This window comes from Chenopodium quinoa, unplaced genomic scaffold (assembly GCF_001683475.1).
Source record: "Chenopodium quinoa cultivar QQ74 unplaced genomic scaffold, ASM168347v1, whole genome shotgun sequence".
NCBI classification, from domain to species: domain Eukaryota; kingdom Viridiplantae; phylum Streptophyta; class Magnoliopsida; order Caryophyllales; family Amaranthaceae; genus Chenopodium; species Chenopodium quinoa.
This window is the reverse complement of record NW_018745523.1, coordinates 27,302-314,519: the sequence shown is the minus strand read 5'-3', so window position 1 is coordinate 314,519 and position 287,218 is coordinate 27,302. Positions and strand designations below refer to the sequence as shown.

Sequence of the window (287,218 nt, the reverse complement as noted above, 5' to 3'; positions counted from 1 at the left end):
GCTTGATTGTTATAGAAGTTCTTTAAAATCAGAAACGGTGGAAGCTATCATTTGCTTAAGGGATTGGGCCTTTGGGGAAGGTAATGAATGATTTTTTATACAAGTAATGAAGTAATACAATACTTCTAACTTTTATTTTTAGTACATGTCATACATTATTGATTGTAATTTGCTATTGTATTTCTTGTAGCAAATATGGATCCTCAAATGGAAATGCTATGTGGATCAGTTATGAAGCTTAAGGTGGAGGACAACAATGACAGTCATGACACACCACATTCCTCGCCCGAACTTGAACAATTTGATGAGAATGCTTCTTCGAACATTGTTTGATCATTTCTGATTTTTTAAAAAACATTTATTTCTTTTTAATTGTGGTTTGTAATTTGTTTAAGACTAATTTTGTTATGTAATAGTTAATTAGGTATTTAGACTTGTTAGACTTTATTTGGTTTTCTACTTTTCTTAAAATCTTTAAGTTTGGAAATCATGTTTGAAAACATTAGGTAAAAAAAAAAAAAACAGGTTCTTGGTACAAAATCAGGCTGGAAAAAAAACAGGTTCTTGGTACAAAATACATTCTGTTAATTGGTACAAAATCAGGCTGAAAAATCAGGTTATTAAAGTCAAAAAGAAAATTTAAAAAAAAAAATAAAAAAATCAGGTCAAATCAGGTCGTTTTCAGGTTGACCCGAACCTGAAAATATCAGGTTCAGGTTGGGGTTTTCAACCCGAAAACTTAAATGGATCAGGTCCAGGTTAGGATTTAGCTGACACGAAACCCGAAAACCCGAACATGAACCCGACCTGACCTGATCCGTTTGCCACTCCTAATATGTATGAGTGGGTGAATAATTTATTATAATAAAAGTAAGATGAGAACCATGAAAGATAAAGTATAAGAGAGTAGATATTTTTATTATTTAAATGGGGACCATGGAAGAGAGAAATGATAAAATAATTTGAGTGCGGTTTAAAGTAAGAGAGAGAAATGGTAAAATATAGTATAAAGTTACCAAAAATAGAAGTGATGCATTAATAAAAAAAACAAAAAAAAAAAAAAAAAAAAAAACACCCATCAAAGGAAAGTAATGCATTTAAAAAAACGGAGGGAGTATAAATAGTGAAAAAAGGTCGAACGTCTCAGTTTTTCTGGGAAGAAGGAAGTACTTCGTACTTGTATTTATATGAGATAAAGGCTAAAGTTATTGGTTAGTTTTTGACTTTTAGGCGTGAGGCTAAGGGACGGGGCTCGAATCTCACCAACCTCTTTCTTGAAGGGATTTTCTTAAAATTCCCCCTCTTCTAGGTGGGCCTTCTACCTTCTCATCATTAAAAAAAAAAAAAAAAAAAAAAAAAAAGAAGAAAAAGAAGAAAAAAAATCTATATATATATATATATATATATATATATATATATATATATACTAGTTAAAGTCCCGTGCCACGCACGATTGTCTTAAATTTTATATCAAATTATATTTTTATGATGTATTAACAAAAAAATTATTTTTAACCAGATAACTTAAATTTGATCTATATCCAATACCAAAGACATCAAACTTATTAACCGTCGTTTTTTTTTTTTTTTTTCTCTTCTCTTTCCTATATACTTCATACGTAGTATATGTTATCAAAATAATTTTTTTAATGAATGAATCCTATAGCCAAAAAATAAAGTTCAAGAAAAGAATGATAATATTACTATAATCATTGATAATAATATTATTCTAATTACCCTTTTTTAGGTAAATTCTAACTACCTTATATAATACTCGTTAATTGTTTACAGATTGAATAATATGATTACCAAAATGAGAAGACAATGATATAGGTTATAAATTGAGATTTTTAATTTGATACACTTTTGTAGGCCCTATTATAATATACTTCACATGTATAAGTGAATCAGTTGTAATTTAAAAATATTTTGTTTACTGTATTTTCCTTAATCAATTCACCACAACAAAAAAAAAAAAAAAAAAAAATCCTTAATTACATAGGAGACATTGCATTTATTAAAAAAAACAAAAAATTACAGTATCAAGTAACCTAAATGTACTATTCAAAAAAAAAACCTAAATGTATTCGTAGTATGTATAATGTTAATCAATGATTTTCTAATTTGGTAAATATATGGTAAATATTCTTTTATTGAAGAAATATATGAAAAATCTTTTATATAATCAAATCAATGAATATTTTTGTAAAAAAAAATGGATATTTTTTTAAAGTTAGAGGGAAAAAACAGCACCAGGAATTGACATGTGTCATTGCTGTTTGTTTTAGTATTATGTTATTGATTGATTTTTTAAATCTTTAACCATAAATTATCATTAATTTAAATTAATATAGTTGCTAAAATCTTATTAGATTCGGGTTATAAACGGTTAGGCCTTAATCGGTTTCGGGTTATAAACGGTTCGGTCTTAACCGGTTTCGGGTTATAAACGGTTCGGTCTTAAACAGTTTTAGTTATAAACGGTTCGGTCTTAACCGGTTCCGGGTTACAAACGGTTCGGTCTTAACGGTTTATTTTCGGGTTTTAACAGTTTTGGTTTACAGCGATTCGGGTTACTATCGGTTTCGGTCTTGAACAGTTTGGGTTGTTATCGGTTCGGGTCCTTATCTATTCGGGTTAAACGGTTTATTGTCGGGTTTTAACGGTTTCGGTTTACATCGTTTCGGGTCACTATCGGTTTCGGTTGTAATGTAATCGTCACATTAGCTCTAATTCAACGACCTAGAGTCATCGCATCCGGTCGCGTTGCATTAGGCCTAATGCAACCCTTAAGTAGCCTAATGCTGACACTTTTGTACACCCGTCGCATTAGCTAGTACATCTAACGCAACAACTACATATGCCCGTCGCATGAAATACACAACTAATGCAACGATAAAAATATCTAACGCGACACCTAGTTGCGCAATTTGTGGAGCCACCCTGTGAGCGAATGCAACACATTGTATATAATATGGGTTGTCTCCTTTAACACAATTGGGTTGTCTGACTTCCTTCCTGGTCGTGTTGTGTCGGTTGCTACTCAGCGAAAGCGGGACAAGTATGGGGCGTGTTGCAGGGCTATTGGCTATGGTTTTCTTCCTTTCTCCTTTTCTTCATTGGGAGAATTAGAGAAGAATGTTGTTGCGTTGCTGAAGTGGGTTCAGGCGTTCGCTAGGACTCCGGATATTGGTGCTCGTGCAGCTGCTCACATCTTCAATAGGATCGGGTTCGCTATAACTAGAGGGGTGGGGTCCAGATTGTATCTCGGCTCCCCACTAATTTCTTGTACTTTGATTGACTTTGTAGGTTTTTGTAATAATAATAATAATAATAATAATTTTCAAAACATAGAAAAAAATAAAGAATAAAAATTAAAAAAAAATTGATTTGAATTATAGAAAAAAGGTTAAAAATTGTCTAATACGAGTAGCTTTCAAATTATTTTCGGTTTAAACAACCCTAGAAGAGAAAAGAAAAGAGGGAGCAATGCTCATATATGTGCAATGTGCTTATCAATAAAAGTATAATACTCATATCAATCATAAATCATGATACAAGTAGTTGATAGGCCATATCCATTTAATTTTAATAAATAATTTTTGGTTAGAATTGTATCCTATACTCTTGGGGATAGAGATCGGGTGTACGATTTATAGTTTGTACATTAGTTGTAAAGTTACTATCAAATAATTAAAGTTAACCTAATGTTAATAAAAGTTATCTACATGTATTTTTTTTATTGATAAAGATGCTCTTTTAAAAAGTTAGTCCCTCCGTTTTTTTACAAGCTAGAGTTACTATTTTTGTTTGTTTTTTTTATATAAGCTAGAGTTTTATTTTTGAAAAACTCTTACAATTTAATAATATATCTTTATCCATTAATGCTCCCAGTCTTTCTTACTTTATTATTTTTCACTCCTCCAATGGTTCCCACTCTCTCTCACACCACTTTACTTTTCAATAAAATAATAACCTTATCTACCCCACTATCATCTTATTTTATTAAACATCCTAAAAACTACGAGCAATCTCATCTCTAACCTATAAATAAAAAGAGGGAGTACTATATATATAATGTACGCTAATAATATTGTACGCTCGGTGTACACAGAAGGCGGTGAATTAATTTTCTCGAAGCCTTATCAAAAAGTTGTAGCAAGGAACTAAGGCAGGCTGTTCGGGCTTGCGGACGTGTTGCGGACCAAGCTGTAAATGCGGGCCAAAGGAAGGTATGGACTTATTTATGGTGCTGCGAGTAGATCATCATGCAATGTTGCTGGGCTTTGGAAGCTGCGAGGTGCTTTGAAATTGTTGGGCTAAGCTAGATGATCTAAAGCTTCTGGCCTTTTGGAGGTCAGTTAAAATTTATTGGTCAGCTACGGAGAATATGCTTGATCTTACTCTATTATGGGCTATTGCAGATTCCAGATTTTCATCACTCGTAGGTAGACTAGGTTAAGCTTCGTGTCATATATAGTCATAATTACAGTTTACAACAAATAAATTAAAAATAATGATGTTAATTCAACAATAATTTATCCAAAATTAATATTTGTAACAAAATAATTAACTTGAATTTTAATTTATACTAATACCAAATACGTAAAGGTTATTGATTGGATTGCATAAAATAGTAATAGAAATTGGGAGCTATAAGGTTTTATATAAATGAATGAAAATATTAGCTTAGGTTAGTACCCATATACAAACTCATACATTTGCCCTTATATTTTGTTGACACACTTTAATCGGCATTATATGAAAATTTAGTTGAATTTATTTTTTTTACGGCAAGATATCTCCACCCTATCACAGGTCCTCGACCCCCCCCCCCCTCCCCATTTGGGGGGAGATGGAGGGACTAACCATCTCTTCATTTCCTATGTCCTCATTTAGACATTTCATTTTAGTTCAATATTATGTAAATTTTTCACAAAACAGTTGTGTCGGATACTTCGACATGAACCCGTGTTGTAATGCATGTCGGATATGGATATGTAATATAGGTTGATTAAAATGTGTGTCCTAACTCTATGGTACAATAATAAAACAAAACGGAAGAAGTACTTATTCATATTACAAAAATACAAGTATACAAACTTATTAAATGACACAACTGTTATTGCTTACAACCCGCCGGTCCATCTCGTGAACTGATGATTGATGGTCATGTAATAACTTAAAATTAAAGTAAGTTTGTATACTTGTATTTTTGTAATATGAATAAGTACTTCTTCCGTTTTGTTTTATTATTGTACCATAGAGTTAGGACACACATTTTAATCAACCTATATTACATATCCATATCCGACATGCATTACAACACGGGTTCATGTCGAAGTATCCGACACAACTGTTTTGTGAAAAATTTACATAATATTGAACTAAAATGAAATGTCTAAATGAGGACATAGGAAATGAAGAGATGGTTAGTCCCTCCATCTCCCCCCAAATGGGGAGGGGGGGGGGGTCGAGGACCTGTGATAGGGTGGAGATATCTTGCCGTAAAAAAAATAAATTCAACTAAATTTTCATATAATGCCGATTAAAGTGTGTCAACAAAATATAAGGGCAAATGTATGAGTTTGTATATGGGTACTAACCTAAGCTAATATTTTCATTCATTTATATAAAACCTTATAGCTCCCAATTTCTATTACTATTTTATGCAATCCAATCAATAACCTTTACGTATTTGGTATTAGTATAAATTAAAATTCAAGTTAATTATTTTGTTACAAATATTAATTTTGGATAAATTATTGTTGAATTAACATCATTATTTTTAATTTATTTGTTGTAAACTGTAATTATGACTATATATGACACGAAGCTTAACCTAGTCTACCTACGAGTGATGAAAATCTGGAATCTGCAATAGCCCATAATAGAGTAAGATCAAGCATATTCTCCGTAGCTGACCAATAAATTTTAACTGACCTCCAAAAGGCCAGAAGCTTTAGATCATCTAGCTTAGCCCAACAATTTCAAAGCACCTCGCAGCTTCCAAAGCCCAGCAACATTGCATGATGATCTACTCGCAGCACCATAAATAAGTCCATACCTTCCTTTGGCCCGCATTTACAGCTTGGTCCGCAACACGTCCGCAAGCCCGAACAGCCTGCCTTAGTTCCTTGCTACAACTTTTTGATAAGGCTTCGAGAAAATTAATTCACCGCCTTCTGTGTACACCGAGCGTACAATATTATTAGCGTACATTATATATATAGTACTCCCTCTTTTTATTTATAGGTTAGAGATGAGATTGCTCGTAGTTTTTAGGATGTTTAATAAAATAAGATGATAGTGGGGTAGATAAGGTTATTATTTTATTGAAAAGTAAAGTGGTGTGAGAGAGAGTGGGAACCATTGGAGGAGTGAAAAATAATAAAGTAAGAAAGACTGGGAGCATTAATGGATAAAGATATATTATTAAATTGTAAGAGTTTTTCAAAAATAAAACTCTAGCTTATATAAAAAAACGAACAAAAATAGTAACTCTAGCTTGTAAAAAAAACGGAGGGACTAACTTTTTAAAAGAGCATCTTTATCAATAAAAAAAAATACATGTAGATAACTTTTATTAACATTAGGTTAACTTTAATTATTTGATAGTAACTTTACAACTAATGTACAAACTATAAATCGTACACCCGATCTCTATCCCCAAGAGTATAGGATACAATTCTAACCAAAAATTATTTATTAAAATTAAATGGATATGGCCTATCAACTACTTGTATCATGATTTATGATTGATATGAGTATTATACTTTTATTGATAAGCACATTGCACATATATGAGCATTGCTCCCTCTTTTCTTTTCTCTTCTAGGGTTGTTTAAACCGAAAATAATTTGAAAGCTACTCGTATTAGACAATTTTTAACCTTTTTTCTATAATTCAAATCAATTTTTTTTTAATTTTTATTCTTTATTTTTTTCTATGTTTTGAAAATTATTATTATTATTATTATTATTACAAAAACCTACAAAGTCAATCAAAGTACAAGAAATTAGTGGGGAGCCGAGATACAATCTGGACCCCACCCCCTCTAGTTATAGCGAACCCGATCCTATTGAAGATGTGAGCAGCTGCACGAGCACCAATATCCGGAGTCCTAGCGAACGCCTGAACCCACTTCAGCAACGCAACAACATTCTTCTCTAATTCTCCCAATGAAGAAAAGGAGAAAGGAAGAAAACCATAGCCAATAGCCCTGCAACACGCCCCATACTTGTCCCGCTTTCGCTGAGTAGCAACCGACACAACACGACCAGGAAGGAAGTCAGACAACCCAATTGTGTTAAAGGAGACAACCCATATTATATACAATGTGTTGCATTCGCTCACAGGGTGGCTCCACAAATTGCGCAACTAGGTGTCGCGTTAGATATTTTTATCGTTGCATTAGTTGTGTATTTCATGCGACGGGCATATGTAGTTGTTGCGTTAGATGTACTAGCTAATGCGACGGGTGTACAAAAGTGTCAGCATTAGGCTACTTAAGGGTTGCATTAGGCCTAATGCAACGCGACCGGATGCGATGACTCTAGGTCGTTGAATTAGAGCTAATGTGACGATTACATTACAACCGAAACCGATAGTGACCCGAAACGATGTAAACCGAAACCGTTAAAACCCGACAATAAACCGTTTAACCCGAATAGATAAGGACCCGAACCGATAACAACCCAAACTGTTCAAGACCGAAACCGATAGTAACCCGAATCGCTGTAAACCAAAACTGTTAAAACCCGAAAATAAACCGTTAAGACCGAACCGTTTGTAACCCGGAACCGGTTAAGACCGAACCGTTTATAACTAAAACTGTTTAAGACCGAACCGTTTATAACCCGAAACCGGTTAAGACCGAACCGTTTATAACCCGAAACCGATTAAGGCCTAACCGTTTATAACCCGAATCTAATAAGATTTTAGCAACTATATTAATTTAAATTAATGATAATTTATGGTTAAAGATTTAAAAAATCAATCAATAACATAATACTAAAACAAACAGCAATGACACATGTCAATTCCTGGTGCTGTTTTTTCCCTCTAACTTTAAAAAAATATCCATTTTTTTTTACAAAAATATTCATTGATTTGATTATATAAAAGATTTTTCATATATTTCTTCAATAAAAGAATATTTACCATATATTTACCAAATTAGAAAATCATTGATTAACATTATACATACTACGAATACATTTAGGTTTTTTTTTTGAATAGTACATTTAGGTTACTTGATACTGTAATTTTTTGTTTTTTTTAATAAATGCAATGTCTCCTATGTAATTAAGGATTTTTTTTTTTTTTTTTTTTTTTTTTGTTGTGGTGAATTGATTAAGGAAAATACAGTAAACAAAATATTTTTAAATTACAACTGATTCACTTATACATGTGAAGTATATTATAATAGGGCCTACAAAAGTGTATCAAATTAAAAATCTCAATTTATAACCTATATCATTGTCTTCTCATTTTGGTAATCATATTATTCAATCTGTAAACAATTAACGAGTATTATATAAGGTAGTTAGAATTTACCTAAAAAAGGGTAATTAGAATAATATTATTATCAATGATTATAGTAATATTATCATTCTTTTCTTGAACTTTATTTTTTGGCTATAGGATTCATTCATTAAAAAAATTATTTTGATAACATATACTACGTATGAAGTATATAGGAAAGAGAAGAGAAAAAAAAAAAAACGACGGTTAATAAGTTTGATGTCTTTGGTATTGGATATAGATCAAATTTAAGTTATCTGGTTAAAAATAATTTTTTTGTTAATACATCATAAAAATATAATTTGATATAAAATTTAAGACAATCGTGCGTGGCACGGGACTTTAACTAGTATATATATATATATATATATATATATATATATATATATATATATATATATATATATATATATATATATATATATATATATATATATATATATATAGATTTTTTTTCTTCTTTTTCTTCTTTTTTTTTTTTTTTTTTTTTTTTTAATGATGAGAAGGTAGAAGGCCCACCCTAGAAGAGGGGGAATTTTAAGAAAATCCCTTCAAGAAAGAGGTTGGTGAGATTCGAGCCCCGTCCCTTAGCCTCACGCCTAAAAGTCAAAAACTAACCAATAACTTTAGCCTTTATCTCATATAAATACAAGTACGAAGTACTTCCTTCTTCCCAGAAAAAACTGAGACGTTCGACCTTTTTTCACTATTTATACTCCCTCCGTTTTTTTAAATGCATTACTTTCCTTTGATGGGTGTTTTTTTTTTTTTTTTTTTTTTTTGTTTTTTTTATTAATGCATCACTTCTATTTTTGGTAACTTTATACTATATTTTACCATTTCTCTCTCTTACTTTAAACCGCACTCAAATTATTTTATCATTTCTCTCTTCCATGGTCCCCATTTAAATAATAAAAATATCTACTCTCTTATACTTTATCTTTCATGGTTCTCATCTTACTTTTATTATAATAAATTATTCACCCACTCATACATATTAGGAGTGGCAAACGGATCAGGTCAGGTCGGGTTCATGTTCGGGTTTTCGGGTTTCGTGTCAGCTAAATCCTAACCTGGACCTGATCCATTTAAGTTTTCGGGTTGAAAACCCCAACCTGAACCTGATATTTTCAGGTTCGGGTCAACCTGAAAACGACCTGATTTGACCTGATTTTTTTATTTTTTTTTTTAAATTTTCTTTTTGACTTTAATAACCTGATTTTTCAGCCTGATTTTGTACCAATTAACAGAATGTATTTTGTACCAAGAACCTGTTTTTTTTCCAGCCTGATTTTGTACCAAGAACCTGTTTTTTTTTTTTTACCTAATGTTTTCAAACATGATTTCCAAACTTAAAGATTTTAAGAAAAGTAGAAAACCAAATAAAGTCTAACAAGTCTAAATACCTAATTAACTATTACATAACAAAATTAGTCTTAAACAAATTACAAACCACAATTAAAAAGAAATAAATGTTTTTAAAAAATCAGAAATGATCAAACAATGTTCGAAGAAGCATTCTCATCAAATTGTTCAAGTTCGGGCGAGGAACGTGGTGTGTCATGACTGTCATTGTTGTCCTCCACCTTAAGCTTCATAACTGATCCACATAGCATTTCCATTTGAGGATCCATATTTGCTACAAGAAATACAATAGCAAATTACAATCAATAATGTATGACATGTACTAAAAATAAAAGTTAGAAGTATTGTATTACTTCATTACTTGTATAAAAAATCATTCATTACCTTCCCCAAAGGCCCAATCCCTTAAGCAAATGATAGCTTCCACCGTTTCTGATTTTAAAGAACTTCTATAACAATCAAGCACCCGACTTCCAGTACTAAAAGCTGATTCGGAGGCCACGGTTGATACGGGGACAACAAGAACATCCTTAGCAATTTTAGCTAATATAGGATAACGGACCGAACAAGTTCTCCAATAAGACAAAATATCAAGGTTGGTGCCTCGAGGGATAAGTGGCTCCTCATAATACATATCAATTTCAGATTTGATTGCCACACTTGATTGCTCTTGAGAGAAACTATCAAAATCCTATATACCAAGATTTATATTACATCAGAAAATAAAAATCAGATTATAAAAATCAGATTAGATGACACAAAATATCAGAAAATAAAAATCAGATTATAAAAATCAGAAAATTAAAATCAGATTATAAAAATCAGATTAGATGACACAAAAAATCAGAAAATAAAAATCAGATTATAAAATAAAGATGCAAACTAAAAGCTGCTGAGTTATATAAGGATTTGCTACTCAATCATTAAAACTTGGCATTTGTTTCACTTGCAATAAAGGTCAATGCATCAGAAAGTTTGTTTACCATCATAAAATCATCAGAAGCTTCATTGGAAGCATTAGTAGTGGGAATAGCTTTGCTTGATGAAGAATGAGTAGATTCATAAGCCTCGTATAACCTCCGTAGAGCATCCTTAACCTTAGAGAACTCAAGCTCGTATTCAATACTATGCTGACCATATATCCTCATGTAACCCCAATTGACACATTGCAACTTATATCGTGGATCCAACACCACAGCAACAACCATAAATGTACTAAATTCTGACCAATATTTTCCAAATTTCTCATACATCTTACAAGCCATTTTTTGCATAAAAAGATCTGAACTTTTCATTTCATTTTGTAACAACAACCTAACCTACAAGACTCTATGAAAGTAGAGATTGGAAGTTGGATATTTGGTCCCGGAAAAGGCAAGTGTGACATCATGGAAAACTTTCAAAAACTTGCATATTTTCTCAATTCTACCCCATTCTTCCGCAGAAGGACAATGCACATAATTGGCATCAACTTTTTGAAAATGAATTAAAGTTTTTTTAAAATACAAAGCACAATCAAGCATCATGTAAGTTGAATTCCATCTAGTAGGAACATCTTGTTGTAAAATTCTAGTAGATTGAATTTCAACATGTGATACACAACTTAAAAACCTTTGTTTCCTACCTTGTGAACTCTTACAATACTTGGCACTCTCTCTAATCTTATACACAGCCTCATCAATCTCTTTTAAACCATCTTGAACAATTAAATTAAGAATGTGAGCACAACACCTTACATGAAAAAATTCCCCACCATTAATCAACTCAAGTTCCCCTTTTAGATTTTCAGCAAAAACATCATTTGAAGAAGCATTATCTAATGTAATTGAAAAAATATTTTTCTGAATACCCCATTCCTTTAACAAACCATACACATGATCACATAAATGAATTCCTGTATGGGGAGGACCAATGTAAGAAAAGTTCAAGATCTTTTTTTGCAAACACCAAGACTTGTCAACATAATGAGCTGTTAATGATATATAACCATCGGTGGTTAAAGAAGTCCAACAATCAGAAGTCAATGCAATTCTACTACAAGTTGAGCCCAAAACCGCTTTTAATTTCTCTTTCTCTCTTTTATACATCTTAAGCACATCAGATTTGATAGTGTTTCGAGTGACAGGTTTGAAATCAGGATGCAAATAATTAAAACATCTCCTAAAACCCTTGAACTCTACAAACTGAAATGGCATATCATGCTCCACAATAGCAATAGACAATAATTCACGGAAATAACCAGCATCAAAATCAGGCAATCTATTTCCTAAACCAGAGGATGTTTTCTCTAATATCATCTGACCAACATCCCTAAAAGACCTTTGTTTACAATTTTTCAAATGACGATGAAGATTCCCAGTTCCATTCTTACTATCACCATTAAAACGTAAACCACACTTTTTACATTTGCAAATCAGATTACCATTTTCATCAGGCTCATCTAAAAACTCAAAATGCACCCAAACACCAAAAGAAAGACGACGTGGACGTTTCTTACCAGTAAGAATCACACGAGGTTTATTAGAAGAAGTGTTCTGGTTTTTACCCTTTCCTTTGTCTTTTATTGTACAGTCAATCTCCTCCTCTTCCCCGGAAGAAAGCTGGTGAACATGGGTGTCCATTATTTCTGCCAAAAATTATAACAAAATAAAACATTTAAAACAAGAGACAAAACCTGATCTAGTAGTAATTAGTAAAAGATATAATTAGAAACACCTAAAGAAAAAGATACAACCTGACATGAAAGATATGGAGATTGAAATTAAAAAGGAAGTTAAATGCAAGAATATCTAATATCCATACTCCATGCTCAGATTGCTCACAAGATCAGAAGTCTTATTGATTAATATCGTACCTTCTTAAGAACTAAGAATGTGATCGACTCAAATGTCGTGAGTTGCAATCAAGGTACTAACTTTCTGTGTGAATATCTTATTATATGAAGTAGATTAAAATAAAAATTAAATTAACACTATATTAAGTATAAGTGTATAACTCTACAAGACCACTAAGGCACTAATATGAGTAAAAGCTAGAGGTGGCCAGTGGGCCGGGTTGGACCCAGCCCACCCTAACTCGCACGGCTGGTGGGTCACGTGGGTCCGACCCGGTTTCAATCCGGCACAGCCCGGCACAGCTCGGATTTAATCCGGGTTGTATCGTGGGTCCAAAATTTTCGACACAACCCATTTCAACCCAGCTCAGTTTAACCCGTTTGATTCGACCCAAATCGCACAACCCGTTTTGACTCATTTAATTCGACACACCTAGCCCGTGAACCCACCTAACCCGACCCACCTGGCACAACCCAGCCCGCACGGCCCACCCGCACGAATGACCCAGCCAACCCGCACGAGCCAACCCACCTAACCCGCACGCATGACCCACCCAACCCGCACGCATGACCCACCCAACCCGCACGGCCGGCACAACCCGCACGGCCCGCACAACCCGCACGGCCCGCACAGCCCGCACAATTCGCACAACCCGCACGGCCTAACATCCATTTTAAAAAAAAAACGGCTAGTTTTTTGTATCTAACGGCTAGTTTTTTGTATCTAACGGCTAGTTTTTTAAGTGTATGATCATCCATTCTATTTTTCCTATAAATACCAATTCCATTTCACTCAAATTTCCACACAAATTCAAGCTTTCTTTCTCTCTTACTTAAAAATTCTTATTGTTCTCAAATTCTCAAGTGTTATATAGAGTTATATTTTTGTTAAAAAAAATCTCCTTAATATTATTATTAGTATTCTTAAGATTCTAAAAAAAAAAAGTTCTTCTCCATATTATAATTAGTAATCATACAAAAAAAAATGAGCTCAAGAGGAGGAATGGGAAGGAGTCAAAGTGGTGGTCGAAGTGGTAGCCAAAGGAGTGGTGGTGCAAATTTTTCGTATGAAATTAATACGGAAAATTTAAACCAATTTGTCAATGAATATGGAGATTATGGTTTAGGAGATAGGCAAAATATTCAAACGTCTCCACCACAACATTTCTCCCACGAGTCCCACCAATCATCAAGTTCAACTATGCCACCTCCATCGCAACCAACATCTCAACCTTCATCTCAAGGTAATTTCTAATTAAATTTTTATTGTTATGAATATTTAAAAAAACTATTATTAATGATTATAAAGTTAGTTTAGTTTCCAATTTTCTATGATTTACAATTAGTTAATTACCATGAAAAATGCGTTTAAATAAGTATAATTAAAATATTTAAAATTTAAAAGCTTATTTTCATGAATAGCATTTAAAAATTAATTTTAATAATTTGATTTATGAAAGGTGGTGGCGGTGAAAGTAGAGGTCGAGCACATTTTTCTTGGGTGTGGAAACATTTTGAACGAGTTGAGGTCACACCCCCGGGATGGCAACCTGGTCAACCAAAGAGGTTCACGTGTACATGCCTAGTTTGCAAGGCGCTAGGTGCAAATGTCAAGTCATATAATTGGAAAACGGGAGATGGAACCGGAACCTTGAGTCGGCATTTGCAAAATAAACACGACTTGTTCGAAAATGGCCCCCGTCCTTCGGGGGGTGGCGTCCAAACACAATTGGGTGGATACATGAACCAACCCGGCGGAGGTACACCTTTCATTTATAATAAAGATAGAATGATTGATGAAATGAGTACTTTAGTTATTGCTAATGAATACCCTTTTAGTTACGGTGAAAATGCAAACGTTGAGCATTTTAATAAAGTTGCATTACAACCTGCATTTACTCGTGTCCCCCGAAATACCCTAAGACGTTATACACAAACTCGTTTCCCCTCAAATTTACGTCGAGACATTTAAAAGCTAAAAAAATAATCTAAACCCTAAATTTTATGAGAGCCGCCACCCCCTTATTTCCTTCTCTCTCTTCTTCTTTTCCATTTCGCTCTCCTCTCCTCTCTTCTCAGACTTCTCTCTCCTCTCTGTTTCTTTTCTCCGCCATTTCTCTCTCCTCTTATTAGTCTCACTTTCTCTCCATTTCTTGTTCTCTTCTCCGCCCTTTCACTCATCTCCTCTTCGATTTCTTCTCCCCTTTCACTCTCCTCTTCGATTTCTTCTCCCCTTTCACTCTCCGCCATTTCTCAACGAACGAACACCATCAACAAATGAACACCATCAACGACCACCAAAGTCGAGGTTTACACTTCGAACACCATCAACTAAAGGTTTTTCATGTCAAATTCGACCATGAAAACTCTAGATCTAGAGTTTTCATTGTCGAATTTGACCTTTAAAACCTGAATTCGCCGTTTTTTCCGGTAGAATGTGAGATTGTGAGGTATGTCTTCTTTTTCTATCTTTTAATTTGGTTTAGATTTTTTTTTTCTTCTCTATTTTTATGGTGGTGTGATTAAATTGCAGTGGTAGTGGGTTAGGGTTTGGTTGGAAGGGATGAGGGGTGGGTAAATAAGGTGTGTTGTGGGTTGTGGTGGGTGTGGGTTGTTGGTTTTTGTGGGTTAGGGATTTCGGTTAGTGGGTTGTGGGTTAGGGGTTTCGGTTAGTGGGTTGTGGGTTAGGGGTTTCGGTTAGTGGGTATTGCAGTTAGGCAGGTCTGGGTCAGGGGTGGTGGTTGGTGGATCTGGGTAGTTTTTGGTTAGAGGTTTCAGTTAGTGGGTTGTGGGTTGTAGTGGTGGATCTGGGTCGTCGTGGGTTATAGGGGTTTTGGCGGTGGTGGGTTAAAGTGGTTGTGGGTTGTAGTGGATCTGGGTTGTGGGTTTCGGTGGTTGTGGGTTAAAGTGGTTAGGGGTTTCGGCTGTGGGTTGTGGCGGTGGTGGGTTAAAGTGGCTGGTGGTGTTTGAGGTGGTGATACACCGTGCCGGTGGTGGCGCGGCGTGTTTTTTTTTCATTTCAATATACCAGTTTCCGACGGAATTTCCGTCGGAATTTTTCGACGGACTTTTTCGGTGCCGAAATTCCACTTCTAACGAAACAGTTCTGACGGAATTCCATCAGAAAAACCGTTTCCGACAGAAATTCCGTCGGAAAAGGTCGTTTTTCCTACAAAAGGTTTTCCGACAACCGGTTCCGACGAAATTTTCGACGGAAATGACCTCTTTTCTAGTAGTGGTTATGTTCAAGTATATGTAATTCAGAAAATGAAAAAGCTATTTATAACCAAGAATGTAAGATGAAAAGAATGAATCTAGACATCAAAAGAGGGTGATTAAATAAGAATAAAGAATTTGATTTAATAACCATAAACATCTTCTTTCATGGGGGTTTACAAAAGATCATCAAGAGATCAAGGAAGAATCCAAGGGAAGAAGCCCGGTGGAATCCAACGACATACCACGTGCCCGATTGGGCGGACAAGGCCCAACTGGGCGAGCATCCAAAGAAGAAAGTGACAGATTTCGAAGCTCCTCGCGCCTGATCGGGCGAGAGAAGGTCTGTTTCCAGATTTTCACTCGCGCCCGACCGGGCCGAGTACCATTTGACTGGGCGGCTAGGATTCCAGCATATCCATTATTCTTTCTCGCGTCCGATCAAGCATAGCTAGCCCGATCGGGCGGATGCTCAATGCAATAACTCTTTTTCCTCCCTTTATTCCAACACTAGGGTAATTGCGGATTCAATAATCAATCTATCCAGAAAACAATTGATAGATATGTTAGGCACCCAAGACATTGCAGAAAATGGAAGTTAAATGTATCTTTATGGAAAGAAAATCATGTGCTGTCGCAAAAGAAACCTCGATCTTATGTATATAACTAATATAGTGGCTGAAAATATTCAATTCATGCATTGTATAGAAGGGTTTTCACTTAAGAACATATTCCAATTTTTATTCATGGTTTGTACATCAAATTATATGGTATTGGTAATTGGTTTCAGATGAATAAAATTATAGTAAGAGCTATGAATATCATCTGTACCTGCAGTCTTGGCTAGTTATGTGACTTATGTCTTGCTCGACTTTTGATTTCTTAGGCAGTCAAATTCAAGCTTAAAGATTTCAGTAAGAAAAAAAAAGGCTTTGTAAGTTTGAATTTCATTTTGGGTTGTCAAACTACTAAGTTTGTTGATGGAATTGAAGCTTCATTGAGGATATCGATGAAGGACATGATGCTAAAAGAACGAACCCTCATGTGAGAAGTCTCACATTATTGAAGTGCATGGTCTCGACTCAAGTCTTCGACCAAACTTACCTAAACAAGGATCTCATGACGATATGTCACAACTTAATTATAAAGTATCAACTTTTTTATAATCGTACTACAAGATATTTAAAAGACATTATATATGCATAAAATGGACATTAACAATCGTGAAATTTCAAATGTTGCGATTATAAAAGAATATTGAAAGTATTATTCTTCCTTCTCGTTCTTTGATTGCATGTATGAGTTTGATAAATTATTAATTAAGGTAGACTAGTGGTAATCAGATTTTGTTGAGGTGTGTGCTTTCCTTTTCTGTGTTTGTATTATTCTCTTCTTGGAATTGAACCTAGAATCTGAGATGACTCATACATGTATTACAGTGAGCAATTGACTGTGAACAAGTGGTGGGTTGGTTGAGAAAGGATAATGACATTTAGAACTTAGAAGTGAAGTCTTTGTATATTTTTAAAGGGTGTATATTGTAAAATTTTATTAGATTGAATCATTTATAAGTCAATAAGTCTCCTAAGAATTGTCAAAGTATTAAAGTAGATCACCAAGATGGGAATTGTAATCTTAATGGATTATTTTTTTACTAGTTTTCAGATCTTTAGCCTTGCATTTACCTTTAGGTTAGTGAAACAATTACACTCTCTATTCTTTTATGGTATTGATTGTTTTAATTGATGTAGGATTTTAATTTATTTTGATTTGAATTGAGAGTTATGAAATTAATATAGGTTCTAATCAATCACCTTTTTCTTAATTGTTCAATGCACCATTAGTCTGGAATTTGATTAGTAAATTTTAAGATTTCAAAAAATGGTTATTACTTGGTGAAATTATCACAATTGCAAGTAGTTGGTTTGGGGTGAGGATTTCTTATATTTCCCCTTTATTTTTAAGTACGCGACTAATAAAACAAACCGGACTTAAAAACTATGAGAGTTGAAGTTCAACTTCTTATCCTACCTCCGTTTCATATTATTTGCAACTATTTGACATAAAGTATAAGTAGAAAATGTCTAATCGTTGCAAATAATATGAAATGAAGGTAGTCTGTAAAAAGACATATGTCAATGATGGCTAACACTTGGCACAATGATACTGGTTCAAGTGTGTGTCATCATTGTACGTTCATGCATGATCTTCATATTCATTTTTCTTTTTCAACACTTCATACTTCGTATATTCGTTGGCTGTTGACAAAACGGGTAAGTTATGATTAATTGGACATTTTGACATGACAAAGCAACTCACATTAATTTTTTTAATATTTCTTTATACAATGAAAAGTGCTCCTTAATCCTTATATTATAAAATCATAGAGTGCACGATTAAGATTTCAACTTGACGTTTTGATGCAAATATGGCTGTCTCTTAGTGATTTTGTCATAAATGTATAAAACTACTTACTGATGGTTGGTTCTTACTTAAGCCGACTGTTTGAAATTTTCCAACTTTGATACGATTTCGTATATACTATTCAATTTCAATTTATCCCCGGTAAAAAAACACTTGGCTTGTCGGATATGAAAACTACATCTCATGGAAAAGGGAATCAACTTGAAAGTATTCCAAACCGATCTCCATTAGCATGAATACAATCTAATATAGATTATATATAATTATACATATTACATAATGATGCTAACATTTTGAATTTAGCAAATTATACACTATCATAGTTGTTTCGGTAAGAAAGCAATGGGGCCTTCGGTAAGCCCAATTTAGGTGGAGAAGACGAGTCTCGGTCCAAGTAATGCTGGAGCCGAGGATTTCCTGCACAGCAAAGAACACGTAAACTGACCTTGGGGCTTGTGCCGAGGAAGGCCCCTCCGATGCCGAAGTCAATACGGTACTTTTAGAGAGAGAAAGGAAGCTATGCAAGATAATTTGTGCTTGAGGCTGATTGTAGATGGTTGTAAAAAGTGATAAGGACTAGCTTTTATACCTTTGCTCAATGAGGAGGCTTGGGCCCTTGAAGCCAAGTGGGCTTGCCACTTGGACTGGACCTTGGACTGACTTGACACTTGGGCCGGAGAGTTGAACCTTGCCTTTTGGGCTTAAATTGAGTTATTTGGACTGGGCCCAATTAGATGGACAGAATTGGACCCAAACAACTTGCCCCCCCAGACCCGATTCGGATGAAAGACGGGTTGGGTTTGACTTGTGAGTTTGAAAGGACAAATAACGGCAACTTGAAGCTTGGAGGGAATTTAGACAGTTAATGATGTTTAACTGCCATTAAGAGGATTAATTAGAGAAGGTAGAGGGTTTAGTGGGTAGTTAACTTGGGATGTGTGTTAACAGGTGTTTAATTTGGAATTTGTGGGGTTTTTGGAGGCTTAATGCTCCCGAAATTCTTGATTTTTGGAGCCCATATACAAAAGCGCCCTCTCCACTTTTCTAATCATTTTCTCACAACACACAAATTCTCCCAAAGATTACTGAACCCGTTGCGAACCCTAGCTTTTCCTTGCTCCAAATCCTCTGCAATTACATTGTCGAAGCTGAGCATTGCTGCTGCTACCTGAAGACCGGCAAATTCCGAATCTTTTTAAGGTAACTTTTCCCGAAACTTGCTCAGATTTCATTGATTTTCGACACTTCTCCTTATTCTCGATTCTACTCTTTCTAATCAAAATGGTGAGAGTGAATGCCGAGGGAGAGAGGAATGAAAATGAGGCGATTAACCTTCCTTTAACTGATTTAGGATCTTGGCACAATCGCCCTTTGCAGCGCATGTCCCCACTAAGTCTTAGCCGAACCTCCAGATTACCCCGGCTATCCGAGCAAATGGACAGTAGCTTAGGAGCCCCTTTAGCCGCAGTACCTTTGAGTTCCGTGCCCTACCAGGGTTTTGAGGAACTGACCCCCTCCACCAGCGGTGGTCTTCATGGCCACAGGAGGTTATGGGATGGTGCCGAAGAATGGTACAACCCTCCTGAGAACAGCGGATTGATAACTGCTGCCCCTTGTGATTGGTGGGTAAACAGAAGTGTCGCCCATAGATTTGCCGAGCAAATAGAGATATTCTACGGCATTTTGGAGGAGGATGGGTACTGGTGTCAGATGCCGGTAGCCGAGGATAGGATTCACAGACCCCCTCGAGTTATCTCCGGGTGTATACTAGACAGCTGCAATTCGGACTTAGGTTTCCACTACACCCCTTCATTGTCCAATTGCTGAATGCTTAAAACATCTCCCTCTGCCAACTAACGCCAGTCAGTATCAGGAGGGTGATGACATATTTGTGGGTTTGCCTCTTTTATGGGTATCTGCCGAGCCTCCAGGTCTTTTGGAAGCTGCACAAGCTGGTGCCGAACCAGCAATCAAACGAGCACCATGGACCTGGATGGTGGAGAATTGAAACCCTAAGGGGGTACTTGTCCACTTGGCCGAATGACACCTCTAACAAGGATTAGAGGGGTCAGTGGATCTAGGTTCGGGCTCCTATGGAGGAGGATCACCCGAACTTCTATGGGGGGCCGAGGCATTTAAGAAGGCCCGACCCTAAAATGAGTGTTCTCGGGCCGGATGAGTTCACAGCCGAGGAACAGGAGCTGATGAAGCTCTTTAAGAGGGACTCTACTACAAGGGGGGTTAGCCGATCTAACAGGCTACCTAAAGTCTGGCTCCCTTGTTATCATTACATCTTCCAAGAGAGAATGCTTGCAGCTGTCGGCCTCAGCCGAAAGTACCAGGATGGTAAGGGTCTCGGCTGAGGCCGAATAAGTTAATTTCTTTACAGCTTTACTATTTTATTTTCTTTGGTTTCCCTTATGCATGCACTAATCAATTGTTCCTCTGATGGCACAGTGCTGCACGAAGGGAATTGCGGCTTGGACTACGGGCTGCTAGGAATCAGCACGTCTAGAGTCGTGACGAAGCGTGATCCTGTGATCACTCCTCCGAACCAAAGAGCGTCGTCACTGCGAAGTTCTCAGCTGGACATTGTACCACCAGCTGATTACTTGTCCCAGAAGCCCTGGTACAAGAAGCGGGACCCATTTTACTTGCTGAGTCCTGATGAGCAGTCTCTAACTGCTGCAGCTGAGTGGAGAGCTAGTAATTCTGAGTCTGTTGCTGCAACACCTGCTAGCGAGCCGAGGCTGCTGTCTGCTTCAGACGAAGAACTTTTGAAGACTTCGGTAAGTCCTTCGAGCTCTCCTTATTGAATTTCCTTTTACTTTTGTACTTAGAGTTTCTGCATTTCAACTTGTGAAATTCCTCTTGAATTTGCTCCAAGTATTGAGTCTCGGCTTAGGCCTTATTTTTGCCCTACCTAGCTGCATCTTCTTCTTTCTCTCTTTTTTTTTTTTTTTTTTTTTTTTTTTTTTTTTTTTTTGCTTTGCTGATATGTTGTTGCCCCCCACTCTTCTGCTGCAGTCTGAAGAGGAGGAGAAGAGTGATCACTCAGCTCCTGGCTCCCCCCCTCCTGCCGAGAATCTTGAAGAAATGGTCCTTGGAGGGAGAAAGAGGAGGGATGTTGTATGGCCAGGGAATTTGCTCTAGTGGAGTCTGCTGAGAAAAGGTCTCGGTTGGAAGAAGTTCCAGCTGAGAATTTTAAGGAAAAGACTCCGCCCCCCAGCCTCAAGAGGAGGAAGTCCAACAGAGGACTCCTTCTGCTAAAGTCAGGAATGTTCGGCAAGGAGCCGAGGAATTCTCGTCTGCTGTTCGGCGGGAGACTGATGCGTTCTTTGCGCAGCCTTCTGCTGAAGACGAGGTACAAATACTGTCAGGAAGGCCTGACAGTTCGAAAGATGATGAAGAGAAGGTGGAGGTTCCCAGTGCTGTTGACGTTCCTTCGTCAGCTGGGGCCTCTTTCAGGACCTTCCAATCCGCCGAGATGGGGTATCAATCCCCACCACTTGTGGTAGTGCCTGAAGCTACCAGGGATCTGCTGCACCGCCACAGAGCCGAGATAATGGGGCTCTTTGGGGACCTTTCCAACGCTTCTGAGCTGGAGAGGAACGAGAGACTGTCCAACTTAGCAGTTGCTTGGGCTGCTGAAGTATATTTACGGGTGCATTTCCTTTTGCTGAGAATAGAAGGTTGTTGACACAGGTAATAATCTTGTTATTCTCTGCATTTCCTTCTTTTTACTTCTCCAACTTTGCCTCTTTATTCCCTTGCTTCCTCTCTAAGGCCAATTTTTTATTTTTTATTTTTATATTTTTTTTAGGCTCTGCACAACCATGTCCTGGCTGCTGGTTTCTATGCCGAGCTGCAATATAGCGCAGAAGAGGCTGATAACCGAGCTAGGCTTTTTGAGCTTAAGTTCCACAAGGCCGAGGGAGATTCTTCGGCTGCATTGCTAGGGCTGCTGAAGTGGAAGAGCAGATGAAAGAGTTCTGTCTCAGCATGGAGCAGACCGTACTTCCATGGCTTGACGAAGGCCATGCTTTGATTCAGGAATACAGGGGTGTTGACATTCCGGGCTTCAAGGCTCGGATTGAGAAGAAGATAAAAGTTGAGGCAGAAGCTCGTCAAACCCTGGCTGAGGAACTTGAGTTGGAAAAAGCTAATCACCAGGCCGAGGTTCAGAGCTTGGTCAACAGCTGCGATAACAAGGATGCAGAATTGGAGGTTGTTAACTCCACTCTTGTCAAAATGTAGTTCGGATTCACAAATTAACTACTAACCATTCTATAAATAACTACATCACACTTTTCCATTTCCAAAGTTAATACCAATTTAAAGACTAAACCTTAAAAATTAAATTCAAATCTACCTTCAAACTGAATAATTACAATAATGCATGTACGAAACTTACATTTTCACAATAAAATCGCAGCTCCCTAGCGTAGCCATGTCCGTCTTCTCCACCGTCACCAACTGCTTCAACTAAATCCACGCCAAGAATGACAGCTAACCTTGTTCTCATCCTCAATTTCCAATGTCAAATTTACGACATTTGAGTGGCTTTAGTGCAACTTACAAGGATTTCAATGCCTTCAATTTAATTTCGCTTCATTCGCCATTGAACAGTAACACTTTGCTTTGGGAAGAAAGAGGAATGAAAGAGGAAAGTTGCTTGTCGTGGATATTGTTGCTTGTCGAATAACATCAAGCTTAGTGATATTATTTTGGAATATCCTTAAAAAATATGCATGTACACCTATTGAAATACGAAGTATTGAATAAAAAGCTAGATGTTTTTTACGTATAGTATATGGTCATTACGTTGCCTCTTTGGTCAGTTGATTGTGTTTGTTAATTAATCGAAACTATCTCTACTGACATACCCTGTCATTTAAAAGAGTTCGAAAATTCAATACTTTTTCGTCTTATTTATTTTAAGCTTTTTTTGGTTGTTTTGAAATACTTTTAAGCAAGAAATTGTATAATTGCAAAATCTATTCAACAATTGACTGGCTGGATTTCCAAGATTTTAATCTGAAGATAACACAGTCAGAGTAAATGAAGCAAATGTTATATTTTTATTAATTTATATATTGAGTTATTATTAACCACTAATATCTTACCCTCATCCTATTAAGTCTTTGTGTTTGAATTGATGTGGTCTTGCTCTCACATGAATTGATTCGATCTTCCTGGATTACATCTCCCTAGGACTCGATGATCTCTACCAATGATAGCAAGTTTGAAATTTGGATGTCAGATCTGATCCAAAAATATTGGATATATACCAACTACCAATTCGGATATCAATTATTGGATTCTAGATAAATAAACTATCCAAATATCCAAAATTTGGCTATTCAACGTTTTCATAAAATCAAAATTAAAGATTATAAGCGAGTTAAAATCAATTTTATTGTATATTTGTATCTACACATCTTGTATATCAAATATAGAATATCTAGTATATCCGATTCAAAATACTTCGAATAACAGGTCCTTAGCCGGCCCTGTATCTAATATATCAAATATGGATTATCTAGTATATCCGATTCAAAATACTTCAAATCAAATATCTAATCTATGTTCACTCCGTTTTATTTGTTTGAAGTTTTGAACACATTACACTTACCAGTTACCACCACAAAAACCATAACTAGCTCCATCTATATTGATATTGAGATGAAGGCCCATGTGGCCCATATTTTCTTTTGCAAAACTATTGATTATGCTGTTATCTAGACTGACAAAAATCTACCGAATTAAAATTTGGAATCTTCCGTAGCCCATAATAGAACCAATCATATTCCCCACCCTACAAAAGTCCAGAAGATTTAGATAATCTAGTGTAGCCCAACAATTTCCGACCTCGCAGCCCAGTAACATTGTATGATGGATGATCTATTGGCAGCACCATAAATAAAATGTGAATAAGTCCATACCTTCTTTGACCAGCTAGTAAAACTAGCTAATATAACCAACTAAACGTCTAGACATACCAATTAATACTACTAGCTAATTACCAAATAGGGCCTATATCTAACTTAAAAAATGTTAAGGGGAGCCAAGCCCTTATGAGTTTCAACAAAGATCCTCCCCTACTTGGTGCAATGGTGCTCGACTATAACCCACAACAACTGCCATATATCCATCCAAAAAGAACAAAATGATTCTGTAATTTTCAACACAGCAAAAGACTATTAAATCAATCATTCAAGTATTCAACCTCATTTGTAATGTTTAGTTGAACTCACTCGTTTAGTAATTCGTATAGGTCATTAATTTTTTATTTTTTTTTATATTTTTAGATAAGCAGTAGAAGGGGGGAAAAAAACTAGCAAAAATGAAAATGTTAAAATTAATTTGATTTAGTTTTTAGCAATTACTCCCACTATTCCATAATACATGACACAGTCAACATTGCACACATGTCGATGTATTAGTTTGACTTTTTTTTTATATAATTAAATATTAATAAAATTATTTTAAAAATTATATTATGAAACTTTATATTAATATTTATCTAAGAACATAATTTATGATAAAATATGTTTTTATTATGTTAATAAAAAATATGATCAAAGTTAATGTGTAAATAGTAAAAAAAATGTCAAATATCTCATATATTTTAGAATGGAGAGAGTAATTCTAGACGAAGAAGGTACTTTAAGGGCATTATATGAAAGACAAACCGCCGCAAGAGATGGAAAGCCATGTTATAATAACCTACAATATTCGCAATACATGGATGCGACATGCTGGAAGGATAAGAGGCCGCACCAACATTTCTTGTTTTTTCATTTTCTTCTTTATTTCCCCACTATTTTAATCAGTGCCAACTTTATTTATTCATCTAATTGACCAATCCTTATTTATTCATCTAATTGACCAATCCATAAATTCGAAAGAATGAAGTACTAGTATTTCAATGCAAATAATATTAATAGCGGCTAATGATAAGCAGATTATATAATGTTATTTCCAACTCTACAAGATTTCTACATAAGGAGTATATTATTTTTTCAGGTGCGGAACAAACAAGAAATCGGTGTAAGGAGAATTTGTCAAAGAAACTTATAAACAATCTTTTTGTCTGAAAAAATTTTAGAAAATTTTATTTGGCAATTTTAATAAAAAAATTGTTAAAGGCAACCTATCTTAACTTTCCGACTTTAACTTCTTTGGTTCAGACTACATTTACTCCTTGTGTGCAGGTCACGTGCCTTAAATTAAATGTCACGTCTAAATTAAAACTGGTTGTTTCATGTAAACACAAAAATCTACTCATCAATCTGAGCCCAATAATCACATATCACATAAACTTGAATAATTTAGTAGTGTACATACACGAATAACATGATACATCACATTATACTAGCTCATACTAATTAGGGATGAACAAATCGGGTATCCGGTTAAAATTTTAGGATCCGGACCCGGAATTGGTTGGGACCGAGTCATAAAATTTGGAACCGGAATTGAAAACGGTACAACCGAGTCCTAAAATTTAGGAATTGGAATTGGTTTCATCGGGTACCGGTTTCGGGTACCCACTTATATACATAAGTGTCGAAATATAATACAATTCATAATATTTTGCTGGTTTATTTTCACTTTTAGCATTTAATACTTATATTTTTACATGCATTAAGCTATTTTATTTATGTTAAATATTATTATTATTTTTTATTTTACTAATTAGTTACATTCAACATATTTTTGTTTTTTTAAATTTATTTAGTACAATATATGTTGGGTAACCGGGTACCCAATCGATTCTGGTTCCAAAAAATTGAGAATTAAAATTGAAACCAATTGCAATCGGATCCTGAAATTATTACCCAGAATTGAAACCACTGGGTCCAATTCTATTTTCGGACCCACCGATTTCTAACCGATTTCGATTCTAATCCCAGATACCCAAAATTTTTGCTCATTCCTAATACTAATAAGTAATAAGCAAGGAGAGGGGCGAACGACAAAGTGTGGTCGGGAGGTATGGGAGAAATAACTAAAATAAAGTTAAGTTTGTTAAGATTTTCACAAGATCTACGTAACTTTGCAGCTAGCATGCAGCTCCTTTTCACCCTTTTCCTTTTCATTATATGGGAGCTTTCTCTTCCCGTCTTATGCCACAATATTTATATTTTTGGTATTTACTTTTGGAAAATTTTCAATGGTGACCTCCAATTTTTGCTACGCATTAATGGTGACCTCTTTTTTTTTTTCAATTATACAAAATGACTCTAATTAAGAAATTTTTCTCACTTATGACATTATCGAGTGTTATTTAGAAAAAAAATAAAAACCTAACTATGATTAGCTTTGAAAAAAAAAAACAAAAAAACTAAAAAGAAAAACCACCAACCAGCCACCACCGCCACCCACATCCCCCACTAGACGTAGCCAGCAACACCTCCACCCTCACCGCAATCACCGAACCCCCTCTCTAAAACCTAACCTCACAACTTTCAATCCTCCAACCAAAAATGTTGAATTTGTTGAAGATTGAAGATTAAACTCTGAGTTTTCAATTGGTTGAAGATTGAAGATGTTGAATGCCAAATTGCTGCAATTGGAGATCGAAAATGTAATTGTTGGTGGCCAAATTGTTGATTGCAAGTGGATTGGAAGTCGAATAGTGGAGGTAGAGTGGTGGATGTTGTGCGGTTCGTTGTTTGATGGTCTCGGTGGCTGGAAATCTGTGGCTGCCATTGCATGTGTTGCAGGAGGTGCGCGATTGGTAGTGATGGTGGTAGGTGGCTGGTTCGTGCGGTGGTATGTAAGGTGGTTATTGCAGGTTGCACCAAGGATAAGGTGGTCGATTGGTGGTTGAGCGGTGACTGTGGTTACGAGGGGAAGAAGTAGCGTGGCTAGGCTGGTGGTGATACTGGTTGTTGTGGGGCTGCTGGATGGGACGGTAAGTGCGTGGGCTGATGAGGGAGCTGTGGTGTTTTGAGTGGTGGTGCGCAGTTGGTTGGTGGTTTGGGTTTGGCGATCTAGTGGTGGTGAAGGTGAGAAGGGAGGAGAGAGAAGGAGGGTCGTGGGTGGGGATTTGGGAATCTGAATTGTTGGTGGTCAAGGTGGAGTTGGCGCAGCTTCATCGGCGGTCGGAGGATCCTGGGGTAGTGTCACCGGAAAAGGAGATGGTGGTTGGCAGGTGGGGGTGGCTGGTTTTGGTGGTTGGGTTAAATTTTTTTTTTTTAATTTTTTTTTTTTGTAAATATAAATCTAACCATAGTTAATATTTAATGAAATAAGGTTATGAGTGAGATGAAATTAACTAAGGTTATTTTGTATAATTGAAAAAAAGGGAGGTCACCATTGGTGCGTAGCAAAAGTTGGGGGTCACCATTGAGAATTTCTCTTTACTTTTTAGTGATACAACTTGAGTAATTTTTTGGCTGTCGTTTTTGTTCTAGAACAAACTATACTTATCAACAATACATAAGTAGGGCTTGATGTGGTTGAAAATTTATCTTATAATTTTAAGGTCATAAAATTGATTCCTCCCAATTGCATTTTTTTGAGACTGAGTTTCTTGTAATTTGGTTTTTGATTTTTTTTTTTTTTTTTCTTCGAGATAGGGAATTCAATAGTTGTTTTGATATTTTCCATGTAATAGAAAGGTTATCAACATTTTGCAACATAGATGTTTTGTTAGTGAAGTACAAATAATTAGTTGATTCCTTTTAAAAATTTGACAACTAGTACAAATCTATAGAAATATAAGTAGCTTTCGTACCACTTAGAGAGGAAGATTTACTAGACTGTATTTTTGGATAAAAAAAAAAAGAGGGTTTATGGCTTTACGTTAAGATAGTCAACCATTATCAAAGCTATCCATACGATTGGGCCATAACATATGATCTGATCTCACTAATTGCTTCAATTCAACGATTAGTGAGCTAAGAGCCTAGAAGCTTGTGTATTTTCATATTATAATCTTAAGACGTGACCAAATGTAAAAGCATATGCTACTACAATGTTCGATTCTTATTTTAATTAGCATGCGAATTTATAGCAGATATTATACTCCATATATGCTCGAGTATTAGAGACATAGGTAGAGAACCAATGCATTGATGAACGTTTATTAGCTTCAAAATAATAAATATATAATATATACTATAATGGAACCAACTACTTTACCAATAATCTTAGGCCATCCTTATTGACAAATAAGCTACAAGGTATATTGCGGCTTGCTGGCTTATTACATTAGATTTCCAACGCTTTCAAGCTATAAAGTCTTCCAATGGTAGGCTATAACACCTTGTGTAGTTCGTATGCAATAATACTTGATTATCTTTTTTTTTTTTTTTTCGGAAGGATTTTTCAATGAGGTACCCTTGAGGTTTAACAAAATTCACAAGATATTTCTTCGTTTTTTAAAATTCATAAAATACCTTTGAGGTTTGTGTGTAATGTACCAAACACCCTTAATAGATAACCGATATTTAAAATGTTAATTGAAATGACACACAATTTAGTTGACCCACAATATAATTCCTCCAACATTGCATATTATATCATAAGAAGTCTTTTTAAAAATAAATAAAAAATTAAAAAAAAAAAAAAAAAAAAGGCAAACAAAATTGTCTAAAAGACATTTTGACCACTATTAGATCTATTTTAACCATTGATTCAAGGCATCTCCAATTGCTGTTAGAAGACATTTTTTATACATTGTGGGTTAATAGGTAAATTAAGTTATAAGTTAACGTATTTTAGGTTTTTTAAGTTAGTAAAATTAATAAATGTGAAATTGTGAATAATTAAGGTTATATGGTACATTATACGCAAACCTCAAAGGTACCTGGCGAATTTTGAAAAATATAGCTAGGGACATTTCGTGAATTTTGGGTATCTGGTAAAAAAAACTTTTTTTTTTTTTTTTTTAATTAGAATTTTGCTAGCTAGCAGTGTTGCTTGTTTGTCTTGTCACATCAAGTTACAAATTATTACAACGTTTTAAACTATACTCCTCCAATGTTTGGATAAAATACTATATGTAGCTTGCATGATATGTTAATTAAGTATTTTTTTTATTTTTTTTTCAAGCTTGTAGCTTTGTTGAGCTACACCTAATTACAAGTTGATTATTGTTTTCCCTCTCAAATGGTAATTTTATAGCTTCACTTTTCATACAAATTGCTAGCTTGCAAATTAAAGTTCTTAAGCTAACCATTTGAGATACTCTAAGCAATTACTTAGACGGCATATATCTCTGCTTGTTGTCGTGAAACTAACCTTGCTCAACCCTCATAAATCAATTGAAGGTATCTCCAGCAATATATCATCCTCCAACAATTAGGAATTTTATGAAGTATATGTAGTTTGGACAAACCATATACTACCTACATTATATTTCTTATACAAGTAGAATTTATTGCTTGATGAGATAAATTATTGAATATTATTTTTTTATTTAATTTTTTTATTTTTTATTTTTATTTTTTTGACAAGAGCTTACACAGAAAAGGAAACTAATAGACAGAATTAAAAGGGGATAAACTAGAGTTCGTTGTCGTAGCAAGAACGTGAGCCCTCTCCACTACCACCCGGTCCACCTTGAGAACGGCACACCACTCAAAACTACTGCTTAAGTTGCGTATACGAGCAAGTGTCCAACGAATAGCAATATCCAAGTCTTGGGCACCCCGAAGGCAACGGACAACTGTAGTAGATTCTGTATAAATTGTAACCGCACGAAGCGACCTTGTGATCGCCCACTGTAACCCTACCAAACAGGCATTCAACTCTGCATGCAGAGCAAACTGAGCAAGCCCAGAAGAAGCCCCTCCAAGCCAACCCTGTTCCCCGTACTCCCCAAATTCTAGACACCAACCCATCCCCGATCTGTGAGTTTGTTTATTCCACGAGCCATCAACCAAAATAACCATTTGCACTAGCAAACTTCCAAATTTCGTGTCCTGCAAAACAGCACGTAAAAACCCCGGAGGGTAGTCACTTACCAGTTCAAAAGGGTGCAAAGCGCGAAGACCCCCTGCATTCTTAGCAGCAAATAGATCCTGTTGGCGAAGGCCTTCTGAGATAATTGCCTGTGTCGACAAAGCATCAACACCCGTCGGGTTGATAACCCTCTGATTACGTGATATCCACAAGCCCCAAAGAGTTGCAATGAAAAAGGTCGTTCTGTGACCATGAAAACCATCCTGGCTTAGAAACAGTCGGATATAGTACAGAATCCAATCATTGAAGGATTGGTCTGCGTTAGCTTGTGAGTGGATACCTAAAATCCCACCCCTCCATGCATCTCGTGTAGTATTGCAAAATCTAAACAAGCGCTGTAAATCTTCCCCCTGTGTCCCACAGAGGTCACAGTGTATACTTACAGCCAGGCCCCGGCTTCCCAAATTAGTCTTTGTAGCGATTCCATTCTGTAGTAGCTTCCACATAAAAAGTTTCCATTTGGGCATCACGTGAAGGACCAGAAAATCTTATACAAACCTGAAAAGTCATATGAGAAATCTGTGAAACTGGTTTGTTTGAGGAAAGTGTACCCTGTCTTAACAGTTGACCAACCCGACTTATGGTATCGCCAGTACAAATAATCCTCCGAGTCACCACCAGGTAACTTCATACGTACTTGCAATGACCGAGGCATCAGCGTGAACAAAGGCAGAGTTCAAACGGGCAAGGTTCCACTCAAAACCAGAAAGACAATGAAGTGACTTGCCTTCCAGTCCTTAGCCTAACGCAAAAATGTAACCGTAGATTTATATTCTGGCACTCTACCAACCATCCATCTATCCTTCCCTGCTATTATAGACTTTCCATTTCCCACCTTCCAACCACAACCCTTGGTCAGAGTATTCCCCACCCTTATTAGGCCCCTCAAGCCCCAAGATAAATTCTTATTCCGATACCGAACCTCCAAACCTTTAGTCAACGGGCTTTGAAACTGGGCCACACACACCTTGGCGAGCAAGAGCTGAGGTTTGTGAAATAAACGCCAAGCCTGTTTCATAAGCAAAGCCGAGTTAAAAGAACCTAGACTTCGAATTCCTAAACCACCCATACCCTTAAGCATGCACACCTTGTCTCTACTCACCCAGTGCATTCCCCTGTTGTCCCTATTTGACCAGAGGAAAGCTGTAAGAAGTAGAGTCCACCTTATTCGCAATACTACTCGGCATCTCAAAGCAGCTGAGGACATGAGAGGCAATGGCAATGAGCACAGAGTTGATGAAAATCAATTTTTGTGGCTGAGACAGATTAATCGCATTCCAGTTTGTCATCCTGTTACTAATGTTATCGACGATGAACTAAAAAGAGACAGATTTGCGGGCCACCAAGTCAATAGGGACTCCAAGGTGTGACGCGAACTGGTTAATCTTGGCCATGCCCAATGTACCTCTGAACAAGGTTTGCAAGGAGAGCGGAGTATTTATTGATGATTTAGAGTGTTGTATGGTGCGCGCCCGCGCCAGGTAGGCGCGACCGCGATGAGAGCGCGCCTAAACCGCGCACCTCTCTGGAAATCAGCATGTTGGATGAAAGTGGGGGCGCGCCCGCGCTGTTGGAGGCGCGCCCGCGCTGGAGTTCGCGCTAAAACCGCACCCTTCACTGTCTTCAATTTCATTCGCAAGCATTCTGGGAGGAGCGCCCGCTCCGTCATGTGGAGCGCCCACTCCTTTAGAAGGCACGCCCGCGCCTATTTGTGTCGCGCCCGCGCTTCTTCCCAGTTCTGCGGTTATTTGCTGACGGTTATTTCTCTTATAAAAGAGAATTTCGTGAAAATAGAAAGAACAGACAGAATATTTTCACCTTTTCTCTCCAAAGGAAATTCTCCACATCTCTCAATCTTCTTGCAAACTATTGTGAGAAAATCTCTTGAAATTTAACCAAATTTGTGAATTATTCATTGTTCTTCGATTCTAGTGCTAAGAACGAAGTTTGCTGTCAATTGTATCTCAAAGAGAATTTCCGGTTTAACCCAAGCACCGTGTGGGGAAAATAAACCTCTTTAGGAAAGTGTTTACACGCCTTTGACAGTGTATCAAGGTTTGAGACTCAAGTGGTCATCGTTTTCTCATGTTCATGTTCATTATCATCAAGGATTGGAGTTGAGGCAAGTTAGAATCTCTTATATTAGTTTTCTTGTTTGTATTTTCAGAAAATACTTTATTTATTTGGTGTTTGGTTTGTAATACTTTGACTCGTATTTGGTTTGTTGTATAATTGATTGTTATTATACACAATTTAGGTTTTGTTCCCACAGAATTTTTAAGTAATTCTTTGTTATTTGAATTGCTGTAAAACTTAACAGTATTACGGCTGAGTTTAAAGTGTGACTTGCCTAGGTTTATTTGTTGGCTCGAAATGTTGCTGAATATGTGAATAACGGCTGCAGTGGCTGGGAACTGCGAACATTGGCTTTGTAGAACAACAGAGCGTCGTCTGCAAAGAAAAGATGAGAAATAGAAGGACCTTTGAGTTCCAGCTTTATACCGTCGAAAAGGCGCATGTCATAACCCTGTTGTAACATCCTCGACAGAACATCCATACAAAAAAAGAAGTGGTAAGGGGATAACGGGTCCCCCTGACGTAACCCACAGTTAGGCCTGAACTGGGTCACTCGTCTCCCCATCTAGTAAAACTTTGTATGAAACCGTCGAGATGCACTGGCCTATCATCTGTAACCAAGTGGGAGGAAATCTGTAACATTGCAGCACCCGGTTTAGAAACACCTAATTAACCCTGTCATACGCCTTGCTCATGTCGATCTTAACCGCTGCCAAGTAGTCATACCCTGTAGTCCTCTTGTTTATTTTGTCCAACACTTCGTGGCTTAGAAGAATATTGTCTGTCATTAGTCTACCTGTAATAAAAGCATGCTGAGACAAAGAAATTAGATCCGGCAATGCTCTCTTCATATGATTTACCATACATTTTGAAATACACTTGTAAACCGTGTTACAGAGACTAATAGGGCGAAGGTGCTCTATTGTTTCAGGGACATCAATCTTCGGGATCATCATCACTAAGATGGAACGATTCCATTCATTTAGAAGGTAACCGTTGGCAAAGAAACTCTGGATAGCTAGTACCACCTCACTTCCCACCTTATCCCAATGCTTTTTGAAGAAGAACGCTGTGAAACCATCAATGCCTGGGCTTTTGTCACCATTGAGGCTAAACATAGTCATTTAAACCTCCTCCGCTATAACCGGCTTAGTTAAAATAGGCAGCTGGCGACTATCTAAGGCTGGGATATCAAGTTCTTGTAGTAGCATGTTTGTCGAAGCATCTGTATCTGGATCCTGAACCGGGCATAACACCTTTTTCACCGAGTCCACAACCAAGTCTTGGCCTTGACCTGATCTTTATCCTCTAGCCAGACACCCGAATCATCTTGAAAAGTGTGAATCAGATTCTTCTTCTGTCGCATTTTCACCCTTGAGTACAAAAGTAAGGTAGGGAGATCTCCCGATGCCACCCAATTTTCTTTCATTCGTTGTTGCCAAAATGCAACAGTCATAGTCGTGGCCATATTGGTGACGTACGAATGAGCAAGCGGTAGATCCGCAGCTGACATACCCTGTGAGCCTAACTCTGTTGTCAACAATTTCTAGTTTACTCCCCACAGCTTAGTGTTTTGTAAGCATCAGTGACGCAGTTGATTCCTTGTTGTGACCTGTTTTCTAGAGACAAAGAACATATGATACCCCACAACAGGTGTTATTCCACGTTTGTGAGACAATCGAGCAAATCTCTGCAAAATCCAAACACCAATTACCTACCTGATAAGGTCTATTGCTTTGCTTCTACACGATTTCATTTGTAAAAATAATGGTTGCATGATCAGAGGCAACCAACGGCTGGTTAATAATCCTGCTCTCCAGGAAATTAAAAAAACCAGTCATTTGACATATAACCCCTATCCAGGCGTACCAAAACCAGGCCATTGGTGATTAGGGGATTTTTATCCACCAATCACCGTCTGACAAGTGGACCAAGCAGGTTCCGCCATGTGTCCTTCACGTAGGCCAATAGGAGCCTGCCACGTGTCAATCACAGATACGTCCTCTACGGACCAATTGAGACACGCCACGTGTCCACCCATGCCAAATGGGAAAACCGGCCAACAAGGCCCAATCCTGTTTAGAGGCCCAGTCAGCCCTAGGTTTACCCTAAACCTAGAGAGTGGCACGCTTCCCGAGGTTATAAATACCCCTCTTAATCCTCATTAAGAGGGAGAGGACTCGAAAACAACACACGGATTACACATTAAACACTCTCACCTAGAGAGACTAAATCACTTTAATTTCCGCATTTATTACTCCTTAATCAGGTACTAACTTGACCGTTGGAGGCGGAGCTCCTACCACAAGGAGTCTTCGTTGTTTTGCAGGTACAGGCGTCCGGTTCCAGTCTCGGTGTTGTAACTCTCCCGCAGGACACCAGAAAACCCCGAAACATTTTGGCGCCGTCTGTGGGGAGAGTACTTCTGAGATGGCATCCACGTTTGTACCGACTTTTGAAGAGAGACGTCCCCTAGACGACCCTCAAATCCAGTCGGACCATGATACTGACAATGAACTTGAAGTTGAAGCTCACACAGCTCCAGACGGGACCCTAAGGGCCCGACGTACCCGTCAGACCGAAAGGAGGGAACGGGAACATTTTCAAACTGTAAGCGAGCCAACAGGCGCACCGTCTGTTCGGCAGCAGGCGACTGATGGGTCTGCTCCCATCACAAGGAACGAACTCATGACCTTCATGAGGGACTTCAAGGGAGAAATTCAAGAGTTTCTTAATAAGAAGCCTGTTCCGGCTAAGGAACAGTCGGCTAAGAAACCTTCCACCTCAGGCAAGAGGAAGCCGGTTCAAGGGCGAGAGGGAACTCCTCATCCTAAATCCAGGAAGTGGGAGCCGCCTGCCCTTGACCTCACAAAATACCGTTTTCCTACTCAAGGAAATAGGAAACCTGTTCGTCACATTCAGGCGGACGGGTCGAAGAAAACATACACAGACGCTCGTCTGCTGTTAGAACAGAAGAAGAGTGACCGACTGTCAGAGTCGGCCTCTACTTCAAATTTTCAAGAAAGTCTGCGAAATACCTCGAAGAGGCATACCCAGTCGTATCATGAGAGTCAGTCAGGCGGCACCTCCCGTCAGTCAGGCTTTCATAGCGACCAGGCGGTACCAAACTTACCGTTTGTACCACATCAACAGTATTTTATGCAGCCACCTCCGTTTGGTGGACACGCAGCTAAAAATGTCCAACCTTTGGACTGGCATCTACGGTTGCTTAGACTTGGTGAACAGCCGTCGGCCTTCTCCAAGGAAATCACTGAAGCCGCTCAGCCGGCCAAAGTGAAAAATGTGTTAGTAGGCGCCTATGATGGCACTACTAACCCAGAAGATCATCTGATGGCATTCTCCAACCTAATGTATCTTCAAGGGTTGGATGATCCCACTTGGTGCAAGTGTTTTCCAGCGACTCTCAAAGGAATTGCACAGCAATGGTTCGGCAACCTGCCGACTGGTTGTGTAAACAACTTCAGGACGCTTGCTTACTTGTTCACCTCCAACTTCGCCATGAACATTCCTGCGAAGAAGACGATCCTTGATTTGGGAACAATTCAGCATGGTGAGAAGGAGGGGCTTCGATCCTACATCAGGCGGTTTAACCTGATGAGAATACAGATTCAAGGGTTACCGGATGAGGTAGCTTATACTGACTTTTTCAGGGGTCTCAAAGACGAGTCGACCTTCAAATTTGATCTGGTTCGAAAGAGGGTGGCGACTCTTCAGGAGGCCTTGATTGAAGCAGAAGCCTATATACAGGCAACTGATCTTTGTAGTACTGTGAAACAGTCGGACGGGAAAAAGTTCGACAAAAAAGAAGGACGACAGATACAATCGTCAAACAAGGAAAAGAAGAGAAAAGAGGTCTGGGCGGCTGATTCCTCTAAACAGCCGGCCCAGAAGAAGAAAAAAGAATTCAAACCATACTCCCCAAAGTATGCGTTTAGCAAGGATAGACAAACTATCCTAAACGAAATCAAGGGACGGATCTCTATTGAGAAGCCGGTCCCCATGAAGGGTTCTGCAAGCAACCGGAACCAAGATAAATTCTGTGATTATCATGAAGATGTTGGTCATCACACCAACGAATGCATCAGTCTCATGCGGTATCTAGACCGCCTGGCTGAGCAAGGTGATCTTGACTCTTTTGTCAAGAAATCCACGGGGAGCACTTCCTCGAAAAAACAGTCGGCCAAAAAGAATCAACAGGCCGACAGCTCTGATACAGATGATGCAGTCGTCTACACTATTGCAGGCGGCTTCGCAGGAGGAGGTCCCACTATTAGGGGCAACAAAGACAATATCAGGCGGCTAGATGTAAATTCTGTTCACCCAGAACGGCCCTCCAAAAATTCATTTCCTGAGATTGTCATTACTGAAGAAGATCTAGGAGGGGTCAGGGGGCCGCATGACGACCCTATCGTCATTGAATGTAAAGTGGCCAATCAGAGAGTTGGCCGAATCCTCATAGATACCGGAAGCTCCTCAGATCTTATCAGTAGCAAATGTCTGTCAAAATTGAAGTACAAAACTGATTGTATACATTCGGCCTCCCACCCTTTAGTAGGGTTTGGAGGAGGAGTCGTCCACCCTGTAGGACGAGTAGATCTACCCATCCGCCTGGGTGAAAAAGGGGAAGGACGACACATGGTAGTCCGGTTTCCTGGTGGTAGAAGAACTCTCGGCCTACAACATGATTCTGGGACGACCAACCCTAAATAATTCCAAGGCTGTAATAATCCCATCTCTTATGTTGCTCAAGTTTGAGAGGGACAATGGAACAGTCGGCTCCCTAAGGGGAGATCAGAGGATGGCACGAGAATGTTATCTCTCGGATGTCAAGCCCACTGTTATGGCCGCTGGGTCCAGTGGAGGAAAGATTGACAATGTCAAGGATAATGCGCCTGTTCAAGAAGCAGGCGGCAAAAAAAGAAAGGCATCCCAGATGGGGGCCGCAAGAAAAGATAAAAAATAGCAATCATTGGCAGAGGAGCGGTCGGATGAATTCCGCCCTCAGCCGGCTGGTGAGCATACGGACCTAATCTTAGATGTCTCGCGTCCTGACAGAACAGTCAAAGTTGGGACGACTGCTCTAGGGGTCCTAGGTGATGACTTTCACAATCTGTTGAAAGAATACAAGGACATCTTTGCATTCGAAGTCCATGAAATGCCAGGCATTAGTCCTGAGCTGGCGGTACATAAACTGGCTGTGGATCCAAAAAAGAAGCCGGTAAGGCAGAAGAAGCGGAACCATGGCGAAGAAAGAAGTCAGGCGGCAGCCGTCGAAGTTAAAAAATTACTTGATGCAGGATTCATTCGGCAATGTTACTTCCCAGACTGGGTTGCAAATGTTGTGCTTGTTAAAAAGCCGAATGGTACCTGGCGAATGTGTGTAGACTACACAGACTTGAATAACGCGTGCCCAAAAGACAGTTACCCTCTGCCTAAAATTGACAACCTGGTCGACTCAACAGCCGGCCATGCTTTGATGAGTTTTATGGACGCCTACTCTGGTTTCCATCAAATACCTTTATGGAAGAAGGATCAGGAGAAGACGGCCTTCGTCACTGATCAAGGGTTATACTGTTACACGGTCATGCCGTTTGGTCTTAAGAATGCCCCGGCCACCTTCCAACGAATGATAAACACTGTGTTCTTTGATCAGATTGGGAGAAATGTCGAGGCATATATTGATGATATGATTGTCAAGTCTAAACTTCAGACAGATCATCTGTCGGACCTCCGAGAAACTTTCGCCACACTCAGGCGGCACCATGTCATGCTCAATCCCAAGAAATGTGTCTTTGGAGTTGAGTCTGGGAAATTTCTCGGATTTCTCATTAATCAGAGAGGAATAGAGGCGAACCCTGAGAAGGTGCAGGCGGTCATTGACATGCAGTCGCCCCGTACCGTCCGAGAGGTTCAGAAGTTAACAGGTTGTCTGGCGGCCTTGGGAAGATTTCTAAGTCGATCAGGCGACAAATGCCTATACTTTTTCCAGGCAATTAAGAAAAAGGCAAGGTTTGAATGGGGGCCGGATGCTGAGGCGGCCTTCCAAAAATTGAAAGTTCATTTGCATTCCTTGCCGAGGCTAGTCAGCCCTTTGCCCAAAGAAGTACTTTACATGTATCTGGCCGTCTCTGATCATGCGTTAAGCGCTGTTCTTCTTGCTGAAAGAGACGGCTGTCAGCTCTCGGTCTACTTTGTCAGCCATGTGCTGAAAAATGCCAAGTTGAGGTATCCCTTAGTGGAGAAGTTTGGCCTTGCACTCTTCATGGCTGTTAAAAAATTAAAGCCCTACTTTTTGGCGCATGCAGTCGTCGTGTATACAGATCAACCGATCAAGCGGCCACTGACCACCATGGAGTCGTCAGGCCGAATGATCAAATGGGCCATAGAAATACAGAGCCTCGAAGTTACCTTCGAGCCTAGAAAAGCAGTGAAGGGGCAAGCCTTTGCTGACTTTATTGTTGAGATGACTCGTCCCCCTGACTCTCAAGTTCCAGACCAAGTCTGCAAGGTATATGTGGATGGAAGCTCTACTTCAAATGGTTGTGGAGCAGGCGTCATATGTCAGTCGCCAGAGGGCGACAGGTACGAGTATGCTTTACGCTTCAGTTTTCAGGCTTCAAACAATGAGGCAGAATATGAAGCTTTACTAGCCGGAATCCGCATGTGCAAGGCGGCAGGGGCAAGAAAAATAGACGCCTGTTCCGATTCACAATTAATAGTGAGTCAGTACAATGGCGAATACGAAGCGACCCATACGGCCATGATCAAGTATTTACAGGCGGTCCGTCAAGCAGTCGGCTCCCTTGAGGATTTCCATCTGGTCCAAGTGCCGAGATCAGAGAATAACCAAGCGGATGCACTTTCAAAATTAGCATCATCCGCCTCCTGTGATACTCCTCGAACCGTTTTTTGGGAAGTAGTGGAGAAGAGAAGCATTGAGGGAGACCCTATTGGAATCTTAGACAGAAGCTCAACCTGGATGGATCCAATCAGGGCATATCTGACAAACGGTACCCTGCCGGATGATCATCAACAGGCGGCAGTGCTGAAAAGACGAGCCACCAATTTTGAAATGATAAAGGGAGAACTTCACAAAAGGGGGTACCTACAACCCTTCTTAAAGTGCGTTACTCCAGAAAAGGGGCGAGAGATACTAGACGATCTCCACTCTGGTTACTGTGCTTCACATATAGGTGGAAGGACGCTTTCTCAACGGGCAAGGCGCCAGGGCTACTTCTGGCCTACCTTAGAAGCTGATGCTATGGAGATGGTGAAAAAGTGTGACAAGTGTCAAAGGTTTGGCAAACTAATTCACCGTCCGGCTACTGACCTCACCACCATTCATAGCCCCCTACCGTTTGCTAAGTGGGGCATGGATATTTCTGGGTCCATATACGCCTGCTACAGGCGGAAGAAGATACATACTTGTTGCCGTCGACTACTTCACTAAATGGGTAGAGGCGGAGGCTGTTAAGGGAATCAAGACGAAGGATGTAATTTCATTCATTTGGAGAAATGTCATCACTCGGTTCGGGGTTCCCATGTCTATGGTTTTTGATAATGGTCCCCAATTTGAGACGCCTGTTCTCAAAAGCTGGTTGGGTGACCAAGGAATTGCACACTTCTTTGCATCTTTCGGCCGTCCACAAGCAAACGGCCAGGTAGAAGCCTTTAATAAAATCATCTCAGACGGTCTGAAGAAAAAGATTGAACGAGCAGGCGGCCTATGGGCGGATGAACTACCACATGTTCTCTGGTCCATTAGGACGACTGAAAAAGGGGCGACTGGAGAAACTCCATTCCTCCTAACTTATGGTGCGGAAGCTGTTCTTCCAATAGAACACTACGAGCCGACTCTTCGAGTAATGCTATATGACGAAGAGGCAAACTGGGAAGCCATGCGCCTGGCGTTAGACTCACTCCCTGAAAAGAGAGGCAATGCTGTCTTACGCCATGAGATTTACCGCCTGAGAATGACTCGATCATACAACAGAAAAGTGCACAGGCGTCCACTCAAGGTGGGGGACTTTGTACTTAGAAAAATGGAAGCTGTTGGTAGGGCTAACGAGTCTGGCAAGCTAACTCCCAACTGGGAAGGCCTTTACCAAATATATGAAGAGGTTAGAGACGGTACCTACCGTCTGGAAACACCAGACGGCCAGCCGTTACCTCGAACTTGGAACATAGATAATCTTAAGAAATATTTCTTTTAAAAAAAAAATGTAAAGTCAAGGACTACTTGAATAAAGTTGCAAATTACTATTCAATTTTGTATTAAGAGGGGCATGCCAACTGACCAACAGTCGGCTACTCTCCATGTTTATATTCATTTTTATTTTAAGAGGGGCATGCCAACTGACAAACAGTCGGCCACTCTCTATGTTTAATTTAAGAGGGGCACGCCGCTTGACCGGCTACCCTCACATAATATAGTTCACCAAGAACTATCAAAAAACATGATCAGACCAGGCGTCAAGCCAACTGATCAAAATATAAAAATTCAATTCGACCTGTCCCAACATTATAGCAGGCGTCCGACGACATCCATCCGGATGAAATTCGTCGCAGAGAGCAGCTCCCTTTTGGGTGGAACATTGTTCTATAAACTAATCACACGGCACCTATACGACTGTCCCCAAGGGCAACCACGTAGCCGTTTTTGAGACAAGGATAACTTTTATCACTAACCAAACTAGTGGTAACAGTTGACATCTGAGTCGGATTACCGCCTGTATTACTTGGGATAAATGCAGGGGGTACCTCTTGAGTTAATAGCCAACAAACATCGGCGAATCAAGGGGTCCAGCCGGCCTCTGCCGCCTGGTACCTCTACTACTCAATCTAGAATGAAGACGACTGAGTAACACCAACGTTAACTCATAGTCACTCTCCCAAACTTGGTATGGAACCTAAAAAGTTTGAATAGACCACCTGTTTTTTGGCAAACAAGGGCATTCAAACTACTATTCCTACTAGGTTTCCCTTCGAGTTAATAGCCAACAAACATTGGCGAATAAAGGGGAACAACCGGTACCCACCGCTTGATACCTCTACTACTCAATCACTCGGCGACTAGGTAAGAGCCATATTTACTTAGTCACCCCTTAAAAATTTTAGTATGAAATTAAAAAGTTCATACAACACCTATTCACACTGATAGGAAACAGTCGTCCTAGATTGCCTATAGCAAAAAAAAAACACAAGTAAGAAAACCCTTTCTTACTTGGTTAATTTTACAAATGACAGGACCGCCTGCCTAAAGGTAATCCAGTCATAGACTGCCTACAAGTCTAAGTAAGAAAGCCCTTTCTTACTTGGTTAATTTTACTAATAACAGGACCGCCTGCCTAAAGGTAATCCAGTCTTTTAAACAGGACCAATACCGATTGAATAAATGGCCGACTGATCGCCCAGCTTGGAAACAGACAACCAGTCGTCCAGGGGCATAGGCGGACCATCCGTACCTGTCTACAATCGGCCATGCAAAACAGTCGATATAGTGTACAATTCAATATCAAATATTCAACACTTAGACAAATTTCAAGCAAAATAAAATTGCATTAAAGAAGATTAAAATATTCAGAACCCCGGCCCCCTGGCCGGGTAAATACAAGCAAACGGCACGCAGGCCGTGAAAGAAGACATAAAAGCTTAAGAAGGGGGCAAGTCTTCAACATTAGCAGCGTCCGCCTGGTCAGCATTCCCCTTGTTAGACTCGGCCTCAGCTGCATCCTTCTTCGATGCCTTTCCCCCAAGTGGCACAAGCGCCACTATCGGCTGCTCATCCCCATCCAAGGCCTCCTCCAACGCCTCGTCCTCAGCAGCCGCCAGGATCTCTTGATTATATGTTTCAGAACACTGGCGGTACGTTTTTTCCCACGAGGCAAAGTCGGCACTGGGGAAGAGGCGGCTCCAGGTCATGCGCTGGATCTGGGAAGAGTCTTCCATCATCTCTCGGACCAGCTCTCTCTTCTCTTGCTCAGCCTTCTCCGAGAGCTCTTTAGTTAGACTCTTCTCCTGGGTCACCAGGCGTTCCTTTACGTTAGCCAAGGATTTCTCCATGGCTTCGTATGAGAGCATCTTTTGGCGGAGAGGTTTAAGCTCGGCCTTGAGATTGGAGACGGTCGCCTCCAGCTCGCTGTTCCTCTTCTGGGCCGCCTCTAACTGAGCCCGGATAGCGGCGGCAGCCTGCGCCTGATAATAAAGAATATCAATTGTCAGAACTTCATTTTGGGCAATTTGAAACATTGCCTTATCACAGTCAGAGGCGGCCATAGCTTTTGCAGCCTTTACCTCTTTGTTTCTCCGATCAAGCGGCTTGCGAAGGCCGTTCACTCGGAGCAGGGCCTAAGTAAAGAGAAAACATGCGTCAGTTTCCAAACAAAAAGATAACAGGCGTCCTGGAATTCAAATACTCAAAAAATGCTAAGTATACCTCAGCAAGGACCCCTGCAATCCCATCAAGGTCAAGGGTGCCGACACCCCTGACCGCCTTCCTTTCAGATGGAGGAACTGCTTTGATCATGGACTTGGCTACCTCTACCAAGTCAGGCTCCTGAGGGCCGGCTGCATCAAGCGTAAAAAAGCAAGTTAGACCTAGTCAAGTAGGAAGCAAGTGTAAAAGTTTTTACAAGTAATTGTCCATACTTCTAGGCGGCCCCGCCGGAGTTTTAGAAGAAGTGGCCGGCTGCTTCTCAGCCGCCACTGTTTTCCTGGAAGACCCAGGAGAGCTTGCAACAGTCGTCCTCCGGGCCTTGGGGTCCGGCTGTTGCGAGGAAGAAGCTCTTGGAGTGCCCGACTGAAAAAAAAAAAAAAAAAAAGAGTTAGTATATGCATAAGACAACAACTCCTAAAAGAGGAAGAGTTTCGAAGCCCACCAAGGGTGCCCCCTTGTTGGGGGAGTCGGTACAAGACTGTTGCATGAGAGAGGCCCGCAACATGGCCGCCGCAGTCTTGGATGCTGTTATTTTACTCATGGCGTCAGCTGCAAAAAATAAACAGCAAAGTTAGTAAAAAACCCAAGTAAACAAGGCGTGAAAAAACAGAGTATTTGTCAGGCCGGCTACCTCTAGAGCACCGACAGCTGAGGCCACAGGCGGCCAAAAAGTACTCGTCATAGAGCCACTTAAAGCTCGGGACGCAGTTTAGGGGTACTTGCTCTCGTACCCCTGAAGTAGAGTTCACCCTAGTCTCTACTTTGAAGAGTCCTTTGTCTAGGATCTCTTTTTTATCCTTTGGGGGAACAGACGACATGCTGCGGCCGCCTGCGAGAAGAGGCGGATCCCTATTCCACTTGTTAAAGCATTTGTTCAGCTCCGTGTCTGAACCCTCGATGATAAGGAAGGTGTTCCGCCAATCCTTCCATTTGTTCGCCTTACCTTTCGTCATGAGGTAGCCCCTATGGCTTGTTAATTGATACCAGCCGGTACCGCCCGACTTAGGGGTCCGGCTGAGATAGTTCATGTGGGCGAAAGCCTCAAAGCTTGGCTCCACCCCGTACATTTCGCACCCGGACACATAGCCGAGTACGTTTACCCAAGAGTTGGGGGCTAACTGCCATAACCCCAAATCATACCCATCTAAAATCCGCTGAAACAGCCGGATGTAATGGGAAGCGCAGTCCAGCTTTGATGGCCGCCACATAGCAGCCAAAGCAGCCGTCATCATAGCTGGTACCAGCCGGCCAGACGACAGTGTCTTCTGGATCCGGCACGAACAATAAAAATCCGGGGCCCATTCTGTGGTTAGCTATAAAGCTCTCCACTTTGTCTTGCATGGCTGCGATCCGGCCCCGGGGTACCGTGCAGTAGTAGGGGGTGTTTTCCTCTCTGTAAGAGGCGGACGGCTCCGCCCAATTGCCCCCCTTCTCAACTGCATGAGAAAGCATCGCCTCTTGTAGGCGGCTGTTTCTTTCTTCTTAGCCTGGAGAAGCGTGGCCAGAAGAGCTGGACTCGGACTCGTCCTCTGACGAGTCCGAAGAGGACGACTCCTCCCCTCTCCCAGAGGGGCCCGCCTCCTCTCCCTTAGAAGGAGCAGGAGAAAAGTTAGACATATCAACGGTGAAATGGGAAGGGACCACCTTGACCCCTCCCTCAGAACTGTCGGCTTGGCAGCCGCCTTGTTTCACTTCTACATCTGGCGCCTGGTCAGATGTTTCACTAATGGGCACCCTTTGGGAGGAGCCGTCCGAGTTTGAGATCCTAGCAGTCTTTTTTGTTCTGGCCATCACGTTCTGCATAGACACAGATACAGTCGGACTTTGTATAAAGGCAAAGATGGGTCCAGAAAAGGGCAGGCGGCACTCCTAGTCCTAGATTCAGCCGTCCCCGGTGACCGGCTGATCACTAACTTAGGTCGTGTCGTGTGCTTCCATGGTGCCATTTCAAAAAATAATAATAAGAAAAAAATTAAGAATAAGAGAACCGACGGTTACCTGAACGAGTGACGACTGATGAAATTCTGAAATCCTTTGCAAACGGCTTGTCAGAGCAGGCGGTAGGCAACAAAAGTCCAAAGTGTCAGAGCAAGTTCAGGGGTCCGAATGTTCTCTCGCAAAGTTCTCAAATGTGAAAATGACCGAAGTCAGCACTTCCTTATATAGGCAAAGTGAGAAGGCGAAGGGTCGCTTCCAAATTCAAAATTTGGGCGGGAAAATCTCTCGGCCATTTGCAAGGTGACACCTGTAGCAGGCCGTCGCCTGTCACCATGCGACACCTGTCACAGGTGACACGTGACCAGTCACGTGCCACCTGTGAGGGGCAAATGATTAGGGGACTTTTATCCACCAATCACCGTCTGACAAGTGGACCAACCAGGTTCCGCCACGTGTCCTTCACGTAGGCCAATAGGAGCCTGCCACGTGTCAATCACAGATACGTCCTCTACGGACCAATTGAGACACGCCACGTGTCCACCCATGCCAAATGGGAAAACCGGCCAACAAGGCCCAATCCTGTTTAGAGGCCCAGTCAGCCCTAGGTTTACCCTAAACCTAGAGAGTGGCACGCTTCCCGAGGTTATAAATACCCCTCTTAATCCTCATTAAGAGGGAGAGGACTCGAAAACAACACACGGATTACACATTAAACACTCTCACCTAGAGAGACTAAATCACTTTAATTTCCGCATTTATTACTCCTTAATCAGGTACTAACTTGACCGTTGGAGGCGGAGCTCCTACCACAAGGAGTCTTCGTTGTTTTGCAGGTACAGGCGTCCGGTTCCAGTCTCGGTGTTGTAACTCTCCCGCAGGACACCAGAAAACCCCGAAACAATTGGTAAGGCGTTTATTCGTCCAAGTAAACCTAGGATCGGAAAAAGGAACATCTAAAAGTTGATTACCCAACTTCCATTTTGTGAAAACCTCGCTACCTCTAATGTGTATGGTCCCTCCCAACTTATCCTCAAGTAGTTCCAACTGATTGAAGGTTATGATGCTATATAATTATAATGCCCCATTTAATTATGAGGTATTGTTATCACATACATCATTTTTTTTTTTAAACCACTATCACATACATCATTTCATCAATATTGAATTAATGAGTTGTTTTAAATAAATTATAAAAAAAAAAAAAAAAAAAAAAAAAAAAAACCAACAAAAAAAGTATTACTATACATTATATTAAAAAAGGTGACAACTTTTTATCGAGGATCTTAAATTAAAACAAATCGAGTATATATGACGTCTATATGAATATCATTAATAACCGTGAACAAGACTAGTTTATTTGATATCATTCAAAACAATTCAATCCAGGCTACTATTTCTAGTAGGATCTAAGGGTTTGTTCTGTTCAGCTTAATTTCAGTTCACTTCAATTCAGTTCCTAATTTCCTTCCCTTATAAACAATTCATTTCAGCTCTATCTATTCAGTTCAGTTCAATTCAGCTCCAATCAGTTCAGTTTATTTCAGTTGTTTTCAGTAAATCGGAATAGGCCCTAAGTTAGTATATTCTTTTCATCTTTTGAATCATGTAAAGAGCTAGTTACTTTTACTTTGACCTAATTAAAACAGCCAGTAATTAGCATTTTAGCAAAGCATCACGTACTTTTGATAACGATATATCATTTTTAAAATAAAATTAAGGCCCATAGAACAAGCAAACATTAAAAAAAGCCTTTAATCTTGTGGCTTAGATTAAGAATGACGAAGATACTACTATTTAATTATGAATGATAATTCATCATTATCAAGCTGGATTGACACTTTCCTCATTGGTAACGATGTGGTCCACTATAAGCTCACTAATCAAGCCATATATTCCTAATTTAGCCATATTAGAATATTAATATGGTCTAAACACCTAAGCTCCTACGTTTAGGCATATTAATTAACCCCAAAATGAACCCTAATTAGAATTACTTCTATATATATATTTAGTGTTCAAGTATTGTATTTTTTTTTTTTTTTTGAAGGAAGTATTGTATTTGTCTTTTGTAATAAAACTCGATTCATGTTGAGATTGTTGAGCATTAAATATTCTCTTTATAATATAAAATCAAATTTAATATTATGAAAAAAAAAAAAAAAAAGTTAAAGGGTAATGACCTATCAGCCCTTTAGGTATATGTTTGAGAGTTTATGACAAAAATATGAGTTGATCGAAGTTAGTAAGCTAGTTTTTCATAATCTGTTCTTTTAAAGTTTTAATCCTTTTATATGCAGCTTTGCTTTTAATATTTTTCATTTTTGTAATTAAATTTGCGCATCACGTTATGAGTGCTTCTTTATATAGTATGAATTGCAAAGATATTAATTACTCTCTTTATATTTATTTTAGTGTTACACTTAACGTGCGCCACATAATTTTAGATAATTTAATTGACTTTAATAAGTATAATTAGTTGCAACTTTTTATTACATTGCATATTTGATCAGCAATCGTCTTAATAAAAATACCGTTAACTCCTACAACAGTTATAAGATAAGTGACATACATAATATCTTAACGAATCAACAACATTAGTTGTGAGATTTTTAACGACCTTTTTTTACTTTTGTTTTATTAAAACCAATAATGATGTACATTATTATACATAATGTACATCATTCTTAGAGTGTAAATCATGATTACATACAGCCAATGATGTACATCATTCTTAGAGTGTAAATCATAATTACAGTCAATAAACATTATATATATTGACTCATTATGTATAATTACAGTCAATTAACAACTTAAATCACATATCATACTTCTGATAATAAAATACTCCGATATAAGACTCTTTATCTTAGCTGTAAGATAACAACTTTTACAAGTAGCAACCAAGATGTAGACTTATATAAGTCAACATCTTAAGTACCATTCAATCCAAACAACATAAAACCCTTTTTAAAAACTCTCAAGTTCTTCTCCTTCTCCTTCTCACTTCCATTTTTCCAAACTCCAAATTATTTTTTGCTCCCTTTTCTCCACCCCACGTGTGCTCTCAACCACTCTTTCTCATGAGCACCCAAGCACCACCCTCACCACCCCAAGGGCTAACCCAAGAAGAATACACCACCCTACAACTCCTCATCCAAACCTACCACACCTTCCACCCTACACCACCCAACACCACCACCTCCCTCATCACTCAACGCATCGACGCCCCCGCCGACATTATCTGGCCCTATGTCCGTCATTTCGACAACCCCGAACGCTACAAACACTTCATCCAAAGCTGCCGTTTGACCTCAGGTGATGGCTCCTCCGTTGGTAGTGTACGTGAAGTTAACGTAGTATCCGGTCTTCCTGCTTCCACCAGCACCGAACGCCTCGAGCTTCTTGATGATCAACACCGCGTGCTTAGCTTTCGTGTCGTAGGTGGACAACACCGCCTTCGTAACTACAAATCTGTTACCTCCGTGAATGAGTTTGTTGAGGATGATAATAAAAAAGTTTATACCATTGTTTTGGAATCGTATATTGTTGATATTCCAGAAGGTAATACTGCTGAAGATACCAAGATGTTTGTTGATACTGTTGTTAAGCTTAATCTTCAAAAACTTGGGGTTATTGCTATGTCTGATTTGCAAGGTAATAATCATGAATAATTATTTGTGTTGTTTTTTTTTTAAAGGAAAAAAAATTAAATTTTATTGGAATGAATGGATAGTTTCTCAAAAATTGAGGCTACCCTCTTCATAATTAATTATTAATATTAATATAATTATTATTGTTATAATTAGTTTTTATTCATGTATTTGATTTAGCATGGATTTGGAGAGTATCCTGGTCAATGATCGATTAGTTTCTTTTTTTTAATTCTTGTTGAAAAGAAAAGTACTTAGTTGTTATTAGTTGGAGTTATTTCTTGTACTTTTGCATTGACATATTCTACGATTTTTTTATGGTTAGATTACTTGGATACTACCATCGTTAGTTGATTCAACAACGGCCTGAGCTTCCTTAAATGCAAGCTTTCTATTAAGTTAGCTTAAACTTGTATATGTATGTTTATAGTCTTTATACTATTCACATATTTTATATTTTTATTAATGTTGGTGATTTCCACATAAGAGAAACCGTCATTTGGGATTTCTAGCGGTTGGTTTCATATCTTAACGTTTTATAATATTACATACTCCGTGATAATTACATATGATTACAATGTGAAATTCAAAGTAAGTAGGTGAAATATATATATATATATATATATATATATATATATATATATATATATATATATATATATATATATATATATATATATATATATATATATATATATAGATGGATTACTCCTCTTATATGCCTAAAATAAAGACTAATACAATTTAATAACTTGTAAATGTCACTCTTTAATTTTCTATTTTTTATATCGTTGGGAATAAGTGTCAATTTCTAAATTTTTCAATGCCTATTGCTAACTTGGTGAGTTGGTAAGTACCAATACCACGACTTCTTGGGTCTAATTTTGGGTCTAAATTCTCGTTTTCTCCTAGATTTATGATAGTGCATAGTAAACATATTATTTGCCTTTAATTTTTTATAAACTTATTACTATTGAAGGGATAGATACAAGTGACATGTGAGGTTCATTGTGAACTTTACCCACTGCAGATACATCTGTCTTGTTTAATGAGGTTGTGAGCCCAACATAATATATACTGATATACGTGTCTTACACTGGAAATCGAATGAATCTAAACTTAGATACATCATACAATCATAATTTTCTTAATTCTATTAGCAAGATTTAGAGGGTTTTTTTTTTTTTGGAAAGAGGGGGGGGGGGGGGGGAGGGGGGTGGTTTTGGATTGGGAATTTGGACAACTTTGAGAATATTGTTATTTTGAGAGTTAGAAATTAGTCATGTTTCATAATCATGGTAAATGGAAGTATGACATTTTCAGATACATTTCTATATTTTTGTTCAATTATTATTGTTTTTGTAGTCTTCTTTTATTAAAAAAATGAACAAATTTTGTACTGACAGATCTTCGTTATGAAGCAAAAACACAATCATATTTATCGGTAAACGCAATGTGTTCGCACTGGTCCGAATATTGGTGGTTAGATACTCGGATTGGTCATACACTCATACACAAACTTGGAGAATAATTGCAGATTTTGCAGGTTAATTGCAAAATTTGATGCTCTATATTTTAGAGTTTGTACATTTATGTCTCTTATTACTACAATATTTTTTGGTCTCCAAAAATGTGACCAATCAAATTATAATTCAATATTCCGAAAACAATTAAGCAATAAAGGACAAAATACAAATTGATTAATTGTGAACATAAATTCACGTGATTAAGAACCCCCTAGAGATGTGAAATAAGCAACACCTTGTAAAGTTGTAAGTAGAGTTGCTGATGACTTACTAATTACTATAAATGTTTGTGTACTTTTGAATGAAATATAGTCTAAAAAATATTGTTAATTTGATAAATAGTACATAGACATGATTAATTAATTGTTGATTTTATTTTTCAGGTTTTACGTGATTCTGTAATCGATCTATGTTGATATCTGGTGGTCCATATAGACATATATTGTAATATTTAACCTAAACCCAAATTAACTGCTTTGAAAAATGAAAAATACTAAACTCCAATCAAACTGACCAAAGGACTACTATTATGACTAAAGTGGATTGTTTCTCAAGAATATTATTCATTTGAATATAATCTCCATCTTAAATTGTTTATATAGATAGAATCAGAATCGAACAAAATAAGTCATCAGTCACATATCATGCTTAATTAGTTTCAATTTGTTATGCACTGAACTATCTTACTTGTTTGTCTCCTAGGGGATTAATATATGTATTACGTGTATTTGAATATGTGCCTATAACATATTTATTACATGTATGTGAATATGCGCCTATAACACCCTAAGCATTCCAGCATTCCACCATTCCTTATAACTCGACTTTGCAATATATTGTTTCATTTTTGTCATTAAAATTAACATAAAATCACTTATTTATTGTTAAATTAGTTGTCTACAAAGTTTTATCTATTTCATTCTTTGCTAATTGATAGATAAGCCCAGGCCATATGAGTCTTCATCTCTTCAGACTTAAAATTTTAAGATTTTAACCTTATATTTTATCCAAATTTATTTGTCAATTTTAATTCTTTGCATAAATGCACTATTATTTACTAATCTTGCTGAAAATGATGTTAAAACCTTCTTAAGTGATGTGCAGCATAGCTAAAAGACATTTATCCCCTCGCTTTTCTTATTGTTAATGCTTTAGATGGATAGAGTCTTGCGTGCATGTCATAACACTCATAAGACTCTATTTATCATTATAGTTCTATAAACAATTAATACGAAGTATATCATTAATAAACATAAGCAATATATAAAAGGGAATAAATGACTTAATTTGACTGAACAAACTTGTCAATGCACATCATTAACTTCAGTATATATAAATTGATAAGAGTAGTACGAAAATATATACTAAATTTAACCGAATGACATTATTTCACATAATAACATTTATAAAACCTATATTTGCATCGCTTATTTGGAAATGAAGAGCGTAATTGTATAATGTTTATAATCTAATGTGGTCCTGAAAACATAATATGTCATCCATGATATCGATGAAAAACAACGAGGCAAGAGTTGGCGACTTTTCTATATAAGCATTATTATGTTTTTTATATATTAATTTTTATCAATACTCAGAAATATATGTATGTAGTGTAGTTGATGTCACAGCTGCTTTGTATTATCAATAAAGTCCGACCAATTAGAATGTAGTTTCCTGCAGCTTCAAACTTCAGAAACAAACTTAGAGCATGTGAAGCAATTAATTTCATAGCTCAAAATTATACTAGTAATTTTCTAAGGAGATTTTCTGTACCTTTTTTTCTTTCTTTAATACTGGATCTATTTCTTATCCTTGGTTGGTTCAACCTTTGTATTTTATAGGGTAGCATGGGGCTAGGGCAATATATAATTCTTCATTTTTGTTTACTTTCTCGAATTGATTACATGTAAGTATGTAACATTAGTGATTTTATGTTATTTAAGCTAACTAATATATATATATATATGTAGTGTAACATTTTCGAGATAGAATCAATAATAGTTATGTATTCTATTTTGAAATATTCAATAGGATCGGATTTGTTATAATTTGCTCATATTTAATAATTTAAATTACCCGTGTGTTTGTTAGAATTGAATGAAGTCAATGAGTGGAAACAATTGTGAAAACTATTTAGTAATATATACACGATCTACATTAATATAGACAATGATTATTGTGTAACACATAAAGTATAAAGAACTATTGTAAAAACTATGTTAGTAATACTATGTTACTCATAATCCTTAAATATGAGAAGTGGAAACAATAATGGACACAATCAAGAATTAGAGTAGCTCACTGAACCTATACTATTTTTTATCTTTAATAATCACAAACAACGTTTTGAGTTTTTTAATCAATCACAAATGTACGTATGTGTATGTACGTAAAATATTAGTATAAAAGTTTTTAGAGTTAGTTTCAATGTATATTTTCAAAGATTTTAATATTTCTATAATTGTTAATATGGTAATACAGAGTATGTAATAAAAAATATTAATAATTAAAATCATACAATAAAAATAGTGACTAGTTAAATTAAAATAAAGTGACAAAATTCGAGTGTTAGTTTCTCGAGTCTACTTTTTCTCGACTTCTATAATTTAATTGTATTACGACCCCTTTTTCTTTAATAAAAAATGTGGATAACCCCTTGCATCGATATTGCAATTAAGTCCATTTTTTCCCTCTCAAAAAGTGGACTTAATAAAAAGCATTGAAGTAGTTGTAACTATTGGTGAAGCAGCCTTGCATATGTCAACCATGGAATCCATATTTTAGGCCTTCTTTGTTGTATTATGAACGTCAAAACTTACCACAAAAAGGAAGTTAGAAGCATAGATTTGTACGTGCATGTAAAAAGTCTTGGGAGACTTGTGAACTACCCTTGAGAAACATGTGACTTTTTTACATTTTTTTTCTTTGATAATTGATTGATAAATGCATCAAAATTATTTATATTGTGATTGTCAACTGAAATTAATTATTGTGGATAATAAATCTCCAGCATTTTATGAGTGGAACTTGAAAAAGACAATGTGAATCAATCTTTTTAATTGTTATTTTCTTCACTTGTCAAATTGTTGCTTCCTTTTTTCTTGCTTTTCTTTCAATTTTTTCAAACAGTTCATGGATCCATTTATTGAAGCACAATTGAGACTATACTAGGACCATTTAAAGAAACTTGAAATTAAGTCAGATCCACACTATTTTTTTTTATTTTTTCTAAGGGTCCTCTCTATTAAGGACGGATCTAGGAAAATAATATGAAGCGGGCCGGATCTCTAAAGCATATGCATAAGTTAAGTTTTAGATTTCTAGTAAGAAAGATTATAACGAGTACATATTTAAAAAAAAAACCTTAAACCAATAAAAAGAATATATATTAAAAAAAATAATTAAAAAAAAGAAAGAAAGCCTTGATCAATGGAATAGCAATACTCAGTATAAAAAAAATATTTTAAAAAAAAATCTAGAAGTTGTGGGCGGTAGGTTTCGATCTCTAAACCCAAACATTAAGTAGTCAATGATGCAACCAACTTAGCTACATTATCTTCCACCAATATAGCTACTTAATTTTATTATACGTTTTCATCATGGGGCTGGCCACCCCGGCCCCTGGATCCGTCTTTGCATTCTATATGAGTTTGGTGTAAATCCTCTATTTTGGAGGATGTTGTTGATGAATTAAAAACTTAAATTGAGAGTGAGAAAGAATTTAAGTGGTTAAAACTTCCCTTTCGATTCTAAAAGATCTTGAGATTGATATTCATCATCTTTCTTATTTGAAAAGAATTTGTGTAAAAGTTAAACCTTGGTTTTTGGAAAAGTTGTCCATTGGCTAATCTCTTATACTTTCCTTTGCACACTTGCACTTCTGTTCCCTCTTCCTGGTTTACAATTAGTTGTTACATTGTTTCAACATCTCAAAGTTAATGATGGCTTATGAAGCACTATTAATACCCTTCATATTATTCTGGATTTTTCTTCTAATGATGGCTATATATGTGCCTAGGATTTAAAAAATAAATATTTCCTCCGTTTCTTTATATGTAGTTGCAACACTTCTCTAAAATGAAAATGTCACAATAGTTGCATATTTATTTAAAACTCATGACCCACTTGATTATACTATCCTAAGTTCCTAACAAACTGTTAACCCTATTTTAAGTGTATTATATCATATGAGGTCAAATACCGTGATAAATTATGTGTTGCAACTATAAAAAAATGGAGGAAGTACTACGTAAATTGAAATGGAGGGTAGAAGTATAATTTGATATTGCATAATTTTGGGCTTTATCATCGTGCCAGACTCCCAGTGACTCAGGAGATTGCGGTTGAAACTTAAAATGAAGATTACTTTAATTGGGGCTTGGTTCCTTGGTAAACTGGATTCAAGCCGCATGAATGATATGGGCTTTGGCCTTTAAAAAAGTTTCATGGCCTATTAGTATGGACTAACCCTCCATGGTAAACTGGATTCACTTATGCAACGAACCTTTTTTTTTTTAATGTTTAATATAATAGGAGAATATAAATTAATGTTCAAGCGTATAATCTTAAGAAATACATAGTCTAAATTTGTGGAGTACTAACTTTAACGAATATAAAATGTGTGCATGATTTTGTTATGTACCAAGGCAGATCTAAAAATATTGGAGTCGGTATACATCTCTATTATCTCTCGCTCAAAATAAATCACTATGCAGCAACAATACTATACAAAGTATAAGTAAAGTCAAATATTTTCACTGGGCCGGGCCCATATTGGCCCTGGTGGAAGGCCCCTATGTTGTTAACTTGTTATAGGCTAGAATGGAAACAATCTATAAAGCATCGATATAAATCAGATAACCTTACTTGGGGGTTGGAACACAGTAGCTAACCACAGTAGCTAGTTGGATGCTTGGAGTTTGATCCTACTTTGATGGAAAGGTGAAGAATTTTGTACTCCTCAGATCCGTCCGAATTTTATGCCTCTTTGTTAAAATGTGATTATATTTTACAGTAATTTTTATTAGTAGTATCAGTGCTATGTACTCTCCTTGGCCTAAGTTAAGTGATTTATTTCATAAGTATTAAAGTATAACGTGGAGTATATAATCATAAACCATTATTATCTTAGAAAATTTGACTATTTAGTATGATTGTATACCAAGCTAAGCTTGAAAAGGAGAACACATTCCAACCATGAGGTATTGGAGGTTCAATCCCTAGTAGTGGCGATTTGGGGATGAGATTCCCTTACCTATTCTCACTTTTCCAAATTGTCTAGTCCGCTAATCCAGGCCGGATTAATCCGTGAAGGGTTTTGGCCTAATAAGGCCCTTCATCTTACCTACCAAAAAAAAAATAGTATAATTGTATGAAGTACATACTTAATACATTGTACTCACATCTTATCAACAATATGTGAATACATGTGTTGCACTGTTGCTTGTAGAATTTCAGGTTGAAAATGAGCCTCAAAGCAATTTAATGTTGCAATACACAAGTTTAGGAAGGAAAAAAAAAAAAAAGGGGGTGGAATGGAGGAAGAGGAACAAGTTTGTAATTGTATGTAATAAGGAAAAAAACCCATTGAGTTGCTTTTTTAAATGTGAAAATTTCAATTTATATATTGATTTTTGCTTACCTTTTTATTAATTAGTTATATAATTTTCAAAAAATCTACTCGTATTATCTTTGAAAGAAAGGGACTAATAGTTGGGATAACAATCGAAAAGGTGGGGATCGCAAGGAGAAGTAGAATACCACTTACTTTATACCATTTTGCCTTTTATTATGTCAAGATCGACATTACTAATCTTGCTATAGTCATAGTCACTTATCAACTCTTCAACTTCAGATATAAGATACTTAATTCTCAACTTCACGATTTTGCCATTATAGTTGTTCATGATAGATTTTCTTTATTTTGTGTACCAAGCAACAATCCACACCTCATTTTCAAGATGTAGAAATAATAAATCCATTAGACTCAAGGTGAATTTCGTATGGGTTTCTACTTTATAGAATAGGCTATGGTTTTAATATCATACATATAGTGTTTATAGACTTACTATACATAAATGATCTGAATATCTAATACGACTACTGACGTTTTAAGCTAAAAAGGTGTAGCATATTAGCATGCAACTGCAATTTATTCACATAGTATAGGCTCATTTGTTTAGCTCGTCGTCGTTGCTACGACTGTACGAATATTTTCACCCTTGAAAACTGTAAGGCAAGAAGGCAACTCGAGCAGTACCAAAAGGTAGAAACCAGTTAATTAGCATCCCTAAATAAATTCGCCTATAGATCTTCTGATCAGATTTGCTTTTTAACTTTTGTGCTTGCATCACCATCATTGTTTCGATTTTAGTTCCCTCTTAACCAAACCAAAACTAGATCCTTAGATTCTCTAAAGTACTAACGAGTTGTTTGGTTCATACGAGAATTGAGTCTCTACGTAAATTATGGAATTTCCCTCATTAAATTACGAGGGAGTCTCAATTCATTTTTATGATAAACAAAAAACATTTATCTAGTGACATTTTTGTAAATAAATCAACATAAAATGTCAGTGAGCATGACATTTTCATAAATAAATCAATATCAATGGACCCACATTTAATAAAAAATTGTTGATTTTACAAAAATACCACTAGATAAACGTTTTTTTGTTTATCATGAAGATAAACTTTTACTTTCTCTTAAATTACAATCAATTGGTTTTGTTTAAGGGTAATGAGTAATGATATATACAAATCTTAAAAAAAAAAAAAAAAAAAAGAGTAATTATATATACGAAATGTCGAAATTTAGGGTGATGAAATGTATCTACAACGTGTTGCCTTTTGGACACATAGATGAACAAGTCTGATTTGTTACTTTCTCATACATACTACTTGTGAAATTCTAAACCAAAAACAAGAAATTGGCAGCAAGCCCAAATGCCCAATTATGAATTCACTTAGGACTTATCAGAACTTCTTGTAATTATAAATGTTAATAAAACTTGGCTATCAATCCCGAATTACAAATCCAATAGTTATTTTCAATAGACTGAGTTAACTTCTATAACGTGACGAGTCATAAGTTGAAGTATGTCTTATAACTCGTATAGTCATATGATTATATAGTTCAAGCCTCATGGTCGGATCACAAGCCTTAAGTCTTTTCAATTAGACCAAGACCCAGTAAGTCATTGATAACTACATTAAGACCATGTTCTTTTGAATTGAATTAAAGTGAAAAAATGAACCAAATTGGATTGATATGAACTAAAATCAAGTCCTGCCCTAAAAAAAACACGACCTAACTATGATTTGATTAATCTTAGTCCATAATAAGTATGACTGTATGAGTAATCATCTAATCGGGTATGGAGTAATATAAAGTGTTCAAGATTGAATGTGAGTACAAAAATTTACGTAAATTAAATTGGCATAGCGTATAGATGTTAATGATGATACGTTCCCCCTAATAATAATAAAAAAGGCAAACACCCAAAAGTTCAAAAGACAGAGGTACTCTGTTTTATTTCATCATCTTTCCCTCTAAAAAACCCAGTACCTAAAACCCTGGTACCACATTTCAAAACCTCCTGAAAACCCCAAAAATCCAAAATTTTACTCATCTTTCTCATTCACATGAGCTCAAGGATTTTGTCTCTAAATGGGTCTATAAAGTATCTTACTTTTTTCCCTTTTTATAATTCACAAACCCAAAAAAAAAAAAAAAAAAAAAAAAAAAAGAAAAATCCTCTGCCATGAACAGAAGACTTTGATCAGAAAGTGAAAGAATCCAGCTATAAATTTTGATCATCATTATAATTGCAGTGACCCAGATAATTTAGACTCATGATCAGGATAAAAAGAGAAATCAATCCCAAAAAAAAAAAAAAAAAAATAAAAAAAAAAAAAAATGGGACCCTCTTTAACCTGCAAAAGAAATGAGTGGAACTGCACCAAGTAATGTAATTTCTCTCTCCAAATTCTCTGATTTTTTAGATTTTTTGGTTGTTGTTTTTTGCAATTGTGTTACGTGTGTGGTTGTTCTTCTTTTCTTTATCCTGAATTATGGGTCCATTTACCCTTTAAATTAATTTTTTTCATGGAAATTTTTTGACACTATATATGCAATATTCCTTCTTTTAATTTGGTTCTCTGAAATGGGTTTCCTTTATTTTGGACTTACACTTGTGTTTTTTTTTTTTTTTTTTTTACTTTGAATAGTGTACTACAGTAGTAATTTCTGTGAAAAATTATTTGGATTTTTGCTTTTTAATTCAGTTGGGTTGTTTGATTCTTCAAAGTCAAGTGGAAAAGGAAAAAAAAAAAAAAAACCCATTTCCTGTTTCATTTTTCATTTTACTATTCCCTTCCCTCAGTTCGAATTCAGGTTCAAAACTACTTTGTATTCCACCGCTTACTAAACTCTGACTAATCTAAATTCGAGTCGAAAGTATTGTCAAAGGGAGAAATCCCATTCCCATTCCTTTTTTCATTTTACTATTTATAAAATACTTGTTTTTAATTAGGGCAATAAGCCGCTAAGATACCTAATAATCCGAAACTTATTAGATTCTGACTAATCCGACCTAGAGTTGAGGCCCTTAGGGTATTGTAATATTGTCAAAAGGGGAACTATTGCACAAGTGGCACTTTCCTTTAGAATTATTAAAAATTTATAATTGTAGCACTGTTGGAGGGAAAAGAAGCAACCAATGATTTCTTGTTTTGGGTAGTCCTTAGGAAACACATTTGGGAAGGGCTATAATAATTTTTCTATCCAATATAAAAAGGAACTCTCAACACTCATTTCAAATCCTTCACTTCATTTTCTGAGGTTTTTTTAGATTTGGTTGTAAAATCAATCAAGTCTTACTTACATTTGGGTCATTTGGTGGCTTGAATATTCTTGATCCTCTTCATTGTTTTGTTTACTTTTGGCATAGTTTTTGAGTGGCAAAAGTTGAGATGTTTTTTAATTGCTCTTAAGAAGAACTATAAAGAAAGGTTAGTTCTTTTTGTATATGATTTTCTTTTACTTTAGTGTTCATGATTTGATGCCAACTTTATTTTAAGTAATACTTACCCTGTATATAATATGAGCTAAACTTTTATCTTATGACATTTGTAACTTGAACTTTCTTAAAATGCCTGTTGCTTTTAAAAATTCTCTGTTTCAGATGTTTATTTTTTGTAATTCTTGTTATCTTGCCTTTTAGTGGCACATTTAGTAGCTTGACTTGATCCTGTGTAAAAGATGCATATTAATTCATTCTAAGAAAATACGTTGCCTTCAATTTTTGACGGTTTTACTGTTGCCTTACAAACTTGAGGATAACTGTATTTTACTAAAAATTAGAGTGATATACTTGTAATTTTTTATTGACATGTTAGAAATTTAGAATGAGTGTTTCATATGAATCCATCATATTTCACTTACTAGAACCTATGCACATTTGATGCTCTTGTTGTTGTTGAATTGTTATTATATGTTCATTGGCTGTCCCACTTCGAATGGATTCGAGCCTCGCATACATCTTCTTTCAATTGATGCAAATTTTGGGTGGTTATGGGGTTTAGAAGTCTGCTTATATATTTTAGTGTTACAATTTAGATATGGTAGATAAGCCAACTCTGTAAAAAAAAGTTTTAAGTGTTGTGTTTTCGTCTTTGTATTGTTTGCTTGATAGAATGCTCTAGAGATGAAAGGGAAAAAAAAAGAGAATAATTTAACCTTAGGAATGAAGGAAAATAATGAAAATTTCTTATGCATTGCTACTATTGTGTGATATGTTTACCCTTATCCTTAGAGATTGTTATGTTTACCCTTATCCTTAGAGATTATGTCAATGAGGGGGAGGATGATTGTGAAATTGATTGCTATAGACTTTACACTTGAATTCCCAAGCTTTAGTACTTGTTCCATTCTTTTGTAGTTGATTGGTATAGGGATCCTTTTAATCCTAATCCTACTCGTTGTTTCCTTCGTAATGAGCAAACATGGTATTTAAAACTTCCAACATTCTATTGTCATTCCCACTTATTGTACAAACACCCCATAATGCATTGTTTAGATTGAAGGAAATGGAGGGAAAGAGAGGGAAGGGAAATGGAGGGATGAAAATTTTTTCATTTGAATAGCAAATGAGGAAAGAAGGGAATTGGAGGGGAGAAAAATAGAGGGATTAAAATGTAAGAACTTGATCTCTCCAACAATGGAGAGATTTGGAAGGAAAACTCATCATTCTTTCCTTTCCCACCCCTTCCGTTGCCTCCCCTTTCTCTATCCAAACACTGTACAACTATGGTTATGCTAACCTTGGAGGTGTTTTTGTAACTTCGTTTTATTTTGTGAGGATCTCCGAGAGACCGAGTTGTGGAAATTCTTTCAAAGACGGTTGTGTTCCTCTTTATTCATGTTAGGTACATAATTAGGAAAGGGAGGAAATTTACTTGGAGATGTCATGTAGTGTTGCTTTGAGGCTTTGAGGTGAATAGCGAACAAGTTCTTCTGAAGGCTTGATTTGCCAATTGCCAAACTAGCTGTGTGCAAAATGGTTGTAGTGCTACCATCTTAGAAATACTACAACTAAATCAAGCATAGTCTTGTTTGTGTCCTGCTCCAGCATATTAAGTGACTCAAGAAGACTGAGTTGTCAATGACAATTGGGAGTTATATGTTGTTGTCTCTCATAGCTAATCTGTTATTGTTTGGGGGATACCTCTTATTTATAGATATGCTTGTGTAATGAATACAAAATCAACTAATGAATCTACATGTTGATTTCTGTAATGAATACATATTCAACATACCTCGTGTTCATAGATGTAGTTGTGCTATCTTATGCGTTATTCAATATGGTGTTGAATCAATTTACATTGAACTCATGTTTCATATTCCTAAAAAATCGTAGCTAGACAGTTACAATGGCTGCGTTGCCTGCTAATGGTGATGTTTCCCAAGTTCCATTCTTCAGGGCTCGTATAAAGCCGCAATTGTACTATCATGATAGTGTATGAAATGGTCTTATTTTCAGGTAAATTAATGAAATTTGCAAGTCTATAATCTCTGAAGATGATTTATGATTGACCTGAGCTGATACCGGCACACAGGTTTACCAAACATGGGTGGTGAACCATGACGCTGTCTATCTGGTGACGTGAATGCCTAATTTGTTTGTTGCAATAATCTGAAAGATTTACTGGTTGAAGATCATGGAGAGTGAACCACATATGCAGTTAGATCTTCCCAGCTGTATACCTTCAGTCATTGATGGAATGCCTCAATCATTGTCAGAGTCGCATTTTCGAACTGCTTTCTTTCAACTGCACACCCAGAATGATGGCATGCTTGGACTTCCATCTTTGCAAGGGCAATCCTTTAAAGATATGCATGCTGATAAAACTGTCAGCTATGATGGATTAATAAACCGAGGTAACTTCAATTATGAAGATCGTTGCTTGGGAGACGCCTCGTTTACTTCTGGTTCATTACCCAACATTATAGCCACCAGAAATGGACTCAACAATGACGTGAACAATTCAATAATTTCTCTTGAACAAGAGGTTTCATATGAATCTCTAAGAGCAATGTTCTCAGGTGGCTGCTCCTATGCCTCAAGTTCCTCCATCCCGAATAACAGTGGCTATGATGGTTTGTTTGGTGATGTAAATGACAAATGGGACCATAACAGATTTCTGATGCAGCAAGAAATGCACTGGAGACCATCAACTTCTGAACTGGAACCGATACGATTCAATGGAAGTCTAGTTGCCAATAATGAGTGGGTAATGCCAAGCTCCACACATGTTTGCACAAGTCATCCTTATGGAACCTCTAGATCTCATAATGAGCTCTCTCTGAGTCTTGCTACTTGTGGGCCGTCTCTTCCCTCGGACTTGAGTTGCTCTGATGCTATTAACAGTTCTCAGTCTCAAACTAGGTTAGGTTCTGAATGCAAATCTCATCGCAGCAAGGAGCTCTCCCTTGGAAGCACTTCTAAAAATAGGCCTGTCCAGTTCCCACCAGTAACATCTGGCTCGAGATATGTTTCTGTGCTGCAGCAAATTCTTTCAGAAGTCTCAAGTTATTCACTTGACAATTTAGACAAGACCAGTTATAAAGGCGATAAAAGTTTAGTGAACTCTAGTTCAAATCATCCTTTCTCTTCAAACAACTTCATTGATCCGGGGGCTTCATTCAAGAATACCAACGAGTTTCATGACAATGCTGGATTATTTGAAGTTCCAGCCGGAAGTTCAAAGAGGTCACAGATGTTAGCTCTGCTACAAATGGTAGGCCGTCAACACTGCCTATATATAATCATTACCTTATGCTTCTCTGTGCTTTCTTGGCTTGGCGCCTTGGCCAACATGTCTAATTTTTCACATTTGTATCTTGCAGGTGGATGATCGGTATAACCGCTGCTTAGATGAGATACACATGGTAATATCTGCATTCCATGCTGCAACTGAACTGGACCCTCAATTACATTCTTGTTTTGCCCTTCAAACAATCTCATTCTTCTACAAAAATCTGAGAGAGAGAATTAGCAATCAAATTCTAGCAATGGGAATGGAAAATGGAAGTGCACGAGAAAGTGGGATAACCATTGACAAATCTTTCATTCATAAGCAGTGGGCGATCCAGCAATTGAAGAGAAAAGATCAACTGTGGAGACCTCAGAGAGGCTTGCCAGAGAGATCTGTTTCAGTATTACGGGCCTGGATGTTTGACAACTTTTTACACCCGTGAGTGTTTTTTAACTTCTATATGTTCATGGATTGAAATTGGCCTGTTTTCCTCTTGAGTACACATTATTTATGGTTTGGTTTCAGCAGTGACAGAATTAGGAACTATTTCTTGGAGTTATCTACTAGAGTTCAATTATAGCTTAACACTGCATCACTTCTCCGATTGATTGAATTTATTTTTTAAACCTTCTGCTTATCAATTTTCACAGCTAGCAGCTTTGAAGGCACTACCAATATGAGATAATTTAGAGTGAATAAAGTGTACTATTACTCGTAGAACATCTCAATTTTTGAGTAGAAAAGTCCATTTCAAGTGTCAAAGGTTACCTTTTTGTAACATCTGAGCATAGCTAGGAAAACCGAAAACTTTGATGCCTCTGAAATCACCTTATTCCGAGTGTGAATAACACCATTCCAGATTCATAGTAGTCCATATCAAACATCCTGTGAGGAAAACATATTAGATTCTTACTGATCAAATTTCTCGAAAAAGTGTTTCTTGTTTATTATAGTAGTAATTGACTATTCTGATTGTTCAATCACACCTTCAAGAAGAAGTATTCTTTTGTCATGCCTTCCTGATTCCTGGTGAACTGAATTGGAAGAAACGGACAAACAGTGAAGGGTTCTGATAATGAGATATCGTTCTCAGGATTAAACCTACTTCTTATGCCCTATCAATACAAATTATAATGTCTTGCGTTTTCTTTAGTTCGTTAATATTTTCATGACAATCTTGCTAATGATAATCTTTCCCATGCAATATCTGAAGTTCAACTGCAGATGCTGCATGTTTTGGTTCGACAATTTTACTTTGAAACTGATCTTCTGTTATAAGTCATTTCGTATGCATAACCATATTGATTTGGCTTAGTTATGCTTAAATTTGTTGACCTCGATTGTAGTATGGTTCTAAACATTCTGAGTAGGGAAAATAAAAGTCTGAATTCTGATGGTTTTCAGGTATCCTAAAGATGCAGAGAAGCACTTGCTTGCTATCAAAAGTGGATTAACAAGAAGCCAGGTATAATAATATTCTTCTTATAATCTCGAGTGCAAAGTTTTAGCACGCATCTGAAACGCACAACTGATGCAAATATCATGCTCTACATTTTCATTGTTACTTCAGTATGTAATAACATAGTTTATATGTGATCATAACAGGTTTCGAATTGGTTCATCAATGCCCGTGTTCGTCTCTGGAAGCCTCTTGTTGAAGATATGTGTGCAGAAATAAAAAAGAAAAAGGCAAGTCAACAAAACGATGAAGGAACCAGCAATAGTAGTAACAATAGCAGAAGCCAATTAAGGATCTACGACTACGATCAGAGATTCAGCAATTAAAAAAGGCAGTGCAGTTACTGGTAGGCTTAGCTACTTGGTAAGGTGAATATGAATATAAATTACATATGTTTATATAGTAAGTATATAGTATTAGCTATTGCGTAGAAGATTAATGCAATTGTACATAAATGCTTATTTGAGGACTTCACTACTTCCTGGGTTGCTACAATTTTGCCAGCTTTCTTTGGCTGTGGGTTGTCTTGATTAGCATTTGGGTTAGAATCTGAGAATCACATTTTGGTAATTTTGTAATGGAATTTTAAATTACGTGGTGGTTATAAAAATCTTTCGAATTTGATGATTAAAAGGATGTTTGCAAATTCTATTATACACTCGTGTATACCTATAGAAAGACGTATAACGAATTAACAAGTCATTAAATATTAAATTTGGTACATGTATAACTATATACACAATCAATTAAAGAATATCCTAAAAATATCTTTTAAAGTATTCTATTGCCAACAAGCTGCCAATAGCTTATCACGTCATATTCACATAATTGCGGAATTCCAAATTTTGGATTTACATGACCATTATATGCTTAAAGAAGTGACAAACAATGCTAATAATTTGCAAAAAGGGTGGGAATTTTATTCTATTGTTTCTGAGTCATCAACAGCATATTACAATAAGATCTTATTTTCTTAACTAGTGGGCATTTTTCTTTGCTTTTGATGGAATTTATGCTTCCCAACATGAAGAATCAAGGATACTTGTTGGAATATTCTTACATTCTTCCTAATAAGGTTTTAAGTCCTAATTCTGGCCTTCGGGATTCGGCATTGTGGAATTTCCGAAATTTAAGATGTGTTCTCATTATTTTAATGGTTTTTTTTTTTTTTTTTTTTTTTTTTTTTGCTTAAACTCATAATTTTAATTGTTACGCAGAGCTTATCTGTACGTCCCAATTGCATACAATTAATGAATTAAGTATGTTCGAAACGTTATTGTACATAGCGTCACATTAACAATTTGAATCTTTCTCGACTTGTTGAAATTAAATTATTCTCTAAAACCTTATCTCAAAATATATGTTTTTTTTTTTTTTGGAGCAATCAAACTACTTTCTCCGTTTTTTAAATATGGAAATTGTTCCGTGTATCTTTGAGGTTTTAAAAAATGCACCGTGTAACTCGGAGGTTTGTAAAAAAAATGCACCAAATACCCCTAAACTCATAACAAATGTTAATTTTGTTGGATTGAGACCCCCTAAGCATCAAATTTTAGTAAATTATTACAGTGTAATGCTACTATAATGCTAAACCATTTAATTATTAAGTAAACTTAATTAGTAAATCAAATTCTAACGCCCAAAAGTTTAGGATTTAGAATGATCGAAGGAGTTCAATTTTTGATGTAATTTATGCTTTTAGGTGGTTTTACTGCATAAATATAAATTACTTAAAGGGAATCAGTGTGTGGGTATGATTTTAGTTTGATAAGTCAATGATATGTGCCCTTGTTAGATGATCAAGGTATTTGGTGCATTTTTCTAACAAACTTTAGGGATGTACGGTGCATTTAAAACTTTTCAGGGGTATATGGTGTATTTTTTAAAACCACTAGGATACACAGAGCAATCTTTTTAAATATTACACCACTTGCCTTTTAAGAAAGTTTTACAAATATTGCACCATATCCGTTTTAGAAAAACAAATAGTTGTATTCAAACTACAAATACCCTACATACCCTTACTTTTTAATATTTGATTCTACGGTTTATGTCTACAATCACATGGACAATTTTATACTTTTACCTTTAACACTCCTCTTTTTTTCCACTACCAAAAAAATTTGTACCAAATTCTTATGGTGCAATATTAAAAGAACGGAAGAAGTATATGACTTTGATCCTTGATAAAAGCTAGAATACATCTTATGAGGTTATCACTTAATTAGAATATATCCTTGTTTAGCCACCCATATTGTTCTGGATCAAATTTTTAATTATTTTTTATCTAATGAATATTGAATGATAAAATTATATAAAATGTTACCAATTTTCTTATTTTCATCTAATTTTTTAGATTATTAGTTTCTGTCTATGTTACTTGGGAGATATACATTCTAATATAACACTATACACGGAACTTTGGGAAATTAAAATGGTCAAAATTTAACTTTATTAAAAGATTATCGAATTGAAGTCAGTTCTATACTCCGTCCTTAGTAGTAATCTTTTCGTTCCATGTTAAGTATGTTTGAGATCATATCGAATGTATCATCATATTCATCAAGTTACATCTGTTAAGTTGTTAGGTACCCTAACGTTTGCTACTGTAGCAAAGGAAAAGGATGAATATGTGGAAAGAATGCATGATGTAATTGCTCCGTGCAAGAAAACAGGGGATGATTTAGAGGTTTATAGGTGGCTCAATAAGAATAGAGACTCTGAGAGCATGATTACAAGCAGTTACAAGTAATTTTGTATGTTATAAATTAGACGTTTTAAATATCAATTTTCAGTTGAGAATCCAAAAAAAAAAACGACATATCAGTTGAGATAATGATTAACTATTAGTAATATTCAATCGGTTTCAAAAAAAAAAAAAAAAAAAAAAAAAAAAAAAAAAAAAAAAGAGTAATATTCAATCTCACAAAAGTATGAAGAAAAACCTAATTAATAATGTACAAGCCATTTTTGTCATTCATGTTCATGTAGAGTACTTGTATAGTTGTATGTTATAACTCTCTTCTAAAGTCTAAACCATTAAAACTAGATGGCCGAGTACCAATACACACATCTTGCGGTAGATATTAATTATCAAGTAATTGATGTGTGTTTTTGGGACGAAGTATTACTCATATTATATCAAGGCCGAACACTTGCTTATATTATGAAATCTGATTTTACGGCCAAGCTTTATTTACCGGTTCCTTGCGATGTTTTTAGATGTGTACTTTTGGGGATTGGAGAGATGTATATGGTGGTGATTGATGGTCATTTGCATGTAGTCTCTCGAACGAAGCGGGGAACGGGTTCGAGCTATTTTAACTGGATTGCTATTCGTCGCTCCCTTTTTACAGAGTGTCGCTCCCATATTTGTGTGAAATGACCATTTTGCCCTTTGCTTATTTTGTGCTATTTAAGGGTCTACCGGCTTGTCATAACGAATCACGATCATTTTGAAAACATTATCGAGCAGTTTCACTCATAGTTTCCTTTAAAAAATCCCGAGCCTCAAAATTCCCGAGCGAGGCCAAGACAACCATTTTTTTTGTTAAATGACCAATTTGCCCTTTGCTTATTTTGTGCTATTTAAGGGTCCACCGGCTTGTCATAACGAATCACGATCATTTTGAAAACATTATCGAGCAGTTTCATTCATTGTTTCCCTTAAAAATTCCCGAGCCAGGCCAAGACAAATCGTTTTTTTTTTCACAAAATTTTTCAAAAGATGAAGCCACGGGCTTAAGATGTGGAACGACGACAACAACCGCACACCGGAGGCATCGTTGGAAGATTCTGTAAGTTCGTGAATTTTTTTTTTTCTGTTATAAGGACATCCGCCCAAAACATCCGGATCATCCGTGGAGGATCCGCCTGAGAAATTCGGATCCCTCATGGAAGATCTGAAAATTCCAGGCGATCCCCCATGAGCTTGGCCTTTGTGCGGCATTGAGAGAAGTGTTTCCCGAGATGTCGCATTTGCTTTGTCGATGGCACATTAACAAAGATGTGGAGGCTCGGGTCACCAATATGTTCAAAAACAAGAAGATAGGGGGGCAATTCAAAAACGGTGTTTGGAAACGTATCATGGATGCTGCGACCGATGCGCATTATAACTCTGTTGTATATAGACTGAAAACTCGGTGGGCAAGTTTCCCGGCAGTGATTAGTTATGTTGAGAGAACTTGGCTTTGTCATAAGACCAAATTTGTGACTTTTTGGACGAACCAGGTTCTGCACTTAGGTAACACGAGTACTTGCAGAGTTGAGAGTCAACATTCGGCCGTGAAGATGTGGTTTGAATCTTCGACAGGTATGTTGTTGGAATTTTGTAGTTGGTGTATATACTTTGTTTTAGTTCCATTTTTTTGTAAATACCAACGGGTTTTTTATAATTAACTTCAATGGCAGGTTCTTTGGATACCGTATGGGCCCGAGTACATTGTCATATTGGCAACCAGATCATTGCCATTCGTAATTCATTGGAGGCGTCAAGGTCGAAGATCGGTGAGAAGTACAGACAGTTGCCATTGTCCTTTATTAATGGCAAGGTGTCTCAGCATTGTCTGAAAGTACTAGATGACGAGACGAGAAGGATGAGGGAGCTGAGTTACCAGGTGCATGAGCGTTGTGGATGTGTAATGCGTGTGACCCACGGTTTGCCTTGCGCTTGCCAGATACATGACTCGCTGGTTACGCAAACAGGCTTGTATACAAGGAAAATTCATCCGTTCTGGAAGACCTTGGTTATCGGCGATGGTGTTAATGTACTGGAGTTCGTTAACGACTCTAACGAGGAAGCTGCACATTTCCGTTCCCTGGTTGATGAGGTCGGTGGTAGTGATCCTGCTGTACTTCGAAATGTATTTCGCATCATTGAGGAGGAGTTGCATCCGGATAATTCAAACCTTGAAGAACCACAAGTAAATCACAACGTTCGAGGTCGCCGAAGGAACAACGATACTAGACGAAATCTCAGTTACTTCGAACATGTGGACCGTCAAAACACTGAACGTGGTGCGCAACAAACAGGTACGGCTTGCTATTAATTTTGCGATTTACATGTATTTCAATTCCTAGCGTACTCATAACGAAAACATAAATTGTGTAGGGGCAGAAGATCAAGGTGACATCCGCCAATGCCGGTATTTGCACTTGCTCCCGGGACTGATGTTGCCTTACATCACGGCATGGAAGGATGTCATTGGCGATGGTAACTGTGGATTTTGTTGTGTGGCCGACTTCTTCCTCGGAGATCAAGCGAACTGGTTTGATGCTCGGGAAATACTAGCGAATGAGGTCGCCGCTCACCCCTTCTTGTACGAAAGGATATACGGGATAGGAAGGGTGTGGCTGAATGTGGAACGCATTCGATAGGATGGTGGGGTTGTTGATTCACGGCACTGGATGGTTGTTATTCAAGATTTATTTCCTATTGCTACTTGGTTCAACGCAATGGTTATTATTCTTGGTGTAGGTAACGTACCGACCTGCTATTACCCTTGCCTCACGATCTTACCGTTGCCGGCACGAAACGGGGTCAGAGCACCAGCACGGGAATTTGTAATCGCTATAATCGGGGAGTCACATTTCATCTGCATTGATCTAGTCGAAAATCCTCTTCCCCCGATCGCAGGATGGTGGACAAAGAACCACGAGCCAAGTGTCAATGGATGGGATCAACAATATATCGCTAGAAGGAACATGTGGGTTGCATTAGTTGGGCAGTGAACAGATTTATGTAATTAGGTTGAACAGATTTATGTAATTAGGTTGAACAGATTTATGTAATTAGGTTGAACAGTTCTGGGGATGTAATATAAAGCAATCAATCAAAGTAATGATACAAAGTTGAAACAAAACCCGCAATTATATTATTTTTATTTACAACACAAAGTTTCAAATGAACCAGCTAATAGTAAACAAAAAGACAAGTGGTTCACAGCCCCATCATCGTCTGCCAGTCAAATATCAGCTGCTCAGTCATTCCCCTCGTGTCAGGCGACATGCTGGGATACTCCGCCAGTGATCTGCGGTGAATCTCCATGGACCGACCCATCCACTGCAAATAAATAAGAGAACAACACATTAGTTATATAATTCACAATTAGTGTAAATGGAATTTAAAGTATGATAAAACACAAGTGCTTACATAGTCCGTGTTAGTCCTCTCTGGAAGTCTGTCCCCCCCAGCTTATGACCCACCCGGAGAAATACGAGGATGAGAAAATCGGTAGAGCCATTGCATGTAACTAGGACCGACCGTAGGAGCTCCACCGCCGAGTCGGGTGAGGGCACCTAGAATAATACTGAAAGACGAACCGGGGACAAATTGAGTCCACATCACTGATGTCATCTCAGTCGGAAACTCTACCCGATACATCTTCAAGTTCGTCGGTCTCTTAGCCTTCTCAGGCCTGATGATGGTCCTCGGAATGTCCTGCACGAATCCCAGCTGTCGAACGACTCGATTAGCCATGTATGGCTCAATGATACTTCGATACAGGATGCAGCCAATAAATAAAGTGGGTGGCACGCGTCGTGCCGGATCAACTCCGTACGGGGGCCAGTTAACCTCATTGTCGGTCAGCTGATCCAATCTAGCACGAAATGCGAGGAGGCTCTCCATGCTCTTGTTGGGGCATCCCAGTCCCACATCCCAAGCCGAGGAACGCGAAACACTGAGCTCCCTAGTCAAGGTACCCTGCTGAGGCAGGAAGCACGGAAAGTACTCGTAGATCCACACCTGTAGAAGCGTGAGACAACCAGCGATAGAATCGACATCTTTTCTTGATGCGTACTCAACTGCCGATACAAATACGCTAGAACAGCTGAACCCCAAGAGTACTCATTGATCGGCAGATCATCCACAACAAGCTCGCTGAGGAAGGACGGATGAGTACGGTTACCACTCTTGTCCAAAAACAGACATCCGCCCAGCACTAACCACATGTAGGCACTGTAATGGACACTGCAAGGCCTCTGCAACTCCAAGGTCGAGTCCACAATCCTCTCCGTCAGCACCCCACTACCCTGCCAGATGGTCTTCGTACCGCACTTCTCATTCAGCTTTTCTGCAGTCAAGTCCATGGTAACCATGCATGCGTCCCGTAGGGTGTCCGTGCTAGGAGTAGTGAACACCATGCGACCATCTACACGAAGCCCTAGAATATGGTATACATCGTGCAGCATGATCGTGATCTCCCCAAATGGCATATGGAACGTGTTCGTATCTGGCTGCCATCTCTCAACAAAAGCTGAAATCAACGGCCAGTCAAAACGTTAGAACATGATCCCAGGTAAGTGAGACAGACCACTACCGTCAATCAACTCCAGATGCTCCTGTGCAAGACGACCTCGCCAGGTGGCCAATTCAGAACACAACTGTGTCCTGCTCAAACAGCGCAAAACATTACGCTTCTCCCCGCCCCATATATACGCAGCCACGTGCCCCCCAAAACTAGGGATAACTGCCATCTCAGCCTCCTGCATCGCTCCTACCCATGCCTCTGCTGAGCTGGTGGAAAGCTGACTGGTTTGACTACTGCTAACAAATCTCCCAGTCTGACCCCTATACACCGTATGATAACCCGGAGGGTCATACTCTTCATCGCGGGAAGCCTGACTTGCCCGCTCGTCGTCCTCATCGTCAGATGAAGGCACTCCACCCGACGAGTACATGGGGAGGTTGCGTTGTGGTTGATGCTCCCCCGACCAGTTACCAGCAAACCCATATTGCTGCTGGTGATCAAACGGTTCGACCGTATTTCCTAAACGGCCTGACTCCCGCCTAACTGACGCGTTCAAACGTCTAGATACTGCGTGACGAGCTCCCGAACCCTCAATCTATATTAAATACGTACAAAATTAAAAAAATCACAAAAAAAAAATATTCCCAAGCAAAATCATAAAAATAGACAAACAAACAAAAAATCATAAACTAAAAAAACACAAACAACAAAAAAAAAAACACAAACAACCAAAAAAAATTAACAACCAAAAACAAATTACACAAACAAAAATAAAACCTCACAAAAAAAAAAAAAAAAAAAAAAAAGATAACAAAAAAAAATCATAAAAAAAAAATCATAAAAAAAAAAATTCACAAACAAATAAAACAACACTACTAATAAATTACAATAACAACACTAGTAATAATACTAATTACAAAGCCTAATTATAATAATAACGTTACTACTAACAATAACAATTATAATAATATTATAATTACAACAACGACGACGACGACGACAACAACAACAACAACAACAACAACAACAACAACAACAACAACAACAACGACAACAACGACAACAACAACACAGCAACAACAACAACAACAACAACAACAACAACAACAACAACAGCAACAACAACAACAACGACAACAACAACAACAACAACAACAACCACAACAACAAAGAATAACCGAGAAACACAACAAATTCTGGAAAAGAAAAATAAAAATTAAATAAGAACCGAGAAAAAAAAAACGAAAAAAAAAAAAATTCTGGAAAATGGGACATCCGCCTGAAATTTCCGAATGCTCCATGGGACATCCAGAATTTTCAGGGGATGTCCCTTTTTCCAGATTTTTTTTTTTGTTTCCTCGTTACCTGCTCGCCGTCGACACCACCGCCGCCACGACCACCATACGTAACCCTAATCCGCCGCCGGTCAGACATTGCAAGGCCTTTGATGAGTTGTTGTTTTCGGGTTTTTTTTTTTTTTTTTTCTGAGATTTTCACAATTTTTTTTTTCAGATTTTGAAAAAAAAAATTCTAAATCTGATTTTTAACAAAAATCTTTGGAGTGTTGTTGTTTTCGGTTTTTTTTGATATTTTCAGAATTTTTTTTTTCAGATTTTGAAAAAAAGTTTCTAAATCTGATTTTAGAGGGAGATTACAAATTTTAGAGAGACAAGTACGAGCGTGAAATGTGTGGTCCGTGAGTCTTGTGACTATTTATAAACAAGGGGCAAATTAGGAAATTCATGTCCAAAATGCGAGCGACGGCAGATAAAATGAGAACGACGAATAACAACTCCCTTTACTTATGATTTTCTTGTTCACAAGCTTGACGTTGAGAATAAATTGTGGGAAAAAGTTGAAGGTTTGAGAGATGGTTCGTTTTTTGTCGGTAATAATAATAACACATCAATGTTTGTTAATATATCAACTGCTCAACGAATATGGTGCCTACTTTACCGATTATGAACTTGAATATTGGGATGATGAAAGTGAGAAATTTCGCCGACATGATATGGGTGTGTATGATATGACATCTTTGTGTTTTGACAAATTTTACCAAGGTGACGATGCACTTTGCGAGAATACATCTCCTACATGGTTTATACCCATGTTTTAGATATTCCTAGGTGAAAGTTCATGCGATAGACATTTTTTCATCTAAATTTTTTAATTATTTAACTTATTGTATTTAATAATTTCAAACAAAATTACAAAAGTTTAATCTTTATTTATTTTTTTACTATAATTTATAATGAATTTATTAAATATTAATAAATTGTAAATATGATATTTTTTGGGATATATAAAATTTTTAATGTGAAATGATAAATTTTTAATAATTTAAATCTTAAATAATTATTCATTGTTTTACCATATCTTTTATTCCGATAGAATCACCAACCTCGTCCACAACCAACTTACTACATAGATAAATTGAACCGTGAAATGTTAGCCAAACTGAAATTGATATAAATTAAATATTTACAGTTATATAAAATAAATCAATATATACCAATAAATGAAAATTTGCGATATAAAATCAAATCTATGCATTGGAATTTTTTCATCATCTCCAAAAATAACCAAAGCCATCCATATATAAAGTATACAACATCTAAACGTATGCCATTACATAAACAAATAATCGTTAAGTATCTTAAATAAATACAATATAACTAATAATTACAAATATAAATTTAAACATAAGATTTTAAAAATTACCTGGACATTGATGACCTAAAACTAACACAAAATTACTAACACAAAATTCGCTTGATGGGGTTTTGTATTGATACGAAATTTTATTTGTGTCGTATGATGTCTTATATCTGCATGTAAAAAACATTTAGTAAATAAAACATAAACATATAATCATTGAGTATCCCAAATTAATACAATGTAAGTAATAATTAAAAATGCTAATTTTAAGATAGGATTATAAAATTAAGCTAAAAATTACCCGGCAATTGATGATAAAAAATTAAAACAAAATTACTAACACAAAATTAGCTTGATGGGGTTTTTTATTAATACGAAATTTTGTTTGTGCCGTATGATGTGTCAATTTATAATGGTAGGTATCACAAATTTTAATTTAATTATAATTAATGAAAAATTTGTATTTCTCATCAAAAATACTATCAAAATTTATCTTATAATAATAGGTATCAAACTTTATTATAAGCGTTCATCATTTAAATATTTTTTAGTATATTTTTTTTGGATTTCTTATACTCGTAGTATTGAATTAATAAATTTATCTTTTCTTGTATTTTTACTTTATTTTTTTCATTAATATAATTTAATTCGTAGATTATAATCTACGTGGCATTAAAATTTTAGATATATCAAATCTAATTCGTTTCTTTTATCTAGGTGGCGACATAATTTTTTAATTCAAAAATAAAATACAAATCCTTCTTCTTATTGGTCGAAATAAGTATATTTCTTACGTGGCGCTCCGAATGCTCTCTTAAAATACCTACTTTATTCATATATTATATATTATATTATATTAGATTAGATTAGATTTGTTTTCCTTTTTCTTTGAATATTTACGCGGAAGCTTATCTAGTACATATATAAAGGGAAGTTTTTTTTCTAAGATTTTAAAGAGCCGGATTTTGATTTAGGATTATGCTTTTTAAAAATTTAACTTGAATAAAAGTATATTAATTTATTTTATTAAAACTAAACGTATAAGAAAGGGCTTATTTTATACAATAATTAAAGAAAATTTTATTTTATTTTAGAATTAAAAAAAATTTCAACTGCCTTGTAAGCAAATTAACGAATGAAATTTGAGAATTTAATTTTAAATGTTAAAAAAAGAATAGTAATTTAGGATTTGAATTATTTAAAAACAAAAAATTTCTTTTCACATGAAAGTAATCCTACGAATGAAATAACATATTTAAAATTAATTTATTTTAATAAAAATTAACAAGTAACTAACAATAGCGAATAAGGTCGTGTCATAAATTAAATTAATAGCAATTTTATTAGAATATTATTTTTTTTTTGTTGAAACTATTAAATAGTAAAATGAAAATAATTCAAAAAAAAAAAAAACAAAAAACTTAGAGTCTAACTAAGAAGTGTGTGCGTGCGTGCGTGCGTGTGTGTATTTTGTTGAGATTTATGTGTTAAAAAGCGGTGTATCGCACGGACCATTATCTAGTTAGGTCACTAGGTGTATACAAAAGTTTTTGTGGTGTAGGATAATTAATATGAATACCAAACGACTAATTTATTATTATTTTTTTAATTTAATTTTTTTTTCCTCCCTTTGAATTTATATCAAAATTATTCAGAGTAAGTCTTGTATGTGGCTAGCCACACGGTGTGATCATATTAATTTAATTATAAGAATATTCTTTATGTATATATATGAGTAACCCTATTTATTCAAAAGAGTAACCTCATTTTGTCCATTAAAGTAACTCCAATTCATTATATGAGTAATATCAACTAATTTAGAAATAAGTAACCCGTTTGTTCATTCGAATAACTCCTAATTTTTGTTTTATAAATTGAAAGAATAATTTCAGTTATGTAAGAGAGTAACCCATTTTCTTCATTTAAATAACCCACATACATCAAGATAATCCCATTTGTCTTTAATGTAACCTAATACGAAAATTTCCAAAAAAAAAAATAGTAATAAATAAATAAAATAAATACAACTGTCATGTCACGAATGATAAGACAACCTAGGGCAAAGGTAGACTTGGATCACGGAATAAGTACACTTCTCTGCCTCTCTCTCTCTCTATTCTCTATTTAAACACTATTCAATTTGAACTTCAATTTTCAGAGCTTTGTAATCTTTCTCGAAGTTTCAACACACAAAAATTAAAGCACGTATTTCTACCAAATAAATATTTGCAACTCTCTCTTTTTATCTCTTTTTAAAATTTCCTTATCAAAAGAATGGCAGAAAAACAAGAATTAGTATCGTTATTTGATTTTGATAAGACGATAATTGGAGTACGATAGTGATGATTGGGTTATTGATAATTTGGGTTTTACCCAAATCTTCAACACCCTTCTTTCTACCATGCCTTACAACTCTCTTATGGTTAGTGTTCTCCCTTTTTTTTAATTCCATTAGCTTATTATTACTTGGATTATAATTTGTCATTGTTAATCTCTTCGTTAAGAATCAAGAGTTGCTCTAATGGTTAGGAGTTTTGTCATATATCTTAAAGATTGATAGCTAGATTTTAATATTTTGCAATGTTTATGTTAATACACAAATAGAAAGATCGAAAGAATCCTAAAACACACGTAGCTAGTCAGTATGCATGATTTAATATAGATGTGGTGGGACTGACCTAAATTTACCTAGCTTCAATTAATTATGTTTGCCCTTGTTTAGACTAAGTTTGATGAGCTGTTGTGAGTTATGTATAGACGTGTCCCAAAAAATAAATTATATAATGCGCCGCACATATCTATGAAATCGTATATTCTTATAACATTTGTCATTACTTTCAATTTTATATAAGACCAAAAATACATTAAAAAAAATCATCTAAACTTTCTTCTAGTCCCTGTTTCCCACCTTCTAAACTGCCTTACGGGCACAACACCATACCACCATAACCAAACGGGAGCACCGGCAAGGGGCAATTCACGATATTTCTGGAGGATGTTTTTATGTTAGACGTTTGAAAATTTTAAGATGATTACATTGGTATGTTGTTCATAAAAAATTCCAAGTGAAAGATATTTGCCCTAGTAAATTGAAAGTATAATAAATGTTACTCTCTTGTCTCTTTTATATTGTCCCATTCCACAAATCTGCTTTATTAAAAATTGGTAAGGGAAGAAAAAAAAGTGTGATCTCAATTTAATATTAGTGGGTTTAATTAAATGAATTGGAGAGAGAGGGAAGTACTTAAAATTAGTTTAACTCTTCACATGGGAGAGAGGTTGACAATAAAGCAAACTCATTTCCCACCAACTTTACAATGGTACAAGGTCACCCAATTTTCTAAAAATTTTAAAATTTCAACACTTTTTAAAATTTCACCCCAATCCTCCTGAAATTGTTGCCTCCTTCAGCTGGTGCTCGGGTATAACTCATGCACACTGTTTCTGATGTGTTAGGCGCCTGAAGTGAGGCTAGAGGAGGTGTCGTACACATAACGACCAGGGGGTGTTGGGGATGAACTCCTCTTCATCATCATCGGAGTTAATTGGGGATGGGTTATGATAAAATTGAAGTTTATCCTTCAAAAAATCATAATCCTCACTAGTTAGCTCTGAATCAAACCCACCCTTACCACAGATTTGTGGGTCAATTTTTTTTTTTGAAAATTATTGAAATTAAAATTCATGGTAATCAGATCTGGGAATAAACTATCAAGAACATACAAATACCCACACTACGAAGGAGAATTTCTCAAGGATAGATCTTAAGAAAGAGATTTCTACAGAAAAATAAAAAAATAAAATTCTGAAATTGTAGAACCGAATTTAGGGTTCATCAACGGAGGAGAGAGAAAATACCAAATGAGTTAAAAAAAAAATAGGGTTTTTATTTTTATAAGGGTGGTGAGAAAATAGAGGTAGTTGGAGGAGATGAGAGTGAAATTAATGGTGGAAGAAAATTACAGGAAAAGATAGATGGAGAGGACATTATTTGAATGAGAAGAGAGAAAACATTGACAAGAAGAGAGAGAAAAAGTGAAGTGATAGAGGAGAGAGAGTAATTAGTGGGTTAGAGGGAGCTCTTAGGATATATGATACCGTGACATGGCTGGGTTATAAAAATTAAATAGAAAATAGAATGAGGAAATTAATAAGGGACATTCATTTATGGCAAATGGAGCAATAAAAAAGGACAAAGGGAGTACTTGTAACATGATATGGATGACATTCCCTTCATAACCAATTAGTACAATAGTACCTGAATTATATGTTTATATATTAGAGTGATCAGATTATGAACCAATAAAAAAAAGTAATTGAGTTTGCTTTGCAATTACTAGAGACGTGCTTCCTTGTTCAACTACAGGATAAAATGATGGAGGAACTTCATTTGCAAGGAACAACAATACAAGATATAACAGAATGCTTGATCAAGGTTCCATTGTCTCCAAACATCATATCTGCAATAAAATCGGCTTATGATTCAGGGTATTATACTCCTTCCTGTCTCAAGTAATAGTTTCACGTGTTTGAATTGGGGTTAATCTTAAAATCTTTTCGAGAAATGAAAATTGGTAAAAACGTATACAACGAGTTTTTTTGTATAAAACAATCTTAACCAGGCCACCTCAAAACATGTTCCACTAAAACACATAGCCAATGGGCCCAATGTAGGCTCTTCCTTGGAAATTGTTACTTAAGGGTATCAATTATTATTACTCCGAAACATTTAACATTTACTAATTAATTTAGAAAGTGACCTATTATTTTAAGACAACCTTATTTTGAAATGGGCAATTCCTTAGAGATGGATAGATGTTCATCAACGTATAATTTCCGCTAAAACCCTTCCTACCATACCGAAGTTTTTATGCTTTTGATCTTACATTCAATTCTTAGTTTCTTACTCATTATGGAATCAGCTGCATGCCATGTTCATAAATTTATGTTATTCAGGTGTGATTTGAGGATTGTAAGCGACGCAAACACTTTTTTCATAGAGACTATTTTGAAGCATCATGGAGTGTTACATTGTTTCTCTGAAATCAACACGAATTCAGCTATTGTTGATGAGGATGGCAGACTCCGTATTTCGCCATTTCATGACTTTAACTCATCTTCTCATGGGTGCAACCTTTGTCCTCCCAATCTTTGCAAGGTACATATGATTCTAATAACTCTTCTATAATTACTTTGTTCTGGCTTCAAAATTTGCCTAATTACTAGTTATGTGACAATTAATTCTGCTCTTTTAAACTTGTTACATTATGTAGCAAAAGGCTTGCACCTTCTGATCTTGGGTTGCCAAGGAAATTAATTTCATGAATTTTGAATGCATGACTATAGTTTTTCTGATGTATTTTTGCGAAAATGAAGCAGTTTCTGACTTTGATGAGCTTAATTATATTTCATTTGATCGTCTTCCTTCCAACATCTGAAGTATGTTGTTAATAATAACAGGGGACAATTTTTACAAGAATCCAAGCTTCTTCGTTAGAAAAGCGGTTCATCTATGTAGGAGATGGAAAAAATGATTATTGCCCAAGTTTAAAGCTAACAGCAAAAGATTATGTGATGCCAAGAAAGCATTTTCCTCTGTGGAATGCAATTTGTATCGATCCTGCACTTATAAAGGCGTCGATTCATGAATGGGAGGACGGCGAAGAACTTGGAAGGAACTTGATTAACTTAATTAGTTCTTTGATGATCATGAAAGCAGATGAAGTTCTTATAGCTGAGGAATATCTTTTTGCTGACTGTAAGTCTGATCATGTTGCTGCACCTGAGTCCTTTCAGAAGTCAGTCCCGGTCCCTCATTAAGTATGAATTTATGATGTGAAACTCCTTATCTTTGTGGTTGAAGTTGATCAATTTCTGAGTAATAGCATGACAACCATGGCTTTGCAGGCAGTGTATGTAGTCATAGGTACACACTTGATAATGAATCAAAATAGTAATGGTGATGTTGCCAGTGACCACAGAAAATCTATTGATGTAGTGATGTATGCTTGATGTCCAAATAAGGTGGTAAATAGGTTTTTCGGATTGGATTATAGCTTGATTCAGATCACATTCGAATTTTGAGTCATTCGATTCAGTTTGAGTTCAGTTCTTATAATACGGAGTATTAGGTTGATCGATAAAATTTAGATTTTTTGCCAGAACGGACCTATTAATTAAAATATCTGTAACCTTTTTTCCCTTTTTTTTGGTACCATATCATTTAATTATGACAAATTTTAGCCGACATCCAACCAAAACAGTCAAACTTCAGACCACAGGTACAAATCAAGTCCCTGTTAATTAGCTCATAGAGCTACCCAATACTCAGCTTTGTGAAATCACTGCTTTTGTCCAATTATTATTTAGGTCATGATCAGTTACAATTGAAATTTCTTGCAATTTGTACTTTTGGTTGAGTCAGTGTGTATTTCATCAGGTCTAATTATGGATGAAATTAGTTAAAATAATGACCATAATACAATCAGAGTCAAAGCACATTCTAAATCTTTTATGAATAACAATGAGTTGTGATGAATTAACCAAAACCCGACTCGATTCAAACTATTTCTATAGAAAAGGTAACAACTTTTTTTGACATTCCACGATACATTGTGTAAGAGTCGAATACATTGATGAGCACTTGATCAATAGATGTACAAATGTACTACATGTCTATATTACATTTCAACTAATTTTCCAAAAATATAATATGGCATTGCTGCAGATAAAGCACTGATAGCTGTGTACTGTTTTGAGCATGAAGAAAAGGTTTATATCAGGAAAAGAGGAAATATTTACTCTTTCCTCAAAGAATTGCATTTCTTATTTCTTTCCATAGCATAATGATTATTCCAAAGATTTACACACAACTCAACCCCCATGAAATCTATGATTACAAAATTAACAAATGTTCAATTTCTCAACCTTTCCAAACTAAATATAATTTATAAATACCTGTCCTGTTTCCTATAGTTTTTTATATTTTTTTCCTCTTATCTTATCTACAGCCCTTCTGTACCACCTCAAACTCAATTCTAACCAAAAAACTGCCTAACACCACTCCTTACTGCGTATATAACGATTACAATGACTTATCTTGCTATTAATCCTCGAGCTATACCTCAAGTGAGATGCGAGTCTTGATAGGCTTCAACTTTAGGCCCATGCTCTCGGGTGAAAGTAGCTCTGGGGAAATACAAGACGGACTTAATGGGCTTCTTGGGCTTACACTCATGTGTGATTGCCTGTAGAAGCCATAACCCATGAGGAAATATTCTAGAGGGATCAACATGGCATGTGGTTGCTCCTCGGTCACCAAAGACCCGCATGCCTGAACCTGTAATTTCAAACAGGAAGGATTAGTGAACAGATTGCAGCAAAAGATTATGTTTAACATCAACATCATAGGCAATAATTAGGGTACCTCCACTAAGGCACTAAATCTTCTATCTAGTTTTGTGGCCATGTGCACTGCTTCTGAGTGGAAAGATGAGTCCTCTCCAACAAATATTAGTGAACGACATCGTAGTTTCTTCAATCCTTCACTTATATCAGTCCTCCTGAGTAGAAAAGAGCAAGAGGAAAAATTCATATGAAAACTATTAAATGTGAGAGCACAGAAGATCAGGTGGTATATTTGAGGACTTAGCAAGACAAAGACACCCGGAGTACCATCTTTGTTCTGATAATAAAAAGGGCGGCAAGATCCTATATGACTTTAATTCTTACCAATTACCTCACCAGAAACATGTAATGATTTTTTTCAAGGACGTGGAAGGTAATGGTTCATAATAATTAGAGGAAACATTTTAGTATTAAAGTTACTTTGAAGCATTAATGAAAAATGAGTAGTACACTACATGGACTACTCCCTCCATCCCTAATGCATGATAAGTCCTAGTTTAACCTGTCCCAAGATGATAGGACACTTATTTAAAGTTATACTTTCAACTTGCTCATGACTGTCATGGTTGAGATGCAAAGACTTGTAGGAAATGGTAGTTTACTGTATTTCAATTCAACTCTTCAAAAATGACCTCCAATCAAAGTAGCCTGTTATTATAAAAGGGCAGAGACTCTAGTGATAACTTACTATGAAGTATTTATCTGTAAGCAAAGCTACATTGTTTAAGTATAAAAAATTAGCTTCTGTAGTTTCCAACGCTATAGTGAAGGGTTAAAGAGTAAATAGCAATATAATAAGGAGAGGAGATCAGCCGATAACCTTGATTTTTAGAAACATGTCAAAATCAAGAAGATAAAGGAGAAAGACAATACCTGTTAATTGCCTCCAAAAAATGCATGACATTAATACTTTCTCTATCATCCAGCCACTGATAGAACCAAAGGTAAACAATATATCAGTACTTCCACACCAATGCAAATAAACAGAACTCCCCATTCACATAGTAACACCGACAGAAAAATACATATCAAAATAGGGAAAATTTCTCAAAAATGATAAATGAGGATATTATGGCTAAAGAACTCACTTTTCGACAAGCCTGAACTATATCTGATTCTGGTACAAGGGAATTACCCCGAAGTTCCTGCAACAGGATTCATAGTACACCATTAAAGCATACCATACTAGAGTTTTAATTAGATGTATACATAATGTAATTAGACACTAATCACAAGCACAATCATGAAATATACCTTGCTAAAGTATCGTTTGAGCAGCATCTCTTTAACAACACTGCACATGCCATAGAAGTAAAGTAGATTTGACATCACCTACAAAAAATACAGAGCTTTATCAGGCAAAGATTCTTTCCTTTGAACTATTGGTAGACAAGTTCAGAAAAAGGGACCTTATTGTACAACCATTCGGTCCAAGATGGTGCTCTGCATAGAGGAGAGATAAGTATCAAACCAAGAACACGCTGCTTATATTTCGTCTGCATGTAAAAAGGCAAAAGGAATGACAATAAGTACAAATACAACTTATTTTGAAACTTTTTTTGGCACGATTGCATCAAAATACAGCGACACAACTTACAGCAAATAATGTTAAAACGTATGCTCCAGCAGTCACTCCCATACACATAACTTCACCTAGCCTGCAACATGTAATAGTCCCCAACGTAAGTTTCGTCAATTGTGCTCGTCAGTACTGGTCTTAAAATGATCAAGACAGCAACCAAAGGTCTACGGCCCAACGTTGTATTTTATTACATGCAACATGAAATAAACCAGTGGCAGGGCTCGAGAAAGTAAGTGAAACAACTGACAATTCTGCTTAACATAAAACTCTCAAACTTGCAAAAGTTTTCGTAATGGAAATTACCCGAAATAGTCAAGAACCTCAACTATCTGATCAGCCAAATCATCAACTGAAGGCTCAGAGGATTCATATTCATAGCTTATTGCAGCAGCTCCCCACTGAAACAGCTCTTAACAAAAGTTCCATGTTAGAAACAATACAAGCAAGATCCTTTAACTTTGTCCCAAAAAAACAAAGCCAACTAGGATCATTAATAATACAGGTAATAACAACTCCTACTATTATTCAATGGTGAATATATAAATGCTGCTTCTGCCCGACTTTATCAGTCACACTATTAGTGTAATTTGAGCTGGTAATGTGACATTTAGAGTCGAATAGACGTCGTATATTTATAAGAAAAAAACTAACTCGTCCAAGTTACAAACCTCATGGCCAGGAGGACTGATATGGTAGATGCAAAAGTTGTGAACAAGCAAAGATAATGCCTCAGGACACATGAATAATCCTTGAAAACACGATGCATCTGCTCAAAACAATCCGCGAAAAAACAAAATCAAAATCATATTCTAATACAAATGCAATAGTCATTACACTTACATGCTATTCATAATTAAGGATTAAACCCCGTCTTAAATGCCACGCAACCATCTTAATCCCTTTTTTTCCATAATCATGCTTAGTAAAAAAATTGGCACTCTTAAAAATATATACACCAATACCTACCACAAGCCTATAAACATGCATAAACAATAGCTAACAAGTGACACTATAAACAAACTTAAAATTAATCAATTTCTCAATCAATCATCAATATATATAATACAAACTCACAATTTAGAGCTAAATCTGGGTAAGTAACAAGAGCTGGCTTATCTTGATCACCATAAACAGCTACCGACACCGGACCCGAACCTGTTTTAACATAATATTCCTGTACAAATTACAACATAAAACACTTACATAATGCACTTAACAACAAGAACAAAATATCTTAATTATATGATTATCAACCCATTTTTTCTAAATGTAGCATTAAATTAATTTTCTCACTTAATATGTAACATATTCATCAATTTTTGGTCCCCCCAATACCAATTTCATATAATAAGCTAAAATTAGTTTTCTGAATTGGAATAATACCCCATCAAAAACAATCAGTTTAAATTAATTTTCTCAATTCTACATTTTTGTATAACTAACAAATAACTATAATTAGCAACCCCTTAATAAATGCTAACAAATTACATTTATAATTTGTAAAATACACAACTTAATTAGCTAAATAACAAAATTAAAAAAGTGGGAAAATTACAAGAAATAAATAAATTAATTAATAAACAAATGAACAAAAATGTACCTTGCTATCAATGGAGATCGGCTCAATATTAACAGAAACAGAATCACTAGAATCTCCCATTTGTTTCTCTCTCTAACTCAAGAATTTTTTTTTTTTAAATTTATATATATTTGGGATTTTCTGTTCGGTGAGAAGGGGTTTTATATAAATGACAAAATTTTATTTTCTCTCTCCTCTGCCAGTGAGTGAGTGCAGTGAGTCACCGACGCTCGAGGAAGAAGGTGATGAAAGGGGTTAACCATGGTTAAGGGTAATCAACTATGGTAAGAGTACCGACAGTATGTATGAAATGACCATTTTAGCCTTGGATTTATATGGTAGGTTTTTGATGTGATGGGTAATTTATGGAATTTAATAGAAAGAGGGAATTTTTTTTGGAAACTTCTTTATTTTAATTTTCTGATTTTTTTTTTTTTTAAATAAATGTTGAGTGTTAATTAATTATTGGTGGTCAAATAGTCATGTGGATCTTGAGGTTTAAGCTCCAAAATCTACTTTTATAATTAAAAAATATTTAAAATATTAAAGAAATTGTGTGTTAAATAAAAGACAAGTGAAGAAGGGAAAAAAAAAAAAGGTGAAAAGTGCTTAATCTATCATTGTTGGTTGGTATATGGATTTTCTTCTTTTTTCCTTTATGTCATTTTCCTATTTTTTTCCTATTAATTTGAGAAATTGATGAGGTGTATTAATGTAGAAATTGATGAGGTGTATCAATGTAGTAAAATTATGGTCATTTATTTTGTTTGTTATGTGGATAATTTGTAGAATATTTCTTCATAGCTAGAGACGAAAATAATTTTAAGAAATGTGAAATTGATCTTTACATTACTATTATGGTTTTATTTTGTACCGGTCTTGAAGATTTTTTGGTCACGTAAACTAATTTGGTTAGAATTAGCTTTTAATATATTCTCGAACTTACTATTATAAATATGTACATATTCAATAATGAAAACCAAAACAAGATGATCTTACGAAGAAATGAATCAAGGTCTTTTTCAATGAAATTTCAATATACAAGCCAAGGATTTGTTCTAAAAGGAAAGATGTGTCATACAATGTTTGATATCATGAGTTCAACTTCTATTTTAAATTGTACGGAGTAATACGCAACGATAAATTGAATTAGCTTGAACAACTAACGTCAATACAATACAAAAATAACAATATGAATTACTGTTATTACAAATTTACACAAATTTGATAACTAGCTAGCTCATCATAACAATGTAATTATGTAATCGTATAAGTAGTAATACAATATTTTAATTTAAAATCTTCACTAATGTACAATTGTAAAATTGACTAATGCTTCGAGTATTATTTTGTACTTTATAAGTTGACCTCATATTGAGGCAATCTTTAACGTCACAAACAAGTTATCTCATCTACATACTTTCACTAGGATCAATTAGTTTCCAATTGCTTTAAAAACATGTAATACGTTTGGTAAAATCCAAAAGACTAAAATAAAGTGAAGACTTTAGGAAACAATATAATCACATATTTTACTTCAATTCAGTCCAAAATTAATTATAATAATTATTATAAAGTGAAGTATTCATATGTTTTTTGTACATAGTATTTAGATGCCTTGTTAGCTTTCAGTCCAGAAAAAATTTTCTGTTGAAACATCACAAGCATTTAGGTTCATAGTGCTTCATCATCGATACACATGTTGAAATATCAATAGTTACTTATATAATTAAAATAATGGGTTGAGTTGGTATATGTCATTGACATTGGATTGCAATGAAATTTTCTTCACAAAACTAATTCATCATAAAATAGAATAATATTATCATACTTAGAAATTATATATTATATTTCCACTCATAATTCATCAAAATATATATATTTCGAATGTAAATAAATTAAATATTAACTTTTAAACTACAATTGACTTGGCAACATCAACAATTTTGGTGAAATCTTTACCTTATCTACAAATGTAGTTATGTAGTGATATGTAAAGGCATCATAACTATTCATGTTTAATTTTGACTTATCTTCTTGTATTGGTTCTTTCACTTAATGTGTTATTATTTCACTTTTTGATGTTAAAAAACTCAAATGATGAATGTATAGTATATATGAAAACAAGGGGTGATAAAAACAGTGTTGGATTTCGTAGTGTCCGACATTACGCGGAATGAAACCCGCTCAAGACCCGCACACTAATTAATGTAACTAAACATGCAATCACATAATTACACAACAAAGAGAGAGAGAAAGAGAAAAGATGATCTTACCCTCGACGCATACTTCGCTCTCTTACGAGCTCTTACTTGAAAGCTCTAACTTCGCAAGTGCGTAAGCCTTCGACGGCTCGCACCCTCGACCCGACCCGAACGGTTCCTACCCCGAAAGTTAGTCGGGGCTAGACCAAGAAAATACTAGAGTATTACGAACTTAAAGGTTTTTTCACTTATAGGGAGATGCATTATTGAGTTCAACTCAAGTGCTTCTTTCCAAACCCAAAACATGGGTATTTATAGGGAAGGGAGTCTTGATTTCCTATTTCCCATCAATGTGGGAGAATTGCATTTTGCTCAATTTATTTTAATTCAAAACAAATTAAAATGCAAATGAATCAACAAGCGTCAAGTGGCAAATGGTGAGCAAGGGTAGGTGAGGACCACTAAGGAGGGGGGGACCAAACACCACTTGCTCCCCAAACAAGCCACCAAGACCAGTCTTCCCATTGACCGGATACTGGCCCACGCACAGCTGGTTGGCAGCCTGCCAAGGCTGCCCAGCTGGCGCCTAGCTGGCCAGCCTACCTTCGCATGAGCACCAGCCCCGCAAGCATGCTCGGCCAGCAAGCCTAGCACGCATATGCATGCTTGGCTTGCGGCAAGCCTTGCGATGCGGTTGGTGGCCTAGGCTAGCCTAGCACTTGCATGGCTAGACCAATGCAAGGCTACGACTTAGCTAGTACTTGTCGCTTGCTTGATTTTCTCGTCTCGTCGAATTCTAAATTCGACTTGACTTATGACGCTCAGTTTCGATGCTTTAAGCTCAATATCCGACGTCTTTGTTCGTAATACTCTAATGACTCATCTAATCCTTCGGATTAATTCGTCGTCTCGGATTGGTTACTCGATTGGGGTGCGACCCGAAGGGTTCAGTCAAGATTAAGCTCTAATATTAATTATACATTAATATTACTGATCGGAAGCGGCCTACACCTAGGCAATTCCGATAACTTGACCTCACTGAATAATTAGCTTTCTAATAATTCCGAACCCTCTATCGGAATAATGCACTTGTTGGAAGGAGACCATTCCTTTCAAACAGGAAATGTTATCCTTAAACTTACATATCCTTAAGCTTAAGTAATTGCTACCATATAACAAAAGTTACCAAATGATTTATTTAGCCAACAAAACCTAACTTCCACTATTTCTCCTTCCCCACCATCATTAGTAGGGGTGAGCAAAAATTCCGGGTACTCGCAATTGGAACCGGAACCGGTTAGGAACTGGTGGACCCGAAATTGGAATTGGACCCGGTGGTTCCAATTCCGGGTGATAAATTAAGGACCCGGTTGCAACCGATTTCAATTCCAATTCTTAAATTTTTGGACCCAGAACCGGTTGGGTACCGGTTACCCAACATATATTAATCTAAATACATTTAAAAAAACAAAAAATATGTTGAACGTATCTAGTTAGTAAAATTAAAAAATATTATTAATACCTAACATAAATAAAATAGCTTAATGCATATATACATATAAGTATTTAACGCTAAAAATGAAAATAGACCAAAATAAGTATTATAATTTTTATTATATTTTAACAATTATATATAGGTGGGTATCCGGAATCGGAACCGGTACCCGGTGGTTCCAATTCCAATTCCTAAATTTTAGGACCCGGTTGAACCAATTCTAAGCCCGGTTCCAAATTTTAGGACCTGGTCCCAACCAATTTCAGGCCCGGTTCCTAAAAGTTTGACCGGGTACCCGGTTTACTCACCCCTGATCATTAGCATGTACCTCAACCACCATCACCACCCCTACCTCTAGCTGCTTCCGGATATCTCCCTCTTCTCTAAATTTGCTATAAGTATCAACAATGTAATGTAGATTTCATCGAGGCCTAGTCACTTGGAAACCAAAAAAATCCTAATCATTTAACCTGTTTTATTTGGACTTTGAAGATAACTCATTTTAAACATTCCTTATAAGATTACTACTTATCATCGTTGTACATCTTAATGTTATCATTTCATTAGAGGCAATGATTTCCCTATTATATATGAAAGTGCTCTCTTGATTGTAAAATCCACCATTACTAGTCCTTCAAATTGGACCACCAATCAAGATCATGAAGATCAAAGCATAAACCCACTACATTCATCATAATCATTACTATTGTACATTGGATGTCATTTTATTTTGCTATATTCAAAGCCGTTTCTTTCACTACTTCACATACTTTAATCGTAAGCGAATTGTTATTAATATAAAGACCCTTCCTAAAGACACTACCTAATTATTTTGTTCAACAAATAAACCTTTCTTTCTTTGTTTTTATATATGTACTTAGTTGATTACTATATAATGATGACAAGCTTCAATAAATATAGATATAGTGTTGTTCAATTTGTCGTTGTATATTCTTTCTTTAATTGGTAGGTAAAATTGACACACAAATAGAAGTATTTTTCTAAGCGTAAGTGCCTTAGTTATTATGCTCGTATTTGATGCTTTATCTTGGGGGATTTATCAAAAATTTACTACGAGTAATGTTTATGTAAGGATAGTTCTCTTTAAATATATGTTGTTTTTCCTAATTTCCGCTTGTACACGCGTGATGTAATGCATATTAGAGGGTGATGAGACATAATTGATATCTAAACGACACAACTAACCTACATTGGTTATTCAGTCCATAACACCATTAATTTCTTTTAAAATATGTTTATCATTAACGCTAAAGCCTTAAATTTAACTTACTAATAAAATTACTAATCGCAACGTTAATTATCATTCGGTCCTCTATATATTAAAGTGAAATTTTTTTCCTAAATCGAAACATCAATTAACAATACATTATCCCCAATACAAATATATCTCGAATAATAATAAAAACCTATAGGAGAACAATGATTAAAGGAGACATAAAATTAAAAAAAAAATAAAGATCTCACTCAAGCCCTAGAAGGATCCTTAAAAATAAAATAGGTATTATACGTTGAATATGCTAGATCACAAATGGTCATTAATGAGTTACACATGGTCATGTATGTATCCTTAATCATTCTATGTCTCACCTGCCACCAACCTTATTTTGTATAGATTTGCCATATTTTCAGGCTTATTTAAATTATTAGTTTATACGAATGCACTTTTAGCTGCCCCAAACTTAATGCATTGGCCATAACATATGGTAACAGCAGAGCCTCGACGTGTTTTTGCATTTTGTATATAATAATTATAAATTATGTTCTTGGATTTACATCTGAATTTATACTGAACTATTTAAGAATTCTATATATGTGAGTTTTCTAATATTAACTTTTGGTACAGTATTAAGATACATGTCAGTATGTCGTGTTTAGTCAAATTCTCCAATTATTTTTTATCGTTTACAGACTTTATACCATTTGTTTTTGTGAACTGTTAAACATCGCCCGCAAATTCCTACATAAAGTCCACAAAATAAGAGTGAAATGACACTTTTGCCCTCATAATAAAAAACACACAATTTCTCTCTCTACTCTCTACTTCCACTTTCTCTCTCTAAATTATTTCCAGAGCTATGTCGAGGCGGCCCGGCAAGGAAGTGGCGGCACCGGCGGTGGGCGGAAGGCGGTTTGCCGGCCAGAAGGTAATTTTTTTAATTTTTGTAATTTTTTTTTAAAAAAAAAAACCTCCGGCGACGGTGGGGCGCCAAGGCGAGACGCCACCACCACGGAGGAAGCGCCAAGGCAAGACGCCCGTACGGTGGTGGCGGCGCCTAGCCCAGACGCCACTACCACGGCGGTGGCGCAGAGGCTAGGCGCCACGGCCGTGGTATTGGCGTCTGGGCTAGGCGCCGCCACCACCGTCCGGGCGTCTTGCCTAGGCGTCCTTCCTTTTTTTTTTTTTTAAATTTTTTTTTTGTTTTTTTTTTTAATTTTAAATTTTATTTTCGAATTTTTTTTTTTTTTTTTTAAAAAAAATTTGTTTTTCTTTTTTTTAAATTGTATGTTCCCTTTTTTTTTTATCTTTTTTTTTTTTAAATTTTGTTTTTTTATTTGTTTTAATTTTTTATGTTTATAATTTTATTTCCGTTACTTGTTTATTTGCTTTTGTGTTTATTTTCGTCCTTTTTTGTATTTATATTTTTTGTTTTTGGTAATATTTTTTGTTTTTGTTTTTGTTTATGTTTGTTTTTTTTTTGTTTGTAGTTTATATTTTTTGTTTTTGGTATATGTTTATGTTTATATTTCTTATGTTTATATGTATATTGTCTTGTATATATTTATATTTTTTATGTTTATAATTTTATTTCCGTGACTTGTTTATTTGCTTTTGTGTTTATTTTCGACTTTTTTTAATTTGTTTTCGTTATTATGTTTCGTTATTTACTTGGAGTTAGGCATCGCAATTTAGACCTGGTGCGGGGAAGAGTATTGACGTCGTGAGGAGTACGATCTACTCAATGGAGAGCTCGGGGCCCAGACACGTTAGATCCCGTGGTATTTCGGCCTCGGCCCGCAGAGAACGGGTGCACTGTTCTGCGGACGATCAAGATGATGATGATGATGATGAGGAGGAGGAGGAGGAGGTCGAGGAGGAGGAGGTCGAGGACGAGGATGATGCAGATGAGGATGTCGACGATCAGAGTGGACCATATGATGATTACGGTCCATTCAGTCAGAGGCTTGATGATACGTATGAGACGCATAGGGTAGATGTGCGTAAGGGTCGAGATGGTAGGTTTGTTAGTAGATCTGGCACATCATCTGCGTCCACTGTGTCTGCGGGTAGCAGAAAACGGTCGAGGGCCGTTAATGATTCTTGGATGGTGAGGGGTGAGGTGGCCGGGGGACCTATAGACGGGAGTGTGATTCCTAGCTTTTTAGGACACATCGCTACCCGTATTTGGGAGGACCAGGAGAGGGCTTTGGATACAGGCATTTTGAAATGCCAAACCCGGGAAAAGACTTGTAGGTTTTTGTGTAGCTGGGCTGATGCTTGGCCGGAGGAGAGCGAGATGGTCGGGCGATTGAGGGCCACTAGAGTGAGTCACCTTCCTGCCACCATGCACGACAGGATTGACTGGACGCTGATCACGGCTTTCGTTGAGCGATGGCAGCCGGATACGAACTCGTTCCACCTTCCGTTCGGTGAGATGACGATCATGTTGCATGACGTCGAGGCCATCCTTGGGATTCCCGTGGAGGGAAACCGAGCATCTGTCGTCACTGATGCGGATCAGGCAGATTTACTAGCGGAGCTGTTGGCGGTGGATAGGGCTGCGCTGTACACATCGGCACTTGGTGTGTGGGATCACAGCGGCGTTAAGATCGCAGCCGTCTTGCAGCGATGTTTGCACCCTACGGCACGTAGGACGCAGGACACACAGCTGGCTGCATATGTTTTTCTTCTTCTCGGGTGTACCTTGTTTCCGGATAAGAGCGGGAACAAGCTCAGGCCACGCGACATAGTTGACGCGTGTGAGCCGACAGAGTAGGCCAGTTTTCTTGGGGGTCGGCTACGCTGGCGTATCTGTATCGCCAGTTAGGATTCTCGAGCCGGGCTGATGCAGCAGGTATCACTGGATGTCTGACGTTGTTACAGACCTGGATATACGAGTATTTTCCTGCGTTTCGACCACACCGCGACCCGGTTCCCATTGGTGATGGCCAGCCACGTGCCTGTGCGTGGAGTCCGCGTGTCGAGAAGAAGTCCGTTGACCGCCTGCGCTCCATACGGTTATCGCTTGACAGGATGTCCCCCTTAGAGGTACAGTGATTAAATTATTTCTACTTTTACAATCTGATGCTTTATTTTATGACTGTTACTGATTTTAAATAATGTGCAGGTGAACTGGATGCCTTTCGGCCAGAACCCTAGTAATAGGGTACCCAGGACCCTCTACACTGGACTGATTCAGTATCGCGAGATCGTAGAGGCGTACATGCCGCAGCGCTGTCTTCGCCAGCTTGGATTTGTCCAAGTTGTCCCACCTCCACCGGCATGGCCCAGTAAGGCGGTACGATCTGCGTCGTCGAAGGAGTACGTCGTCCAATGGCCGTCAAACATGATATCCATGTGGGAGCAGTTTCCGATGGTTGCCCGCCTATGGACGGCGGAGCTGCAGCGGCCGCCAAGTGGGGTGACTGCCATGTGTGACCAGCACTACATGGAATGGTACATCCGGCACTCGCACCCGAGGTTGATCAAAGACATCGACGACGCAGATGATGACGATGTGCCACCTGCCACTGCCTCTTATGCGGTACGTCTCATCTTTTATTTGTTGTTCTCTTATTTTAATATATATATGTATAATACGTCGTTTCATGTTTTTTGTTTTGTGTAGTGGATGGGCAAGATTATGCAGTTGGGACACCGACTTTTTGAGGAAAGGGACTGCATGACGAGTGCATCAGGCAGAGCTGTTATTGACGATCTGGAACGGACCCTTGAGCAGTGGCAGTGGGCGTCACAGAGGGATTACTGATATTTGAAATTAGACATTATCTTTTTAGTTTGTAATATTTGAAATTATTGTTCTTAGTTTTTAAAATTCAATATTATCTTTTTAGTTTGTAATATTTGAAATTATTGTTGTTAGTTTTTAAAATGAAACATTATCTTTTAAAAATGAACACATAGAAATGACATAGTATTGACAATACAAGGCCTCATAGTAAAAGGTAGGTGTACATCAACAAAAACTACATGGCAATTAAATTGTTCCACTGTTGCACGCGAGCATGGTACAAAGCATCCCAACCCTCCACGCTTGCTCTACGAATTTCATACCACTTCGGTATGATATGTGGGACCGGAAAATCGGGTGACATGTCTAATCGGATAAAATGTCTGTATGACGGCCCAAGAAATCCAATAGCAACGTCCCTTACCGGTCTGGTGACGGTCTCGCGCGAACACCAGGGCAGAACCGTTGTACATGGATAATAGGCTCGACTATGTAAACCAAGGCCGAAATGCATGACTGCACACTTGTAGATGTTTGCAACGGCAAAGAGATCAAGTGGTGCATCGAACCAATGATTTTGACCGCAAGGTCCCCCTCCCCACCGGATACGCTGCAGAGACCTATCCAAGTCCTCGCCGTACACATGGCCATACACATCTCGGTTTGATGCGATTTCACTGTACATCAACTGCCGCACTAAACCGTAGTTGTCTTCACCCATTTGAAACACATCCGCCACAACCCGAAATCCGCAGTTACCATCTGCAATGACATCATTCCACCCGTCCAAGAATGGCATCATGATATTAGGGATCCTGTCCTTATATGGAAAATGTTCAATGTCCATTCTCCCTGTTACACACATCAATAAACACAATAAACAAGTCAACAGTAAACTAATCAAACAGTCAACAAAAGAAATTGAAGTCGAATGTCTTACCGGTGCCGGGCATATTCACCGACGACGATGATTGGCTGCCACTTGATGAGGATGTACGACCACGGCCACGGCCACGGCCACGACCGCGAATGTACTCAAACGCACTCTTGTTCCGCCGTGGTTGTCGACCCCTAGGTCGCTCGACCCCTTCCGGTTCCTCGGTATCCAAACACGATGTATTGAACATGTCATGAAGTATGTGTGTAGCACTACGAATGATCGAAGGGTGACTGGAGGACACTTGGTCAAACATCAACTGAAACTGCTCCAACTCCTCCTGTTCACGGTGAACCGTATGCGGAACAGCATGCTCTCCGATAACGAGCGTCCGCCAGAATGGATGAACCTGATCGACATGTAACGACGCCCTCTCTTGCGTAATTACGCGGTGAATGGTGCATGCACAAGGTAATCCATGAGTCATTGATATAGCACATCCGCACCGAATAGCCACTTCATCGCCCAACTCCCTCATCCTGGTATACTCGCTCAGAATCAACCCCAAACAGTGGTGTGACACACGACCGTGGAGAATCTTAAATATGAAATGGCCATACAACATGCCATGTCGTCGTCTGGAGTCCTCGAGATAGTTCTTGATGCCGTTCCTCTGAGTATCAATAGCCTTGTTTATTCTCTCGAACAGTGTATCCAGAGCAGCCGTGGAAGAATCAATCCAGTCCTTCAAAGCTCTATGAGCGCTCTCGACTCTGCATGTCGTAGTGTTCCCAAAATGAAGAACTTGGTTCGTCCAATATTTGACAAACTTTTCCCTCTGAGGTACCCACTGATGCATCACATAGTCTACGATTGGCGGGCACCACTTGTACGCATCCTTGAAGTTTTCCAAGGCTCGATCGTACTCTGCCTCTGTGGTAGCTTGCATGATCTTCCGCCACTTACCATTTACCAATGTCTCTGCTGTTACTAAATTCTTGTTGAAAAGATTGTAGGCTTTGACTTTCACGCAGTTGTTGATGTGCCATGTGCACAGTAAATGGCTCGACTCCGGAAACAGCTCCGCTATAGGGGCAAAAAGACCTCCCTCACAATCACTTACGATGGCCGATGGCTGTACATTTGGGCCGATGTAGTTTCTCAACTTTTCCAACACCCAACGGTAACTCGCAGCCGTCTCATCCTTCATGACTGCATAACCAATCAGAAAGTTCTGGTTCGTTGGAGCCATCCCAACCATCTCAACCAGTGGGAACTTGTACTTGTTTGTCTTGTACGTTGAATCGATCAAAATCACAGATGGCCAAGACGAAATCATATCAGCACAATCAGGATGGACAAGGAACAAATGAGTTACCTCCGATGTGTCTTCGTCAGATTCAAACCAGTAAAGGTAACCACGTGCTTGTGCCTGGTGCAGAAGCTGCTGTATAGGGTTCCTTCCCTCTGACCGTTCAAACCTCAATTTCTGTCTGACGTTGTAGATGTGTCTTCGGTTTGGCTGGTCTTCGGGGAATTTCTCTAACACAGACGCTAATATTTTAGCGGGCTTCACTTGAGCATCACTCATTTCTTTTACAACTAGTTTCGCAGCTGGACTTAGGCCGCTTAACTGCCGATGCCCCACTTTGTATGCTATCAGCTCATGGTTGTGATATCCCCATTTGCCGTAATCCTTCACTTCCCAACCGTCACGCCTTTGATGTTGTCGAACCTTAACTCGGAACTGACACCCACAACCTTTCCGCTTTGAGTCAAACCGAATCGCTTTACTGAAATCTCGTTCTTCTCTTTTGCGATAACGGTCGCATCTCAAAATGCGATCCATTCTACCATCCCGTTGAGATTTATGAGTTGCTACTACTAAACAAAAGCCTGATCTAATTGCAACCTGTTTTGCCCAATCAATCGCTTGTTGAGCATCTTCGAACAGGCCATCATGTACAAAAATCCCACTGTAATCATTTCCGTCTCCACCATAATCCTGTAACAATAACATATAACGTATAAATATAATTACATTTAGATTAAATTAACAAAAACAAACAAAAAAAAAAAAAAAAAGGGATTAAATTAAAAAATAAAAAAAATAAATAAAAAAAAAAATATATTCCCCTAGTGGCGCCTGGCCAGGACGCCGGAGCCACGGCCGGGGCGCCTGGTCAGGACGCCGCCGCCATGGTGGCGGCGTCCTGGCCAGGCGCCTTGGCCGTGGCTGCGGCGTCCTGGCCACGCGCCACTACTATTGTCGAGGCTTCTCCACCAGGCGCCGTTACCACGGTGGCGGCGTCCTGGCTAGGCGCCACAACCACGGCATGGCCTTTTGGCTAGGCGCCAGCCACCATTTCGTCCTTACGATGCGTTACGAACCTCGTTTTCCGATGACGACGGCGATTCTCCGGTGATCCTCGGCGATCCGGTGCTGCTCCACATTTTTTTAGTGCGAAAAATTTATCTTCGGTTAAAATTATAAAAAGGGCAAATTTGTCAAAAAATTATAAAATGTGGGCTTTATGTAGAGATTTGCGGGCGATGAATAACAAGTCCCTTGTTTTTTCATGGTCTAGTACTCTTTCTATTTTTATGAAAAGTGACACCTTACCGGCCATTATAGTTGTCAAAAAGCAACTTTGGTAAGTCATTAATATCGTTAATTGTCTACTATAAGTCAACATCACCAAATAATAGCGTACACGGTCAAAGTGTTGGACTTGTTAAAAAGAAATATTTGTAAAAACTATAAAAAGTTGATATTTTAAAAGAATATGCTTAGATGAATCTAATAAGACTGTACATGACGACTATGTTTTTCTTTCAACGATTATTTCCAACGAAGTTAATGAACTTAGTAAAAGAAAATGGAGCAAACGTTATTTTCTTTCAAGACAAAAGAGATTTACAAATTTGTAGGACAAATTTTGTGAAAAATACAATATATTTCCTTTGTTAAGATTTGGGCCTATCAATTGAAGTGTAATGCATATTATATGATGCAGATTTTAAGGTGCACCAATGACGCAAATACCCTCTTTTTTAACGGATTTACAGAAAGAATTAAATTGGGCCCAAACTCAGAAGTCTTTAACAAATTCCTAGTACCTCCTAAAAACCCCAAAAAATAAAATACCCCCTTTCTTAACTATAGAAAGAATTACGTAGTAAATTGTTTCAAGTTAGGAAACTTTTCTTCAATGAAAATTTAAAAATAAAAAAAAATTTAGCAATTACCGACTTAAATTACCGTGTAGCTTGAGCCTCAAGCTAAGGAATCATGAGCTGATTTCTACATATAATGTAACGCAGTTAGGCTTATTCAATTATTCTAATTTTGTTGCTAACAAAAATTACAAAATTAAAGGCAAGGTTTTTAGAGTGAAAACACTTTGATTGTGCTATCAATGGGGAGGTTAAGAGAAACACCCGTCTTGATCGATTGCGAGCATCGTCGTCGAGCAACAAAACGAAAGCCGAAAAAGCATAAAGATATGAAGATTTACGTACAATACGAAGAGTGGGAACGTAGGAAATATTGTGATGAACAAGAGATGATGAAACAACGTCTCCTTATGTTCAAAGTAAAGATTGTCTTGTACTGTTTAAAGGGGAGTATGATCCCATAGACTGTGAAGCGTGTAAAAGTGAATTATTGAATTTTCTTACATCGTACATGTTTCACCCTAACCCCGATGAAGTGTTACAAGACATGTACGAGAAGGTTTCGAGTCTTAGACGTAGGGTTGCTAACTCGAAAGATGTGTACAATATTTTTGCCAAATATGCAATTGTAAACAACTATGAGATACATTGTACTACGTCACGTAACGTAGAGTACGAGGGGGTGATCACTTGGGTTGAATACCGGCAGGAGGAATTATCACACGCTGTGGAGGTGGTTAAGGAAGGGGAATTGCCAACAGATGAGGGTTTTACATGTGCTATTTGTCTCGAAGAAGTTAAAGAAGTGGCGCGACAAGAAGATGAACCTAATCAAGTTGTTAGACTAGTGTCATGTGAACATATGTTCCATATTGCTTGTATTCATCGATGGGTAAAGGATCGTGGTCATGGTACTTGTCCTCTTTGCCGGGATAAGTTGCCGAAACCAAGATGTCGTTGTGATTGTGATCTTGGTACGAAGATGGCTTTAGATAATTCTAAGGCTGTTCAAACCGAGTTTGATAAATATGATAAACCCTTAGAAGCTATAAGAGGTATCAGGTTAAACCAAGTCTATTGTTAAACAATATGACTTGGATCGTTTGGAACTTTCATTGATTTCGTTATTAATCATGTATAAGGGATTTCGCGAAACTATTCAAATTGTGGTTGTTGCTACACTTAAGATTATTGTGCAATCTCGATTTATGTTCTTTTTTCATATAAATGCATGTTCTTTTATGATATCTTCATGTTCTTTAATTTTAGATTAGTAAATATAATTAGGGGTGAGCAAATAATCAAGGTACCCTAAATCGTAACCAAAACTTGCATTGTTAGGCTGTTATTTGTTTGTGTGGTACAACAAGTATATCAGTATAATAAGAATACAAAATATACACAAAATCTATCCTAATCTGCGACAAATATTATCATAAATATAATATCTATCGGTTAGGAACTACGGGTTCAAAATCATAATTTGAACAAGAGGTTTCGGTTGCGGGTAGTAAAATTGAGAACCTGTTATAACAGGTCCCGGTTCAAGTTCTCAATTTATTGAACCTGTAAAAAATAAAAATAACAATTACGAATATATGTATTAAATTAGTTAAATGACTAATTTTGGGTGGTTGTATTTGCGAGTTGAATGTATGAGAATTTGAGACATATAGGATAGACAAGAAATGAAAGTCTTATAGAAAAATTTGAGTGTAATTAATTTTTTTATGATAAAGTAGAGGTACAAGTACGGAAAGAGCTCGCGACATTAACACTGTCTAAGAAAAAACCTTGCACACATTAAATTCAGATTTATAAACGAAGATTATCGTACACTTATTGATTAACGCGCGATTACAACCAAAACAATTTTTTTCAAGAGATTTAGGGAAAATACTAGCATAGGAATTTATTAAGATTTTGGCGAAGCCATTGAGTAAGAGGTAGAATTATTAGATGCTAGATTTAAGGAATTAGTTATGTTATTTAAATTTAAGTTCTTTAGTTACTAGTTTATGGGTGTTTAATTCTTGTATTGAGAATTTAGATCTCTTAAGGGATGATTGTAAGTGTCGGATGATATTATTATTTGATGAAATCACCCCTCCCTATTTTATTAAAAAAATAAAAAAATAAAATAAAAAAAAAAAAGTTCTTTAGTCACTAAAATTGTGAAATTTCGTCTCATATGGTAATAGATTGACCTTAGTTTTATTCTTTGCGTTTTGGCTATAATGTTATTCTGCTTTTTGGTTAGACGTTTTGTAAAAAACAATTGTTTATTAAATACTAATTTTTTTTTACACATATCATGCAAATGAGTATATATGATTATATGATGGCCAATTATACGATATAAGCCGTACAACCAAATTTATGATAATAATTACCAATTTTATGCGCTCAAAACTCAATAATCATGTGAAAATTTGTGTAGAAATTCAAACTGATATATAACACATCTAGTATAGAAAATTGAACCTTAAGATAGAATCGTGCCATATTAGTAGATTGGCTTAACTATTGTTGATATTATCATTCTGAATATCATTAAGCATGAGGATAATAAACTACACAAATTTTTATATGTGGCTGGCCACACCGTGTGGCCGGGGTTACTTGTAGGAAGTTACGTTTGATCAGGGATTACCTATAGGTGTTATTTATTTTGGGGTTACTTGTTCAAGGGTTACTCGTTTGGTTAGGGGTTACTAATTCAAGGGTTACTCTCACACAGAAAACGCGTTAATCGACTGAGTAAGTAACCCCTACAAGTAACCCCTGAATAAGTAACCTCTGAGTAAATAACCCATACATGTAACCCCTGAATAAATAACTCGTATAAGTAAGCCATACAAATTACCCTGAGTAAGTAACACGTACAAGTAACCTCTAAATAAGTAACTCGTACAAGTAACCCTTACCACACGGTGTGACAAGCCACACAGAAAAGTTGCTGAATAAACTATAACAAGCTAGCAATTAACATCTTTTAACTAAATATTACTCCATATTCCCCCATTTTTATTTTGTGAAAAATACAGTGTTTTCTTTGTTAAGATTTGGGCCTATCAATTGAAGTGTAATACAAAGTGCAAATTATGTGACGCAAATACCCTCTTTTTTAATGGATACATAGACATAATTAGATTGGGCCGAAACTCAAAAGTCCAAACACATTTGAAATACTCTCCCAAAAATCCCAAATACCCTCTTTTATCTTAACCGTTATATAGCTCTCATGTTTAGGAAAGTTTACATCAATAAAATTCAAAAATCAAAAAATCTACAAAAATTGCAATTACCGACTTAATTACCGTGTAGCTTAATCCTCAAGCTAAGGAATCATGAACTCTCATTTCTATATATAATGTAATGTAGTTAGGTTAATTTCTTTTTTCTAAATTTGTTGTTAACAAGAATTACAAAATTATAGGCAAGTATTTTTAGAGTGAAAATACTTTGATTGTGCTATCAATGGGGAAGGTCCGAGTAAACAACGTAGTGATCGGATGTGAGCATCATCAAGCAACAACACGAAAGCCAAAAAATTGTAAAGATATGGAGATTTTCGTACGATACGAAGAGTGGGAGCGTAAGATTAAGTGTGACGAACAACAAGATGAAACAAAGTCGTCTCCGTACGTCAAAACTAAGAATGAGTTACGAGGGAATTATAATCCCGTAGATTGTGAAGCGTGCAAAAGTGAATTATCGAAATATCTTACATCCGAAGTGTTTCACCCTAACCCTAATGAAGTGCTACAAGACATGTACGAGAAGGTTTCGAGTCTTCGACGTAGGGTTGCGAGCTCGGAATTGTACGGGACTGGTGCCGTGTATGAAATTGTGAACAATATTGAGAGACATTGTATGTCACGAAACAAAGAGCGGTTGATTGCCAGAAGCAACAACCTCAACCACAGCGCGCAATGGAGGTGGTTAAAGAAGGAGCTTTGCCTACGGAGGGTGAGGGTTTTACGTGTGCAATTTGTCTCGAAGGGGTTAAAAACATGGGGAAGAAGAGGAAGAGATCCAATGATGATGATAAAGAAGTGGCGCGACAAGAAGAGGAGCCAGATTATTGTGCAATTAATCGAGTTGTAAGACTAGTATCATGCCATCATATGTTCCACAAGACTTGTATTGATCGATGGGTAAAGGATTGCAGTCATGATACTTGTCCTCTATGCCGGTTTCAGTTGCCGAATGCATCAAGATGTCGTTGTAATTGGGAGCTTTCTAAGAAGAGGGCTTTGGATAATTCCAAGACTGTTAAAACTGATTTTGATACTCTATGTACTAATTAGAAGCTCTGAGATGTATCGAGTTTAACCAAGTTGATTGTTATATAATATGAGTTGTATTGTTTGAAAGTTCCTTTGATTTCGTTATTAATCATGTATTAAGGGATTTCGCGAAACTAATAATAAAATTGTGGTTGTTGTTACACTTAAGATTATTTATGTAATTCCAATTAATGTTCTTTTTCATGTACATGCATAATCTTTTAATTATATGTTCATGCATGTTCTTTTATCATATTTTCAAGCTCTTTAATTTTGAATTAGTAAATCTGAGGAATGAATGTCAAAAATTTAATTAAAGCAGGTTTACTATTGTGTTGTATAAAGTCTCAACGCAACTCTTAAAAAAAATGTGTAGTCTATTTTGCAAAATATGTGAGCCAATGTCAGGAAAAAGACTTAGATTGTGAGTATTGTATTTGTTTTAGCATCAATAAGATAGATAAATTTACAGTACACATTGTGCTTACAATGACATAACTCAATAACCAGTACACATTAGAGTGTCTTAGAGAATTACGGTTATAGGCTGATATAATTTTTGCCCGATACAATTTTTCCTGCCTCTGGCAGATTCCTGACTCTTCTACGCTACAAGACTGCACCTGCAAGCAGCCGGGATTACACAATCAACAATCATAACAGTCTGATTGTTGGAACAAAATTTCTGCTTCGTCATTAGGCATTAGAAAATTATCTGGCTAGCTCCTTCTAATCAAACCAACTTCATTTTGGAAAGGTGAGAAACTCTTGATTGGACTGTCATGCATTTGGTATTTAAGAAGTTTCACTCGTATGCCGCCTTCATCCTTTTCCCCTTTACGCTTTCTGCATTCGTCATTGGCTGTTAAGGTGGTATTGCAGCCAGTTTTAGCACCCTCTGCAGTATCGATCATCTCAAAATCCTCATCAGCACCTCCATTTTCTCTAACTTTTTGGTCAATGCAGAAATTGTAATTACCATCTAGAGCCAAGTATGGAAGTGCAGTTTTCATCTCAGATATGTAATTCATAGCTTTTTCAAGAAGCATTGAGAACTCCTCATTGAAGAAGCCCTTTGAAGTTTGGCTAGTAAGTTGTACAAGCCATTCTGAAACAAGAAAAAGTCCAAAATTAAATAATTGCATATTCGCATATTCAAGAGCAGCATGTATACTTATAGCTCTATTTAAGCCACTCCTGTACCACTATTAACATCTTCCAATTTGAGATGTCCCCATAATCAATATTACACCTTTTTTAAGTAAACTCTTGACCTACCTATTATTTCCTGTCTAAATTTTGGGACGGAGGGAGTACTAGCTACTACGTAAAGAATTAACAAGCTATCTAATAAAAAATTCAGAATGGCTAAAAAGCCAGCACTCGCAATAAATATGTTTCAAAATATTTGCAAAGAGCATGATGGCCTTAATAACAAGTTCAACACTATCATCACAGTAGCAGAAGATCGAAGAGAAGAAGTACTTAACCCTTACGGCAAATAACAAAGGGAAGAAAATACAATTAGGACGGCCAAATGCTGGAATCACTCACCCATAAAAGCTGCTGGAGTTGAAATATTTTTGTTTGCATCCTCTGCCATAACAATTTGTGTTGAGACCCACTTCAATAACTGAGAGTGTATGAGAGATTTTGAGAAAGCTTTCATATATGAGATGACTTTAGTTTGGTCACCTTTATGCCTGCAGCCAGAATCTAATTACATATAGTAGAGATAACAAAATAACAGCTTCCAATCATAGGATCTAGCATCTCTCATACCAAACAAACTTCATAGCCTTGTCTGCAACAAATAACCATGTTGAAGCAAGGCTGTTTAAGTGATGGCTACAAAGACGAATTCCACATCCTGGATTAAAGAATGGGTAATCTACCAAGATGATTGCATCAAATAGGGCTTCTCGCAGCAGTACTTCATCAACCACGGTCTGCAGACACCAATACCAACCACAGCTAAATGTTTATATCATTAACAGATTGTAAATTCTCTTAAAGGAAAAGGATAAGTTACCCATTTATGCGTTCCGACCATTTAAACAGCACAAAGGTCCAACAAAGAGGGCGTTGTCTACAATTCAAGTATCCATTCCGCAAGGAACTCCTCTAACTGTACAGTGTAAAAAGGCTAATGGCTGACTACAACTAATGACAAATTCCACATATTGCGACACAAGGCTAAGTGAAATGCATCACCTTCACACATAATGTTGACCATACAACATCAGCAGGGTAATGGAATTAATTATCTCCAAAATGCAGCAAAGATATACTCACCAGTAGGGAGGTAACAGGCAAACTGAACTCCAACAGCATCTTGAGAAGGGTATCTGTCAAAGATCCACAAATTTAATAATATTCAGATTTTATTTTGCATCTAGTACATCTCAACTGGTGAGATGAAAAGATATTTTGTATCTAGACCCCGCTTGGTTTGATGTAAAATATTTCAATGATAAATAATTTTTATGGAATATATATTTTCAAAGAAAAGCACAATTGCAAATTAGTTTTCCTTTGTTTGGTTGCATACAATAAAAGTAAAAGAAAAATAAAATAGGAGTGGGAATATGAGGATAGATGAGAAGAAGGTAAAAAGGAGGTAAGGAGAAGGGAGGAAAATGTGGCTTCCCTTGTTTTGTAAAAAAAAATGTTTTCCATCATTAAGGATGCAATATCCCACCATTGGGAAAATTGTTTTCCACCCCTTTACAAACCAAACAAAGAAAAATGGGAAAATCATTTTCCATGGAAACATTTTACATCAAACCGAACGGGGCCCTAAGTACATTTGGTTTGATGAAATAACTTGAAGCTATTGTGAATGTAGAAAGTTTTTCAGAAACCATACATTTGTAAGAAAAAAAGGGAAGTACTAAAGAGAGGTGGTAAAGTAGAACTAGTCTGACCTATCTTATAAAATGGCTAGAAAGTCAAAGGGGTGGTATAACTAGAGTGAACACACACAAGCAAAGAGTGGGAAGAGAGAGAGAGGAGAAAGGTACTAATAGTAAAGAGGACTCTTACTAACATGAATTCTTATGAACTGAATGAACAATAGGTCCCTATTAAGGGCCAACAGGGCTAAGTGATTAGTTTCCATAAGGCTTCCTCGTAGGATGTCAGTTTTCTATCAGTTTCAGGAAAACAACGTAAATCTATGCAACTTCTGGACTTGTATCTAAGCAGCAAAATTTACTTGCCAAAGATAAGAACACTCACCATTCCTTAAAACATCGCAAGGGAGAGAGACATTTTCAATTCTTTTATATAGGTCATTAACATAGAGCTCTATGAGCATTTACGCAGTCTAATTATTGTTATAGGTTACACCATTGTCACATAGGTAATTCAAACATACATGTTTATTTTTTATTCCAGCAAGCAAGATTTACATTTGGTGCATGCATCTATTTTGGCACCGTAAACATAGGCCCTGTTTGGTACTTAGCTTTTAGCTGATTGATATAGCTGACTGTATTAACTGGTTTGACTAGCTGGTTATATTAGCTTATTTGACTAGCTAGTTGTAAATAGCTGATTATGTAAAAGTGTTTGGTAAATAGATGTTTATTATTAGCTGTTTCGGTGTATTAAATACCCAAAAAGCTAATTTTTCAATAAGCTATTTGCAAAAAAACTCTTAAAATGAGCTTTTTCAAAAAGAGCTTTTTGGACCAAAAAACTCTTTTAATAAGCTATTTACCAAACACCCAAATTAGCTTTTTAAATGGTCAAAACTCTAATAGTGATCAATAAGCTAAAAGTTTTCCAAAAAACTCTTTACCAAACAAGGCCAAAGTATACCATAGCTTCATAGCAACAAGAGAGCAAGTTCACCAAAATAAATAATTCAACCTTACCGAAAAACACTTGTCTCTAGGAAAAGATCAGCCAGATATCTATATGGGCAACTCTATGCTACAAACTTTAGTCATTAGTCTCATACTTAACATGACATGAGAAATACACCAAAAGCAAATGACAGCAAAATCTTATTATATTACATCAACCAAGACAATCCACTATATATAAATCAGTAATACACGAACAAAACATTCATTTAAGGCCTCATAAAATCATAAACTATGTAATTATAGCACATTCATAGCAAGTGAAATTTTCTCTACAACAAGCAGTAAGGAAATCTTACCAAAGAAGTAACAACTTCTATATCCGATAATGCTATTAGCAGCCAAATTTAGGACATCTTCCTTAAGCTTCTCCTGTGGATCTTCCAACCCAAACTTCAAGCACAGACTAAGCAAAAAGGTCTGACACATGACAATCCCAGCTAAAGCACCAACCCTACTACCAACCAAAAGTCCATTTCGAGCCTCATCGCTGATCATTGGAAAAAACATCTTAAAATCATCCTTGAACTCGAAACCAATCTCCCGCCTTTGAACAGTCCAAACCTTAACCAAATCCACAAAACATGGCGAAAAAGCGATCGTGTCATCATGATCGTCCACCCCTTCACAACAACACAAGCTAATATAACTCACTAAACGCTCAACCAAACAACCAATCTCTACAGTGATAGCTTTATCTAAGCTAAACCTAGCATTTACTTTCAAATCAAGAACCAAATTATACAGCTCGAAAATTAATGGAGCTAAAACAGCAACTTTCTGGAGACTACTACTACATGGACCTGAACAAGCAACTAATGACTGAAAAAGCTCCTTAATAGCTAAAATTCTGCCCAAATTATCATCCTGGGAAACTAAATTTTTCTGGGCAATTAATTTTTTGTGGGTATGAAAATTTACAGCTGAGTAAAACCAAACAATCTCAATGGGTGGGGAAGGCATTGTATGAATTAAGCGGGAAAACATCAAATTAAAATGGGAAAAATCAGAAATTCCAGATTGAATTTGAGATAAGAAAAGCTGTATTGATTCTTGTAACATGGGGTGGTAAGATTCTGCTGAGAACTGTGAGAAGGGGGAAGTGGGGTTTTGAGGGTTTAAGGGATTTGTTGTACCCATTTTTGAGCAAGAAAAAACTGGGGAAATTGGTGGGTTTAGTAGATTATGCTGAGAATTTTGATGGGTTATGAAAGAAATTCGAAAAAATTAATTGGGATTTATGAAATTGATTGGAGTTTGAATGTAGAGTATGAAACCCTAGGTTTGCGGAATCGTGTGTATGAAGAGGGAAAAGTGTGGGGGTTCTCTGTAACGGGCGAGAATTTGAATCTTTTTTTGGTGCGGTGCCACCTAAGCTTCGAGCAGGAATTCTTTTGAAAAAAGAAATTAGTTAATTACTCGTATTAGTAAAGTACTAAAGTGAGTCAACACTTAAAAAATTAAAAAATTAAAAAAAATTTGGGGCTCTTCACACAAAAAAATAAGTAAGAATAAAGAAAATAAAGGGGTGGCTGAGGTTGGGGCAATCTGGCTTGTTTAATTTGGCGATAATTATCGAGATAGTTTGGCCTATTAAATGTGATTCAACAATACCTTACTTAATCAATTTTGACTTTAATAATGTTAGTCTACCCCTATGCCAATTGTAAATCTTTCTATGCATTTGTCCCAAAATGTTATGAAGTGTTATCATAGCCAAAACAAAAATCAAAGTAACAGTGCTCTTAACTTTAGTCGAATATAGTACACAAAGTAGATCTATATATTTTCTTTACTCTTCTCCTGAGAGCATCCACAATGACAAGCAATAGAGGTAGTAATTTGGCTTTGCCACATCAATATTTTCAAACTACATCAATTGCAAGCAATAACCTCCATAATAAGGCAATAATCATGTTAAACCATTTCATTTATAAAATGAATAAAATTATATTAGTAGAAGAAACTAGCAAGTCAGCCGGCAACATCAAACTTAAACCGAGGAGCTCGCTTGCAAAAGTTGTTGTGAATATATATCGTAAAAAATGAAATAGGATACCTTGTCAAAGCTTTAAAGAAGGGGGGCTAAAAATAACATTTGTATCTCCACACATACTGGTGCTTGTTGTAACTTTACTTATTAAACAATGCAAGTAGGTCCAAAAACCTAACAAATGCAGTTGCTCTTAGTTCTACCCTTTGTGAATTCTCTCCTGTATCATTCACTTAACCCTTTAGTTCACTCGTCCTCTTAGACAAAATCCTCGTTTTTTGTAGGGACACTCTAATACTCTACTTTTATCTTAGCCTAGTATGACATAGAAATAAACCAATTCCAAGATCAAAAGAAACCAGACACATGTTTTCTTTGTTGAGATATAATATTTTAGGCTTAATATATGTCTATGTACCATAGTCATACGTTAGAAAGTCTATCATAAAATTAACACTTTGATTAAATTCTTTATACATATAAGAAATAACAAAGATACTAGAAATGAGTACATAGGTGTTAAGAACTAAGCCAAACTTACAAAAAATTCAAGATTAGCTCTGAATTTTCATGAGTCGAGCACTCGAGCATAATAAACCACAAAGCTCAACTTGAAAACTTAAGAGCACTTGAAACTCAAGATTAGCTCTAATATTTTACGAGGCGAACCAAGTTAATATTTATGATTGACAAATTTTGTCAATTTAGTGACAATATTATAAATAAGTGCACATTTTTTTTTACTATTCACGGGCAAACCGTTACTAAAAAAATGCACTTATTTACCATATTGTCATTAGATTGACGAAATTTGTCAATAGTATAGCTTAGCTTGTATTTTCTCATACTTCGTATAATACAACTTATAGTATACAACAAGTCTTGTGTGTACGTAGTTAGCCACATGACCGGTGCGCCCACATTTGTTTATAATAGTAACCTTTATTATTTATAAGGGTACCAACCTAACCTTATTTTGTTTATAAGAGTAGCCTCAATTTATTACTACTATATGAGTAACATCAACTAATTTAAAAAAAAAAAAATAGTAACCAAAAAAAAAGTAGTAACCCCAATTGTTCATTCAAGTAACCCCTCTTCTTTTATTTTGACTATACAATGTACAATTATATTTGTCTATAAAAGTGTGGGACTCCTTTTTCCATTGCAGTAGCCCCTCACCCATAACAATAACCCCATTTGATTATTGTCGTAAACCTAGGGGTGAAAGTTCAGTTTTTGGTTTGGTTTTTTGCCTAAACCGAAACCGAACCACCATATTTCGATTTCTTGATTTTGCAAACCACACCGCACCACTTTAGCTTTGAAACCAAACCAAACCACCTAAATTGCGGTTTTCTTAAAAAAAACCAAACCGCACCGAATTTTCATATCAAGCACCATAAACATCAAATTTTGCAAAAAAAACCAAACCAAACCACACCAATTAAAACCGAGCCAAACAAAACCAAACCAATCCATACAAACATAATTAAACAAGTTTGGCCGAAATTCGGAGGTTTTTTTTTCCAGATTTAAAAGGTAAATAAAAACAAAAAAAAAATAGCCAAATTTATAAAAAAAAATAGATCTACAAAAATTTAGAAAAAAAAAAGTAATACAACTATGATAATTAATAAATTCTATGGATTACAACACTAAAATCTACAAGAATACTACAATTTCGGTGAGAGATCATGCAAAAACACATCTTGTTCTTCCCAATCGACCGTAGTTCATATATATTCCCAATTTCCTCTTCGTTCTTAAGCTGCTACTATAATTCCTTTACAAAAAACCAAAAATTTTCTTCTTCAAATTTGGGTAAGAAATCCAGAATATAGAAAATTAAATTTGAGACTTTGAGAGGACTTGAAAGACTATAGGAGATATGAAGGAGAGAGAAGGGAGGCATGAAGGAGGCATGAAAGAAGAGTGAAAGACTGAAAGAGGAGAGAGGAAGGAGAGAGGAGAGAGAAAGGAGAGAGAAAGGAGGCGTGAAAGACCGAGGGTTTTGGGCATTAGGGGTTTTTTTTTTTTTTTTTATATTTATATGTGAAAAGGTGGGCTTATGTATTGGGCCGAAAATTCGATTTAGTTTCGGTTTTTCGGTTTTTCACTTTCCAAAACCGAAACCGAACCATATAATTTCGGTTTCTTGATTTTACAAACCGAAACCGAACCACTTAAGAAAAAAAATCGAATCATATTCCTAATTCGGTTCGGTTTTCGGTACAGTTCGGTTTTAAACCAAATTTATTTCACCCCTACGTAAACCCCATTATTCAATTAATTGCTTATATGTGAAGTGGCCACACTATCTATCTACTAAAGGTGGATGTCAGTATATGGATGACGACATATAAGAATTTGTGTAGATGACTCTAATTTGTTATCCACAATTATAGATAGTCTTATGTATACTTGTACACAAACTATCGGGTGCAGCAGTCCGCACCCAATAATTCGTGTGGCAGCCTATTTCTTCTTCAAAAATCCTGCTATTTCTTCTTCATCTTCTTCTCATTCTAAAACCCTAAATCTCTCTTCTTCAATCTCCTTAAACCCATCCGCTTCAAGCAATCGAAGCACCCGCTCGAAGGCTACTGATTCGTTGGCTGAATTTGTGCAATTTGCGACTTCTCAATTCAAATTGGTGGTGCGATGGTGGGGCGGTTGATACGTGGTGGTTGGTTTAGGTGGTTAGTGTTGTAATTGGCTCTGATTAGCGTCGCTGATGTTGAGGGAGTACGGGCGTGAGTCGTTCGAGTTGGTGGCTGCTATTGTTGTTTGGGGGTGGTGTGAATTTGGAGGTGGTTGACTGCGGTGGTCCGGCGTCGCTGTTGTTTGTGTCAATTGTTACTATTGAGAAGGCTGTTGTGGCGCGCGTCGTGAAGGTGGCACAAGTGGTGGTGGTAGAGAGGGAAATGCGGCGGAGGAGAGGGCGGCGAGTGGTGGCGAAGTGGGTGGTGGGGGTGGTGAAGAGTGGGGGAGTGAGGGAGTGCGCAGAGCATTTCAAGTTTGGAGTTTAAGTTTGAGCATTTCGGGTAGTTGGCTGATACCTTATGATATTGGGATACTTCATCACACTAATAAATTTTATTTGTGTGTCTCTCTAAATAAAAGCTTATGCTATTGGGCTTACCTTATACTTTTTTTTTTTTGTTAATGAGCCAGAGAAGAAACCTATACTCGATCATTTGAAAGAGAGAGAAATAACGAGAGGAAGAGGGGGAAAGAGGAGAGAAAAGGAAATAAAAAATATATTGTGTGTTGTTAATCATATTAGCCAACAAATGACGCATATCAGCCAAAAAAATGAACATATCAGCCAATTAATGTCTGATATCAGTCGACATTACGGACATATCATACATTAATAAAAACATATCAGTCAACACAAGGAACATATCAGCCAACAAATGAAACATATAATATCAGCCAGCAAAAAGAACATATCATCCAACAGAAGATGCATATTAACCAACAAATGAAGCATATCAGCCAATAAAAGGATGAAATCAGCAAACAAAAGCAACGGATAAGCCAACAAAATAAACACATCAGCCAACAAAATGAAACATATAAGCCAATCAACAATTAAAATATACATATCAGCCAAGAAAATAAAGATATCAGTCAACTAAAGAAACATATGGGTCAACTGATGTCTGGTAGCAGCCAACAAAAAAAACATATTAAACATTAAAAAAAACATATCACCTAACAAAAGGAATTATGTCAGCCAATACAAAAAAAAATAAAAAATAAAAAATAAAAAAAAAATAAACATATCAACCAACAAATGAAACATATCAGTCAACAAGTGAAACATATCAGCCAACAAGTGAAACATATCAGCCATGTCTGCCGTACGCATAATTTGCGTGCGTACGACAGTCCGCATCTAATACCTTCTCATACTTGTATACAAGTAATTTGTCAAAAAAAAAAAAAACAACCAAACAATTACTCACACTTTTTCTTCAAAGCATCTAATACTTTTTCTTCACAATTTTGGGGTGTGTTCAGCATTCAAAGCAGAAATCCGAGCTCTTATGAGGGGTCTAGAACTGGAATTTGTTAAACATCGCCCACAAATTACTACATAAAGCCCACAAAATTCACTTGGTTTGACAATATTGCCCTTGACCTAAAAAAAAACACTCACACTCTCATCACTCACACTCTCATCGCTCATCTTCTTTCAACCTCTCTAAAAAAAAAATTTAGAACAACGGCAATGTCGAGGCGGCAAGGCAAGGAATTGGTGGCGGCGGCGGAGGGAAGGAGGTCCCAAGGAGGCAAGGTACAATTTGTAAAAAAAAAAAAAAAGGAAAAACCGCCATGACGGAGGTGGGGCGCCCTGGCTGGACGCCCAGCCAGCGGTGGTGGCGCCAGCTGCAGACGCCGCCACCAGTAGGCTGGCGCCTGGGCTGGACGCCATAGACACGGTTGTGGCGTTTATTCAAGGCGCCGCAGCCGTGGTTGTGGCGTCTAGCCCAGGCGCCAGCCCACTGGTGGCGGCGTCTGCAGCTGGCGCCACCACCGCTGGCTGGGCGTCCAGCCAAGGCGCCCCCCCCCCTTTTTTTTTCTTTTTTTTTTATATTTGTTTTAAAATATTGTTTTTTTTTTTTGTGTAATATCTTTTTGAATTGTTTTTATATTTTGTTGTTTATTTTTATAAATTTTTTCAATTTTGTTGTATTTTTTCTATGTTTATATTTTGTTTACAATTATTTGTTTGCTTTTTTTGTACATTTTTATTTTTATTCTCTATTTTGATTTGTTTTTTAAATTTTTTTTGTGACTTTGATATTGTTTTTGGTTAGTTAATTTATTTTAAATTTTATTATTGATATTGTTTTTGGTTAGTTAATTTATTTTAATTGGGAATGAATTATTTATGTTTATATATATTCTTCTGTGTTGGTTTTATTTCCTTTCTAAGTGTATTTTTTATTCTATTATTTTTATTTAAGTGTTTTGTTAATTTCTTTATTATGTTAATTTGTTAGTTTGTTTTTAGTTTATTTGATTTGGGTAGTGGTAGCTATTTTTCGTATAAATTTTTGTATGTTTATATATTTTAAAATTTTGTGTAGAATTCACTGGGTCGTCATGGTGCGGGGAAGAATGTAGAGCTTCTTAGTAGAAGCTATTTAGTGGAGAGGTCGGGGCATAGACATGTCAGATCCCGTGGTATTTCGGCCTCAGCTCGTAGAGAACGGATCCACCGTCGGGGATGAGGATGACGATGACGATGATGATGCTGAGGAGGGTGACCAGGAGGAGGGCGCAGATGAGGATGAGGATGTGGACGATGGCAGTGGACCGTATGATGATTACGGTCCATTCAGTCACAGGGTTGATGACATGTACGAGACACATATGGTGGAGGTGCGTAAGGGTAGGGGTGGTAGGTTTGTTAGTAGATCTGGCACATCATCTGCGTCCACTGTATCTGGGGCAAGCAGGAAACGGTCGAGGGCCGGTAATGATTCTTGGGTTGTTAGGAGTGAGGTGCCCGGTGGGCCTGTTGACGGGAGTGTGATTCCTAGCTTTCTAGGACACATAGCTGCCCGTATTTGGGAGGACCAGGAGAGGCCTTCAGTTACGGGGTTGTTGAAATGTCATACCCGGGAAAAGACTTGTAGCTTTTTGCGTACATGGGCTGAGGCTTGGCCGGCGGAGAGCGAGATGTTCGAGCGACTGGAGGGCACTGGGGTGAATCACGTTCCTGCCACCATGCACGATAAGATTGACAGTACGCTGATCACGGCTTTCATTGAGCGATGGCAGCCGGATACAAACTCTTTCCACCTTCCGTTCGGTGAGATGACGATCATGTTACATGACGTCGAGGCCATTCTGGGGATTCGTGTTGAGGGTAAACGACTTTGTGCTGTGGCTGATGCGAATCAGGCAGATTTGCTGGCGGAGTTGTTGGCGGTGGACAGGGTTGCACTGTACACCGAGGCGCTAGGTGTTTGGGAACACAGAGGTGTGAAGATCGCCTCCGTGTTGCAGCGGTGTTTGTACCCCAGTGCACGTAGGACGCACGACGCACAGCTGAGTGCTTATGTTTTTCTACTCCTCGGATGTACCTTGTTTCCGGATAAGAGCGGCGGAAACAAGCTCAGGCCACGCGACATAGTAGAGGCGTGTGACCCCGACAGTGTAGGCCAGTTTTCCTGGGGATCGGCTACGTTGGCATATTTGTATCGCCAACTAGGATTTGCGAGTCGGGCTGACGCGACAGGTATCACTGGGTGTCTGACTCTATTGCAGACATGGATATACGAGTACTTTCCTGCATTGCGACCACATCGTGACCCGGTTCCTATTGATGAGGGGATGCCGCGTGCTTGTGCGTGGAGTCCGCGCTCGGAGAAGAAGTCCGTTGACCGCCTCCGATCGATACGGTTATTGCTGGACAGGCTGTCCCCCTTAGAGGTAACGTTTATAAATTGTTTCTACATTTTATTATTTGCACATATTATATTCATGTTATTAAATTTTAAAACTATGTGCAGGTGAACTGGATGCCTTTCGGCCCGAACCCTAGTGTTAGGGTACCCAGGACCCTGTACACGGGACTCATTCAGTATCGTGAGATCGTCGAGGCGTACATGCCCCAGCGTTGTCTTCGCCAGCTTGGATTTGTCCAAGTTGTCCCTCCTCCCCCGGCATGCCCGATGAAGGCGGTCCGACCTGCATCGTCGAGGGACTACGTCGTGCAATGGCCGGATATCATGACCGGGACGTGGGACCAGTTTCCGATGGTGGCCCGCTTATGGACTGCGGAGTTGCAGCGGCCGCCCTCTGGGGTTCCTCCCATGTGTGACCATTACTACATGGAATGGTTCAACCGGTATTCGCACCCGAGGTTGATCGCAGATCTCGACCACAGCGATGATGATTATGTGCCACCGCCTACTGTCATGGAAGCGGTATGTCTCATATTATATTTATCGTTGTCTTTTAATTAAGTTTTATATGTTGTTATTGTATTTCATCTTTTGTTTTTTGTTGTATGCAGTGGATGGGAAAGATAATGCAGGACGTACAGAAACTCTCTCTTGAGAAGGACAACATGAGTGCAACAGGGAGAGCTGTTGTTGATAGTCTGGAACAGACCCTTGCGCAGTGGGAGTCGTCGTCGAGGAGGGATTACTGATGGTTTTGTCATTTTATTTATAGAGCACTTTAAATATTATCGTTTTAATTTATTAAATTGGACATTATGTTGTAAGTTTGTAACATTTTAGATTGTTCTTTTAGCTTCCAACTTAAACATATTATCATTGCTGTTTTTAAATTTTGATATAACCGTTCGTGGATCCGCGCAACTTACCCATGCAACATATAGAATGCAGTAAGCAATACAATATAAAAGATTAATGTTCTCATTAAAAGAGAAACGTACAAATAAGATTACATAGGAAGAATGTAAACATGAAAAACTAAAATGTAGCTAGGGTGTTCCATTCGTGGATCCGGTCATGATATAGCGCATCCCAACCCTCTACGCTCGCTGTGCGAATGTTGTACCACCGAGGTATAATCGGTGGCACTGGAAAATCGGATGACATGTCTAGTCGGATGAAATGTCTGTATGACGACCCAAGAAACGCAATAGCTAGCTCTCAACTCTACATGTTGTAGTGTTCCCGAAATGAAGTACCTGGTTTGTCCAATATTTGACAAACTTTTCCCTGTGAGGGACCCATTGTTGCATCACATAGTCCACCAGTGCCGGACACCACTGGTACGAATCCCTGAAGTTAGCCAATGCTCGCTCATACGCTTCCTCTATGGTAGCCTGTAGGATCTTCCGCCACTTACCATTCACCAATCTCTCTGCCATTTCCAAATTCTTGTTGAAAAGGTTGTAGGCTTTCACTTTCACGCAGTTGTTGATGTGTCATGTGCACAATAAGTGGTTCGATTCTGGAAACAGCTCTGCTATGGGGGCAAAGAGACCTCCCTCACAGTCGCTGACGATGGCTGCTGGATGAACATTAGGCCCGATGTAGTTTCTCAGCTTCTCCAACACCCAATAATAACTTGGAGTCGTCTCATCCTTGATGATTGCATGACCAATCAGAAAGTTCTGGTTCGTTGGAGTCATCCCCATGATCTCAACCAGTGGGAACTTGTACTTGTTTGTCTTGTACGTTGAGTCGATCAAAATCACAAATGGCCAAGACTTGATCATATCAGCACAATCAGGATGCATAAGGAAAAGATGAGTCACCTCCGCTGTATCTTCATCAGAATCAAACCAGAACAGGTAACCACGTGATTGTGCCTGGTGTAGCAGCTGCTGTATAGGGTTCCTTCCCTCTGACCGTTCAAACCTGAGTTGTTGTCTGATGTTGTAGATGTGTCTTCGGTTTGGATGGTCTTCTGGAAATTTCTCTAACACAGATGCTAATATTTTAGCAGGCTTGACTTGAGCATCACTCATTTCTTTCACAACTACTTTCGCAGCAGGACTTAAGCCGCTCAGCTGTCGATGACCCTCTTCATATACTATCATCTCATGGTTGTGATACCCCCATTTAGAGTAACCAATCACTTCCCAACCGTCACGACTCCGTAGTTGTCGAACCTTTACTCTGAACTCACACCCACAACCTTTCCGCTTTGTATCAAACCGAGTGGCTGTACAAAAATCTCTGTCTTCTCTTTTGCGATAACGGTCACATCTCAAAATGCGATCCATTCTACCATCCCGTTGAGATTTATGAGTTACTACTACCAAGCAAAATCCAGCTGCAATTGCAACCTGTTTTGCCCAATCAATCGCCTGTTGAGCTTCTTCGAATGGACCATCATGTCCAAATATCCCACTGTAATCATTTCCGTCTCCACCATAATCCTGCATCAATTATATATTACAATAAATACATTTAACAGATAATACATTTAATTTCTATATTTACACAGAATTAACACAAAAAAAAAGCATAATTATGTATAATCAAACTTAATTTTTATAAAAACCCAATTCGAATTTTCAAACTAAATTTAAAAATATACCATTTCGAATTTTCAAACTTAATTTTAAAAAAACCTATTTCGAATTTTCAAAATTAATTTAAAAAAAAACTATTTCGAATTTTTTTAAAAAAAACATTTTCGATTTTTTTTTTTAAAAATAAATAAATAAAAAACAACAACAAAATCAAAAAAGAAAAAAAAAATTAATTTATAAGGGTGGCGTCTGCCAGGGCTGCCACATCCACTGGACTGGTGCCTGGCAGGGCGCCTCAGCCAGTAGAGTGGCGCCTGGCCAGGACGCCAGTCTGGTGGTCTGGGCGTCTGGGCTGGACGCCACTCTGGTGGTCTGGGCGTCTGGGCTGGACGCCACTCTGGTGGTTCTGGCGTTTGGCTTGGACGTCCAGGCTACGGTTTGGGCATCCATCCTAGGCGCCAGAGCCACTCCAACGGTAAATTGTGAATTTTAACGGTGACTTACCTCGTTTTCCGTCGACGACGACGTACCTCCGCGTCCCCCGCATCTCCGGCCTGCCCTCCGGTCTCCCCCGGCGAGCCATACGGCTCCACATTTTTTAAACCGAGATTATTTCAATTTTAGAAAATGGGCATAATGGTCACCAAGTCATATTTGTGGGCTTTATATGGTAATTTGCGGGCGATGTTTAGCGATTCACCTAGAACTAGCCAAGAACCTTCAAATCTTGAGACTGGAAGTTCAACTAGATAGTTTGACCTGCGTGCAAGCATTAAGACAACAAGAAGTACTAAGAGGGGAAAACAGCAAGGCTATTCATTACTGCCAGAATTTACTCAAGGAGACGGGATGGCAAATTAAGGTAGCACATGTGTACCGTGAAGGAAATAGAGCGGCGGATTGGTTGGCCAACCGCGGAGTCACTTTGGACTCTCAATTGATTATTCTTACCGTGGTTTTGTCGGAGTTAGGTAATATCTTAGAGGAGGATGCTAGGGGTGTGGCTTTACCGCGCCTAGTCCCTCCGTAGTTTAGTCTCTTTGTTTATTTTTTGTTTTTTATTTTGGTTTAGTTGTTTTGCTATTTCTCCTTTTTTGGTTACCCTGTAACCTCAGCTGAATCAAAAAAAAAAAAAACACTTTTTCTTCTTGACGGTTTTTCTTTTTTTTACAAGCTTGACGTTTTTATTTAGATGCTTTTGCGACTATTCTCAATTTGAATGAAACTTCTAAAATAATTCTAATATATTTGAAAAAACACGATTGCGTACAATTTTGGTTGATTTGTCTTAATAAGTGTTTTAAATAATATAGAGTTATTTTAAATTCATTTACTTACTCTATTATATATAGTGATGTTAATAATAAAAAAAAAACCGCACTGTAAAACATGCACTAATCTTGAACATAAATTTAGAGAGTGTATTACATATTTACATATGATCCTTAAAGATATGAAAACCTTATTTGATAATGATAAATTAAAAATGTAGGCCCTGTTAGACTTAATTTATTTTAGTTTTTTTCAAATAAGTTCATATAATATTAAATAAGATAAAAGTATCTTAGTTTTCAAAGAATGAAATTTAAGAAATATTACTTTTTTAGTATTTTTTTTTTTTACAAGACAGTATAATTATACACACATATAAAACAATTTTACATGATATAAAAATATAATGATAACCCATGTAAACAAAATAATTGTTGACAAAAATAAGTTGAATCAAACAAAGCATTAAACAATATAAACATATTATTGTACCCCATGTCTCCATAGTCAAGCATCCAAATATACTCGAGAGTATTAGGTTTCTATCTTTCCAACCTCAAATGAAAGCTAAAAAGAGCAACTTGTTGGTTAGTGTTTTAGCCCAAAAGTCTTGTTTTTTCGACCTTTTCATATCAATAGCTTCTTATCTTATACCATTTGCATTACAATTTAATGAATTTATATAGTATGTGACTAGTAGTATTACAATTATTTTATTAGAAAAATGACATTATTGATGCGGTGATGAACTTGCTTAAAAAGACTTCATCAAATTGCAACTTTGTGTCAATTGTCTGGCTCTATCCCAAATTTTCATTGTTACCTTTCCCGTAATTTTCCAAAACAATGATAAGCTACTATGTAATATGAAGAATATATTTGATTTTTTCAAAATATTTTTATATTTATGGCTCCGACCCGTTCACTTCACCTTATTTTTGCTGAACTACAATTATTTTTACTGAACTGAAATTATTTTTGTTGAACTTAAATTATTTTTACTGAACTAAAATTAATTTTACTGAACTGAAATTATTTTTGCTAAACTAAAATTAATTTTGCTGAACTGAAATTATTTTTGCTAAACTAAAATTAATTTTACTGAACTAAAATTATTTTTGCTAAACTAAAATTAATTTTACTGAACTGAAATTATTTTTGCTAAACTAAAATTATTTTTGCTAAACTAAAATTATTTTTTACTGATTTTATGTTATATTTCTTCTTTAAAGTTACTGATTTTTACTGAACTGAAATTATTTTTACTGAAGTGAACTTATTTTTGCTGAATTGAAATTATTTTTACCGAATATTTTTTTATAAGGTGAAGTGAACATGCCTTATTAGGCAAAAACTAACAAACGTTCCTGGGGCATTGGATAACATAACTAGAAGTAGAAATATTAAATTAAAATGAACACTAATTACGTTGATCGACGCGTGTTTTTGACATGCATTTCCAAATTAATACTACAATAGGAAGTATTTTAAATGCCCCAAAGATTGTTAGCAAGATCTTTTTTATAATACAATTATTCCCTTTGTTTTTTTAAGAAGTACCCCATTAGCATTTTTTGCACTATTCACTTGACTCCCATAATGATTTAAACTTTAGAATAAAAATATAGTCTTGTAAATACTTATTAAAATCGTTTCAATAAATAAAATTTTTTAGTTAACAACACATGCACTTTCGTTAATATTAACAAGTTCAAAGAGACAAACACCAAACAACTGAGTGCCAAATAAGATTGAAACAACATGAAGATGTAACATCAAATCATAAAGGAACCCATCACTTAAATCTCCAAACTATTTTAACTTTTTTTTGGGTTCGTTCACTCCCTTACTTTTTGTCAAAACCAGGTTACACTACTCTCTAACACTAAAACAAAGACCCCGCAACATACCTATATATATAGAGAGAGAAACTCAAAGAGAGAGATAGTGTGTGTGTCTATCTGTGTCTGGAGCTTTTGGGAATCTTTCAATCCTTTGAGATCGTTCATCATTGAGATTGTGAAAAACCCAGGAAAAAAAAAAGGAAAAAAGAAGAAAAAAAAATGAGATAACCCCATTAAAACTCTATTCTCTGTTTTTGTGCAAAAATCAAGAATCTGATTATCTCTCTCTTTAGGCTATTGGGAATTTTAGTTTGAACCCATTTGAGCAGAAATTAAAGAAAAAGATTGGAAGTTGAATGGAAGTTTCTAATTTATCATGAATCAAAGGATTTGATCAGCTTATTCATGCAATACCCTTTATTTAATTGGTTGATTTTGATCGTGAATCTGATCAGAAAATTTATCTAAGAATGAAGGGTGGCGGTGGTGGTGGCAGTGGCGGCGGCGATATAGGAATGGGGTTGCCGCCGCCGCCGTTGGATTGGAAGTTCTCTCAAGTATTTGGGGAGAGAACTGCTGGTGAAGAGATTCAAGAAGGTATATTAGATCTTTAAGTTTTTTTTAATCATTTAATGGTAAAAATTAGAATTGGGTGTTTGTCATTTTTGTGATTTTGTAACTTTATTTTCATGTTTTATGTGATTTTAGCATTTTCACTGTGTTTTTAGTTGAATGTAGACTGTAAAGCTGTCTAGAATCAGAAATGTTTGATGTTTGACATTGGATTAGTGTGTTTTTCTTATGTGTATCTTGGTCGCAAAGGGAATGAAATGATGTAGATGGGATTTGATTTCAGGTCTTCGGTATTATACCAACTAAGCTAGTTGTAATCCACTAGAATGAATTAGTGTATTTGAATCATCATTCTTTTGAAAGGACTGTGATATGGATTTGGTGGCAATTATGGTGCATTCCTTTTTGTGTTTATGACTTTGGAGGTAGAATTTGTTACAAGTAGAGTTTTAAATTTGGAAATTGATTGATTATGGTTGAGGATGCAAACTGAGCTACTACTAATAGTAATATCCTCTATCTAGGCTTTGTGTAACGATGACTGCTTTTGCTGTAGTGTATACAGAATTGCTAATTCTGCATAAAATGTGAGGATCTAATGTCTGCCATTGGGCAAGAGTCTGGGTTCACAATTTCCCCTAAACTGCACTTATCCACCTATATCTGGGCGAGTTTTTAGCTTGGGTAACACTGGAAGATATGGAAAATGCTGATTTGAGGTGACTGATTTTTTTCTTCATTGGATCATCACACATCATTGGTCAACCCTGGTTGTTGTTTTGCCTATGAATTAACTGCAAATCTAGCATTTTAACATCAATTTTCTTGTAGATTAGTCAAAATAATTATTAGGAAAACGAATCATGGTGTGGAGGACTAGAGGTCGGCCAAAACTTTCTTTAAGCATAGCTTTATGTGTGATCGGCCCCCAAAGATGTCTAGTTATGCCATTGTTTTGCAGCCTGCTGTTGCATTAAGAAGGCTGTTTAGGCTTTTGTGCATTCAACTTGAAATATGCGTCTATTTTCCTAACTGACCTTGATTATCCAGGTGCTTATAGTTGCTAAGCTGCTGTGACAAGTGTAATGGATTAATGAGCATGTCAGTGCTTTTGGCATTTGTTATGGAGTATACAGATAGAGTGAACCCTGAGATCCTATTATCTCCAAATCAAGAAATGATTCATAAATGATATGTTTATTTTTATAGAAGTATGAGCTATGTTCATTCTGATACTGAGTTCACTTCCTAGGATCAATCCATGATCAAACTTTATGTGGGAACATCTAAAGCTCATTGTCTGTCTTCTGGTATAACTGTAATAAGTCAAATACTAAATGCTATTACTATTCCAGTATATTCATAGGAAGTAGAAAATTCATGAGAATCATGATGTGCATGTAGAAAAGAGTGGAGAGGAGCTCTACAAATTACTCTGCTTAATGGTATCAACAATATCAGTTAAGGGTGGGAGGGGAGTCTATCTGTTTTAAGAATAGGTTGTTGGCTTTGCTATTCAGTGGATGGTTCATTGATTTGTATTGTTCAGAAATTAAAGAAGTATATATAAAGTTCTCTCTGCTGCTGCACACCAAGTTATTGAAAAGATCACTGATCCCATTTGAACAAAGAAGAAACATACAGGGAAACCAATTTCAACTTTTGGCATTATCATAATTTCTTTGGTTCTAATTCAGAACATTTCGACTACCTTAGGTAAAAAATCAATCTTCACTGCTGTTATTTTGAAGAGTATGTTGTTGAGGTCCTAGTATTCTAACCGAATATATAAGTAGAAGAATGCATAATGTGCAGTGTCTGGTGACAAGTGATGGAAACAATTAGGACACAAGTTAAACCAAAGGAGGGAAAATTAAGAAAGTTTTATTAAGATGTAAAGTCTTAATCCTTCTTTTGAGCTATCCTTTAAAGATAAACTTCTTCTTGTGTCATTTGACTTCTATTGCCCCCTTCACATAATATATTTCCCTGAAATTGGTATATGGTTGCTTATTAGGTGGATGAATATCTTGGGTTATTTATCTACAAGAAGATCCATGAATCAAGAGATGGACATTTGTAAAGGAAAAAATGGAGTTTAAAATAATCTGGATGGTAATTATGTTTGGAGTCTATAGTTTCTTATGCATTGTTAAGCACTTAGTTATGCAGACTTTGGTTGTTCCTTCTGCTGTCTATCTTATCCTATGCTTGTTACAATTATGATATGGAACTTGCTATCTTCAGACTCTACGATGGCAATCATGTAAAATGGACATTACTGTTTGCAGAACTGTTCTATCAGCACACTACAGGATTGTTGATAATGTAAAAGCATACATATGAATTGCATACTCAGCTGATCTGTGAAATTTTCTGATGTATATATGATTGTTGAGGTTTAGAGATTGGACACCTTTCACCTAGTGTATCATATGATTTTGCTGCCATAAGGTGACAGTATATGGCATCTAAATGAGAATGTGCTGATCTTGGTGGATTCTAGGTGGCAGCTGCTGAGCTGCTTGTTTTATATTGGTCATTACTCGTATATTATTGGATAAAATTGCAAGAAATGAGATGCAATTGTGCAAAGCTGTTGTGGTGTAATACGTGGCATAGGCTGGCAGCATCTCATTTAGATTTAAAATAAAGCATAAGAAATTGACCTTATAGAGGTTTCCCATGCTTGACTGTGGTAGACTCAGGATACATGCCATCTTAAATAAATGATATTGTGATATTGTCTGCTCAGTGGATCTAATTTACATGTAATTTTCTCCTTGCAGTTGATATTATATCAGCTATTGAATTTGACAAGACTGGGGACCACCTTGCTACTGGAGATCGCGGGGGCCGGGTTGTTTTGTTTGAGAGAACCGACAGAAAGGGTGTAAGTGAAATCATGCTTGTTTGATTCACAAAGTAACTTTCTTTGTTTCTAATATAATTACATGTTGAGGCCTATAACCTATATATAATGTGATCATATGATATGTAGCATGGTGGACCTAGAAGAGATCTTGAAAAGATGGATTGTTCACCTAGTAGGCATCCTGAGTTTCGCTATCAGACTGAGTTTCAGAGCCATGAACCAGAGGTATGTATCTTCATTGAATCGGCTGTCATAGTTGATGTTTGTTTCTCTTCCTTTTTGTCCTTAATTTTGCAGGAAAAGCCCACATATTTACCTTTTGGTTTCAGTTTGACTACCTAAAGAGTTTAGAGATTGAGGAGAAAATTAATAAGATCAGATGGTGTCAGATGGCTAATGGCGCACTATTTCTTCTTTCCACTAATGACAAAACCATCAAATTCTGGAAGGTGAGGAAACTCTTGCTTGCTATATGTCTTTGCAGTTTATCATAGGATTTGTCTGTCACCAGATTACTATCGAATTTAGGCACTTTCTGTGGATGAAGATATTAGCTGTATTACTCTTCTTGTCTAACTTTTTTTTTCTCCCACATGGTAGTTTTGGATAGGTATAATTTTTTGTCTCGTGTCCATGTGAAGTTTACCTGATGTAAGAATCATTATGATGTTGAAAAAAGTGTAGCAATCTGAGATTATTTGTGGTTATTGACTTACTGTGGGGTATGTAAAAATTGCGAGATATCTTCAGGAGAGTTAATATTTGATATAGAATGGGCCTGATCTGTAGTCTATCAAGTCAGTGAATACTTAAAAACTGGACTGGATGGTGACAAAGAAGACTAATCGGTTTCCAGCTGCCAATTACTGGCTGTACATAAAAACTGTGGTACTGAGGTGTTCTGACCTGCAATCAAATGTAATTGTCCTTGTAGTGATGTAAATCTCTAATAAAGAGTTAGTAATTTATGAGCATCTTGTCATCTAAAGTACTAATGCCTACTCATCTTGAACAATTTTGGTGTTGGGATGTAGTTTGATGATTTAATCTTGTGTATGGTAATATTTTGTATGATGTGTATTATTTTTATATTCTTTTGGATACTGATTTGTCTTAGAATTAAAGTTGCATAATGGCACCGTGTGAGTGTAACATATTGTCACACCAATCATGCACGTGACAAGAACATTGTATTCCTCTAACCTGTAGCTGTCTCTTTGAGACAGGTTCAAGAGAAGAAAATCAAGAAGGTGTGCAGTGTGAATGTGGATCCATCAAAGATTGAACGAAGCTCTTCGACAGGTTCCAAAGGCATTCCAAATGGAGGATTTAATGTCAAACCAACCAATTGTTTGAGCACTGACTTTTCGTTCCCGTCTGGTGGCGTTGCATCACTACGCTTACCCACGGTAGTTGTATTTTAATATATTAGGCATATTTGGTTCTTGTTTCGAACAAAGTGATTGCTAATACAGGATTTGCACTAATCTTTTTGAAAATTAATCTATACTACCCATGTAATATTTATAAGAAAAATGCATTAATTAAGGAGTCACTGTGACTATATTAACCTGGCAAACTATTCTTTTTTTGGCTTACCAATTCTCAAGTTAATGTCCAGGTAACTAGTCAAGAAACAAGTCTTACGGCAAGTTGTAGAAGAGTATATGGTCATGCCCACGACTATCATATCAATTCTATTTCAAATAACAGGTTTGTGTCTATTTTCTATGAATGCCACTTTGAGGATTACAACAGTTAAATTTTGTTTACATATTTATAGTTATTAATGTTTATGGTCACTAATCATAATCACTCCCAAAGGCCTGGACCCCTGTTACACCTCTTTTTGAACTTTGAAGCATTTCGTCCTTCTTGATTAGGTTTGTTAGGATTTTAAGCATTAATCACTATTATTCGGTGTCTGTTGCCTCAAGTAATTTGGTCTATAAACTTTATGTTACTTTGTTTACTTCAAATTCAGGAACGTCACTTTTTCTTCTTTCTCTTTTTAGTGATGGAGAGACCTTTATTTCGGCTGATGACCTCCGCATAAATCTCTGGAACTTGGAAATTAGCAGTCAAAGTTTCAATATTGTTGATGTTAAGCCTGCAAACATGGAGGATCTAACTGGTAGAAATCTCATCATTCTCAAGCATTGTTGCATGCCTAATTGCATTTTCTTTCTCTTTTAAACTTCTCTTTAAGGATGGATTAAACAAGGATTTTCTTTTTTTTTTTCTTTTTTTTTTCCCCCAATGAGCTATTTTTTCTCCACCTTATGCTAGAGATTACTTGGGATGGTAAGATGATTAGTGTACATACTCCTTGATATATATGAAGTATTTATATATGAACCGAAGGCAATCAATTAATGCAGTCTTTAAGTGTTCTCTTTCTGTTAGTAAGTTCCCTCTGCTTTGTACAACCAGTTTATATTGGTAAGGGGTTAAGCTGTATTAATATAATCTTTCCTAGAAACCACTTATAGTGGGATTCTCCCGGGATTGTTGATATCATTTTTGTTGCCTTTTTCCTGCTTTGCATTTACGGAGTACAAGTATATGAATTATTCTTCGTAATTTTATCTTCCTTTTCCACAAGAGAACAATTTAGATTCTTGCACTCTAGCTTTTCAAGTCAATCAACTTTTTTTTTTTTTTTTTTTATTTAATTAAAAAAAAATGAAATTATTATAGCAAGGAGGGATATTAGGGCAACTAGGAAATGGTTTCCTGCACTTTAACTGTGGGAAATATTTATACTTCGTATTACTTTTTTTTTTTTTTAGATGTCCATCTAGGAACTTGCCTACCTCTACACCCATCCTATGGTTGGAGCATTTCTGTAGATGAATAAATTTGATTAATATAAGAAATGTTTTCTTACTTTGAAGTTACGCATGACTTTCAATGCTATATTCTGGAACTGATACGTTTGAGCTTATTCTTGCAGAGGTGATAACTTCAGCCGAATTTCACCCTACCCACTGCAACACCTTAGCATATAGTAGCTCAAAGGGTTCTATCCGACTAATTGACCTACGGCAGTCTGCTTTATGCGATAGTCATAGCAAGCTGTGAGAGATCTTTCAATTCACAAGTCTCTCTGACTAAATAAATTAGCTGCTCTGAATTATGAAAATATAAAAAAATCATCATAATTACTATATAAACTTTTTATCCTACACGTACAGGTTTGAGGTGCAGGAGACTCCTGGTTCAAGATCCTTTTTCACTGAGATAATTGCTTCAATTTCAGATGTCAAATTTGCAAAAGATGGTAGATACATGCTCAGTCGTGACTATATGTCTCTGAAGGTCTATATTTTTCTACTTATTCATTCCTTTAGGCTTGCAAGTTCTGTGACTTGTAATTTTCCTTAGCATTGCATGTTTCACGGCATCTTATTTCTTAAGAAAGAAAAATTGCCTGAGTTTTGTGGTTTAATTTTTCTTATGCTCCTATGTTGGGAAAGTTGCGTAGGAGAATAGTTTGATTAATTTATATCATACAATTAAAGTACCAACCATGTTATAAAATTCTCAGGCAAAATCTTTGTGTGAATCTGGTGAGAATTTTTGTAAAGTACATAATTAATAAGCCAGTGTAATGTGAGACCTCGCTCCCAAATTAAATGTTATTTGCTACTTTTGTGGAAATTTGTAACATGTACAAAGTAGGGTTTTTTGAAGGATTAGTTGCTAACAGAATGAAGTAGAAGGATGATAGTCTTTCTCAGTTGCCAGGGCTGGTATATAAGCTCAATGCTGTATTTTTGAAGGAAAACAATGAGCCTACTCTGTCTTCATCTGAAATCTTGACTTTGTCTTAATCTGAAAATCCTGACTTTGTCTATGCCACTCTTATAATATATGAAGTATCAATTTTTTTTTTTCATTTGTAGTCTTATATATTAGAGTAATTAGACTCTCACCCAGGGTTAGATCCAAATTTTATCTTTGGATCCGGGGGTGGGGGTGGGGGGGGGGGGTGAGGTGGAGGGTTGTATCAAATCAGTAAAACTGGTTCGAATGTCTTTTTTCCAGCTAATAATATAATAATAAATCTAATGATATGTGAATATGAACTATACATTTACAGAAAAATGTAAAAATGGTTTACTGTCTTAACTCATAAGTTATCATTGTATGTTGGATCCGAAGATCGTGAAGTCGTATTAAGATCCGACCACTATAAGTTTTTACCAATCCTACAAACATTAAGATCCGGATCAGTGACTTGTTTGTGGATTGTAGAATATAGGATCATAAGATCTGGACCAGAATCCTAACAACCATGTGTGCATCACTTTTATATGTGATATCTATCAGATTAGGGTATCTTATGAGGCATAGATTAGCCAAGGGAGCATGAATAAGGTAGAATAATCTTTTGATCTCTTCTCAATTGAAGCTAGGACACCAAAAAAATTATAAAGCTATCAAATGCCTTTGAAGGTTATTGACCATGAAGCTATGATCTATGAAAGAAGTGGCATTGATGAACTTTTTAGTGTATCTCCTTCGTCTGATTTGTGTTTGGTTTTGAGGGTAAGTAGCATATATTATTGGTTCATAATGGTTTTCTTGCTATTTTGTGGTTTTTGGTGATAGCAAAAGCAGAATATGGGGTTGAGTTTCTTTAACTACTTCTGTATAGATTAAGGAGGGATTTTTCTTGGAATCACTTTGACTGATGTGTTGCACATTTGGTCCACCTCTTTTTTTTTTTTTTTTTTTCTTTTTTTTTTTTTTTTTTTTTTTTGTAATTTTTATTACTACCTCCGTTAAATATTAGTTGCAATTTTGGAATATTTTATATCTCACAAATAATACCCCAAAGTTGCAACTAATATATTTAATGGAGGTAGCGTTAATATTATTTTTTTTGGAAGGATTTCTGTTTCCTGCTCCTCTTTAGATACATTACTTTGTTTCAAATATATATTACTCTTTTTTTACCTAATAATAGAAGTAAAAAGATTAGTTTAATGATCAACCCTGAACAGATTTTATTAGCTTAAGACTTTCATCTATCCTTTTTTTTTTTTTCAGCTATGGGATATAAATATGGATTCTGGGCCTGTTGCAACTTTCCAGGTTCATGAACATTTGAGACCAAGGGTTAGTTCTTGTATCAGTCTTGTTCAATTTCTTGTGTTAGTCAAACATGTTAAACTTCCTATTTGTCTGCCTTTAATTAGTTTGCTAATCTTGTTGGGTTCAATTTGTTTATGTTGTCAGCTCTGTGATTTGTATGAAAATGACTCCATTTTTGACAAATTTGAGTGCTGTCTGAGTGGAGACGGATTGCGAGCAGCAACTGGTTCTTACAGGTGATCAATTTCATTGCATGGCGTACTACCCTTCATTTTAATATTTTATTGTATTGCTGCCATTTTGATGTCTAAAAATATTCTCCACTATCAGCAATTTGTTTCGTGTCTTTGGCTGCTCTTCGGGCAGCACAGAAGCCTCAACCTTGGAAGCCAGCAAAAACCCCATGAGGTAAAAGTCTGATTGCTAAAAATATTTTCACCATGTTCTTTTCAGACACAATGAATAAACTTCTGCAATTTGCTTCAATTGCCAAGTCTATCTCTTCTTTTATGTTGCTGTTCATGTTGGATTTCTCTCACTGGGTAAATTTTGTTATTTTCAGGAAGCAACTTCCAGCCAGTACAAACCATAGACCCTCAAGAACTGGCACCTTTACACGTGGTGCGAGGCAAGGTATGTATTGGCATATACTGTTCCTGGAAACTCTAGATTGAAAGTATCAATTTTGCTGAAATAATTTGTGAAAATCTGTTGGTTATAGCTATTTCTCAGTGGCTTGAAGTCTCACTTAGTAGCGGTGGTTGATACAACCACTCTGTAGTTTGTTGGTCTCATTTAGCAGAGATGGTGAATACAACCATTGTCAAAGACAGTTCTCTACTTATTTGACACTTTTTTGTGCTATGTAGTTTAAATGTGTTATCATTTAGACACACACGTTGAGTATAATTGTCACATGCTACTATTTAGTTACAGGAGATATTTGTGAAGACTTTATGTAGACCTTCAGTGTACCTGACTTAGAAGATAACCTTTATTTAAGCAAATAAGCAGACACCATGATCTCGTGAAACGGATTAAAATTAAGATTTCTTCAGAAGTATTTATAGTGCCTCTAAAGTGGTGCTGCATTTTTTCACACAACTCCATGGAACTCTAAATTGGGAACTATGTCTATGTGACTATGAAGCTCAAACTAAGCTCATACTCCCTCTATTCTGAGATAATAGTTACATGATTGTCCAGTAAAAGTTACCTTCCCCCTTGAGAACATCTGTGGTTTTCTAGAAAGACCCCCCCCCCCCAAAAAAAAAAAAATTGTTTTTAGTAATGTTGGTTTTCTAGAAAAATCCCCCCTCCCCTCCCCCCAATTGTATTAGTTATATTGGAAGTTCAGGACAAAAGGTTTAGAAGTTTATATAGCATCACAATCTGTTGAACCAAACGTTAGTGAGTTCAAGCTCAGCCCATTCATTATACGAGCTGGATTAACACGCTTGATGCGTCTAAGATCATGGTCGTCCCTAAAAAGAACTTTCGATGTGCTCACTTTTATCAAGGTTAAAATTAGTTTCAGGGGATGTAGACAGTCTAGACACTAGATGGATATGGTCAATATTCCTTCCCTGGTTTGAATATCATTCATTGTCTGCTGTCAATAGATCGCGCGATGATATGCCGGAACGTTCTTTTCTTGTTCTTTTTGTAAAAAGCGACAGTTCTGGGCTGCAGAGATTTAAATCAAGCCCTTTCAAATTACAATTGTACAGCTTGTCCTGTGAAAGTGCTGTTTACTAATAATGTATGCTTTGCTTCTCTTTGGTTAGGATCGGAGAGTCCTGGAAGTGATGCAAATGGAAATGCTTTTGATTTCAACATGAAGTTGCTTCATTTAGCATGGCACCCCACAGAAAACTCAATTGCATGTGCTGCTGCTAACAGCCTGTATATGTATTATGCCTAGAGATATTCTTGGAGCGCAATGTGCTTCTGCAAAATAAAGTTGTTCATCTTGAACTAGAAGATTTTTTTATGGTGATCACGAACAATCCCAGAATGAAGAATTCTATAGATTGCAGTATGTTAGAAGCAGGATTGCCCGAAATGGTTTTCCTCTGCTGTTAGGTCAGATGAAAAGAAAAAGTTACAAGTTACAAGAAAGTTTTTTTAACAGTAGATACGACAAGAATGTCTCTTTTGGCAGTGATGATGCTTGTGGACATGAGATCGAACTTCAACTGCAGATTTCGCTATTATGGAGCTCTTAAGGTTCATCATTCACATCAATACCATCCGCCCTTTGTATTATTGTTATTATTGAATTATTAGCGCGTTTTAGGATTTCTGCAAAATGTTATTACTGTTATTATAGTCATTTTACCAGCTAACCAATTCTTTTGTTATGCCTTTTGTTCCTAAATTTGCTGTTGTATAATGATATTGAAAGTACTAATGTTTTTCTTTTCTAAACTTGTAGAGTTTGTGATAATTATTACTCTATTGTACTTTCTCAGTTAATGTCTTCTATACCTCTTTTGTTTTCTTTAGCTTTTTGTGGTTTTCTTCTACTCGTATTAAAGTAATCAAAGATTTTGGGTCAACATGCATGCGTAAGTACGTAGGATGAACAAGAGAGATCCACCTGTTCAAGCATATGTTGTTGATTCTTGTGGCTAGTAAAGCTTTACATCGATATATTTTTGTGGCTGTTGGAGCGGTTTATGAAGATTAGTATATTCAACTACTTTGATGATGCATATGGTTAGATGTCATAGTATTGTGTGATCTTTCCATACTCTAATATGGCAGCTTCCGTACGAGATAATCAAGTTTAATTCACAATTACATTAAAACGTGAAAATTAGGTGATTAAAATGCATCTTTAAGGGTGTAATTTTCATTTATAATGTCACTACTTGGAATCTATTCGCTTTGAACTTGTAAATGAACAAACATCAACTACTATCTGTTCAACTAAGTGCTATTTTTTTTTTTTAATTATTATTAATTGGAATAGGTATGGGGTTTAGAAACCTTGAGAGGAGGTGGGTTTGGCCCATTTCATTCCCTTAGGTATCAAGGAGGGAATAGTGAAAGATTTCATTCCAGAATTGAATTAAATATATGGTATTAAGTATTAAGTTCTAACTCAATACCACCTTAACCCCATTCCTGATTCCAAATCTATAATTTCATACCACCCTACGAATCAAACGCTAGGCCTTGAATTAGGCTAAACTTATTACGAAATACAACTTATTAATACCTATTCTACTAACTTACTACGTTTTAAATTTAAATTTTTTTTGTAAGACATGACGAGAAATATATGTAGTGTATTAGCAGAACTGCAGAAGTACATACGAGTAGTATACAATTTTAATTTTTTTTTTTTTTTTTTTTCACTTGATAATCCAAGTTTCCAGTAGCCTGAGTTTTTCCCATTCTCCAGGGAAAACAAATAAACCGACCCAATTTCCCCATCTCCTAATTTAAACAACTCACTTTCTCTCTCCTCCCCCATTTCCCCATCTCTGTGTCTCTCTTTCTCTCTCCTCCTTCATCAATGGCGCTCCTAGCTCGAGCCGCATCAACCCGCACAACAACCACCCTTAAAACCCTCCCCCATTTCTCTTCCGCCTTCCACACCACCCACCCTTCTCTCTCCTCCGCCTCATCCACCACTCAACCCACCACCTACGCCAGAGCCCCACCTCCCGCCCTCCCCAAGGCGGCGGAGTACGTCATCTCAAAGGTTGATGACCTCATGAACTGGGCCCGTCGTGGGTCCATTTGGCCCATGACTTTTGGGCTTGCTTGTTGTGCTGTTGAGATGATGCATACTGGTGCTGCTCGTTACGATCTGGATCGCTTTGGGATTATCTTTAGGCCTAGTCCTCGTCAATCTGATTGTATGATTGTTGCTGGTACTCTTACTAATAAGATGGCTCCTGCTCTTCGCAAGTATGCCCCCTTCTTTTCTTTTGGGTTTGATTTTGATTGTGTTTAGGGTTTTTTTTGAATGATTTATTTGATTTTTTGTGGGGGTGGTTGGTTTTGTATTGGGGTTTTAGGGTTTGGATTTTGTTTGGGATTTTTAGGGTTGTCTTAGAGAATCTAGAGAGTCAGCGTTGTTTTTGGGGATATTTTTTCAATTGGGTATCATGAGAATTCGAATAAGATCATGAAAATTTCTTTGTGCAATCAAGTTTGTGAATTTTGGAGAATTAGGGGGAATTGAGGAGGAGATGGCGGTGTTCAATGATCATTTGTGTGATTGGGATATATTATGGGGTGGGTTGTTGATTATATCTGTTGTTAATGGTTATGAAATCGAGACAAGGATCGTGTTTTTGGATATGAGCTGATCGTTCATGGAGTCAAGTGAAAATAATTGCCAAATTGTGGTGCTTTGATGAATTGGATGATATGATTTTGATGGACTAGCCTGCTTATGAAAGAAAGTGATTTGGAGTTTTAGATTAGTGCATTGCAAGGGAGAAAATATTTATGTTGATGTATCATAAGTTGTTGCTTTATATGGGAATACATTGGCATGTTGCCTTTATTGTTACTGTATATTCGAGCAATAGATATCTTACTTGGATGTTTCCCTTTTATAAATACCAATTTCTTTGTTTATTGTGGACTCCTTTGTTGTTTGGACAATGGTGATTGAAATTGCAATTTACATTATTATGGTGATTAACTTTAAGAAGTGAGAATTTTTGCATGGCTTTAAGGCTTAAAGCAGTCCAGAACATGGTTGCAATTATTTGTGGTCCTATGGAGGGAGGGTAATTTTATATTGTGTATAGCCTGTAGGTAGCGGAACAAGTTATGCTCAAGGCGCAATGCCGCAATGAGGTGAAGAGGGTCCTGCTGCATACCTTGGGTGCGCTTCGGTGTGCCTCTTTGAAGTGAGCACACAATATTAATCCTTGCTTATGTGTGCCTCTTTGAATGCGCCTCTTTTAGAGCAAAAAATGCATCCCACCCTAATTGTCTAGGCGTGCCTTTTTAAACACTAGTCCCTTGCCATATTCATTTCCCCTTCATAACCTGTATATTTTCCATCCAGGGCTTGATTTTGTATCACACTCCTCGTGCTTTCCTATAGTGCCATTTCCATTTTTGCCCACTCTATATGTGGTTGTGTGCGTGTGTGAATGTGATTTCTAAACTGGATTTGTTTTGGAACTAGTTAAGTGTCACTAGTGCATGATACAAAGCAGAAAAGCCTCTATGTTGTAATTGATGCTAGTTGAGTGTCATTGTTGCCGAGCCAGAATGATTTCTCTCTCTTCTGGAGGGAGCTTTATGGTGAAACTTATAAGTTAGTCTTATTTATGATTGAGGAAGTGTTTAGTGTTCCTTTGGCTTGTAGTAATGGTAGTGTGTAGTTTTCTTGAAAGAACTCAGTAGGTTGTGTAGTCTGAGCTGGGTTTGAGGGTTGATAATGATAGGTTACTTGCCTAAACACACAAGTAATTCTGAACTAGTTGGTGATAGCGCTGAATAAGGTTAATCAAGGAAGTGAGGCAGGTCAGAAGCTGGATTAAGAGATTGTAACTTCCTTTCTAAAAATTTCCTGAAAGTAGACTAGTTGGGTAAAGATCAGTAAGCCCCCCAAGTCACTCACAGCTTGTTATTTATCCTAACATGCCTTCCGCTTAACTATAACGCTGCAAAATCTTGTGGATTTTTTTTTCCTGTCCTACTTTCGTGAGTTTCATCTAGTAAAGGGCATTCTTTTGTTGTCCTCTGCCATGTTCTTTCACCCTTCAGTAGTTTACTGTTATTGACGTAATCTTTAATTTTCTGACTGCTCTTTCTTTGAGATTGAAGTTTGCTTCAGGGTCTTTGGGTGCATGTTTGGGATAGTAGCTGAAAGCTTAATATGCTTTGGTGTTTAAAATTAATTGTCAATGATTGTGATGGAGATTGGTAGTTCTAACCCTGCATATTTGTGATGGAAGCCACATTTTCTGTGAAATTTGTGTGGAGGAATTCTATACATAGATGCCATAGATTTAAGGAAATATAGTCTGATTATTGAGATCCACCATTGCCAAAATTCTAGTTTTGGCAATTGGCATAGTATCCGCTCTCTTTTACTGTTCTTTCCTTTGTTCTGTGCTTCCATCATGTTACTCCTTTGGCTTTTGGTGAAGAGTTGAGTTAAATTGGATGACTAGAATTTTCTATATTGAATTGGTTACTGAGTACTGACTAGAGGCTAGAGTTCCCCTCGTGCGAGTTCTGACAACTTGTGTTCTTGAAGAATGTCCTAACATCTGTATATTCATATAATTTCAGGGTTTATGACCAGATGCCTGAGCCAAGGTGGGTTATATCTATGGGAAGCTGTGCAAATGGAGGTGGATACTACCACTATTCATATGCTGTTGTCCGAGGTTGTGACCGGATTGTTCCAGTGGATATCTATGTCCCTGGATGTCCACCAACAGCTGAGGCCTTGCTTTATGGACTTTTGCAGCTACAGAAGAAGATTAGCAGGCGCAAGGATTTCCTTCATTGGTGGACCAAGTGAACTCATTCTGCGTCTATTCCTTCGACGTGGCTACAATATGGCAAGAAAATAATGTGTATTATGATGGATTGTAATATGGTCAAGGGTCATTTCATGATATCTGAAGGATGTCCCTTGAAATTGCTCTGAACTGTGAATCCTGGTTGTGGTTTATTATTGTAACTGATGAGAGGATTACTCGCTTTTATAGTTCCTTCAGGTTTAACAGATTTTCAAGTAAAATTCTGAATTATTTTTGTTTTATGGCTAAGTGAAGCTATCTTTTGGTTTTGTACCGTGGGAACGATGAAGAAAAACCTCAGCATTCGATCTCTTCATTCTCTAATAAAGGTTTTGTAGCTTTGTATTGTAGTATGTATATTGTTTACATAGCTTTTTTCATAGCTTTTTTTTGTTGGATATAATTTTAAGATTTGTTGCAATGGTAGCTGTCTTTGTAAGGAGAAAGTCACCCAGTTCACTTACTATTGGCTTATTGACTTTTGTGCGAAATTCTAATCACATATGGAGTATTGGAGTATAATGATAATGGTTTTTGCAATACTTATGTTATATGGACTTCGTAAAAGATTGTTGGGTGAGTTCTCTAAAAGAAAGGAAGATGGGTTATACTGTAAAATTAAACAATAATTGAAGAAGACAGGTGAAATTTAGATTTAAAGTTAATTAACACTATAAGGGGGCGTTTGGTTTGCACAATGGTATGGGTCTGGAAGCAGGAATAGGGTTAAGGTGGTATCGGGTTAGAATTTGATACTTAATACCATGTGTTTGGTTGAACTCTGAAATGGAATCTCATCCCTTAATATCATGTATTTGATACCTAAGGGAATGGAATGAGCCAAACCCACCTCCTCCCAAAGGTTTCTAAACCCCATACCTCATGAGTTTAAGGTATGGGTTTAAAATTCATATTTTTGACAACCAAACATATGGTATGAGTTTTAGTCATTCTAAACCCATACCTCATACCTATATTCCGCAAACCAAACGCCCCCTAAAAGAAAACTAGTTTAAAGTAATGAAAGTAAGTAATTTTACACCCTTTCACATTTGAAGTATTTTTATTTATATTTATATGATAAATTTTGGACAAATTAACCCTGAAATATATTTATTTTTTATTCCAGCAATGTTTCCATTTTTATTTTAGAATAAATTGTGCCTTATTCATAATCTTATTCATGTAAAATGTAATTAGCATAACATTTAAATGTGGGAAAACGCAAAGAGTATCGGATCGGATGTTAGTCTACATTTTACAAAATGAATCGATTACACTCCTTTTGGCTATCCTGGGCATCGTGTTGTGCCGGGCCGCCACAGGCCGTGCCTGGCGGGCCACGTTCACCGGCGTGCCCAGGTTTTCGTGCCGTCGTGCCGTGCCGTGCCGGCCAATTTCAAAGGCCAGCCCACGGCCTGGCACGGCCCTCGTGCCTGGCGGGCTCGTGCCATGCCGGCCTTCGTGCTGGCCTGGCGGGCTGGCCTTGTATAATTTTTTTTTTATATTATTTATTTATTTTTTGTTAATGGTTAATAACTTATAAATTATAAAATTATAATTATAACTTATAAGTTATAATTTTATAACCTATAATTTATAAAATTATAATTATAACTTATAACTTATAACTTTTATAAGTTATAAATTTATAAGTTTATAACTTATAAGTTATAAAATTATAATTATAACTTATTAGTTATAAAATTATAATTATAACTTATAACTTATAAATTATAAGTTATAAAATTATAAGTTATAAAATAAATTAAGTTGAACATTTATGTTTTATTATTTTTTATATTCAATATTTATATTTATATGTTTAGTTTATACTATTACTTTAAAATTTAATGTTTATGATTTATTAAATATTTTTTTGTATTATTAATTGGTATAATTTTCTTTTTGTTATATTAATTTACAAATTATAACAAAACGGGGAAAAAAGGCAAATTGGACTTTGGATGTGAATAATGCATACTTCATATTATTATTACTTGAGTTGAGAAAATTGTACAATGATAACAATGAAAAAAATCGTACGATGATGGTATTAAACAAAAATTGGATAATGATAATATTGATAAACGATAATGATTAAAAGCGTACAATATACAAAAATTGTCTATTCTTCTTCTTCTTGTTGCTCGTCTTCGTCTTCGGCTTAGACTTCGGCTTCATCGGCTAGTTGGATAGATTGGGAACTAGCCGAACCCGAACGGTCGGAAGCGGAGGTTCCTTCATCGTTGTCGTTGTCCTCGTAAGAACGGTCCTGTGAGCGATTTTCCGCATCCAACCAATCTTTGAAACACACGCACATTTCTAGTGTTTCGGGTTTTAGACTTGTTCTTCTATCGTCCAGAACCCTTCTGGATACGCTAAAAGCTCCTCCGGAGGCAACAGAGGAGACTTGGATACCAAGAATGTCACGTGCCATTGCCGCCAAAGTTGGATGCTTCCCGCTTTGTTGTTTCCACCATGCAAGGAGGTCGAGGTTGTTTATCTCATCGTCGTCCATGCCTTTGGTGAAGTCAGGTACATCTGCAACTCCGAGACGTCGCTTTGCGTTCTCCTGATTGATGAATCACCTGAAAACCTTGAAATCAAGTTAGTAGCTTGTGAAAATAAATGTTTGGCCTTCTTACTTACGTTTTTGGATGGCTAGGAAGGGCCTGAGCGAGGAATGGTGCCATATTAGCTTGTGAAAATAAATATTTGGCCTTCTTACTTACGTTTTTGGATGGCTAGGAAGGGCCTGAGCGAGGAATGGTGCCATATTTGATTACATAGACTCTATATAAAGCAAAAAACTGATCCTTCACATGAGTCTTATAGGTTTCTACATCATCGTCAAGATTCATGCATTGAAAATAGATGTCAACTAACATAAATGTGTTTTCATACTTTTGCCTAGGATCTAATATGGATGCAAAAATATAAATCAAAGGAATTTCACTATAATATTTACGCCACTTTGTTTCCATTGCTGGAAGATACTGATCATAATCACTTTGGCTGCGATGATCAGCGAAAAGTTGGGCGAGTAAACATGCATTAGAAAAAAAGTTTTCAGCACAAGGATTGTAAATAGAAGAAAAACAATACGTCATGTTATATAATAACTGTAAAAATTGCATATATCTTTCACAGTTATACCAATCATCATCATATAAAGCATTTTGTGGAAATTTTTGTTTGTAAAATATTGTTAACGGATTCTTGTACTCAATTGCCTTGGTAAACATGTCATAGGTGAAATTCCACCTAGTTGGGCAATCGGATTTGATTTTTATTGCCCTTATCTTTTGTTGTCTTAGAAAACTCTTCCATTCTTGGTATCTCATGTTTGAGCTATTAATAGACATAATAGCATCTCTGATTTTGTTGTAGTATGGGCCAGTTGCTCGAATTCCATCCTGTATACATAGGTTAAGTACATGGTAAACACATCTAGTATGAAGAGCATCACCGTCTAATATTACATCGGTTAAGTTTTGTTTGACAAGATTAGCTGTGTATGTCATAGAGGTTGCATTGTCAAAAGTCATAGACATCATTTTTTTCTCGAAGGTTTTATACGTCTATTGCTTCCATTAAATGGTGAGCAATGTTAATGTCGATGTGTGGGTATTCCAGCATTTTGAAATGTATTATTCTTTTTTGTAACAACCATTGATCATCTACCCAATGGCAAGTCACACATAAATAGTGATATTTATAACCATTATCCCAAGAATCGGCTGTCAAAGACACTCTACAGTTAAGGTTACTCAATTCGGCTTGTAACCGCAATTTGTACTCTAGGAAGTTTTTCATGGCGGCGGAACGAACGGTTTTCCTAGAGATTCTTTTATGTTGGGGTTGTAGTGCTTTGTTAATGTAAGTGTTAAATGGGTCACTTTCCGAGAAAAGAAAAGGTTGTTCGGCGTGTACTATCATATTCCCTAGTTCATCCCTATCCCTCTCATAGTTGTAGGTAAAGCCGTGTGGATGGTACTGGGAAATTTTTGGCTGGGTTGGATCACTAGCTGGTTGTGCACAAGTTCTCATGTGTCTACTTAAGTGTCCCGTCCCGGATTTGGATAGTGCCGAGAATACACTATTACATGTTTTACATTTTGCATGTGTTTGGGGTTTTATTTAGGAGGAAATGACGCCATACATCACTCTTTCGGTTTTTCAAAAGTAGCATCTCACTTTCGGTTAACCATTCATGATGTGTGTTTGGGTTAGTAGTAGTAGAAGGGGTAGAACCGGAGGCAATTTAGGTATCTTCTTGGCTACTTTGGCTAGAATAATAGTTTTGTTGATCACCAAAATAATTAGGTGGGAATTGACCGAATTGTGGGAATTGTGGAAATTGGTTTGGTGGTGGAAATCCCGACATATTATAGGTTTGAAAACCAGAAGATCCGGAAGTACCATCGTGCCTAAATGGTTCAATTAGCCCGGAGGGAAGTAACCGTGGTCATTGGTTGGACTCGGAATTTGGGGGCTCGTTGTATTAGGCGATTCCCTAGAATTATTACCACGGCCAAGTCGGCCTTTCCCCCCTAGATGATGGGTTGTTCGATGCCATAATTAACAATTAGATTTTTAATAAAAACTGATTAACAATAATAATAATTAATAACAACAATTTTAACAATAAAAATAACAATAATAATAATTAATAACAACAATTATAACAATAACAATAACAACAATAATAAATTATAACAATAATTGTAACAATAATAATAATTAATAACAACAATTATAACAATAACAATTAACAACAATAATAATTAAACAAGATAATTCTAATAATAACAATAAAAACAATAATAAATTAAAGATTAGTTTAGATCTTACAACCGTGCTTCAACGTTCCACTAATTACGATTACGAACTTTTTAATTTTTTTCGATATTAAGAAAATAATTAGAGAATTTAAGAGAATTATTAGAGAATATAAGAGATTAAGGATTATTAGAGAATATAAGAGATTAGAAGAAGAGATTGTGATTTTGTGATTTGGGAAGTGAATGGAGGTGAGTATTTATAGAAATTTTGGGGAGCAATTTGGCTAAAATATAGTCGTTTATAGCCGTTAATGGCTATTTTAAAACGGTAATATTATCGTTTTTAACGACAGGCACGCGGGCTGTGCCGGCCGGCACGAATGCCATGCCTGGCGGGCCGTGCCTGCGTGCCGTGCTTCACACCATGCCACGTGCCGGGCCAACGTGCCAGCACGCCGGGCCACGGCCGTGCCTGGAAAACCAGGATGTTGTCCGTGGCACGGCCCGTGGCACGAAATCCGATGGGCGTGCCAGGCCGTGTCGTGCCGGGCGGTACGCGGGCCACTCCGGCCCATGCCCAGCTTTACTTTTGTCCCTTAACTTAACAATTAAACGCTATCTAATCTTAGTCCTCCATCAAAGATTGGACCCATCTAACAACAATATACAAATGGGTCAAGAGATGTTGCAATATCCATGTCATCAACTCAATCACGAATCCGACTTAACATAAAAAATTACTCCGTAACATGTTTGTCCTCATCAACTTGTAACTCTTTGGCCCAAAAAAGAATATGGACCCGTTTATCAAAGAAGGGAGATTTTTCAACATCAATATTATCGACTCTAAAAAGTTTTGGCTACACCCCCCTATAGGCATAACTGGCTACTCCCCCCCTGAACGACGTCGTTTTAGTCATTTCCTGGTTTTTCCTTTTTTTTTTTCTCCCTTTCCTTCTTTACTATCCAAGCCACATATATATTTCATTTTTAACCTAATTTCCTGTATTTTTTATTCTTTATTTTTGCATTTTCTCTCTCTAGTTCGTTAATTTCACTCTCATTCATAGATGAATCATTGATTGTAGTTGTCAATCGTGATTGTGAACTTCGACATTCTTCGATTTCCGATTTTGATCGTGATTGTGAAGTTGTTTTTCCCTCTTCTATTGGATTGCTTAATTCATTTGTTGATCAATGTGAGTTGTTTTGATCAATTTTGCTTCTGTTTTAGCTGTTTTATCAATGTGATTTGATTGATTAAATTGTCATTGTTTTAGATCAATTTAATCTCTGCTTTAGCTCGATTTGTGTACTCTAATTTTGATTGCTATTTTACGCTTATTTGTAGTAGAATTAGTTGATTTTGTCTCTGCTTTAGTTCAATTTGTGTACTCTGATTTTGATTGCTATTTTACCCTAATCTGTAGTAGAATTAGTTGATTTTGTCTCTGATTTAGTTTAATTTTTGAACTTTGATTTTGATTGCTATTTTACGCTACTATGTATTAGAATTTTATGATGCTATTTCTGTTTTAGTTTAATTTTAATCCATTTGTTATTGTATGTTTATTCGAATATTATAATGTACGTTTTATTTCAATTACTCATTTTTTTTTTGTAGTTTTATCATTTTGAACAATTTCATAATTCTAAAGGATCATTATTATTCAAACTAATGTTCTGTTATAGTTGTTTTCATGATATTTTTTATATTCAGTACTATATTTTATTTTATTATTTTGATCATTTTGGTAATGCTAAATGATCATTTATATTATTATTGTTTACTGTTTGTATTTGTACATATATGTTATTGATTACGTTCATTTTTAAAAAATTATGCAGTGGGTACTAGTGATGAAATTGTCTTTGAAGAAGCAACTAAATCAGAGTTACTTGGTAAAGATTTTAATTCTGAAGAAGAAACTTATGATAGTTGTAATGAATATGCATTTAGGCATGGGTTTGGTATTAGAATTGATAAGAGTAAAACCCTAAATGATTATTCTTTGAAGATGAAAAGATTTGTTTGTTGCAATGAAGGTTGGAAGGATAATAAGGCTAAGAATAAAAGGTCTTATGAGAGACTTGAAACAAGAACTGGTTGTTTGGCTTTTATTCAGTTCAAGATTGATCGTTTAGGTTTATGGACATGTACAAAGCATTATATGAAACATAATCATCATATGATTTCTATTGAAAAGAGACATTTGTTAAGGTCTCAAAGGAGTGTTTCTAAAGAAAATTTGCAATTCATGTCTACATTAAGGTGTAGTGGAGTTAAAATTTCTGCAGCTTTGAGAGCAATGAAGAAGGATGTTGGTGGTTCTCCTAATTTATGATTTACGGAACCCGATGCCTATATTGCTTTATCTGTTGAAAAGCGATCTTAATTGATGGTTGTGACAGTCATCAACCGATCAAATACTTCGCAAAAAGACAACTTGATGAAGCTGAATTTTACTACAATTTCGAACAAGATGAGGATGGGTGTTTAGTTAATTTTTTTTGGCGTGATTGTCGGATGAAGAGAGATTATGAGCATTTTGAAGATTTGCTGGTTTTTGATACTACGTATAGGACGAATAAATACAGAATGATTTGTGCTTCATTTGTTGGCATGAATCATCATGCTAATAACATTATGTTTGGTATGGGTTTTATTCTCAATGAACGAACTGAATCTTTTGTATGGCTCTTTGATACATTCTTAAAATCTACGGGAAAGACAAGTCCTATCACAATAATGACCGATCAAGCTCAAGCAATTGCAGCCGGTATTCGGAATGTTTTCCCTCCAAGCGTGCATCATCGTCTTTGTGTTTAGCACATTGAGCAAAATTCAAAGAAGCATATTGGTGCTTTGAGAGCTTTGGATGGCTTTTCAGATTTGTTTGGTTATTTGCTGAAGTATTGTGAAACCCCTGTTGAATTTGAACATTTTTGGAAAAGGTATTTTAATTATTCTTAAATATAACATCTATTTTCAAATTTGTTTATTTACCTTTACTAGTATGATCATTTACCTTTACATATATGTACATTTTATTAGATAGCTTTTTCATTTTCACTTTATGTATTGATCACTTTATTTTTGAATAATGTTGATGAAATATGATTGTGAAAAGGATGATTGGTTCATATAACATCTATTTTGCATTTGTTTATTTATCCTTAGAAATATGATCATTTTACTTTATATATATGTACATTTTAATATACACTTTGTTCATTTTCACATTATCTAATGATCATCTGTATTATGCAGAATATTAATGAAATATGAATGTGAAAAGGATGATTGGTTGTGTGATTTATACAAGATTAAAGAGATGTGGTGTCCAACCTATTCTAAGAAGCATTGGTCTGGTGGTGTTTTATCATCTCAACGAAGTGAAACTATAAATAAATCTGTTTTGGAAAGGCTTAATAAGACACAAGGTTTGTGTGACTTCTACCATGTTTTCGTTGATGTTATCTCTGAGTGGAGGAGCAAAGAAAATGGAAATGATTATAATTAATTGAGGGGTAATCGTCATCTTGCTTTTGCTCACATTAGCATTTTAGTTCATGATAGATCTTTGTACACTTTTCAAGCATATATTATTTTTGAAGAAGAGTTCATTAAGGGTACTACATATGAACATTCTGATGCTGGTCTTCATTTTCCCGAATATTCATACTATTTACAGAGATCTGGGAAGGATTTGATTAGGCATGAAGTTGTTTTCAACAGCAAACTCATGCTATATGCTGCACATGCATGTATTTTAGTGAAATGGGATTGTTATGCTCTCATTCTCTTCGTGTATATCATTTACATTGTGTACCTAAGATTCTGGATGAGTATATTTTGAAGCGTTGGACCAAGGCTGCAATGTGTACTCATACTACTGTTAATGAACCTTCTTCAAGAACTATATATTGTATCTTCTATTGTTTGGAGGTCACAAACACTAAGGAAGTTTGTGAAGTTGGTAACTAGTTGTCAAAATTCTTTGACTGCAAGAGCATAAGTTGACTGCTATTTTAATTTTTAAAAGACAAAGTTGAGAGTGTTAGGGGCACAATTGATTTCAATGAGGCTGTTGAAGGTATTGAAATTGTTGATCATGAAGTTAATAATCCTCCCAAAAAAAGGCCTGTTGGTGAGAGAAATGTACGTCCTAAGAGTACTGTAGAAAGGAGTGTAATAAAGCTAGGGGTAATTGGAGGAAGAGAAAGTCATCATATACACCTTACATGAGGGCTAAAGGTCAAGCAGGAGTTCATGTAATATTGAACATAAAAAGCTTTTATATTTGATCATTTAGTTTCATACTTATGTTCATTTCCTTTTTATAGGAATTGGATGAGAATGGACTTCCAATTTCTGATGCTAATTCTATGTGTGATTCTAATGAATTGGTTATATTGAAAAACCCACCTTCTAAGGTAATATTTTTATTGAAATGTTTTTTTCTTTTAAATTTGTTCATTTATGTTTTTATGAATGGTCAAATTGTATTTTTTTTTATTTATATTTTAGGTTGCTAGGAAGGCATCTTATGTAGAAGATGTTCCTTCTTGTTCTAATGAATCTGATGAAAGTATTTTTTAAATGTTTTAATCAGGTATTTATTTTTTAATTGTTTTTTTCATTATTTTAAAAATTATATTAATTATGTTAATATAATTTTTATATTATTGTTTTGTTGCTTAATTATATTGTTTTTTATAGATTGCTGTTGAAAGTTCTTCTGGATCCAATTTATCTTTTGATGAAGATATTTCTGCCCTTGCTAAGGTTTTATATTTGTATTTTTATCATGTTTATTTACTCTTTTAAAATGTCATTTATAATTTTCAATATGTACATTTATATTTTTGATAATGTTTAATATTTTGTATCCAGGAGAAGGATTTAAATGTTTCAAGTAATGCTCATGTTTCTTTAAGTGTTTCAAAAAATGTTCAAGTTCCTCTAAGAAATGTTCAACTTCCTCCAAGAAATGTTCAGTTACCTAAAAATATGTTCAAGTTCCTCCACCATCTTCAAGAAGAGTTGAAGTTACCACAACTGTTAAAGCTCCTTCAAATGTTCAACCTCCTTCAAATGATCAACCTCTTTCAAATGTTCAACTTTTTTCACATGTTCAAGGCATTCAACGTGGTGGTCAACATGTTTCTTATAAGTACGATAGGTTTTTAGCATTTTTTGATACTAATGTAGCTAAGAGGTTGACAAACAATAACAAGTAAGAATTTGTTTTGTTGAACTATTATACTCCAGGTTGAGTTTAATCTTTTAATATTTTTCTGCTAAGTGATGTAAATGAACAAATTTGGTTTTGGTAATGAGGATATACTCTGTTGGTAATGAACATTTTAATTATTTTGTTTACATATAAGTAATTAAAATTCAAGGACAAGAACAAATTTATAAAATTCGCAATTTTCATATAAATTGAATCTAAGAAATATAGAAATATTGTTTACATACAAATAATTAAAAGAAATATCAAATAGAATACTTTGTCAAAAACAAAAAATCTATAAGTCTATATATGTATATGAAAATATATGCATTCATAAATGAACATATGACACTACTCTATTGTAGCCTCTGTAACAACTGTAAATGATCATTATAAATTATAGACATGAACATTAAAGATGAAATACATTTAAATATTTGAAAATGATCACTATTATTATATCAAATGATCAAAGACAGAATATTAAATGAACATTTATGTAAATACAGTAAACATGTTCATTATATGTAATACATTTGAACATTTTATATAATAAATATGAACATTTTACCTTTTTCATTTTCAACAGCCTTATTCAGCTCTGTTGTCTTTGGAGGGCTTTGTTTCTTTTCATATCCTTTGTCCTTTTTTCTCCAACTCTAACTGAGAAATTAATAATAAATATTTATAAACATTCAAAAGAAAATATGCTTTAATTGTAAATATAGTAAACATGTTCATTATATGCAACAAATTTGAACATTTTATATAACAAGTGTGAACATTTTACCTTTCTCAATTCCAATAGTCTGATTCAGCTCTTCTGTCTTTGTATTTCACCTTCAACATTTTCCTTTGGAGGGCTTTGTTTCTTTTCAGGTCCTTTGTCCTTTTCAGGTCCTTTTTTGTTTGTATCTGTTTTTTCTCCAACTGGGAACATAATAATAAATACGGATTTTTCACCATATACCACTGAGTTAATGCATAATTCACCATATACCACACGAAACTTTCTAATACACCAAATACCACTGAGTTTAACATAAATGTCACAATATGCCATTTTCGTTAACTCAGTTAGTCATTAACGTTAATTGTGCCGCGTAGCTGCTTGTAATTGGTTCTAATTAATATAATTTATTTAATTAACTTTAGAAAAATTATTTTAAAAAATAGAATAAAAATTAAACACCACCAATACAAGCCACTGCCACCCCTGCCGGCGACGATCCTGACCCCAGCCACTTCCCAGCTGGCCAGTGACTGCCCTCCTCCCCCGCCGGCGACAACCCCGACCCCAGCCAGCACCTTATCAGAAAACCACAACCACGAAACAACCATGAAACCGCCACAAAACCTCCGCCTAACTTGCTGAAAGTACCACCCCCCACGAAACCGCCGCGAAATGCGGGCACGACGACCACTGCTACCTCGATCTTCCACTGCCGGCGACCACTGCGCATGCTACCTCTTCCACTGTTGTTTAAACTTTCCCATTGAAGCACTCTCCACGCTCTTCATTCAGGTCGCTCCCTCTCTTAATTGTTTGTAATTGGAGTTTTTGAAATTAATACATGAATTGATTGAGAGAATTCAAAGGACAGGGGGGAGTTAAAAGTGGCGAGTAAGGAGGCGAGGCTGTTGGGATTGGTGGCTTCCAGTGAAGAAATGCAGTGAGGAGGAATTGGAATTGGTGAGTTGGTGATTGGAGGTGAGAGGAGTGAGTTTGAAGTTGGGCGGGGTTAGGGGAAGGTTTTCGTGGGAGATGCGGGGGGTTTTGGTCGGATTCTGGCCGGCGGGAAATGCAGATTGATTTTTGGGAAGATGGGTTGAGAAAAGTGCACTTAGAGGATGGTGGTTTGGGAGGAGGACGGGAAGGGGAGACGGCAGGGGTAGGGGGAGCTCCGGAGGGCCGATGAGGGAGGAGGCTGGGCAAGGCTGCTGGCGGGGAGAGGGAGCTGGGCTGGTGGGGGAGGGGAGTGTCGGGGTTAGTAGAGAGAGGAGGTGGTGGTTGTTTTTTTTTTTTCTTAATTCTTTATTTAAGTAATTAATTAGATAATATTAATAAGAGCCAATAAGTAACAACCACATGGCATAATTAACCTTAATTACTAACGGAGTTAACGACAGACTAACGGCAGTTACCAAAAAAGGCATTTTGTGTTATTGTACATTAACTGAGTGGTATTTGGTGTATTAGAAAGTTTCGTGTGGTATATGGTGAGTTATGCATTAACTCAGTGGTATATGGTGAAAAATCCGTAATAAATATTTATAAATATTCAAAAGAAAATATGCTTTATTTGTTTTATATATGAACATTTACCTTGCTTTATCTTCCTGCTTGTTTTTCGTATGTTTTTGTACATACTGCTTTCCTTTTCCATTCTCTTCAGATTTTGCATAATTCTGATAGTTGATTCTTTGTACTTCCTGTAAATGAGAGATAAAATTATGCAATCTTAATATATGGACAGTATTTATTTAATAACATTTAGTTATTACATTTTGAACATACTTTGGGTTTTTCTCTATGTCTAAATTTATTTTTTGCATCTTCCCCTTTAGTGTTTTTATTTTTGATTGATCATCAGCTAGGTGTATTTTCCTTGGTGTATTTTCCTTGCTGGCTTCACTTGATCATCAACTTTGGTTTTTCTGATAAACCATTTGAAATATTTTTTTAGTTAAATTTATAATTATAACTAAGCAAATATGAAATGAACATAAAGGTTACAAAAAATGAACATTTTATATATCTTACTTTGGGCTAGAAGGTACTTTATCATCAAGCTTCTTCTCTAGATTTTTTTCCAAATCTAATTGAACAGCTTCCATCTTGCTGAAATTAATATTAAGTAATACTATTAACAAAAATGAACATATATGGTACACATAATGAACATTTATGTATAAAAAAGTGAACATTGTTTTTTTTAAACCGAATATTGTTTATCTTCCTTTGATTCCTGTCTTGTTTGTCATCTTTTGTATTCTGTTTGTCATCTTTTGCATCTTGTTTGTCCTCTCTGAATATTATTTACATTTCATAGATTAGAATGTGGATTATCAAGATGAAAAAATTTGTTTAGATTGAACATTCTATAAAATAATTGGTGTAGAACATACTCTGTCTCCCTTGATTCAGATTAATTCCCAATCTCAGCAGTGAAATGAATAGCAGGTACATTCTCACTTTGTTCACTAAAAAAATTAGAATTATTGTTATAACATGATATTCAAATATGAACTAATTTAGAATATTTGGTATAAATTTTTTATACCTTATTGGTTGATTTGTCTCTAGTGGTCTTGATTTTGACATTACAAAAATTTTCACTCAAACCTTTTTTTTTTTTTTCACTGAAATTTTAAGAATCACCTAATAAGTTTGATATATATACACATTGCACAATGATTGCATATAAAAATAATTATGTTTATACATATAAACTTACTTGTCGTTTAATGTGTATCTTTGATAACTACAACCCAATTCATTTTTTCCTATAACCTTCTTTAGAGTTAATGGTTCAGATTTTCCATCTCTAAATTGACGCAAGTGTTTCACTTTAGATGGTACATCACTACAATATAGAAATGAACATTTCATATTTAGGCATACAAATCAAATGCATATTATCAATATTATATGTGCATTATGTTTAAAAGAAATGAACATTTGATATTTAGGCATAAAAACATATATGTATACTCAAATGAACCAATATAAACATATATTTAAAAATGAACATTACTACATATATATGAACATTTCGTATTTCATAAATGATCAAACGTTTTCATAGGCACATAAGTATATCTGCATACTCATATGATTATTTATGAATGTCATAAATGTGCATAACATCTCATCAAAATGAACATTTGTTATTTTGGCATATCAAGTCAATTAAACAAATGAATATATATTACTTAGTAACTGAACATATAATTTTCAGGACATGAATATATATTCAGTGGCGGATCCAGGATTTGATTAATAGGTTGTCCCATCATCGTCCATCGACCGCATATAATATCAAAAAATAGTCAAAGCTTGTATAATGAAAAAAAAAATACATAAAAAAGTTCATTTCTTAAAGTAATGCAAATTCGTATTACAACTAAAATAGTACTAATTTTATTACAACTGCTATCGACGAGTTTTCATGTTTTGATAACGATTTACAATATCATACATGCTAACATTATAAAACAAATCTCTTTCTAGATAAGTAATCAAACAATCATTCAACATTTGATCTCCCATGCTATTACGCAATTTATCTTTCACTTGCGTCATTTCAAAAAATACTCTTTCTACACTTGTCGTTGCAACGGGAAGAATCAACACTAACTTCAAAAGTAAGTAGACTCGATCATGAGTTTCAAACTTTCCCGTCTCAACAAGTTTCGTAGAAAGTTCACTTAGACTTTTCAAATTCCAAAATCTCTCATCATTTCGAACATCAACAATGAAATTTTCAAGTGAATGTTCAAAAAATAATAACTCAGAACTTCAAAATTCATTGGGATAAAATTTGGCAAGTTGAACTAACTTTCTTTTGTCAAAAGAATGAAACCGATTTGCAAGATTAAAGCAAGACATACACACAAGTAATTCCTTACTTACCTCGGGAAATCGATTTTCAAGTTCTTGTAATTGAAGATCAATGACACTCAGAAAAACTTCAACTCTAAAATGATGAAGATTAGTCACTTGTGGACCTTTACCTCTATACATTCTTCTCCCGGGAACAATATATCGCCCCTCCATGTTTGGAACCTCAATGTCATATTTTAGCCATAAAAGAAGTGAATTTTTCTATATGTGGAATCCATCCTTCATCTCTCAACTTTTGTAAATTAGTCTTGGTTACATCAACCATGACCATTGCATTTACAATATCTTGATCATGTTTTTGCAATGCCACATTCAACGCATTTGTAATTCCAAATATATCAACCATCAAGTGTGCCACAAACACAATATCAAATGACATCAACAAGTGTGTAATAGATTGTGCTTTATTCAAATCAAGTGTATCAAATACTTCTACAATGGAATCAAGTGACAAAAGTATTGAAGGATATAAATTAAGCACATTCAAAATGGTTTTAAAGTGAGATCCCCAATGAGTATCACAAGGTCTACATAAGCCACGTTCTTGATTTAAACCAGTTCCCGATTCAATTTCACCCAAGGATAATGCTTCTACAACCCCTTGACGTTGTTTTTCTCGAAGAAATTATTTCCTCTTAGGTGAACCTCCTACAAAGTTCAAGAGAGGTGCAAGTACATCAACAAAAAGCCAACCACAATCTGAGTTTTTTTTAGCAAGAGCAACTTGTGTCAATTGAAGTTGATGAGCAAAGCAATGAACAAAGTATGCTTGAGAACATTCATTCAAAATAAGAGTTTTAAGGCCATCAATTGAACCTTGCATATTACTTGCCCCATCATAACCCTGACCTCGAACTTGAGAGAAAGTTAAAGAGTGTTCCATGAGTAATGACTCAATAGCAGCTTTGAGAGTCAAAGAACTAGTATCAAGAACATGCACAGTACCAAGAAAACGCTCACACACTTCCCCCTTTTTATTAACAAATCTTAAACAAAGTGCCATTTGTTCCTTATCGGAAACATCGGCAGATTCATCAGCAAGAATAGCAAAAAATCCACCATCTAGTTCTTCCATCATTCATTTAGTTGTTTTTTTTTGCACAAGCATTGATTATATCTTTTTGGACACTTGGAAAAGTAAGTTGACAATTACCAGGGGCCATTTTAAAAACAACTTTGGAATACTCACGATCATGGTTTGAAAGAAGAGTTAATAACGAAAGAAAGTTACCTCTAGATAATGAACTTTCCTTTTCATCATGACCACGAAAAGGCAACCCTTGGAATAATAGCCATTTGATGGTTTCAATTAAAGCTTCCAATCTCTTACGATAGGCACTCATGGTTTCCGCTGTTTGTTTTGATAAAACGGTGGCAATGCTACTCATTTGATTCATGAAAAAAATTATAGCAACCACAACATTATTGTGAGCACTCTTGTGTCCACCAACATGCTTTACAATTGTGTCTCTTCTATTCCAATATCTGAAACCTCCATTAACATAAGCATCGGCTCCCGCTGTGTTACCATCCTTAAATAGATAGCAAATGAAACAAAAGGCAGCATCTCAACACTATACTCAAGCCATGTTGGCCAAGTATCAAACCATTTAACACAAAATTGACGTTTTTTCGACCCAAAAAGTGTTTGAGGAAACACATGATCTTTAAGTTGACATGGCTTTCTTTGAATGTATGTTCTCCGCACTAAATCCCTATCATCGGGATGAAAATCACACATCCTTCTTCTTTTTCCGGGGTCTTGTGGAAGATTAACAATATCAAGTGCACTTAATCTTCCTTCACCAATTTGAGCACTAGGATACGAACCACCTTGGGGAAAAGATTGCCCATCTTCATTTTGAGGGAAATTGTGAGATGGGGAAGAATGTTGTTCACTTGCATGATGTAAAGGAGTATTTGGTTCACTTTCTTGGGAATTTTGTTCATTTTCTTGTAGTGAAGGAGGATTTGGTTCACTTTCTTGAGAAGGTAGATCATTTTGTGGAGGAGGAGGATTTAGAGTAGGCACTTTTTTAGTAAAAAACTTGAAATATCTCGAGTTGTTTTTCTTTTCATTCTGAAATTGAAGTTAAAGGTTGAATTAGATAAATCAATCTAAATAATTCTTGCTAGTTTGCTACTAAGACATATAAGTATTAAAGTATAGAACCATATAAATAAAATAAATAAACTACAATTCACAAATTCACAAATCTCAATTGACCAATAATTTCGATGGAAATTGCAACTTTAATTCCCATTTCATGAATAACAACTATACAATTAAAACAGTAAATAATCAATTAAAAACCCTAGAACAAATAATCAATCCAAACTTCTAAAGAGTAAAGACTAAAGCAAAACCTTCAGATAATCATTTATAAACTGAATAAGAACAACAATATAAAGCTTTTAAACAATTAGCATAAGGAATTACTTAGCAAGAAGTCAAGAACAATCACAAAAATACCCAAATTTGAATTTAAAAATTTAGGGATTTAAGGTTAGTAAATTACCTGATTAATTAGTTTATAGAGTGGACAATTGGACAGAGGACAAGACTGGCGAAGTCGCGGAGGTCGTCGGCTGGCAGTGGGTGGTCTGACTTCTCGGCCAGCTAACAGTCGACAATTTGACGAAGCGTAATAGCGTGAGTGTGGTGGGTGCTAAATTTTTTTATGGAGAGAGAAAATGACTGATTAAGTTTTGTTTTCTTTCAATAAATTATTTTTTTAAATTTTTTTAATTTACTTGTTATTTTGGTTAGATTCACGATTTCACATGACTTAGGGGTTAAGGAGTAGTCATTTTTTGTTAGACAATGTCACCCCTCACCTTTTAGTAAATTTTTATTTGTTTATTTTTTTATTTTTTTTAAAATAAAATAGTATTGTGTCCTGAGACCCACGATGACTACATGTGGGTTCGCCTCTGCATATAATACCTTGGATCTGTACCACAAGACTTTTTTTATTTCATTTAAAAGATTTGGATCTACAACGAGTGACTTTTGTTCGCGGCTTTTTTTTTAGTTTTTCTACTCTTATTTGAATAGGTTGATCATCATCATCTCTGTATTTTAACCAATTTGTTAATGTTTTTGCTAATAAATCCATTATTTAACTAACAATTATACATTTTCTTTGAAATGAAACTTACGTTTCTTCATAATCTATCTTCTCCGACGGAATCTTCTCCAAAGTGTTCATTTCCAAAGTGTTCATCTTCAAAGTGTTCTTCTCTGTTTCGATTCTACAAAAATACCACCAAATATAGTAGATTTTAGTCAATTTTGCACAAAATTAAGTGTAATTATAGTAGATTATGTTTCAGAACATTAAAACGCAAATTAAAATTTAAAATCTAGGGTTTACACTCAAAATTCTACTAAAATGAATAAATTCTTACCCTTTTTTTCGGAATCTAGTTGCGATTGAAGAACTTCATTGCGAATGTCAGATATTTTTAGTAGTTTCGATGCAATTTGCAGTAATTTTGAAGCAATTTGTAGTGATTTTGTTGCGAGTTTTGGTTTTGAAGAGAGAGAAATTGGTGAAGAAACTTCTCTGAGTTTGAAAATGGTGATTTTGAATTTTTTTTTATTTATTTTTTTTTTGCATATATAAAGTGGGGTAGGAGCGGTTATTTGCAATTACCATGGTTAGTTGAAAGTTACTGCACGTAATTGTGTGGTTAGTGGGGGTGTAGGTAAGGGGTATATGGTAATTTCAAGGGGGGGGGGGGTGGAGGGGTAGGGAGTTGTGGCTAAAGGGGGGTGTAGCCACAAACCCGACCTAACTGTATCCATAACATATATGGCAACTCGCAACTCTTCGGCCCGAAAAGATCTTTCTTATCTCCGGAATTAGGACTATATATATATATCAACGTAGATATAATTACGAAGCGCAAAAGATATTACGAGTCTCACCTTTGTACCATAAAAGCGACAATCCGCAGTCTCTCCCAAAATCACAAATAACCTATCTGCTTCAAATTAGGGTTTCTCTCTCTCCTCACCTCAACCCTCTCTCTCACTTTCTCTCTCCTCAAAACCTTCGAGCTTCTACATCAATGGCGGACGATGCTCAATACGAATCTCACAAGAGAAAATACGAAGAGGATACCTCGCCACCGCGTCAACGTCGTCCTACTGGTTTCTCCGATGGTCCTCCTCCCGCTGCCGCGCCGTTCGGAAACGTTCCGCCGCCATTGGAGGATTTTCAGCTTGCTAAACAGAAGATTCAAGAACTTGCTTCTCTCGCTTTCAATGCTGAGGCTAAGCGTTCGAAGTTTGATAATGGCGGTTATGGTTCCAACGCTAATGTTTTGTCAGGTATTCATGCTCTGCTTCTTTGTTCTTTTTCATTGATTGATCGTTGATGTGATTATTGTTGTTTGAATTTGTTTGATTTGTTGGATGATTATGATTTAGGGTTTGGTATTTCAATTTTATGGAATCTGAATAAAAAGGCTAAATTTATGTTCTTGTTATAGTTATTATTATTGATTTGTTTTTGCCACTACCAATTCTTCGGAATTATGCTTATTTGTATTAATTTGTTGTGTTTCTGCATAGATTGTTGATATGCCGTTTGTGTAAACTAGGATATGGTTTTGATGATTTAATTTGTTGGGTAATAATATATGCCTTGTTTTGTATAAACGTTGCAATGTTCAAATTTTTGTTGTTTTTGAGGCACTAGAAAAATTTTATGCTGATTGCCACAATGGTAGCTGAAGAATTTCCAAGGATAACTACAGGAGTGAACCTTTACTTATGTTCTGCTCACTTAAAAATATGAGAAATTCTTTTGGAATTACTAGAACTTTTTTTTCCTGGTTTTGCAAGAAGAAATTGTTTGGTATGTTCATTAGAATTGATGCCTTGACGATGGATTTCAGACAATAAAGTTGAGCATGATTCTGTACTAACCTCGTCATAGTAGGGTTGGGGCCTTGGGGGGAGTCTAGGTGTATGCTATAATACCCACAGTAGCTAGTCCGCCTAGTCTTAACCCATCTTTTATTGATGTAATTTTGGAGAACCAGATTGGTAGGGATAGCTCATCAGAGAAGAGCTTAGGAAAATATGAAATAAATGTGGCTCAAACTTGTTGCCACTTGCCAGTGAAGTAAATGTAGACAGATTAATTCTTAAATCTTTCCTCTTCTTGCTATGGACTTTTGAGTGGTTTTGATCTCTTTGTGCAATGAATTTCAAGTTTGGGCAAGTATCTTTTGTCTGATCATACGAAGCTTTTACATGGTTGAATTTAGTTTGTTGACAACTGTTCTGTCTCTTGTAGATCAGAAGCCTTTATCATCAAATATTCAGGTTGGTGGTGCTGCTCATGGCTACTCTGGTAGCTCTGATTGCAAAAAGATTGAAATACCCAATGGACGAGTTGGTGTTATCATTGGCAAAGCAGGGGATACCATCAAGAATCTCCAAATTCAATCCGGAGCAAGGATCCAGGTGACTAGAGATTCAGAACATGACCCAAGTTTGCCACACAGGACTGTTGACCTGATGGGAAATCCAGATCAAATTGCAAAAGCTGAGCAGCTAATTTATGAGGTTCTTGCTGAGGTATGTCTTTTGATTACTAGCTTAGTATTTTCTATTACTGTTAACACTTTACAATTTGATAGTCAACAGTTAGCAAGATAGCAACTCTAATGTAATGACTCTTGCATAGTTGTCCTTTTTGGTCATGTGCTGTCAGAATTACATTTTTTTTTTTTTCCTGATTTTGTTTTCTAAATTAATAGTATTTCTTACTGAAAGATCTACAATGATGTTTAATATCAGGCTGATGCTGGAGGTCCTGGGTCTGTTTCAAGGAGGATGCCAGGATCATCAGGGTCTGAACCATATGTTTTGAAGGTCCCAAATAACAAGGTAGGACTGTGTCCATAAAGAAATTTTAGAGGATTTTTCTTGGTTGACAATAGTTCTAAGTATTTCGATTTTTCAGGTTGGGTTGGTTATTGGTAAAGGAGGTGAGACCATAAAAAATATCCAAACCAGGTCTGGAGCTAGAGTGCAGGTTTGTAGCAGGCAAAAATTTGTCAATTTTCTGTTATGTGCTACTTTTGGTCTCTTTTCTTGTATCTGTCTTTGATGTTTAATTTGTTATTCTCTTGCAGGTTATTCCATTGCATTTGCCCCCTGGTGATGCACCTATGGAAAGAACTGTGCAGATTGATGGTACAAGTGAGCAAATTGAGGTTGCAAAACAAATGGTCAATGAGGTCATTGAGGTATGTGTGATTATGCTTTCTTTTGTGGTGAAGTATCTTCCTTTTAATCATATGACCTTTGGGGAGGACTTAAATCATTTGACTACCACGAATTAAATGCTTATGTTGGTATTTTTCGTTTCTATAGGCTGGTCTAGAATCTAGCGATTGTGTTCATGTTCTTCTTTTGTTTCTTGTAACTGCTCGCAAATTCCTGCTGTTTTGGTTATTGATAATTTGACTGTTCTGCAGTATTGTAGCTATTTACTTTGGCTTCTATAATGTGATAATGCTAGGATAGTAGGTTTCCTAACAAATATTCGTTTTTGTGACCTTTATAATCTCTCTATGGAGAGCATAGATGATTGATGCTCATCTTATATACTCTGTTGCTTATTCATCATCCATCTTCATCTGCTTAACAGGACATCTGCTGAGGGAAAACCCATTGTCTCTTTAATGAATGTTGGATCTTTTTTCCCTTTTTAATATATAAATAAATAAATAATTAATTAATCTCTTTGCTGTGCTATCTAGCCATTGGGTTTTTGATGGACAAGTTTGGTATTGTATAAGTATCAATTGGGCTGTCAGGTAATTGAAGTTCTTGTTATGGAGTGAGTGCTTGCACCTTTTTTGCGGTTTTGGTGGATGGTTGGTGTGGTTTATAAGGATTGTAGGAGGGGGAGTAATTGATTGAACGTTCAGTTTTCTCATAGTAGATATTACTTGTCATTTTTAGCTATGCTCCAAGGTTTTGTACTATATTGTATATAGAATGTTGTGAGACAGATTGATGTCAAGATTAATTTTGCCATTTACCACCACAAGATAACTGGAAGGCTGCGTGAGAAAACACATACCAAGGAAGTTATCTCTCTTGTTTTTGTAAGTCGTGTTTTAGCTCCATATTTATATATTGGACATCTGGTACATGAGATGAGCTACGAAGTACTGGTTTCACATTGTCACCCACAAGTTCATTTGAGAGATTATCCAATATTGGTCGGTCCTGTATGCTTGAGATAAACTATTAAATTGGTTATGCTGTGGTAAAACATCTTGATATAGAATAACTGAATAAGCATGTGCTAGCCTTTTAAGTGGTTGTGAGTTCTGTATCACTTGACTGACTTTTACTAGAAGCTGTTGCTGGATAGGATTTTTTGTGACACCAACATGGATTCTGCTGTGTTGGTGTTCTTGCCGCCTAACTCTGGTATGGTATTTCTACCTATGCATGACAATAGTGTCATTTATATATAAGTTGCCAGCTTTTTTTTTTTTTGAGGCAATCACTTGAGAGTTTTGCATGGTATTCAGCAGCCAGATGAATATTGTTGTCTTTGTTGTTGACTGGCCTTTCTGTACATTGTGTTCGGTTTTAGTGGTTACTTTAAATCACGAGCTTTAATCTGTACATATTAAATCCCCACTGTTCTTCACTGCTTTAAGATTGTGCAGCTCCTACTCCTTTCTTTGGGTACAACTATAAGTGTATGAGCGGTATAATAATTGATGCTTCTTCTATTCGGCTGTCAAATAGGAAGGGAAAATAAACAATTTTAATTCAAGATTCTGCTGTTTAATTCATGGAGTTTTTTTTTTGGGGGGGCCTATTCTTGGTATATTTCAGTTGCTCCCTCCGTTTATTTAGATGAAATACTTCAAAATTTTCACTATTCACTAAATTTACAATCTCTTTTTCTTTGATTTTTTCATGAGGCAAAACATAAGTCACGTGAGGTTTTGTTAGATTCATCTTAATCTATACTCTCCAAATGTCAAATCTTTTATTATTGATAAAAAAAAGATATCATGAGTATGCAGGCAACATTATTATTTTGTTTTTATCCGTGAGGAAAAACATAGTAATGTGGGGTCTTGTTAGATTAATTTTAATATATATTTGATTTTCCAATGATACTCCATAATTTTTAAGTTATCTATATACTTAAAAGTTGTTAATTATTGAAGATATGGATTACAAAGCGTGAGAAATGAGATGTTTCGTGTAAATAAAAATGGAGGTTTGTTGAAGCTGAGTAGCTTGTTGTGAGCATGCAAGCTACATTATTGTTTATTTGTGAATCTGCTGACAGTCAGTATTTGAAACTATATCCAATGTTGTCTTTACACAAGTATTTCTTATCAGTCTCATTGCCTTTCTTTGGCTGTGAGTTGTGTAAACCATGAGTTCAATTCTTATATTACTCTCTCTAAATCTACTAATATTATTGTTACTGCTATAATATTCTCTGCCTCTTGCATAACCTTCAAACTGTTGGCTCATTCCTTACATAATTTGAAATTTTTTTATGTTAGTACTTTATTTAGGTTAGTTCATATGTTAGTACTTCTACAATTTGTATATTGCTTGTACCCTTGCACTTTGAATAGGGAGTGGTTGGGCACCCGCTGGAGTAAGTCAATACTTCTACAAACCAGTACGGTATGTAGGCGTCTAAACCCCCTCTTAATCATGAATTATGACTTTGAGTAGGTACATACTATATAGCTTGCAATCTAGTTGATTTTAAATGTCTACATTACTTTATTTTTGTTTCTGGCTTAATAACTGTTGTGCTTTAACCATATTGCTCTGATATATTCTGCCTTGCAATTCTTAATATTCTCAACATTGCTTTATTTGGTTTATATATGTTTACATTGGGGGTCTATTGTCTATTATACATATCCATGTTTGGCACGTGCTAGTAGTAGCTGCTAGATGTTATCTAGGTTCATATGAGAACATAAATTCCTTGCAGAATCGCCTTAGAAATCCAGCAATGACTGGCGGATATTCTCAGCAAGGCTACCAAGCACGGCCTCCTACAAACTGGGCTCCTCAACCCCCTCAAATGCAGCAACCTGCCGGTTATGGCTACATGCAGCAGCCTGGAGCTTATCCTGGTGCATCATCTCAATACAATCAACAACCTTACCCTGGCTATCCTCCTCAAAACTGGGACCAGTCAAGTGCTTCTCAGACTCAACAGCCTCAAGGAACTGGATATGATTATTACGGGCAGCAGCAACCCCAAACTCAGCAGCAGCAACCACCTAACGGGCCCCAAACTGCTAGCACTGGTTACAACTACAGTCAGCCACCAACTTCTGGTGGGTATAGCCAACAAGGATACTCTCAAGAGGGATATGCGACTGGATACCAAGGTTATGGCCAGCCGACCGCTAATCCTCAATCTGGGTATGATCAGCGCCAGGGTTATGGCTCAACTCCCGGCTATGGAAACGCGGCTAACCCTCCAACTCAAGATGGTCACCCTCCTGCCTATGGTACCCAAGGTGAGACTGGTCAAACACCATCATCCGGGCAACCACAACAGGGATACATTGGGAGCCAGCCAAGTCCTAACCCTGCATACCCAACTCAGCCTGGTTATGGTGTTCCACCAACCTCACAACCCAGTTATGGGACTTCATCTGTACCACAGGCAGGTGCATATCCTGGTTATGGGCCACCCCAGGGCCAGAAAACACCACCAAACCCATCAGTGTATGGTCAACCTCAGCAATCACCATCTCAGGTAGGGGGTTATGCTCCACCTGCTGCTGGTCAGCCTGGATATCCACCCTCACAACCATCAGCTCCACCAGGTGCTGCTGCTTCTTATGGAGCTGGAACTGCTCAGTCTGGTGCTTATCCCCAAGCCTATGGCGCACCACCTGTAACCCCACCAAGCTATGGGCAGCAACCGTATTATGGTGGTGCTTATTCCCAGCCTGCTGCATATCCTTCCGATGATAATGGGGTGGCTGCTGCTGCACCTGCTCCTGCTTCCCAGCCTGCTGCTCAGCCTAATGGAGCTGCCAAAGCATCACCTCAGAGCTAGTGTTTGTATGAGAGGTATTGATTAGAAGTTCAGTTTGTGCCTGTAGTAGTTTAGGATTTAAATACATTTGCTGTTCTGTAAAATTTTGGATGGTTATGTTAGTTTCTTCTATATGGTAATCATATAACTTGTTTGATTTCTGTCATCGTTAACTATTCAAGTCTCCAGTGTTAAATTGAGTATTATGTTATACGGTCTCATTCTCAGTTCTCACTCAAAAGAGTGAGTAGGAAAATATGTACTGATGCCTCTCTCTCGTCTGAACCACCAGCAGTAGCAGCAATGAAAAGGGGCAACACTGTGTACCCAATCATTTGTTTGGGGCAACGTTATCACTATGTACAGATGCCTCTGTTTAAATCACTTCTTTTGTGACTTAAATTAATGCATGTATTTTGATTGGTCAGGGTAACCTTTGAGTAACAGTTTCCCTACTGTCAAAGCTTAAGAAAAACTATGATTTAATTCGTTATCTAGTTTGGTATAATATAAAAGAAATATTAATACAAAGTATATAGATGTGTGTTGTGAGATATGAAGTGAGACAAAGAGAAAATGATGTTTTGATCTCGAGTCACTGGTACCAGTCCCAAAACTTATACAAAGTATTAATGAAACTAGTTGACATACATGTTTTGGTTTCTCCAACAAAGAACATTTGAATCTAATCTGATATATATAAATAAAGTAGTCATTTTTCAAGAGCACGGCAACATAAGCAAAGGTATATTTTCGACCAATTAAAAATTAGATTTTTTATTTTATTTTGGAATTAAAAAATTCGTTTGCCGCCTAAACAACCACGTAAGTAAAAATAACGAATATTGATTTATTAGGATTTAATTTATTTAAAAAACTAAAAATTATCTTTTAAAATAATCATCTTTAAATATAGGATTTATATACCTACTATTATAAGATTTTTGATAGTGTTTATAATAAAAATAAAAATTATTCCTTAATTATAATTAAATTAAAATTTGTGATTTTTACCATTATAAATTGACGCATCATATGACACCAACAAAATTTTGTATCAATACAAAACCAAACCAAGCAAATTTTGTGTCATTAATTTTGTGTCAGTTTTATTAGGTCATCAATGGCTGGGTAATTCTAAGCCTAATTTTTAAAACCCATGTTTAAATGTATATTTGTGATTATTGCTTAAATTGTGTTTATTTGGGATACTTAATGATTATATGTTTATGTTTTGTTTACTGAATTTTGTTTTTACATGCAAATCTAATTTACTAAGAGAATTATATTCGAGAAAATTTTTTTGGAATATCAAAGTTGAGTTTCTCGCCTAATGATCCTATTGGATGAGGAGGTATTATATCTTTATAAATCTTTTACATTTATTAAACCTTTTAATGAACCTTTTAGTTTTTATCAATTAATTTTATGATTAAAACAAATTTTTCGTGATTTAGGTATCTTAATTAAGTCTTAAAATTAACTTGATTTTTTATTTTTAATTACAGGGTGATTACGTTCACGGCTCAATTAAAGTCAACTTTATTCTACAATTTTGCTCAAAATTGATTGAAGGAAAAATTTACTCCATTAGATACTTTTCAGTCGTTACAAATAAGAAGCAATATCGCACGCATTGTCAGCGACAACAAAATAATGATTCAATTTTCCAAAATACTATTGTTTGGGCGATTGGGGACGATGAAAAAATTCCAATGCATAGATTTAATTTTGTATAATTAAAATTTTTAGATTAATTTCACATCAATTATTCACTTTCTGGTAAATATTTTAATTTATTTTATAAGACTATAAAAATTAATTTATATAAATTTTATTTTTGCTAACATGTTCTATTTATCCACTTTTATTAGATGGAAGAGATATGGATGTGAACAAAGTTGGTGATCCTATTGAAATTTTTTTTTGATACAAATTTTTTTACATTGAAATATTACATCTAATAACTATTATTTTTAATGTTCTTATCAAAATATTTATTAGGGGAATAAATTACATAAAACTAATAAATAATTATCCTTAACAAACAATAGCAAAGTAATCAAAAATATTATGAGTATGATCTAATTACAAAAATTATTTTTATGAGATTTTATGTATAAAAAACCGTGGGATATTAGGATTTAAATTATTAAAAAAATAAAAATTATCTTATGAAATTAATGGTTTTATCTAAATACCCGATTAATAAGATGTTTTTTTCATAAAAAAATTTAAAACTTATAACGCAATAAAAAACTTTACCTAACAGTTTATGTCTAAAAATTTGAAAAGATAGATAATTTGGTAGAGATCACAAGAAATATACAAAATGATACATAGATTTGAGAATTTAATTTCAAGTGTAAATAGCAACGAATAATAATTTAGGATTTAAATTATTTTAAAAATAAAAAATTATTATCTTTTCACATTAAAGATTTTATCCTAGTATGTAATCAATGAAATATCATATTTACAATTTTTTTTTTTTTTTTTGAAAGATATCATGCTATTGTCATATAACTAACAACAACGAATAAAAATACAAAACAACAATAAATTAAGTCGCATTATAAATTACAATTAAAAAAATTATACTTTTGTAATTGGCAATATCATTTTAATTAAATTATTATTTGTTTTTTTTTTTGTCTGAAGTTATTAATTGTAAAATAAATCAAATAATTATATAAAAAAAAAAAACTTAGAGTATATAGGAAAATATCTTTTCTTGAGATATATGTATGAAAAATCGTGTGTTGCACGGGCATGAGATATAATAAAGTTTGATACCTATAATTAAATTAAAATTTGTGATACCTATCATTATAAATTGACACATCATACGACACAAACAAAATTTCGTATCAATAAATAATCCCATCAAGCGAATTTTGTGTTAAGTTTTGGTTATCAATGGCCGGGTAATTTTTAGCTTAATTTTTAAAATCCCATGTTTAAATTAGTATTTCTAGTTATTACTTACATTGTATTAATTTGGGATACTCAACGATTATATGTATATGTTTTATTTACTAAATGTTTTTTTACATGCAGATCTAACACATCATACGACACAAATAAAATTTCGTATCAATACAAAACCCCATCAAGCGAATTTTGTATTAGTAATTTTGTGTTAGTTTTAGGTCATCAATGTTCGGGTAATTTTTAAAATCTTACGTTTAAATTTATATTTGTAATTATTAGTAACATTGTATTTATTTAGGATACTTAACGATTATTTGTTTATATAATGGCATACGATTAGATGTTGTATACTTAATATATATCATATTTACAATTTATTTATATTTAATAAATTCATTATAAATTATAGTAAAAAAAGAAAATATATTATACTTTTATAATTTTATCTGAAATTATTAAATACAATAAAACAAATAATTAAAAATCTTAGATGAAAAAACCGTGCATCGCACGGGCTTCCATCTAGTTAGTTCTATTTACGGGTTATGCGATTGCCCTGAGTTTCATACCCAATCTCATGACTTGGTCACTCAGCTAGGTGACTAAATGATTAATACTGAAGCATGGTGCTTAGACTTGAAAGCTAGGTAGCAGCGAATGAATTGTACAAGACTAATCAACAGTAATAATATTTTGAAAGTAACAACCTATAAAAGTAAGTTTCAATTTTTATACTTAATTATACTTACTACAGATGAATACTTGAGAAAAATAACCATGGATAAAATAAACTTTACAACATTTGTCAACATTTGGAAGTTGAGCAAGAGCTCAAAAGGAAGAATACAAGCATCCTCTTAAGTCCATCTTTTCTATAATTCTCCTCTGCAGTCAGTTTTGTGTATACCGCAAGGCTTCAAAATCTGGTAAGTCTTCCATCTATTTCTACAAAAGGTTGTTCCTAAACGCCAAGAATATCTTTGGGGACAAAAGCAAGATAAAGGCCAACAGTGAGCCGAAAAACAATTTTACGAAATAATTGACCGGATCACTATAGACTTCTTCAGATGTGCTGGTTGTGATAGCAGCTGCTGAAGGTAGAGCTTCAGTGACAGCATCAGCTAGATCATTGATGAAAGAAGAAGTGCAATTGAGAGCAGGAACCCGACCCCAATTCTCAATGCCAGATTCAAGTGCCAATTCCTTGTATTCCATATCAATCTCTTCAAGTGTCTCAATGTGCTCGCTCACAAAACTGCAAAAATATGACAGTCAACAATCCAAATAAAAGTTACTAATCAAACAATACAGGTATAAAGCAAATTTAGTTATTAAATACCCTGACATCAGTGCTTGTACATACATATTTCAATATTACTATTTAGTAGAGAATGGTCGACAACAACTAACAAAAGTATTCAATAATGGTGAAGTCCATACAGAATCTACTACTATATCTAATTTCTAAATGTTCTCTTGAAACAATCTTGTACAAAATCAGAAAAATGGCATCTCATCATTGATAAGCAGCATCCAATAATGTTGCATGAAAACTTGTTAGCGCCATAATATGTCCAACAATAGTAGGTAGAGCATAGACAAAAGTAAGCTCGATAATATGCAACTCACCTCACAGGAACAGCCAGCAGACTCTTTACTCCTTTTTGGCCAAGCTCAACAAGAACTTTATCAGTATAAGGTTGCAGCCATTGCACAGGACCAACTCGACTCTGAACAAAAAGGGCATGAGAAATAAAATTAGCAAAGAGAATATATAAAAACACATCTGAAAACTCGGTATATGTATTGGGAGGTATAGACACGAGATATAGACGAGATATTTAAACAGCAATGAAACTACTAAATGAAATTGAAAACCATGCAAGCTCATAACAAACCTGGTAAGCAAGCGTATGTCTATTGTTGATTCCTCTAGCTTTCAATTCTCTCATAATTAAGAAGATGCAATCCTCCATCTGATCTTTGTATGGATCTCCAGCATCCTCAACATAACTTACTGGCACACCATGAGCGCTGAAGAATATCATAACCTAGACATTGGTGACAGCAATGACAGTTCCACATCTTAAGTTAGAATGCCAAAAACTTCAAAAACAAATAGCCTGGTGCAATCATGCAACCAAAAAACTATGTACAATTGAATGAAAGAGCTAACATACCTCATCAGGCATGGAAAAGGATTGCAGCTCTTTCTCAATCAAGTCAGCCATGGACTTGACATAACCTTCTCGCTGGTACCAAGATCGGATGATAGCAACAGGCACGCGAGACAGATATGCATCTTCCCTGACAATGTTTAAATTTTTGTAAGCCAATAAGGTAAGAAAATATATACAAACTATTTCCCAATTAGGTCCTGAAGACAAGTTTACCTGAAAATGTTTTGGAGAACTCGGAGGCTAGAACCTGTTGTAGATATAGAAAACTGAGGATAGAGAGGAAGGACAACAAGTCTTGTAATCTTGTCCTTCTTAATCTGAAAATTAAATAAAGAATGTTCAACTGCATTGCTCCAACATAATTTTACATAGGACAGATGGGCAGGGTACAGAAAATCAGAAATATATAACTGTAAAAGCCAAGGAATGTAAAGAATCAAAACCTTCCCCCTTAGTGGAATGGTAATAATACTAATGAACAAACACAAATTTCCACAATTAGCATCACTTTCTACAGCAAAAGAAAGCAAATCAGAATATTGTGACTCATGATTGTTACTGTAATAATCCACTATATAAGCCTGCACTTGGTTTAATGCCCGAATCTAAGGGGCAACGTAGTGGTTTAAAAAGGTAGAATTAGCAATACACAGTTCACGGGTACGTTGTACGTATACTACTAAATGCAGTTCAGTTTCTAAAGACAGCAAACAGCAGATCATGAAAGGAAATTAGGGGGTTCCACAATAGAGACGGGTTTTACTGAAACTAAGTGCTCTATTATAGCAATGATTAAAGAGAACAATGAAAAAAGCGAACCTGTTGAACCGCCTCTTCTGTAAATGGGTACCAGTACCTCATGCCAACATAGACAGATACATTCTTATTCTTTGCTTCTAATGCCAACTTAAGTGCATTTGCCTTCAAAACAGAGTTCAATTCAATAAGACTTAGCAAAATTATGGAATTACAAAACCCAAAGGTCCCAAACACAAAAATAATTTAGCAAGGATGTGGTAGAGAAGAAAGTAGGAAGGTTCATAAAGAAAACATGTCTCACCTGCTCATCAGTTATCTTTCGTAAAGGTGAACCTCCTCCTATTGAAGCATAGCCTTCCTTGCTTTTAGGGGCTCTTAGCATAGAAATCAACTGAGCCAGGGGCCTTTGCAGAAAACGAAACAACGAGGGAAGGCGAATGATGTCCTAATCCAATAGTTATGAGACACAAATTAGGTAAATTTAATAATTTCATCTATCTTCTAGTGCTAGAAAAAGCAAACAAACAAGTACAGGGAGCATACTGGGTCGGCAAATAGATTAAACAAGAACGGCTGAACATCATTAAGAGTATCAGGTCCTCCAAGATTCAAAAGAAGCACCCCAATCTTTTCCTCCGCAACATGAGAGGGAAATATTGCCAAGTCCTCATCATAAGTGCTAGTGTATAAAGCAGCAGAACAAAATGTTTTACCCACTTCATTACTTCTCTTCTCTGGTTGACTATAAGAAAATCCACTAATGCTGCTGCTTTTACTCTCAACTGAGTCAGAAGACATGATTGTATATGAGCTGGATGACGAATTCCTACAAGTATATTTACAAGGAGGCATGCAGTTTCTGATTTGTGGACATGACCTGCCAACAGAACAATGCAATAGCAAGGCGTAAGAAGCAAGAACGAGATACACTCGAATCCAAGCATCCAACCAATCCATTTTGAACGAGTAAAAGTAATCACAACACTGGCAAATCCCACACCTGTCCGGATTTTGTTACCACATTTTCTAGTTTAACAATTTCGTTGCTAAATTTCTAGTTTAAAGATTTCGTAGCCCCATTTTTACATACAATTACATTAAAAATGGGTGGTTAGTTCAACACATGGTACATTTTGGGGTGGTTATTTACAAAAAAAATCCAAATTGTAATACATGCAATATTAATTTCTATCAAACCCCAGTAAAAAAAAAAATGTAGCCAACAGTTAACAACAAGAAATCAATCAAAAATGCTGAACTTACCATCATAATAATTCTAATCAAATGGTAGATCAAACCCACGAACCATTTAAATTCAAATCAAAGATTAAAAATTTAAGAATACCCAATTTAATCCAAGTATGCAAAAATCACAAAATCGAATCAATTCGTAAGCATATAAGATAAAATGGCGAATCCCAAAAACTCACTCAAAGAATCTGGATTTGGAATTACGAAGCGAGGGAGATGATAATCTCAGCTGCGAAACCACGGCAGAGCTCGAGGTTGCATCCATGGCGGCGATCAATGAATACCCAGAAGCCGCAAAGCTGAAATTTGGCAGTTAGAAGATCAAATTACAGAAAAAAAAAATTAGGGATTATTTTAATTTTGGATTGGGTGTTTGAAAGTATGAGACTTTTCTATTTGTATGAGTAATTAAATATTGCAATGAATATATATTAAAAAAGGAAGAGAATTGGGAAAGGAAGAATATAAAAGAGAAGAAGATGGACGTGTTCAACAATGGTGGTTGGTGTCTACAACTAATGCACGTAGACTTTTATAACAAGGTCGGTTGGTATATCAAGCCAACTTTGCTCGTATAAAATGAGACGGGTGTTATTGTGTACTCCGTATGAGAAAATGAGAAAATACTACGGAATACGGAGTTTCATCTTTTATCGAGTAAAATAATCAGGTGGTGAGGGTTGTTTACCCTATAGGAATTTTGTGCTTCCATATAGTTTATCCCATTGTTAAGCGTAAGGTTGTACACCGGTTCAAAACCAGACCGGACCTGGACTGGACCTATTGGGATCGGCACCTAAATAAATTTTAAGGACTGGAACAATCAGGTCCGGTCCGGGTTTGGACCTGAACAGACCTGTTTTGTTTTTTTTTTTTTTCGTTTTTTTTAATAAATTGACCTGCATACAAATTCAACACCAACAAAACAAAAAATGAATCAAAATTATACCGTGAGGAGCAAAGTAACAGCAATCCCAGCAGACGACATTTCTCCTTAGTTATGAAATTCAATCGAATTTCAAGAATTTAAACTATATATATATACAGAAACCTATTCAAAAATAAATTAAACACTAAAGATTCATAACCCCAACAAATTTTCGCATCTACAGTTTATAAAATTAAAAAAAAAAAAAAAAAAAAAAAAAAAAAAAACGGAGAGAATTACACTTACAAAAGCCCCCAAATGAATCAAAGAACCAGCATCAGTACAGCAGAAATCAATTCAAATTAGGTTCTTTTAAGAACCCTAATCGGAAAATCAGAATCCCAAAATCAGAAATTAAAAATTCGAAAACCAGGAAGATCAAATCAATCAACGAAAGAGGAAGGAATCGCAATTAATCAATGAAGTTTCGATGAAAAAGAGGAATTAATCGAAGAAATTGCGAAAAAGAAGAAAAGTAGAAAATGGGGATACGTCAGTGATGAGGAGGATGATATATACGGGTAGTCATAGCTAACTAATAGGAGTAATAAATTTTGAATTTTTTGTTTTTTTAAAACACAATTTTTTACCCCCGGTTTTAGACCGGAACCGGAATCCCTGAATTTCAAAGACCGAGATCGGACCTTAATCTACAGGTTCGGATCAGGTCCGGTCCTGTTTATGTACACCCCTAGTTAAGCGAATGGTTTGTGTCTTGTTTATGCCGAGTTTCATCTTTGTGCTGAATGTTGTTCGTATCCTTGACACTATGGCTTATCCTAATGATGTGTTAGTTTGTTCTAAAGTTTTCAATGAGGAAGGTAACTCCTTGTTCCAAAAACACAAGTTTAAGCTTACTTTTTCCAAGTGTAATTTAGCAAGTTTAGTGTTATGTTTTAGTTTCTCATCGTCCCTAGAGGCCTTTGCTATGTTTCGGCCTTTAGTCTTGGCTTTAAATCTCAATCTAGCTGCATGTGTCCTGAAATTACAAGTATTTGATACTTTAATTAAATTATGTCCCGTTTTGTGTTGAGGTATGATACCTGTCATACTAAATGCTTGTTTAGGAGAACCTTTGCTTTTAATGAGTTAAATGATCTTCTATCCGCCAAATCCGACCTTTGTAAGCATTACTAGTGATTTGAGGAATATGGAAGAGTTAAAGGAATACAAGAGGTTGAGAGGCTTTTGTGTTGTGCCTCTTCTATAGATCACATCACTTTAGAGGAATTTGCTTCTTTGGACAAGCAAGATGTTTGTGATATATATGGAGATCATTCTCGAGGTGTTGCCCAATGGGGATAACATGGAATGTGATGTTGAAGGTCCTATTAGTGAGGTTTATCCACTTGAAAAGATTTCTAATTTGGAGTCTAATTCGGAGTCAATACAACCGGATAATGGTTTGAACAATATCAATTTGTGGATGTTCTAGTTCATCTTTTCAGATTGCATCATCTAATTTGCAACGTCTTATGCATGGTGATGTGCTTAGCTTTTATCGTTCGAGGGCTATGTTAGTTATGACGGTCCGGGTTGTCCTAAGTAAAACTTAAATCTTGATAGAGGTGAAAAAATTTACAGAAGCATAAACCTTTAATCCTTCGGTTCCTCCTTTATGTGGCTTGAAGAACCAAGCGATTCCCTCTCAAAAGGTCTTAAGTATTTCTTCTCAATCGTCCACAATCGATGTAAATGCAAATCATATTTAAGAAGAGTTGATCACGACCACAACATTTGAAGACCATCACATAGTTAGGCCCAATTTTATAAATTAGGTGTCTAATTTTGTGTTTTAATTGTATAATTTGGATATGCATTTAAAAAACTGAACAACAAAGGGTAGAATAACAAAAAAAAAAAAAAAAAAAACTTTGTTGGACCCAAAATGACGTCATATAGAAGACTTTGGACAATTTGGTGGGAATATTTAGCTTGTTTGGTTAACATCGTAAAATGGGGAAATTGAAAATTTATGAACATTGATAAAATGTATAATTATTTAGTTGACACAAAAAAACAAAAATGGAGGAAGTAGGTATCCAAGGTAATTTCAAAGTTTCCACAAACATGGGAAGTAAATTACCTATCCCTCCTTAGTAAACCAAAATTATGAGAATTTCAATTTCCCTTTTTGACAACCAGACGCACTTAATAAATTTTTCCTTTTTGACAACCAAACACACTTAAGAATTTCATAGGAATTTCATTAAGGAATTTATTTCTCATAAAATAATAATTTTATATGGGGATTAAATTCTCATATCAAACAAACAATACTTTGATATTTTTGAAAATAGTATATGGTAAAATTGAAAAAAAAAACTGTTGAAAATAGTAGATGGACAAGGTAATTATTACTAAAAAAAATCCATTAAAAAAATAAAATAAAAAATAACATTGGAATGTAGAGGTTTATGAATCAGTTGGGCCTCGGGGCATTAGGGTTTATACAGATCCCAAATTTCATCTATATAATTCGACGCCGTTTTTCACTATCAACACCCACCCATCCCATCTTCCTCCCTCTTCTTTCTATCTCGCATCTAAACTGCTAATTATTAACAGCAACTTCTACAATTTTCCCCATTTTATTGTTATTTATATAATCTTCTCAAAACCAAAAACCCATCTTTGATTTTCAGGTATCTTCTTAATCATCAAATCAGTCAGTTGTTTTTTTTTTTTTTTTTTTTTTTTTTTTTTTTTTTTTTGATTTTGATTTTGATTCAAAAAATTGTGATTTAGGGTAAAAATTTGGCACATTTCAGACACGGGTATTAGTTAAAGTTCAATAATTATTTACCTTTTGCACGGTGCCAATACTTATGCTATTCATCACGATTGGAGGGAATTTCTTTTATTTTTCTCTATAATTTCCCTTCAAATTTAAACTAGCTATATTAATCTTGTTTTTTATTTCATTTACTAATTTCAAAAATTCCCAGAGAATTAATTAATTGTATTTTTTTATGAATGAAATTGCTTGAAGAAAGATTAATTGCACGGCTCCTTCAAAGAGTCAGCAGCATATGCCAGTTTAATGGTAAATTGACTGCCGCTTGGAGCCAATATAAAAGCTAGTCAAATTTTTGTTATTTGCTTGAAATTATACTATTGTTTCATGCTTCAATTATTTGCCTAAATTTGCCACATTTAAATCAATTTTGCCTCAATTATTGTAATTTAGAATTTGTTAGAAGTGTTAAATTTGGATGTATTGATGGGTATAATAAGGACATTATTGCCTCTAAAGAGTAGCCTTATGAATGAATTAAGGTTTCATATTGGTTTAGTTAAGGGGCATAAATTAATTTGGGTCAAATGTTATATTTGATCCTTATTATGCCAAGGCCTTTTTGAGGGGACTATTGATTGTCCTCCAAGCAGCCTTGGACATTTACTTAAATGTCCGAGCTCGTCTTTGTTTTTTGTTGTCGAAGATGTTTACATAGCCTTCGAATAACGAAGTGGTTGATCAAGAACCATTTGGTTCAGACAGAGGCTTAGATTAAAATTGGGATAATATCCCTCGAATCGAATGAATCATTTTATGATAAGGAATGTGTTGATTGCCTCATTCCTTTCACCTTGATGTCTTCGGACATTTGTTAAAAGTATTTGGTAGTTGTCTATTGAGTAATCTTTTGTTAATTGTACATCAGTGATGAGCCCTTAACATGTAAGATGGTCCGACTATGTGTCGGATCTTCGATGCAATACTCTTGTTAACGCTTGGCTTCTGAGATAAATATTAACTTTAAACAAATTGAAGTTCTGTTTGATGAACTTTAAACATGAAAAAGATTGAATTTTGAGTTTGGAGGAGAGGGATAATTATGTCTGATTACTGTGAAATATCAGATGTTTTTATTCCCTTTGACATTAGCTTCTTCTCCGAAAAAGATAGATGCAGGATTTAATGCTTGTACACCATTCTTTGTGGTTAGCAAGTTTGGCTTTTCTGTGACATGTTTTCTGCTAATGTTGTGTTTAACTTGATGTTTAGTTTGTTAGGTCTTTTTTTAAGGTGCAGGATCAAGGCTGGTTCTTGTTTACTATGATGCTGAGAAAGTACAGGCGAAAGTCTTTTAGTTATAAGTACTTTTACAGTTGTAATAAGTTTTGTTATGGTTGTACTTGTACTAGTTGATGCTTGTACTAAACTAATTGGAAATGAAATAAAATTAGAACATTTTTGCTATTAGATGTTTTTGCAGCAATATTTTTGGATTTTTTTGAAATTACTTGTACCTAGATATTGAATCTATGTAACAGGTTTAATTATAAGAAATTATTGTGTATCATTGTATATAGTTGATTGGATTAAGCAGTGAAATTTGCTGAAACTCATGAGGCCAGTTGTATATGTTCATTAGGTTAATTGCACACACAATTGAAGATAACCTACAGTACGAGGCTTTGTTCAAACAACTAAAACTCATGGAAGTAAGATTTTTTTAGTAAATACTGTCTTAAAATAACCAGTACTCCTTGGGAGGAGAACGGAGGATCACATGACTGTGGCGCTCGGGTGTTTGAGTATTGGACTTCTGTGTATATAACTGTATATGATGATCGTAAACTCTGGAATAGGACTTAGGAGCCTCATGGCTGTGTGTTAGCTACCATGGAGTACGAGATTGTTTCATATTTGGTGTCACTTACGGTCTAGTCTAGGTGTGCTATGGATCCAAGGCCTTTTGCAGTCATGTACTTATCTTTTCACGATTCTGTTTAACTGTGGTGCAGGCTTGAAAATGTTATGGGGCTGTAAATTGTAGCCTTCAGTTAAGTTTCCAAAGGGCTAATTTGAACTTAGTGAATCAAAGCCGTTTGTTTACGAACCAGCTTTGGACATCCCTCATATGCTGCATACAGCATACTTGTGAACCATTAACTTTCAAAGGGTTTGAAGAGACCTTTCGACACCATCCAATGCTCTTGCTAGTACCAAATCTCTTGGTAGAGAGCCTTAGGTGACCATAAGACAGTGCCATAACCTTGCTCACTTCGGTTTCAATGACAATCTTTGGGAGGGTCTTAAAACTTTAAAAGGCATGAGTAATAGCTTTCAAAGATGGATTCTCCAACTCTCCAAGGGCTCAAAGTAACTAAGAATATAAGATGGATTGTGAATGGATCGTTTTTATTAACATTTGTCATGAATTATAATTTCTCCATTCTTTATTAATGTTTTTTTTAGATAGAACAAGAACGATCATGACGAAAAAAATTTACGAAAAATAAATATTGCACTTATAACTTCTAAATTAGGGAAATGTAGTGATTAATAGACATCTGAGGAAGTATGATGATATACAGCATTGTATAGCACCCAACATTAATACGAGTAGAGGTTTTTTCGTTTTGGCGTAAGCATGATTTGATCACGTCAAAACTAAAAATCAAAAGCTTAAATACTTATAACTTCTAGGAGAGCCCAAGATTAACAGTAGTAGCTTGAATAACTGTAATCAGATTAGCCAAAGTAGAGGGTGCCTTAATAGTAGCTTTTAAAAAAACTAAAAATTGATGGGGTGAGAGAGGCTCGAACTCTCGACCTCAGGATCACTCAACTTAGCTATGAGACCTACGCGCTAGCCAACTGCGCCACCACCCCTTTTGGTGTTGATTTCTTAGTTTTAAGCATTATATAGAAATCAGTTTCCATTATATCAATTTATTGCTGAAACTCTTATTCATTACAATTCTACTGTATCTCTCCTTTATATCACCACATATGCATCTCTACTACATTAACGAAGCTAATATACCTTATTAGCCAAAGAGATTTATAAAAAGTCGTGATTTTATCAATGCGGGGATTCATATTATTTCGGACTTTTGGTCAATCCCTCTCAAAAATACGAAAAAAAATAATGTAAAAAAAAACTCGACTTGATTTTAGTTCAAGAATATCTGGTTAATAACATTCACAAGGGACTGTACATCACTGTTTCTAAAAGAGCTCGTAATGAGCAATAAGCAAGAGTGTAGTCGTATAGATTTAACATGTGCATGATACATTCGCGTGTGTAATACTAATAGGCATCATCTTGACCTGAGCTACAAAAATAACATGAACTACAAGTCTACGACTATTCAAAGTTTGTTAGTCTTCAATGTATCCCTTAAAGATCTTGGAACAGTAGAGGCTTCATTAAGCATTTCAAAATTGCATTTGAATCAATAGCCAAGCCAGGAAAAATGCCAAACAATACTGCATCAAAATTGCTTGTACAGATGTCAAATGAGTTTTACTGGGTTTGACAAGCAGAATGCAAAGGTGGATCACACTGCCATGTTTGAAAAATCTCTACTAAGAACATAACAATCATAAATAAAATCCTAGGAGTATGATCTTAAAAGCAACAAGAAGAATCAAAAGGGCATTCTCCAGTGTTACCACCGTCTTGACTGTTAAGTCTCAGCTCTTCTTCTGAGTAAATAGCAAGTCTGTCATTTGTTCTCCTTCTAGGCTTGGAGTCAGGGTTCAAAGCTTCATTTTCTTTTAGGCTTCTCTTCATCTTTTTCTTTATTTTCTTCGATTTTTCATTTGTGTTGCTAGTTCTTTCAGCCTTTTCTTGCTCAGCCTTCTTCCTCTTTCGGCTTGCAAAGATAGTATCAATTTCGTCGGCCTTTTAAAGACCAGCAGATGGTTTTTCTTGTTGAGCATCAAGTTCTTTTGGAGCATTGGAGGCCTTTGAAGACTTCTTTTTAGGCACTCACTTTCGTCGGCCTTTTTTGAGTTAGCAGATAGTTTTACTAGTTGAGTATCAGGTTCTTCTTTTGGAGTATTGGACGCCTTTGAAGACTTCTTTTTAGGCATTTTCTATAGGCAGTATGCAGTAGATTATCAATCAACTATCCTGAAATTCCACAGGTATTAAATGCAGAATGGTAAACAGAAACCATAGTATTGCAATGCAATAGATGATGATACATCATACAACATTTAGGAGCTAAAATTTCATCCGGAGAAAAAAAGAGGGGTTAGGAATGGTGTCTCTGATGCAACAAGTGTATTCACTAGAGTGAAAGGGCAGTCAAGCTCATTTTTTGACACTACGAAGGACAATTTCTCAGCCCCCTCCTTGCCTACCAACAATTGCATCAGCTATACAAATAAATCACACCAGCTAATTGTTCTTAACTAGTAATCTAGCATACACAACCAAAATACAATATACAAAAGGTATAGACAACAGGTACAACTAAAGTTCGAGAGATCATAAATACATGTCGGTGTAGAGTTCAGATATTGCTCTGAAGCTCTTGGAAACAAAAGAAGCTAATACAGGGAAGCAAAGTGAGCGAGCACGCAATGATCAAATGCTAAGGTTTCTAACAACTTGACTACAATATACCTTAACGATATGTTTGGAACGAAGTCATAAATAATGGGAATGGAAATGAATTTGTGGTTTGTGGTATTCAATGGCAAAAATACTTTGTGTTATTTCAATTTCAGACTTTAACCCATATGACACAAATCCAACAAATCTGCCTCAAAAATTCAAAAGCTTTTTCCATACCTGTATATAAACATTAAGGTCTTGCTTGGATTGAAGGTAATATATTAAGGGGTAATAAAAGTCAAACTTGAAAAAACATAAGTAATTAGAGGTGGTATTGTAGGAGGCATGGTGTTTACAAATGAAATAAAGTAATTGTGCCATGAGGAAAAGAGAGAGATGGAGGAATTATTACCCTCGTAATGAGGGTAATAGACTAATAGTTACCCACCCTCCCCCCAAGGTAAATATTACCACCAAAATGAGGGCATTAGTTCCTCTTTCTTCACCTCATACCACACCGTCATTACATAATTTTCCTTACAATTACACCATCACTATCTCCTCCTTCCCTATTTTCACTTTCATTTTGCTTAGTTTGACTTTTATTATCCTAGTAATACATCTCCCCCAATCCAAGCATGCCTTAAGAGTGATTCATTAGGGGAAGTATAATTACGAGCCAAGCCCGATCGACTCGAGCTCAATAGGATTTAAGCAGGCTCAATTCGAGATACCTCAAATTTCAAGCTCAGCACGATAATCAATAAGATTTTTAGTTCAGTTCGTGGACTCGATTAGGGTCGAAATATGCAACACATTAGCAGGTTTAATTTGAATAAAGTATCAAATTAGGCTAAAAATATCACATGAACCCTAATTGACAATGCAGACAATTAAATTAATGATAGTGTGAAAAAAAACCTAGAATATGGAAAATCATCTTACCTCAGAAGCCGCTTTAATGGAGGCGAGAAAGCTCAGAAGCCGCTTCAATGGGGAATTCAAAGTACGACAGTACACTTCAATGGAGGAGAGAGAGAGTGTGTGACAGAGAAATGCACCGTATGATATTATGAGGGAAAATATAAGTGAAAGGCCGAAGCCTCAAACCGAGGAAATATCAAAACAGGGAAAAACTGAGGTTTTTTTTTTTTTTTTTTTTTTTTTTTTTTTTTTTTGAAAGGAGGTTATTTTTACTTGTAACATATAGACTTTTATACTATTTAATTTAATTTAATTTATATACGGTACTTTACTTTGACTAGTTTTTAACTTTTGATGGGAAAAAATTTATTCTCACTTGAGATTTTGTAATATTCGTCTCGATTTATACCTCAAAAATTATGTCGATGCATAACCTTGTTGGGTCAAAAAAAGTTCACCAGAAGCCAAATTTGAAAATTATAATACACGAATTCGGACCAATTTCGGAGGTTTCGCGATCTGATGTCGAAAAATCACGGAATCATAGGGGGATACATCCCAGGGTCATATAATGTGGTTTTGAACCATATACAATCGTTACTCAGTCACATAAAGGCATGTGGTGGTCTTTTGCCAATGAAATGACAAGTACAGTAAAATAGTTATGCTGACGGTTTAAGTGAATGGTTCCAACTAGTCGTATAGCCTCTCGAAATATCGTGGGATCAATGGAAAGTACCATGACCATTTTTCTTTTTGGGTTAAAAAAGTCGGAAAAAAAAAATTCAAAACTGAAGGTTATAAATTATACCTAGTAATACACTTTTGGACGAGGTTTCCGGAATCGCTGGTGAAAAAACAAAGAAATGTAGGGGAATATCTTAGGATTATATAATGTAGTTTGGAATCTGATGAGTTAATTAAGGGAGGAATATTTACAGGTAAAGTGGATGGTTCCAACTTTCAAATGGTCTCCTAGGATATTGTTAGGTCCATGGGAAGAGCCCCAACCACTTTTTCCTTCCGTTGTTTGTAACCATATTTGAGCACTGGTCGGTTATGTAAAGGCTCGTGGTGGCCTTGAGTTAATGAAAGGGGATGTAGGTTCTAAACGGGCAAATTGACAATTTAAAGACAGAATGGACAGTTCCAACCACACAAATGGACTCCCGTGGTGTCTTGGCATCTATGGGAAGCACCCGGACTTGTTACATTTTCGATTTCACAAAAGTGAAAAATGGTAAAAAAAAATTAAAGGCTATATCCACGGTTTTAGGCAATTTTGGAAAATTCGGCCAAAATTGAAGTGAGTGCGTGAAATGTCCCTTGAGTTCATATGAGTTAGGTTTGAACTATAAGAATCATACCAATTTGTTTATGAAATCTAAAGAAAGAGTTTGGTTCAACTATGTAGTTGTTTTGGAATTTTGTAGTATTGGTAGTGAAAAGCAGTAAGAGATGGTTCCAATATCATTCATCGGTGTTGTTGATAATTTCCAAATTTAAGACTATAACACTCCATAATGGTATTAATATAAAATAAATAGATCGAGGAAGTATAAATTTGGAAGTTTGTGACAAAAATTCATGAGTCAATTAGATTTCTAATAATACTACCTCCGTTTCTGAAAGTTCGACTCACTTATTATTCATGTGGTCAAAATAAAATAATTTTGACCAAATTTTATGAGCTATACAATATAAATAAATTAGCATGTGAGATCTTATAAGAATTCCCTTATTGTAAATAATCTATATATCAACTTTTTACAATTTTCACTTATACATAGCCGGAGTTATTCATGGTCAAAGTTGTTCATTGGAGACCGCACAATTGCAAAGTGAGTCGAACTTTTAGGAACGGAGAAAGTACATAATAATAATTCTTAATCTTTCTATTTTAATTTTCTTTTATGCAGCCTTAAGGAGTTAAGGGTCATTATTCTAAAATGTTTGGAGGAAGTAAAACTTATGTATCTATTTCAAACAAAAAGCTTATCTTAAATTAGTTTTCATTGTACAAGTATACATAATGCTTCATACTCTATATGAAGTTTAATTGAGATAGTCTCATACAAGATTTTGAAATTATCCGATTTAGTAAACTCATATTAGGTAAAATGTGGGTTTTCAAGATGTAAATGCATAAATTTTGGCGCCGTAATTTGTGGGTAGATGAGGACAAATATTTAGGAAGGGAGGGGTGTGGATAGATTAGAGTTGGAATATATAATCACTCCTTCATACACAATAGAGAGATACATTGAGAAGAGATGAAATATAGATAAATATAATGTTGTTAAAGATTCTTTTTAATCAAGATAATGAGAAGTTAAAAATTATGTAACCTTTCTATTTAGAGTTGTACAGAGTAGTATTAATCACATGTGCCTTAATATAGATTAATTAAAAGATAAAAAAGAAAATGCTGGCTTTTGTTGGCAAATTTATTTGTCTTTATATTATTTCGAAATTTCTAGCTACAATTCAATCCAATAAATAGCCAAATATAGTGCACTATTTCCATATATTTATTCTCCACATCTTCCACCCCAAATTTCTCTTTGATCCTCCATCAACAAATTTTTGCCTCAAAAAGGGTTCTACATTTTATCAACACAAGTAGTTGAAAACATTCTTTTAACTAAAGAACCATTTCAAAGGGGAAGGGGGATTGGCCATAACTCTCCGTAATTTTGGCCTTTCCCCAACGAAACGAAGGTGATTTTGCAAGGTGAAACATGACATCCATCCTTAGTAACTTGTGTTGTGGTTGTATATGTGGATCATACGATGATGACGACGATTCCTTCCACGCAAATGGAAATGTGCAACATATTCTCACGCTTGAAGCTTGGGAGGAGACGTTGAACCTAAAAGGCAAGATTATTATAGCATGTTTTAAGGCGTCATGGTGTGGACCTTGTAGGGTAATTGCACCCTTCTATGGTGACTTGTCTCGAAAATATGCTTCTTCCTTGTTCGTTAGCATTGATGTCGACGATGTACCTGATCTAAGTGATGCATTCAATATTCAAGCCACACCAGTTTTTTTCTTTTTTATGGATAGACAGGAGCTTGATATGATGGTTGGTTCAAATAAAGCAGACTTACAAAAGAAGGTAGCTTCTGTTATAGAGTTGTATGGTCAAGAATTTTAACATATCATGTATATCACTCTGTAATTTCACCTATACTTAATGTTATGGTAGTCAACAATGCCTTACTAACTGCAATAACATTTTGGGATTTTTTGCTCCATTAGCTTGTTTATTATGTAATTTTGGTAAATTTATCAAGCGAGGCTGATGCATTATGCATATATCACTTATTCATTATAAACATGTGCATAAGCACAAGGCAAAAGCATGGCTGTATGCCTGTATTATGCGATCATTAAGTTATGCATATATCACTTATTCATTATAAACATGTGCATAAGCACAAGGCATAAGGCATGGCTGTATGCCTGTATTATGCGATCATTAATTTCATGCTTCGTACTCACTTAGAGGCTCCATTTCATAATACACTTTCCCTAAGAGGCTCCTACAGGTTACTTTTAATCATTTTCTTAGTAACTGTAAAAAGCGAACTATCTATTAAACTGAAACGAGTATTAAATAAACCCTACTTAGCAGCATAGGGCAACCTTCATTAAATTGTGGAACAACATTTATAGTTTAGGAAGGGGCGGAAGGGGAGTGGTTGTTTAGATATATTGAGCTCAAGTAGGGTAACCATCTAACCAATATCGAGATTTGTAACCAGAAAACACAAGTTGACAAGGTTTCCAGTCTGCAAGAAAATAGACAAGAATTAACAAATAAATAACTGTTCCTTTGTTCAATTAGCAGAATCTACACTACAAGCACTACTTGACATTATATGAGCAAGCTCGGTAACAAACACACCCCTCCGCAAATGTTTACTTCCTCTCCTATCATAGATGGAACCAAGCAAGAACTGAGCTGATCAAAGGAAAATGTATGTCTACAGCATTATCACCATCCTATAATACCTGCCAAAGCAAATATAAGTGAAGAGCGTGAAAAACAGATTATGAAGATTAATCAAGGCAGATAATCAATGCAAGGTACAATTAAATGCATCTTTTTCCTTCTTTGGCAGGAACAGGTGGAGTTTCTTACTCAGAAGCCAGAACAGGTAGCTTAACAGCCCAAATAAAGGGGAATTTTACTAAAGGCATAAGAAAATGAGATTAACAACGCTGGGGGCAAAGAGAATTGAGAATCCAATACAGCACATGTACATACAAAGGGCTCTAAACAATTATGAAAAGAGAACTAGAGAAACTTAGTGAAATGAATTGAACCTGTCCAGATAGACATAAATATCCAAAAAAAAATTTGGGTAAATATTTATTTGTGTGGTTAAACAAATGACACCACGCAACGCAAACAAACAGATTTCTTGCAAAGGAAATCAAGCTGACTTTGCATCATAGGCAAATGGCCAAGATAGGTGCACCAATACACCTTCATCTAATAAGAACTCAAACATCAGCACATTAAAACTATGAAGAGGAAGGGGGAAGGAAAGGATGGGTCAGTGGTACTGAATCTCGATATGAGTAAAGCGTATGATAGAGTGGAGTGGTGCTTTTTGAAGAAGGTTATGCAAAAAATGGGATCCCCCGCAATCTTGGATTGATCGTATCATGAAATGTCTGGCTAGCGTGTCTTTCTCTTTTAAGTATAATGGTGGCATATCTGGATCGTTGGTTCCTACCCGTGATCTTCGACAAGGTGATCCTACATCCCCCTATTTATTCTTAATTTGTGCTGATGCTTTCTCTACTTTGCTAGCAATAGCGGCAAATGAGAATTTTATTCATAGTGCTCGAATTTCTAGGGGGCCCCTTAGAATTTCCCATTTATTTTTTGCAGATGATAGTATTCTTTTTGCAAAAGCTACATTGAATGAATGCTCTAAAATTGCTGACATTATTAGTGTGTATGAAAAAGCATCCGGTCAGAGTGTCAATCTCAGTAAAACTGAGGTAGCTTTTAGCAAATGTGTGTCTGCAAATCGACGAAGGGAAATCACTGCCACTCTTGGGGTTAGGGAGGTGGATAGGCATGAAAAATACCTTGGCTTGCCCACGATAATTGAAAGGTCAAAGAAGGCGATTTTTGCTAGTTTGAAAGAGAGGATTTGGAAGAAATAATTACAAGGGTGGAAGGAGAAATTGTTGTCTCGTGTGGGTAAAGAGGTTCTTATAAAAGCTGTGGCTCAAGCAATTCCCACTTACATGATGAGTATTTTAGGATCCTCGATGGCCTTATTGATGAGATTCACTCAATTTTGGCTAAGTTTTGGTGGGGTTCGAAGGGGTCGGAGAGGAAGATGTATTGGCAAAAATGTGAGTCTCTTTGCCTTTCGAAGTCAATGGGGGGGAATGGGGTTCCGGGATTGAGAAATTTTAACCAAGCTCTACTTGCTAATTAAACAAGGGTGGAGGCTTTGCAATAATCCGTGCTCTCTTTTTCATGGTTTGTTTAAGGCAAAATACTTCAAAAACTCGGACTTTTTAGAGGCGGCTAAGGGCCATGACCCTAGTTATAGTTGGCGGAGTATTTGGGGTGCTAAAGCTCTTCTCCTTGATGGGTTAAAGTGGAGGGAGGGAAATGGTGCATCAATTAGAGTATGGGATGACATTTGGCTTATTGGTGAGAGCTCATACCTGCTTCCGACTCCCAAACCGCACAGCAATTTGGACCTTCGTGTGTGTGATTTGATTGATATGGAGCATGGTTGTTGGGATAGGGGGTACTGGATGCGGCGTTTAATGATGATGACAAACTTGCGGTTTTAAATGTTCCTATTTTTCAGAGTTTGCCTTGTGACAACCATTATTGGTGGCCCAATCCGAATGGTATTTATTCTGTTCAAAGTGGATATTGGCTCGGTAGGCTGGGTGTGTTAAGGGCGTGGGAGCTGACTCATGGTACGGGTGAATAGGATGCGTGGAAGGTCATTTGGAACTTGGATAGATGGACCTCCAAAGCTTAGTCATTTTTTGTGGCGAACGTGTAAGAGGCAACTTGCTATTGGTGATGTGCTGTACAAGAGGCATATTGGTGACTCTAGCAGCTGTCGAATTTGTGGAGCTAATGATGAAACAATTGTGCATTCACTCTTTGAGTGTAGGTATGCTAAGGATATATGGAAGTGCAGTGACTTTTGCTTCTAACCCAGAGACTTCTTTTGCTGAGAAGTTATGTTGGATCGCAAAAACGGTTAGCAACGAGCAATTGCGTGTCTATGCTTCGCTTTGTTGGGCTGCTTGGCATTGCCGTAATGAGCATATTCATGAAGGCAATCGTGATATCAATGCTGTGTGCTTAGCTACTTGTTTTGTGCAATTGAACGCTGAATATGGGCTTTATAATGCTGGGCTGAGGGGGACTGGAGTACATGTGGTGTGTAATTCTGCTTGCTCGTGGTCTCCTCCTTTGAATGGGGTTGTAAAGCTGAATGTGGATGCGCACATTCTGAATGACAGGGGTGTTCAGTTCGGGGCGGTTTTGCGTGATGCTGAGGGTGCTTTTGCTGCTGCAATGAAGAGATATGATGCTAGTTGGCCCCCTGAAATGGCAGAGGCAGGTGCGATGTGATATGGAATGGAGTTGGTTCGTAGGTTGGGTTTTGAGAAGGTGGTGCTTGAGAGTGATGCTCTTAGGGCTGTTCGTGCTATCCAAACTAAGCAAATTGGTGTTGCTCCTATCTTTCTCCTATATGATGATGTGGTTAGGATGAGTAGTAGTTTATCTTCTTTTTCTTGTAATCATGTTAAACGAGCGGGGAATACGGTTGCTCATTTCGTTGCTAGATGGGACACTAGTATCTTTTCGGAACGTGTTTGTATGAGTTCTTTTCCCCAAAGTCTTCAAACTTTGGTGGACCTTGATTTAATATAAATAATTTTGCTCGGTTGGCGTAGCTTAAAAAAAAAGGATATCAGGGCAGTGGCAATGGGGAACAGATCATGCCAAAGAGACTTAGCTTCAATTCTAAATGTGGGGAAAAGCACAATCCAAAGAATGGTGAAGAGAGGGGATATAACACCTCACACAAATGCATTGAAGCCAAAGCTCACACCAACAAATAGAATAGAGAGGCTCAGGTTTATTCTCAACAACATTATAGGCGATACACCAGGTACAAAGAGAGTGTACCAATCAATGTACAACACAGTCCACATTGATGAAAAGTGGTTTACTTCGACAAAAAAAAAACACATAGATCATACTTAGCAAAAGGGGAAAGAGGACCACATAGAGTTATGCAATCTCAGAAGTTCATTCCCAAGTTCATGTTCCAAGGAGTAGTTGCAAAACCTTGGTATAATGCACAAAAGGAAGTCATATTTGATGGAAAAATAGACATTTTCCCTTTTGCAAAGAAAGAGCTAGCACTTAGGAACTCAAAGAAAGGGGAATAGTTACAAAGGTCATTGATCCAATCAACAGGGATGTGTCAAGATGGATGTTAGTGGAAAATTTCATACCGGCAATTATGGCAAAGTGGCCTCAAACAAGTCATCACAACACAATCTACATTCAACAAGATAATGCAAAGGCTCATATAACCCAAGATGATCCTGTTTGGCAAGAACATTGTGAACAACCAGAATTCACTTTTATCTTAACAACCTCCAAACAGTCCTAACATGAACATCCTAGACTTAGGATTTTTCAGAAGCATCCAATCACTCCAACACAAAAAAATGGCTAAAACACCAGATCAGTTGATTAAAAGCTGTGGAGCAAGCTTTTGATGAGCTAAGTCCAACAAGACTGTTCAAGGTGTGGGTAACTCTGTGCCACACCATGAACCAAATCTTGAAAAGTAAAGGGTCAAACAGGTTTGAACCTCCTCATGTGAATAAGGATAAACTGAAAAGAGAGGGCATACTAAAAGATGACATAGAAGCTCCTATGTGAGCTATGATTGATGTATGGGAGAGAGTGTATATGGACAAGCCAAATTTAGATGATGAAGAAGACACTCAAGAGCAATACAATGCTAACACACAGACAACTCAAGAACACAACAATGCAAACACATAAGGTATGCAAGATCAGAGCAATGGAAGACATTTTACAACAACAGAGTGTTATAGGCCTGTTATGGCCAATGATCAAGAGGCATCTACTTCAATGCCAACGCACATTAGTGTAGGGGACAAAGCCTTAGTCTTTTGACATGTATTTATGTTTATGTTTTGCCTTGACATTAGGTCACTTGAAAATGTAATCACATCCTTTGTTATGAAATGAAAAACTCATCTTATTTAGGAAAACATAGTGCTCATAATATCATTGCACTATTTTTTTTTTGTTAACTCATATTGTCCCCAAGCATCAGTGACACTCCAACCAAACAGTCACTAACATTCCAAAGTCAGCAAAGGAAATAAATCAGGAACACTCTGAGTTATTCACTAAGAACAACAGAATGAAAAGGCATTTAAAGTTGGATATCTCAGCAAAAAAGACACATCATTGTTCAAAAACAGCAACACCTTATGTTGTGTCAATAGATGGGGTGTATAAATAGGTTAACACCATTGTTAAAACTACTGACACACCCCTTCCATTGGACAACATAAGCATGATTGCAACATATACAAGGTCTTAGGTAACAATGTGCATATCATTGAAGGCATATAAAGGGATATATAATGTCTAATATGAAGTCATTAGCAATCACATCTAACCAAAATGGAAAATATAAGTAACACAAAATCAAGTTATATGGCAAAAACACAAAGCCTTATTACATTATACTCCCATTGTTCATCATGGCCTCAACAAGTCACATCCTTTAAACGTAATGTACTATTGCCAAATGGGATATTTGTAAACTGTCCTTTACTAGGAACAGTTAAATAAGAATCCCATTTGCAGTAGTACATAAAGTTAATTTTTTTTAAAGTTATTGACAGAGGTCTTAGAGTGTTAGTTCCTTTTTATCATAGAAGGCAAAATGAGAAGCCAAATATAACTAGAATCATGCAATATAACTGCTTATGGTCAAAATGAAATGAACAAGATCCCTATTGCCTTCTCAATACAAATAAGCTATCATCACAGACTAATGTTCATCATAAGCACAAGTATATGCATCATAGGCAACAACCAAATGTTCATCATAAGCATAGACAACAACAAGGCAATTGTAAGTCATAAGCATAGCCATCAAGAAGACAAGCATCAACCAATTGTTCATCATAACCATAAGCCATTGGTCATCATCATCAACAACAAAAGAATAGGCAACATAAACCAATCATTCATCAACCAAAAGCATAAGCAATTGTTCATCATCATAACCAAAAGGATCACTCAATTGTTCATCATCAACAACAACAAAAGCATAGGAAACAAGGCAACATAAATCATCAACAACAACAAAAAAATAAGCAACAAGGCAACCAAAGTAAAGCAACATGAATCAACATCAGCAGTCCCCAAAGGCAAAACAGGTTTATTATCATTTTCAAAGTACAACCATTCATAATGGTCAAATCTGTCCAAACTTAAAACAAGACAAGACATACTAAAAATTAGCTCTATGATTCATTATCAAAATCTTTTTTGAGGGACACAGGCTTCTTAGAGAGAGCAACCACCACCATCATCATTGGAGTCTGAGAAATCAGAATCAACATTGTCATAGCTTCTTAGCAAACCATGTTTTCTGGCTTGCCTTCTGTTCCAATTATGAGGCCAGTAGTCAGAGTTTGCAGGTGACATGCATTTTGGGACAGTGCCAAACCTGATTCGCTTAGTCTCATTGTTGTAACTGTGCTCCCCGTTACATCTAGTGCCTAATTCACAATCACCATCAGTGCATTGGTTGGTATGTCTCAGAGGTATAGTGTGATCCGGAATCAGCAAACAACCTGTCAATTTGTGAACTAGTTTGCTTCTCCAAGGGGATTTTGGCATGAGATTTGGCTGGTTTATCAACTTCATCCCTATAAGCCTTCTGCTTTCTATACATTTCATAGTTTTGGGTGTGATGAGAGTGTGATTCTTCTGAACTAGGGGACTCACTCATTAACACAGGCAGCCTGAACCACAAACATTAACACAAACACTTAAATCCAAACTTAAATAGGAACACTTGAGAGGAAACAATGCATATACATAAGAGTTTTGATCATGAAACATAAAAAACCAGGCAGCCATTCACATTCTTTGGAGGAAGACCTTTATAGGGACATTCACAATGAAAATCAATCACTTTGAAAGGTAAATACATGGATCCTTTGTTTCTGTTTCATCCATGAAACATTCAAACAAGAGGAATCATGATATAAACCTGTCAATGGATATAGTGAGCCCCTAGGTCATCTCATCATTGAAACCCTAAATCAAATGAACATTAAAACCCTAAATCAAATTAACAGTGACACCCTAAATCAAATGAACAATGTAACCCTAAATCAAATGAACACCGAAACCCTAAATCAAATAAACAGTCAAACCCTAGAACAAGATCATAGCAATTCATGAATCCAACGATTATTTATGAAAAACCCACAAATTCATAATCAGTCATCATTCATCAAGAAGCCCACATAATCAACACAATATCGACAAACCAAAACCAAAATCACTTTGACAAAATCATTTTCCATGCCAAACATTTGTATTTACCGTAATACTCAACAAAAAAATGCAATTTTTTCGCAAAATAATTGTAAAAACAAACACAAAGGGAGGCAAAGAACAAGAACGATACCTAGCACCTTTAAAAGTCCAAGGATTCGCAAAATTAGTTGAGGGCTTTGATCTGTTTGAACCAGTAGAGCACCGATCCAGAAATTTTTTCCACGATTTTCGGCCCCAAAAATTTGAAATTGAAGAGAGATAATGAAAAAAAAACTAGGGTTCTTCAGTGGAAGAGTGTAGAAAATGAGTGAAGTGTAGATCAAGAAATGAAGATAGAGAAAATAACGTCGAAAAAGTTGGTCAGAGTAACAAAATTCAATGGAAACCAAGAATTAAATAAGGCACAAGTACATGAGCAAATATAAGGGCACTTTGGGAAGCACAGGTATTAAAGACAAAAAAATGAGGGCATATTTGTTAAATACTTTTGTTGGGTGGCACCTGAAAATGTGAAATGTGACTAACATTTTGGGCACCTAAAATGACATAAGTGACAAACAAATGGGGACGGAGGAGTATTTTGCAAATTGCAGTCATTCAAAAAAAATTGAAACCAAAAGTGCTACTAACTTATTAATTGCCACTCAATCCTATTTTTTTTATTTGCGTGCTGAAAAATATCCCGTTAAAGTTATAGGGGGTTATTTTAGCCCCTAAGGACCTAAATTGAGCTCGGAATTGGTAAAAAAATTAATGTAAGTGTCTCATTTTAGGGGTCGTTTTGCGTTTACGTTATTTTTCAGCGACGTGTGCTAGGGATGCACCGCATTACCGTTACCAAGTATTTGGTTAGAAGGTTTGGGTAACAATTACCATTACCTAGGGGTAGTGGTTTCCATCCATTTGTTACCTCTCTAAAATCTAAGTAACAATTACCCTTACCCTCCTCAAACAAAAATAAAGGGAGTTAAGTTAAGTGATTCTATTCCATAGTTAAACCAAACAAATGAAAAGGTAAGGTTAAATGATTCCAATCCTCCATCTTATTTGTTTTCTTTCTCATTCTTTTCCAATATTCACACCAAACGCCCCTTAAAAATTATCCTAGTAACAATTTTCTTTCAAATATATTTACTTATATGATTCTACTCTATCAGTCTCTTTGTTTCTCTACAATATTTTGCTCGATAGTTGTAGAAAGTAAATAATACAAAAAAATATCATATTGAAACGAGGGAAGTACTTGTATTAATTTAAACTCTATTTATCATAGTTTATAAGAAGTATATGATTACTCATTAGGGGGACATTAGTACTCTCCAATTGGCTCTCATAGAAGAAAAATCAAAAGTATTAATATCTACCTGAATAATAAAGCTGTTGAGTTTCTCTTAGTTGACTCTTTATGGAGAGCGACTTGTGGTTGACTCTTGGACTAGAGTCATAATATAGATAGAACCAGTTCAATCTTTAATTGTGTAGTATGCGTCCATGACAGACAATAGCTCTCCAACTTGGTTTTGCTCAAACATGGATTGACCTTATTAAAGACTCAGAGGACGACAGAGAGGTGAAAGCCCTTTGAAAAACTAAGTAACTTACCATTACAGAGGTAAACTTCGTTTATTATTATTATTAGGAAAATACTATACATAACCCTTAAAGCTATATATAAGCATTAAATATACTCTAGAAAATTGTTTAAATTTAGAAAATCATGACAAAAATACACTAATTACACTGATTTACGCGTGTTTTTGTCATAAATTCCTAATTTTATACAATTTTCAAAAGTGTATTTAATGCTTATATGCAGCCCTAAGGGTTACATATAGCATTACGGCCATTACCCTTGTTATTATTATAATGAACTTGCCTTTTAATATTATTATTGTTATTTTGAAGAGAATAAAGTTCATTCATTAACAAACATGGAGCAAAATAGACAAGAATCAGCAGATAGATAACCGTTCCCTCTTAAGAAAAATAAAATTAGTAAAATCTACACAAACGAATCTATATCTAGAGGTGCGAAACACTACCCTAATATATCCAATGAGCAAGCTCAGCAACGGTAACACGCTCCGAAAAAGTTACTTCCTCTCCTATCATAGGACCAGACAGGGAAAACACAAGTCTGCACTGCGAATTAATCATCGTCCTAGAATACCTGCCAGACCACATACGTGACAAATGTAAAAATCCGATTATGAAGAATCAGACACCAGAAAAAAACAAATGCTACACATTTTTACAATTGCATTTATTCCATCATAGCCTTTCTAATATAATTTCAAAACATAATGACATAATTTGGATAACAACCGCAACTTTTTCCTTCTTAGGCAAAACTAGTAGAGTTTCCTACTTGAAAGTTGGTATAAGTAGCGTAACAACCCAACAAAAGGGGACCCGGGCTAAATGCATCAGAAAATGAGAATATATAACAACTTTGGGGGCAAAGAGAATTGAGAACCCAAAACTGGTCATTAATCTGACATGGTGAGGCCGCGTAACACCATATGAACATACAAAGGGGTCAAAGCAAGAGAGCTTGAGAAACTATGAGAAATGAATAAAACCTTTTGACATCAAGATCCAATACAAATTGGACAAATATTTACTTGAGTAGTTAAACAATTGATAACATCCAAAGCATACAAGTATAAAACAACAACAGCAACAAAGCCTTAGTCTTAACAACAACAAAGCATATTAATATTTTTAATGCAATTAAAATCAAGCCTACTTCATATCCTAGACAAAAAGGGCTAGATCGGTACATAAATACGCTTTCATAAAGTAAAAACTAATTTCTGCCCCAGGTTTCATTGCACAAACCATATTCTTCACCAAATGAACGGCAATAAAAGATAACACTATGCAACATTTGCTTCTCTATATTACTATTGCCTCTCAAATGACCAACTCCACCAAAATCAAATATGGCTAAGCAGGTATCCAGTGTCAATGCCTATCATTCACAAACTTCACACAAGCTTTTAAATGCAAAACAAATCATTTGTAATAATGTCAGGTCTACAAGTGCAAACAACATCGAAAACCAAACTCCAATCTTATACTATCGAATATTGAACAACTAGGGAACGCCAATATTACTGAATGGAAATCATGGAATAGTCTTAAAGGACATATCATACTCATAAAAGTCATTTCTTGAGTCACAAAGCAGTTACCTTCATCCTTAAGAAGTTTAACACTAACTCCGCAAACCTATTCCATTCGAATTCGTATTAGGGGAAGGGGAAACTAAGGTAGTGCACAATAAGTAAATTATATCCAAAGCTATGTTAATTCATAGCACATTCCTGACTTGTCAGAGATAAAGACAATGATTCATGCAAGCAAACGGAAAAAAGTTGCTGCTGCTGATTCAAGCATATATGTAGATTAAAATCAAATAGCAGCAAACATACCCAAAGCATTGCAGTAGTGTAATTACTGCCGCTGATTCTGAGGTGGCTGTTGAGAATTTGGAGGTGGTGGCATCCCTGGACGAGGAGGTCCATAGACTGGCACTTGTCCCCCAGGAGGTGGTGGCATGCCAGGTCTGGAAGGAGGTGGCGGGCCACACATCATTGGAGGAGGTAATACAGGCATGCCAGGACGCTGGGCATAATGAGGAGGCATTTGAAAATGCCCAGGCGGAGCTGAACCAGGCCTTGAACCAGGAGGGTACTGCCCCGGGGGAGGTGGGCCTCTCAGAGGCATCTGTGGTGGCCCGCTTTGAGGTGGGAATCCTTGGATCTTCTGACCTGGTGGTCGCATCACAGGTGCATTTGGATAAGTCATCCCAAGAGCCGAGAACTGAAGAGCTGGAACTGGTGGTCGAGAGATCTGAGGTTGCATCATGCCCGGAGCTGGACCACCAACACCACAAACTGGACCAGCCAAACCAGGCTGAGCATGAACAAGAGATGCATTTGGAACACCCCGTCCAGCAGCTCGGCCAAGACCAGAACCTGGCACGGCACTGGCACTGGCACTCATGGACTTGGTACGTGACTTGTCAGGAGGAGGAGGACCTTCAACAGCCGTGGAGATCCACTCTTCACCCCTAAGGATGACAAGGCCAAGGGTACGTCGTTCTCTCTCCTCATTAAGGTCTGTTTTGTTGGATTTGCTTCCCTTAGTGGAAGGCAGTTTCCGAAACTCCTCACAATCACCAATGACAATGTTCATGTGACGATCAAAACCCATGAATATTCCCACAAGCTGACGCTCATCTTGAATAATAAAACGCATACGGTAATTGATAAACTGGGCCATCTTCGAACCTTTAGACATCGACATGGTGATCGATTTGCTAAACTCTAAACACCAATATGACCTGCACATATTCCTCGAATCCTTAAAATCCCAAGTATATATATTTTCTTTAACATAATTTCAGCAATTCAATCAACATAACTATACATATAAAATATGCTTTTCTAAGCGCTCTTGATTGACAAAAGACTTCTGTACCTCTTAAGGACAAAAAACAAGCTTACAAATCAAGTGGCTGGCTACCTTATCAATCAAAACAAGGCAATCCTTCTTCACCATGAATTTTAACATTCAAATTTCGACCTAATTCTCTATAACAATCAAGAACACACAAAAAAAAATAAAAAAACGTACTTGTCATATTTCAATCACACATTTTGATTACTCTTCTATCTTGTTTACTCAAACAGAAAATTATCAACAACACTGGTTGTCAAATTTTGCTCTTGAAAGAAACTTCCATTAAGCAAACAATAGTATACCCTAAGAACAAGTGCAAACAACCCAATAAAATTTCCCTTCAATCAACCCCAAACAACGATAACAGTCAATTCGCCAATTCGGAGCATTTATAAATTATAATCACTAAAAACAACCCTGACAAACCTAATACTGAGATTAAAGGGCATCATTAAGCTTCATTCTCAGCAAACCTAAAATATTAAAAAATAATAACAATAATAAAAATACAGTGAACGCAACAAATCAACAAAACCCATGTACAAAATTCAATCAAATCAACAACCCAGCATTTTTTTTTTGAAACCAACAACCCAGCATTTAATCGAACACATAGCAGGCAATGTTATTCAGAAGGGAAATTCAACTTATAAAATGCCAATCAACAAAAATTTCGCATAAAAAAAATAACAAAAACCAAATAAATAAAGAATTAAGCAATCAAATTACAACATGTTTACAGAAAAACCAAAAATAGTCCCCAAATCACAGAGAACAAATCAATTCAAAGGGTTTTGAATCATCATCGTGAAAATAAATGGGCAATTTCAGAGAATAAATAATACAAAATATAAATTAAAGAGGAGAGAGAAAGAGAGAGAAAGAGAAAGAGAGAAGAGAGTGTTACCGAAGAGCAGTGTGATAGCGTCGAAGAAAAAGTACGGAAAATGCAGCAGGAATACCTTGTTTTAACAGAGCACTGCACCACTGCACTGTCTGCACTAGTACGAGTACAGAACAACGAGGCTCTCTTCGGGTTTTTACTTCTAAACTAGTATTTTCCGCCCTATTTATTATTTTGGGTTGTAATTTTTTATTTTGGATAATGTCCCACCACTTATACCGGCGTTTGATTGTATGTGTGACAAAGAATTGCAGTACAATTATACTCGCCAACAAAGTGTTGGCTCATTTGGTAATATGTAAAAAAATTTCAACTACAAGTAAGCACAGAGATATCCTATTTTGGAACCCTTAGGTAGGAAGTGAAGTTGCTACTACAATCACCCATGTTATACAACTAATGGTAGATGTTAAAGTTCGAGTAATTTAGTTAGTGAAATCTCATTAGGATCCACAAAAAGAAGCCAATTTTGCCAAGTAAACCCTAGCTCCCTTTCCCTTTGACTGAATTCACACTTCAGCTTTCTTAAAAACTTGCAACAGGAAGCTCTGCTATAAGAATGTTGCACCTAGGCTTGAATCAGATAGCAGTTCATTACTCCAGAAAATAAACAATTTTAGGGCTGATCACCACAAGAAAGTAAACAATTAGTCTCTAACAAATCAACTATAAAAAAAAAAAAAAAAAAAAAAAAAAAAAAAGGCTTGCGCATGAGTTACAGGTTTACAGCAGTATCCAATGACATATACGAATATGAATAACTGTGCTGTGTATGAGCCTCGATAAACAGCAGGAAACTATGGTTACTTGGAATACATTCAACATTTGCAATTAATTCAAGCAACATGAGCATCTGACAGGATGCCATTCCCAACAACGGCACTTGAATGTGAAAGAGGAGACTAATACAACCATTTCTAACCAAGTATACTTCTGTGAGGGGGAAGTGTTAATAAAATAAAACTATCTTGCTAATGCAAATTTTTACAGATCCCATATAAACATTTAATGGAACTAGCGGATGTATAATCTACAATACTTGTATAATAGTACCTCATGGATGTACAATGATATAGTACAATATCAATAATATTCATCATGGCAAAATTTATCCGTGGCTTCTAGGATCAGCAACTTGGTGAACCCTTCTAGCCTCTGCATTTGAATACTGCCCAACAACACGAGCATGAGGAATAGATTCTCTACCACATGCTAGAGCGTCCACATTTTCCACCAAGTATTGTCCAGGAAGCCTTCCGACCACATTCCCCTCCTCATTGCCATCCTTGTCCAAGAATGCAAAATGTGGGATGCCCTCAACACCAAATTCATCTATCTCCTGCTCCCACTTTGTGTTGTCAACATTCAGCATCACAAAGTTAACACGATCCCTGAGAGAATTCATTACGAAAGTAAGGTCATTAACATAGTAAAGCAACTCACAAACCAGAGCAACAATCAAGGTGATTCAGGAAAAATAGTAACAAAGAAAAAATTTCACCTGTACTGTTGCTCAACTTTGTATACCTCTGGTGCTAGTTCCCTACATACTTCACACCAATCTGCGTAGAACTCCACAACTGTTGGTTTTCCATTTGATAAAGCCTATACAACAAAAACGTCCATGTGCGAAAATGGATAATAAGCCACTGAAAGCCAAATTGAACATTGTGAAACACGCCAAACATCAATTTTTTTCATTGTCAGACTTTAAGCTGTAATATGGTGTAGTTCATTCACAAAAATTTATTGAAAAAAGCGTTCATGCACTCGACTTTAAAATTAAGTGAAGGTATTAGATATTCATGCCTCAATCTAGTTTTGTTTCGTGAACTTGCATTCAAAAGCATCAAGTTTAAGTTCAGTAATGGCATTGTTGTGCTAAATTCTTAGTGGCCCCCCCTACCTTCTAATTTATTGAGAGTCCTTCAAGAGGACCTAGATCTTAGGAGGCTGTCAATGGCCTCAATGCCCCTTGATTGGGGATCTTTTTAAGGAATGGAGTTAAACTACTATAACTATTCTTCATTATTAGAACTTACACCACTTCACCATGTTGATGAAATATATATTTGAAATACGTTTGTTAAGGTATCATTGAGGGTACAACAGGAAAATTCAATAAAAGAAAAAACTAAATTTACAATACGGCCAATTAAAGGGACAATATAAACTACAATTGTGGCCCATTATTGTGGCTAATCATTAGAAGGTATGTTTCCTATCTGAACTTCCACTCGGGACCTAGGCAAGCAGCTTCTTCTATTTCGTGGGAAGTGAAAGTTCCTAGGAAGCAACTTGCTATGTTCTTCCCAACCAAATAACTCCACATTCCTCCACTTCCCATTTTTTTCAAGACAACCAGACAAACACTCAGCTTAAAGAGGTATGGAGACATGGTTGAGAGTGTTTAAAGTTGAGGTTTTAAGAGGGACGTCTTCAAATTCTATCTTTGGGCAGAAGGGTCTAACACTCATTTATCCTGCCAACTCAACGATTTGACACAAATACTTGAGTTGAAACAAAGCTTCAGAGTATTCACAGGTTTACGTTGCCAGACATTCAAAAATAGTTCTAATGACTAGTAAGCTCCAAGACATAGCTTTTATATTTATTTACCATTTACTTTGGCACATATAGTAGGCAAAAGAGTGATAAAATTTAAAGACAACTAAAGGAAGTAACACAACAGATAAGACAAACCTCTTCATAAGGCAATGCCAAGGCAGTGAGGTCTCTTAATGAAACGCCAAAATCTAAACGCGCTGATAAGAAAAGCCCTAAAGCCGCAACAGTGGATAACACAGCTATTCTCTTGTTCACTTCTTTGGTTGGAAGTTCAGGAAGGCTAGCACCAGTGGAAGAAGTCACAACTTGACCTGATTCCTCATTGACTGAATTAGTTTCAGCAGGTGGCTTCTCCTGGACAAAGGTTTAATATACGAGAATAGTAGAATTAGATATAAGCTAGCAGTGGTCACAGAGTCAAATGTGAAAAAGGTTGTAAATTTCCAATTTTTCCATCACAACTAGAACAAGAGCCAGAAAGTGCTTGATCTTCTTGCTGATCAAGACTTCAATGTTTCAGACTTTCCACTGTAGGTTTAAAACATTGCTAACCAGAACATTGTTCATGCAGTTGGCTAATGAATTGGAAGGGAAAATGTGAAATGAGTAAGAATCAATAGTGAACCTTGGCTAGCCACTAAGAAACACTTATGAAATTAGACAAGGTTCCATAAAAATTCACCGAAATAGAACTTATGACTAGCACTAAGGACTTGATGATTTAAGTTGTACAGTGCCAAGAAAATACCAAAAATCATTCAACAACATAATAATTTGCTAGCATTACAAACCACCTCAGCTTATGACAGTAATCCATTTGGCATTATCAGTATCTATGAGCTAATAGAAGCTATACCTAATATTAATTCTAACATGTCTGCAATATTTCTTTGTTGAAGCCCAGAAAATTCCCAAATGTTCAACCTTAATAAATGCTGAACAGTACACAAAGACCAATCCATTTAAGTTTCTATAAACATGGCTCCCCTCTACGTTACAACAAGAATTTTTTAAGTTTCTACAGCAAGTATGTGGGCAAAAAACAATATTTTTTGTATGCGGCCTATTGTACCGTGCGGCAAGGGTTACTCGAGTTACTCGGTCAGGGGTTACTTGAGTTACTCCTGACTGAGTAACCCCTGACCGAGTAACCCCTCGAGTAACCCATGACCGAACCCCTCCCTCACTGAACCCTCAAGTAACCCCCCAACCGAGTAATCCCTGACCGAACTCTTTAAGTAACCCCTGACCGAATTACTCGAGTAACCCTTGACCGAACTCCTTAAATAACTCCTAACCGAGTAACTAGAGTAACCCTGACTGAGTAACTCGAGTAACCCATGACCGAGTAACCCCTAACCAAGTAACTCCTAACTGAGTAACTCGAGTAACCCCTGACCGATTAACCCCTTACCGATTAACCCCTCAACGACTGAACCCATAGAGTAACCCCTGTCCTAACCCCTCAAGTAACCCCTGACCGAGTAACTCGAGTAATCCCTGAGTGAATAACTCGGGTAACCCCTAACAAAATAACTCGGGTGCCACACGGTGTGGCCTGCTGCACTAAAAAGTTGCTGAAATAATTTTTAAACGTTAGCAATGTTTCTAAGAAACTGAAGATGCCAAACAAAGAAGCAATGAATTGTTTTTAAATTAAAATTACATGTTTTAGCATTCAGATATACCTACCGTTACAGGAGAAGAATCTGAGGGAGTAGGGTCGGCTTGGCACGCAATCGATGGCAGTCTTCGGGGTCTGAGTAGAAATGGCCTAGGGGATTTGTAGAGAATCTGAGAAGAGTGTTTGAAATTACCAATAGGAGAGAATCTCTGACCACTGACCAAATTTGGAGAAACACAAGCAGCCATCTGTGGCAGCAGGGCCTCCTACAAGCACCGGTGAAGAATCAGAAAGCTGAAATCTCAGTGTCAAATTTAATAGATGTGCAACACCGAGAATCTAACCATTTCACTTGGCAACATTAACTTAGGGGGGAACATTACTAACCACAGAACTACTATCATCCAATAAGCTTATCTTGATACGGAATCTCTGTTTCTCATTATTTGCAACACAAGAATATTTTATGTCTCATATAAGGAAAATTTGTCAAAAAAAACACCTTTTAAAACACTTTTGTTGTGAAAAACCACCTTATAATTTTTTTTTTTTTTTAAAAACACACCTAAAACCAGATTTTTTTTGTGAGATAACACCTTAGGCTGGTTTCATTGGATTGACCCGGTTTCCCGACGTTGTCCCACACGTGAGGATCACATGCTCGCTCAGAAGTAAAACCCACCCTTTCTTTTTTTCTTTCTCTCTCCTCAAAACCACCAAGACCACCGCCTAGCCAACCCCAACCGCCATCACAACCACCTGAAAAACCTATCCTCAGCTCCATCACCACCCACCTGAAAAAACCCCTCCCTTTCTTTTTTTCCCCTTTCCCCCTCTAATTAGACTTTCTCTCTCCTCTGTTCTTCCTAGCAACCCTTGAATTCTATCAATTGAAGAGGAAAACTCCATTGTTTTGCTCAAATTGCTGCAAAGAACCTCAATCAACCTAAATTTAAGGCAGGTAAGTTGTTAAAATTATGAAGTTGGTTGTTAATTTCATCGGTTTTTTATTTACCTTAGTTTAGGGTTTTCAATTGGAGGTATGAAAAGGGAAAAAACCGCTACCAACCCTCTTCTCTCTCTATTGGTTTGTTTTAGGGGAAGGGTTTTTGACAAGATGTTTGGGGTTGTTTACGAGGTGGTTAGGGGTGTATATGGAGATGCTTAGGGTTTTTTGGGTAGTTTTCATGGTGGGTCTAGTGGTTTTGGAGGGTGATGGATGGTGTACATGGTGGGTTTGGAATGATTTGGGTGGCTGGTGATGGCGGCTAGGTGGGGGTGGTGGTGTCGGCGGTTGGGTTGGCTAGGCGGTGGTGTCAGTGTCCGCGGCTGGGTTGGATAGGTTGTGGTTTGGTGGTTTTGAGGAGAGAGAAAGTAATGGGAGGAAAAAGGGGGGAAAAGAAAGGAAGGGTTTCGGCACATGACCTTCACGTGAGGGTTAACGTCGGAAAACCGAGTCAATCCCCCTAAAACCACCCTAAGGTGTGTTCTCGCAAAAAAATTCTGGTTTTAGGTGTGTTTTAACCAAAAAAATTTATAAGGTGGTTTTTCACAACAAAAGGGTTATAAAAGATGTTATTTGACAAATTTTCCCTCATATAAAAACCCCTTAAGAAACGGAGGTAGTATCAAGCAAAACTATTGCAGTCTTTACTATGATGCAAACTTAGAGAATAGCCAAATTCTTAAAATACGAGAGCAAACACTACCAGACCCTAAATTCTGCATTCCTTGGAATTTCTATCCCCATTCTGCACTCCTTGGAACATACTGTATATATTATATAACAGTTTAAGTTCCAAATATCACAATTCACACACTTAATCCAGCAATTATTCACTAATCATTTTAACTACCCGAATGCGTGATCGATCAACTAACATCATAACTCCTCATAGACTCCGTGACACCTCTCCGTTCTTTGTTCAACAAACGAACAACTAATACTCACAATCCATTTTCCTTTAATCTACTCAAATTCAATTGGCTTTCTCCATTATATGCTAAATTACATGACAACTTCAAATCGCATTATTTGCATTCCAATTACCAAATTATATTTTAAAACCCTAGTCTTTCAAGCAAAAGAACCAAATTATACATTTATACTTCATCAATCATACAATCAAGTAAACTACGGCATATGACATAATTAAATTTCTTAACCGAAAATCGACCAAAATCTTGGAATTTGAAATTGGTAAATTGATGAAACTCAAACAAATTCAGCACAGGTATCAATATTTAGGTTATATATATACTAAAATTAACAGCTAAATGTGTTTTTTTTTTTTGGATTTAATTAAGATATTGAAGTTCATACGTAATAAGCAATAATTGAATCAAATTTTGAAGACAAAAACAAGGAGAAATTCAGTAATCAAGAGGAGAGAGAGAAGAGAAAGCTCACAGTAGTGTTCTAGCAACGGTGCAGCTCTGTTGCGTGTAAACTGTGAATTGAAGTAAAATGGAGATTTGTGGATGAGGTTCTGTAACACCACTTTTGAACAAGTTCCTTATTTTTTCTTTGTTACACTACTTTGTTAGTTAGTCAAATGTCAAAATAACCTTAAAAAAACATATTAGACCAATATATTGCCACATTCAGTGGCAGATCTAGGATTTGATTAATAGGTTGTCCCATAATATCAAAAAATAGTCAAAGCATGATGTAAAGTAGTATTTGGTTCACTTTCTTGGGAATTTTGTTCATTTTCTTGTAGTGAAGGAGGATTTGGTTCACTTTCTTGAGAAGGTAGATCATTTTGTGGAGGAGGAATATCATTTTGTGGAGGAGGAGGATTTAGAGTAGGCACTTTTATAGTAAAAAAACTTGAAATATCTCGAGTTGTTTTGCTTTTCATTCTGAAATTGAAGTAAAAGATTGAATTAGATAAATCAATCTAAATAATTCTTGCTAGTTTGCTACTAAGACATATAAGTATTAAAGTATAGAACCATATAAAAAAAAATTAATTAAACAAGTCCCCACCCAGCCCGACAGCCACCCCCTCCCCCTGCACCACCACCGAAACCACCCTCCTTCCAGAGCCACATGAGCGCAATAGACACCTCGCCCCAGCCCCACCAACCAAACCGCCCAAAACTTGAATTCTCCAACCCGAAACCACCCTAAACTCCCATCCCTTTCCCCACCCGAAACCCTCATCCCTTTCCCTGACCCGAAACGCCGTAGACTCGAAACCCCTACCCCTGAAACCATTCCCCCGCCCCTCGGAATTTGTGAATTTGTGTTTTTCCTATAAATAAAATAAATAAACTACAATTCACAAATTCACATCTCAATTGACCAATAATTCGATGGAAATTGCAACTTTAATGGTTTCATGACTTTCATCCTGACATTAAAGAGTTACACAAACCAAACCCCGCAACACATTAGCAACCAAAATTGACTCAATTATCAAACTAGACTCCAAAAATTACGTTAAATTCTTCGAGTATCCATAACCAATAGTTCATTTATCCAACTTCGAAGAACTCTAAATTGAGTATATACTGACAATTAAATACACGATTAACACTAGATTGTCAAAATTAATATTAGATGATTAAAGAAAAAGAAGCATCTAACCTTAGAGACTGCTTCAATGGAGGAGGGAAAGCTCAGAAGCCGCTTCAATGGAGAATTTCGAGTACGCTTCAATGGAGGAGAGAGAGAGAGAAAGAGAGGAAGGAGTACAGCGAGAAAGCGCAAAGCGTGAAATAAATCTTAAGGGGAAAAAAGAAAATAAGATCAGAAATAATTTTTTTTTTTTTAATAAAATAATACTGTGTCCTGAGACTCACGATGACTACATGTGGGTCCTCCACTGGCCACATTGTCCACATACGCTATGCTTATTTAGAGGTGTCAATTCGGGTATTTGGGTCAGGTTCGATGAAGTCGGGTCGAAAGCAGATCAGATCGAGTCTGTTTTTAAATTTGAGACATGTTATATTATTTTGTCCTAACAAGTCTATATCTAAATCTAATGTTTTCCGAATCAAGTCTGTTGGGTGGAGTATTCCCTTGTCTGGGATGTCCTTCAGTTAATTAAAAATAGTTTAGCTCCTATGTAAATCACATTATTATATGATGCTACAAAGTGACCGAACACCTGATGAATATGAAGTTTATTTGAATGAATATGATTGTTTTTGTTGTGCATTTAAATTGTACTACGTATGTTTATTGCGAAGAAATGTCATGTTCAATTTTAATCCAAACATAAGCATATTATAAATCATACTCAATTTGTGACTAGACAATCTTCTTAGCACCCGGGAGATATAATTTCATGCTTATGGTCTTATGTAGGCAATGTAGCAACATATAATATCTCCCTCCATTCCCAAATCAGCTCGGTCATTGTAGATTCTAAATCAAATCAATACTACAAATTAATTAGACGGCCCTTCCAAGTTCCAACTCATTCAAGAAAGAAAACAGCAACATGTAAGCCTCTTAGCTTAGATGGACCTTTGAGGTTAGTTCAATTTCCTCTTAATCACCATCATTTTGTGAAAAAAGACGGGGACTAGTGATTAAAACTGCAACACTAGGTACAGCAAGTATTCCAAATTCGATTCACGTAACACCTGTTGTATTTATAACCTGTTGTTATGACCTTTATACTATTGACTTTGGAACCCAAAATGGTTAAGGTGAAACCATCACTTACATAAGAACAATTCCAGTAACCACATTACAGCTCTAAGGTTCATAGATATCACCACAGAAGTTCACATACGGGCAAAACTTATCGAATTGCCCTTCTTGATATAAGGGATACAACAAATAAACACTGTGGTCTGTGCTGATATGTATACAGTTGCATACAAGTACTTGTCAGAGTTTCATGTTATTCAGCACCAGATGGGATATAACCACAAGCATCAATGCTTCTCTCTAACTGTGGATCATTTCATCTAGGTATAAGATACTACCCTTACGGAATTTGCATCAAAACCTTCACAATCCAGGCAACGGGAACTGGGTGGTTAGAACTTCGACTCTCTTCTGAAGGTCTGATAAACGATCTCTCAAGGGAAAGTCAGGAGATGCCACAAACTTCAAGAATTCTTGGAGCTTTGTTTTGGGAATTAACTTGCTTGCTTCAAGAGTTAACTGGATGCCCTCGTGAATAAAGTCGGCTGTAGCAACAAACTCACTCTCTTTGAACCCTCTGGTTGTCATGGCAGGTGCCCCAATACGTATACCACCGGGCATTAGAGCACTCTTATCACCTATTTACAAAAACCAAAGATTTTAGCACAAATGTTTGAAGCAACCAGTGAGAGAGAGAGAGAGAGAACAAAATTTTAAAGTTTTTGAAAACAACTCACCAGGAACAGAGTTCTTATTAAGTGTGATAGAAGCCAAGTCCAGAATCTTTTCAACCCGGGCACCATCAGTTCCCTAAAGAGAAAGAACAACTTCAGTCAAACAAAATAGAAGATGAGACTCGCTTGTAGTATGGAGCCATCGAAGATTTTTTCTAAACAAAAGTCTTAGCAAAGACGGACAATACAAGTGATGCAAAACTGTTAAAAATTAAACAAATACAACTAGGAATTGATTTACAGCTCTTAGCAATGGGGTTCAAGAACTTGGCAAACTTACCAATGGCCTTAAGTCAACTAGAACAAGATGGTTATCGCTCCCACCAGAGACTAGTTTGTATCCCAATTCAACCAATCGGCGTGCAAGAGCTCTACAGTTAGAGACCACCTGCAAGTCATTAGGCCCTCAAATATCAGTACAAAGATAAGAACATACGCTGTGCTAGGTTGTTCATTGAGGAAAAGATCAAAATACAAATCAAGGCATATTCTAACACTATGAGTTGTATGATCATAGAACAAGGAGTTTACATTGTTTTGGTACGTCTTAAACTCTGCAGACTGAGCATACTTCAGGCAAACTGCTAGTCCTCCTATGGTGTGATTATGTGGGCCACCCTGCAAAAAATAATCATGACATCCAAATCTTTAAATCAAATCAAATAATGACAAATTGACAATGATATACAAGATGGAGATAAACAATGGGGCAAAAAAATAAAAGATGAATTCAAGGAACAGCAACTCCTCACCTGTAAGCCAGGAAAGACGGCATTATTAATGGCAGATTCTAAATCAACTCCAAAAATGGTATTCTTCTTGTAGAAGATCATTCCACCTCTTGGACCTCGTAAAGACTGAAAAGCATTACACTCAGTAAGAAACATCGAACTCTAAATTTGATTCGAGAGAGATTTTTGCAGACAATATGCTGAAATAATTTTGGATAGGATAACACCTTCATGGTGCTTCTCTGGCCAAAACCAAAAGTTGTACGTACTTCCTCATGCGAAGGAAGGGGGAGGGGGAGGGAGAGGGAAGGGAACTTAAAAACACAGTATAACTTTTGATTTTTCTTTTAAAAAAAAAAATACTTAAGATATAGAATGAATTGTCCCCTCCTTGCATTATCGTTTAAAAACACATCTTCACAATATAAAGAAGTTTAAGCTGTTAGCTGAACTTATGACGCTTCCTTTCCCTTGCAAAAGACAGAATCTAAATAAGTCTTTTCACAACTTAAGATACTAGACACAGGAATAAAACGACTTATATCTATTAGGAGCTATCTTTTCCTACTTTACTTAAGACTGACTGGCAAAACGTAAACTCCATTGAAGAAAGATACTAGGATTTTCTAAAAAGGGTTTCGAGAAAACGAAACCAATTCTGTGTCAAAGCAAGTAAACCTAAAAAGCAAACCATGGTCCTTAATTAATCAACCAAACATTGGCCATAACTTTCCAGAAGTTCTATAGACATAACATTCCAGTTCATCATAAATTTAGATAGCAAATCAAATTTAGAGGTGTTTGCCAATAATATTCTGTAAGATGAAGACACGTCCAGACAAACCTTGTGAGTTGTAGTTGTGACCACATCACAATACTCAAATGGGTTACCAACCACAGAGGCAGCAACAAGCCCACTTATATGCGCCATGTCCATCATAAGAAAAGCACCAACAGCATCTGCAATCTGCATTTGAAAGAGAACATTTCGATCAATTATAGGCAAATAAAGTGTGCCCGAGGGGGAAGGGGGGTGTTCAAACAGCCATATCAAAACACATACCTTCCTCATACGAGGATAATCAAAATCTCGAGGATATGCACTGGCACCAGCTATTATGAGTTTTGGTCGAAATAGAGTAGCAGTTTTCTCAAGCATGTCATAATCAATCAGACCTTCTCTTCGGATAAAAAACGGTTAGAGACCAAACTCACAAAAGCAAATACAAACATCCACTAAAAAATTTAAAATAAAATACCTGTAGATTCATCAAGCCGATAAGGCATGGATTCAAAATAAATTGATGTGCCTGAAACTCGTCTTTTAGGAGTCATGAAACCATGAGACAAGTGCCCTCCATGAGGTAAATCTAGACCCTGGATTGTTAAAAATGCATTGATATAAGAGCAATGAACCAAAGAACAGAAAATTTAATATGAGCTGTAAACCCAGACATGGGAGAATAGCTTACCATGATACGATCATGTGGATTCAAAACTGCAGTATAGACCTCAAAATTAGCAGGAGAGCCAGACAGAGGTTGAACATTTACACCCCACTTTTGTCCGTCCAGGTGAAATGCCTCCAAAGCCCTCTGCTGACAGAGGGTTTCAAGCTCATCAATATGTTCATTGCCACCATAATACCTAGGGCAGAACAAGTTTTAAAGTATCAAGTCCCAATACGGCCAAAACATAAGACAAAAAAATTCAAAACAGAGACACACAAAAAGCCTTACCTTTTACCCGGTAATCCTTCAGAATATTTGTTAGTGAGACAAGAACCAACAGCTTCCATGACAGCTCTTGATGTAAAGTTTTCTGAGGCAATGAGTTCCAGACTTTTAAATTGCCTTTCCTTTTCCTTTCCAATGATGCTGTGCACTTCTGGATCAGCATCGCTCAGCTCACTATCTTTGAAGCTGGTTAGATCATCTGAAATACACCAGAAAATAATATGCTTGAGCACAATCTGTCCATTATATCAAGGACATCTTCCACAGCAATTTCACAAAATATTAATTCAAAAATTTTGAAGCGTGCAGAGACACTAGTACAAGATGTGACTATTGATAAAAAAGTAGCCAAAGCTGAAAAGACACTAAGTAAATTATTTCCACTAATTTGGAATCATCCAAAAACCACGTGCAATGGGAGATTGGTAGAAGGGGTCTGTAGACTGTAGTATCGCACTATCACATGCTCATATTATTAAGTCTTACCAATCACTAAGATGAGAACTCTATGATATCAATTGCATAACTATTGGCTCAAAATTCACCAATGCAAACAGGAACACTCCTACAACCATGCATCTCAACCGTAACTCATGTTTAGAGCATGCCTGGTAAGCGTATTTTTTTGGTTGGAAACGAATTCAATTAAACTATTACCTTGAAAGCCATTCCCTGGGAGATCCACTAGCGGCATGAAGGCCTTCCCCCAGCTCCCACATGTGCTTACTGATTGTTTGGTTAGAAGATTTGGGTAACATTACCTTTACCTCTAGGTAACGGTTTCCACCTATTTGTCACCTCTCTAACCCCTAAGGTAACAATTACCCTTACCCTCCTCATACAAAAAGGAAGGGAGTTAAGTTTAAGTGTCCATGATTGCACCAAAAAAATGAAAAGGTAAGAGTTTGATGATTCCTTTCCCACCTCTTTGCTTCCATTCCATTCCGTCTCCAATAACCAAACCCCTTTAATATGTCTATATTAACTCATAATGATCATAATTTTATGTTGCTGACCATCAATAGCCTTTTCTAATAAATATATTAATGAACCATTAGATTGCTCCTCGTCTTCAGTAACATCGTAACATAATTTTTCAGCAGTCCACATAGACTCATCAGTAACAAAAGCAAAATTACAATGAAATCAAGCTTGATATATCTTGTTTTTAGCAATTAATAATTACAGCCATAAAAAATTCAGATTACAGACAATCTGATGACTTCATACACAGTACAAAAATTGAATTAACTCCGGAAATACATAAATTCAAAATGATACTCCAACTCATTATACATGTACAAGATTATATCCTGGCACAGGAACTAAAGGCCTAACTAATTTTTTATCAAAACAAAAATCAAAACCAGATACAAAATTGCATGTTTCTCAAAAAATTAACATCAACCAACAATCCAATCCAAAATTAACAATAAGAAAATAATTTCCTTTAGCTAAGCCAAGACGGATTCCCGGTCCAATAGGGTCATTCTCTTTACCATATAAAGGAATCAAAAATAAATTTTTTAACACCCCCTCTCAGTCCCAACTCCCAAACGTAAATAAGCCGGGTTGACACATGAGAGGTTCCGGTTCAATAGGGTCCTTCCCATTACGAAAGAGAAAGAAATCCCAATAGTAAAAATCATTCACAAATCCAAATAGTAGTCAAAAAGATAAAAAGAGAACAAACCTTCAATATCAGGAGCAGGAACAGAGACAGAAGAGGGTGGTCTACCAGTAACCAAACTATTAGAAACAAAAGAAAATCGAGAAAGGGGTTTTGAAAATTGGATTGAACTATCAGTAAAAGTAAGATTATTATCAAACCCTTTTTGAGGAAAATTAGAGGGGAAAGGAGAGATTTTGGTGCGGTGGATTGAACCCACCATTGATGGAGTTGTTGCTCCTGAGCAAGCTTGCATGTTTGATTTTGTTTGCAGAGAGAATTTGGGGAGTGAAAAAAACGGATGAAAGGTTGAGGTTTGAGCGAGTGAAATGAAACAGGAGAAGAAATGGCAGAGAAAGAGTAGAGTGGTTTGAAGTAGTATTAGGGGGAGTCAAAGTGTTAAAAGCTCAAAACCCTAACGTCGTGGGGCTTTGCGCGCCGGTTATGGTTTGATTCCGAATACTTTTTTTTTGGCTAGTGTGCCGAACGGCTATTTCTAGTATGAGACAATTTTATCCTTTTAGCAGAGCTGCTACGATCGCCTTTTCATATCGCTGGGATCTATCAATTTGTTGTATCATTCTCTTTCTCGATATCGTATAAATCTTTAGCCATGAAACAACTTGTATCATACTAAACTCAAAAAAACAAAAACAAAAATAAAACTTGAACAAAGCCCACCATAGGGGCACTTACTATACTCAAACCACTACACTCAAATACGACTAGGATGTACTTTGTTATTTATTTACTCTGTATTTCAATTTGTTCTTTCAGAATAAAATATCTCATCTCAATTGTAGTGTTAATAGTCACGAGTTTGAATACACGTATTGGCATAAGGCATAACCGTGTTATATTAGGAATCCCTCTTGTGAGGAAGTCTTCCAATGCTTATTTTTCTTACGTTTTTAAAAAAAATGCAAATAAATAATTAAAAATTGTTGAGTTAATATACCAACAAAATGTTAGCTTATTTAGTAGGTTTCTTACCTTAGAGGTATGGGGTTCGAATCCTACCAAGAGGGTAGTCTACCAGTGACCAAACTATCAAGCTTGCTCTAATAGCTTGTATCCATTTAACTATGCAAAATTACATCCATTGACATCAAATCCAGCCAGTTCTATAAATGTATGCAAAATTAAAACCATTTCAAAAGTCCTGATGACATCAAATCCAGCCAACACAAAGTACGAGTCATGGGTTGTGTTCTTGTGTCTGAAACAAGGGATGTCATGACAGCTTAAGGCATAATCACAAAAATTCTCGATCATGTAGCTTAACATTATGTCATTATCATTCTCAATTCCATCAATAGTTACTTGTTCCCTTGAAATTAGTTTTTTCAATTGTATTGTTAGTCAATTCCCATGTTAGGCAAGATACCAAGGCTAGACACACGCAAGGTCCATCAACATCGCTAAACATGACCATGCAGAACCATACAATTCAGGTAGAGTTTACATCCTCACAGTATCATTATATTCTTATATCTTTTGAAAAACATAGGATTAAAGTAGCTGCATATACAAGCAAAGCATTATTCCCTAATCAAGGAAGCCGCAACCACCTTTTGCGATTTTAACCATCCTATTCATATAAACATTGCAGAAAGCCCGAAAATAGATGACTTCCATGCGAAAAAAACGTGGATCGTTAACATGTACATTCGTCATGTAAAGGTTTTTGGTCAAGATTTTCTGTTACATTCAACTTACATACGACACAATCAAGTATGGAATCAAAAATATGCTTTCAGAAGCTGAGGAGAATAAATCAGAACTATCAAAGCAAAGATAACTCTCATAAGAACTCTCTCTTTTTCCCTCCAGTGGGATAACAGGTATAATTTTGTTTAGGACTTTAAGATACTTATAAGAACATAAGAGATACTATGGGAGGCATTAACCCCATCAAAATTATCCAGAATCCTCCTAAGACACCACCATGAATGTACAATATTTATGCAACTCCATTGATGATCATCAACAGTAAAAATCATGACCATCACTCAGTTCAGGCTGTTGGGTTAAGATGTTGCGGTAGAGAATCCAAACATATCCGAAGCTTCACTACACTTCCGAAAAGCCACCTCCTGTCTCAGCGCGTGTCCTGCACAAATGTGATGGATTTAGAAGGCAGCACAAATGTCGAGAAAACATTTGCAGTTTTACTGCATCATGTTTCCATCCAAATTCCAAACCAGAGAAAACTCATTTGACATCTATAATTCCGTTTTCATCCCACTTTAATTTACTGCCATAACTTTTGTAATTTGAATGCACATGAGTCCAGGATCATGAAGGGTTCCAATTTTATAAGTAATGTAGATTGAAAAATAGTTTCACGTCATGGTGACAGAAGAGATCATCGGTTAGCATTCCTGGGAAGAAATCATCATTGTCCATGTACTGAATTGTACTGTAAGAACACAGCAGGCTAATAGTCGGACAAAAGGAAAAGAAGACTTACTTGTGATCGGATGGATTTGGCATAATTTCATAAACGATATTTACAGCGACATCTCTCTTCAGCTGAAATCAATTGTGACGAGAAGTGTTAGTCATTTAGCCAAGAAAACGAAATCATCTAAAAATAGGCAGTTGATGAATGCTCTGTATATATGGCAGCAATAATACCTGAGTTGCTTCACCCTTCAAGCCAATGTAGTGTATCTGACTTGTGTCTGCTCCAAAGTTGTCAGGAAAGTGCAAAGTCAAATTGCCCACACTCTGAAATTTAGAATACCTGTCCACATAGCCAGCCTCATGCAATGTTAGATTATTAGAACTTTTAATTACAAACCAAGTATGCAAGATGATGAAGACAATGAATCTACAGATAGCAGTCACGGATATAAAAATCAGTTGTACCAACTACCAATACTTAAAAGAAAAGTATTCCTTTAATGTGAAAAACACACAGTCGTGATGATGCAGAAATGATTTTTTTTTCATTCAAAATCAGTACACTGTTAGGTCACTTAGTTGTAAGCAACAAGTCTGGCCCTGAACACAAGTTTTGACTTAAACCATTGGTAATGGAGTATGGACAGCTTGCTAATGCTTGGGGTATGGAAAAGACCCCAATATTGAGACGATAGGACAAAATATGTTAAAGCAAGAAGCCAAGAAGCTACAAAGACAGCTAGAGATGACTTTACAGCAGAACATCAGGTTTTTTACATATCATGAAATGGCAGCAGAATTTAAAAAGCACAGTCACAACAAGACTGTCAATTGTGTCAAACCTATGCACATATCATTTCAGATATGATGGAAGTAAAAGTCAGTACAAGTACTTATGACAAAATTGATAAAATTGACAAAATTTTATCAATGATGTACTATCAAAAACCACATCATTTAGCTAAATGATACAGGAAACAAGAAGTCACATTTCCTTGTACAACCTCGTTCATTCATTAGAAAAAATGGGCTACAATAGTCAGGGAACAGCCAAAATCAAGCCAATTTAGAAGCAAAAAGCAACAGAAATGGGAGGACAGATTGCATCTTGCCGTTCCAACCATCACATACCTGGACTAATGAAATCAGCAAAATTCTCACCTAGTTTGGTATTCCAAAACTCCTTGCAGGTTCTCAACCAAGTCCCATTCCTTGAGACAAGACAAGGTGCATTAGAAAAGAAGAAAGAACCTATAATATATAACAGACATCTTGCCTTAACAATTAAATACCTGAACAGCTTGCATACTTTGAGCATCAGAGAAATCGATGCCCTCTCGATTGATGAACCTAAAGGGGATTAACAAGATCATAAGAATAGCTATAGTGGCAAGAAATCAATGCAAAGACAGATGAAGAATATAATGGCTTTAAGCTTTTTAAGACGCACAACAGAAGAAGCAGCAGCAGCAACCAGGAAAAAAGAAAAGGATCCCTCCACTTCCTCTATGAAAACCCCTTAGATGTTGTGTAGGTTCCCCATGTTTTATTTAGTATATTCTAAAAACCTTTTGACATTCAAATATTCAATCGTAAACCAAATATTTCTTTAGCCTTCTAGGTGTAACATTTAGTACAAAACCTAGGCATGCCTTTGATATCTCAAACATTTGTGTCATCATCCAGAATGAGTGGTATCTACATAAATTTTTATTTTTTTAAAAAAAAAAAAAAAAATCAAAATTAACTTACTACTCCCTCCGTCCCTTATTTATTGCTCATAAGGGTAATGTTTATTAATTTTTGGTCGGGAATTAATGATGAGAGAGAAAAGTGATGGGGCTAATAGGGTGGGTGTGAGAGTAAAGGTGTGGTCCCATATGTCCAAAATAGAATGGGGCAAAAAATAAAGTGACGAAAAAGAAAATTGGGGCAAAAAATAAGGGGCAGAGGGAGTACAAGTAAAGAATTTGGGTTCAACTAAGCCCTTACTCAACATGAGGTGGAGCCTTAACCCAGAGTTTGAAATGATGTAAATAATAGGGTGAACTAATCAAAGTGCACTAGTGCAGGTTTTCCTTTAGAAAGGCCAAAATACAGTATGTTTATTTCAAATTCATAGCGCACAAGGAAACAGTGCAAAGGATTATTGCAAAGTACATATAGAGGAGGTTGTCAGTTTACTGTGGAAAGACAGCACTGAGTGCTTATTTTCTTTTGATTGAAGTTTCTTATGGATGTTATAGAGCAAAGACATATCAGTTCATCATTTTTTTATCTGAAAGCCTTTGTACTACAAAAACACAAATCATAAGATTGCCGCCAGTTCGCACTCACAACCTACAAAATTACTAAGGCAATCCACAACATCTGAGAGTATAAAATATTCTTACGCTCTCATCTTTGAAGGACTTGTTCCATCAGCACCACCAACAATTGATATGCCCTTGATCTTGACATCAGAAGTGAATCTGACAATAAGATTCCATAAGTTAGCAAACAATCTAACACATGCCCCAAAAGAAAATCCTATGTTACTCACGGGATGAAAACAATCAACTCAGGATCACCATCATTGCTTTCCAAGAATGCCTGGTGCAAATAAGAAGACAGAAGACTTTTATTAAACTTCATGCTTGCTAAAACATCTAGTACACTAAAGATAGCCAGATAGGTAACAAGTAACTAAAACCCAGTGACTGGAGAAGTGACAAGATCAGAAGGATAGAATGAATCAATTATGGGGGGGGGGGGGTGAGAGAGAGAGGGAAAGCACTCCAATATCCCCTCTCTGGATGCAAGGACAATATCAACAAAAAAATAATCTAAATATATGCATATTAGCTGGCTGTTACATCATAAAACCTAACTTTATGATGTCCTTGCCACCCTTATCCTTGATAAGTCAACCCCAGATCCCCAATGGAAAATTTTCAGCATCAAACTCAAATGACAATCTTATACTCACTTTATCTGTCTATTATATATATTGAATACATTGCATGGAACTTAAGGAAAGCTGAGTGCACATGGTAATTGCTTAAAACATGCAAATCCAGAACCCACTTGCTAAAAAAAATCAGATTCAGGAATTCATAGATGAAACCGTAACCAGACAATACGCACTCATTCTCAAGTTAATTTGCAAATGATTTATTTGCTAGCATAATCATATACTAAGCAGCTACCAAATTTATATTTAAAATTAAAAGAGGAAATTGAATTGTGGGTAATTGGTATGAAATATGGCTTCCAATGTTACTTGTTCACATAGAAGAGGATGAAGGAATCAAATATGTCAACAATGAAAAGAAAAGGAAATAGATTTTTAAAAATGATTTAAGATTTAAGCAAATTAGTAGAAAAAATAACGAAAAATAGGCCTAAATATTTTACGACATACTGTATTACTTTTGGCTTTAAGTGGTTAACAGATAATCTATCAAAATTAAAAGTGGTTAGAAGATATATGTTATACAAATTGTATACAATGGGCCAAACAAAGTTAAACTGATTCTTTTTCTTAGAAGAACTTCTTAAGTTTCATTTGCAAACACTTCTAATTCTAATAAATGTTAATGAAGAAACTGTTTCTATTGAACTCCTTCCAAGAAACAGAAGTTGTTGTTCAGAAATTTGGACAAATAGACCCAGCCATGTGCTTCAAGAAATCAAAGAAGTAATTGAGTTCTAGAGTTCAGAAATTTAGAAGCAACCACTATACCTTACATGACAAGTCATATAGAAACTATGAGATAAATACATTCTCTAACAATGGCATGGATGGACCTACATTGGTACTCAAACAGAATAGCTAAATAATATATTCAACAAAAATGTCTACGATAGCTTAATATCACGATTCACAAACAAAAATTTCTGATGTAATTACCCCTGCAGAGTTTAGACGCTCCTCCCATGATCTGAAAACCTTTTGTGCCCTTCCTGGAATCGCCTCATTCAGAGCAGAGACCTGCATAAATTTATAATTATGACGTTAACTTTTATGGACAAGCGCCCAGTCTAGCAATCATCTGAGGTTGAGGACTTAAAGTCTAAGAAAAAAGCAGTCTATACAAATCCTTCATGAATTATGGCACTGACGACTTCCAAGTGACAAACTGCCAAGCACATGTTCACTCATAAAAAAATAGCATACTTGTTTGATATTGGCACTTCAAGGAGTTGGAGAAATTAATATAGCATGAACATGTACGACTCCTAAAACTGCTTTCCTTTGACATGTGCATTATACAATATACACTACATATCAGAAAACTTTTGCGTCTACCAAAAGGGTATACACATGCCAGCAACATAATCACTCGCAAGCAAATATAAAATTCACTGTTTGATTTTGGCACTGGAATTACTTTACAAAGAATCTACAAGTATGACTCTAACAGCTGCAATCAATTAAGATGGCCTTTGACATCAGCATTAAAATCCTACTCTTGTTCATCAATAAAGGGTGCTCTTGGCATGTAATCTGAAGCAAAAGAATATTCAAGCCCATAGACTCTTTGTATGAAAAAACACATAGACATTAAAGACCTGCATAATCCCCACTAGTAATCTGCCAATTCTTTTTATATTAGATAAAGCTTTCCAAAAATCTTCAGGCATTATCCCATTAGTTCACCTACTCAGGAAAGTCCACAATACTTCTAAACAAGTGGTTTAATTATATCTGGTACATCCTAGCATCAGTGGCTTAGCTCGAAATCTGCTTTGTGATATGATAATTATAAAGCTGCTATAATAAATAATAAGATATCATAACAAAGCTATTTGAGTATCTAAAAATCACAGTATTCTTTCTAAAGCATAATGTCAAAACATAATAATTTGAATTTCAAATCACTCCGTCTTTAACACACACCGTGACAAGTCATTAATAGCCACAGAAAAGCCACACGAGGTGGCTAGCTAACTTAGCATTCAAGGTCTGAGACACCTAGGAATGGATTTGTCATTGAACCTATAGGTTTACCACGAATTGCATTGTAAATGAAGTCATAACCCTTAACATGGATAATAGTTTAACCATGAAATTTGCTCAAACTATATCCCTCCTAGCTGTATACAAACCATTGCAAATTCATTTCAATCTTGAGCCCAGGAGCTGATCAACTGTATGCTTAGACAGCTTTAACATAAATTCTAGGTCCAGTGAAGCCGGTGGGCAGGCTCGTTAGTCGTTACCCAACAAACACACCATCATACATTGCCTACCTTTTCCGAACCTGGATTAACGTTGTTCCATTTACAATCAGCTCTTTCCAGAGTTGATTCTATAGTGACACCCCCTAAATTCTTCAAAGCTCCACACCATAACAACTCCTCATAAAATCAACAAGCTAAACATCGAAAACCCAGAACATAATTCACAGCTCTTACTTAGTACATCATCTAATTCACAGAATTCTTGGTAATATCATTAATCAATCAATCTGGGTATCAAGTGAAAGTATCAGAACTATGAACACAATTTCCAGCAATTTCAGACTAATGGGGTGTATTATAATTCAAGTAAAACCCCATAAATTCAATCTGGGTATTTCACAAATTACATTAAACTAACTAAAAATTATTGATAACAAAATTCTGGGTATTAGAGCACGGAATTAAAAGCAGAATAAAAGAGAAAATGAAAGAAAAAAATAAATAAATATAGAAAAGACTAATTTTACCTTAGGGAGGTCGATATGTTTGTAAAGAGACCAATCAGTTGAACAATCGTGATCTTCGCAGCTATGATCATGAACACATGCCATTTTTTTCAGTTTTCTCTCTCCTAAAAATGCAATTGGAAATGGATACTGAAGAAGAACAGGAAGGTTGGAGGCTCGGAGCTAATTATATGCTGCCAGATAGTGGGAATTTTGAGAAATTCTTCTGCAAGAAAAGAATTGTTGATGTAAACGCATCGTTTTATCCATTTGAATTTGCTCTTGTGAAGGGCTTAAAAGTAATTTATGTTCGAGGTTGCATACAAAAAGTAAAGTTTTTAGCAATTTTAATTCCTTTTAATTATTACTTGTATCTATTTATACTAAGTATATCCGAAAATGCTTCTACTATTGGTAAGAAAAAAATTATCATAGTTAGTTGAAAATTATAATTTTTTAAGATTAAAGTAAAGTTTATATTGGTAAAATTTCAATGGTAGAATCAAGTGAGAGTTCAATGGTAGACATCACACCTTCTAATCATATTGTCATTTTTTATCACAAAAAATTAGAAAATAGTAAGGATATAGTCACTCCTCGTGAGTCATGGGTAACACTACTAGTAATACAATTTATTCAAGAATCGTAAAATCAAAAAATGCAAAAATATTTTAGTAACAATTTATTACTAAGTCAATCATATTGTTAGCTTAATGACGGTAATGGTCAATGGATGTATCAATGTATGTATCTAACCTAATTTAGAAGCATCTTTTCTTCTACTAATTATGTACCCTCTACTTCCATTCTCAACACAAATTTTGACTTATTATTGACATATTTGCTATGTTTTTACTTCTATTCTATAAATTTCTAAAAATGCATCAAAGTCATATGGAAAATTACATGAATTATATCTAGCAATAACAAGCCAAGTATCATTTATGTAAGTTCAAAAACATGAGACATCGCGTTTCTTTTCGAGGGTGCCCAGATTACTTATATTGAGTAACAATATGTGTTACTCAAATGGCTTTGTTGTAATTCTTATGTCTTTGTCCTTCTTCCTCTACCATTTAAAACTCCCTCTATTGAGAAGCTTCCTACTTATTCCCCCATTAAAGCTTCCCCAATCTCGACCACTATTGAAGCTTCCGCATCTCCACCATCATTGAAGCTTCTCCGATCTCCACCCACCTTCCCCGATCGTAAACGAAAACCCTATGAATAAAGGGTGAAATTAAGGGCATGGTCAATCGCAAAGGGTAGGGGTGACCATGTCCTCCATTAAAGCTCCCTCAATTGAGCTTGATTTTCGAAGATGGGTCAAAAATGATGAAAGAAGTGATGTCAGCGATGTAAGGAGAGGAGATAGCATATGACAGTGGTTGTGGTGGTGAAGAAGTGAGGTCGAAAATTTTGGAATGTAGCGTCATTGTTGAGTCAAAAAGGAGTGAGGAGAGAGAAAGTTGGATGGAGAAAGTAGTAGCTTTGAAAAGACGAAAGTGCCCTTTAAGTAACACATTTTGTTACTCATATTGAGTAACTTGGATTTTATTGTTTCTTTATGACTAATCTAATTATATGCTTTAAGAGTGAGTTCAATGGTTGCGAGCAACCATTGTGGTTATCACTTATTTTATTCATTTCTCTATCTTCCACCTCACTTATAAATACTCTTATGCCCATTAATAACCAATAAATCCTAATGGTTGACCAAAAATTATGGCCGTTAGAAAAATTATAACGGTAATAATTTCTGAATAAATATTGGCCATTTATTAATGCATTATGTGTCCTACCCTCCATTTGCCACGTTACCAACAATAAATGAGGAAAGACATCAAAGACAAGTTGACACTAATATTTTATTCAACGACCAAGCCTTCATAACTGATTATTTGTGCAACCAGGTTATTGATTATTTTTCCCAATTTTTGGTAGGTAGTAATTTCAAAAGTCTTTTTTCAATTTTTTTTATTAAATTTCCAATACTGTAATTTATTACCATCCATGATAATTTCATTCTGGTGTTAGTATTAGAAAGCTCACAAAATTTCTCCAGTACTAAAAAAACTGATTAACCCCCAAACCAGAGGTGAGAGAAAGACATGGAAGTTCAAATAGTGGAGGGCAGCGGCAGCGGAAGCGGCGGAGTAGCGTACACATTGAAACCAAGTCGATACAGCAACGAAGACATACTTTTCTGTATTGATGTTGACAACGAAAGTATGGTTGAAATGAAGAACACTGGACCAAATGGACGACCCATTACCCGACTTGATTCAATCAAACAATCCATTCTCTTATTCATCCATGCCAAACTCACCATTAATCCCAATCATCGTTTTGCCTTTGCTTCTCTTTCTAATTCTGCTTCTTGGGTATTTCTCTAATCTTGTACTCCTTTTTCCAATCAATTTTTGGTTAGAATTTGATTGGTTGTTTAATTGTTTGGTAATTGAGTGTTTTACCCAGATGGAGTGGTTGGTTTGATGTTTGTTGATTGCGTTTTTTGAATTGATTGAAGGTTTTTGAGAATTTTGATTTCTGGGCGTTGAAATGCAGTTGTTATTGTTGTCCAAATGGGAGATTTTGATATTTTGTACGGTGATCACAAATGTTCTTACTTTAAGGAATTATATATTTTTGTAATGGCGTATAGATACATAGAGAGGCACAGAGGACGATGGTGTAGACGGGATTCGATCGGCCCCCATGACTCTATACCTAAGCTAGCTGACATTAACTCTTAGTTGATGGAAAAAGGATGTTTGTTTGTGCTCTCACTTCTCATGTGAGAGATTTTGGTTTTTTGATAGCTCAATGTTGACAATGTATGTTGATATTTTGTTACCTGGAATAGTGAAGTGATGGGAGATGATCAAACTTAGTCTCCTTTATAATGGTCTTCAAAAAGTGTACTGGTTAGGAAGTAATATGAGCAAGGATTGACTTTGTAATGAGCAGAAATTGGGCAACTTGTCTTAGGATGACGGGCTGTTCAAGTCGTGATTAAAGGCACAGGATATAGTTGGAAGTGGTTTTGTTTTAGATGCTCTTGTATAAGTTCTCTGCTTAATTGGTTTGCTAGTTTGTCTTATCGAATAAATATGGCTAATTGAGTGCATATTGATCGGCTGTTGACAGATTTTGTTTGTAAGCTAGCTCTATGTAATTGATATATCTATCCTTTCCTTAAAATTCCTACCTTCTCCATTGTGGAAATTTGTGTTTGAATCAGATTGCTACATATGTTGTCTTTAGCAGGTTATGTTAGACCTTATGCTACTGTGCTTAGCTATGATTTTCTAAATACCTCAATTTGATGCTTAATGCTTGATACTTTCTATGGGGCTTCAATTGGAACACTGGAAGTATAATTGAGTGCAATGTGCATGAGATAGGTGAAGCCTTACTTATCTATCGCTTGACATTGCTGTGTTCAGTTCGTCTCTTGAATCATTTCTCAGCTGAATAGGGATGGGCATGGCCTTGTTGCTTTCTTTTATTGAGAAGTGAACCTGGGTTTATATATGTTATCCCTTTCAGTTTATGTCTAAGCCTGAGCAAGCTGTGAAAATAGTTGCTTCTCAGTTAGATCTCAACTTGTAATTACTTTGATGACAACCTCTGCCGAGTAAAAAATGGTTATATGGTTGGAGTATTAAGAAGGTTCCTGTGGGATGTTTGCATGTTTCACTTCCGTATCAAAGCTGTAGCAGCTATGATTGATTGGTTGACTGGGTTTATGCTGTAGTAGTTGAGAGAGTCAATGATAATAAACTATAACTTCTATCTATGATATACTGGTAATGTATGCTTTGAGATTGTTTTTGTTCTCCTTCAGCTTGGGGTTAACTTATGCAAGTCTAATAGAACAAATACCAATTTTTGCCATGCCTCTTGCATTCTCTTTTTCTTATGGATGGAGTGGGTTTGGGTTTTCATTCAGCCTTGAGGGTATTATTTAAAAGTTAAATTTACCTATTGTTTTCTGTTTCTGAAGGTACGAAAGGAGTTTACAAGTGAAGTTGAATCTGCAATCGCTGCATTTCGAGGGTTGTCTGTGAGCTCATCAGGAGGTCAGGCAGACCTTTCCCAGTTATTTCGAGTTGCTGCTCATGAAGCGAAAAAATCTCGGTCTCAAAGTCGAATATTAAGAGTGGTAAGTGAGTTCAATTATTAATCATTGAATTTTGTACAGTGCACTGTTTATGAATTTGAAATGATTGGTTATGCAATTGCTTGTCAGAAATCTTTGTTGATTGATTGTGCTATGTTACATGAACTCGGGAACGGGTGTCGGACACGGAAACATGTTCAAGTGTCCGATCCGGCAAGTTCCAAAATTTTAGGACACGGGGACTTCGTCCGATATTTGGACACGGGTAAGGGGACATGTCAATACGTCACTTAAATTTATATGAATAAATTATGTATTACAAAAGCTTTAAATTTTTCATTATGTCTACCTCTATTTTTTTTTTTTTTTTTTTAATTCTTTCCTTGGTAATTATCCTAATAAATGGCAATTTTCTTCTCTCCATCTTCTCTATATTAATGGTGGTTCTCGAACAAGATATGTTTTTCTTTTATTTTTTCCTCTCCTCTCCTCTCCTCTCTTAATGGAAGTGTCCGAGTGCACAGTGAAGGATCGGACACGTGTCCCTTGTCCGTGTCTGTGAAGTGTCGTGTCGACACGGACACTTCGCGATATTAGCCGTGTCCGATTAACATAAATTGTGCAGATAAACGTGAATCATAGTTAAGACTTCCACCTAAATTGTCACTTTTGATTTTGAATGATTAACTACTAATTGACTACCCATGTTGCATTTGACCTAGTTTTCTGGATTATTTTGGGTGCTTGTGTTATTGCATGCTGGAGTTGGTATAATTTTATGTTTACTAAACCGAGATGGGTCTTATATGCTTTGGCTGCTTCATGACCTTGTTTCTGCCTTCTCTCTTTCAAATTTGGAAAGGTCTCAAAACTTTGACATAACCCTAGTGTGGTATGGGTTTGGAATTAGGAATGAAATTAGGGTGGTATGGGGTTGGAACTTGATTCTTAATACATTGTGTTTGGTTGTTATTCAGGAATGAGTTTTTTTAATTTTATTTGATACCTAAAGGTGTGGTATGAGCCATACCCACCTCCCCCCTTGGGTTTCTAAACCCCATACCTTGTGGGTTTGAGGTATGGGTTTAAAAAATTAGATTTTTCTTAAACAAACATTAGGTATGGGTTTTACTCATTCCAACCCCATACCTCATACCTAAAACCTACGAACCAAACGCCCATTTGGCTTTTTGGGAAACTCAGAGGGTTTTAGACTTCTAGCACATCATTTGTTTAGAGTCTTTAGACTCTGTCCGCAACTTGTCTAACTCGTCTTCAAATCCCCTGCCATGCCTTTAGATCTTGCTGTATTGCCGTTCATCTGTGCAACCGCAATTTCAGTGGCCTATTGACCAAAAGCTCTTCACTCTGGATGTAATTTACCTTCATGACAAGCCAGGACCTGAGAATTGCCCCCAAAAAGTTTATGATGCTCTTGTAGAAGCCCTTGAACAAGTTACTGAGTATGAGGGCTACATCTTTGAAAGTGGTCAGGGCCTTCAACGCGTTCTTTTCCGTCACATGTGCTTGTTGTTGTCACACCCTCGGCAACGTTGCTTGCAAGATGACCTTGATTTACCCATGTCACTGACTAAGAAATTGCCTGCAACTGATGCTGCTCAGGCTGAAGATACCATCACTGTGTCTAGCCAATGAAAATGTTGATTGACTAGGTAGTCGGGGAATTCAGCAGATTTTTTGAATATTTGTTGTAGTTGTCATCTTCAGACATTGTATCGTAGTTAAAAAGAGACAGCTGCTGCTTTTCTGGTTTCCATGTACTAAGTTATCTAGGCATCCCTATCTCTGTTTCTAAGTTGGCACTATGTAAATTCTGGAGCTTTTTACTGATGAAGTTCAGCAAGTGTAAAGTGTAATGTTTATTAACTTCAATTGATGTGCATTAGTATATTTATCTCAGTGACCCTGTATGATGTATTGATGTTGGTTAGTTGTTCTTAAGAGTGAATTAAACTTGCCAGTAACTTCAAATGATGTGCATTATATTTCTGTCTTCCATTTTTTTTTCTTCTTGTTTCCTCTTTAAGATCTTTAAGTTCCCCTAAATGCTTTTTTCATATATCGCATATGAGAGCTGATTAGATAATCCCTATTCCCAATTCCGAACAAGGTTTCAAGAACTTTCAATTCCAGATTCAACCTATTTACAAGCATAGATAGATAGACAAAACATATATTTTCTCAATTTCACTGCATCAATTTGGAAACTCCCCCCTCACTAATTCCAGTATATTTACTCATATTTTTAGATTCACCTGTAATTTTTACGAGTAGATTCTCTGGGGGTGATAATATTGCCTATATGAAAATTATAAATGAAGATATGATACAATAATCGGACTTCAACATTGAAATAAGAATAAGCAGTTTTATGCTTCTGTAAAGTCAACCCACCCCCCCCCCCCCCCCAAACCAATAAAAAAAAAAAAAAAAATACACCCAAAAAAGTGGCAAACAAAAGTTGTATTATTGATAGAATCTGAATTACAATAAGTGCTATATAAATTCAATAGGAGAACGATCATAGATCATAAACTTGGATCTTCAAGCCACATATATGGTGCATATTCACTAAAATGTGGTTGTTCAACGAAATCAAGCTGATGTCTATTTTCATCTGTCAAACTGAAGATGCCCATTTCAATAAAGCCTCTGCTTTTGGACTTTAATCTCCTTCCAGAATCATGTGCTGGCCTATAATCATCAGTAAAATAAATAGAGTTGTGTTTGATGCCATGAGCAGAAGATGCCTTTGCCGAGAAGGAGGAGTTGCAACCCACGAAAATCGCTACATCACCCAAGTTAGGAACACTCTTAGCTTCCCCATTATCAACATTCAGCTCGAATACCTTGAATGACACAGTATATGAGGAGTGATCAACCATCACTCTGACCCTACAAACGACCAACAATCGATTCTCTGATTCAACCAAGAAGGTATACTACACTAATCTTTATAGGACATACGTAGGGCGAATAATCATCGGGCAACTGGGTCTTAAGATCAGCAACCACCCGCTCATGAGGACAACCTGAGTGGTCTAATTCGTAACACCAAATGATTCCACGATCATCAACGCTATAAAAGTTTCCCTTGTAAAAAATAATATCATTATAGAAATTTACAAAGTCATCAAGTCCTCCGTCCTCCAAAAGTGGTTCCCATTGATGATTGCCGTTCCTCCAGAAAGAGATGATCTCATGACGGCAACATAAGTTAGCATAAGGCTCGGCCAAAACGAGGGCGATTGTGAAATCACTAGACAACGACGGGTTCCCTGATAAGATGAATTTCTCAAATAGTGTCACACCATAACATGTATAGTAACTAAAACCGCCTAATAAATGGTTCCAGAACCTAAACTTAGGAAGGTTAATTATGGCATTAGACAACGGGTTGACAATACACAGATTATCACTGTCTTCAGCGACAGACAGCAACCATCCATGCGACGATAACAACCTTATGTCGCTGTTGTTGGGGTTCGACGACAGAGGGAGGTTGGCTGTGCGGACTTTGCGGTTATAGAGGCTGTAAAAGCGGCGTTGGTTCGAGGTATCATCGAGTTCGGGTAGCATGAGCCATACCGACTTGGGTTTGGGTGATGATGGGGAAAATATGTCCACGTTGGCTCGAAACTTGGCTTGCTTTGCGGCTGTTCTCCAACCAGAACAGACGAAGCCGAAAGCCTCAAAGTCTTCCAAGAAGAGCAGATGCTCAGCAATGATTGTGGCAATGTCGTTGGGTATATTACCCCAATCAGCCATGTTTAGTTTTGAAAGGAATTTATGAATATGATTTTACGATTTTGCGGCAATACCTCATGAGAGTTCATTCATTATATAGGAAACAGTTTTGCAGGAATTCATTCCTTGCTGCCTACGGATTTTATTAAGGGATATTTTTTATTTTTATTTTTTATTTTTAAATAAATATTCACATTAAAAAAAGTAGGTTTCAATAAAATAAGAAGTAAATCACAATTAATCATCAATCGATCTTGTTCAAAAAAAAATCAATCAATAATTATAATTATAATTATTATATACTAAAAGACACACCAGCAATGACACGTGTCGATTTTTGGTGTGTTCTTAGTATATTTTTTTAATAATTAATTATTAAATATTATTTAAGGAAGTTATTTTAATTATTAAATATTATTTAAGGAAGTTATTTTATAAAAAAAAAAGTTTAATTTTGTCAACTATATAGATGTGCAATAATAATTCCCATTTTTATGTTGATACTCAATTAATTACGGAATAATAAGGAAATATATAATTTTTTTCAAGAAGATGTATTTTTGGTGGAATAAATTTTAAGAATATGATCTTGATCAAATATTTCATGTTACTTCAATTTTGTTCAAGATATTAAACAATTTTATATTTTATGCTATAAATAAATTAATTTGTCAAAAGTATTTAAATTAAAGTATCGTGCATGGCACGGGACCTAACCTAGTAAAAAATAAAAACAAACATCAATCAAACAATAGTTATATACTAAAAACAGAAACAAAACATATGGATCCCTTCCTCTCCTTCCCCTTCTTTCCACCAATCCTTTACCCGAACAAGAGAATTTGTCCCCCTCCTTTTCTCTTCTCTACTTTTCCTTCCATTTCCTTCTATCCAAACAAAGTGTAAGAGTCTTATGATATCTGTTTCAAAAAAAAAAAAAAAAAAAAAGTCCTATGATATCGTCATATTTTTTGTGAACTGCTATTCGACGCTCCCAATTTACATGGTGACGCTCCCATTTAAATGTGAAATTACCGTTTTGCCCTTGTGTTAATTTGACCTATATAAGGCTCCACCACTTTGTCACATAGTATACCGAGCAGTTTAATATTATTCCCGAGCACTTTGACCCACCACTTGCATTTAATCAATTATTTAAAAAATATTAACCACAACAAAAAAAACCAAAATTACATAACATTAATTATGAGTAAAAAAAATTTAAGCACGAAAAAAAACCAAAAAAAACAAAAACAAAAACAAAAAAAAAAAAAAAAAAAAAAAAACGAATTTTAGGGACATCCGCCAGAAATTTCCGGATGTCCCAGGGAACATCCAGAAATTTCAGGCAGATCTACGTAGATCCGCCTGAAATTTCTGGATGTTCCTTGGGACATCCGGAAATTTTAGGCGGATGTCCTTTGGGACATCCAGAAATTTTAGGCGGATGTCCCTTAAGACATCCAGAAATTTCAGGCGGATGTCCCAAATTTTCAGGGTTTTTTTTTTTTTTTGAATTTTCAGATTTAAAAAAAAAAATCTGTTTTTTTTTTTTAATTTTTGAGGATAATTAGTTTTTAGAGAGAAAGTACGAGCGTAAAATGTGTTGTAACTGTCGTGAGTGAGTGTCGTGAGTTATTTATATACGGGGGCAAAAACGGAATTTCATGAAAAAAATGCGAGCGACGAGTTGTAATTTGGGAACGACGTTTAACAACACCCATAAAACCCTATTTTTTCCCCCTTTGTTTCAACTTTACTATTTTTATAAACATAGTTTATTTTAAAATATTCGAAAGTTAATAAACTAGGTTGGGACTATTAGAAGAAACGAAAACACACCCTAAGTTGGGATTATTTCATAATAATCAAAAGTTAAGATTGTTTAAAGAAAATCGACCAAAGTTGAGATTTTTAAACCAATTTTTCCTAATTTGTTTAAGTAAGGTCTAATGCTTCAATAACCTATCGATTCGAGCTTTACTTTTACCGTTTTACATCCTTTGATTGTTTTCATACAATATATTGATGAATTAGGTATAATTAGACCTGGCAATCCTGACCTGACTCGTGACTCAAAAAATAACTCGAACCCGAAACTAACCCGACTCGATCCATACCCGACCTGACCTGAAATGGAATTGAACCAAACCCGAAGTAACCCGACCAGAATTGACTCGATACCTTAAGTGACCCGATATCCTAAGTAACTCGACCCGAAGTAATCTAATACTCAAAGTGACCTGACCCAATTTTGATCCGAATTGATTGACTCGAATAGTCTTAGACCTAAAATGACCCGAACAAAAACTAATTGATACCCAGTATGACCTAACTGATTATAATTTAGATATGCAAGTTTGTATATTTCCTTGATTATTTAATGTAAAAAAGCACACTATAAAGAATGATAATAATATTAAAAAAATTTATCGATTTGAGCTTGACCTAAAGTATCGATCCAAAACGGAATGACCCTAACATGATCTGACCCAAATTTGACTCGACAATTGAACCTGATAATTGACTTGACCCAAAACGATCCAACCCAAACTCAACTTGAAGTGTGACTCGATATCCGACCCGACCCGATTATCTGTCGACCCGAACCTGAATTGACCCGACCCAAACTTGACTCGATTCTCTTTAATGACCCGAAATTGACCCAACCCGTAATGATCCGAAATTGACCCAACCCGAAATTACTTGACCCATACCTTACATGAACGACCCGTTTGCTAAGTCTAGTTATAATTTATATTGTCATAACTCATAAGCATTATGCGAAGAAAAAAACTTCACCACAATCCTCTAAATCCCCAAATGTTTAAATCATATGCATTTGATTTTTTTTAAAAAATATTTCCTCTGTTTTTTTTAAATGCATCAGCTTGATTGACATATTTGTCGAGATGTAATTTGACCATTAATATTTTTAATTGTCTATTGGTAAAAGTTGTAACAAAATTAAAATATGAAATTAGACATTGAGACGAATATAATGATATTTATATAACAACATTTAATTATTTTATAATAGCAAAAAATTTAAGTTAAACATAGCATGTGGAAAGTGCAAAAATGAAACTAATGCATTTAAAAAAACAGAGGGAGTAAGTAAAAACTATCAATAGCTATCAATTCCACTATGTTTCCAAGACAATAAGTACCACATTTCACTTTGTATTGTTTATTTTGCGAATAAAATATCATGTGCTTTAGCACATGTACGCTTTAGTTTTTTACAAACTGTAGGTGTTGTTTGGTAAAACAAGGACCTCGTTTAGTAGCCTCGATTATGTAATACTTGGTCTGTACACCCGGGTGAACGACATTTGTTTCTTCATAAAACGCGGGCACCAAACAAGCTTAAAAAGCGGAAAGAACATGATGTTAGTAAATAATGAACATGCATATTCTAAAAATCATCAATTTAAGATAAAAAGAACGCGAGATATTCTCAACCCAAATCTTTAATTATGGGAAAAGATCTACCCATGGCTCACATTAACTGATAAAATCTTTTCAAAAATTATCATTTTCTAAAATCAGTTTTGCTTTCTCTCTTTCAAAAATTATCATTTTCTAAAATCAGTTTTGCTTTCTCTCCAAAAATACAATTTCTCATAATTATTTTTTTTCTCTAAAATTATTTCACCCAAAAATAACTTAAGGTTTCGTTTTTAGATTTCATAATTTATAATTTAAAATTTCATTTTCAAAATTTCAGTTTTCAAATTTTTTTTTTATTTCGTTCGTATTTTTCACCAATTATATATATAGTTATAATATTCATTTTTGGTTATATATATATATATATATATATATATATATATATATATTTATATGTGATTTAATAATATTCTTTATTAGAAAACATGATGTACTTTATAGTTGTTTGTAATGCACAATTATTTCTTAAAACTATATCTTTTTCCTTATGACCATAATGACATCGTATAATGATTTTTATTAGATTTATTGATAGATTTTTTTAAATGTCCATGTTCTTTGATTGTAATTGCAATGTACTTTTATCGTCACATAATGTTCATTGCTTATTGTGAAATGTTCTTTGAATTTTATGTACATTTATTGTCACATAATGTTCATTATTGCTTATTGTGAAATGTTCATTGAATTTTGTCTTTGGATCGTGGTAGGTATATATATAAGTTATGTTCATTACATAATATTATCATGTTCTTTAATAATATTACAGATGTTCTTTAGATCTAAAAAACAATCATCAATAGAGGAGATCTCAAAAGAATATCGTTATCAACCTTCATGATCCTAATTTAAAAAAAAATATACATAGTTAGTGGTAATTAATATTAAAAGATATATAGAATTAATAAATGATATATTATTTAAAATTAATATTATAATAATTCAAAGAACATATGGGATAAATCAAAGAACATCGAAGCAAAGAACATAAGGGATAAAAATAAAGAACATTTATATGATTGTTCAATAATTATAATAACGAACATAAGTACAACTTATAAAGAACATCATCTTCAACCTTTGACAAAATATAAAGAACATCATCTTCAACATTTGACAAAATATAAAGAACATCATTTTCAACGTTTGTCATATGGATCTCAAAATCATAAATACCAAAATTGAAAAAAAAAAAACACAATGATATTTTACAATAATTATCGTGCAAAATAATAACGAAATATAATCAACCTAACAAGCAAAATTCTGAAATTAAAATCATAACAAATAAAATTAAATTACCTTATCCAATCCATCAATTACAATGTCTTCATAATTTGCTCAATATTTTTCTCTCTACAAAATTCTCTATAAATTTTGTTCTCTCTCTTAATTCAAAATTGAAATATGGTGAAATTTAATTTTGGAAGTTATGTAAAAATGGAGAATATCATATTGAATCCCATGAATTGTGGAAAAGATTGTTTTTTTTTGTTTTTATATTTTTTTTTTTAAATTAACAAACAGCTTTCAAATGAAATGTTAAAAATGCATTATTTAACACCAGTAATAGGCCCTGATGTACTATGCAATTTTCATTGATAATAACATCCATGTCCAGTCAAATTGTTGTATTAAAAAAAAAAAAAAAAGTCTTTTTTATGTAAGAACTCTTTACTATTGACTTTTTTAAAGTGTCTCGTCTCTAAGAAAATTACACATCGTAACCTTTACGAACCAACAAAGGTTATGATGTGTAATTCGTATCCATTGCACTTAAAAAACCGGGTAACTGGTATCCATTTCAAAATTCCCTTGTTTTTAAGTGCAAATTTCCATTGTTGGTAGTAATTCGTATTAGAAAGCTCACAATTTCTGGAGTAAAAATTAAAACTGGTAAACACCCAACCATAGGAGAGAGATGAAAATGGAAGTTCAAGTAGTGGAGTGCACCGGCACCGGAAGCGGCGTAGTAGCTTACACATTGAAAGCAAGTCGATACAGCAACGAAGACATACTATTGGAATTCAAGTTATAGGAATTGAAGTCTTTTGCTACATTTGTTCAAACTGGAGATGTAGCACAAGACTTGAATTCCAATACATACTTTTCTGTATTGATGTTGACACCGAAACTATGGTTGAAATGAAGAACACTGGACCTAATGGAAGACCCAGTAGTCGACTTGATTCTATCAAACCATCCCATTCATTGTTTCGCCTTTGCTTTTCTCTCTAAATCTGCTTCTTGGGTAATTTTCTAATCTTGTACTTCTTTTTTAAAATCAATTTTTGATTAGAATTTGATTAATTGTTCAATTGTTTGGTAATTTAGTGTTTTACCCAGATGGGGTTGGCGGTTTGATGTCGTTTATTGATTATGTTTTTTTGAAATTGATTGAGGGTTTTCGAGAATTTTGTTTTCTGGGTTTTAAGATGCAGTTGTTTTTGTTGCCCAGTAAGAAATTTTGAAATTTTGTATGCTGATCAGAAATGTTTTTACCAATTTTTACATTCTGTTTGTCTTATTTATGGAGTGGGTTTGGAGTTTCATTCAGCTATAAGGGTGTTAATGTATTGTCCAGAAGTCAAATTTAACCTGTTGTTTTCTGTTTCTGAAGGTGAGAAAGGAGTTTACAAGTGAAGTTGATTATGCAATCACTGCTTTTCGGGGGTTGTCTGTGAGCTCATCAGGAGGTCAGGCAGACCTTACTCAGTTATTTTGAGTTGCTGCGCACCAAGCGAAAAAATCCCGGTCTCAAAATCGAATATTAAGAGTGGTAAGTGAGTAGTGAGTTCAATTATTAATCATTGAATTTGAAAAGTTTGATCTTGTGATTGCTTGCCAGACATCTTTGCTGATTTATTGTGCAGATTAACGTGAATCATAATTGTTATACACTTAGACCTCCACCTAAATTGTCACTTTTGATTTTGAATGATTGATTAACTCATTGTTGAGTATTCATGTTGCATTTGGCCTATTTTTCTGGATTATTTTGGGTACTTGTGTTGTTGCTTCCTGGAGTTGGTATATTTATATGTTTATAATTTACTGAACTGTGCCTCTTCTCTCGGAGATCATGTTCACTTTCTTTCGATTCCATATTGCACAATGGGGATCACAGATGGGTCTTATATGCTTTGGCTTATTCATGATCTTGTTTCTGCCTTCTCTCTTTCAAACTTGGAAAAGTCTAAAAACTTTGACATAATCTATTTGGCTTTCTGGAAACTTAGAGGGTTTTAGACGTCTAGCACATCATTTGTTTAGACTCTGTCAGCAACTTGTCTGACTCTGTCTTTACATCCCTTGGCATTCTTTTTGATCTTGCTGTGGCATTCTTTTTGATCTTGCTGTATTGCCGTTCATCTCTGCAACCACAATTTCAGTGGCCTGCCAACCGAAAGCTCCTCACTCTGATGTAGTTTACCTTCATGACAAGCCGGGACCTGAAAATTGCCCCCAAAAAGTGTATGATAATCTTGTGGAAGCCCTTGAATAAGTTACTGAGTATAAGGGCTACATCTTTGAAAGTGGTCAGGGCCTTCAATGCATTCTTTTCCGTCACATGTGCTTGCTGTTATCGCACCATCAGCAGCATTGCTTGCAAGATGACCTTGATTTACCCTTGTCACTGACTAAGAAATTGCCGGCAACTGATGCTGCTCAGGCTGAAGATACCGTCACTGTGTCTAGCCAATGAGAATGTTGATTGGCTTGGTAGTCCGGGCATTCAGCAGATGTTTTGAATATTTGTTATAGTTGTTATCTTCAGACATTGTATCATAGTTAAAAAGAGACAGCTGCTGCTTTTCTGATTTCCATGTACTAAGTTGCCCAAACATCCCTGACTCTCTTTGTAAATTCTGGAGCTTTTTATTGATAAAGTTCAGCAAAAGTAGTTTTTAGTAACTTCAAATGTTGTGCATTTGTATATTTCTATCAGTGACCCTGTATGATGTATTGATGTTGGTTTGTTCTGGAGAGTGAATTAAACTATACGTTAAATAAGCTAGGTCTGTCCCCCTTGCCTGTATGCTTCCTCCTAGGTTTTGTCCTAGGTTGTCCCCGTGGAAGATGGATGCTGGTACCACTAGACTCGAGGGTGTTCAGTCAATGATTATATAGACTACATATAGAGTTAGAGATATCGGGAAAACAAATTAACTATGCTTATTGTTTATGACTCTGGGTTGATAAATATATTCTCCTACTCTTTTCAAAGAATAATTTAGGGCTAAATCCTAGTATGTATCAGTATACAGGGTAAAAAAAGAAAAGGGTATTTTAGAGTTCTTGCAAGATGATCACTTCACTAATTAAATCTGTAGTTTGAATATTTCATATGATAGAGAGGTTTCGTTTGAAGATTAAAGACTTGTAACAAAAAATATCGAATATAAATGGTTTCTATTCTCGTTCGATATTTGTTTGTCAAAATAAACAATAGTACTTTACAATACTTGAATGCTGTTGTAGAATCTCCCTTATAGGCGTGAACCTTGGCTGTTTTGTCTTTCTATTTGAAGGGCTATGGATCAGAAAATTTGTGGAGTATTTGATGGTCATGGACTCATGGGATAGAAGGTCATCCAGTGAGCAAGGATATCAGATGCCGCTTGCCATTGTTAATAATACTTCAGCAAAAGTATGGAGTGTCCAAATCACAAAGAAAGTTACAGTGTAAGTTATCAATCAACACATTAGTTCTTTCATGCTGAAGAAGATTTGATACTTACAGGTATTGCACATACAACTTTTCCTGCAATATTTGCAGTCTGCCAGTTAGTGCTTTTTCCTGTCCTAATGATTCATGGCATTCAATTAATTTGTTCTCTTTTAACTACTTCATAATTACTTGTATAGTTGTATGAATGGAATCTCAACTGGACTTTTATGTATAAATATGTTATGGTCAAAATTAAGGCATGTCTTGACGCCCAACAGACGGACGACCCTGTAACCGATTTAGTGAAAGATAGGGAAGTGATAAGGTTCCACGATGTCATTATAATTGTTGCTAAGTAAAGAATATCATGATAGCAATTTAAACTCCGTCCAGATAAGTCCACAATGAGAAGATAAGTCCAAGACTTAGTCGAGTAACGACTTTCTTACATTTTAGGGAAGTTGTTGCGAGCTTTCAACGGCCCTTTAGCTAGGGTTTAATATTCATAATCACCATTATAAACGGTGTTCTTGTACCCACCCGCAGTTTTTCCCACGTTTGGGTTTTCTGCGTCACCAAAATACCTTGTTCTTTATTTGCTTTAAACCTTAAGTTTATTCATTTTCTATAGTTTCTTCTCTAGCCGTCGAATGTCCCAGCGGTCGCCCTTAGGTGAAATTTGGCATAAACAATATATATAGTGAAATTCTTCTTCAACACGATTCTCTGAGGGTTATAATGCTGCCTATATGAAAATAAAAATTATATGCTATATAATTAAAATTCAAAAGGAGACAATCATTGAAAATTGTATGGTGATGTGGCATAACTAATTAGCATTAAATTAGGGAAAATATAAAAAAAATTAGTGGAAAATAAAAAAAATAAAAAATTCTGGGCGAAATTATAGGGAATTATTCCCTTTAAACTGCTTTCAGTTTTAAATTATTATCTTTAATGGGCATTTTCCATTTTCAAAACATTTTTAAAACATATTTGGGTTTCAATAATACAAAGTATGTTCTTTGAATTTGGCTCGTATATTCTTTAAGGTAAAGAGTGACGTACAAATTCTTTTTTGAATTATCATATATCATTATTTTTTTATTATCGTATGTTCTTTGAGTTTGATCAGTGTGTTATTCAGGTATAAATTATATGTTCCTTACATTATATTTTATGTTATTTTAACATATGTTATTTTGAATTTTGAAATTTAATTTAAAAATGAAATCTTGGTTTTTTCTTAGTTGAAAATATTTTAGAGAGAGAAAACTAAAATTATTATAGAAAGTTAATTTTTGGAGAGAGAAAAAACAATTTTTGGGGAAATGATATCTTTGGTAAATATTTTTTCCGTTAATGTGTAATTTTTCATAAAATTTTAATAAAGTTTTTATCACGTTCTTTTTGTAATGTCTTTATGTTCTTTAATAATGCATGTTCTTTTTCAAACAACTAAATGTTCTTTCCGTCTTTTTTTTATTTAACCAGGTGCATGGTGCACAGATCATGCATTGAAATTTTGTGATACTTTTATATAACTGGAATCATAGCTTCAGGTTTTTTTTTTTTAATTTTTTATTTTTTTAGTTTTTCTAATTTATACTATAGTATATATTTTGTAGGTTGTTCGGTTCATTTATGAATACAAGAATGTAGGCATCATCAATTGCTAGAGTTGTTGAGGTATGCTTTATAATTTTTCTGATGTAAGTCTAAAACACCCTTCCAACAAGTTGTTATGGTATTTAGAGTCGAATGAAACACAACTCACTTTGAAACAACTTAAAATTGTGAAATTAACCAAAACTCAAGAACACACTCAAAGTTTTGGGTTCTTAGGCTAGAGACAAGACACACTCAATCTCTCCCTAATCTTGTCACTCAAGAACTAACTCAAAGCAACAAGGAACAACACTCAAACTTTGGACAAACACAAAGAAGAATGCTAAGTAAACCTCACGGTTTTTAGGTATATCTCCAAAACTGATTTTATTTCTGGTTTGCTCTCCCTTTTATAGAGGAAAGGAGCAGCAAATAAGCACACCAAAAGGCAAGGAAAACCGTCCAAAAGATGGAGAGCCAAAAGCCACGGTTTTCCCCTTTAATACAAGCTAGCTTTAAATGCATAATTAAGCCTAAAGATGAAGAGTTAAACTCTTCCTATTACAACCAGCCAAAGAGCAACTCTTGGCATTATTTTTCAGCAAAGAAAACAACAAACTTAAGCTAATAATACTAAATAAACGGACCAAGCAACACACGCCCAAAAATAGTAGTGAAATGGGCCAAAGTGTGATGTATGCCCAATTGCTTCCAATCTTCAATCCACCCATGAAATGCAACATAGAATTTCGGCCCTCTTTGAAAATGGATAAAACCCAAGTGTTTCCAAGATAAGGGCAATTGGTTCTTGATCCACGGAGCTTCTAAGCGGGCTTCTTGATCTTGGATCATTTTCTTCGAAATTTTATTTTCCTTTGTTTGGTCATAAGAAGTTGTAAATATTTTGTTGCAGGTAAATACTGTCATGATTATCAAAGCTCAAAGATACAAGGAATTAAAATCCCAACCTCCCAGGCCATTTAATAGAGGAGTAGTAATGAAGAAGCAGTATAAGAATTTAGCTTTTTTTTTTAAATTTTTTTTTTTTTAGGAGTATAAGAATTTAGCTTTGATGTAGTTATTAAAGGAATTTAAATTTATCATAATTTATTTATAAATACTGATACCTATTTTGATTAAATTTTTACATGGATTGAATATGATGTTAAATTAATGTAATTTTATTTATATTTTCCCATTGCAGTACCAATTTTTTTTTTTTTTTTTTTTTCAGAACCAATTTAATTACTTGAATGTGTACTACGTAGTATATCTTTCCCCCATTAATGGATACACTTACCTGGCTTGGTCTTGGTGTCTATCATGCTGGTGTTCAAGGTTCCCTCTCCTTAATTCTTTTTTGTTTTTGAATTTTAAAATTAATTCATATATATCTATTTTAATCTTTTTTTTTTTTTTTTTTTTTGACATAAATATCTATTTTAATCGATTGTTGTGGAAAATATGATGTTGGTTTGTTTGGATAATTTTATGTTAATTAAAAATCGGTATATTAAACTCTAATTTTGGTTAAGTATCTTTTTTTGCTAGAATTTAGGTGGAATTTTTTTGGGGATTTTGAATTTTTATTTTGCAATTTTTGACCTGATAATTCAAATCCCAGAATTAGTTAAAAATTTGAAGGAAATCCTACTGTTTTAAGTAATAGTCATAGATGCAATTTTCATATGTTATTGTTTTCATTAATTGCTTTTATAATAGAAAATTGTCTTGTTGCATATAATTCTGGGATGTTACTTGGTATAAATAAGAGTATCAAAGTATCATCAAGCCTTTCTCCTAGGTGATTTGAGGAGGTAATTGAATTCTCCTTTTATCTTTAAAAAAAAAAAAAATGGATAAATGTTGTGTAGATATTATTATTATTTTTTTTAAAAAAAACATGATTATATACGGATGGTATAATTGGATATCATAGAGGTTGTAAATGAATATTGAGGTTGCATATGTTTTCGTTTGGGGAGTTAGAGTTTTGATCGACCAAATTCAATTGGTTTTATTTGATTTTTTTCTTCCTTTTTTTAAATATATTCTTATGCCAATGACTTTTTTAAAATATATTATTTCTTATGTTGATTAACCACTTCATATTACTAGAAGTTGTAGTACAGGTAAATAATGCTGTGATTGTTGAAGCACAAAGATACAAGGAACCATCCTAAAAAAAATACATGGAACCAAAAGTCCATTTGATAGAAGATCGAGTTGTCACGAAGTACTATGATAAGAATTTAGACTTGATATAATTATTTATAGAATTGAAAATTAGAAAGTACTCCAAAGGACTCTATGGAACAATGAGTAATTTGGAACATCTTATTCTATTTTGTCTATTTAATACTTTGTATATATAACTTTTCTATTTCCCTTTGTATATATATTAAGTTTAAAATAATTTATTATTTGCTTTAAATTGTGTATAGTACAAGTATTAAGATTTTGTATTTGCTTAAATTTTTATATTTGATTTGCCTCTTCTTCAAAATTAATTAGATTAAAATATCATTTGCAACTAATGCTTATGTCTCTATAATTTTTCTCATATGAGGGAAGTATTAAGAATACATAAAATTTATTTATATCAAAGGAATTTTTGAGGGAAGTAATAAGAATACATAAAATTTATTTATATCAAAGAAATTTTTGAGGGAAGTAATAAGAATACATAAAAGTTATTTATATCAAAGAATTTTTTTATGCATATCGTGCATCGCACGGGGCTAATCTAGTTACTATACTATTTTTTCAAATAAAGTTTATTTCAATTATGTAAAAAAATTGATCTTAAATTCTTTTTTATGTTTTTTTTTAGTACTCTAATGCTTCAATTTCTTGACAACTGACATTGATACAAGTATAAGAAAGTAATAGTATACTATTATTCATGTAAATTATAGTTGAATTAACATTGCAACTTGTTAGTTGCCAAAATATAAAATTTAGTAAAAAAACATGACTTGGACATGACTTAAGCTAGTAGAAACCAAAGATTAAAAAAAAATGAAAAAAATTCCTCAAGTTAGAGAAAAATCCAAAATGCCTTATCTCTTTGATTTCGAGCCAAAAAAATGCTCTTTAGACTTTTAGAGAAGCCGAAGTTTTGAGAATTTTCCAAGTTTGAAAGAGAGAAGGCATTTTAGACCCTATGGTTAGAGAAAATCCAAAATGCCATTATAGACCCTATGGTTAGAGAAAAAATTTAACAAAATTGCGGAACATATCTAACTTTGTTTTTAAAAAAATATTCTTTGATTTTCGAGCCAAAAAATGCTCTTTAGAGATTTTCGGGTATTTGGACCAAAATAATCGATTTGACGTTAAAATTGACAAAAAAAATTATAAGAATTGCCTTGTTTTGTGAAGTTCAAAAATCTCATTTTGCATGATGCCCTGAAAACACCTGCACTGAAAACAAGGTGTTTTCAAAATTTTTGGTCATTTTGACCTTAAATCGTACCTTTTAAACCCAAAGTGACCCACAAAACTTAATAAAATAGGTTTCGGCACCAAAATACTAAGTATGTCAATTGTGACCTCAAATTTTTGACAATTTTTTTTTATTTGGTACAACTTTCCGAGAAAATACAAGTTTATTTTCATGATAAAAAAACGTTTATCTGGTAGTATTTCTGTAAATAAATCAACAACTTTTAATTAAACGTGGACTTGATTTATTTACAAAATTGTCAAGTTGATTGGAATTTTATAGTTTGTATTAATTTATTTACAAAATTTCCATTAGATAAAGCTATTTTTGTTTATCACAAAGATGAACGGAGCTTCCTCCAAATTTCCATTGTTTTTTTTTTTTTTTTTGGAAATTATCTTTGGTAACACCATGTTTTTCATTATGCTTTTCGGTAAATTGCAAAAAAACTTATTATCGTTGGTAATCATGAATTTTTTATACTAAATTAACATAACATTAATGATAAATTTTAACTAAATATTTAACTATAGTTATTTTTTTCTTTTCTTTTACTCTTATAAATAATTTTAAAAATATTTTTTTTATTAAAAAATTGACCCCCTTCCCCCACCAGCTAGCCACTCCGATCCTACCCCGCCCCCACCCACGCCGGCGCTCCGGGCGCCGATCTCCCCCGCCCTGTCGCGCCTGTCCGTCTTCCCTCTGAACAACAGCGACATCAAGAACTAGTAACATCAAAAAATCAATAAAAAAAACTGAAATTCAAATAAAATTAGGATTCGTAAAATTGTAACAATGGAGAGAAGAAGGAGAGGAGAGAGAAAGAAGGAATACTCGACGACCATGATTGATGAATGAGAGAGGGTTTGAGGGTTTCTTCTGTTAGCAGCTGCTACGACCATAGTAGAAGTGAACCGAAATTAATTCACCATATACCACTAAAATTTTTCAAATTCACCATATAACCATAAGGTTCACAAAAATATCACCACATGCCCTTTCCGTCAACTCAGTTAGTCATTAATGTTAATTGTGCCACGTGGTAGCTTGTAATTGGTTCTTATTAATATTATTTATTTAATTAATTAACTTTAGAAAAATTATTAAAAAAATTAAAAAAATAAAATAAAACACCATAAGGCCCTGTTCTTATGAGCTTTTGGACAGGGCAGGGCAGAGCAGAGCAGATTTCATTATATCTCAAAAAAGACAAAGTCATACAACCTACACGAAATTAGTGGGAAATCGAGATACAATCTAGGCCCCCACTCCTCGAGCTATAACAAATCCTATTCTAGTGAAGATATGAGCAGCAACACGTGCCCCAATGTCTTGAGTCTTACAGAACTTCTGGATCCGCTTCAGCAATGCAACCGCCTCCTTCTCTAATTCCCCAAGTGTAGAGAAAGAGAAAGGAAGGAAACCATAACTAATTGCCCGACAACTGGTTTCGTACTTGACCCGCTTTCGATGAGCTGCATCAGCCACAAACCGTCCAGGAACAAAGTCAGATAACCCAGCCACCACCCCGAAATCCCTTTGCTGGCAGCCCAAACCTTGTCCCAAACGTTGCCGCCGCCCAACTTGCCGAAAACCACCACCTCGAAACCCTAAAACACCAAAATCGAAACCCTAGATTTTGGCTTAGGGTTTCGGCTTACGTGGTGGTTTAGTGGGGTGGAGATGGCACCGGAGGAGCGAATTGTGTTCGCCGACGCGGGGGAGGAGGGTTAGGGCGCCGGCCGGTGGTTAGGGGAAGGTTTTTTGAGGGAGATAGGGGTTTTTAGGGTTCGGGCACGGTGGTTCAAGGGAAGGGGAGGAGCAACGACGGGGCACCTGGTTGGATTTCGTGTTGGCGCGGGGGTTTTGGTTGGTTTTCGTGCCGACGCGGGGTCGGGGTTCTGATTGGATTCTGCGCCGGCAGTGGTTGTCGGGACAGGGTGGTGGCTGGGCATCCACCCCTCTGGGTGCCTGGGTTTTTATTTTATTTATTTATTTATTTTATGATAATAATTAAATAATTATTTTAAAATTAAATAATACTTCCTCCGTTTTTAAATACTTGCTCCATTTCTCCATGCGCGGAGTTTTAGGAGAAATTAGAAAAAGTAATAAAATATGGAGGTAGTGGAATTGATGGAAGAATAAAAAATTGTAAAAACAAAAGTAGTTGAGATAATTGGAGAAGAGAAACTATGAAATTAATAAAATTAATATGAAAATTAATAAAATGGAGCAAGTATTTAAAAACGGCCGGAAATGAAAAATGGAGCTAGTATTTAAAAGCGGGGGGAGCAATTTAAAAGGGAACCAATTATATGTTGCCACGTGGCATCATTAGCCTTAATGACTAATGGTGTTAACGTCCGTTAGTTATAATGACATGTTGTGACATTTTCATAAAAATGAATGGTATATGGTGAATTTGAAAATTTTTGGTGGTATGTGGTGAATTAAGCTAAAACTCAGAGGTATATGCTGAAAAAGCCCTAGAATTTTTTACAATTCACCAAAGAAAAATACTTCCTTCGTTACGTATTATCTGCAACAAACCTTGTTGCACGTTTCCTAAGATAAAATTTGTTAATGGTTAATTAACAAAGTGAAGGGTGTGTGATTAAGGATAGGAGAGAGAAAGGGGGGTAATTAATTATTCAAGGGCCACCACTTCCAACTGCCATCCTCTCCCCGACACCACCAGTACTCCACCAATACCACCAGTACGCCACCAACACCACGAGAACACCGCTAGTACACCACCAACACCAGTCACCCTCACCGTAACCACTCTCTCACCACCACCACCCATCCCGTAACCACTCTCTCACCACCACCGTGATACGAAATCCTACCATAACCACCCAAAATCCACCCCAAACAACTTGCACCAACACCACAACCCGTAACCCAGTCAACACCACCAAAATCTGAAACCCGAATGCAGCCAATTCGCAGCCACAACCAAGATCTGAAACCCCTCCATAACCACCGAAAATCAACCTCAACCAACTCGCAGCCACCACAAAACCAGTCTTTACACACCTTTTCACCACCACAAACCCTAATCAATTTTTAGGGTTTTAATTTCGAGGAGGATCGCTGGCTGTAACTAGGGGAACAAGAGTCGGCGGCGACTTTAACAAGGGAAAAGAATCAATAGGCGGTGGTTGTCAGAGAAGAGAGAAGAAAGAAGAAAGAGAAGCAATGTTTGGGTTCGGGGTGGCTGGTCGGAGGTTTTCTGGGAATTTTGGGGCGGCTGCAATGGAGTTGAGGTGCTCAGAGGGGTTCGGGGTTGTGGGCGGCCGGCTGGGTGGAGGATTTCGGGCAGGGCTCGTGGCTGCGAGTGAAGAGAGAGAAATGTAGTGGCGGTGGTGGCGGTAGCGGTGACGGAGGTTAAGAGGGAGGTGAGAGAAAACTTGGTAATGATGGTGGTGGATGTGGTTGTGAGGGAGGAGAGAGATTGGGATTAGGGTCTAAATTATGAATGAATTAATTTATGTTAATATGTTAATAACATATAATCTTATTCATTTAATGTGGGTTATTGGAATTCAGTAAGGGTAGATTGATCATTTTTTTACAAAAAAATTTACCATAAATAGAAATATTTACTTTGTTGCACGTGTAACTTCCGTTTTCAGAAATTGTTGATGAAACGGAGGAAGTATAAAAAATTTGATGTTACCAAAGAGAATTATTTTGTTTTTGTTTTTTTTTTTTTAAAGCTCACAATTTCTGGAGTAAAAACATATAAAAAAAAAAGATAAAATAAAATAAAAAAAGCTGGTAAACATTCTTCAAAAAAAAAAAAAAAAAAAAAAAAAAAGGCTGGTAAACACCCCAATCAGAAGAGAGAGAGAAAAATGGAAGTTCAAGTGGTGGAGGGTAGCGGCAGCGGAAGCGGCGGAGCAGCGTACACATTGAAAGCAAATCGATACAGCAACGAAGACATACTTTTCTGTATTGATGTTGACACCGAAACTTTGGTTGAAATGAAGAACACTGGACCCAATGGACGACCCATTACCCGACTTGATTCAATCAAACAATCCATTCTCTTATTCATCCATGCCAAACTCACCATTAATCCCAATCATCGTTTCGCCTTTGCTTCTCTCTCTAATTCTGCTTCTTGGGTATTTCTCTAATCTTCTTCTTCCTTTTCCAATCAATTTTTGGCTAGAATTTGATTAATTGTTCTATTGTTTGGTAATTTAGTGTTTTATCCAGATGGGGTGGGTCCGTGGGTGGTTTGATGTTGTTTGTTGATTGTGTTATTTGAAATTGATTGAGGGTTTTTGAGAATTTTGTTTTCTGGGTTTTAAAATGCAGTTGTTTTTGTTGCCCAGGTAAGAAATTTTGAAATTTTGTACTGTGATCAGAAAGGTTTTTACCAATTTTTGTAATGCCTCTTGCTGCTTGCATTCTGTTTTTCTCAGGGATGGAGTGGGTTTGGAGGGTTTCATTCAGCCATAAGGGTATTAATGTATTGTGCAGAAGTTGAATTAACCTGTTGTTTTCTGTTTCTGAAGGTGAGAAAGGAATTTACAAGTGAAGTTGATTCTGCAATTGCTGCATTCCGGGGGTTGTCTGTGAGCTCATCAGGAGGTCAGGCAGACCTTACCCAGTTATTTCGAGTTGCTGCTCACCAAGCCAAAAAATCTCGGTCTCAAAATCGAATATTAAGAGTGGTTAGTGACTAAATCAGTTCAATTATTAACATTGAATTTGAAAAGTTTGATCTTGTGATTGCTTGTCAGAAATCTTTGCTGATGGATTGTGCAGATAAACATGAATCATTAATATTTTGTCAATATTGATTTTAAATGATTGATTAACTCATTGTTTACTACCCATGTTGCATTTGGACTGGTTTTCTGGATTATTTTGGGTTACTTTTGTTATTGCTTGCTAGAGTTTGTATAATTGTATGTTTGTAATTTACTGAACCGAGCCTCTTCACTTTTTTGTCCATTGCATATTGCACAATGGGGGTTCACAAATGGGTCTTACATGCTTTGGCTGCTTCATGATCTTGTTTCTGCCTTCTTTCAAACTTGGAAAAGTCTCAAAACTTCGGCATAATCTATCTGGCTTTTTGGGAAATTCAGAGGGTTTTAGACTTCTAGGACAACATTTGTTTAGATTCTGTCCGCAACTTGTTTAACTCATCAATAAATCCCTTGTCATGCCTTTAGATCTTGCTGTATTGCCGTTCATCTGTGCAACCACAATTTCAGTGGCCTATTGACCAAAAGCTCTTCACTCTGGATGTAATTTACCTTCATGACAAGCCAGGACCTGAGAATTGCCCCCAAAAAGTTTATGATGCTCTTGTAGAAGCTCTTGAACAAGTTACTGAGTATGAGGGTTACATCTTTGAAAGTGGTCAGGGCCTTCAACGCATTCTTTTTCGTCACATGTGCTTGTTGTTGTCACACCCTCAGCAGCGTTGCTTGCAAGATGACCTTGATTTACCCATGTCACTGACTAAGAAATTGCCGGCAACTGATGCTGCGCAGGCTGAAGATACCATCACTGTGTCCAGCCAATGAGAATGTTGATTGACTAGGTAGTCCGGGCATTTAGCAGATGTTTTGAATATTTGTTGTAGTTGTCATCTTCAGACATTGTATCATAGTTAAAAAGAGACAGCTTCTGCTTTTTTGATTTCCATGTACTAAGTTGTCTAGGCATCCCTGTCTCTGTTTCTAAGTTGGCACTATGTAAATTCTGGAGTTTTTTATTGATGAAGTTCAGCAAGTATAATTTCTAGTAACTTCAAATGATGTGCATTAGTATATTTCTATCAGTGACCCAGTATGATGTATTGATGTTGGTTAGTTGTTCTTGTGAGTGAATTAAACTTGCTAGGTATAATTGGAGGTGACAAGCATATCATTTGACTCAATTCAGCTCAGGTTATATTATTATTTGGATTAGGTCAGGTCAACTGCAGTTTGAGTTGAACCCGGGTCATTTGATTTTTGAGTACACTTTAGGTCTTGATTGGGTTACAGTATATATGAGGCACCTAGGAAAGTAACTGCTTCCAACTTCTTCAGAAAAGCAGAAGATAATAAGGATTATAGAGCTGTTTACAAGGGTGAACTGCAAAATCTTACCAACCCTTGGTTTTTGTTCCAAATTGTAATTAAGATACATTGATCAGTCTCCTCTGACTTTGGATTATCATCAATTAGTATATTAAAATCTCATAAAAATAATGTATTTATAACTAGAATATCCTCTGATACACGTTATAGCTGGACTCTGTTTCAATATTTTACTGCAATTATTGTAAAACAGTCCTCTATGACTGAATTTTAGCAACTTTACAAACAATTTAAATATGCAACAAATATCTATTGTTAGTAAGACTACTTCCTAAAGAATCTAAACTTGGATATTACCAACATCAAGTATAGTAACAAGGATACACCAATCATATATGTCTACATCTGAATACAGTATGAGCATGAGCAATTTTGACAGTTGAAATAAAAGAAAACATTGACAAAAACATTAGCCCGAATACAGTGTTATCATAAATGGTTTTACACGTTATGTATGAGACTAAAAGTATATTCCGTATAATACCAAAAACGAATGGATTTCAGACAGACTTACATGATAAATATTGTGCAAATAAGAATTGCAACTTGGAACTTATAAATGCGTTTGGATAGAAGTGGTTATAAGAATAACACCCTTTTAATTCAAAAAAGGGCAGTTCTGTATATTTTATAGTAATTTATTTTGTTTTTATCAACTTGCTACATTTTCAATTATATCCAGGGGGAAGTTTGCAAAATTTTAAGACCTTTATTTATTTATTTATCTATTCAGAAATATATCTGTGTAAGAATATAAGTTTTTCATTTTTTCATAACATGGGAATCAATCTATCAACTTCATCTATTCCAGATGATACAGAGGGTCTTGGAAATGTTATCTATGATCAAAATGGTATATATTATGATAACCAGATTATATCTGGGCTGTCAGTTTATACTAAACGAGGTGGCAAGGCTGTTAACCAAGATTGTGCTGTCCTGTGTCAGGTACTTAATTTGTTACTTTTATTTCTTTAATTATTTTTTTTTTTTATTTTGTTTATACAAATTCTTAGTTTTTCCCGGGTTTACCTAGCTCTAGCTGTGTCCGGGAACAGGATAGAGGTGCTTATTTTTGTTTGATTTACTTGTGAGCATTGATTTAAGATTTGATTATTGATACATAAAATCGAAAAATGGTATACCAACACTTTTGTTTTGAACTGCACATGCTGGTTGAGCAGGACTGCCCTATCGCAGAGTTATTAGCCTGACCCTGTAGGTAGCTAGCTCTGTCCCCCTTGCACATATGCTTCCTCCCAGGTTTGGTCCTAGGTTGTCCCTGTAGAACATGGAAGCTGTTACCACTAGACTTGAGGATGTTCAGTCAATGATTATATGGACTATATATAGAGTTAGAGATATCAGGAAAACAAAATTACTATGCTTATTGTTTATGTAATAATAGGCTCAGTAGTTCCAGGTTGATAAATATTTAAAGAATAATGAAGGGCTAAATCCTAGTATATATCAGCATAACAGGTTTCAGAGTTCTTGCAATGATCACTTCACTAATTAAATTTGTACGTAGTTTGAATATTTCATATGATGTGAAGGTCTTATTCAAGGATTAAAGACTCGTAACAAAAAACCATGCATCAAAATGGTTTCTATTCTCATTTGATATATGTTTGTCAAAATAAACCTGGGCTTTAGCCGTTTTGTTTTTTTATTTGAAGGGCTATGGATCAGAAAATGGTGTACTTTGTGGAGTATTTGATGGTCATGGGATAGAAGGTCATCTTGTGAGCAAGGATATTAGTCGCCGCTTGCCATTGTTAATACTAAAGCAAAAGATTGCAATGTCAGGGCCACAGACAACAAGTAACAGCGAAAGTGATCAAACAACAAATTCGGGTTGTTCATCACTAAACAACAGCAAGGAATTCCTTGAATGGAAGGAGGCATGTATAAAAGCTTTCCAACAAATGGATGATGAAGTGCTTAAGAAGGTGCTTTCAGAGAGGCGCGATTTTTTCAGTGGAAGTACTGCAGTAGTGGCTCTGAAACAGGTTTGTTACAGTTACACCAGTTTTAAGCCAATATATAAAGTATGCAAATCTTCAAAGTTGAATATATACTATACTATATATATTTGTTATATGATTTCTGGAAGTAAAGCATATTATTTTGAGTAGAGTGACGATCTACTCATCGCGAACCTTGGGGATTCAAGGGCTATTCTAGGATGCAAAGGAGAAAGTGGAGTTACTGCTGTTCAATTAACCACTGATTTAACGCCTGGCATACCTGGTGATTTAGCAACTGATCAAAATAAGGCCTTTTTTTTTTTTTTTTTTTTCTTTTCTTTTTTCCCTGCATTTACTGTATGAAAATAGTTAGTAGATACATGTATGAAGCATTATTTACTTTTTTGACGTGTCATGTAGATGAAGCTGATAGAATAAGAAGGTTCAACGGCAGGGTGTTGGCAATGAAGAACGAACCGAATGTCAAACGAGCGTGGTTACCTCTTATTGACAGACCTGGCCTGGCTATGTCTCGTTCCTTTGGAGAATTTTTGATGAAAAAGTGTGGCATAATCTCTACTCCAATAATCACTCGTCACCATATAACTCCGAATGACTTGTTTATCTTGCTTGCTAGTGATGGGGTAAGATTTTCTAGTCTTAATGGCTATTGCACTTGAAATTATTTCAAATCTAAACATGGCACTCTTAGCTTGGAAATCAAATATCATATATTCGAGGTAATTACAGATATGGGATGTCTTGAGCAATGAGGAAGTAGCATCAATAGTATGGGGTGTACAGCAAGAAGAGATGGCCGCAAAAGCAGTTATAGATGCTGCAGTTGTAGCATGGAAGAAGAAGTTTCGATTTGACAAGCGTGACGATTGCACTGTTGTCTGCTACTTCCTACAGAAGAAGGGTCAGAGTCATCAGACATCAGCAAATCCAACTCTTGAAACAAAGCTCCCATAATCATAATTCATGGTATATATTTTAAACATTGTACACAAAGTACAGTACAGGTTGTACTTAAGACCACTCTTTGTATGTACACATTAGTAACCCTGTTAATTGATTGTATAAGGTGATCTTGACTCGAAACAAAGGACTCGAAAAAGAGGTTTTACACTCAATCTTTTGTGGTAAGCAAGCTTGAAGAATGAAGATTGGGGTGTGAAATTGATAAATCGTTTTGAATGTGTACAGATTTTAGAAAATTTAAGACTCTATCATCTATTTCCCTGTAAGTTGTAACAAATAGAGTAGAGTATGAATGTGCATTGTGTAGATATATTGTAAAGGTCTTGTGGCAAAGTATAGTAGTATGTGTTTGTGAGTCAAATCGATTCCTTTTTATTTCATTTTCATTTTCATTTTTGGTTAAGTTGGTAATTACATACTGTTCAACGAAAGCGTGATCAAACAATATTTATTCAATTCGAGAATTTCTACTCAATTATCTCTTAATTAATTAAGAAAATTCCGTCTTTTTAAGATCCCTAAAATACCCCGTAATATGAATTTTAAGCATATAACGGCTACATACCTATACAATTTTGAGCCTGGATATGTCATGAATCATGAGGGATTTATGACCCCGTAGCAAAATGTTATACGTCTTTTTTTGCTTGTTTTATTAATAATAATAATAATAATAATAATAATAATAATAATAATAATAATAATAATAATAATAATAATAATCAAGATTACTCTTAATTATGTTGTTTAATTAATGAAAATTTCGACCTTTTCATCAAGTAGCAGCTGTTGTTTAATTATTTGATTAATACTATTTTAGTCAGACTTTGTATTATATTGTTGCTAGTCAGCAGCTGTTGGCCAGGTGTTTTAAAAAAATGAATGACAAATCTGCCACTTGATAAAAGAAGTTGACCAATTTTGATAAATGAAGCAGGTAAAAAGGGAACAAAATTATAATATTGATAAAGTTCCCAATTTGCTGAAAATAATGGACTATTAATTTGTATTGTATACAAATATGGGATTTATCCTTCCAAAGTTCCAATTAATTTGGCAACAATAATACAAGATGGGTGTATGTATTACTTATGCATTGGACTGTCCCCCCACCCCAATCCAACCCCAATGTTGTTGCATAATTTGCGAAACCATATTTTAAAGGATACGTTCTTTTCATCTTATAAAAACAAGTCGAGTTTAGTTGAACTTGAGAGTACTCAAGGTTCATCCAAATTTCTATGAGGCAGCTAGAACCCCGTTACAAGAAAATAATTAAGCTTTACATAACTCGATGTCTCGATTGTAACAAGGATATTAACATTAATTCCCTAATAGATTATTCCAAATTCTGATAAGAGATCTGACTTCTTATTAGATCTGACTTATTGTTAGGAGACCTTTTCTATACTAGTTAAGTAGAAAGGGATAATACAAATTAATGTAAGAATTATTAATTAATTAATAAATAAAAGGGCATATATATTATACATGTCTACACCTCAACTTGCATATTAAGGGACCATTAATTGTTGCAGTCCATCAGAAAAATTAAATTAGAAAGAATGAGCCAAATTAACTGATAATTAACAGGAATTTGGACCGACCCTTTTCAGTTTTTGGTAATATATACCTTCTAGATCTCTTATATAATCTTACTTAATTCTAGGGAAACATATAAAATAATGCAAAGACTTTATAACAACATAAAGTTTATGCAAAAAAAACTAAGAATTTCCTAAGATTTTTGTAAAATGGGGGGTACTACATCATCTCCAGTACTTCCTGAAGGTCTAGGAAGTGTTGCTTATGATCAAAATAGTATGAAACGTAATCAACAGATCAAATATGGATCAGTTCATACGCAGCAAGGCGGTAAGGGAGTTAATCAAGACAGTGCTGTTCTTTGTCAGGTAATTTCTTATCTGTTTTTTTTTGGTCACTTGTTATGTTTGTTGTTTCTTTTGGGGAGGAACTCTTGCTCAATCTCCAGGATTTTGATGTTAAGGCACGAATCGTGTTAATGGGTTCTACAGATCTTGTGTCTTGAGATTGGCTTATCACTGCTCGTTTCATTTCATATGTCATTATATTATCTTGCATATTTTTAAGTTATGAGTTTTGAGATTTTGTAAGATGTTGGATGAGATTACTATGATAGTATGATGCATTTTAGTTTGAGATGAAACAACTGTTAAGTCTCTAATAATTAGTTCGAATTTGGTAGAATTAATTCAGGATGATCCCCAATTGAGTATGGCTGATATAATATTACAGAACAGGGTAAAAATGATATATTGATAGAGCATTTGTATAATTAGAAGGCGAATTATCGAAAAGATAAGTATTTGTATGATTATACCATGATTATCTGTCTTCATTTGTTTTTAAAGGGTTATGGATCAAGAGATGGTGTATTTTGTGGAGTATTTGATGGTCATGGGAAAACTGGTCATCATGCGAGCAAGGCTATCAAATACCGGTTGCCATTGCTACTACTTGATCAAAAGAATGCAGTGTTGTCGTCAGAGGCTAATGCGAATAATTTAGAAACTCAATCATCAACTAACAGCAGTGATTCATCACCAAACATTGAACTCCTTAAATGGAAGGAGGCGTGTATCAATGCCTTTGATGCAATGGATGAAGTGCTTAAGTCAGTGAAAAAATTCGATTATTCTTTCAGTGGAAGTACTGCTGTAGTAGCCCTGAAACAGGTCTGTTACAAAAAGACATAACATTTATGTAAACTTGATTATATGTTGTTTAACATGGATTTTGACAATAGAAGAATTTTGAGCAGGGCGATGATCTTCTTGTTGCTAACCTTGGGGATTCGAGGGCTATCCTAGGGACTAGAGGCGAAAATGGAGTAACAGCTGTTCAATTAACCACTGATTTAAAGCCTGGCAATACTGGTACATAAGCAAATATGTTTTCATTTTCGGGTTCTTTTTAGGCCTTTTACTTGTTTATCAATGTAGTTATGTTTTCATTGAAATTGTTATGTAGAGGAAGCCAATAGAATAAGAAGGTTTAAAGGTAGGGTGTTTGCATTGAGGGATGAACCAAGTCTACAGCGAGCGTGGATGCCTCATGCTCAAAGTCCGGGGATGGCTATGTCTCGCTCATTTGGAGACTTAGTTATGAAGCATTATGGCATAATCTGTACTCCTGTATTCACTCATCACCACATAACTTCAGATGACCTTTTTATTGTACTTGCTACTGATGGAGTAAGCTCTGAGTCCTTTTAATTTTCTTACATTCGAGTAATGTGATGTAAAAGACGAGACTGATATGAAATGAAACCTGTTTGAATTACAGGTATGGGATGTCCTTGGCATTGATGAAGTGACATCAGCTGTATGCAGCGTAGATGATGAAAAGATGGCAGCAAAAGCAGTTGTAGATGCGGCTGTTGCTGCATGGAAGAAGAAGATTCCACACGACAAGCGAGACGATTGCACTGCTGTTTGCTACTTTCTACAGAAAAAGAATAGATCTGGTACAAGCTCACCTACCTCTTGAAAGATGAGGTTCAATTCATTTAAACTATCATCATAACAAAGGTTAATAGCCGCCTAACCGGCCACTTCACTTAAGGTGAATAAACCTTAATACTTTAGGCTACTGACATTAAATGTGTGGAGATCAGTAACCCTACTGACTAGCAGATAAGGTGATTTGGGCTCGAAATGGAGGGATCGGACTCAAAGGATTGGTTTTTCGCTTGACTGTCATGGCTGAACAAGCAAGCTTTGAAGATTGTGGCTTGGAATGGAAGGATATTGCTTGGAATGAGAGACATTTAGTCTATTTTTTATAGAGGGATTTGAGGCTTTGAATTATCTGCTTCTTGAAGCCTCTAATCTCCTCTATCAAAATGGACTGTTAATGTGCATTGTGAGGTCTTGTGAACAAGTATAAATGTACATGTCGGATGACACCAATGCTTAATTGCTGCCCTTTTTTTTTTGCATTTCATCTTGGGAGACCTTACAAATGTGATTAAGTTTAGTGTCATTTTCGATATTATACTAGTTTAAACTTGGGTTATGTATGTTGTGTTGGTTATTACATATGGCTCAATGTAAGCATGATAACGGAGTCATGGGTTCAATCTGTTGGACTCGAGGATCCGTGCTCTGAAGCATGAGCTTACAGGTCTGCAGGATATTGCATAAAACTATACAAGCTTGACGCATTGGACGTGTATGCCGTGAATTTAGAGGCCGTTATGCCGTGGCAAAAGGTTATATAAAGCCTCCTTTCAGAGCAAGTTAACCTTGTTTAGTTTCTTTCATTTACTGAAGGAAGAAATTGGGAGAGAACAAATTTAACTTGTTTAGGAATTCTTTCAATTTTAGTTTATTTTATTTTATTTTATTTATTTATTTTTTTTTTTTTTGTAAGCAGCATCTGTTATTTTGTCCTGTAATTGTTATTCATAATGCTGTTAGAATATTAAATTTGCTTTCTTATTGATGCTTTTATTCAGCTTCCTTTTATGTTCGAGTCAATTAATTTTCTTGCTTTACGTACATGATAGCTTAAAAAACCATTATAAATATATACTCCGTAATACGGAGTATTTTGTATACTTCTTTAACACATTTATATACGAAGTATTAATATTTAATGTGTTTAGGAGGAAAGTTTTAATAAGCACTTTTAGTGGCTCTCCCGGTTGTGTATACATATATGCAACTTGTGACTCAACTTATTCATGTGTGCCACAAAGCGACCAAGTGGATAAAATTGATGACAAATGACAGACATTTTACCTTCAAACAAAAGAATATGAGACAATTATATGGGTTGTTATTTTGTTAAAAATAAGTTTAGTAATCATGCAGTTATGATTTAAGAGTATTTGCAACCTTTATTTATTCAACTAGTTCTACTCCCCTTCATAGTATATTGTGCACTTGTGTTTTTTTTTTTTTTTGGAACACAAATAAAGCCGAAATATATTAAACCAAATCAAGCTACGTCAAGATAGTGATGCCTTGGAGGAAAGAGTCAAGAAATACAAATTCCGAACCACTAGGGGGGGGGGGGGGATAATCTTGCTGCAAAATGAGCCACAACATTACCATTATGCTTAACATGATTGGTAACAAAAATAGAAAAACTCTTCCCTGCTTCCTTGATATTTTCCAGCACCAGATCAAGAGGAGTTCTGCCCCCCTGTTCCTGCCTTATAGCGTTGAGCCGTTGACAACAGCAAGCGCATCCCCTTCCACTTCAACATTGAATCGAGTCTATTGTTTTGAGTCTTTTTAATTTGGATTGAATGGGACAAATAAAATAAAACGAAGACAAAATTAAATCGAAGTTAAATTTTTCATTCGTGTATAACATATGATTTTTTTTAAAAAACTATATAATGACGTTGATTAGGCTATGTTCACTCTAATTATTTGGGGAACCTAATACTAAATTTTACTTTGTATTCAAATTAAATTAGATCAAATTAATATAGAATTAAGACTAGATTATAGCTAAAGAATTAAAATTTTGTACGGGTACTAATAAAAATTGTATTTTTGAAAAATATAAATAAAATCGAATTTAAAATAATAATAAAAAAAAAAAAATGATGTGATAAGATAGCTTTAGAGTATGTTTATCTAGCTTTGTGTTTATCCAAAAGCAAAGTTCATTGAAACACCTAGCTAAGTAAGACCTATTCCTATTATAAATCCAAGAACGGATAATTACAACTAAGCAACAAGTTCAACAACTACATAGTATTATTGTAATTAACAAGACAAATCATTCCTACATGGACACACCTCATTTAAATATTTAAATATTTTTAATTTTATTAGGGGTCATCATCAATCATAAACAAATATAAAAGTAATGAAAAACAAATAAAAAGCCAACTTGACTAGTTTAAATAAACGACCTTTTTTCATTAGTTAGGTACTTTTTATTTTTTATTTTTCCTGTTATATAATCTACATTTTAATTAACTTTTCGAAATTGCAAGACTTTTTGTAGTTCATAACATTATTTCACATTTTGTGTAGGAATAATAAGTTAGATTATATCATACTATACTGTAGTTTCACATAATTTGTTAATTTAATGGGGGTGAGTGCATCGGCTCCGATTTCGGTTATTCCAGATGGTCTTGGAAGTGTGATTTATGATCAAGATGGTATGAAAAATAATGATCAACAGATCAAACCTGGATTTTCTATTCATTCTCAACGTGGGTGTAAGCCTGTTAATCAAGATTGTGCTGTTCTATGTCAGGTATTACTAGTTTTCACTTTTCAGGCATTTTATTTGGTCAATTTATGCATACATTATGAGATTGAAGATCATTTCTTTTTTTTTTGCTTTCCATTATGTCTGTAGAATAAAATGGAGTTCATGGCATACCCGAATGGCCGAATGTAATTTAGAATTTGTTACATTCGGATGTATGATAGAAAATTTTAGTGGAGTTGCTTTTTTTAGAATGCTTTTGAGCTAATTGAGATTTTTAATTTTACTTTGAGTGATTTAGTTATAATACTTTTGAGTTAATTGACATTTTTATTTTTTGAGAATATTGCTTAAGGTTTTGTGTTTTGTGAATTGTTGATGGTATATCGAGTTTAGAATTGCGAAAACACAATATTCCAAATTGTAAAAACATAATAGAAATAAAATTAATAGTCGCATAGTGACATTAAGTCTTCGATGACTCTACATCATTCATTGGTATTAAGTTATACCAAGTATTTTGGTACTAGGGTGATATATCATCTAAATACAATTTAATACTACCGAACATTATTAGAGTCCTAAAAGACTCAAGCTATTAAAGGCTAAGTATTTTAATACATAATTACAAACATACAATTATTGATACAAAGTAGTTTGAGGTTATCTTGGTCATGGCCTAAAGTATGTGGTAATCCCTTCTTGGTGTACCTAACAAAAATTTAGAGATAAAACCATTGATTAGGCTACTAATCATCATCTCAAATGTTTGGTTGAATTAGTGCTCATATATTACCAAATTTTAATTTATATCTTACCTAAAATCTATACTATTTTATTTAATTCGAACCTAAATTAAAATCTATACTACTAAAAGTACTTAATTAAAAGTTCATTTTTAATTCCCAAAAAGTGGTGATTATGGGGTGGGATGATGCATATGACTCGGTTGGTCTGAAGAATATTATAAGCTGGGCGTACTAGTCTTTCGGCTTGTGCCTCGTGCGCATGTGCAAGCATGTTAAAAGGCCCACCCAATTACATGGTCTCAGCCCATATTTGCTCTTTATTGAATATAATTGCTCTTTATTAGTCCCTTCCATTTAAAATATTATAAAAATGTACATGGACCAATTTTTATTTATGACATGGAAATAATCAACAAAGTACTAAATAATATTAATTGTGAACCCAGACATTTGGATAACTATCAGTCTAGTTATTTGATGTTAATACAATTATTTCATTTTGAGTAGGTATTTTTACAGTAGTTATAAGTGTTTAGACCAAGTTCAAAAAATTCATATTATATAGTTTTAATGAAAACGGTTTTACTATTATCAAAAAGAGTCGATGTAAGCCTAAAATGGTATCTCAACCATTTTGTAAAAGAGGTCAAATTTTTTGGATATAAGGCTAATATATTCACTTGTGACACCCTTTGACCCAAGCATTTTTTACCCTTCTATGGCAACCACTTATGACTCAACCTTATATTGACCCACACCGGCCATAACCCAACGCGCCCAATAACCAGGTCTACCTTCATCCAAAGAGTTAACGACTCTATCAACACATTGACAACTATAACAAGGATATCCTCTTTCAAATAATACTTTACTTACAATACTAGCATAAACTAGCACTTGTATTAGTTTACAAAATCTTTCCTAGCCAAGTAATAACCAAAGTCTTTTCTGTTTTAAAGGGCTATGGATCAGAAGATGGGGTACTTTGTGGAGTGTTTGATGGTCATGGCAAGAACGGCCATCTAGCAAGTAAGATCATCAGTCGTCGCTTGCCTTTGCTATTACTTGACAAAAAGAATGCAGTTGCGGAGGTGAATGAGAACTACTCCGAAAGCCATTCAAGTAACTACAGTGGCTCATCACCGAACAATGAACTCCTAGAGTGGGAGGAGGCATACATGAATGCATTCCCGGAGATGGATGAACAGATAAAGATGGTGAAAAAAGTGGACTTTTCTTTCAGTGGAAGTACTGCAGTTGTAGCTCTCAAACAGGTATGAATAAGACTAATTTTTTTTAAAGCATTCATCTACTGAATAGAGTTGTCCCTCCGTTCCTAAGAAATAGGCCACATGACACGTGTACGAGTCACATTATTTTTAAGGAATCGAGTTATATAACATATCATAAGTTTATCCGTCACAACTGAATTTTTTACATGTCTGAAGAATGTGAAACTTGATAAATCTAGGAAGTGGCCTATATTATTTCTTATAACAACGATTTGAAATAGAGATACGGCCTATTATTTAGAATTGAAGCTTGATTATACTTGTATTATTTTCTGTTTCTGACATGAAGTTTTGTGTAGGGTGATGATCTTCTGATAGCAAACCTTGGAGATTCGAGGGCTATACTAGGAACAAAATCAGAAGTTGGAATTACAACTGTCCAATTAACCATTGATTTAAAGCCTGGCACTCCTGGTAATTAATCAAAATTATGTTTACAAGTCTTTGGTTATTTTCTAACAGAAAATAAGTCCCTGTTTTTTTCTTCAGTATGGTTGTATTTATGTGTATTGATATGTTATGCAGATGAAGCTGATAGAATTAGAAGCTCCAACGGTAGGGTGTTCGCCTTGAAGGATGAACCAGGTGCTCCCCGAGCATGGTTACCTCGAGTTTACACTCCAGGGATCGCAATGTCTCGTTGCTTTGGAGACTTTGTTATGAAAAACTATGGCATAATCAGTACACCAGTTATAACTTATCACCAGATAACTTCTGACGATGTCTTTATCTTGCTTGCTACTGATGGTATATGGGATGTTCTTAGCAATGAGGAGGTAACATCTATTGTATGCGGTGTAGAGAATGAGGAAATGGCTGCAAAAGCAGTTGTAGATGCGGCTGTTGCAGCATGGAAGACGAAGATTGCGTATAACAGGTGCGACGATTGCACTGCTGTTTGCTACTTCTTACAGAAAAAGGACTAGAACACAGTGTGCACAACCAAATTTTGAAAGAAGAGGTTCTCTTTTACTTATCATTGTTAAAAAATTTATGGTATCTTGCTACTTCACTTGATTACTTGACTGGAGGAACATTTTACTTAAGACCAATGACTTGTAACATAATTTGTGGACATCAGTAAACCCTGATAAGATCGAATAGGTGATTTAAGCTTGAAATGGAGGGACTCAATGGACTGATTTTTCGCTTGTCTTTCAAAGACAAGCAAGATTGAAGATTGGTGATACGAGTAGTGGAAGGTTTCTTCAAATGAGGGAAGATTTTAGAGGGATTCAAGGCTTCTTATATGCTCCCTCTACTTAAATTTCGCCTCGGATCGGATAGATCTTGTCTCAAATCATCTGTTCTCTCTGTCAAATGGATTGTACTGTGAATGTGCATTGTGCAAATGAATTGTAAAGTTTTGTGGGAAAGTATAGCAATTTGTGATGGATGACATACTAGAACTTCCTAGCTATCTTTATTTTTTATTTTTTTGACATTTTATGTCGTATGCATTTTATACATATGTGATTATGTGATATGAGCATTAATGTAGTGATCGGCTTAATTTCTTCACTTTGGATTGCATATAATCTATAGTTTTTTATGTGAAGATTTCTACATGTACCTCGGTACACCTAGGAGAGTAGGAAGTATTTTTCCAAGCTCATTAATTAGAGGAGCCTCAATTCCTCATCGGAACACTTTTGTTCCTCATAATGACATTTTAGAAAATAATGTAATGTTTTTTAATGGTGGAGACCGTCTGTCAATTTTGGGTGGATCTCTCTGCTCTTGACACATACCTCATGAGGAACAAAATTTGTTCCTCACAGTGAGGAACAGGGAATTACTCCATTATAAAGAGGGGAAAAAAGAAGAGGTAATTGTCACATTTAACCACTCATTTTCAACATTGGAACCTCATGAATATTCTAACTTAGCTTTAAGGCTCTAATCAAAGTTGGCAAAATATTATTGAACATACAACGTTATTCATCATTAGAATATCTATTACTAGGACATGCACCCCAATATAGCTAGTTAGCTACAAACCAAAATCAATAATGCTTTGTGCATAAAGATGATTATTGTCAACAAACACATTAAAGATCAGATTTTGTTAATCACAATTTATAACTTAGATCATTCTGTTCAACTGTAGCTGACCTTAGTTGATGACTGCTAATACCATTGCCTTTCAAATTTCTTTTGCTCGGACGTAGACATATTCCAAAATAACTAATATTTTACTTTAATACTATTTAGTATTACGTAATCATAATTTTAATTATTTACGTAATATATGTATTAATCTGATTCAATAGCACACCTTCTTCTTATTTATAGAAACATAGGTATACGATGTATTAAAACTAGAGCTGTCATTTTCTGACCCGAACAGTTAAACCCAACTGTTTCAAACCGATCTGAAAAAGAACTGAACAGTTAAAAACCCGTTTTTTGGAAACCGAAAAACCGACCCAACCCAATTTTTTCCAACCCGAAACTGAACTGAACCGACCCGAATTTGTGCGAACCGTTACTAACCCAACCCGTTATCAAGCCAAATCGTTACAACCAGAAACTGAAAACAACCCGAACCGATTACGTCTAAACCCGATAGTAACCCGACCCATTTTAAACCGAAAACCGTTTAAACTCGACAAAAATCCGATAAACCTAAATCGTTCCAACCCGTAACCCGTTGTGACCAAACCATTTATAATCCGTAACCCGTTGTGACCGAACCGTTTTCAACCCGTAACCCGTTGAGACCGAACCGTTTACGACCCGTAACCCGTTGAGACCAAACCGTTTACGATCCGTAACCTGTTATGACTGAGTCATTTACAACCCGTAACCCAATATGTTTATGATCTGATCCGTTTCAACCCACTACTCGATAAACCCAACTTATTTATGACTTGACTTGATTATAACATGACCCGTTCCTACCCGTTATCTGACTAACTCGACTCGATAATCATCTGACTCGATTTTAACCCGATATGATTTGAACATTTGAACTGAAACCCGCTTCAAATTGGGTAAACTCGTTTTCAAACCAACCAAGTTCAATCCAAACCGATTATAACCTGAAACGATAATGATTGGACCCGAGACCTGACCTGATTAAGAACCGAACTGTTTTTAACCGAAACCCACTTTAATCGGGCTAAACCCGTTTTTATACTGACCCAGTTCAACCCAAACTGATTATGACCTGAACTGTCTAGAACCCGACCCGATAAGGACCTGATCTGAATAGAAACTGCAATTAAAAAAACCAAACCGAACTGACCCGATAATTTTCAAAACCAACCCAAACTGACCCGCTAATTATTTCAACCCGTTATAACCCGAAACTGATAAACCCAACCCAATTCCAAACTGTTTACCCAAATTGACACCCCTGATTAAAACAAATCCTCCGTACTCAACATTTATTGAAACATAGTTCTAAGTAAATTTACTGAATTACCAAGTACTTCGTATATTTTATTAACCATTTTTTTTAATCTATAAACTTTTATTACAAAACAAGGGTTTTTAAATATTTAATTGAAAATCATGAATTTTGACTTTCAAGTCTCAAGTCAATACTTTGAACAAGAGAAGGTGATCGAATAATAAGCTCCAAACTCCAAAGCCTCCAATAATGGGGACGACGAAGAGTCATGGATGGATAAACCCTGAAAAATTGATCTTCGAATTCGTAAGGGGGAAATGGAGCAAATTTTTTGTTATCTCATCTCAATTTGAAGCAATTCGGTGAGTTCGGATTTTGGCGCCATAATAATATTAAATCGTCTCTACCACACTTAAATTTGGCAATCAAAACCCTAGAATTCAGCCAAAAATTGAATCAATCCCCAAATAATCAGCTTGGTTTTGATATTAAATCCTTGGGTCTGAATTTAATTGAAGATTTCCAGAGTTGATATTGGACTAATGATTTATAAAATTTTTGTGCAGAATTTTTCAAAAACTGGGTTGACGAAGATGGTGCACCATTAATGGATTTTGATTATTTGGAGGTCAATTTGTCTAAAATAACTATCTCTGATTGAGGTGGTTGCTGTTGTTGCAGAGTTGCAGCAGAAGATCATAGACATTTCCTGGTAATGAATACTTATGTATAGTTAATTCAGTTCTCGTTTCGAATTTCGATAATAATTGTTTGTGATTTTGATGATGTTGCTTATGAGATTAATCTGCTGAATTAGCTTTTGCTTAATTATGATTGTTTGACAATGGGATTTTGGTTGTAACTTGTCCAATGTCAAAGGAATTAACAAGATCATTTTCTAATTAAATAATTCTTGATGTTTGAATAGGATGCAATTTTATATTAGTTTGTTTATGGTAGACTTCTATAGTTCTATGTTATGCTTAATTAACTATGTGATTTTGTCTTAAAGCATGCGGGCTTGGGTGAAGTTCAAGAGTAAAATTTTTGTTATGGCCAGTACCATATAATTAAAGCATGTGATACGACTCGTGTGATGTACTGGACTTAATTAAGGCAATTGTCTTAGGTTCTTGCTCGGAAGCTGTTTCTTGATCCAATTTTTTGAAAAAGACTGGCTGTAAAAGGTTTTCAAATGCCACTACATCATTAGTTGCTTTTGTTGCTTCGCCTATATCTAATATTTGAGACATAATAAGCAACGGATGTTCTGGTATTTAGGAGTATCGTCACTTAGTATGAGGTTGAAAATTCGTTTCTTATCTGGCCTTTATACCACCTATATTGCTATTTACATGACTACATGAGACATAAAAGTCAAGCCATGCTTCTTACTTCATAGTTTCTTTTAGGAGGCGAGGTTGCTAAATTTGGTGTCTTAGATGGTGTCTCATGGCATTGTGCCCATTAGTCTATATCTTCAATTTTGTGTGCGAAACACTTATTCTTCCTGTTGCCTTTTGGTAAGGAATGTCTGAAAGTTAGCTGTGATATGTAAATCAACTGGCACATATCATGGCTCACATTCTCACAACACTGTGATGTAATAGGGTTCAAAGAGGTGCAATCAATGAAAATGATAAGTACTTATGGTACTTGGTATAGAAGTTAGACTACAACCCACTTGCAATCTATAGATGTACGAAGTATAAGATATATGGAATCAAACAAGATTCTTTAACCACTACTTTCATATTTGTATGCATGTTTGGGGTATGTCCCTCTAAAAGGCTGAAATAATTCATTTTTCAAATAGGCATATCTTTATAGCTAAGTATATAAATATTTGTTATTCTTGGAGGTAGTTGGGATAGGAATTTAGATGGGCTATAAGCATAAGTAGATAAGAAGAAGCATGCTTATCTGGAGCCTATCAATTGAGCTGATAAGAACAAAGGAACAAGATTACATGGAGCCTATCAATTGAGCCACGATTCTTATGCAAGTCAATGGCAACTTGATCCACTCTCCCAAATCCAGGTGTATGCTTTTGATTCTAATTATAACATCATAATTCAAGAGAACCTTACCATGTGCATGCTAACTTAAAACTATTAGCTCATTGAAAACTTCAATTAAATATGTAATTGGAGTAGCTAAAATGCAATGACATGTCATGATGCCAAACACTGCCCTACTTTTGTTTTTTTTGTCTTTCTATATGTGATAAGTACTTTTGCTGATCGTGTACTTCTGTACTTGAATATTATTGGCCAGAATATACCGATGTCGGCCAGAAAATTATTCTTTTAATAAAAAAGGGATTCATTTCTGTTCATTTGACTAATTTGGTTTTCAGCATATAATAATATTCACCTCTCTTTGAGTTGCTGATCTGTTTGTTCATCCCTTAGACTTTGTCCTTTTTCTATTCTTTCAGCTTCTAATGATCACCACATATTATTTGGTGATCATTTTTTTCTTCCTTTATATTACTACTAGCTATTGATTGCTTATATTGTCGTTTTGTGGCTGAGATCATTGTGAAAGTGACTGGCAATATTTTGTTTAATATATTAGAAGATACTAAAAGTGTTACCAACTTACCACTGGGGTTGTCTCTTCATGTGAAGTTAAAGATCGTCTTAGTAAATATTCATAATCTTATACAATTTGTGTAAGTTCGTTTACTTATATGATTACTCAATAGCCAGCTCAACTGGCTATTATTATTATACTCTATTTTTTTAATTTTTATCATTTTTTTTTTTTTTTTGTTGAATGTGTGTGTGTGTGTGTGGGAGGTAAGGGGACACAAGGGGTGATAAACCTCATAAAACCATAGTTCTGGGGTTGAAGCAGGTGGGCTTGGGACATTCTTGTTAATTTTAGGAGGTGAGTTTAAGGACAATTTTGTGAAACAATGAAAAAATAAAGAGGGGGTTATGACGATGATATATCTGAGATGAGTTAATACTTCCTCGACAATTATATAGACTCATAGACACATAGGGTGTTTTTGAATCCAAGTTTATGATACAATTCCTTTACAGTGTTCCAGATTAGCAACTTGATAATGGATTTAGGAAGTCCTCTGTTGCTAAAGCCCATTAACACTCCTAATATTTTACTGCTCTTAAGTCACAGCTATTTTGCATGCTAGAAGTTACATGTTTTGTTTTAGCTATTACTGGATCCTAGGTCATAGCTCTTTTAATGAACTACAAGTTATTTACCTTCCTATGTACTTTTCCTCCATATAATTGAGGTTTTTGTCACAATTATTTTCTGAATATGATATAATGACATTATTGGATTTTTCTTCGACCATAAACTCTCCAATTTTCCATGGCCTATGAGGCTATGACAAGTTATACTGTATAACCGATCTAAGAATTTAGGAAAAGGACTTATCATTTTTCTGGAGTGAATTATTCAAAGTCAACTGGTAGTAGATGAATATTTAAAGTGCAAATTATATGAGGAATATGAAGGCTAGTCTAAATCCTTAGAATCTCTTATTGGTTTCTTCAATATTAAGCTATTGCTAAAAAATAAATTCCTTCTACCTTTCTTCATCTGACACGTCAAGTTTGAGTCACAGCGTTCCCTTCTTGTTTTCTTCTGTGACACCTGCTAAATTACAATACAATACAAAGATATCTTCCAATATTTTGCTGTCAAGAATATGATTTTATCATTTGCTTTCACTTTTTCGTGAATCTTATTTTTAGTAATAGTTTTACAGATTCAAATTTGTGCCATCCTTGTAAGATTCCTTGCTCTCCATTCAAGAATATGCCAAATGAATTTCAGTCACAGACGTCTTAGGAATAATTATTTATTTTTTTTATTAGTAATTATTTCTTTTTAAATGAAAACAAATGCATGTTTTATCAGGTCAACTTTTGCGTTTGGTTCCTTAATTGTAACATGTTACATGTAGAGTAACTGATTAAATCTTTAGCTATCTTGTATATGGTTATATGGTAAGATAAAGGTGACTTCTATGGAGAAACGGGTGATATTTTATGCCTTGAGTCATGAGATCGACTCATACTAGAATCTTTTATGTAATATATAAATTACACATAATTTCTTTTCATTTTACCTATAGTAAAGGTTCCCTGGGTGACCATTTCTCTGTTAATAAAATAACTTCAAAGTTTAACCAAAGCCTGACTTTGTGACTTCTCTCACATTGCTATCATTTGATAATGTACACCTCAGATGTCCTTTAAGACGGATCTATAGGTAGTCTCAATTACTAAATTACAATTAAATAATTAGTATAATTGAATCAAGTTGTAGTTTTCAACTCCTTACTATCTCTTTGGCCGTACGCGTATTCGTCCTTCTGTAATTATATATACTAGGCCTTAGAGGTTCCTTAATTTGTGAAAACTGAAAAGTATTCCTTCCAAGTGATTGAATATTCTAGTCAGTTGACACTAAAGATACCAGTACCTAAGAAATGGGAAACTGCACGTCTTGTGTAACTTCAGATATTCAAATACACGAGTATGGATGTCTTGAAAATGCATTGCATATTCAATCTGCAATTGGCAATGGAAAGCATAAGGTTGGTTCTGTGCACTCTCAGCAAGGAGCCAAAGGTCTAAACCAAGATTCTGCTGTTCTTTACCAGGTTTGATCTTGATACTAATTATATTGATGTTATTTGGTGTAGAAAATTATCCCTCTAATTGCTAAAATATCTGATAATATCATGTCATGTTGTTCTACACTAAAGTTTTATAAAGTTCATCATGGCCTTTCTTGGGTTATTTGTGCTTACTTTTGGTGTTTATTTGTTTTATTAAGGGATATGGAATGGAGGATGGGGCATTCGGTGCTGTTTTTGATGGGCATGGAAGCAACGGGCACATAGTTAGCAGAGTAGTAAGGAACCAGCTGCCATCATTACTACTGAACCAAAGGAAATTTATGGATTGGAATGAGGCTGTTGTTAGTTCCTTTAAAACTATGGACAAGGAGGTAAATCTGATTGAGACCGTGGATTGTTCTTTTAGTGGAAGTACTGCTGTGATTGCTGTCAAACAGGTAAGAAATCAACTCAACTGTCATGATTTTGAAACATGTTATCTTAAGAAGGGAAAATGAATTATTTTTGTGTTAATTCGAACCATATGTTGTGAACAGGGTGAAGATCTTATTATCGCTAATCTTGGTGATTCTCGGGCTGTCCTTGGAACATTAACTGAAAATGGAGTCCAAGCTATTCAATTGACAAGAGACCATAAGCCTGATGTACCTAGTGAAGTTGACCGGATTAAAAAAGCTAATGGTAGGGTGTTTGCACATGAGAGCCAACCCCATATCCAGCGTGTGTGGTTGCCTAATGAGGATGTCCCAGGTCTTGCCATGACCCGTGCTTTTGGAAACTTTGAGATGAAGAGTAATGGGATCATTGTTACACCTGAGATCACTCATCGCCGCTTAACCTCTGAAGACCAATTTCTTGTGCTGGCTTGTGATGGGGTAAGCTTGCTAAATGTTGCTTCTGATGAACCAGAATGTCATTCGTTTTATTCCTTGGTCTTTTGTGTGATAGATCACCGCTGATTCTTAATGCTTTAAATGTTCTTACCGTCATAGGTCAATATTTTCAATTTCTACCATTAGTATCATTATATATCTTGCAGAAAACCTGTTCATCCTTCTAGTAATTGGAGACTGGTGAAAATGATGGACCCGTAGCTGGGATTGTCTTCATTGTTTGCGTTTCTGCTTCAGACATGTTTTCTTTGACCGAGTTTATGTGGATATAGTTTCTTATATTGGTGTTTCTCTGAAATTCAGGTTTGGGATGCTCTTAGCAACGAGGAAGTTGTGTCAGTTGTGAGATCAGTAACGAATAAGGAGGCAGCTGCAAAAGCAGTTGTAGACGAAGCTCTTGCTGCATGGAAGCGCAAATTTCCTTCAGCAAAAGTCGATGACTGCACTGCTGTCTGCTTGTTCTTGCAGGAGAGAGAAGACTGTTTGTTGCTTCCAACAACTTGAGCTTTATAATCTGTTCCCATATCGATGATTAGCACTCGTGTGGTCGTACCCCATATCCGATTTTCTGAAGCTGCAAAGGCTGATTGCTGCTATAATGTTCGCTCTGAAAATGGAATGATTGAGGGGTGAATTCTGTCCAATGTATATAAATGTCATCACTTTCTTTGTGATGCACCTGTATTGCGTATATAATATATGGTAATTATGTTTAAGAAATGTTTTAGTATTGAAGCATAGTATTCCCAAACATATGTGAGTGTACTGTCCACATTAATTAAAGAAGAGAGAGAGTTATACTTTACTCCGTATAAGGTGAAAGAGCTATTCATATTAGGAGTTATTCATATTGTCATATGATTTTAGGATGGAACCTCCTTGGACTAGTGAAGTGAGCTTTCTCTCTCTTGGTGACGGTTGCGGACCATACTCGTATTAAACATGATATTACAATTAAGCCCACAGTTAGACCTTTATTGGCTTTGATGTACTCTGTGTCATATTGAATTGAATCTATGTGAGGGTATGAATCTTTAGTAAACTTTGTGATATTATAGGTTCTTGATGTTTGTATATTTTTTTTCTCTATTGGAAATCTGTTCTATGAACCTTGAAAGAAGAAGGATGAACAAAATCTGCAACCAAAAGTCCAAGGGTTTGGTCATGTAAATGTAGACGTAGTACTTGTGTCTAAATATAATTGTCAGTTGACAGTTAAAACTTTGTGACACATGATTCTGAATAGCAGGGATCATAATACAAGAAACACCTTATGTGACTAAATAGATTTGGAAGAAAAGAACCCTCAAAGCATGGAGTTTTGCCAAGATGATCTATCAAAGGCTTTTTACCTTGTTTTAGGTTTGAGGCTAATACTAGCTACTTAACTAGCATACTTACCAAGAATGAAAAATATCTTCAACTGCTTTGTATCAAAACCTAAAATAAGAACCATTACTTTATGTCTTTCTTCATTTCACGGTTATAGACAATATTTGATTAAAGAAGTATCATTTTTTGTACTGATTTGGCTGACATCAAAATACATATACAGATTGTTGTATAGTGTCAAATAATACATGTATTTCTCATCTGGTCATGTCAATTAGCTAGGTTATATATATACTTGCATTAAGAAACTTTGTAGAATGCCAACTTGAAAGTTGAAAGGACATATGACATATATAGTTACACGATCATAAACATAAACATAAGCTTAGGCCGTTGGCCATGTAGTCATATACTAGTGTATAAGCCACCCTCAAGTCCCTCATTTGTTCATTCAAACTATCTAAATCACTAAATGATACTCTATTTCAAAAATTAATAATTTTAATAAATAGCGTGTGCGCGAACTAGTAATACGACAAATATATTCATACAAAGAATATAATAATAAGTTAATTTTAAAATAATTCAATAAACGAATCCAATAAACGTACGGTGACCCTATGTGCTCTTACAAAAGAATCTAAAGGTTTTTTAAAATAATTCTCCCAGCATAAGGAACTTAGTTTTTGGCTAACTTTCAAATTTACTTAGCATTCACGTATAAGAGATACCTCAGTCAAACTATATTAAAATAAAAATTAAAAGATTTTGCAGTATCTTTATACTGCGGAGTATTATATTTTCAAACATTGAAATACAATTTCTTTATTGAAAACTAAATTCGGGGCTCATTCAAGAAATTCGCAAGGTTATATGTTCTTTTTCGATTACAATCGTCTTTGATAATTTATATCTCTTTGTATGATACAAAACTACGGAGTAACAAAAGTAAATTAAAGCAAGGTCAGTTTTATATTGCATGTATGAATGGAGTTAAAAAAGATGCAATTATGAAATACAATTGTAACTTGTAAGTGCTCCGGAGTATTATCATTAAGTATCATATATAAACTTAAAAGCCCGTCAAAAAAAAAAAAAAAAAAAAAAAAACCTTTAAAGACATTCAAATTAAATTTTAAAAAAAATTTAAAGAAAAACAAACATATTATCAATAAAATGAAATACGGTATAATTTGGATGTTTCAGTCCGGGTTAGATTTAGGTCTATAAGATAAATAACATTATGGATTTATTTGAGAATGGTCAATAAATATTTATAGATTACCATGATTATATATAGAAAATATTAATCAAGTTTATTTTCTCGGTTCATGGACCTAACAATATAAAATTACATTTGAATGTGTTGAAAATAGGCTTTCCATATTCCAAGCAATACACCACTTTATAAGGATAAAGAGTTACTCTAATGGATTGAAATATACATCAAAACCTAAGGATTGGTAAATCTCGAAGACGACATGGAAAGAACAGTCGCATTATTTTGCTTTATAAGAATAATAAGACTATAAAATTTTTTAAGTTTTATTTTTTATTTATTTATTTATTTTTTTTTTTGTCAAATTGTACACTTGAATCTAACAAGTATATGATGTAATCTCGCACGCGAAGTCAAGGTGCAATATACCGATACGTAGTATTGTTATTTAACCTTTTGAGAGTTGAATTGTCAACTCAAAGTTTTGAAATAGTGAATAGCCTCATGATAAGCTACACCCAACTAACATTTGATTAATACCGAGCAAGACCGGTGAAAATGGTGAATAACTCAATTTATAACTTTGAGATTTTAAGTTCAAAGCCTCATCATCGACTTATGTTTGTTTGGAATGAACAATGACCAATCAATTGGTATACATGATAGATTTACACAATAAATTGAAAACAATATTATAATCACTATAGCTAGATATGATCACAGGGGAATTATATTTATACTCGATAAATAAAGATTATTGGATTAAATCTCTATGAATAAGCGAATTTTCATAATTTCATTAAAGTAGTAGGTTCATTCTTTTTTCTTATGTTTATTTAAATTAATTAGAGATACAAATGTGAATCCAATAGATGCACAATTCAATGACTTACATATGTATACCCTCTCAGAAGATTCTAAAGGTGATCTAAAATAATACTTCTAGCTAATTAACAATAATTTATTTGAACTTATTGCACTAAGTTATTATGGTTTTAATATTTTACAAGTAATTGGACCGTAATTCAGCAACAATATTTTAGACTTTGGAGGATCTTATTATATGACGAAAAATCAAAGTTAAACTATACCAGTTTAACAAGTATAATAGATACCTCATCATTCAAAGAAAAAAATACAAAAAAGAGATACCTCATTCAAAGTAAAAAGAAATAGATTCTAGAATCTAATTAAGAAATGGGAAATTGCATATCTTGTATATCTTCAGATATTCAAGTGTATGGGGATGACTTCCATGAAAATTGCTTGCACATTGTTGAAAGAGGCCATAAGGTTGGTTCTGTGCACTCTCGGCGAGGAGCCAGAGGTCTAAATCAAGATGCTGCTATTCTCCATGAGGTTTGAATTAAATTGCGCTTTCTATTAGATACACATCTTTGATCATTAAAATCTCGTGCATATATAAGTGCTAGAGCTTGTTTCTTTGCGTGCTTGTTTAAGTTTAATTAATACATTGGTTTGATTTGTAATGCATTGAAATTATGATAAATATTACATTTTGATCGAAGAAAATGTAAGAACATGATATAACAATAACTAAATCAATAAGATAAGGTGATGAACAAACATTGTACAAAGTATTACCTTATAATATATATGAACTGTGTTAGTTAAGGGCTGTGTTTTTTTGCCTACTTTGGTATACTATTGTCTATGAAAGGGGTACGGAAATACAGAAGATGGGGTATTATGTGCTCTATTCGACGGGCATGGAATATATGGACATAAAGTGAGCATGTTTGTAAGAAACCAGCTACCTGCATTACTATTAAACCAAAGATCATCTTTGGGATGGGATGAGGCTTGTGTTGTTAGTTCTTTCGAAGCAATGGATGAGCAGCTCAAGCAGTTCGAGCATGTGGACTCTACTCACAGCGGTTCTACTGCTGTGGTTGTCATCAAACAGGTATGAATAGTAATGATGTAGGATCCGCTTTAGTTACTGAACCATCCGAATGATGGAATTTTGACTAACAAGGCCGATATTGTGAGCAGGGTGCAGATCTTGTTATCGCTAATCTTGGAGATTCCCGAGCTGTATTGGGAACAATAACTGAATTTGGTGTCCAAGCTACCCAGTTAACGGTGGATCTGAAGCCTGATATAATTGGTGAAGAATCCTGTCTATACGTATATCTGTCAATATTTTTGAGTTCTTGTAAACCAGCTAGTATCAAGTCTTTCATGCTCTATGATCAAACACAAATTTTCTCCCTTTTACTTTCTCAGTATTTCTTTTTGTCATGCAGCTGAAGCTAATCGGATTAGAGATTCTAAAGGCCGGGTGTTTTCTCTAGAGAACGAAGCACACATCACACGAATATGGCAACCCGAAGAGGACATCCCAGGCCTTGCCATGTCTCGAGCTTTTGGAGACTTCAATATGAAGTCCTACGGGTTAATTGCCATTCCTGAGGTTTTTCATCACCGATTAAATTCAGAGGATCACTTCCTTGTGCTGGCTAGCGATGGGGTAAGTTGCAGTTTATCTTAGAGGATTTACTTCTTCAGTTTTAAGTTTTAACTTCCAAGTTTCTAGCTTTCAAAAAAAAACTTCTAAGTTTCTAACTGTTAAAAAAAAAAAAACTTCCAAGTTTCTAATTGCTGATTTTTGCTTATAATGTTCAATTCAGGAATTCAGGGGTTATTATTTCTCAGTTTTCTGTCATTAATTTCTCAGTTTCTAATAGTCTCGTGTTTAACCTGCAATAAACAGGTGTGGGATGTGCTAAGCAACGAGGAAGTTGTCTCAGCTGTGTGGTCAGCAGAAAACAGAGAGGCAGCCGCAGCAGCAGTTACGTATAGAGCTCATGCAGCATGGTCACAAACCTTTCCATCGGCAAGGCCTGATGACTGCACGGCCATCTGCCTGTTCTTGTAGCCGTGGCAGGAAAAAGAACATGTACTTGCTTATGTATGGATTATGAAAAAAACCAGATGTATCCGTTTATTGTACTTTTAGGTTTTGCACGATTGTTTGTACTCCGTAACACGCAGTACATATTTTTCATTTTACGATAAGAAAACCATCTGTGGATTCTATACATAAAAGTTTGATATGGCAAATGAGCTAGTCGTGTAAAGTTTGTCCATTTTAGGTAGCAAGTCAGTTGACTCGGTTCAGGAAGGGTATATTCTATTAGCTATCAGGTCAAATATGTTCTACAATGTGATAATCCCAGGAGATATTTACCAAGGTTACTGTAAATACTGATAAATTTGTTGATCTGAAAGTCTGTTTTCAATCGGCACATGATACTTATAATTAAAAGGGTATAAATATATAGTTATTAATTAGAATGGGAAAAATACCCTGAATTAAGAATAATGTAGACAATAATTGGCATCAAAACAAGTCATTGACCATTAAAGAGGGAAAAATATTTATAAAACAATTTGTTACCAAAACTTGATCTCCTATCCTCTCTTTGAATTGAAGTTTGAAGAAAGAAGACCACAAAAAGATCTCAACTCTCCATTGCTAGCCAAAAACATGTCCACATTGTTTCAAGATGATTGGTCATTTGCTGGCTCCTCTACAGGCAGATCATCATATGACACAGGAACCCTAATCCTTTCATGTACAGGCACACGTTTCTCTCCAGCACTGAGCTGCGGTAACTGATCTTGCACTGGGGTTTCTATCTCACAGTCATTGTCTGAAGTGCTAGCCACTGGCTTACTGGTCATTGCATCTGAAGCACTAGGTGGTTGGACACTCGGTCGCCTAAATTGTTTCTGCAAAATATTAAGCACAAGATGTATGAGACAAGAAACATATACAAATAAAGGGACTTAAAAATAACAAGGACAGGAGAGTCATATCAGAATTATACAGCTTAAAGAGTTTGGATGAACCCTGAACTTTCTTACACAAGTGGATTCAGAATCTGAATAGATTGTAATGTTGTAACACAAATGGTTATTTTTCTGTTTTTTCTTGCGTAGATAGTAGAGTTTCAACAAACGACGAGACTCACAACTCCTTTTTATGCCTATTCTTATTCCCCAAAACTTCCTATTGTACAATATCACTAACCTGGATACAGCAATTTTTATATCTAGAAAATCAGTACTGTTAAAAGTATGACATGAGATCAAAAGAACATGAGACTGAAAAAGAGACATGGTAATTGGGTCCAAATTAAGGTGTAAGTGCCCAAGCCCAACAACTCCCCAACCTATGTGATAATTGAACCACCAACTTCATGGTTGTTTGGAGCTTGACAGCTCCTATTACTAACCTCCTACATGATTATTCTCCATGTCCAGAGCTACTAAAAGGAGTAGAATACATTCTTGAGACCTTGACCTACCTAAAAGAACATAATTGTTTCAAGAAACCCAGGTATTGCACATCTAAAGGAGGCTATGAATTAGGTGTAAACTTCAAAAGAAAGTCTTAAGTCCAATAAACTATGGTGCAGAAAGTTGGTAAGCTTAGCATAAAAGAAAAGATAAAAATATATAATAATAACAGAAGAATTAAAGATAGCATGTAGCTGAAACTATAAATAAGAGTTACAAAATAGCTAGCATATCTAACAGCCTAAAAAATATTCATGTAAAGTACCCTATGAACCAAAGTAGCTAACAAAATCAATCAAATAATTTTAAACAAAAACAAAAGCCAAATCCATAAGAACCATTTCCATTGGCATTGACAATCAGAAGGTACCAGAAACACAGTGACTTACTAGATGAGACAATGACAAGCAAGATAGGATATTGTACCACTGTTTCTCCAAATTTACCAGATGATTATATAGTTTGGCTTGCTTATGAGATATTTTTCCGATTTTGATATTTATACAGTGCAGGAGAGTTATAATGCTTAGCTCTTTGTAAGACAAATGTTAAATTTCCTTTATTCAACAAGAATCCATCTACACTTCGATGACTTCACTCTCCAAGGGGGTCAACTCAGCATGTATCAACATAGAAAAGGGGCAGATTTACTTCAAGCATTCAGGACAAAGAAACTTCAAGATTTTAACTGTGATTTGCAAATAATGACATACACAGGCACAGGCCCACTAACCAAAGATTCTCTTATTTTAATCTCCAAAATCCAAATGCCCCTATGATATGCATGAAAACATATCACACTTCTTAACCTGGCAGTCCAATTCAAGACACGCTAAATTTGCTGCAGGAATGAAAACTTCAAATGGCAGAACAGGAAAGTATTAATAAAGGACAACCAAAAACATACCTCAAAGTCCCTTCCTTTCTTCATTATCTCCTTATAGGCATTGGGGTCTCGTGCCTTAAGTATATTCCATAATACCCCTCCACCAGACCTATATCGATCGCCAAGAACAGTCTTCTGACCTCCACAAACTTGGACAGCTTCTACCTGCAATTCACACATGCTATTGAGAATATGAACAATAATATATTTTAGAGAGGGAAAAGGAACATAGAATGGCCAAGCTACAGACAGGAAAAAAAAAAATTGATGCAGAAAATTAAGCAGTTTTTAAAGGGGAAGAAAAGAGCATCATAGTAAGATTAATCTCTATAATATGAATAATGAAGTTTTTTAAAAAGAAAAAAGAATAATAAATATAGTAAACTAAACAAGACAAACATGATGCACAATAATTAAAACACTTAATATAAAATAGGGATCGGGGAAAGAAAAGATTATATATATAGATGGGAAGCAAACAAAATGTTAAGATGAAAATGGTGAAGTATATTACGAATCAACTATACAACATAGATTGCAAACAACTAGCCATCAGGCTAATGCATGACATAGACAATTATTAACTAATCTGCATCACATAGAAGCTCTTCAAGATATTTTTTTGCCAAAGAGAGAAGGCAGATCAAGAATTGAAAATTGAAAATGAGAGAGTTCGCATTCCAAGGGAGGTGGTTCTAATAATCCTGTTCCAACTCAAAAAATTGCACATTCCTTAGAGTCCCCAAGTTGAGTATATATTAGGTGAATGAGTGAGTCAACACATCTAGTATCAAATCTACAGAAAATAGATTAAACCTCAACAAGTTTTCATTTAAGTTTTTGTATGTAAGAAGCATAATTGCAAGTTCTGTGAAAGGCTCATCAGCTTGTAATATAGACAATAGACCTACATTAGTAGCAAAGCGCAAAGTCAATCACCCAGAGGATATCTCAGCACAGATATCTGAACAACTGAAAGAAGTAATAAGCTTCCACTTAAGGTATCTGCAAAGGTCGGAAAACAACATAAAGCATCAGAAACTTAGAAAAAACTTTTGAACCCATACGTCTCAGGGTTGTCTGGAAAAATCCTTATTTGTCTCACCTTTTAAATTGAAGTAAGAATTAGGTCTGCCAGGCCATGTTCAAATTAAGGTAAATTCTCAACCTATAATATAACAAAAAGAGGTAGACTGATCAAGAAGCAAGTCAAGCAACTCATTGAATTTCTGAGAAAGTAAAATAAAGGGCAGTCTCCTGAATCCTGAGTTACTGAGTGAGTGACGCAGATATAACGGGTTATTAGAGCCGCTCTGGTAGTGTAAGAGGCAAACTCACTCAGATTGTCTGTTCATACACCTTAAGTAACAGCTATGAAGGGAGGTGTAAATAATAACAAATGAGATGAACAAAAAGTGGCACTAAAGACTTAAAGAGAAGCAAATCTGTCAGCAAAAGCATCAGAGATAGTCACACATCCAATGACAATAGCCATAATTAACTGTGGTTGTTAACACATGGTCAACAGCAGTCAATAAGTGCTGTTCAGATAGACCCCAAATGAAAAAGTGATCAGAAACAACAATCATATAGCATCAAAATCCATGATACATCAACAGGCAAGTGTATGCAATCAATGCAGAGAGCAGTCAAATGTGGATACAGACCATACAGCTTTTCATTGTAAATTCAGTTATAAGGAGTACATATAAGGTAGAAAGATGACCCCATCAGCACTAACAACAAAGATATGTGAAACTTATATAAGATTTAAGGTCAGGATTACCTCTTTAACAAGATCCCTAACAGCAGGTATTCCCAGAACACCAATGGCAGTATACACCAGATATGACTTTCGCTCTCTTAACCTCTTACAGACATCCACAACAAACCTGTAGACAATACATGAAAATTATCATTTAAAATTTTGTCAGATAAAAGCATCTTCTCTCAAAGATAATTATGCAATCATGCAAAAAACAGATATGAATTGGAAGTGACTTGCATATGTGAATACAAAATCTTAATTTGCTGAAGAAGCAGCATGAATAACATCCATTGACACAGTTTGGGTTGCTACATTAAGATATAATCACAATGATGGCGTCATAACAAAGGCCCATAATGTTTTCATAGAACTTAGGGGAGCCAAAAAAGTATAAAAATGGAAATGAAACCCAAATTGAAGCTTGGTGATGCATCAAAAACTAGTTTGGGTTCATACCATTGCATTTCTCATATAAACCTAATTCACAAATGACAAGCGAAATACCAAATTGACAATGAAGCTAACAATATACTTCATACAATTTGAGGGCATGAAAAAGGGATCCTAATCAAAGCAAGAAACATTAGCCTAATAAAATGATTGAAATAAGTTAAAGGGCAAGGAAGCTATACACTAGTTAAAATATGGGTCAGGGGAAAAAAATGAAACCTGTCAATGTTAACGACATCTGATTGGGGTACGAAATTCTTTTTCTTATTCTTCTTTTTCTTCTTCCTCCTCTTGCCTGTATTCTTTGCCGGTTGAAGATTTTCACTCTGTGAAATAGTCTTTACTTCATTATCATTTTTGTCACTAGTTTCCCCTGAAACATGCCCATCCACAACTTCTCCTTCTTCAATATCCATCATCTCCACATCTTCGCCATCTCCAAAGCTCAGCTCTTCATCAATAGTATCTAATATACTCTCCATTTATCCTACACGAGAATAACAATCCACATCAAACATCAGGCAACAACACGACATCATTCAATCCAAACCTCAAAATCTTCTCGAATCATCATTAACAACAAAAACGATTAGCACAATAGTTACACATTCACAATTTCCAACCCATAATCCCACCCCAAAACCCCACCAAACCATGACCACTGTAGGCTTATCATTCCCTTCATAATAGCGAAATTATTACCTGATTAAAGTTATCACCTTAATCAACAATGTAAAGTTCACTCAAACCGTGCATAAAATATAATGGGAAATTGGAAAAGTCAAAGTAATACCCAAAAAAATACACAAAAATATAAACCCACTAACCCAGAACAATATATTTAGATGACTATTACAAACCGATTGCAATTTAACAAGAACAATAGAACATCCATCATCATATTTTTTAAAAAGATAGAAATCAATAAAGACAGAATAAAATTAAGGAAACTAAAATGCGCATAAACCCCATTAATTTAAAAAGAAAATAAAGGTTAAGAATAACAAATGCCATAAGAAAAATGACGATTAAAAGGGAAATAAAGAGAAAGATAAACAAGTTTAGCAAAACTGCAAAATCACCTTGATTTGTAGCAGAAAATCCTGTAAATTGGAGAAATTTCTCTTTCAGGATGTGTTTAATCCTCCGTTTAATCGACAATTAAGAGGGTTTTGTGGGTGATTTATTGAGAGTTTAATGGCGGTGAATTGGGGTTATGAGTTATGACCTTGTGAGCTTGCGAGTGTCGACTCACTGAGTCGCGGCTTTTAGAGTCGCTGGTTTTTTTGGAGTTTTTGTGGAATTTGTTTTTGAAAATTTGGGCCTCTAATCAAGAATATGAATTTAGTAGTCCGACGAATTGGGATTTTTCTTAATAGGCCCAATTTGGAATTTTCAGACTCTTTTAGACCTTTCCATTTATAATAAGTGTTAAAGTGTGTAAGACTATATTCTTCATTTGGTAATGACAGAAGTAGCCCTTTGGGCTTATAAAGTGGACACAACTTTCTTGTTTCTTTGATGTGGGATACTTTCCAACACTTTCACTCACATGAAACACTTCCTCTCATATGTGAGTTGTCTATATACTAGCCCAAATCACAACACAACCCAACCTGAGCTCTGATACCATGATAAATGGGTCTGGGCCACACTCGTCACAAGTGTCCACTATACAAGTACAAGAAGGTTCCACCTCAAAACCATATGGCAATGAGGTGAATAGCCCTTTAGCCTTATTTAGTGGACACAACTTTCTTGTTTCTTCAATGTGGGATACACTTCCCAACACTTTCAATGTGAGACAACACTTTTACTCACATGTGGGTTTGCTCATGAGCTCAGCAGAATTTAAATCAAAATAGGTTGATTGTTAATTATTTTCTTAAAAAAAAAAATAAGTTTAATATATTGCGGTATCTGGTGGCAAGATGGGAAACGTGTGGTATTGAAAAATCAATTTGTGTAGATTTTATATATCCTCATTTCCAAAATTTGAGAAGCATAATTTAGATTAATTTTTATTTTATCTTTAAAGGTGATAGTAAAAATTAGAAATTAGCAATAATAAAACCCCGTAAAAGTGAAATACGAGAAAGTTCACAATCAAAAGTGGATTACTATAGAGTAACTATGATCGAACTAAACAAGAAATATGATGTATGATATTAGGATGAATCATGCTAATGTTAGCGTTCAAAACACATTTGCGTGTATCAGTGTTCATATAGAAATGCATATAGGTCAGTCTCTTAAGCATCATCAATAATTTGCACTTTGTAGGAGCATTTGATTGAATTAGTGAATTGACGTTTAGCAAAACTTTAAAAACATTTGAACTAATGTTGTTTACGATTCCGGAATATGCAATCAATATATGACACGAAATTTACATATTGCAAGTTACAAGGACAACTTTTTTATTTGACACAAAGTTACAAGGACAACTCGAGAATCTAACTATGGAGTAATTTTCATGGGCCATATTATACTTATGCTATTATACGTAATATTTCATACACAAAAATATCTTCACAACTCTTATACATGCAAATTTTTGTTTCTCATCTTCGTGCATGATTGGCAACTTGAAGTGAACTGAATTATATGGCCAAAACTACATTCTGATCAATTTATTAAAATGCAAATGTTAATAAATTAAGTTTAACAGAAACAAGTAAAGTTAACCAAAATACCAAAATCATGCAGTAGGTTTATTGTTTTGTCAACATTTGTTAGATACGATTTTAGGTTGCACTCGTCATAAACAGAGAGAAAGAATTCATTTTTTGGTGAAAAAAAAGAAGGTAAACTGCTACTGGCGTTGGCGGTCAAAGGGGGCGTTAGCGGTTTTATCCTTTTTATTCCAAATTACACAACTTTTTGCCCCTTGATAAACAATACTTGTTTTTAGGCTAATCAACTTGTATTTTCCCTTACCTCATAAAAAAAAAAAAAAAAAAAAAAAAAAAAAAGAGTATTTTCCCAATCCATAAGTTTTTCCAATTCTATAGAACAAGATATAATATCAAGCATAGTATCCTATTGGGCCCGATTAAGCCCATTAGGCCACTAATGTTATCCTTGTCATTATCAACGTGGCCCAATAGCCCGATATTGGGCAATTTGGGCCCACCTATTTAACCATTGCATGTTACGTAACTTCATCCACTCTTACTCAACTACTCAAGGACAAATAAACATTAGAGAACCCACATATCATAATCAAGTAAAATTAGTTATGTGACAAGATTAGCATATAATTAAACTCCTCCTTTATGTTTAAAAATGATGTCAGAATCATGGCTGTTGACACATCAAACATAAAAGTTGTAATCAATTCTTGCTTAGCTTATATTTGTAATCAAGAATTTTCAAATTTTCAAGCCACCATGTTAAATTGTTAATCACATTCATCAATATTATCATTTAGTTGACGTTTTAAATAATTCAGAATAATAAAGTAGAACATATTGTGAAAGAAAACTTCGAGTTATCAATATTATACTCCCTTTTTTTCTCTTAAATTGACATTATTTTTCTCATTAATTTTTTTTTTAAAGAATAAATAAATAAAAAGTATATAGTAAATAAATTGTAATTGGTGTGGAAATCTACATTCAATAAAAATGGTACTTCATGAGGAGTTTGGCATTACATAGATTTGATAGGAAAGTTATATAATCTCCTAAGATATAGAGTTTGCCTTAGGTAAGAATTGAAGGTCTTGATCTCTTGGATGCAAATTCTATGATTTCTGGATCAAATGTTGTCTATGTCACTTGTTTTTGCACTCTTTATCCAATACACGGTATATATGCCAAGGTATTAATTACGAGGGCCCTTGATCGGCTATTTGATTTCGGAGTGCATGAAGACTGAAATAACTTCAATATTACGAAGTAAGTGGGAATTCGAAAGTTTTGTTATACTCGTAATAAATTGTCAAAATAGACATTTGATAGGCTGTTAGACAAAGAAAGCTATACATTAGAATCATTTGAGGTGCTTTTTTTTGTTTTTGTTTTGTTTTTTTTTTTTTTTTTTTTTTTTTAACGTAGAATCATTCGAGCTTAGAGATACCGGAATATATGCAATCAGACAAGCTAGACCATCAAAAGATTCCAAAGAATAAGAAGGGCCCCCAATAGTGTCGTGTATAATGTAATTATAATTTCGTGTAAAATACGCTGGCGGTAGGCCTTTATTGTTTCTTTCAATTACGTATTCTTTGTTTTTTAAATGTTACACTCATGGGAGTCATGGAGTATTAGTAAATATTTTATTTTTAAGTTACACTTCAATTTTAACATATACATTAAGAAATTTACTTTATTGAAAATGTTATACATAGCTAGCACTTGTCAAATTTCAAACCGAAACGTTTTACTGCTCGAAATCAACCGGCCCAAATGAAAACCGAACCGATTAAAAATCGATTTTTTGAAATCGAAAACCGACCTGAACCACATTTTAGTAAACCCGAAATCGAAAAGATCCAAATAATGTTAAACCGTATAAGAATTAAACCTGTTAACGAATCGAATCGAAATATAACCGAACCGAAAAAGAACCGAACCGTTTCTAACTCGAAACTGTTTGAACCGGGATAAAAACCGTTAACAAACTGCAACCCGTTTGCACCGAACCGTGTACCAACAAAACTGTTTATAAACCGGACCACTTACAAACGAAACTGTTTATGAACCGAACCGCTTATAAATCGAACTGTTTACAAACCGCTTACTGTAAAGAGAAGATTAAAATCACGTTAAAAAGAATTTTAAATGAAATCTAATTATGCACACATGTTTACTACGGAGTACATAATTGTTTTCCCCGACTTGTTTTTTTTTTAATGTAATTATGGATTAAGCAAAAATAGTCTTCATCTTCTCATAAAACAACATCATCAAAGTGCTTCATAGTTTGCTCGGAATTATATTGGACCAAAGTTGGCCTAGTGAAATTCTTATGATGTATTATTGTAATTCTTGAAAGTTTTAGAATGAGATTCCATCCTTTGATCTTTCAAAAACAAATTAAAGTCAATATAAAAATTATAATAAAGAATATTATTAATCAATTTATCAATTGAAAAAGAAACTCGAAAAATTCTAGCTTGGAAAAGAAGATTTTTTTTTATTAAAGAAGACTTTTCTCAAAATTTGATCTGAATTGAGTCACATGGAAAAAGATCAATGCACAACTGCCCGAAACCAATCGACCTATATGAAAACCGAACCGATTAAAAGCCGATTTTTTGAAACCGAAAACTGACTCCAACCGTATTTTAGTAAACACGAAACCGAACCGATCCGAATAATGTTAAACCGTATATGTTTAGGGTAAAAATACCCTGTCCACGTGGCCCAATCGTGTGCTGACACGTGTCAGCATCAGAGGGGTTATGAGAGAACCAATCCTCTGGCGACACGTGACATTCTAACCTATGAAAGGGGAGTTGATCCTCTCTCACTATAAATAGAGGAAAATCCTCATTTATTGCACATTCATAAATACTCACAAAAAACCCGAGCAATATTAATTGCAGAATTCTCTCGGAATCCGAGAGAAAAACCTTTACATTCCGCACTTTTAAACATCCGGACATGTTCTAACTTAATCGTCGGAGGCGGAACTCCACCCAACCGGAGTTTCCGTGGTTTTGCAGGTACAGACGGTCGACGCGCATTCTTGGAATTGTAACTCTCTCGAGGGACTCCAAAAACCCCGAAACATTTGGCGCCGTCTGTGGGGAGAGTACTTCTAAGATGGAATCCAAAGAGTCTGTACCGCCTGCTGAAGGCAAACGACCTACGGTCGAAGCCCAGGTCCACACGGACCATTATAGTAGTGACGACCTTGAAGTCGACACCTATGTGGCCCCAGACGGGTCATTCTGAACAAGACGCACCCGTTCCAAGGAAACAATGGAACGGGGCGAAGACAAAGCTGGTCCAAGCAACCCAACCATCCAGCCGGCTGGGCGACCCCAGGCGGCGGAGGGTGTTGCTCCCGTTATAAGAGATGAACTCATGAAATTCATGACGAGTTTCAAAGGGGAAATCAAGGACCTTATAAACAAGTCAATTGGCACCAACATGGGTCAGTCGGCCAAGAAGCCTTCTCCCTCAGGGAAGAAGCATGTAAAGGATCGTGTGCCTACTCCTCACCCTAAACTAAAGGGGACGAATTGGCCCATGATCGACCTTTCAAAGCTCCATTTCCCTTAATCAGGGAAAAGGAAGGCCATCTGGAAAGTTCAGCCGAATGGATAAAAAAGGACTTACTCAGATGCTCGGATGTTAATCTAGCAGAAGAGAAGTCAGTAGTTGTCTGAGTCGGCCTCAACGTCGACTTACCCAGACAGTTTTCAGAATACTTCAATGAAGTATTCGGAAACAAACCGAGAGAGTCAGTCACGCGGCATGTCCGCACGTACTGGCCCTCAGATTATCCAGCCGGCTCCGTATGTGCCCCAACAGCCATACATACCGTATGGATCACCATACATGCAGCCGACCCTCTTTGGGGGTCAGGTGGCACAAAATGTCCAGCCCATGGACTGGCAGCTCCGGTTGCTAAACCTTGGGAAACAGCCGTTAGCGTTCTCCAAGGAGGTAACCGAGGCGGCTCAGCCGGCCAAGGTTAAGAACGTGTTGGTTGGTACTTATGACGGTACCACCAACCCGGAAGACCACCTAATGGCCTATACCAACCTCATGTACTTACAGGGGTTGGATGACGCCGCCTGGTGCCGATGCTTCCCGGCGACATTGAAAGGTAAAGCCAAACGATGGTTTGGCAATCTGCCAGCCGGTTGCATCAATAACTTCAAGACGCTTGCATACTTGTTTTTGAAAATTTGGGCCTTGCCGTGTATGAAAATTTCTAATTATGAATCTATCCTAGGCCGTGCCGTGTGCGTGTTGGGTGATTCCATTATTCTTTACAAGCTATACAACCGAAAAAACTCAAAAAAGTTGCAAGGGGTAGAGAGGGTACCTTGAAGATGTTTTGAGTATGGAGAAAGTAGGCTATCCGGATCAGCATCCGGAAATCTCTGTGTTGCTTGCTAGATACCCAGACGGTTGCCCGGATGTACCCTCTTTAAGAGAAATTGAAAATTGTTGAACAACCCAACCGTTCCTCTGAAGTGTTGCTTGATGATACCCTAGACGGTTGACCAGTTGTGGGTGTATTGAAAGCAAATATAACCAGTCCAAAGACCCCCAGACGGTTGACCGGCTGTGGGTGTATTGAAAGCTAGGGGGATGACAAAAAACCCTCAGGCGGTTTTAATAAGTTTTGAATGAAGAGCACTCAGACGGTGACCGGTTGAGTGAGGAAAAGGAAGACGGTTGTGCAAGAACTAGCGGCCAGTATCAGAGCTCTCTTTCTCAGAAAAATTTCTCAACAAAAATTTGCAAAGTGTGAAAATGAGAGGAGGGGGTCTCTACTTATAGAGAACCCTAGAAGGCGAACTGTTACCTTCCCAATTCAAATTCAAATTCGAATTTAAGACCAAAAAAAAGAAAAAAAAAGGAAAGAGAGAGAAGAAGGCGAAACGTCACCTTCTCGGAGCATGACACCTGTGAGGGGCAAATGTTTAGGGTAAAAATACCCTGTCCACGTGGCCCAATCGTGTGCTGACACGTGTTAGCATCAGAGGGGTTCTGAGAGAACCAATCCTCTGGAGACACGTGGCATTCTAACCTATGAAAGGGGAACTGATCCCCTCTCACTATAAATAGAGGAAAATCCTCATTTATTGCACATTCATAAATACACACAAAAAACCCGAGCAATATTAATAACAAAATTCTCTCGGAACCCGAGAGAAAAACCTTTACATTCGCACTTTTATACATCCGGACACGTTCTAACTTGATCGTCGGAGGCGGAACTCCACCCAACCGAAGTTTTCGTGGTTTTGCAGGTACAAACGGTCGACGTGCATTCTTGGAATTGTAACTCTCCCGAGGGACTCCTAAAACCCCGAAACAGTATAAGCTAGAACTGAACCCGTCAACGAACCAAACTCGTTCTAAACCGAACTAAAATAAAACAGAACTTAACCATTTCTAACCCGAAAACAATTTGAACCGGGATAAAAACCATTTACACTGAACCGTTAACAAACCGCAACCCGTTTGCACCAAACCGTTGACAAGCCGAACCGAATTAAAACCGTTCAAGAATAAACCAAAACCGAACCGAATCGATAACAACTTGAACCAAATCGAAATCGACCCGTAAGATACTTGAACCGATTTCAAACTGAACCAAAATCAAACTGTCAAACCATTTTGAAAGTGCTATACATAGCCCTTAGGGCTATATATAAGGAGCTAAAACTAGAGAATAAAAAAGTGGTGAAAATATAACATTAATTACATTGATTTGCACGTGATTTTGTCATGCATTCCTAAATTAATATCAAATAAGGATAATTATTAAATATTTATTCATAGCCCTCATATAGCATTACCCTTTTTTAATTGTAAGATTTTATTATCTTCTGAAATATTAAACAATAATATTAATTTGGTAATCAAGTCGTATACTCCCTCCGTTTTTAAATACTTACTCCATTTCTCCTGGGCACGTATGCCAATGCTAATCTTTGATCAATAATATCTTTAATTATCAATAAGTATAAATTATAACAATTGAAAACTAATAATCTAGCTATTTATTGAGACGTTTCCAACAAGTATCCACAAGACTATATTTTTTCTTATGTATAAATCATAAACAATAGTCAAAGTAGGACAAATGTGCAATTGAACAAGTATTTAAAAATAGAGGGAGTATCTCATTTTGAAGGTCATGAGAGTGTGTTATGTCTCTAAAGAGAATATTGATTGAATAAAATTAATTAAGGATTGTTAATAAATACAAGGAGTGTGGGTTATTTATACAAACCAAGTTCAATTGATGTACGTAAATTAAAGATTATCTTTAGAAAGAACATGCTTTCCTAAAATAGCATAAGAGCTTTAGTAGCAACCTAGCTAGTGTAATATACTGTGTCAGCCTAAATCGAGCCAACATTGAATAAGTGTACTTCTATGTTCTATCTAATCATTCTAATGTAAGGCATATCATTGAGGTTGTCTGGTAATTTATAAATGAGATTGCATGGTGTGTTTTGTTTTATGTTATATACGGAATACTTATTTTATTTTACTTGAATTTTTAACACAAGGAATGATTAATTGATAGATATTGCATATGGAGTATTTAATAAATTATTATTCTTGAAATATAATATACTACTCCGTATGAGTAATAAATACAGATCAAATCTTATAATAAACGAACCAAGCGTGTTCACTACTTCATTATCGATATTAGATAATTTATTATGAAATGTTGTGTACCCCTTAAAATTTAAAGAATGAACGAGATACTCTCATGGGCTTTTTTTTTTTTTTTTTTTTTTTTTTTTTTTTTTTTTTTTGGGTAACAATATGAGTTACATCCCTAAAATTTACAAAAGAATCTCTTACTTACACTTGATGATGACTAATAAACATTAATAATTTCATTTATATTACTAGAACTAGATCGAAAATTAATCAAGTGAAAAAAAAATTCTAGACCCAATACACATTCAGTTAAAATTTATGATACATGTATAGGGTTTACTCAATGTGTCCGAGATTGTCCCATGAATGTATTAGAAATGCCCTTAACAAACTTCCTTGACAAACCTAAATTAATTATGAGACTAGATATGGATCTTCTTCAGTATTACGATGCTAAGCTAGCAATACACACTAATTGGTTTTGTTTTAGAGTACGTGCTAATAATAAGTACCCGGCCGGATGTAACTAAATTTGTAAACACCAATTGGTTTTGTACTAGCGTGCTAATAATAAGTGTCCGGATGTACCTAAGAATTTGTAAAGATAGTGATGATTGACATATCACATACTCGTATGTCATTAGATATTTATATTTATGTTTATAATAGTTAATTAGTATAAATGTGTGTAATTTTATAGCAATACATTTTACTATTGGAGTCCACTAATTAGCAATTGAAGAGCAACTAGGTAGCTAGTACCAATAACAAGACTACTAGTAGTATAATGGTGGAGCAATACTCAAGTTTTAGTGGGTTTGGTAAGCTCCCATGCTCCATTGTCCTGCATGCTTGTAATCGTGCCCTTCCAATCTATTATTATACTCAAACCATATCTAAATACCACCATCCACCACAATATAATCTATCTTCAACTTATATTCTTCTATAGCATAATTGTAATCTTGAAGACTTCCTCTATATATACATAATAATCATATCATCACACATGGTGATCTAACATGTTGAGTGTCTTATAATGGTATACACGTATATTTTCAAACTTCCAAACCATATACATACCTTCTTTATGTGAGAATTATATGGTTTGTGAGAAAAAATCTAGCCTGACTACTATCGAACCTTATAGATAATTAATACAGTCAAAATAAACATTTGTAACAACCAAAAAAAAAAATAATCCAAATCTCATATATTTAGTCCCTGGCTATCTACTAGATCGAGATTAAGAAATGACTTAAAAGACAGTCAAATTGGTTAATTGTCATGACTAATGTACTTCTTTCCTATATGGGGAGAATCGTAAGATATCAATAAAGTGAAACGTAACATACTAACATTGAGGATGGAATCTAGACATCATTTGAGTCGGTAACTAGCCTGTTATAAATTATACATAATATTTGTGTAATTTCAACAAGAGTAACTCCAAATTAATTACCAAAATACAAAAATTTAAATGGCCATCACATTATTGTTATACATTTTAAAAATTGCAAACTATTAGGTAAGATATTAATAAGGTCTATCATGGATTATTTCGCATGCAATGTGGTAAATGCTTATGCTATAGTAGATAAGATTAAGAATTATATTAATTTAGAGTATCTATTTATATTAACATCGAATAGCATTGGCGCTTACCAAACCCACTGGCTGGAGCATTTTGCTTTCTGGCTATATCCTAGCGCATTCGAAGTGGCCCTTTTTTTTTTTTTTTTTTTTTTTTTAAATTTTTTTTTTTTTGGAAACGCCCCACAAAGGGAGAATTAATTAACAAAATCAAGAGAAGCTACAGAAATAACATGACTAGGAAAAACCACACTCTTTGACCAAAATCCCAAGGTTGGAGATGGGCCAAATCATGTGCTACCCTATTACCACTACGCTTAACAAAAAACCAATTAACACTAGAAAACTTAGAACTCAAAGCAAGAATGTCATCGATAACCAAATGGAAGGAGCTAGCACCCTTCGACCAAATTAGCAATAATTTCCTTTACATCCTCGTCCGCACGACAATTGAACGACAAGTGTTTGATGCGAACCCAAAAAAGGGAGTGATAGAGGGTAATTTTCTCCGGCTGCTCATCCCCCTCAACCTCCTTCTGTTGGAAATTTAGAGTGTGGTAGAAGAGAGCCCTCTCCTTTAAAGGAGAGGCCGCGTTTGGAAGCCACGGAAAGCCGCGCCCGCGGCATGGGCGCGGCCAGGCATCTCCAGAAAGTTTGGTGAAATATGTGATTTCCCTGTTCGCGCCCCGGGCTAAAATGCCCCGCCCGCGGGGCCATTAGGAGCGCCCGCTCCTATAAGTAGGAGCGCCCGCTCCTCTGGTGGAGCGCCCGCTCCTTCTGGTGGAGCGCCCGCTCCTCCTGGCAGTTGCGGATTCGTTTATTCTTTTAATTGCGAAATTAAAAGAAAAACGGTAGAATGCTTTTGCTCTCTCTGGTTTTTCCTCTTAAAGTTTTTTCATTTTCTTCACATTTTCATCAAGAAACTTGCAATCTCTTCTTGAAATACTCTATCAATTAAGTTATTTCATTAAGAATTTAACCACCTTATCACACATCTTTGTGCTAAGTGTGTGGTGTTGTCTATTGTATCTCAAAGTGAGTTTCCAGTCACAACCCAAGCACCGTGGTGGGGGAAATTATCACTTTAGGAAAGTGTATACACTCCTTATACAAGTATCCGGTAAAGAAGACTCACGTGGTCATTGAATTTCTCATGTTCTTGGTGGTGTTCGGTTTGGAGTGAGACAAGTTTAAGAAACTTTCACATTAGTGTTACTTTGTTGTAATTTCCGAATTACTTTGTTAATTTAGTGCTTGGTTTGTAATACTACTTGAAGTATTTGGTGTTGTATGTTTCATTGAAATTTATACATATTTTAGGGTTTGTTCCTCCAATTTTTAATTGATTCTTGTTGTGTAGAATCATTGTAAACCCTAACACCTTCAATACCAACAACATATTATCAAAGCACCATGGACGTTCGTTCAAAATTTTCTCCATATCTCTTCAGTGAAATAATTGTAAGGCATAAAGATTAGGTCCAAGCATCCTAATCACTAGTTTATCATGAAGCTAAGCGCCCATACCTTGGTCATGGTATTCTTGAATGCCTCAACATTATAAGGTCTACCAGTAACAAGTCTCCCAATCAAAAGCAAATGGAATTTCTTCGTCGAAGATGAGGATTCAACCACTCCTAAATCCACCACACCCCATCCTCATCATCCAACCTAAAATTAGCATAACGATTAGCAATATCATCCGCCATAACGATCTAAGAGAGCGCAATCAGTCACCAAGAGCCGACGAAAAATCGGCAGGAACACCCTAGTTACTAGAGAGGAAAACCCTTTCTTTCGAGGGAATTAAGGAGATATATATTTTGTTTGAAGTGGTCCTTAATTTTACTGTAATATAATTTCCATTTCCCCAAATTTTCCATCCCTTAAGTAATTTATGTAACATCTCTTAGGGCTTGTTTGGTTGAATGTAGGAATTGCAAATTCCTTGGAAATTTGATTTCCCATGAAATTGAACTTCCTAGAAAATTCTAAAAAGTGTTTGGTTAACCAAGGAAAGTGGAAATTCCCATGGGAAGTTCTACTTACCTAGGTCCCCCTAGGTAATTTACTTCCTCCATTTTGTGGGAAGTGGGAATTCATGGGAATTTCTACTTTCCATGAATTTGTCAACCAAACAACTCCAACTTCTTAATATGCAACACAAATTACACAAATTCAAAGGTAACAAAGTTAATTGTATGTGAATACAAAATCAAAATTTTGAGCATTGCAATAAAAATATCAAAAGCGTAGATCACCAGAGTGAAATTTCACTAATGTCAAACTCGAAAACTCTAAAATTTCCATACATTTTAATAATTTTGTAAACTTCTCACAATGATGATTTCCTTTTGAGTGGGAACTAAAGAGAATTGATAAAGGGTCTACATAACCCCGTCACTCAAGGTTATAATTTGTGCGTGTGGACCATGTAAAACATTAAATTATTTTACCAATCATCTTTGTACTTGATAAAATTATAAATCGTTAAGTTTATCAATCAATACACAATCAATATACAAGGCTTGCTGTAATATTGGATTTCATTTGTTAGTTCAAAGTCTTCCAATCAACCGTAGTCAAAAATAGAGACTTGACTTTGGTACCCCACATGATAAATTGCTCCATTAATTAGTGTGAAATTGCTTATTGTCGAGTAGACTTCACTATACAAGTCATTCTGTTAATTGCATGCACTAAATATCTAAGTGGGTACGATTGACTTACAATACGTTCAAATTTAGGTTAAATAAGTATTTTTGTCTTTTTAGTAAATAAATATTTGATACGATTTCTTGAATCCTATATGTTAGTACATTAACTTTTTTGTGTTGCAGGGATTACTTGTAGGGGTTACTTATTCAGGGGTTACTTGTATGGGTTACTTTTTTAGGAGTTACTATTTTAGGGGTTATTTGTAGGGGTTACTTATTCAGTCATTTAGTGCGTTTTCTGTGTGATGATAACCCCTGATCGACTGAGTAACTCTTGAATAAGTAACCCCTGACCAGAAGAGTAACCCCAGAATAAGTAACCCGTACAAGTAACCCCTGACCAAACGAGTAACTCTTATAAGTAACCCCAACCACACGGTGTGGCCAGCCATGTATAAAAAAAGTGTGATTTTCATAATGTTTCTATTTCATTTTACTGTGAACCAGGTTCACACGTGTCATCCAACGTTATCTTGATTCAAGATTCTTGAACATAGCGGTCCTAATTTTTTATAATTTTATAGTTGTCTTTTTTTTTTTTTTTTTTTTTTTTGTTTTTGTTTTTGTTTTAACAGTGGTCCTAATTTTAATCACGTGGACTTTATAAAACTTATGTGAAACTAATTCATAATAGTAATATTATGGCCTGAGCTCCCACTACTAGAAATAGGCCGTTTTCCGAGGGAATCGTTCCGACGGACCTAAATTCCGTCGGAAAATCCGAATTTTCCGACGGAATTAGGGTCTGTCGGAACATTCCGTCGGAAACGGTTCGTTATGACGGAGAATCCTTGCGACGAAAATTAATTCCCTCGGAATAATAGGGTTCCGACGAAATATTCCGTCAGAAAGTTAGGTTTCCTACGGAATTTAAATCCGTCGGAATTTTCCTACGGAATATTCCCTCGGAAAACCCAAATATTCCGACGGATTAATATAAAAAAAAAACCGGAAATTCCTTTGGGAACCCTAATCTTCTCCCTTTCCGCCTCTTTTCCCTATCTCTCTCCTCTCCTCTCATCTTCTCCCTTTCTCTCTCCTCCTTCCTCTTCTCTTCCTCTTCTTCTCTGATCTCTTCTCCTCTTCTCGATCTTTTCCCTTTCTCTCTCCTCTTTCCTCTTCTCTTCCTCTCTGATCTCCTCTCCTCTTCTCGATCTTTTCCCTTTCTCTCTCCTCTTTCCTCTTCTCTTCCTCTCTGATCTCCTCTTCTACAACAACAACAATCAACAAAAAGGGGGTCGCAACAACAACAATCAACCACAACATCAGCCGCAACAAGCAACATCAACAAGCAACATCAATTTGAATGTAATTAAAATTGTGTAATTATATAATTTTTTTGATTTTCGTTGTTTAATTTTCGGGTTATGTAATTTTCGGTATTTTTTAAATAAATTGTGTTAATATAATTTCGTTTATTTGGGTTTATTTCGGTTGTTTAATTTCTGATTTTCGTTGTTTAATTTTCGGATTAATTTGCGTTTATTTGGGTGAATTTGTTTTTTTTTTTGGATTTTTTTGGTTAATTTGGTTTTATTTGTGGGTGTGGTGTGGTGGTGGTGGGGTGGCGGTGGGGTTAGGGGTGTATAGGGGGTCTGTGTGCGGTGGGTGGGTGGGTGGTGGGTGGTGGTTTGCTGTGTGGGGGGTCTGTGTGGGGTGGTGGGTGTATGGGGTGGGTGGGTGGGTGGTGGGTGGTTTGTTGTGTATGGGGGGGGGGTCTGTGTGGGGTGGGTAGGTGGTGGTTTGCTGTGTATGGGGGGCCAGGGGGTCTGTGTGGGATGGTGGGTGTATGGGGGGTCTGTGTGGGGTGGGTGGTGGTCCGGGTCTGTGGGGTGGGCTGGTGGCGGGGTGGGTCTGGGTGGGGCTGGTGTGGGCTTTTTTGTTTTTTTTTAATTGGATTTTCCGTCGGAATATAACCTCCAACGGAAAATTCCGTCGGAAAATTCTCTTCTTCCTACGGAAAAGTTTCCGTCGTAAGCTTGCGACGGACTTACGATTTTAGTCAAACTAGGGTCCGACAAGATATAATCCGTCAGAATTCCGTCGGAAAAAACTGTTCTGACGGAAAAGGCCATTTTTCCTACAAAAGGGTTTCCGACAACCAGTTCCGACGGAAATTCCATCGGAAAGGGGTGTTTCCGACGGAATTTTTCCGTCGGAAATGGCCTGTTTTCTAGTAGTGTCCACACGCGTCAGCTTACGTTATGTTGAATATAGTGACCCTAATATAATTTTAATATAGTGAGCTTTATTGTTCATATTGACCAATATAAAACTCTCAGATAAGCATATATTTATCTCTTGTGACCTTTATTATGACACAACTTTAATTTTAATATATTAACTTATTTTTAACATAGTGATCTTATTACTAATATAACCAACTATATTTTTAAATAACAATATTTGAACATAGTGACCTTAATATTAAGGGTCCATAATAAATTAGTGCGAATCAGGTCTATCTAAGAGTTTGAGTTAATGTTATGTCCATATTCAAATCAAATCAAATAAGGGAGATATTGACTAAATCAAAGGCTTGAAAAAGTATAAATATTAGTATATAATTTAGGTAATTAATCATGTTTCTATTTAAATAAAATTGTAATTATCATGTCTAAGGCAATTATATACTACATTTGATTATTGTGATTATTGCCTTTATTTTTAAGCATAATCCTAATCATATTATGTTTCATGCATTTGATTATGATTATTGCTGTTATCATTTGCACGCTCTTTGTGATTTTTGCCTTTTTAAGCATAATCCTAATCCTTGCACATTATAATAAGGATTCCAACAAATGTAACATATATTTCTCTTATATACATGTAGAGCAATTTAATGATCGAAAAAAAAAGTAAATTGGGATAGAAGGAGAATTACATACATAATTGAACTCGATATGAATTACTTCATTTATAAATTAGATCCATTAAGCAAGTTGACCAAAAACAATAAACATTTTGGACAATGTGTTTATTGAATATAAACTTAAGATTCAATAACTCATCATTCATGATTAAAATAACTTTGTATTGTTTATTTTATGTGCCACCACCAATCTAGTCTATATCATATGTTTCTCTTACATATATGTAGTCCTTGTGGCCTATTTGGCTTCTGTAAAGATGCATAAATTAATCTCGCAACTTCTTAATAGAGTTTTTATCTTTCTTTTTAACAAAAAAAATTGAATCCACACTCCATTAT

The 287,218-nt window shown here is 35.7% G+C and overlaps 25 protein-coding genes, 2 long non-coding RNA genes, 1 other non-coding gene and 1 pseudogene across 38 annotated transcripts; 16 read left to right on the top strand and 13 right to left on the bottom strand.

The window, feature by feature from the left end:
* Positions 1–47,686: 47,686 nt before the first annotated feature.
* Positions 47,687–48,787, top strand: LOC110715607 (abscisic acid receptor PYL2-like). Its single transcript, XM_021894195.1, has one exon. It carries the CDS (start codon positions 47,894–47,896, stop codon positions 48,482–48,484), a length of 591 nt encoding a protein of 196 aa, XP_021749887.1. The 5' UTR covers positions 47,687–47,893; the 3' UTR covers positions 48,485–48,787.
* Positions 48,788–57,174: 8,387 nt separating this feature from the next.
* On the top strand, positions 57,175–64,392 carry LOC110715387 (homeobox protein ATH1-like). Of its 5 annotated transcripts, XM_021893967.1 has the most exons (6): positions 57,175–57,958; positions 60,908–61,030; positions 61,107–62,288; positions 62,398–62,744; positions 63,711–63,771; positions 63,912–64,392. In XM_021893967.1, exons 3-6 carry the CDS (start codon positions 61,209–61,211, stop codon positions 64,089–64,091), a joined length of 1,668 nt encoding a protein of 555 aa, XP_021749659.1. In that variant the 5' UTR covers positions 57,175–57,958; positions 60,908–61,030; positions 61,107–61,208; the 3' UTR covers positions 64,092–64,392. The 5 variants fall into 5 exon arrangements, with proteins under 5 accessions (XP_021749659.1, XP_021749655.1, XP_021749657.1 ...); XM_021893963.1 differs by lacking the exon at positions 60,908–61,030 and having other exon boundaries at positions 61,031–62,288; XM_021893965.1 differs by having other exon boundaries at positions 60,908–62,288.
* Positions 64,393–75,352: 10,960 nt separating this feature from the next.
* LOC110715357 lies at positions 75,353–79,761 on the top strand (annotated as a pseudogene).
* Positions 79,762–80,248: 487 nt separating this feature from the next.
* On the bottom strand, positions 80,249–84,458 carry LOC110715356 (pollen-specific protein SF21-like). Its single transcript, XM_021893918.1, has 11 exons — positions 84,263–84,458; positions 83,737–83,836; positions 83,331–83,428; positions 82,966–83,060; positions 82,678–82,738; positions 82,490–82,576; positions 82,335–82,412; positions 82,169–82,225; positions 81,954–82,009; positions 81,100–81,235; positions 80,249–81,012 (listed from the first exon to the last, which is right to left on the bottom strand). Exons 1-11 carry the CDS (start codon positions 84,320–84,322, stop codon positions 80,791–80,793), a joined length of 1,050 nt encoding a protein of 349 aa, XP_021749610.1. The 5' UTR covers positions 84,323–84,458; the 3' UTR covers positions 80,249–80,790.
* Positions 84,459–92,007: 7,549 nt separating this feature from the next.
* LOC110715522 lies at positions 92,008–93,000 on the top strand. Its single transcript, XM_021894102.1, has 3 exons — positions 92,008–92,228; positions 92,308–92,724; positions 92,809–93,000. Exons 1-3 carry the CDS (start codon positions 92,214–92,216, stop codon positions 92,947–92,949), a joined length of 573 nt encoding a protein of 190 aa, XP_021749794.1. The 5' UTR covers positions 92,008–92,213; the 3' UTR covers positions 92,950–93,000.
* An 84-nt stretch (positions 93,001–93,084) lies between these two features.
* On the bottom strand, positions 93,085–94,234 carry LOC110715520. The gene is made up of 2 exons (XM_021894100.1): positions 93,872–94,234; positions 93,085–93,783 (listed from the first exon to the last, which is right to left on the bottom strand). The coding sequence occupies exons 1-2, from the start codon at positions 94,122–94,124 to the stop codon at positions 93,167–93,169; spliced, it is 870 nt and encodes a 289-aa protein (XP_021749792.1). The 5' UTR covers positions 94,125–94,234; the 3' UTR covers positions 93,085–93,166.
* A 7,465-nt stretch (positions 94,235–101,699) lies between these two features.
* Positions 101,700–106,833, bottom strand: LOC110715513. Its single transcript, XM_021894092.1, has 5 exons — positions 105,449–106,833; positions 103,573–103,625; positions 103,060–103,226; positions 102,832–102,980; positions 101,700–102,385 (listed from the first exon to the last, which is right to left on the bottom strand). Exons 1-5 carry the CDS (start codon positions 106,287–106,289, stop codon positions 101,997–101,999), a joined length of 1,599 nt encoding a protein of 532 aa, XP_021749784.1. The 5' UTR covers positions 106,290–106,833; the 3' UTR covers positions 101,700–101,996.
* A 12,404-nt stretch (positions 106,834–119,237) lies between these two features.
* Positions 119,238–130,155, top strand: LOC110715477 (serine/threonine protein phosphatase 2A 55 kDa regulatory subunit B beta isoform-like). 2 transcript variants are annotated; one of them, XM_021894058.1, is made up of 14 exons: positions 119,238–119,838; positions 122,604–122,707; positions 122,816–122,914; positions 123,019–123,138; positions 123,916–124,101; positions 124,311–124,402; positions 124,705–124,823; positions 125,646–125,769; positions 125,887–126,010; positions 127,748–127,816; positions 127,937–128,028; positions 128,123–128,200; positions 128,355–128,425; positions 129,580–130,155. In XM_021894058.1, the coding sequence occupies exons 1-14, from the start codon at positions 119,712–119,714 to the stop codon at positions 129,714–129,716; spliced, it is 1,542 nt and encodes a 513-aa protein (XP_021749750.1). In that variant the 5' UTR covers positions 119,238–119,711; the 3' UTR covers positions 129,717–130,155. The 2 variants fall into 2 exon arrangements, with proteins under 2 accessions (XP_021749750.1, XP_021749751.1); XM_021894059.1 differs by having other exon boundaries at positions 119,239–119,838; positions 123,916–124,098.
* Positions 130,156–131,188: 1,033 nt separating this feature from the next.
* On the top strand, positions 131,189–134,660 carry LOC110715478 (NADH dehydrogenase [ubiquinone] iron-sulfur protein 7, mitochondrial-like). Its single transcript, XM_021894060.1, has 2 exons — positions 131,189–131,716; positions 134,072–134,660. The coding sequence occupies exons 1-2, from the start codon at positions 131,319–131,321 to the stop codon at positions 134,304–134,306; spliced, it is 633 nt and encodes a 210-aa protein (XP_021749752.1). The 5' UTR covers positions 131,189–131,318; the 3' UTR covers positions 134,307–134,660.
* A 14,470-nt stretch (positions 134,661–149,130) lies between these two features.
* Positions 149,131–150,036, bottom strand: LOC110715413 (zinc finger MYM-type protein 1-like). The gene is made up of 2 exons (XM_021893996.1): positions 149,607–150,036; positions 149,131–149,393 (listed from the first exon to the last, which is right to left on the bottom strand). Exons 1-2 carry the CDS (start codon positions 150,034–150,036, stop codon positions 149,131–149,133), a joined length of 693 nt encoding a protein of 230 aa, XP_021749688.1.
* A 2,831-nt stretch (positions 150,037–152,867) lies between these two features.
* Positions 152,868–159,252, top strand: LOC110715657 (calcium-binding protein P-like). Its single transcript, XM_021894240.1, has 6 exons — positions 152,868–153,300; positions 154,274–154,557; positions 154,780–154,869; positions 154,946–155,017; positions 155,118–155,231; positions 157,982–159,252. The coding sequence occupies exons 1-6, from the start codon at positions 153,039–153,041 to the stop codon at positions 159,065–159,067; spliced, it is 1,908 nt and encodes a 635-aa protein (XP_021749932.1). The 5' UTR covers positions 152,868–153,038; the 3' UTR covers positions 159,068–159,252.
* Positions 159,253–162,663: 3,411 nt separating this feature from the next.
* Positions 162,664–167,772, bottom strand: LOC110715658 (ferrochelatase-1, chloroplastic-like). 3 transcript variants are annotated; one of them, XM_021894242.1, is made up of 10 exons: positions 167,120–167,772; positions 166,350–166,469; positions 165,463–165,796; positions 165,221–165,364; positions 164,980–165,081; positions 164,374–164,477; positions 164,161–164,287; positions 163,879–164,031; positions 163,610–163,710; positions 162,664–163,235 (listed from the first exon to the last, which is right to left on the bottom strand). In XM_021894242.1, the coding sequence occupies exons 2-10, from the start codon at positions 166,433–166,435 to the stop codon at positions 162,926–162,928; spliced, it is 1,461 nt and encodes a 486-aa protein (XP_021749934.1). In that variant the 5' UTR covers positions 166,436–166,469; positions 167,120–167,772; the 3' UTR covers positions 162,664–162,925. The 3 variants fall into 3 exon arrangements, with proteins under 3 accessions (XP_021749934.1, XP_021749935.1, XP_021749936.1); XM_021894243.1 differs by having other exon boundaries at positions 167,345–167,772; XM_021894244.1 differs by lacking the exon at positions 167,120–167,772 and adding an exon at positions 166,859–167,069.
* A 4,862-nt stretch (positions 167,773–172,634) lies between these two features.
* TRNAM-CAU lies at positions 172,635–172,721 on the bottom strand. The gene is given in 2 exon segments: positions 172,635–172,670; positions 172,684–172,721. It is a non-coding gene; the product is annotated as a tRNA-Met (tRNA).
* A 588-nt stretch (positions 172,722–173,309) lies between these two features.
* LOC110715559 lies at positions 173,310–175,927 on the bottom strand. Its single transcript, XR_002510319.1, has 2 exons — positions 175,345–175,927; positions 173,310–173,970 (listed from the first exon to the last, which is right to left on the bottom strand). It is a non-coding gene; the product is annotated as an uncharacterized LOC110715559 (long non-coding RNA).
* Positions 175,928–178,064: 2,137 nt separating this feature from the next.
* Positions 178,065–180,514, top strand: LOC110715412. The gene is made up of 3 exons (XM_021893994.1): positions 178,065–178,445; positions 179,455–179,490; positions 180,041–180,514. Exons 1-3 carry the CDS (start codon positions 178,065–178,067, stop codon positions 180,512–180,514), a joined length of 891 nt encoding a protein of 296 aa, XP_021749686.1.
* A 7,331-nt stretch (positions 180,515–187,845) lies between these two features.
* Positions 187,846–192,046, bottom strand: LOC110715682 (small nuclear ribonucleoprotein-associated protein B-like). Its single transcript, XM_021894286.1, has 3 exons — positions 191,350–192,046; positions 189,410–190,323; positions 187,846–188,142 (listed from the first exon to the last, which is right to left on the bottom strand). The coding sequence occupies exon 2, from the start codon at positions 190,284–190,286 to the stop codon at positions 189,432–189,434; it is 855 nt and encodes a 284-aa protein (XP_021749978.1). The 5' UTR covers positions 190,287–190,323; positions 191,350–192,046; the 3' UTR covers positions 187,846–188,142; positions 189,410–189,431.
* Positions 192,047–192,260: 214 nt separating this feature from the next.
* On the bottom strand, positions 192,261–199,289 carry LOC110715683 (thioredoxin-like protein HCF164, chloroplastic). Of its 3 annotated transcripts, XM_021894287.1 has the most exons (6): positions 199,134–199,288; positions 197,949–197,988; positions 195,607–195,804; positions 194,050–194,268; positions 192,848–192,951; positions 192,261–192,737 (listed from the first exon to the last, which is right to left on the bottom strand). In XM_021894287.1, exons 3-6 carry the CDS (start codon positions 195,784–195,786, stop codon positions 192,455–192,457), a joined length of 786 nt encoding a protein of 261 aa, XP_021749979.1. In that variant the 5' UTR covers positions 195,787–195,804; positions 197,949–197,988; positions 199,134–199,288; the 3' UTR covers positions 192,261–192,454. The 3 variants fall into 3 exon arrangements, with proteins under 3 accessions (XP_021749979.1, XP_021749981.1, XP_021749980.1); XM_021894289.1 differs by lacking the exon at positions 197,949–197,988 and having other exon boundaries at positions 199,134–199,289; XM_021894288.1 differs by lacking the exon at positions 199,134–199,288 and having other exon boundaries at positions 197,949–198,403.
* An 857-nt stretch (positions 199,290–200,146) lies between these two features.
* Positions 200,147–205,471, bottom strand: LOC110715370 (serine hydroxymethyltransferase 3, chloroplastic-like). Of its 2 annotated transcripts, XM_021893945.1 has the most exons (11): positions 205,045–205,466; positions 203,355–203,550; positions 203,088–203,262; positions 202,875–202,992; positions 202,679–202,791; positions 202,460–202,582; positions 201,637–201,741; positions 201,416–201,502; positions 201,165–201,272; positions 200,888–200,960; positions 200,514–200,788 (listed from the first exon to the last, which is right to left on the bottom strand). In XM_021893945.1, exons 1-11 carry the CDS (start codon positions 205,274–205,276, stop codon positions 200,514–200,516), a joined length of 1,605 nt encoding a protein of 534 aa, XP_021749637.1. In that variant the 5' UTR covers positions 205,277–205,466. The 2 variants fall into 2 exon arrangements, with proteins under 2 accessions (XP_021749636.1, XP_021749637.1); XM_021893944.1 differs by having other exon boundaries at positions 200,147–200,788; positions 202,460–202,791; positions 205,045–205,471.
* A 1,181-nt stretch (positions 205,472–206,652) lies between these two features.
* Positions 206,653–213,322, bottom strand: LOC110715519 (PITH domain-containing protein 1-like). Its single transcript, XM_021894099.1, has 9 exons — positions 213,123–213,322; positions 211,322–211,402; positions 209,972–210,021; positions 209,823–209,900; positions 208,722–208,779; positions 208,591–208,640; positions 207,661–207,769; positions 207,494–207,555; positions 206,653–207,133 (listed from the first exon to the last, which is right to left on the bottom strand). The coding sequence occupies exons 1-9, from the start codon at positions 213,204–213,206 to the stop codon at positions 207,094–207,096; spliced, it is 612 nt and encodes a 203-aa protein (XP_021749791.1). The 5' UTR covers positions 213,207–213,322; the 3' UTR covers positions 206,653–207,093.
* A 1,688-nt stretch (positions 213,323–215,010) lies between these two features.
* LOC110715408 lies at positions 215,011–219,212 on the top strand. Its single transcript, XM_021893991.1, has 3 exons — positions 215,011–215,485; positions 217,111–217,269; positions 218,527–219,212. The coding sequence occupies exons 1-3, from the start codon at positions 215,213–215,215 to the stop codon at positions 218,881–218,883; spliced, it is 789 nt and encodes a 262-aa protein (XP_021749683.1). The 5' UTR covers positions 215,011–215,212; the 3' UTR covers positions 218,884–219,212.
* A 564-nt stretch (positions 219,213–219,776) lies between these two features.
* LOC110715410 lies at positions 219,777–221,016 on the bottom strand. The gene is made up of 2 exons (XM_021893992.1): positions 220,216–221,016; positions 219,777–220,097 (listed from the first exon to the last, which is right to left on the bottom strand). The coding sequence occupies exons 1-2, from the start codon at positions 221,014–221,016 to the stop codon at positions 219,777–219,779; spliced, it is 1,122 nt and encodes a 373-aa protein (XP_021749684.1).
* Positions 221,017–225,896: 4,880 nt separating this feature from the next.
* LOC110715409 lies at positions 225,897–228,339 on the top strand. Its single transcript, XR_002510307.1, has 3 exons — positions 225,897–226,699; positions 227,069–227,227; positions 227,841–228,339. It is a non-coding gene; the product is annotated as an uncharacterized LOC110715409 (long non-coding RNA).
* Positions 228,340–237,977: 9,638 nt separating this feature from the next.
* On the top strand, positions 237,978–239,965 carry LOC110715401. The gene is made up of 3 exons (XM_021893986.1): positions 237,978–238,315; positions 238,712–238,870; positions 239,378–239,965. Exons 1-3 carry the CDS (start codon positions 238,043–238,045, stop codon positions 239,732–239,734), a joined length of 789 nt encoding a protein of 262 aa, XP_021749678.1. The 5' UTR covers positions 237,978–238,042; the 3' UTR covers positions 239,735–239,965.
* An 859-nt stretch (positions 239,966–240,824) lies between these two features.
* LOC110715400 (probable protein phosphatase 2C 72) lies at positions 240,825–243,629 on the top strand. The gene is made up of 6 exons (XM_021893985.1): positions 240,825–241,243; positions 241,975–242,307; positions 242,434–242,548; positions 242,686–242,909; positions 243,016–243,252; positions 243,353–243,629. The coding sequence occupies exons 1-5, from the start codon at positions 241,073–241,075 to the stop codon at positions 243,238–243,240; spliced, it is 1,068 nt and encodes a 355-aa protein (XP_021749677.1). The 5' UTR covers positions 240,825–241,072; the 3' UTR covers positions 243,241–243,252; positions 243,353–243,629.
* Positions 243,630–244,814: 1,185 nt separating this feature from the next.
* Positions 244,815–247,282, top strand: LOC110715571 (probable protein phosphatase 2C 12). The gene is made up of 5 exons (XM_021894155.1): positions 244,815–245,162; positions 245,643–245,966; positions 246,053–246,167; positions 246,262–246,485; positions 246,577–247,282. Exons 1-5 carry the CDS (start codon positions 245,004–245,006, stop codon positions 246,778–246,780), a joined length of 1,026 nt encoding a protein of 341 aa, XP_021749847.1. The 5' UTR covers positions 244,815–245,003; the 3' UTR covers positions 246,781–247,282.
* A 1,843-nt stretch (positions 247,283–249,125) lies between these two features.
* Positions 249,126–253,036, top strand: LOC110715557 (probable protein phosphatase 2C 12). The gene is made up of 4 exons (XM_021894144.1): positions 249,126–249,519; positions 251,183–251,497; positions 251,815–251,929; positions 252,041–253,036. The coding sequence occupies exons 1-4, from the start codon at positions 249,349–249,351 to the stop codon at positions 252,439–252,441; spliced, it is 1,002 nt and encodes a 333-aa protein (XP_021749836.1). The 5' UTR covers positions 249,126–249,348; the 3' UTR covers positions 252,442–253,036.
* Positions 253,037–258,383: 5,347 nt separating this feature from the next.
* LOC110715353 (probable protein phosphatase 2C 72) lies at positions 258,384–261,450 on the top strand. The gene is made up of 4 exons (XM_021893914.1): positions 258,384–259,521; positions 259,698–259,937; positions 260,037–260,375; positions 260,697–261,450. Exons 1-4 carry the CDS (start codon positions 259,348–259,350, stop codon positions 260,895–260,897), a joined length of 954 nt encoding a protein of 317 aa, XP_021749606.1. The 5' UTR covers positions 258,384–259,347; the 3' UTR covers positions 260,898–261,450.
* A 2,514-nt stretch (positions 261,451–263,964) lies between these two features.
* Positions 263,965–266,142, top strand: LOC110715501 (probable protein phosphatase 2C 72). Its single transcript, XM_021894082.1, has 5 exons — positions 263,965–264,303; positions 264,626–264,871; positions 264,961–265,075; positions 265,215–265,438; positions 265,682–266,142. The coding sequence occupies exons 1-5, from the start codon at positions 264,142–264,144 to the stop codon at positions 265,844–265,846; spliced, it is 912 nt and encodes a 303-aa protein (XP_021749774.1). The 5' UTR covers positions 263,965–264,141; the 3' UTR covers positions 265,847–266,142.
* Positions 266,143–266,283: 141 nt separating this feature from the next.
* On the bottom strand, positions 266,284–271,794 carry LOC110715399. The gene is made up of 5 exons (XM_021893984.1): positions 271,460–271,794; positions 270,597–270,864; positions 269,946–270,051; positions 268,181–268,324; positions 266,284–266,703 (listed from the first exon to the last, which is right to left on the bottom strand). Exons 2-5 carry the CDS (start codon positions 270,857–270,859, stop codon positions 266,473–266,475), a joined length of 744 nt encoding a protein of 247 aa, XP_021749676.1. The 5' UTR covers positions 270,860–270,864; positions 271,460–271,794; the 3' UTR covers positions 266,284–266,472.
* Positions 271,795–287,218: the final 15,424 nt, after the last annotated feature.

Bases quoted from the DNA above. Each gene is read 5' to 3' on its own strand.
- LOC110715356 (XM_021893918.1), bottom strand. From the start codon at position 84,322: ATGGGAGATTCTAGTGATTCTGTTTCTGTTAATATTGAGCCGATCTCC. The intron at 82,413-82,489 runs GTCCCTTTTTCT...TATTTTTTGTAG, and splicing joins CCGAATGGTTGTACAATAAG to GTGATGTCAAATCTACTTTA. The intron at 81,013-81,099 runs GTACCCTAATTA...TTGAAATTACAG, and splicing joins GATTTAGTGCCTTAGTGGAG to GTTCAGGCATGCGGGTCTTT.
- LOC110715571 (XM_021894155.1), top strand. From the start codon at position 245,004: ATGGGGGGTACTACATCATCTCCAGTACTTCCTGAAGGTCTAGGAAGT. The intron at 245,967-246,052 runs GTCTGTTACAAA...AATTTTGAGCAG, and splicing joins CTGTAGTAGCCCTGAAACAG to GGCGATGATCTTCTTGTTGC. The intron at 246,486-246,576 runs GTAAGCTCTGAG...TTTGAATTACAG, and splicing joins TTGTACTTGCTACTGATGGA to GTATGGGATGTCCTTGGCAT.
- LOC110715657 (XM_021894240.1), top strand. From the start codon at position 153,039: ATGGCGGACGATGCTCAATACGAATCTCACAAGAGAAAATACGAAGAG. The intron at 154,558-154,779 runs GTATGTCTTTTG...GTTTAATATCAG, and splicing joins TTTATGAGGTTCTTGCTGAG to GCTGATGCTGGAGGTCCTGG. The intron at 155,018-155,117 runs GTTTGTAGCAGG...ATTCTCTTGCAG, and splicing joins GGTCTGGAGCTAGAGTGCAG to GTTATTCCATTGCATTTGCC.
- LOC110715607 (XM_021894195.1), top strand. From the start codon at position 47,894: ATGAGCACCCAAGCACCACCCTCACCACCCCAAGGGCTAACCCAAGAA.
- LOC110715401 (XM_021893986.1), top strand. From the start codon at position 238,043: ATGGAAGTTCAAGTGGTGGAGGGTAGCGGCAGCGGAAGCGGCGGAGCA. The intron at 238,316-238,711 runs GTATTTCTCTAA...CTGTTTCTGAAG, and splicing joins TCTCTAATTCTGCTTCTTGG to GTGAGAAAGGAATTTACAAG. The intron at 238,871-239,377 runs GTTAGTGACTAA...TCATGCCTTTAG, and splicing joins AAAATCGAATATTAAGAGTG to ATCTTGCTGTATTGCCGTTC.
- LOC110715353 (XM_021893914.1), top strand. From the start codon at position 259,348: ATGGGAAACTGCACGTCTTGTGTAACTTCAGATATTCAAATACACGAG. The intron at 259,938-260,036 runs GTAAGAAATCAA...TGTTGTGAACAG, and splicing joins CTGTGATTGCTGTCAAACAG to GGTGAAGATCTTATTATCGC. The intron at 260,376-260,696 runs GTAAGCTTGCTA...TCTGAAATTCAG, and splicing joins TTGTGCTGGCTTGTGATGGG to GTTTGGGATGCTCTTAGCAA.
- LOC110715522 (XM_021894102.1), top strand. The intron at 92,725-92,808 runs GTACGTCTCATC...TGTTTTGTGTAG, and splicing joins CTGCCACTGCCTCTTATGCG to TGGATGGGCAAGATTATGCA.
- LOC110715477 (XM_021894058.1), top strand. From the start codon at position 119,712: ATGAAGGGTGGCGGTGGTGGTGGCAGTGGCGGCGGCGATATAGGAATG. The intron at 122,915-123,018 runs GTATGTATCTTC...TTTTGGTTTCAG, and splicing joins TTCAGAGCCATGAACCAGAG to TTTGACTACCTAAAGAGTTT. The intron at 124,403-124,704 runs GTTTGTGTCTAT...TTCTCTTTTTAG, and splicing joins AATTCTATTTCAAATAACAG to TGATGGAGAGACCTTTATTT.
- LOC110715400 (XM_021893985.1), top strand. From the start codon at position 241,073: ATGGGAATCAATCTATCAACTTCATCTATTCCAGATGATACAGAGGGT. The intron at 242,308-242,433 runs GTTTGTTACAGT...TATTTTGAGTAG, and splicing joins CAGTAGTGGCTCTGAAACAG to AGTGACGATCTACTCATCGC. The intron at 242,910-243,015 runs GTAAGATTTTCT...AGGTAATTACAG, and splicing joins TCTTGCTTGCTAGTGATGGG to ATATGGGATGTCTTGAGCAA.
- LOC110715520 (XM_021894100.1), bottom strand. From the start codon at position 94,124: ATGTTTGACCAAGTGTCCTCCAGTCACCCTTCGATCATTCGTAGTGCT. The intron at 93,784-93,871 runs GTAAGACATTCG...TGTGTGTAACAG, and splicing joins GGTGAATATGCCCGGCACCG to GGAGAATGGACATTGAACAT.
- LOC110715413 (XM_021893996.1), bottom strand. From the start codon at position 150,036: ATGGAAGAACTAGATGGTGGATTTTTTGCTATTCTTGCTGATGAATCT. The intron at 149,394-149,606 runs GTTCACCTAAGA...ATTCCATTGTAG, and splicing joins TCTCTTGAACTTTGTAGGAG to AAGTATTTGATACACTTGAT.
- LOC110715658 (XM_021894242.1), bottom strand. From the start codon at position 166,435: ATGGATGCAACCTCGAGCTCTGCCGTGGTTTCGCAGCTGAGATTATCA. The intron at 165,365-165,462 runs GTATGCTCCCTG...CTATTGGATTAG, and splicing joins TTAATCTATTTGCCGACCCA to GACATCATTCGCCTTCCCTC. The intron at 163,711-163,878 runs GTTTGTTATGAG...CTTTTTGTTCAG, and splicing joins GACATACGCTTGCTTACCAG to AGTCGAGTTGGTCCTGTGCA.
- LOC110715408 (XM_021893991.1), top strand. From the start codon at position 215,213: ATGGAAGTTCAAATAGTGGAGGGCAGCGGCAGCGGAAGCGGCGGAGTA. The intron at 215,486-217,110 runs GTATTTCTCTAA...CTGTTTCTGAAG, and splicing joins TTTCTAATTCTGCTTCTTGG to GTACGAAAGGAGTTTACAAG. The intron at 217,270-218,526 runs GTAAGTGAGTTC...CCATGCCTTTAG, and splicing joins AAAGTCGAATATTAAGAGTG to ATCTTGCTGTATTGCCGTTC.
- LOC110715399 (XM_021893984.1), bottom strand. From the start codon at position 270,859: ATGGAGAGTATATTAGATACTATTGATGAAGAGCTGAGCTTTGGAGAT. The intron at 268,325-269,945 runs GTAATCCTGACC...TGTGAATTGCAG, and splicing joins TTAGGGATCTTGTTAAAGAG to GTAGAAGCTGTCCAAGTTTG. The intron at 266,704-268,180 runs GTATGTTTTTGG...AATATTTTGCAG, and splicing joins AGAAAGGAAGGGACTTTGAG to AAACAATTTAGGCGACCGAG.
- LOC110715557 (XM_021894144.1), top strand. From the start codon at position 249,349: ATGGGGGTGAGTGCATCGGCTCCGATTTCGGTTATTCCAGATGGTCTT. The intron at 249,520-251,182 runs GTATTACTAGTT...TCTGTTTTAAAG, and splicing joins ATTGTGCTGTTCTATGTCAG to GGCTATGGATCAGAAGATGG. The intron at 251,498-251,814 runs GTATGAATAAGA...AGTTTTGTGTAG, and splicing joins CAGTTGTAGCTCTCAAACAG to GGTGATGATCTTCTGATAGC.
- LOC110715412 (XM_021893994.1), top strand. From the start codon at position 178,065: ATGACATCCATCCTTAGTAACTTGTGTTGTGGTTGTATATGTGGATCA. The intron at 178,446-179,454 runs GTAGCTTCTGTT...CTTCTTTGGCAG, and splicing joins AAGCAGACTTACAAAAGAAG to GAACAGGTGGAGTTTCTTAC. The intron at 179,491-180,040 runs GTAGCTTAACAG...TTCTCTTTTAAG, and splicing joins TTACTCAGAAGCCAGAACAG to TATAATGGTGGCATATCTGG.
- LOC110715519 (XM_021894099.1), bottom strand. From the start codon at position 213,206: ATGGCATGTGTTCATGATCATAGCTGCGAAGATCACGATTGTTCAACT. The intron at 209,901-209,971 runs GTGAGTAACATA...TCTTATTGTCAG, and splicing joins GAGTTGATTGTTTTCATCCC to ATTCACTTCTGATGTCAAGA. The intron at 207,770-208,590 runs GTGAGAATTTTG...CTATGTGGACAG, and splicing joins GTTTTGGAATACCAAACTAG to GTATTCTAAATTTCAGAGTG.
- LOC110715683 (XM_021894289.1), bottom strand. From the start codon at position 195,786: ATGGCTGCTTGTGTTTCTCCAAATTTGGTCAGTGGTCAGAGATTCTCT. The intron at 192,952-194,049 runs GTTTGTCTTATC...TTTGTTGTATAG, and splicing joins TGGCATTGCCTTATGAAGAG to GCTTTATCAAATGGAAAACC. The intron at 192,738-192,847 runs GTGAAATTTTTT...GAATTCTCTCAG, and splicing joins AAAGTTGAGCAACAGTACAG to GGATCGTGTTAACTTTGTGA.
- LOC110715682 (XM_021894286.1), bottom strand. From the start codon at position 190,286: ATGTCGATGTCTAAAGGTTCGAAGATGGCCCAGTTTATCAATTACCGT.
- LOC110715513 (XM_021894092.1), bottom strand. From the start codon at position 106,289: ATGGGTACAACAAATCCCTTAAACCCTCAAAACCCCACTTCCCCCTTC. The intron at 103,626-105,448 runs GTAAGATTTCCT...GATCTTTGACAG, and splicing joins TAGAAGTTGTTACTTCTTTG to ATACCCTTCTCAAGATGCTG. The intron at 103,227-103,572 runs GTGAGTATATCT...TGGTGTCTGCAG, and splicing joins TGCCTGTTACCTCCCTACTG to ACCGTGGTTGATGAAGTACT.
- LOC110715478 (XM_021894060.1), top strand. From the start codon at position 131,319: ATGGCGCTCCTAGCTCGAGCCGCATCAACCCGCACAACAACCACCCTT. The intron at 131,717-134,071 runs GTATGCCCCCTT...ATATAATTTCAG, and splicing joins ATGGCTCCTGCTCTTCGCAA to GGTTTATGACCAGATGCCTG.
- LOC110715387 (XM_021893963.1), top strand. From the start codon at position 61,209: ATGGAGAGTGAACCACATATGCAGTTAGATCTTCCCAGCTGTATACCT. The intron at 62,745-63,710 runs GTGAGTGTTTTT...GATGGTTTTCAG, and splicing joins TTTGACAACTTTTTACACCC to GTATCCTAAAGATGCAGAGA. The intron at 63,772-63,911 runs GTATAATAATAT...TGATCATAACAG, and splicing joins GTGGATTAACAAGAAGCCAG to GTTTCGAATTGGTTCATCAA.
- LOC110715370 (XM_021893944.1), bottom strand. From the start codon at position 205,276: ATGCAAGCTTGCTCAGGAGCAACAACTCCATCAATGGTGGGTTCAATC. The intron at 201,273-201,415 runs GTAAACTCCTTG...AATGACTTGCAG, and splicing joins TTAAGACGTACCAAAACAAT to GTGGTCTCTAACTGTAGAGC. The intron at 200,789-200,887 runs GTGAGTTGTTTT...TTTTGTAAATAG, and splicing joins TAATAAGAACTCTGTTCCTG to GTGATAAGAGTGCTCTAATG.
- LOC110715410 (XM_021893992.1), bottom strand. From the start codon at position 221,016: ATGGCTGATTGGGGTAATATACCCAACGACATTGCCACAATCATTGCT. The intron at 220,098-220,215 runs GTATGTCCTATA...GTGTCATTCAAG, and splicing joins CCGATGATTATTCGCCCTAC to GTATTCGAGCTGAATGTTGA.
- LOC110715501 (XM_021894082.1), top strand. From the start codon at position 264,142: ATGGGAAATTGCATATCTTGTATATCTTCAGATATTCAAGTGTATGGG. The intron at 264,304-264,625 runs GTTTGAATTAAA...TGTCTATGAAAG, and splicing joins ATGCTGCTATTCTCCATGAG to GGGTACGGAAATACAGAAGA. The intron at 265,439-265,681 runs GTAAGTTGCAGT...TGCAATAAACAG, and splicing joins TTGTGCTGGCTAGCGATGGG to GTGTGGGATGTGCTAAGCAA.